This window comes from Bubalus kerabau, chromosome 1, assembly GCF_029407905.1.
Source record: "Bubalus kerabau isolate K-KA32 ecotype Philippines breed swamp buffalo chromosome 1, PCC_UOA_SB_1v2, whole genome shotgun sequence".
NCBI lineage: Eukaryota > Metazoa > Chordata > Mammalia > Artiodactyla > Bovidae > Bubalus > Bubalus kerabau.
The window spans coordinates 230,375,172-230,655,773 of NC_073624.1; the positions used below are offsets into that span (position 1 = coordinate 230,375,172).

The window sequence follows — 280,602 nt, forward strand, 5'->3', positions numbered from 1 at the left end:
GTATGTAGGGATAAAATGACACGATGTTTGAAATTTGTTTTAAAATACTTCAGCAAGAAAAGGGAGGCGAGTCAGTTAAATAAGTGTGGCAGAATCTTGATAATGGTTGAAGCTCATGATGGGTCTATAGTGAGTCACTCTACAATTCTACTTCTGTGTATATTGGAAACTTCTCATTGAAATGAAGGCAGGGATGGGGAGGAGGGAGGGGGTTGTCAAGAGAATTGTGAAAGGTTCCCTAGAATATCTCTAAAAGAATGCTCCTACCCGACTTCTCTAAGAACTTCCTCTGGAGAGCCAACTCAGGTGAACTCCCCAATTGTTTGCAGACTCATGTATGTGCATATGTGCATTTTCCCCCAGGGGAAAAACTTCCACAGCTTTCAGGAGAGACTAAGAGGGGTCGTGACCCCTCCTCCCCACCCCAAAAGATTAAGGACCCGCTACCTTAAAGACGAGAACCCTGTTTGAAGTCAGCGGTTCCTCCCTTTCACCTCAAACTGGTCCCTACCGACTGCGCCACAGGCCGGGTGCGGTTGTGTGGCGCTAACCCGCATTCGCCCCACTACCACCACTCAGATCCCTTTTCTTCACCTGTAAAATGGGGTTGCGGAGAGGTCGGTGTGGCGGCAGCGAGGACAAGGCCGCGGGGAGGACTAGCCCCCAAGGCCGCTAGGCCGGGGCCTTGCAGGAGGCTCCCATACCTAGTGATGCCTCGATGCTCGCCGGGATGCGCCCTCCGCGCCCCCACCCTCTCTGGCCCCAGAGTCCACCTCCCGCTTGGGGCGGCAATTTGTCTCCTTTTGAACCCCCCGCCCCCGACGGGTTTCCCCCTTTGATTCGCGGCCTGGAGGCTCCCCCCGCTTTGAAATGCAAACCCGCCTCGGCTGGGGCGGCAGGCGGCCCGGAGCTATAAAAGGCCTGGGTGGGGCGGGCGGCAGCAGGGCTGGGAGTTCAGGTGTGCAGTCGCTCGTCGGGGCAGCCGGCTGCGGCGGCTCCAGGGCCCAGCATGCGCGGGCGGCCTCGCGGCCACCATGTACGTGGGCTATGTGCTGGACAAGGATTCCCCCGTGTACCCCGGCCCTGCCAGGCCCGCTAGTCTCAGCCTGGGCCCACAAGCCTACGGCCCTCCGCCCCCGCCCCCTGGACCCCCGCAGTACCCAGATTTCACCGGCTACTCTCACGTGGAGCCGGGCCCCGTGCCCCCTGCAGCCTGGAGTGCGCCCTTCTCTGCGCCCAAGGACGAATGGGCTGCCGCCTACGGCCCGGGCCCCACGGCTCCCACAGCCAGCCCGGCCCCGCTGGCATTCGGGCCCCCTCCGGACTTTGGCGCGGTGCCCACGCCCCCGGGGCCTGGCCCGGGTCTCCTGGCGCAGCCCCTCGGCGGCCCAGGCACACCTTCCTCACCCGGAGCTCAAAGGCGGACACCCTACGAGTGGATGCGGCGCAGCGTGGCGGCTGGAGGCGGCGGTGGCAGCGGTAAGGATCCCTCTCTCGCTCTGGGCCTCCGAATGGTTCCCTTGGGCGCCAGCAGGTGCTGTCTGACCTCTGCCGTGGCCCTGCTTGGGTTCCAGAACGTGGCCCCCGTCCACTCTCCCTGGAGGCTGTTCTCTCAATTTCCCCCTTCTGAATCCCGGCTTGCCAGAGCACTGGAAAGCACAACCTGTCTTTCCCTGTAGGTAGGGAAACTGAGACCCAAGCAATGAAGAAAGACGCCCTGTAGGAACTAAACACAGGTCCCCAGACCTTTATCCCTGGGTAAACTTTTGGCAGCACTGGTCCAGGTGGTCATCTGTTCCTTGCACCCCTATCCCAGCCTCGGGACATGCAGTATATGTGTACACACACAAGTCACTTTCCTTTCCACGTCTCAGTCCCCTATCCATATAATGAAGAGATTGGTGGGTCATAACCTTTGGGCTAAAAAAGAGCCTTCTTTGGTTAGATTGGTGGTGGTTGAGGGTCCCTACCTTACCATCCCAGGGCTCTCCCTGAACTCTTGACCCTGGGGGAGGGGACAGCAGCAGCAGTTGGGAAGGTGGCTGCTGTTTGGCTCCTGAGCCTGTGAACCTCCTGCCCCCAGGCAGGCCTCTCCGATCCACCCTCTTCAAAGGCAGGGGAGAGGCCAGGACAAAGGCTCGGCTTTAATAAGGGGCGGCCTGACTTCTTTATAGGTCCCCGCTTTGTCATGTAACAGGCTGGGCCTTGGCTCGGTAGTGACTCCTGTCGGCCGGAAAGTGAACATGATACCCCATTGTCCTGACTATGTTTGGCCTGTCCTGACGAAGGCCACCTGGCCTTAGGGGCGGGAAGTTGGCCTGCCCACCCTTTGATGTCCAGCCCCTCCTCCCCTTCCCCCAGCTGGGAGTGAGCCTGGGCCTTCTCCACCCCCCCACCTCTTCACCCCCATGTCCCCCCCACACAGACAGCTCATCCTGGGGCAGATGCTGCGGAGGGGGTGATCAGCAGCTACAGGTCTGGCTGCAACTGTACCACCTCCTTGAGAGTCCCCAGAACACAGAACCTCCTATCTGCCTCCAGAGGCCTCAGAAGACTGAGGTTTCTGCTGCAGCTGTACACTTGTCTCTGTGGCTAAATAATAACAGCTAATTCTTACAGAGCACCTACTAACGCAGCAGGTGCTGACCTAAGATCTTTTCATCCTTATAACTTTATCATGGGGACTATTATCACCCCTATTTTCAAGATGAAGAAACTATGGCATAGAGAGATGACAAAGTAGGGCAAATATAGTTATACTGTGTAACCAGTACATGGTGAGGCTGGGATGTGACCAAGCCTGTGCTCTAATGCTCTCAACAGAGTCCCTTAAATCAGCCATCTTTTCTAGGTCTCAGGTTTACCACCTGTGACATGAGCGAGAAGGGTCTTGTACATTTGTTTGAGTTGCAAAAGAACTCCTTTGAAAAATGTGGTGGAAAGCATAAATGTTCTCCCTAGGAAAAAAGAAAAAGTGTTTCCTAACTGGGCAGACAATTTCAGGGGTTCCAAAGGCCCCTAGAAGCTTTATCCATAAACCTCAGTTGCAAATTTTACCTTAGATTATATGAGACAAAATGTCTGGGGCCACTGACACTTGGGGTCCTGCAGTTCTGTGTCTGTTCTCTGAAGAAGAAAGTCTACTTGTCCTGCTTCTTTATTCCAGTTGCTCCTTCCTGCTCATCAGCCGACTATGGAGATGGACGGGGAGGTTCTTCAGGGGCCTGTGGCGGTCAGAGGACTGGCAGGAGCCCTGAGGAGCTTCCAGGCTGTGTGATGTCAGGCAAATCCCGGCTCTCTGGGCACTGGAGCTGCCAAACCCAGTTCGGCTCGGGTCTCGAAAGTCATCTGGAAACTGTTGCCCTGGGCACATTGGAGGCCTAGGAGTAACTATGCCCAAAGGCAAACGTTCTTTCATCCTCACTCCCAGAAAGTAGAAGGGCAGGCCAAGGGAGGTTTGGGGGTTCCCAAGGAAAGTGACCACCCCTGGAGCCAGGCAAGAACCACTCTGCCTTTTGGAAGCTAGAAGCTGCTGCCTGTCCACTCAGGTGGAGTCTGAATCTGACCAGTGTTCTTGAGGCGGGGACAGAACTGAATTGAGGTTACAGATCCTCCGTGAGAGAGAGGCCAAGCCCCTCTCCTCTTTGGCCTCAGTTTGTCCCTCTGGGGAATGAAGATGTGGGGTCTCCAGGGGTGTTTCCTGGGTAACGCTGTTGTCTGGGACAGCAGAGGGAAGGTCAGTGCATGCCACCCCCCACCACCACCCCAGCGCTGCTGGTCCCCGATCTGATGGTATCCTTCCTGCCCCTTCCTTGCCTTCTGTGCTTCTAGCATTCTAGAATATCTGACTGGACAGTTAGAGACCAGACATACAGATGGGAAACTGAAGGCTGGAGATTGTAAGGGAATGTTCTAGTTTCACACAGGTGGAGGCAGGGCTGGGGTATGTGTTGGATGAGTCAGTTAAAAATTTTCTGATGGCTTCCCATTATATTTAGGGCAAAATGTACACTTCTTCCTGAGGTCTAGCTATATGTGCTGCTACAGGCAGGTCTTATACATTTGCTGTATTCCCTCTTCCAGGAAAACTCTTTGCAAGCTGTCTTACCTTTCAGGTCTTACTTAGCTTCATGGCCACTTCCTCAGAGAGGTCTTCCATGATGTTCTGAAGTCATTGCCTCCCCCACATATCCGTTGATAGTCTTTGCCTTGTTTCCTTCAGAACGTTAACTTACTTTGTGTTTGTGTGTTTGTGTGGTGTCTATTCCCAGACCAACCCACCAAGGTAAACTCCCATGAAGTCCAGAACCATATTTATTTGACCCATGACTGTGTTTCCCTGATAGCTCAGGTGGTAAAGAATCCACCTGCAATGCAGGAGACCCCGGTTCAATTCCTGGGTCAGGAAGATCTGCTGGAGAAGGGATGGGCTTCCCTTGTGGCTCAGCTGGCAAAGAATATGCCTACAATGTGGGTGACCTGGGTTCAATCCCTGGGTTGGGAAGATTCCCTGGAGAAGGGAAAGACTACCCACTCCAGAGTTCTGGCCTGGTGAATTCCATGGACTGTATAGTCCATGGGCTTGCAAAGAGTCAGACACGACTGAGTGACTTTCACTTCACTGCATTCCAGGCACCCAGCTCCATGTGTGGCATTCAGTAGGTGCTCAATATTTTCTGATGAATGAATGAACAGGGCAAGTGTGTGAGGGACAGTAAGAGAGCTCTGGGAGAAGAGGGGAGAGATAAGATCTCAACCTGGAGATGGGACCCATGACTGTCCAGCTGAGCCGCTCATGCCAGTGGTGGAAGCCTGGTTGCCCCTTTCTCCCTGTTCCATGGATGGTCAGTACTCTATTCTTACCTGGGGAATTGGCAGAGCTGAGGCTGGGACTAAGATGCCAGTTTTACCTAAGGAGAGGGCAACAAAGCTTGGGAAGGTGCAAGAGAGGCTATTATGTTGTCCATAAACAAAATATTAGCCAGTTCTGAGTGATGACTGTTACTTGACTGAGGCCAGGATGGGAAATGACTGCAAGTGGCTCTATTCTTTTTTGTCTTCCCCTTTTGCAACTATAAATATATTCTTTAGGAATGTTATAAATCATCCTCTGTCAAAGGTTCAGTCTCTGATGCAGTATCAATAAATAGTTTTTCACAGGTTAATGGCCCATTGGCGTGGCTGAAGTCCCATACAAGTAGGGTAATGCCCACTCAGATGATAAGACTTTTGTAGCAGGGTTTGGATCTTGGTCCAACCTCTTCAGCTATCAGATGGAGAAACTGAGGCCCAGGGAGGAGATGAACCCTCCTCCCCCAACTACGTTCCAGGCCTTCTCCCTTGGCCCGTTGCCACAGCCACTGACCTGGCCTCTTACCTTCAGCCTCTCCCCAATACCCTGCTGCTGCTGCTCCTGCTGTTTAGTCGCTAAGTTGTATCCAACTCTTTGCAATTCCATGGGCTGTAGCCCACCAGGCTCCCCTGTCCATGGGATTTTCCAGGAAAACATACTGGAGTGGGTTGCCATTTCCTCCTTCAGGGGATCTTCCTGACCCATGGATCGAACCTGCATCGCCAGTGTCTCCTGCATTGGCAGGCAGATGCTTTATCACTGAGCCACCTGGGAAGCCCCCCTACTGCCCTCAGTTCAGTTCAGTCACTCAGTCGTGTCCAACTCTTTGCGACCCCATGAACCGCAGGATGCCAGGCCTCCCTGTCCGTCACCAACTCCCGGAGTCCACCCAAACCCATGTCCATTGAGTCGGTGATGCCATCCAACCATCTCATCCTCTGTCGTCTCCTTCTCCTCCCGCCCTCAATCTTTCCCAGCATCAGGGTCTTTTCAAATGAGTCAGCTCTGACCTTGATGTCCTCTAAACCAGGGTTCTCCAACCCCCTGGTACTGGTGTGTGGCCTGTTAGGAATGGGTGGCACAGCAGGAAGTGAGTGGTGGGTGAGCAAGCAAAGCTTCATCTGCCATTCCCCATTGTTCACATTACCACCTGAACTATCCCCCACCCCCATACTTGGAAAAATTGTCTTCCATAAAACCAGTCCCTGGTGCCAAAAAGGTTGGGGGGGGGCCACTGTTCTAAACCACTACTGGATTTACCTTCTCAAAGCTCATCCCCTGCTCAAGAGCATCCCATGGCTCCCCACTGCCATGGAATTGCCCTTTCGTTTTATACCATTCGATTGCTGTAATGAAAATCCAGCCCCATTTCAGAGTCCTTTTGAGAACCAGCCCCAACCCACTCTTGAAGCCACTTTCCCATTAGTTTGTTGAGATACAGAAATGCTTACCTGGGATGGTTAAGAGTCCAGCTTCAGCACCTCAAGCCTGAAATTGTGTTTCTGTTAGAAGCTGCATCAGCTGCAGTCAAATTGATGTGGATCATTTCTCTAAGCCTCAGCTTCTTCCACTGTGATATCAAGATAATAGCAGGATTACACCTTGAGGCAATGGTTCCTGTAAAACACAACCCTGAGCCTGGCATACAGTAGGTACTCAGTGTACTGGTGCCTGTGACCATCTCCACCTGTCATTAGCAGGTACATGAGAGCACACACCTCATACTCCTTGCCTCTCTAATGTGGGTTCCTTGACCTGAACTGCCCTCCTCTATCTTTACCAGGTCAAATGCTGCTTCCCCAAGGCCGCCTCCTCTAGGAAGCCCTCCTTGGTTCCCTCCCCTCCAAGCATTGTATCAGATCCTTTTTGAACATTTATCACTGACTGTCTTGTTGATCTCTGCCATCTGCCATCTGTTATCCCCTCAAGGAACCATCCTAGTCAGCCTCATCCTTCTCATCATGCCTTGCACATAATAGGAGCTCATGATAAAGCTAATAACTGACATCGGCTGAGTCTCTACCACGTGCCAGGCACTGTGTCAAAAACTCCGCATGGGTGATCTCATGTAAGTCTCATAATAGCTGTAAGAGGTGTGAGGATCTATTATTAGCTTCGTTTTTACAGATAGAGTTAATGAGGCTCAGAGAGGGTAAAGTGACTTGCCAAAGCTCACATGGCCACGTTTGCTGCTGCCCAGGGTTCAAACCTAGCCTCTACAGCCTGATGACCATCTATCAGATGAAGCAACACACTCAGAATGGGAGCCCAAGCCCCCCTCCCCATGTGCATTCCAGTCCAGGTGGGGAAAAGGAGGCCAGTCAGTGATGAGTTGTAAGAGACTGAAGTGGGAGGATGGGCACAGCAGGCTGTTTAAAACCGGTTCTCCAGGCAGAAGCTCCATTCGACACCTCTTCTCTCAGATGTAGCTGGGAAGGGGGGAATGACCCAGTTAGAAGGTGGCAGAAGGCTTTTTTTGGTTGGGTGTTTTCCCCCCACTTTGCAGATATTGCTGCTGAGAGCTTGGGGAGTTGTTCTGAAGGCCAAAACAGCTTTATTAGCAGCAAGCCTCTCTTATTGGTGGGAATTATCTTAATGAGATGCCTCTCAAGTTTCTGTCCCAGAGTTTTTGGGACCTGGAAACAACATATTTGTCTGGAGTCAGGTCCATCACCATGTTAAGAGGCTAAGCCCTCCCCCTGCCATACTTGCCCCTCAGCCTTAGAGGGGCACCCCCACAAAGACCCCTCAGCATCAACAGAGAGAGGGAACAGGCATCATTGGACGCCAAGACTGACCCTCTAGGCTCCCATGTCTTCCCATTGCTCTCAAAGTCAAATCCAAGCCCCTCACCCTAGGGCTCAAAACCCTGCTAGCCTTTTCAGCCTCCTCTTGTGCCTCTCTCATTCATTCATGAGGCAGGCAGGTGGTGCTAGTCTCTGAGTCTTTCTTCTCTTCTGCTAGGTGCTGGGGATTCCTGCCAGGGCAAGGCACACGGGGTCCATCAGGGGTCTGGCCCTCTGTTGCTACTCTCTCTGCTTTAGGGCCTTTGCACATGCTCTTCTGTCTTCCTGGGATAGTCTTCCCCGTTGGTGACATAGAGACCTCCTTCTCAACCATCAGATCTTGGCTTAGGTGTCATCTCCTCCAGGACACTTTCCTCAAGCTAAATAAAGTAGGCTCTCTGCCCCCTGCCACCTGCCCCCACATCTTAATCATAATAACTGTAAGAGGTGTGAGGTTATGCTCTGAGCTCCACGCTTCCTTTCCTTCACACTAATCACAGTTTGTAACTATTTCTTATGCTGGTTTGTTTTTAATCTACCCCCCACCCTTGAAAGTGGGAATGAACCATTTAACAAATTAAGTACCAAGCACTTCCCATAGTAATAATAATATGCACTACCATCCATTGAGTACTCACTATTTTTCAAATGCAAGTATTTTTGACCCCAGAACAACACATTTCTCTATTAGAGTAGTGGCTGTGACTAAGGCTGTGCAAACAGTGGAGTTAGACAGAAGGATGTCCTTTGGAGGTTAAGCCATCCAGCTGATGGATGGGATGTGGGGAGCGGGGAAATTGCCACCTAGGCTTTTGGCCTGAGTGGCTGGAGGAGAGGGGCCATTTACTGTGAGGAGAAGGCCAGGAAGCAGTGAGTCTGTGTTAAGTTTAACAAGGATTCATCAAGTACTCACTGTGTGTGTGTCTGGAACAGTTGTAGAGCCAAATGAGCAAGATGCATGGTCTCTGCCATCATGGAGCATGTAGGCAGCCAGGAACCAAGGGGAAGGGATTTGCTAAGGTCCCTCTGTGAGCATGAAAAGGGCTGGGGTCCACAGCCCCTCCCTCCCTGCATCTCTGCCCCAGATGTGATTCTTTAGGACCCACACCTGCGGACAATTAGGCAGGGACCTCACCACCAGACCAGAAAAGGATGGCCAGGGTAGGGCAGAGGCCTGGAAACTCCACCAGGAGACAGTTGAGAGGCTGCAGGTTGTTCAGCCCAGAAGACAGAGGGATGCAGTTGCTGCTGGTAACTCTCAGAAGGGCTGTTCTAGGCCAAAGGTGCCCCCTATTTCTGGTGCCCCTTGTGGAAAATCCTAGGAAGAATATAACTGGGTGATGAGCCCAAGGACAGGCTGCTTTGCAGATAGTCCAAGCAGTCGGGTTAGGTATATGCTATGAGGGTGTGGGCATCTGGACTTTGCTGGGAGTTTGGTCTAGCTGTGTTGTCCAATAGAACTTCCTGTAATGACGGCTCTGTATCTATACTGTCCAGTGTGGTAGCCATTAGCTACATGTGTCCACTGAGCACTTGCTATATGGCTAGCATGACTAAAACACTGAATTTTTAATTCTATTTAATTAATTTTAATTTAGGTAGCCAGATGTGGCTAGTAGCTGTCATATGGGACAGCACAGGAAAATTCCTCTCCAGAGTTCCTAGCACGGTAATCCATTCCTGATGTGCCCCTTATTCTCCACTGAGGATTCTCTGGCCTCTTTTGTCCCTGCAGTCATCATCTTTTTGTCTCTGCATCATTATCTTCTTCCCCCTGCTCCTCCTCGTCCTTTCCCTCTTATCCCCCCTCCTCCCTTCCCCTCTTTCTTTTTCTCCACTGTCACAGATAGCTTTTTTAATATCTTGTTAAATACATGAGCACATCTACTCTCCACAGCTTCCATGTCTGAAGGAGGCATTCCTGTCCTCATTTCACAGATGAGTAATGGGATTCAGAAATGTTCCGTGACTTGCCTGGGTTCCCACTGCTAGCCCATGGCCGGGCCGGGTTAGAACCATCAGGTCTATTTGACTATGAACTTTCTGTCCTCTTTACTGCCTCCCATAGCCGAGTCAGACTGGGGACCTCCTTGAAGAAGATAGGTGAGGGGAAGATGCAGAGGCAGCCGGGGAGGAGGAGGGGCGGTGCTGACTGAGCTTAGTGCCTAGGAGGGGGGGTGACAGTGGGGTGGAGAAGCCACCTAAACCTGCAGGGCCCCTGAGTGTGGCTGGTCTGGCCATCCTCTCATCTTGCTCCCACAGCCATGCTAGCCTCACTCCTGCTCCAGGAATGAGCAGGAGTGAATGAGGACTCGTGCTAGAGCAGCTAGGACTGGCAAACCAGCCAAAACAAGAACTAATCATGGGCCCAATAGAGAGCCTCATGGTCCAGGGAGGATATCCATCCATCATGGAACTGGGCAACAGAAGTCCACCCACTGGTCATACACACGGGGGAATGGTTCCAAGCAGAACCTCACATGTCCAGCTGGTGGTCCAGCCAGACCTCCCCACCCCCAGGCAATGTTGTTTGCCCTGAGGGCCCCCATCAGGCGGCATTCCTCCTTCTCCCAAGGGATCCCTCCAACATCCGCTTCTACAAATAGCTCAGTTCAGCTTTTTGTCTCCATAGCTCTTTGCCCTTTGCAAACTGCTTTCATATCCATTCTGCTCCCCAGGGGGAAGGGAAGCCCAAAGAAGTTTAACCACTTGTTAAATCCATTAGCTAAGGATGCAGACCTGGGCCCATGGGCTCAGAGCTACAGAGAAGTTCAGAATCTACAGGGCCCTGGGAGCTGACACCCAACCTTCTTCTGCTGCATAGGAGAAACAGGCCCAGAGGGGAGAAGGGACTTATTTATGGCCACACAGGTGGCACAGCACTGGGACATACTTACTTCAGCTGGTGATTCAGAATCCCCTCTGGTAAGCTTGTTAAAGATGGCAGAGAGACCAGGACACAACAGGCCTGAGAGCTTGTGAATATGTATTTTTAACAAGCATCCATGCCTGCCTGTGTGCATTTCTCTGTGTCTGTGTATGTCTGTTGGGTGTGGGGGATTTTGATGTACGGCCAGTGGGATTGGACCACACAGAGAGGGTCATGGATTTGTGTTCCAAGCTCTGAGCGCCAGAGCTGGCAGTGTCATCCCTCAGGGCCACAGTCCCAGCAGGAAGAGGTCAAAGGAAGTGCTGACCCAGAGGCCACTTGATTTTCCGGGAGCCACCAACCCCGCCCTGGGGGCAGAGGCTGAACTCTGTCCTTGCCTGGCCCAGGCTGGATGAGGAAGCCCCACTGCAGACCGCCAGGCTCCTGCCCGCACCCTCCAGCTGGGCAGACTTTGTTTCTAGACTCTCGGGGAAATCGGTCTTAGAATTCTTTCAGCAATAATAACAAATATAATCAGAGCATCAACAAACATTGGGAACTTCATGTTTCCAAGTTGGAAGGGACCTTATAAATAAATGGTCTCATCCAACATACAATCCATTGCTTAGATCCATTTCCCAGCATCCCTGTCATATGGTTATCCCACCATGGAAATCATTAGGATCTACCTTTCCCTGCGTGTGTTCGGTATATGCTAGGCATCATTCATCCATCCATCTCAAGTGATCCCCTATATACTCAGGGTGGGAGTTAATTATGGGAGACCTTACACTGGGTGATAGGTTCTAGTGCTGTTTCTAAAACCAGACAGACCTGCGCCAGGTCCCACCCGCAGATGTGCAGACCTTGCTGGGCCTCAGTGTTCTCATCTGTGAACTGGGGCTGACACCTGCACAGCTTCATAGGTTGTTGAGAGATGTATACAAAGTTCTTGACACATGGACATATTGGCTGTTACTAGAATAATTATTGCCATTTTGTAGATACAGAACATGAGGCTCAGAACCCAGCCAGTGAGAAGCTGGACAGCAAGCCCTAGAGGTCTGCCTGCCCAAACAACCACATGTCACGGTCACCTGGAGAGCTATTCAAGTATCAAATTCCCAAGCCCAATTTTAGTCCCCCTGAGTCTGAACTTCTGGGCCAGAATCTGTGCTTTTAAAAGATTCCTCAGGCATCTGAGGCTGCTGGTCAGGAGTCAGGACATTTAGCCTGGAACTTCCCAGGGCCTCTGCTGTGCATGCTTTAGGGGTGGGGAGCTTGCTAGCCTCTATGGCAGCCTGATGCATATGGATGGACTGTTCCTAGCATCCTACAACCAGAGAAGAGAGAAAGACTCTCATTTGGAGAGTTATCCAAGCCTCTTCTCCTCTCATGCTTCACCCCTAAGAGCTGGTGGGGGGACTCCCACCCTCTCTCCCACCTACGTGCCCTGGCATCTGGCCCAGAGGGTTATTCATTAGGTGACTGGGAGTGGCCTGGACCCCATCAGACACCTGTTACAGGAGTCCGGACTTCCCTCTTAGGCCCAGTGTCCCAAAGGCCTGTAAATCATTCATCCTGGGCGCTCTCCCTGCTCCACCGCTGTCACGCACCTCCCTGCTCCCTCCCTCCTGGGCCCCCAGGGCGGCACTGGTGATAAAGGGAGGGGAGAGGAGGGTTGCTCACAGCAGTGGGGAGTTCTGGCCCAGAGTTGGGACTGGAGCCCAGGGCGCCTGATTGTCATTAAAAATACAAATTCACATCTTCAGGGGGTAAAAATGCAAATACCCCAAAGACTCCCTCCTCCCTGTGGCTCCCCAGGCTTCAGTCCCTTCTCCAGGCAGCCCCGATACTGGCTTCCTGTATATTCTTACAGAAAGAACTCTATGGGTGCACAAACATGTTCGAGTGCATGTGTGTGTGTGTGTATTCCATTTTTATACGAAAATAGTAACATACTTTTCACACCATTTTGCCTTTTAAAAACCGTAATGTTTTTAGAAATTGCTCCACGTTGGCACATATAGAGCTTTATAATTTCTTCTTAATGACTGCCTAATGATCCTCTCCATGGATGTATCATCTCTTATTAACTAGTCCTGACTCATAGACACATACATGGTTCTTAACTTTTGTACTATCTGAAACAGTACCTCTCTGGGCAGTTTTCTGTGGGATCACTCCCTGGAAGAGGGATTCAGGAGTCAAAGGGCATGTGCATGTTAAATGAGGCTGAGATCACCAAGTTGGGCTCCAAGGAGGACATTCCCATTGTCACCCTCTGGCCAGCAGATGGGACTTTCTGGTTCCTGGACCACACAGTATGATTTCAAACATTTGGTTCTTTGGCAGAGCCATTTTCTCAGCAATAAATTGTGTGCTTTGAGCAACTTCCCCAGATAGAAGTTGGTCTGTGTGTTCCTGAGCCCACCAGCCCCTCTCTTGGGTCCAGGAGGCTGTAACAGGTCCTGGGTCTTCACTGGCAGCCTTGCTAGAGGTGCAGCTACGCAGAGAGGAGTAACTATGCAGCCAGAACCCCATCTCTTGTCTAGTTCCTGATGCCCCCAGAGTTGGGGGAAAGAGCCCAGGCTGGAGGTCAGGAAACCTGAGCCCAGATTGATACCACTACCAGGCAGGATGACCCTCAGCAAGTGCCCTTCTCTGAGCTTTGATTTTCCCCATATATGAAATGGGTGTAATGGATACCCACTTGCTCATCAGGGAGATAGGAGTAAGGGTTGGATGCCTGAAGAAAATGGTGACTTTATAGTCTCTCAGGCTGAGGTCTGGGTGGGCAGGAAGCCTCCTCCCCCCACTCCCAAAAGTGAATCTTTTTGGCATTTTCAACCTGAGGGCCATCCAGGCCCAGCCAGGACTTTGGGGATCTGCCCTCACCATGGTCTGGACCCTCTCTTCCAGAAATACAAGTGGACGATGGGCCTGCCGTTTGAGCTTCTATTGCCAATGCCTAGAGGGCCATATAGCAGGCTCTGTGGACCCCAAATCTGGTGGAGTGAGGAGCTACGCACCACAACAGGAGCTGCAGGCCTGGTAACTGCCTGGGGCTTCAGTAACCCTGAATGTACAGGGAGTTTGGACTAAAAGAACTCACAAGGCCTCTCTTATTTGGACCTCTGGCTGCTGTATAACCATTCTGAACGTCAGTATCTTCATCTATAATGTGGGAGGAGACTGAACTTCCATGACCCTTTCTGGCTTTGGCCCAGTGAATCCAGCGGGGCTGTGGGTTCAGAGATCTGCTGGGTTCCAGCGGTGGTGGCATTAGGCAGAATTGTTTTTGAGCTGGCATTGAATTTTCTAGGTCAAGAAGGGGCCCCATCTGGAGCCAAGGCCTCGGCAGCCACTCCCTGGTCCCTTTCCTGGGTTAGGCCTGGCTGAGGGCCGAGGCTGTCTCGTGCTGTGTCGGGCAATGGGCTGAGGTCAGTGATTGTGGAAGAGTCCAGTGTGGTTCTGCTGCTCTGGCAGGAAACTCAAGGGAAAGAGCCCAGGAACATCTGCTGTCTCCTGTTCTGCACAAACCACTTGGCTCTTGGGGAACCCAGCACTGTCCTGCCAAGCTGTGTGGGCTGGGTGGGGAAGGCGGCGGCTGGAACAGTGTTGGGGGGTGGTTAGCACAGGGGTGCTGAGGGACAGTTAGGCCCAGAGCTGGGACCACGGAGATGAAGGTCAGGTTGTTGGGGGGGCATCTGGGTGAAGTAGGAGAGGTCGATGGTTATGCAGACTGGCCATGCCCTGGTGGGATGCAGGGGCGAGTCTGGAAATGCTTACGTGTGCCTCCTGGTCATAGCCACGTGCTCAGTTTCTTACAAAAGGACACTGGTATTGAGTCAGGCCCTCACAGCAGCCCAGGCCAAGCATGACTCTTTAATAGTCTCTCCAGACAGACCTCTGATCCCAGCCTGAAAGAGATCCCTGACATTAACCCATGCAGTTCCTGGTCCAGGGCTGAGTCTCATGTGGAAGCCAAACTACCACCTTCTTTCTCCTGAGTTATGGCAGGTCTCCCCACACTTCCCCTTTCTCACCAGTCTGTTCTCTATGCAGCAGCCAGAGGCATCTTAAGAGGCATCTTAAAACCTACATCAAATCTCATGTCTCCTCTGCTCAAAACCCTGTAATGGCTCCTGTCCCAGACAGAGCAAAACCCAGAGTCCTTTCCATGGCCTGTGGGCCTCGCATGACCTGCCCACCCCCTCTGCTCACTGCATCCTGCGCGCACCAGCCTTCTCAGTGTTCCTCCCTCTTCAGACAGCAGGCACGTCCCCACCTCAGGGCCTCTGCACCTACTGTTCCCTCTGCTTGGGCACCTCTTCCCCAGACAGCTGCATTGCTCTTTCCCTCACTTCCTTTAGATCTTTGCTCAAGCTCCCCTTCAAGGTAAGGCCTTCATGGACCACTCTGTTCAAAATCATAGCCTCTCTCCTCCCTAAATTCCCAGTCCTTCTTTTTTCTCTGAAATACTTTTCATCAATTAACATATCAAATAATTTTCATATTTTTTTTATTTTTACTCATCTCCCTCCACTAGAACCTAAGCTTCAGGAGGGCAGGGACTTTTAATTCTGCTCCCTGCTGTACCCGGGACTTGACCCACAGCAGGAACTCGGTAAATATCTGTGGGCTGGCCTGAGCACTCCTGCTGTGTGCCTGGGCTCAGGCTGGAGTGCGATTGGCTGAATGGCTCCGAGCAGACCAGCCCCCGGTGTGCAGCCCCAGCTCAGGGCTTCGTGTCTAGAACCAGGGTCTTTTGAGGAACCTGACAGGTCCTGGGGAACAACCAGCAGCCCCAATACTTTCTGTCTGATTGTTTGGCCAGCAACCAACAGGCATTCAACAGGAAGTGAGGAGCATATACCCCAGGGCAGTTCCTGAAAGCTTCCTGCTTCCGGCCTCTGGCTGTGGCGGCCCTTCCTGCTCTCTCCACCACAGGAGAGAAGAGCAGCCGATGTCTCTATCTCAACCTACCCCTGCTGCCAGGTGTTCCTCCAAGGATCCCCGAATTAGAACCACCTGGGGAGCTTGTGAAAAATGCAGATTCCACCCCAAGGCTTTCGAGTTGACATGCTCAGTGATGCTCTGGAAGCTGTGTTTTTCACAAGTTCCCCATGTGTCTGTTGTGCAGCCACACCTGGGAACTGGTGCATAAAAGCTGGTGGGCCTGGCAGTCAGAGTAGGGCTCTGGGTCAGCAGACCTGGCTGAAACCCCAACTCCACCTGAAGCTTGCTGGGTAACCCTGGGCAAGTTGCATCCTGTCTCTGAGCCTTGTGCTCAGTCGCTCAGTCGTGTCCAACTCTGCGATCCCATGGACTGTAGCCTGTCAGGCTCCTCTGTCCGTGGGATTCTCCAGGCAAGACTACTGGAGTGGGTTACCATGCTCTCCTCCAGGGGATCTTTCTGACCCAGGGATTGAACCCACATTCCCTGCATCTCCTGCATTACAGGCAGATACTTTGCCTGTTGAAGGCATCGAGGAAGCCTCTCTCTCAGTGTTAGGGACCCCAGATGGGCATGAGAACAGTGCTTGACTCCCAGGTTGGAAGTCTCCAAGCCTGATTGTTACTCTCTCAGCGTTCTTCTTCAGGGGTCCTGGATTGCTCCTCCTTCTGGGAGCCCCGCCTTGGCCTTTTGCAGGCTCCTCTCCCCACTCATCTCTCCTCTTGGCACTTCTGCTTCTCAGGTAAGACTCGGACCAAGGACAAATACCGGGTGGTCTATACCGACCACCAGCGCCTGGAGCTGGAGAAGGAGTTCCATTACAGCCGTTACATCACCATCCGGCGGAAATCAGAGCTGGCCGCCAACCTGGGGCTCACTGAACGGCAGGTGTGTAGGGCCCCTACTTCAGCCACAGGAGCAGTCTGGCCTCCAGGCTACCAGGCAGATTATGGAGCTCAGTCAAGGGAGAACAGAGAGGTTGTCTCCTGGCCATGTGGCCAGCACAACAGAAACAGCTGCTGCCATGAATCCCCTGGCCAATAAAACCCAATATCCCTCGGCACCAATACGGGGATAGGGGGTCTGATTAATTCTAGGCTACAGCAGGCTTTGATCAGTGCTGTTTAAATCCAGAGGAGGGAGCAGTCACAGGGAGGACTGGGAGGGCTTCCTGGAGGAGGGGTGTTAGAGTATGGCTTTGGAAGATGGAGAGGAAGAGGGTTACAGAAAAAGTTGTCTTAAGAGTAAAGGAGCAGGGGTGGAGGGGTGGGTGTGGGGGTGGGAGGGAGGCTCAAAAGGGAGGGGATATATGTATACTTATGACTGACTCATGTTGTTGCACAGCAGAAACCAACACAACATTGTAAACCAATTATCTTCTAATTAAAAATAAATAAAACTTAAAAATTAAAAAATAAAGTAAAAGGATGGAGGAACAGCTGCAACTCCTATATTTTGCTGGGCAGAATAAAAAAATATTACAGGTACTTCAAAAAAAAAAATAAAAGGCAGAGTAACAGGTTCCAGAAGGGGAGAACATGTTCACGGTACATGAACAGTTGGGGTAGCTGGAGCTGGAGGGAAGCCCCAAATGCCACATCAAGAAACAAGAGCTCCACTGCCCTCTCTCTTCCTCTTGCTCTGTCATTCAGTCTCCACACCTCCTGCCCCATCTCTGTTCTCTGACCCCACAGGTGAAGATCTGGTTCCAAAACCGGCGGGCCAAGGAGCGCAAAGTGAATAAGAAGAAGCAGCAGCAGCAGCCTCCACAGCCACCCCCACCAGCCCATGACATCACCCCCACCCCAGCAGGGCCACCCCTGGGGGGCCTGTGCCCCAGCTCTGCCAGCCTCCTGGGTGCCTCCTCCCCAGTGCCTGTCAAGGAGGAATATCTGCCATAGCCCCCTAACCAGCCTTGTGGGCTGGGGGCCTTGAGGACTCAGGTGCTGGGAATGTGGCTTCTGTGGGGGCCCAGGAGTCTGAGTCCCAAGCCATACCACTGACCTTCTGAGTAACCCTGGACAAATCACCCACCTACTCCCTGCATCCCCTGGGCCCAACCGTGCAGTGAACCTGTTGAATAGGACCTTTTCCCACTTTGGTGTTCTAGGCCTCAGGGGGATAAGGGTGCCTGGGGTGGGAAGCCTTAATTCCCAGGAGGCAAGGTGAGGAGGATCTAGCTCCTTCTCCATAGGCTCAAAGGTGGGAGGCTGTTGTAGGGACCAGACTCCTGGAGAAAGGAGATGGAATCCAGGGAAGATGGCTTGCAGACCATGACCTGAGGGGGTCCAAGGGAAGGGTGTCAGCTGCCACCTGCCTTTTCCTGCAGGCTCACGTCTACCTGCCCCCATCATCACATGCCTCGAACCCTCTCCTTGTGGGATGCAAAGTACAAAGCCTGCAGGATTGAGCCTGGGCAAGAGATGAGCATCCTCTCTGAGCTACACAGCATATCCCCATATCAGTGGGGTTTCCAGATTGTGGGGAGGCCCCTGCAGGGGACACAGGGGCAGAGTCTACCCTACCAAGTTTCTACCACCCCACCAGGCTGTCCCTTGGGGACCACGCCTCAGAGAGCCCCCAGAGGACTTTCTCTGAACCAAACAGACCTCACAACTGGGCAAGTGTGTTGCACAGAGAATGGAATCTCTTGGATGCAGCTTCAAGAATAAACTTTTTTTTCTCTTTTTAAAAATGTATAAAAATCATTATAAATAGCATGAAAGGAAACAGCAACTGCATAGTCCCTCCTAGTCTCTGCAGGCATACAACAAGGTCACCTTTAAAACACATTTGAAAGATCAAAACACTACATCATTAGAGTAAGTCTATGAGACTGTGTCAAATTTTAAGTCCATTTTGTAAGCAGAATCATCAGATTCAATGTTTCAGTCTTTTGAATTTTTCAAATACTCAGGGATTTCTTTCAACAGATGACATTCGTTGGGTACTCCCACGTGCCAGGCATGGCTGGACCTGGGGAATGCACAGTCCTTGCCCCCAGAATTCCTAGTCTGAGCTATGCTTTAGGTATCAGGGGAGCAGAGCATCCAGGGAGTCCAGAAAGAGCTCCCAGCTTATCTTAGAGGATCTGGAAGGCTTCCTGGAGAAGGGGATGTTCGAAGTGAGGCCTATAGGACTAGTGGATGTTGTCAAGCCAAGACGGAGGGATGGTTAAAAAAAAAAAAAAGATTATGAGCAACATGAGCTTGAAGTCTACTTTTTAGAAACTCCTGCTATTGTCAGCTCCCTTTCAGAGGTGGAGAGGAGTCTGTTGCCTGGGGCCTTCACTCCCTAGAGGGATCCAGTGCCAGCCGCCTGCCCCTCTGTTTACTGTTCTGGGAGGTGGCCCAGCCATAAAAACTGTGTGCAGTCTGCCTGCCTGCCCTTTGCTCCTGGGGCACATGACAACAACGCACGAGGTGGATCTCGTCCCCACACGCGTCCCTGAGGAGCAGAGGCTCTTCTCTCTCCTCCTCCTCCTGGTGGCCTGGGAGGCAGCATGGCTTAACTGAGGATGGTGGACGTCTAAGGCATGGGGACCTGGTGGAACCAGGGGAAAGGACCAGGCTTCCAGGAGCAGAGGAAGAAGATTGGTGGCAGCGTGGCTAGCAGTGATTGAATATAGTTTTCTGATCTTCAGAAATGTTTGCCGTGTGACCCTTGGGTAATTGCTTCCCCACTCAGCCTCATTTCCCCATCTGTAAGACAAAGGAGCTTGTTTATCAAGGAAAAAAAATGGCTCTGGTCAAGTAAGTTTGGGAAGTCCTGCAGACTCAACCCTTCTGGGATAGTCACAGTGGTGTATTAACACATCAAAGACTGACAAGTCCCACAGCAAAGAAACCCCCTGAATTTTCTTTAATCCAGCGTTTCTCATGCTTCACTATCGAGGAGACCCCTACCAGCACCTACCAGCACCCCACAGAACACTGTGTGCTCTGGAGTGTGGGGCTGGAGGGCCATACTTCAGCTGTGACTCAGTGTTTAGTTAGCAAGTTTGTTGTCACAAGGCCTGGACTCCAGCTTGGCTACTTCCAAGCTGTGAGACTTCAGACAAGTTACTTAGCATCTCTGAACCTCAGCGTCCCCATGTGTCAAATGGAAATAAAATACTCTAAGCTGCCTCAGAATTGTGTTTAGCACAGGGCTTGGCATGCAATAAGTCCTGTGTTTTAGCCACCTGCTCCCAGGGCTGCTATACCCTAGGGTGAGATACTGGCAGGCCTAACATGCTCTAACTACCCCTGCCCCCAGGGCTGAGGACAGATGGTGGCTGGGAGGATTTGAGGCAGGACAAGCCTGTCCCCAGCCACAGGAAAACCTCTGTGGGGCTGGAGGTCAGTCACCAGGCCTGGCAGGCTGGGGGAGTTGCAGCTGCTGTCTACTGGGAAGTCAAGGGGTTGGGTGGGACCCACAGGTTGGGCTGGCCATCACCTGTCAACTGCTGTTTGAGCTTCATGAAAAGGAAACTTTGATCTAAGACAACTTTCAAGCAGTGTCTTGAGCTGCCATGTGAGATAATACATTGCCTGCCACACAGAGAGTTCAACCAGATCTGGGTGTTGTAATGGCTCAGGAAAAGGACCCCTCAAGTACTGTCAGGCCCTGAAGTCACCCCAGTGCTAAGAGGTGTTTGGGTTTTCCTTCAGAAATGACCTGGTACTGCTTCTGCTTTGCATATAGTGACTTTATGCTTCCCCCCTGGCTGAATGGCAGGCCCTGAGTTGGTATTAGAGATGGGAAAAGTGTGGAGGCAAAAGTGAAATCTGGCCTGGCCTGACTGTGCAAGGCCCAGGGCCTAGTCATGGCCTCTAGCACATTCGAAACATGCGTGTTAGCACTACATTTCTGTAGGCCCCTAACACCATGTTGAGAATCTGAGTCTTGTGGACGAGACTGCGTCAGACTGCCAGGAGCCTGGTGTGGGCTGAGCAGAGAGGGCCACAGATCAAGACTAGGGAGGGACTCGGGGCTGGGAGTGGAGTATTCACACAGAGGAGGTCTCTAGCCAGGAAGCCAGCCTAGCTCTGGGTGGATGAGATGCCCAACCAGTGGGACACAGAAGCTGGGAGCAGAGCAGGTGTAGGATGGGGCAGCTTCAGAGGGTATGGCCGCTCCAGAACTACTTTCTCTGAATCTCACCAGATGGACTAGCAGTCTGGATCCTCATCTTTCACAGTCACCACTGGCTGGTGTAACAAAACACATGCTCTTCAGCGATAAAGTCTGAACATTTAAGCAAACTAAAAATGTTTATTTATATGCACTTAAAAATATCTTCCTATATAATAAAAGGAAGTACATTTTCATCTCACATTTTCTTTAAGTCCAGTACATATCCCCATTTTTCTGGTTTGATGTGAGACTAAGAAAAATAAAGGAGAGGGAGAGGGAAGAGTAAAAGGGAAATAGATAATTTATTAGGCTTGGATTCCTAACTAGTTATTTTGCCAAGTGGTACCCAAATTTCCCCTTGGAGGGGGAAGGGGGTTGTGTTGAGAATACTGTCAAATGTACTCAGTGGCAAAACTCATGGCCAGTTGCATGATCATAAAACCAGGGTTTCAGAAGGTGACTGACTCATGTGGACAATGTCTTGTAAAAAATGTTGGGGAGGGGGGGTTGTTTGTTGTATGAAGTACAGACTTTGCCAACAAGGGCTGTGGTGATGAGGGTGAGGATGGAGGAAGTTGTGATATGGAGGGCAGAGTCTGGGTGGGGTCAGACTCCTTGATTCCAGACCTTACCTGCCTCTGCTTCACTGAATGATTTTCCAGGTCCTGCTTCCTCTGGGCCTCCCTTTCCCCATGTGAAAGGTGAGCCCCAGTGACTGCTGCTGCTGCTTGGTGGCCACCTCATGATGGGTTTGAGAATGGCCAAAGTCCCAGCCCTGTTCCCTTCCCCTCCTCTAGCACTGGCCCCCTCCAGGCCTGGATCAGCGGGGAGCAGGTGCTACTGGGAAGTGGCAACAAGGAGGCGAGCCTTTTAGGGCTCCTGAGCCAATGCTTTGTCTCTACTCCCTGTTCCCATGCTTCTCTGTGCCTTGCTTAGAGCCTAATGAAACCTACAAGCCAATGAGAGGGAGTGGTTCAGTCAAGCTGCCACCCACCCTGTAAGAGGTGTGATGGCAGCCACAGGCCCTTGGATCCAGGAGCCACTGGCTTTTGCCTCTCCCCAGGCATGGCCTGGAAGCAAAGATCAAATGACCAACATCTGTTGGATCATCAAAAAAGCAAGAGAGTTCCAGAAAAACATCTACTTTATTGACTACGCCAAAGCCTTTGACTATGTGGATCACAACAAAATGTGGAAAATTCTTCAAGAGATGGGAATACCAGACCACCTTACCTGCCTCCTGAGAAATCTGTATACAAGTCAAGAAGCAACAGTTAGAACCAGACATGGAACAACAGACTGGTTCCAAATTGGGAAAGGAGTACATTAAGGGTGTATAATGTCACCCTTCTTATTTAACTTAAATGCAGAGTACATCATGTGAAATGCCAGGCTGGATGAAGCACAATCTGGAATCAAGATTGGTGGGAGAAATAGCAATAACCTCAGATACACAGATGACACCACCCTTATGGCCGAAAGCGAAGAACTAAAGAGCCTCTTGATGAAAGTGAAAGAGGAGAGTGAAAAAGTTGGCTTAAAACTCAACATTCAAAAAACTAAGATCATGGCATCCAGTCCCATCACTTCATGGCAAATAGAAGAGTAAACAATGGAAACCTTGAGAGACTTTATTTCTTTGGGCTCCAAAATCACTGCAAATGGTGACTGCAGCCATGAAATTAAAAGATGCTTGCTCCTTGGAAGAAAAGCTATGACCAACCTAAACAGCATATTAAAAAGCAGAGACATCACTTCGCTGACAAAGGTCCATCTAGTCAAAGCTATGGTTTTTTCAGTAGTCATGCATGGATGAGAGAGCTGGACTGTGAAGAAAGCTGAGCCTTGAAGAATTGATGCTTTTGAACTGTGGTGTTGAAGAAGACTCTTGAGAGTCCCTTGGACTGCAAGGAGATCAAACCAGTCAATCCTAAAAGAAATCAGTCCTGAATATTCATTGGAAGGATTGATGGTGAAACAAGCTTCAATACTTTGGCTACCTGATATGAAGAACTGACTCATTGCAAAAGACCCTGATCCTGGGAAAGATCGAAGGCAGGAGGAGAAGGGGATGACAGAAGATAAGATGGTTGGATGGCATCACCAACTCGACAGACATGAGTTTGAGCAGGCTCCAGGAGTCAGTGATGAACAGGGAAGCCTGGCATGTTGCAGTCCATGGGGTCACAAAGAGTCAGACACGACTGAGTGACTAAACTGAACTGACTGAGGCATGGCCTAAGGCCCTCCTGGCTTTATCTTCAAAGCTCAAAGATTCAGTGATTTGTGACCCTGGGCATACAACTTCACTCCTTGAAGACAGTTTCCTCAGGTGCAAAATAGGGAAGCACAAAGTTGATTCTCCAGGCTGTTGGAAAGAACTAAAACTTAGATATTGGATATGAGCTCATCAATGCACACAGTAGGGCTCAATGAATTCCCCTTCACTTCACATTCATGGCTAAGGGGCTCCTTCCTTCCTAGGTCTGGAGAGGCCCTGCCTGCCCTGTGAGGCCAGGCTTAAAGAAAGGAGCAGCTGGATGGGACCTAAAGATCACTCCACTCCAAAATCACTGCAGACGGTAATTGCAGCCATGAAACTAAAAGATGCTTGCTCCTTGGAAGAAAAGTTATGACAAACCTAGAGAGCATATTAAAAAGCAGGGACATTACTTTGCTGACAAGGGTCTGTATAGTCAAAGCTATGGTTTTTCAAGTAGTTATGTATGGGCGTGAGCGTTGGACCATAAAGAAGGCTGAGCACCAGAGAATTGATACTTTCGAATTGTGGTGCTGGAGAAGACTCTTGAGAGTCCCTTGGACGACAAGAAGATCAAACCAGTCAATCCTAAAGGAAGTCAACCCTGAATATTCATTAGAAGGACTGATGCAGAAGATGAAACTCAATACTTTGTCCACGAGCTGACTCACTAGAAAAGACCCTGATGCTGGGAAAGATTGAGGGCAGGAGGAGAAGGGGACGACAGAGGATGAGATGGTTAGATGGCATCACTGACTCAATGGACATGAAAACTCCAGGAGACAGTGAAGGACAGCGAAGACTGGTGTGCTGCAGTCCGTGGGGTCACAAAGAGTCAGACACGATTCAGCAACTGAAGAACAACAAGTGGGACCTGAGGAGGAGAGGTAGACCTGGGAGCCCGCCAGGCCCTTTACCCAATCCTGTGCTGTGCTTTAAACTCTTCCTGTCTCCCACTCCAGGGAGAGGAGAGGCAGCAGACACTTAATCTCATTCTCCCCAAAGACCTCCCCATGTTGGCTACCAGTAGGGCAATGCCTGAACTGGGACACTTTGGAGAGTGAAAGGAACATGATTTGTAATGTATATGCTGGGCCTGCTACCAAATACAGGTTCAGTTCCACAAACCAACGCATATAATCGTGCTTGCTCAGTCATTTCCGACGCTTTGCAACCTCATGGCCTATAGCCCACCAGGCTCCTCTGTCCATGGAATTTTCCAGACAATAATACTGCAGTTGGCTGCCATTTCCTACTCCAGGGGATCTTCCTAACCCATGGATAGAACCTGAGTCTCTTACATCTCCTGCATTAGCAGGCAGATTCTTTATCGCTGCACCACCTGGGAAGCCCTAGCTAATAATTTCCCATCCTACCTGTGGGCTCACTGGACCCTCACAACACTCTAAGAAGTCAGCCAAGCCCAAATTGGCTGATGGCCACCTTACAGATAGGAAACTAGAACATTTTCAAGGTCATACTTCTGGGGAACAGGAACCCATGTGTTCATGATCTAAGTCGCCATACAGTGGCACTTGCCCTATTCTTTCCCCTCACCCCAAAGTTCTTATTTCACTTTCATCCCAAGGAAAGAGGCATGTTCAGGACCACTACTAGTCTAGAAGGTCCATGAGGCCTGACTCTGTCACCAAGGTCCCTCACTAGCTCTGTGAACTTGAGTAACTTAACCTCTCTGTGCTTTAGTTTCCCTTTCTGTTAAATAAGGATAATAACCTCTTCTCCAGGTCACTGTGTTGAGAAAATATTAGCACCTAACCCAGGATCTGGCACACTTCAGGTGCTCAATAAATATTGGTTGGTTAGGTGATTGAATAAATACCCGACTATTGGCTGTTCATTTGTTGGCAAGAGTGGACAACCCATATGGACAAGTCCATAAATGTTTACTGAGCCCCTACAATGTGCCAGGCCCTATGCTGAATGTTTTCTATGCACAGACTGCTTGGATTCCTCACATTCTTGTCAGGAAGGTAAGTTTGTTGTTACCACTTTCCAGGTAAAGAAGCGACAGCACAGAGAGTTTAAGTAACGTGGACAGGGTCACACAGAAAAGAGGAGGCACAGGGATGCTGGAACCTAAGACCGGGCTGTTAGCGTTCATGTGCGTGGCCGGTCTCCCTCATTGCCCAGCTAGGGAGAGGGAGGCCCAGAGAGGGCAGAGTACTTGCCCAAGGTCACGCAGGGGGCGACAGCTGAGGCCCCAACACCGAGGGCTTCCTTCCTAGACTCCCCTCCTCACGCGCTCGGGCCCCTCCAATCCGCAGCTCTGCTTGCGGGGGTGCGCATCCCTTCCCCCCGCCTCCCTCCTCCTCCTCGGTCCATCAGTCAGCCCATCAGTCTGGGAGTCTACACCGGCTCAGCGGTGCACCCCTCCCCAGCCTCGGGCGCTGCTCAGGGAGAGGCAGGGCGTTTGCAGCGCCCAGCCCGCGCCCCACGCCGGCAGCAGACGGCAGCGCCTGCGCCCGCGGCCCCCCAGCCGGTGTGCGGGAGTCGCGGAGGCCAAGGCGCGGCAGCCGGCCAGCGGCACGATCTCTTGCTCCCTCGCCCGCTCTCTGCGCTCAGGAAAAGCCAAGTCGGGAAGCCCTAGCGACCTGCCTTCCAAGATGAAGAAGCTCCAGGGACCTCACCTTCGCAAGGTAGGGCACGAGGTCAGGGGCGCACCTGAGGGAGGGGTGCAGAAGCCCGCCCCCTCTCGAGCCCCCTGGGAGGGTTGGCGAGGACACCTACACACGGCTCAGGGCTCTGGGGGAGGCCGGCTGAGCTGGATTGCAGGGAGGGGCGGGGTCACGGTCTGCGCGGGGTGGGGAGGGGTGGCCTTCCCCATCTGGGGGTCCGGATGCAGTGTGACGGCGGAAGAGGGGGAGGGGAGGCGGGGAGAGGCTAGGGTTCATTGGGCTAAGTTCTGCGAACAGGTGTCTGCAGCCACAGGAGGCGGGAGGTAGGGGTGCTGGGGCTAGGCACTCGCCCCTCCCCAGTTACCTGCACCCCTTTCCCCCAGGAGCTAATTAGGGGAGTGGGGGATGCCGGAATAGCTGAGACAGCCTTGAGCTGGGTTAATGGGGGTGGGGGCTTGGACCAGGTCCTCATCTGTGCACTCGACACCGAAGCAGCCTCAGGGAGCCAGCAGTGGCAGTCTGGTTTCCTGCAGGTGCTCCTGCCCTGCAGTACCCACCACCTCCTCCTCCCCATCGGCTTCCTTCTCCTGGCAGCTCTAGCTTCCCTGCTAAGACCCCAGGCTGCCCCTCAGCAGGACACAAGGGAGGCAAAGGCAAGGAGGGAAGAAATGCAAGACCCCACAGCTCGGGAGGTGGGGTGGAAGCTGGCATGAGAGAGGAGGCCAAGTCTCTGTATTCCTGGGCCCAGACCTTAGCCCCTCCCCACCTTGTCCTTGGGGTTGGACCTCCCAGCCAAGTTGCAAGTGCACGTGAAGGGAGAGTCTTGGGGGAAGTTTCTGGCTTTGGGCTTAAATGTACCAGTATTAACCAAGGAGTCCAAACTCCTGGGTAGTGTTTCTGCAAATGCCACTTACCCGGTGACTTTGGGCAAGTATGTTCTCTAACCTGGACCATCGCTGCTCTGTCCCAAGTGAGGGGCACCAAAGCAGCCCCCTCCCCCAGTCCTGGGGTGGGGGGATACCATGAACTCACAGCAGCTGGTGTTGTTGACTGTCCCCTCTCCCACAAGCCACACCCTCACCCCCAACATGCACTCATTCAAGCTCTCTGCCCTTGGACAGCTGAGTGTGGAACTACTGTGATAAATGGGTTCTTTTTATTTACTGACATGAGTGACTTGTTAGGGTCATTTGTGGGTCTTTTGGGTCTTAAGTCCAGCCGCTGTTCTTTTCCATCCTACTCTCTCCTCCTTCCTCTCCCTCCTCACAAGAGCCCCTGCCCCTCACTGGCACAAGGCCACTCATTATGTAAATACCCATGTTGTGTGAAACCTTATCTCAAGTAATTCTCCAACAATTCTGGGAGCTGGGTCTTATTAACCCCCATTTATAGACAAGGAAACTGAGGCACAGAGGGGTGCAACTTATTGCTTTCCTGAAGGTTAAACTGAACAACTTAAAACCAACAGGGCAGGGGTGGGGCCCTTGGCCTCAGGGTCCCTTCTCTTGGTCTTTAAGAGAAGGGGGCAGGGAGTGAGGAAGTACCAAGTGTGGCAAAGGAATGGTGTTATTCAGAGAGGAGCATACCACTGAGAGTCGGGGGTCTGGGTCCTGGCTTTCCTCTGCTCTTAACTTACCATTTGACCTTGAGCTCACGCCTTCTCCTCTGAAATTTATTTCCTCATCTGCACAATGATGAAGTCAGACTCCAGATTCCTATTGTCTCTCTCATCCTGAAGAAGGTATGAGAGCCTTGGCTTGGGAAATCCTACCTCTCCCAGACCTGCTGCTGCTGGTGACTACATTTGCTGGTCCCTAAAAGAGGGGTGCGGATCTGGCAAGCTCAGATTTGTGTTCCTCCGTGACTCTGGGTGGGGAGCGGGGGGATCAGGGGTGGAAGCCTCACATTCAGGCAGAAGTGTGAAGCTACTCATTAAGCTTCCAGCCTGCCCCATTGATTTGGTTGCTTTCCTGTTTCTCAATTAGTTCCATCCTTGCTGTGCCAGCCCCCTGGGATCTACCCCAAGGTTGAGATGGAGGTACCACATGGGTTTTGGATTGGCTCAGCTTTGGAGGACCCCATCCTCTGTCCCTGGAGCAGAAGCAGGTTTCCCTCTGATTGGGGGAGGAGCTGACAGCATCCTGCTCTTGAAACTCTTGTCACCATGGAAACAGAGAGCCAGGACCGCTCTGTGAACGCAGAAAGGGCAGCAGCTTCTCAGGAGGGATCAGAGGAACCTCATTATCGGGCCCTCCTGCCAGCTGGCCTGAATGGGACTGGGGATTCACAGGGTGTCAGGCCTTCCTCCCCATCCAATACCAGGGGCCAGTGTCAATGGCTGCTACCCTATCCCTCTTAGAGTTCACTTGGGAGGGAGTGGCTCCAGAGGGCTGAAACCCATTCAGCTGGAGAAAGAATGGGGAATCAGAGGGAAAAGGTGGGTTTCATATAGGTCTGGGAGCTGCTGCTACCCTCACCCCAGCATGTTTGAGATCACAGCTAAGAAATTACCAGCAACATACTGGTTTCAACCCTTTGAGCCGCGTTACTTGAAAAGCAGCTTTTTCATGCTCTTCCTCATTATCACCATCACCCATAATCATGCTAGGCTGCCCCCATCACCACTGCCCCTCTGGCCGATAGCCAGCCTCAGGCAGGATCACCACACGGCTGTCATTATCACCGAGGGCCCAATGCTGTTACCACATTTCTGCCACGGCAGCCAGAAACCTCCAGTCCTGTGACACCTGGACCCTCCTTTCACCATCTTCATCCTAGCACTGCTCAGATGACAAGTCACCAGCAAAGTTTCCTCTGTCACCTGATGTGTATGTAGACACCTCCTTGGGCTGGTGCCAGGAAGGGCAATTTTAGGAGACAAAACAAATCGGGTAGTAGCTGTTTGCTGAATCCCTGTGCTTGGACCTGATCTGATTCGTGACCACTGCAGTGAAGTCTCCTTGCTGAATCTTGCCTCACAGATCATCAGAGCCAGAAGACTACTAACTAAAGATTATCTAAACCTGCATTTCTGCCAAGTATATCCCGGCATGCTAGCTCCTTGAAACCCTTTTCTTAAGTAGAATTGGAGGATACTTGTCTGTTCTAGTCCCTACTTGGAGAGTCACAGTGCATGGTGGCCCATTAAAGGATATGACAAGTCCTGCAACAAAGAAACCTGTTTTACCTAGTGATAACCCAGCTTTCCCCAAACTTTTTTGATTAAAAAATCCCTTGTTCCCTCAAACATCTACAAACATTTCAAGTGATTTGTTTTTGGAAATATCCTCAGTGTCCATATGGGGAAATTAAGGCTCAGAAGAGTCCTTCCTAAGGCTGCATAGTGAATTGGCACAGACCTGGGGTGAGAATCATCATCTCCTGATGTCCAGTCTAGTGAAATCACTGTTTCCCGTGGTTGTTCCTCGGCAGGAAGCAGAAGGTCCTTTTTCCTCTCTGAAAACCATGACGCTATTTGATAACCTGCCTTCTTTGCAGCTCTGTTCTCTTCTACATGGGACATGGCTTTTCGAGTCAAGCAGAAAAGATCTAACTGCCCCTTTTCTCCTGCCCCGTTCCCAGATGCACTTCTGGGAGCTGCTGTGTGAATTTTGGATAGTCATCCTGGGGACTTTGGGTTTCCTTCCGGGTCCAAAGCCCAGACAACTCACGGACACGCTACCTCACATCCCTTGGGCCAGGATTCCAAGCACCCTGAGGAAGGCCCCCATCTCCCAGCCCCAGCCTAAAGGGAGGATGCCCAGTGAACTTCTCCACCCTCCTCAAATTATGGGAGGGGATCTTAGGGACAGCTGGTTCCCATTCCCCTCTGTGCAAGCCTCTCTCCTCCAGAGACAGGAAGGTCACAACTTCCTTAGACAGACTGGAGCTTCAGTAGCTTCTTCCTGCTTTGGAACTAAAATTCACAGTCCTCAGCAGGCCTCTTTGAGCCACACAGCATACATCTAAACCCAAGGGAGCCCACATTCCCTCCATGACCCATCCTTTCTATGCTAAGGGCCCACTTCTTCCTCTTGTCCTCCTGTAACTGCTTTTCCTGAACATGCTCCAGTCCAGCCACCTGCTTTGTGCACATGCTCCAAACTGCTGGTATTGTTCTTAAAATACGGCGCTCAGAATGGAGTAGCGGAACTCCAGCACTGGGTGATTAAAGATCTGGGCTTCAGCATTAGGAAGTCTGGACTGGAGACCTAGTACTCCCACTAGTCAGCCTTGTAAAAACTCTGGATGTGTCATTGATACCTCTTTGAGCCTCAGTTTCCCTTTGATGAATACTTAGCTCTCAGAGATTCCCAGGTGGCTCAGTGGTAAAGAATCAGCCCGCCAATGCAGGAGACACAGGTTCAATCCCTGTGTGGGGAAGATCCCCTGGAGGAAGAAATGGCAACCCACTCCACTATTGTTGCCTGGAGAATCTCCATGGACAGAGGAGCCTGGCAGGCTACAGTCCATGGTGTCGCAAAGAGTTGGACACAATTGAGTATGCATGTACCTCTGTTTGTACCTAGCTCTCAGAATTGTTTTGGGAATGAAACCAGGTAATGTGAGTAAAATGTTTCGCACAGTGAGTGCATGATAAGTGCTCACGCATGGTAACTGTTATTCAGATCATCATCAAAATAGGACCATCACTGGATATGACCTCGATGATAGCCAAACTAAGATTAAGGTAGCTTTCTTAGTGCCAGAGCCACCCTGCTACTCTCAAAAGTTTGTAGTCACCTGAAATCTTGAGGAGCTCCTGCCTGCTAGCGTGTCAGCCCAGGTTAACAGTGAGAGCAGTTGATTATCTGAACCAATAGAGTTCTTTGCAATTAGCCCTGTTTGAGTTCATATTCTTATTCAAGATGGGGGTGGGGGGTGGGGGTCCCAGTTCAACCTGGCCTCAACTTTCTGTCTCACCTCTCTGGTGTCTCTTACTGGCAGCCTGTCACCCCGGACCTGCTAATGACCCCAAGCGACCAGGGCGATGTAGACCTGGACGTGGACTTTGCCGCAGACCGGGGGAACTGGACAGGCAAGCTGGACTTCCTGCTGTCCTGCATCGGCTACTGTGTCGGCCTGGGGAACGTCTGGCGTTTTCCCTATCGAGCCTATACCAATGGAGGAGGTATGAGCCTGATGCCTGCATGAGGGGTGTCGAGGCCAGTGGACCAAGGCTCAGTGTGTTTTAAGTGACCTTGGCCACGGTCCCCTTTGTGACCCTGAGCTGAATTAGTTGAAAGCGGTGACCTGGGCTGGAAGTAGGAGCTTACCCTGCCTCATCGCTTTTCCTCTCCCAGTCCCTTCCTTCCTCTCTCATCCCCAGGGTGGATACTCACTCAATTCTCTCCCTAAGCCTTGTCACTTCCTGGGCCCTGAGTGATGGGCAGAGGGGGCTGCCTCCACTTTGTGATAAAGGGTTGTATCTGCCTGTCCGTGGTTACTGTGCTTTCAGTATTCTCCGCATCCCTTCCTCTCCCACCTCACCTCCCTTGGAACCTCACTCCATCAATCAGTTACTCCTGGGTTCTTAAATCTTCAATCTAGCTTTGCCTCTTGGTTCCTTCCTTTCAAGCTGCAAACACAACATCTTTTCCATCTTAAATTCTCTGTCCCTGCTTCTTCATCAAGTGGCTATTCTAAGTCTCACCACCAATAGCTGGGGTTGAGCACTCACCATCTGCCAGGCCCCAGGCCTGCCTCACTTAACCCTGATGACAACGACCTGGGTGGGCACTGTTGTCTTGATGAGGCCACTGTGCTTGGAGGGGCCAGGTTCCTTGCCCAAGGTCACACGCTGGCGACCCAACGTTCCACCCCAGGGTTATCATCTCCGGAGCAATCTGTCCCTGCCAGCACTGCGTGTCTCCTCCCATCTCTACCAAACTCCTTAAAGAAGCACATATTGGCAGAGCAACAGAAATGCAAGGAAAACTAGATGAAGTGAGGACAAGATGAACTGGGACGACGGGGAAGTATGGGATGAGTGCTAGCCTCTGAAGCTCCGGGAACTCAGGGATGGCCACAGTGGTCTGCCCTCCCTCTCCCTGGTTCCTGAGGCTTTTTCTCTCTGTGGGCTGACCTCATTTTTCCCTGGATCAGACTTCCTCCCTACAGGTGTGTCGGGGGTGGCCAAAGACAACTATGGAATGACTTCCTCCTCAGAACTGTTCCCTCTGAATGAATCTATGTTGAATTGCAGGGAAGGTCTCTAATTGGCCTGCCTTGGGATATGTGCCCAGGAAGGGTGGGCAGGGGTTGGCTGGTGTGACTGGCAGCCCTTCCAGAGCCATATGGTGGTGGGCAGTCCTGTAAAGGAGCTAGCTGCCAGTATGAGAAGAAAAGGAAGAGGGATGCTGGGCACAGGCGACCACAGGTGGCAGCCACAAGCATCTGAGGTGGCATTGGGAGGAGGGGAGGAGCAGGTAGACAGGAGCCAGATTCTAAAGGTCATCGATTTCTGTACTGAGGAGTTTGTACTTTATCTGGCAGGCAATGCACTCATTCATTCACTCAGTGTCTGATCTGAGCCTAGCCCTGGCCTGGGCACTAGGGCTACAGAAGTAAGTAAATCCCCATATGTCCACTTGGCCCTCAGTGATCTCCTGGCAGAAAAGAAGACAGTCCCGCAGTGCCCAGCCCCACATGAGAAGTGAAGGTGCCTGCCAGTCATGGGAGGGGGTGGGGCTAGAGCTAGGCTTTCAGGGGAGCTGACCGCCCATCCCTAGACCTTCCCTACCCTTCCTCCTCCTTGCAGGCGCCTTCCTCGTGCCCTACTTCCTCATGCTGGCCATCTGCGGCATCCCCCTCTTCTTCCTCGAGCTCTCTCTGGGCCAGTTCTCCAGTCTGGGACCCCTGGCCGTCTGGAAAATCAGCCCGCTCTTCAAAGGTGAGGCCTTGGCGGGGGGTGGTGTTGAAAGCCTGAGGGAGGCAGGGAGGTTGCCCCCTACTCTCTGCCCTCTAGGCAGAGAGGGAGGTGAAATCTAGAAAGGGGACGGCTTCCTTGGCCTGAAGGCCGCCCCTCCCGCACCCAGGTGCCGGCGCGGCCATGCTGCTCATCGTGGGCCTAGTGGCCATCTACTACAACATGATTATCGCCTACGTCCTCTTCTACCTCTTCGCCTCCCTCACCAGCAACCTGCCCTGGGAACACTGTGGCAACTGGTGGAACACGGACCTCTGCCTCGAGCACAGAGGCTCCAAAGATGGCAACGGGGCCCTGCCCCTCAACCTCACCAGCACCATCAGCCCCAGCGAGGAGTACTGGAGGTCAGGCCCCTGCTGGCCCAGCAGCAGTCGGGGAGGGGCAGGGGGCAGGATTGTGCCCGTGCTCCTCTGGGGCTCTACATGCACCTCAAAGGTTGAGTTCAGGTGCTGTGTTGGATGGACTCTGAGTTCTAACCCCAGTTCTTCACCTGACCAGCTGTGTGGCCTTGAACAATTTATTTGGTTTGTGATGCTTTATCTTTGAATCAGGTGTGATAGTATCTGAAGGCTACTGTGAGGGTTAAAGGAAAGAAGGCATATAAATTGTGCCGCTCAGCCTGGTGGATAGTGAGTACTCAATAAATGCTAGCTGATAGTAATGATGCTGATGATAACAGTCATTGTCAACATCTGGAGCCTCAGTTTCCTCCTCTGTACAAGGGGTAGTAAGAGTCCCTGCTTCATAGGATGGAATCAGTCAGTCACTCGTTTATTTATTCAATCTGTGATTATTGAGCGCCGGATATATTAGTAGGCAAAACACTTAGCAGAGACCATGGTCAACAGGACCAGCTCGGGTTAGTCTAAAAGGAGAGAGGAAACTCTAGGAGAGTAAAGGGTTGCTTGAGAAGGACACAGTTAACTCAGAACCAGCCACATCATGAGCCCCTGTGAGTGGTGGGGGTCAGAAGGGCATCACTGCCCATTGGCCTGTCCCTAAGTCCCACTTTATAGCTGAGAAAACAAGGCCCGGACGCTTGCTCAGTACTTACTGGCAGTGGCAGTACTAGAATCAAGGCCTCCTGATGCTTGATCCTGCTCTGGAACATTCCAGAGTTGCCTTGTTCCTAGGTAGGGACCATTGGCTGACCAGAGGACACAGACCAGATAACCATAACCCTTTGCCTGCAAAAGGCTACTCTTAGGAGTTTTCTCCCAAATGAGGCCATGTTTTAAAATGTTTTAGCCTCCAACCTGAATTTATTACATAGTTCATTCATTTGTCCATTTGAAATGAATCTAAAGTGTCTGCACCTGCTGAGGAATATGTCTGACCAGTGGGGAAGGACAGGCTTGGGTCTGCAACTAAAAGCCAAAGAACATGACATGGTCACTGGCAGCAGCCTAGGGTCTCCATGGCAACGCCGTGGCCTGCTGCATCACTTGGGGAGCAGGCAGGAAGCAGATGGCACTGTCACAGGGCTTCACTGAAGGGAGTTGAGTGAGTAGAGGGACTTCACAGGGGTGAGGGGATCCACATGGAAATGTGAGGCACCAGGGACTAGCAAGAGGGACAGTCATAGCACCCCGAGGCAAGGAGGCAGTGTTATCAGAATCAGGGGAGACTGAAAGCCTCAGAGGAAGGGCCCCCTAGCCAGAGCTGTGCTGTAGAAAAGGGAGTCACAGCCACACCCTCTGATGGTGTGCGGTGTGCATGCTTACACATGTATACACACATGTGCGCAAATACCCCAACCCATCATCCAGTCTCCTGCTGTTGCCTCCCATTAGCCAGACCCCTGTGGAAACTGAAGAGGAAGGAGCCTGGGTGATAGTGTCTCTAGAGGCCCAGCTCCTGGGTGCAGAGCTGATCAGAGAAGGACGGAGAGGAATCAAACAGAGAATAGTCAGATAGGCTTGTGGACTGGTCACAGCTTCACTCCATGTCTGTGGAGCATGGCAAGGTGATCAGAGAACATTCAGGCCTTGTCTCCCACAGCCGCTACGTCCTCCACATCCAAGGAAGCCAGGGCATCGGAAGTCCCGGGCACATCCGCTGGAACCTCTGCCTTTGCCTGCTGCTCGCCTGGGTCATCGTGTTCCTCTGTATCCTCAAGGGTGTGAAGTCTTCGGGCAAGGTGAAGCTGGGAGGCCCTGGAGGCCTGAGAGGCTGGGAACGGCGAGGGCTTCCTGGAGGAGGCAGGGTGTAGGCTGAGCCTGAGAGGATGAATGGACTTCAACTGGGAAGAGGGGAAGGGAGAGGACATTGAGACTGGGGAAGGGGGAGGCGCTGCCTGAAGAAAGATGTGGAGATGGGGCCGGATGGCGGCCAAGCTGGTTCACTAGACTAGAAACATGCCAAGGGCAGGACCTCTGTTATTCAAGCTTGTATCTTAATCTAGTCCTTGGCATTTTGGAGAAGCTCAGCAAGTGTTTGTTGAATGCCTGGAGGGTGCGCAAGAGTCACAGCTCTTTGAAATGCAAGGACTAGAACCCAGTTATCACACTCAGCTGAAAAGTCCAGAGGGCCTGCTTCAGGCACAGCTGGATCTAGTGGTTCAGATGAGGAATGTTGTTCTCTTGGTCTCTCAGCAATGCTTTCCTCCAGGTTGACTTCTCAGGCTTCATTCTTCATGAGCTTGCCCCTAGCAACTCCAGGCATACATCTTTCCTACTTAGTGTTCTCCCTTGCCCTAGGTTTCAAAAATCCTAGAATTGAGTCCCACTGGACAGATGGGTCTTAGACTCATCTCTGGACCAGTCACCCTGGGCAGAAGGGTGGAGTGCTCTACTTGGCTGGGCCTGGAGCTGGAAGTTGAAACAGCCCCAGGTGGAAAAGTCAGGCAACTGTTATGCGAAAAAGACCAGCTAGAAGCTGGGAAGACAAAGCCCACTGTAGCTTATGGAGGGTAGCAAGGGCCATAGAGCTGTTTCAGGAGTTGGAAACCTTCTGAGTGGTTTACTCAATCATGTATAAATTAGAACTTATCTCTCTGCAAAGTGCTGAGATGTTGTCCATGAGGAAAGGAACCATTAGAAGAAAGGTTAGAAAGCATGGAGACCATTAGAAAGCCAGGAGAGGTCATCGTGGTGCAAGCCAAGGCAGTGAGGGGCTTGGGACTTGATGGTGTTTGCTGAGGGTGAAGCTGGAGGTTTGGGAACAGGTGGAGACAGGACAGAGGAGTTTGGGCATGTCCAATATCTGATGACCATGCAGGCTGGGTTTGTGTGGGGAGAGGGAGAGAGAGTGGATGGGTGGAAACAGCCCTGGGAAGCAGCGATGTGTGGTGGGAGTGAGGGAAGGAAAGAGAGCATCACAGATGGTGGCTGCTTCTAACTTGGGCTACCTGAAGGTTGGGGAGGTGAGTCAGTAAGATGGGGGTTTCTGAGAGGAGGAGAGAAGAGACAAGGTCACCCCCTTCTGTCCCCATTTACTGTCTCTCAGGTGGTGTATTTCACAGCCACGTTCCCCTACCTCATCCTGCTCATGCTGCTGGTCCGTGGAGTCACCCTCCCTGGGGCCTGGAAGGGCATCCAGTTCTATCTCACCCCTCAGTTCCACCACCTGTTGTCTTCCAAGGTGAGACCCTCAAGGCCAGCATGTAAAGGGAGAGGTCAGGCTAGGGAGTGGAAAGAAGACTCCCTAGGGAAAAGGAGTGGGGGGAGGATCTTCCACATGGTGAATCCCCTGTACCGGACACTGTGCTTGGCACTGTGTATCTTTTTCCTTTATTACTATATACGATCCTATGCAGTAGACGTTATTCTCCCATTTTACAGATGAAGAAACTGAGGCCCAAAAGAATTAGCAGATCACACAGCTAGGGAGCAGCCGAGTTGGGATTTCCTCCCAGACCTGACTGTAAAATCCAAGGACAGTATTAGTAATAGTAATAGAAAAATGGTCCTGACGGGTAGCATTCTTATTTGTTGGTGGGTGACTACGCCTGCCCCTGCTCTAGCATTGTGTATAATGTAGTCATGTGATCCTTACCACCAGCCTATGAGGCAGGTACCATTCCTATCCGCTCAGTACAGACGGGGGACATGAGGGCCGGAGAGGTAACTGGCCTGAAGAGTCTACACAGCTCCAAAGTGGGGGAACTGGGATTCAAATCCAGGTTCCTCCAACTCTAGAGAGGCAATAAAAGGGTTACAGGGGCTGATTGTCAGTACACATCTACTGAAAATTTATACAAGGCACTACTTTCTTCAGAACTGGACCAAGCTTAGAGAGTATCTTCTAGATCCTAAATGGGGAAACTGAGGCCCAGAGAGAGGAAGGAACTTGACCAAGTCCTGCAGTGTTAGAGCAGGCCTTGCTCCCAGGTGCTGTCACTCACTAGCCAGGTCCTTCATCACAGCATGCCTGGGCCTGTCAACTGGCTCTCGCCCTACCTCCTTCCCTCTCTGGGTACCACGGTGTGCCAGCCTCTCCTCTCTGCCCTCCCTCTGCATCCTTCCCTGCCACAGGTGTGGATTGAAGCTGCTCTTCAGATCTTCTACTCCTTGGGTGTGGGCTTCGGGGGGCTCCTCACCTTTGCCTCCTACAACACATTTCACCAGAACATCTATAGGTCAGTGCTGCCTCGCGGACCCCGGCGGCTGGAGTGGGTAGGAGAGTGGCTTGCCGGGGAGGGCCTTGTGGGTGACGACGGGGGCCACTCACCCCGGCCTGTACCTGGACTTATCCTGGCAGAGACACCTTCATTGTCACCCTGGGCAACGCCATCACCAGCATCTTGGCTGGCTTTGCCATCTTCTCCGTGCTGGGCTACATGTCTCAGGAGCTGGGTGTGCCTGTGGACCAAGTAGCCAAAGCAGGTGAGCAGGCTGCCTGGCCCTGGTGGGTGGAGGGTGCATCGGGCACAGCTGGGCTGAGCAAGTGAGCATATATGCGGACCAGCAAGGTTGTGGATGGGTATGGTGTGTGTGTGTGTGTGTGTGTGTGTGTGTGTATGTGTATGTGCATGCATAGCATGCATGCAAATGAATGTGTCTGAGCTGTTTTCTGAGTGTTCAAGTGCAAAAGGATGGGTGTGCAAAAGAGTATGTATCAACCTGTGTCTGGAGAGAAGTGACTTTCTGGAGGAGATGGTGGTGTTTTGTCACATCTCAGGAACTTGCCGTGCTTGTCCAGATGAGTCACATCCTGTATGGAGATGCCTGTGTGAGTGAATTGAGGGTTTGGATGATGTTGTGAATCAGTATCTTGCACCAATGGGAGTATCTGAGTGTGTGTGTACGTGGAACTGTTCAGGCAAATGATTGTGCACTTAAGCATATTCAAATGAGGGTTTATATTTGGTCTTGTGTTTACTCATGTACTCATTATTAATTCATTTTTTTATCCACCTGTGTTTATGGAGCACGGACAGTGTGCTGGCCTGTGTCTTAGGAGTTAAGAAAGTGTTGGAAGTGTGCAGTGAGTGTACATCTCTGGGTTTGGCCCAAGTGGGTGTAAGTAGTAATCATGTGTGTTTAAGTACATATGTGGGGTCCCCACGTTCCCCAGGCTGCTGACCCCGTGTGCCCTTGGCCCAGGCCCTGGCCTGGCCTTTGTCGTCTACCCACAGGCCATGACCATGCTGCCTCTGTCACCCTTCTGGTCCTTCCTGTTCTTCTTCATGCTGCTGACTCTCGGCTTGGACAGCCAGGTGAGCTGCCCACACCAGTGGGTGTGCCTTGTGGTACATGTCTGCGTTGTGTGTGCATCTCGCTGCATGAGTTATCCATGTGTGATGTGGGTGTCTCTGTCTGTATGTGTATCTATGTTTGTATCTGTCCAGTGTGAAATGTATGCCTGTGTATCTGTGTATGTCTTCGCATGATGTTTCTGTATGTATGATATGTGTGATGTGTGTATGATATGTGTGTGTTGTGTGTGTATCTGCATCTGTGGGATGTACATCTCTGTGTGTGTGTGTTTGTGTGTGGTGGGGGCAGAACTCTGAGCCCCCTTCTCCCCCTAGTTTGCCTTCTTGGAGACCATCGTGACAGCTGTTACGGACGAGTTCCCATACTACCTTCGGCCCAAGAAGGCTGTGTTCTCGGGGCTCATCTGCGTGGCCATGTACTTGATGGGGCTGGTCCTCACCACGGATGTGAGTGGTGCTGTGGGGTGGGCGGACAGCTGGTGGGCAAGGCTGGGGCAGACACCTGCAGCGCTGTCTATGGCCAGGCCAACATGCCCCAGGCTACCTGCTTCTTCCTCTGTGGGAGGAAGCTAGTCCACCCCAGACCCTCTTTCTCAAGAGGCAGCTTGGCCTATGACCCAGAGTTCTGATTTTGGAGTCTGAAAAGTCTTCCAGGCTTATTCTTGCACTTGATGAATGACCTCAGGACAAGTGGCTTCACCTCCCTGAGCCTGTTTTCCCACTGATAAAGTGGGGTCTACATATAGGCTATAGGCTTGTGAGACTCAAATCGGATGGTGTGTATAGAGGGTTTGGCAGGCAGACAGCACTCACACTCTATCATCTTGCTCTCCCTACTGGCCTGCCTGCTCCTAGCTCCCTTCTTCCTGCCTGGAGCAGGGGCAGCATTGGGGATCGGGGCCGGGATGAGGGTAGTCCAGAGCTGTGACTTGTGTTCCAGGGGGGCATGTACTGGCTGGTCCTTCTGGACGACTACAGCGCCAGCTTCGGGCTGATGGTGGTGGTGATCACCACGTGCCTCGCCGTCACCCGGGTGTATGGTGAGAGGGGCTGTGGGAGGTGGAGTCAGGCTCCCCGCTGTGGGAGAATGGGAGTCTACCCTGGAGCCCCCCTGCACTGGGTCCCTGGTCCCAAGGGCCAGGGTTTCCAGTGGGGGCAACTGGGGTGGAGGAGGGGCTGACGGTGCTTGTGGGGCTGTGGGTGGGGCCATTCCCCTCCTTTCCCCGTGCAGGCATCCAGAGGTTCTGCCGGGACATCCACATGATGCTGGGCTTCAAGCCGGGCTTCTACTTCAGGGCCTGCTGGCTGTTCCTGTCCCCAGCCACGCTCCTGGTAACCAGGGTGGAAGGGAGGGCTGCTGGCTGGGGGCTCGGGGTGAGAGCAGGGCCCTTCTGGGCATTCAGTCTGGGAGGACTGCCCTGGCCCTCAGTGGACCTCTGTTAGGGCTGGGGGATAGAATGAGTACCAGGATCCCGGTCTACTCCCCTCTCCTGTGGTGTCCCCAGCTTTTGTAGCTGTGCTGGGCCTGGCCCTGCATTTGATTGGCAGAATGAGTGGGGCTTTCTTAGGCTTCAGAGCTTTAGGGCTGGGGTGGTGAGGCTGTGCTTCTTAGCCTTGGATTTGGAGCAGCTCAGGGATAGGCCATCTCTGGCTTTGGCATTGGGTCAGCTTTGGACAGGGCTGTCTCAGGACTTGCAAAGGCTCCAAAGATGGGCCAGCTCAGGTTCTGGTATAGCTTCGGACTGGGCTTTCTCAGAGACTGGGTGGCTCTGGGCTGGGCTCTCTCAGGCCTTGGGATGGCCCTGGGCTGAGCTATCTCAGGCTTTCCAGTAGCTCAGACCTGGGCTATCCCAAGCCCTGGGGCCTGCCCGAGGCCCTCTGTGATGCTGGGAGCCCCCACCTGCAGGCCCTGCTGGTGTATAGCATCGTCAAGTACCAGCCCTCAGAGTATGGCAGCTACCGCTTCCCAGCCTGGGCAGAGCTGCTGGGCATCCTGATGGGCCTGCTGTCCTGCCTCATGATCCCAGCCGGCATGCTGGTAGCCGTGCTTCGAGAGGAGGGCTCGCTCTGGGAGGTGAGTCTGCCCCACCCCTGCTTGCCCCCAGCCCCCAACCCCATGGCCCTGCTCTGCGCCCAACCTCTAGAGCAGACAATCTGCTCCAACACCTTTTTCAGGGCCTGTAGGGTGCTTTTAACTGGGAAGAGCATTTTTTTCCTAACCAGTAGCCTGAGTTGTGAATCAGCTCAGATCGGCTTGGGCTGTGGCAGGCTCTGAGGGCCAGAGTCCTGTTCTGTGGCCCCTCATACCATGCGGGGCCTCTGGCAGGGGAGGGGCGCAATCCAGAGACCACTAATGTTGGCCAATGCCCCCCTGTCCTGAGGAAACCTGAAAGGACAAGGGGTTTACCCACCATCCCATGGTGAGCTGTGCACGGGTCAGAACTTGAACTTGGGTTGCTAGCTTTCCTATGGAACTCTGGGTCTGAAGCAACATGGAGGGACCCCAGGGATGAGCCGTCACCCTCCTCCTGTGACCAGGAGCCCTGCCCATGGCCAGGGCTTGGTGGGGAGACCCAGGAAGCATACAGAATGCAGGCTGTTTGGCATGGGACTCTGCAGGCTCGGAAGATGGGAGGAGGGGCCCTCTGTGGGTCAGTGGACATGCCGGGATGCTGTATGGCTGCTGGAGACCCACCCCCTCTGAACCTCAAGTGCCCTCGGCACGCTGGGTCCTCCGCTTCTGAGGCAGTGGGCGGGGGGTCCTCTGGTGGCCAGAGGGTGTTAGAGTGAGCAGGGCTGCGTGAGCGTGCTAGGGCCCAGAGACGGCCCTGGGACACACACACACGCCCACCCTCAGAAGTGTGCTGGAGTCACCAGCGCTGCTTCATGAGAGCTAACTGGTGAATATTCAGGAGAACTGTGAGCCAGTTGTTAAATCATTGATAACTTGAAATTGACAAGGGTGGGAATAATTATAACAGTGAAATTGGCTAGGAATCAGGACTCCTATGCTCCTCCACTCCTCCCCAGCCTGCTAACCAGCACGCTGCTGCCCCCCTGCTCATTCACCTTCACTGTTCCTTGGCTGTCCCTCATCCCACCTTCCAGTTTCTGAAGAGAAGCTCAGAGCCCCTCTCTGGCAGAAGTGGACTGTGGTCATACAGCACAGACCACAGGGGAGTCCTGGAGTCCAGCCACTGCTCTGTCTCCAACTGCTGTGTGACTTGAGGCAAACCCCTTCCCTCTCTGAACCGCAGGAGCCCCACCTGCGCTACTAAAGGAAACTTGTCTCCATGTGGAGAGCCAGGGTGTCTGCAAAGGGAAGGAGGACGTTTATAGTACCCAAGCTTGGCTTTGTCTCCTTCCTGTCCCGCTGCCACTGCCACCCACAGTCAGGCAGAGGGGCCAGGGCACTGGGGGCTCTGTGAGTCCCACAGAGGAGTCACCGTCCAGCTCAGGAGTGCCACCTTCAGAGACCAGGGCTCCCAGCACTGACACACTAGGATAGGAGTCCTGGGGCTGCCACTTGCCAGCTTTGGGATCCTAAGCAAGTGAGTGCACCTCTCTGAACCTTGCTTTCTCTGTCTTTAAAATGAGGGCAGGTGTCCTTACCTGTCAGGGGACGTGCCATGATCACGAAGCTGGTTTTCCAGGGTGTGGTTCATCCATTGCACTCCAGATGTGCTAACCCCTGTGATTTCCCCAAATGTAGAAAACTCAACTGCATGATTTGTGGTAGTGGGGGACTGAGTTCATGCTCTCCCTAGGAAAAAAAAAGGGGAAAAAATAAGTATAATGATACCTGCCCATAGGGTTGCTGTGAGAAGAAAAAAAGGTCATCAACATAGTCAGTACTGTGAGACACAGAAAAGCAGGGTATTTTTCAAGTTCAGGATGCCGTCAAGACTGCCTGGGTTCGAACACTAGCACCACCACTTCCCCTCTGTGCGACCTTGACCAATTTAACTAATGTCTCAGAACCATTCTTTCAGATAGTATCTGTAGGGCTGGAGGTAATAATACTACCCTCTCACAGGAATACTCTAAGGATTACATAAGCCCATCCTCAGCACAGAGCTGCGACGCACAAGGCTCAGTTCTAAGCCAGTTCAAAATCGCCTCAAAATCAGGGGTGATTTTGCCCTTAGGGGACACTGGGTAATGTCTAGAGACTTTTTGATTGTTCTGAGAGGGTAAGGTTAGAGGAAGAATGCTACTGGCATCTAGAAGTCAGGGATCCTGCTACACACTGTTCAGTGTGCAGAACTCCTCTCTAACCACAGCATCAGCAGGGCTCTCGGGTTGAGAAACCTGGTCTAGACACTAGAGTGCGGTTGGAAACAGATTTCAGTCCTTAAACTCAGGGAGCTTGTATTTTAATGCAGGAGACAGACAATAAACAAACATATGAAGGCAGTGGTAAGTGTAATACTTAAAAACAAAACCAAGCCAGAATACAGGAATAGAGAGTGAAGGAAGTTCAGGCCAGGGTGACCACGGGAGACCTCTTTGAGGAAGTGATAGAGACCTGACTAAATCGCCAAGGTGATTGGTTTAGATGTCTAAGGGGACAGCATCCTAGGCAGAAGGACAGTCAGTGCAAAGGCCCTGAGGCAGGAGGAGCTAGCATGTTTGAGGCCTGCAAGGAGGTCGCGAGACTGAATCAGAGCTGGTAGAGAGAGTGTGGCAGGAGCCAACGTCACAAAGATAGACAGGGGCCAAGACACGGAGGCCAGGGGAGCACTTTGGATTTCATTCCAAGTGAGATGACAAGTTTTTGGCAGGTTTCTGATATGTGGGGTAACATGCTTCCAATAAACACATTTTAATGGACATCACTATGCTTTGGGTATGGGGCTGTGCGAGGCCCTTAGCCCAGGGCTCACATACATTATCTCCCTTGGAACCTACACCCTGTGGCTCCACTTACTGTTGGTGTCTTTCTTCACTGAAGAGTCTGGGGCTCTTCTCCCTGGCAGGGCAGGCAGAGAGCTTGGGAATGTGGTTTGAGGAAGATGGAACCCTAGAATGTCCAGGCTTAGTCATCATCTTAGTCAACTCCCTCCTTCCATGGAAACCGGGCTGGGAGAGGGAAAGGTCAGATATCAGAGTGAAACAGAGGCAGAATGTCAGAGATGGCCACTCTGGGATTTCCCTGGTGGTTCAGTAGTTAAGACTCCACGCTTCCAATGCAGGGGATGTGGGTTCAATCCCTGATCAAGGAACTAAGATCCCACATGCCATCCACTGTGACTGAAAAATTAAAAAGAGAGAGAGAGACATGGTCATTCGGTCTCCATCCTCCTAGGGCATGGGTGTCCCACCAAAGCTCCCAGCTCTTCAAGACTCAGCATTTAGGGAAAGGGACCCAGAGTGGACTCCCAGACTGCCTACCACGTAACCACAACAACAACCACCATTTATTGGGCCTTACTCTGTTGCCAGCACCCTGCTGAGAGCTTTATCTCAGTGCCTTGCTAACCATCCTTTGAAGGCATCCTGTTCCCAAGGTACAGATGCTGGAAGCAGAGCTTAAATTTCATGCCCAAAGACCACCCACCCAACTTGAGAGCTGCAGGGCAGGATTCTCTCCACTCATGTGACACTCCTCTGGGGAAGTGACAGCACCCCCTCCCTTTCCCCAGGTTTTTGTAAAGACTAATCCAGGTGACTTGGTGAGGGTTTTGCCAGTGCTCAGCCACAAGAAGCACTCCACCAGCCCTGGTTCTCACCCCTGTGGTTGCTTTGCTGCAGCGGCTTCAGCAGGCGAGCCGGCCAGCCATGGATTGGGGCCCATCACTGGAGGAGAACCGGACAGGCATGTACGTGGCTACGCTGGCTGGGAGCCAGTCACCCAAGCCATTGATGGTGCACATGCGCAAGTACGGGGGCATCACCAGCTTCGAGAACACGGCTATCGAAGTAGACCGTGAGATTGCAGAGGAGGAGGAATCCATGATGTGAGACGGAAAGAAGGCAGACATCAGGCCCTGCCGACCCCCAAGGGAAGCTGCACACCCTCTGGGGTTCTGAGAGGCCTGAGGCTGTTGGAGGCTGCCATGGTAATGCTGGTCCCCAAAGCAAGCCCTTCTTTGTGACCTCTGCCTCTCCCAAAACCTCTGTCTGCTCCCTACACACACACAGACATTCAAAGCTGAGATGAGCCAGCTCAGCCCATCCTTCACAGACAGACAGACTGCGGCCAAGGAGGAGGGACTTACCCAAGGTCACATGGCAGAGGGGACCGGACCCCAGGCCTCCTAACCAGCGAGCTCCCTTTCTCACGTGGCAGCTGGCACCACCCTCTCATCTCTGTTCAGGACTCAGTCCCCTCTCTTTCCCTAAGGGAGCCTGCCCCATACACTTCAATGCAGCTGGAATCTTCAGCTGGCAGGGACACTCGGGTGTCCCAAGGTTCATGAGGCCCCATCAAGGGTTAACAAGTCAAGTGGGAGAAAGATCCCCCTGGGGTCACGGGTGCAGGCCAAGTTTCCTAAAGGAGGTAGGGCCTGAGGCCCTGGAGGATGGGCAGATTTGGAGAGAGAGAGAAAAAGAGGAGGGCAGGGTGGGGAGGGCCTCTGGCCAAGGTGCTCACCCAGCCAAGGTGTGGAGGTTAGATTATGGCCCCCTTTCCCTCCCCTGGGGCCAGGAGGCAGTCCAGGAAGTGACCAAGGGCACGTGAGCAGGGAGAATGGTGGGAAAAGCAAGTATTTTCAGGTTACAACCGGATTCAGGTGCGAATGAAGACTGAGGGAGTTGGGGAGTCAGAGACATGGGCAGGCAGGGCGTTTGCATGATCCTGTGCTTTAGATAGAATATACTTCTGGCTCAGTGCACAGGGTGGAGGTGGGAAGCCTGCTGAGGACAGAGCATAGGGGCCAATGCCTAAGCTAGGGTGTTAAGCAGGTGGACGGAAGGGGAAGGAGGAGGACCCCACAACTTCCCTCACTGGACCCCATTTCCTCCTGTGCAGGGAGCCATGGACACGCATAGGACTGGGGGAGGGGGCACCTGACCTGCCCTGTAGAGGTGGAGACAAGGGGTCACAGTCAGGACCTAGGGCCCCTCTCCTCCCCTCTTCCTTGTCCTGGCAGCCCTCACTGTCTCCACCAGCTCCAGGCATTGCTGGGGAATTGACCTTGGCTATGGACCACCAGGCAACTAAGAGACTTAGAGATGGTTCACAGGCATGACTGTCTGGTCCCAATGCTGCCCACTCTGCTTCAGCACGTGGGTCCCTGGGCATGGACACGAGGGTAGAGGCAGAGAGCAACTAACACCCCAGGCCTGTGACCTGTGACACCCCAGGCCTGTGACCTGTGACAGGTTACCCAGAGACTCCGGTGTCTTCAATCCCCAGGCATGGGAGGGGCTGCCCTAGGGTCCCTCCTTCCCTGAAGGATGAGGGTGGGGTGGGAAAATGCCTGAGCAGCTTCCCTACTCAGGGCATCCTCTGTGGGGCAGTGCGGCCTGGAGCAGCTGTTCAGCCTCTGTGCTCTCTCTCTCTCCCAGTGTCTCCCCAACTCATCTGTGTTCTGTTGGCTTATTGTTAATAAACACCAATGAAGTCATCTTCCTTACCTTGTCTCCTTGCCAGTGAGAGCCCCAAGGTGGGCAGCACAGAACTTTCTGGTTCTCAGTGAGCAGATAAGGAAACTGAAGCTCAGCTGCCTCCTTTCCTGGCCCTCCTGGCCTGACACTAGCTTTGCGATTTGTTCAAGGCAGTGGTGGGTGGGTAGGTCTTAGGAAGGTTGATAAGGAAGGTCCTTAATGACCACTTAGTCTCCCATTATACATATGGACAAACCAAGGCCCACCAAGGGGTAGAGACTTGCTCAAGGCTACCCAGTGGAGACAGGCAGAGCCGGGGACAAACCAGGGCCCACCAGTCCTCTTCTTTTCCCTGGCTGGCTGTCCTCCTTTCCTCTCCAGGTCTTCCTCAGCCTTATCTGCAGTAGCAGCTAGAGCTCCAAGAGAGGGACTGGGAAGAGCCAAGAGTTTCCCAGGCTGGAAGAATTTCCTGGTTCTACCCACCCCCATCTGTCAGGACCTTGCCAATATAAAAGGGCCCAGGGCCTTTCAAATGCGAGGCCCAGGTGTCTGCAAAGGCTTTGATTGGGGTGGAGAGGAGGGGCTGCTGCATATTTCGGATATTAATAAATTTCCCCTAACAAAGGGTCAGAGCCCCCTCCACCCCACCCCTCTTTGGGGCTCTAGGTGGGGGATGAGATGGGTTTGCTAATTTGCAAAGGATGCAGGAATGGCCATCACAATTGAAGGCTTCTTCCCACACCTTGGGGGTGGGGGTGGGCTCAAGCCTTGCTCACAGAGCCTCTGGTGCCCAGCCTGCTCAGAGCTGCCCTGGCCCTGGAGGAAGCACGCTCTGGACTTGATCTCGGGCTGAGCCTGGGCTGTAGGACTGAGCTGTAGGCCTGGGTCCTGGGAGTCAGGAATGGAGGATCCTAAGAGTTTAGGCTTTTCTTTTCCTAGATTCCAAGTCTGCATTTGGAGGATTCTAGGTTTCTACAGACCCCACCAGCTTCAGCCTCTCCAGCCTCACTCACCTGCCCTGCTTCCCCTGCTCACTGCCTTGCCTCTGCAGTTCCTGGACTTTCCTCCCTGGCCCAGTCTTCCAATCTTTCCTGCTTTTCCCATTTCCGCTGCTCCCACAGCCTTCCCTGCCGTGCCACACTTCTGCTCCCTCTGCTGCCCACACCACGTCCCCACTACTCCCATCCTGGTCCCCATATTGACTTCATATCTCCCTGCCTTATACCAGATGCCAGTTAGGCCCCGATTGCAGTGGGAGCTGACTGGGGGTCAGGGACCCACAGCTGGAGAAAACCCTGACAGCACAGTGCTCACCTGAGAGGAGACATCGGCCCTGTCTGGAGTAGAACCCTAGCCTGGAATTCTAGAGTGTCCCAGCAGGTGCCAAACCCAAGTACCTACAGGGACTTGGGCAGGGAACCTGGCCAAGCAAAGCTGTAGGTGTGAGTGGGAGAGTAAGGGGCAGCTGACCCCTAGTGAGTGTTAGAGAGACAAGAGGGACTGGTGCAGGTTGTGGTGAGCTGGGAAAGAAGGTCTGTCTGTCTAAAGGAGCAGGTACCCCTCAGAAGTGTGGGCCTGGGTTGCCAGATATTCTGGATTTTTAAGAGAAGAGGGAAATCTAGAGTTTTACAAAGTATGTCCCATTTCTAAAAATGATTCAGAAGGTATAAAGCAGCAAGGCTCAATTAAGGCCTTCTGTTGGGCCCCTCAATGCAGGCCAACAGCTTGGCAGACTTAGGGGCTGAGCAGTCAGAGAGGCAGGGCTTGCCTGAGAATCCCCAGTGAGAATGACCTAGAGTGCAGCCCCACCCAGGGTGCCCCACACCTACTCAGCGCTCTGCTTCCTGTCTCAGTTGATCTTTGTGTCTATATGGACCCCTGACCTTGGGAGGCTGGTGGAGGGTTCTGGGAGGCAATGAATGTGCCCGGCTGGGATGTGGTGGAAGGTGGCCTGGGGCCCTCCATTCCTATTCTGGGACTCCTCAGAAAAGGTGTTTCCTTGGGCAATGCCAGGAGGCACTGAGATGGGGCCCTGGACCAAATGCAGTGACTTCCAGCCTATGATCTGTGAGAGCAAATGGGGGTGGGGGTGGGGCAGAGGAGAGAGAGGCTTCTGGCCACACATTAGAGCAGCCATATTCCCAAGGTCAAGTGAGGGTCAACAGGTAACACTGGGGCTCACACTGGTTATCTTGGTGCTTGATCCTCAGTAGGCCCTCCCTGTGCGTTCCCCTTCACCACCCCAGCCAAGTTCATCTCTGCATGGCTCCCTCTGTAGGTCCAGGCTCCCTGACCTAGTGCCTCCTCCATCTACCCATTGGAATCCTGCCCATCCTTTTAGGACCCACCTCTATACACTTTTCAGCACCCGGGTATGGACTCCTGGAGTCTTCATGGGGGCTGACTCAGCCCTATATCCAACGAGCTCTGACAGCCCAGGCCAGCCTGCACAGGGCAACTCATGGTCTTTTGAGACAAACCATTTCATGGAATTATGAAGACTCTTTTTTTGTTTTTCACATTCCTTGGAGCCGAGTGCTTGGGGCAGCAGCAGGGCAGGAATGGGATGGGTGCACTGCTCAGCCATGTAGGCGTGGGGTCATTTCCAGCTCTGCCTGTCTTGGCTGTGTGGCCTGGGGGACCCACACTGCCACTTCACAGCTTTCCACGATGGGTGTAGCATCAATCTGAAAGCAGTTTCTTGGTGGCTCTGGGGACAGCCAGGGAAGAGTTAAGACAGTCCCAGCCCCTCTGAATTCCACGTGACCCAGGGTTGCTGAGTCTCTGGGTCTGCGGTGGACACTGTTCTCCAGGCTCATTTTTTGCTAATGGCTCATGGAAAGTTTGGCTCCTTGAGCTCCAGACCGCTCCCTCTGAGGCCTGAGGCCTCGCTGACGCTGGTCTTGCCCTGGAAGGGCGTCCAGAGCAGCCTCCCGCCTGCAGAGCTACGGTCAGCACCCTGCTCCATGTCCGCCTGACTTCCTGCTGCCTGACCTTCTCCCCCAGGACACAGCAGCCGCCCGCCCCTTCTGGCCACATGGAGGCCTCCTCCCAGCAGCCCCATCCAGGATTACTTTTCATTTGTGAGGTGTGGGCAGGGGGCGAGGGAAGCCTTTTCCCACTAAAGTCCACCACATCTGTGAGTTGTATCCCTTTGAGAATTGAAGTGGGTAGCAGCCCAGGAGGACCCAACATCTGCTGGCCAGAGTCCAATCTCGACTCCATTGCTCACTGACTGTGTGACCAGCTGAATCGACTTTCCCTCTCTGAACCCAGATGTCCTCAGACTCAGATGGGGAGAATAACAGGAAATTAAATGAGATAATATAGCTGCTTGATGCAGAGCTTAAAAAAATGATTAGAGTGCTTCACATAAAACATGGCATGTAGAAATTCTCCAGGTGGGATGGTTCTCAGGAGCTTGCTGTCCAGATAAAGAAAGAGAGTTGGGGTGTTGTGCTTGGAGCCAGAGAAGGGCCAAGATGCAGGCGCAGGGCTTGTGCCTTCCAGCTCCATGGCAAGTTCCTTGGAGGGTAGGCCAGTGACCCCATCAGTAAGATGAATGGGTTGGACAAAAAGCTCATTGTGCCCCACAAAGGTGACTGGAGGGAGGGCCGTGGGCAGAAGGGAGTTCTGTGCCCTTGCCTGCTCAATTCAGCCTTTTGTCAGTGACCATGCCAGGGAGAGCTATGTGGGGAGCACCACCTCTTTGGAGCCAGATTCAGGGGTTGTCCTCGCCTGCAGGATGGACTTCATGAGTGGGAGCCCTGATGATTGCCTGCTCAATTCAGCCTTTTGTCAGTGGCCATGCCAGGGAGAGCTATGTGGGGAGCACCACCTCTTTGGAGCCAGATCTGCAGGATGGACTTCATGAGTGGGAGCCCTGATGGTTTCTTCAGTGAGCTGGTATGTCCTGCGAAGCCAGGTGGAGGTGGGGGATGTTGGATTGGGATCAGGGAGTGGGACAGGTCCTCTGGGCCAAAAGCCTTGCTTTGACCTTGACTCTGCTGCCCCAGGGTCAGGGTCTCAGAGAGTTTCAGGGGTTGGGGTGACAGAAGTCAGAGGCAGGGGAGGGGCCGATGGTCAATATTGATCTAGCTGAGTCAGGGGAGCAGGATGGGGAAGCAGGAAGGCTGGGTGGGGCCTGCCGATAACTGAATCCCAGTATGACTGTGGGAACCAAGGAAGGGGGGTGCTCGATACAGAATTCCCAAACTAGATCCTTACGAAAACAACAGTGGTCTGGAGCCCTGCCCAGTCCTAATGTGTCCTAATCCCTGAGGGTGGAGCCTAGAATATCTGTATTTTTAGCAAACTTCCTGGGTGACTCTGAGCAGCCAGCCCAGTTTCCATATTTGGGGGCCACAGGTTTACCCCCATAGTTGCAATAATGAGGAAACTGAGGTCCAGAGAGGGAAAGTAACTCACCCAAGGCCATACAGTGATGATAATCCATCCCTTTTTCCTGAGGGAAGCTATAGTCCACTCCTAGATAACTCCATTCCCTGCCTGCTGTGGCCCAGGGCCCTGGAAGGGACGGCTGCCCAGAGGGAAGTGGCCATGGAGACCTTGGCAGGCCCAGGTGGAGAAGGTAGGGTGGGGCTCATCCCAGGAGGAAGGACGTAGTGGGGGGACATTCCCACAGGACTGGACCTGCCCCGCCTTGCCCTCTGCAAACACTCCCAGCACTGGCTGGGGGATATTCCCTAAAAGATTTACTATGGACCTGGTTTGGGGAAGGCCTTTTCCATTGCTGGAGACCCACCCATGCCCTGGAAAGGCATGCCCCCAGCACAATAGGGGGCTTCCCAGGTGGTGCTAGTAGTAAAGAACTCATTTGCCAATGCAGGAGATATAAGTGATGCAAGTTCGATCCCTGGGTGGGGAAGATACCCCTGGAGGAGGGCATGGCAACCCACTCCAGTATTCTTGCCTGGAGAATCCCATAGACAGAGGAGCCTGGCAGACTATAGTGAATAGGGTCGAAAAGAGTCGGACACGACTGAAGCAACTTAGCACGCAAGCAGCACAGTAGATTCAGGGGCACTCTCAGCCTTCTTACACTGCTGGCCCCCTTCTCCCCTAACCCCTAAACGACCCACCGGTCAGAGCTCTCAGCCCAGCTCTTGCCTGCACGCTTCCCCCACATCTCAACTTGCTGAGCATCCATACAAATCCTCCCAGAACTCCCAGGTGCTACCACCCTCTCTTGCCTCTTATCCTGGCTCCTGAAACCTTGCTACCAGGTCCAGCTGTCACCCTAGTCTGCCCTGAGTGCTGGTTCTCACTCTCTGGGATGGAGACAGGAGACAAGCTAGCTCATCTCTGCGTCCTTCCTGGAGCCCAGTCTGGCTGCTGCATGCCCTAGCAGGTGTTCAGAGTGGTTCCGATTCTGAATCTCACCTCCTTCTCTCCCCGGGCCATTTTGGGCCAGTGTCTTCACTTTCGGCACCACAGTTTCCTTATTTGTGGAATGCAGAGAATCGTAGTGCCCCACAGAGAGGTGAACCGAGGCTCGTGAGAGAGCACGTATAAAGGAGGTCAGGTGTGAACAATTTTAGCAGCACACGTTTGTCAGGGGTCTACCCTTGGCAAGGATGACGATACCTGTTGCGTGCAGCCGGAACATGGACAAGGTGTTGACTGCCTTCAAGGAGCTCATGGTTTTGTGGACACTTGCTCAGGTGACTTCAAATCATTGAGCTCTGGTGAGGTAGGTAGAGGAGGCTGTGGAGCCTGTGGAGGGACCTAATGCAGTGCATGCTGGGAGTGAGTAGAGGAGCCTGTGGAGCCTACATGTGGACCTAATGCAGTGCATGCTGGGAGTGAGTAGAGGAGCCTGTGGAGCCTGTGGAGGGACCTAATGCAGTGCATGCTGGGAGTGAGTAGAGGAGCCTGTGGAGCCTACATGTGGACCTAATGCAGTGCATGCTGGGAGTGAGTAGAGGAGCCTGTGGAGCCTGTGGAGGGACCTAATGCAGTGCATGCTGGGAGTGGGTAGAGGAGACTGTGGAGCCTGTGGAGGGACCTATTGCAGTGCATGCTGGGAGTGGGTAGAGGAGCCTGTGGAGCCTGTGGAGGGACCCAATGCAGTGCACGCTGGGAGTGGATAGAAACTGAGGTGCCTGTGGCGGGACCTAACGCAGTGCATGCTGGGAAGGAGGTGGGGCTTCCCGGAGAAAGTACAGCAGGGGTGTCCTCAAGGGAGGAGAAATGTTGCTATGCGCTGAGCAAGGAATAAAAAGAAATCCAGTCCTCTGCAGTGAGTTCTGGAGTAAACGGGCAGTGAGGAGGTGGAGACTACAGATGTAAACAACTAAGAGATGAGGCACCAGCTGGAGTGGATAACGGTTAAAGAGAAGGGGCGGGGCGGGGAGGGTGGGGGTGGTAGGTTCTTGAGAATCCCACGGGAAACACAGACCAGGGCCCTGGAGCTCTGCTTGTGTTAGTCCTGACTTTCTGTCTTGCAAGAAGCCTCTTTGCCTCTGAGTCTTGTTTTCTTCATCTTCAAAATAGGACTGTTCCAACTAGGGCAAGAGGTGTGAAAGCACCCTGTGAACTGTAAAAGATCATGTTCTTGTAGATAATAATAGCGCTTCAAGTGGAGCTGGCACTGTGAGGTAAAGGATACCTCGAGGTTTACCTGGAGCTCCCAGAGCTTCATAGACTCACGCAACTCTGGACCTCCTGTAATCTGCTCCTGTGCTGCCACCTGCCGGCGAGTGTCTGCAATGGCAGCTCAAGTTCTCAAGTCCTTTCTGCAGGCCAGGAAGGAGATCCAGGGCACCTGAAGGCTCAGGTGCAAGCCGTCCTGGCGCTGACGTGCCAGGCTCCAAGACAAGAGTGCAAGTGAAGGGCCTGGATCCCTCTGCTTCACACCTCCTTGCCATTTTCAGCTTTACTGCCAAGCTCCTCGCATATGCCCTGTAGAAATGCCCTCTGGCCATCTCACATGCCAGCAGCTGGGATAGACCCAGAAAGCAGCTGGTGCGGGAATTCTGAAGCCCAGGCACCCAGAGCATGGTCTGAAGAGGACGGTTGGCTCTAGAAGTCACCCCCCCCAACCCCGCCCCCGGCCCTGTGGAATCAGGCCTTCATCAAATACAAATGGGCACTTGCCGTCAGCACTTGCGATCTAGCTCTACAAGGATTAAATCATGTGCTGCTGCAGCTGCTGATTTTTAATACTCCTTGAAAGGAGTTTAGGGTGGAGAGCAGAAATTAGGAACTTTGCACTCTGGGAAAAACTGGCAGAACAGGTCTTCAGATTGTTAGATATTTTTAGGTGCTGATTTTATGAGCCGGATTCTTGTATCTCCTCTTGTCTAGAAAAGCACCAAAATCCTTCATGGTGACAAGTGTTCCTCGTGACTAGCAGAAGCCTGCAAAACATATGTGCTTGATTGCATGCACTCCCCCTTCACCAGAATCACGTATTTACTGATTTCCCCCCTACTACTTTGGAGCAGTTTCTCAGAGCTATCTGAAATGTTGTCTCCTTGGATATTGTCTTCATTTTGCTGCCAAATAAAACTTACCTTGCAACTCTCAAACATTGTGTTTGTTTTTTTTTTTCCCAAGTTACATCTCTTAGGTGGGGGCATGACTTACAGCGAGCAACTCATCTGTTTTGCATGAGACTGTTGGGTTTTGTACTGAAAATTCATTTCAGCAATGAATGGTTGGTCACCCTGTCATGGCCTGAGGGGGCCAAAACCTCTACATCACCACCCTGGGTCAGCCTAACCAACTTGGGGTCAGGGAACCAACTAGCCTCTAATGTGGTAGTGGCCTCCCTTCCCCCAGTGGAGCCTTTCCTCCACTCCTTTCTCCAGCCCCAAGGCCTCTGCCCTAGACCCTAGGTTCATATATAGTCTGTGGGTAAAGAGACCCTTCCTCTCCCTCCCCCTCTCAAGGCCTCTGGGGCTTGGGGCCTTGTCTGTGAGGTTGGGCAGAGGAAAAATATTGGGTAGGAAGGGACTTCTGGAACAACTTCTTCACTGTATAAGGAAACCAAGGCCCCAGGTCCCTAAGGGAGACTTTCTGTTGGCCATTGGTGGCAACGCACTGCTCTTGTTAAGAGCAGCCCCGCCCCATCCCTGGCTCTAAGGCTAGGACACACAGGTCCAGGCATAATCCCACAGTGATTGGCTCAACCTTGAGCTTGTGACCAAGTTAGTCCAATCAGAATAAAGACCTGGGTCTTTATTTTGCAACAGAGAGGAACTAGAACAGGAAACAGACATACTCCCCCAGTGCTCTGCTTGACCCAGACGGAGAGACAGCAAGTGCACAGAAGTTGGTAGCTATTTATTGCACTGAAAACACCAAGAATAAAACAGACACCCCTTCTTCCCCCCAACCCCACAATAGCAGAAAGTTTGAGCAGTGGTCATTCAAGTTCACAGCCACATATTTTAAAAAAGAACTGAAACAAACCCCCAAACAAATAGTAACAAAGATACCAGCACGGGGAGTCTGGCAAATACATCCCCTAAAGGGTCTCCTCTTGAAGGGAGACTGGAGGCCAGGGGTCAGGATCAGCGCTTGCTGGGTGCACACACGGGAGAATGCTTTCCCGTGAATGTGTTTGCATGCTGGAGCCTAGGACTTGTCTTAGGTCTGGATTTTTTTGCATCTACAGGATGTTTGACTGTCTGGTGGTATTGGGTTCTGGGCCACTTGGTCTGCCAGTCTGCCTGCCTGCTGTCTCAGGATCACGCCGTGCCCTGTGGGCCACACCAGCTGGCTGCACACTCGCAGGCGTGGCCTTTGCAGTGCAGCCATCTCAGCGTGGGGCAGGGACCAACCTCCACTTCTCTGGCATCCAGAGAGGGGCACAGTGGACAGGAGGTGTGTCAGCAGACAAAAGGCAGGACGCTGGTGTCCTCCAGCTCAGCTCCCTCTGGTGGGGAACCAAGGGGTGAGCAGGGAAAGGACTTTCCCAAGGTCACACAGCAAGTCTGGTCAGAGCTGGGAATGAAATCCTAATAACCCCCAAAACGTGGCTCTTTCCCCCGCAGTCCTCCACTGATAAGCGAGGACAGGCACAAAGAGGGGGTTGAGGGGCAGTTGGGGGAGAGAAGGGGGACTGGCCGGCCCAGAAAAGAACAGGAATCCAGCCAGTGACTCACCCTGTCGATTCTCATGGGTGTATTCAGTGCTGTCTTCACCCCAGTGTTCTGTCTGTCCCCCCATCAGCCCTGTAACATAGGCTGGGCAGCAGTATTTAATCCTTTTAACAGAGGGGGAAACTGAGGCTGAAGAAAGGACCAGACTTTGCCTTGGTAATGGCAGCAATCCCTCACCTTTGGCTTGGGGACAGCTGTGGGAGCTGGCAGCTCGCAAGGGAGGCAGGCAGTTATGCTGCTGGGACACTGGGATCACTGGGCCTTACTGGGAAGCCCTCTGGACCTGGGACAGACCAAGTGCCTGCCCTGGGCCTCGGCAGCAGGGTCTCTGCCAAGAAGAGAGGCCAGTGATCAACCAGTTTGGAGACCAGGAGGGCTGGGTAGCCTCTCTCCTGGCCTGCGGCCCCTGCCCAGCCTGCCTTACCTGTCCCGGGGGCAAGAGTGCAAGACAATGGGCCCAGCAGACAGCTCATGATCAGGGAATACTCAGGAAATACTGGGTCACATCCCATCAGTCCTGCTCCACTCAACACCCAGGATACCCCAGAGGTTTGGAGGGATCAGAGATTCCTCCAAATCTTTGGAGATGTGGCTCTTCCTCCCCTTAAATCCTCCAGAGGGGACAGTATCTCATGCTGGCAAAACACGGCCACACAGAGGCCAAAAGCACAGAGAGGCAGCAACATAATTCCGAGTCGGACACTGAGAATACAACCTCTATTTCTTTTTTTGTCCAAAACATGTAGATTGGTTTTGCTGAGTGTTACTTCTTCTTTTCTTTTTTTTTTTTTTGTTTCAACATACTTACTGCATATAAAGTCATGCAAAGAAAACAGTGCAGACAGTAGATCCAGGTGGATGTGCCAAGGCATTCCACATCAGAGTCAATCCCAAGGGAAGAGGGAAAGAGAAAGGAAAGGAGAGATGCAAACCACAGCCGCAGGAGGAGGTGTGAAGAGGAGAACTCCCAGTGTTCTTTTTGGACCCGCATGAAGACACATGCTCGTGAACCCCCCAGAGATGGATGGGGGGCGCTGAGGGTGGTGCACAGATGTAATGAAATCCTGGGCAGCATGGTAGGAAGGATCTCAGTTTAGGAGGCAAGCAAGATAAAGTCCAGATACTGCCAGCCTGACAACCTCCCCCACTCTCTCTGCCCAGATTTGCTATTTCTTCATCAGCACTAACATCCGATGTTTCTCCAGTCCCCAAGGGAACCTGGGGACTGAAATGTCAGAGATCCTTCCCTGTCAGGCTGAGTCCACCTCAGCCCCAGATAACCCACAAGTGACAAAGTCCATCTCAGAGATGACAAAAAAAAAAAAAGACCTAGAACAGGAAAAAAAAAAAAACCTACCCCTCACCCCTCTTCCCACCTCCCTTCCCAACCCAAACCTTCTCACAATAATTTGAGAGGTCTAGTTATTACATAAATATCCATTAACGCGAAATCCACTTACGAAACACACAGAAGTTTGGCTATAAAAAGGCATGCGGTCCAAGTAGAAGCGATACCTAACGGTTGTTTTCTTTTGCCCTCAAAAAGCAATCCGATTCTCCCCTTCGGATATGATGAAGCTGGAATTCTCCAGGCCGGATGGATGGGTGGAATGGGCAGCTCATATTGGAAGTAAACATTGGCAGAAGGAAGAAAGGAAGAAGTGGGGGCACCCTGAGAGGATCGAGCCCCCCACACCAAGGGAGGAGGGTCGAGAACAAGAGGGCAGGACAGGGTGGGAGAGGAGTTAGGACAGCGGTCTGAGGCAGCAGGCTCCTGACATCTCGCTCCTCCTTTGCCCTCTCCCACGGGGGAGGTTGGTGCAGGGGGCTGGCTGTTCTGCCCTTCCCCAAGGACCCCAGACGAGCGGAGATCAGGGAGGGGGTTCTGGCGGATGCCATGTTCCTCCCGGCTCTGCCCCTCGTCCCCAGCCCCTCGGTGAACACACAGCTGGGACCGTGGCCTCCGGCCAAAGCAAGACCCCCACCGGGAGGGGGGTCCTCGGAGCCAGCACCCAGGGCACCTGGGCCTGAGGAAGCCCCACCCTGGCAGGGGACAGAGAGCAAGAGTGACAGGTGCAGGTGGGGAGATGTGGCCATCTGCTCTGAAGTCGTGATGGCTTTTACGAACGGACAGGTTTTCTTGACACAGGTATGAAGGTGTCGGTGAGAGTGGTGGTGGTGGGATGATGTGGTTGGGAGAATTCCAGCAAAATCCAAGTGGGAGAACCAGCAGCCACATTCCACGGACAAAGAGTGGATCTTTGCAGTACAGCGCCTCCCGCCTGGTCCTTCAGCTGCAAGACACGGTTGATGCGGTGGGTAACGTGGGTGCTTCTCAGGCACCATGCCCACCTCCTTGGATGGAGTTCAAGTTGCCTCCGGTGGGTCCCACCCGCGGCTCCTCCTCTCACCCCCTGGGACCCACAGGCCTGTTCTCCCAGTGGTCTTCCCACCCCTGGCTCAGGGCCCGTCCAGCGTATACCACCTCCAGACCGACACCACCCTGTTCTTTTAGATCATCGGAAGGAGGGGCTCTTACTGCGGCAGGACGGAAGGCGCCCCAGATCTGTGGAAGTGGACGATCTGCCATTTGCCATCCCGGCGGTGCCAGACGCGGGTCTCTTCCGACTGGGCCGTGCGGGGGATGCCGCCGGCGTCCAGGTACTGCGTGATGCGGATGTAGGCGATGCAGGCCGACTCGTCACCCATCAGGTGGATGTGGGGGTTCAGGATGGTGGTGTGCACAGGCTTGCTGTTCCGAGACCACACTGCAGGCGGGGACGGGAGGGACGGAGGAGTTGCACCTGGGGGCCTCCTCTCACCTCCTTCCCTTCCCCGCTTCTCAGCAACCGCCTCAGCAGAGCACCTCTGCCTGCCTCATTTCCAGAGCAGCGGGTCTCTGCGACAGGGCTCAGCTACCTGGGAGTCAGGGCACAGCTCATAGATGACTAGATCAGACCCCAGCGGAGGTACAGTGGACTTCACGACAAGGTGAATTCTTCAAACGCAGGGGAATGGAATTTGAGAATCACGGTATCTCAGACATACAGGTGAATGTAGTGTCAGGTGAGCTTAGACCAGAGTCTCAACCCAGATCCCCAGAGAGGACAGGAGAGTACACAAACAAGGGGGCTGAACTGGGTACGAGATGCTGATGACTACGGTGAGGGGTGAGGGGACAACAGGGAGTGGTGAGTGGTGACAAGTGCGCCATGTCCCTTCTGAGGAGGCGCCCTGTGCGCAGCTTCCTTGGCGTTTGCTATGTAAGTGGGACTCATGTTGCCACACCTCACTTTTCAAGAGAATCTAGAAATCTGGATTTCTATGTCAATGCCTCAGTTTTAATTATTGCTTTCAAATTTAAAACATCATGCAGACTATATGAAACGTGTAGTCAGATACGCCTTATGGGCACCTCATTAGCCACCTCTATTCTCAACGTATAGAATTATGGAAACTTGAAGAACATTAAAATTGTAGAATCTTGGCATTGTAGGGATGGTACTGGTGGCCATGGGATGTGGTCGTGGAGCTTTCCAGAGTTAGGGGGAAAGGCACAGCTCTTATAATCATGATAGAACTGACAAAACCAGCCCTCTCCGTGTAATATGTGAGTCACAATTATTACCATCATCATCATCACCGTCTTGGTTCTCGAAACTCTCAATTTTTCTCGGCAAGATAGAAAACGAAACATACGAAGACAGTCACCTCGGGAGGGGCTGGACAGGGGTCACTAGGACCTTGGGCTTCAGCGGAACCCTCACACCTTCCCTCAGTGCAGCCCAAGCGTGCCCAAATCCCACAGGAGAGCTCATTCAAAATATAGATTGCCCAGCCCCGCCCTTGGAGATGCCAGTTCAGGAATCTGTCATATTAAAAAAGCTCCCTCCCCTCCCCCATCCTTTGATTCTGATGCCCAGCCAGGTTTGTGAGCCACTGATTTCCTGAAAAATGTAAAAAAAAAAATTGTTTTTCACAACTTCAGAAAGCACCCAATAGTATCTGCACCTAAATATTATTCTCACATTATACCCAGGTTTTGGATAAATGACCCCAAATCACCGAGTCTTAGATATGTAGACTAAGAGGCTTTTACAATTCTCGGCTCTTGTATAGCAAGAGTGACGAGCTTTTCCACCATCAGCTTTGGAGCAACCTCAGAGATCAGAGGTCACCTTTTGGCCCTCCCACAAAATGCAAGGCCTCTGTGAGCATCCTCAACAGCATTCGGGGCTGGAGGCTCTCAACACTGTTTAGTTCAATGCATCCATTTAGCAGATCTGGAAACTGAGGTCCGGAGAAGCAATAGGACTTGTCCAAAGCTGGGCCAGTCTCTGAAAGAAATGCAGTAGAACCTAAAGAAGTCAGTCTCCAGGTGGGACTGAATTAGGACAATCTAGAACAATCCCCAAAGGGATAGAATTTAGCACTGTTGAGGGCACTGGGCCTTACTGCTGTCTGCCAGGGCTGGGGTCCTGAGAGTCATTTGTAAAGCAATGGTCACCCTAACGTGGCATCTCTTGAATGGATCCTAGGCTCCCAACATCTACCCTCATGGATAGCATGGGAGAAAGGGCCAGGTCCTCCAGCAGGAAAAAGCAGGCAGGAGGGTGAGACTTGCACCAGGGCAGGCAGTTACCTTGTGTCTTGCTCTTTTCAATCCTTTAATGTGATCAGGTGTTCAAGCCCAGAGTCCAGGGAGCCAGTGTTATGATGGGACTCACTGCCAGAGTTTAGGCCAAGGGCTTACACAGCCTTCCGTGTCTCCTCCTCCTTTTGCATCCCTGAGTCTTAAAAGCCAGCTCAGCCTGATCTCTGCTCTGTGGGGATTGTGGTGTTCATTGTGGGGAACCAGCACCCCCCAGAGGACAGACCAGTAGAGAGGTGCCCCTGGTGATCAGCTAGGGAGCTCCAGGGTGAGCGGGACTGACTGTGGGGTCCAGCCACCTCTCTTCACACTCTACCTCTGTTGCTAGCCTTGGAAAAGCAGAGTTTGATTTGTCAAAGAAAATGTAACTTCCTTCTTTCCTTCTTCACAGCTTTTTGGGGATGCTCTTAAGCCCTTGTACTCTGCAAGATTCCATCAGTCTGTGTGCAGACAGGAGAGGAGCACCCAGCTCTGGTGCCCAGGTGAGGAGATAGCACGGGGAAGGGAGGAGGCACTGGAGGCAGTCGGGACCAGGTTCTGTCACCAACATTCTGGGTCCTTTGGACAAGTTGCTTCCTCTCTCTGGACCTCAGTTTCCCCTCTGTACAATGAAGAGTTGGACTAGAGCCAACTTCAGTTGCTTAAGTACTACCTTTATTTTTACCATCTACCTATACTTACTTTATGGCACCCCACTCTAGTATTCTTGCCTGGAGAATCCCGTAAACAGAGGGGCCTGGTGGGCTTCAGTCCATGGGGTCGCAAAGAGTCGGACACGACTGAAGCGACTTAGCATGTGCACATACTTACTTTATGAAATATTTCCTTAAATCGATTCACTTTATTAATGTAGATACATTTATTTTAAGATGACTTTCTAAAACAATCATTAATGAATAACCAGTCTTACAGAATACACTTTTAATAAGCCCAATGGAAATGAAATCAAATTATATAATCCTAGCTCCACGCTCTTTCCTGCAAGGCACCTGGGCCTGAGACCGCTCTCTTTTTGATAAAGAGGTGAGTTAGAAAGTCAGTAGAGAGACTGACATTACACTGAGCCTTTCCTCTTGGCAGAGCCAGATGTGTTGAAAGAGAATTTAGAAAGGGACCAACTTGCCCACGGTGTGAACCAGCGCTGTTTCAATGGGTGCCCACAAGCACAGGGAATCCCAGAGTGTTGCCACAGTGCCTCCCCTCTGGGGGACCTTGGCCGTGCCTCTTCTCAGGGCCTCCCTCCGGGTCCTAAGCTGCATGAGCCTAACCTGCGAGTGCATTGGTTTATCCCTGTCTGACTCCTGGCCAAGGCGAGACAGATGCAGGCAGAAAGCGCCCTAGGTCAGGCCCAGCCTCAGCCCCCTGACAGCCCCGGGGTACAAAGCTGCCAGGGTCTCTCCTGCAAAGAGAGGCCCGGGAAGGACAGACATGCGGACAGAGACCTAGACAGACAGGCAGGCACAGCAGTGTGAGCTTGGTCCCCTTTTCTCCCCCAAGAGTGCATTTCCATGCCCACTCATTGGGGCACCTGCAGGACAGCAACCTACATGCCAGTTTGCAACCAGCTGGTCAGGTGACTAACTTGGGGGTGTGCCCCTGGGGGGCTCCCTTATCTGTAGAAAGGGAATAAAGGTCTTCCCCAGGCTCTCCCAGGGTCATTGGGCAGGCAAGGGCTGGGAGGGCTTGTCACACTGATCCAAGGTCCCCATCCTCAGCCACAGCGGTTGGACGGACCAGGCTTAGGACAGAGAACCAAGGCAGTACCAAGCCCTGTCCACACGGGCCCTTCCTCTTCACTGGCTCCGGAGCTGCCCCGGGAGCCCTGCCCGTCACCCTGCTGTGCCATCTGGCAGGACACTGAACAGAGCAGACAACAGGCAGCCCAGAGGGAAGGGATTGCTCACGGTTTTCAAAATAGAATCGATGGAAGTCCAGGCCCTCGACCAGGTTCCCCAGGGCCTCGGGTTCGAAGGCCGTCATCCCAGGGTCACACATTTTCCTGGGGGGAGGAAGTCAGAGGAAAGATGGGCTGGGGTGGCCTCTCAGATGCCCCCTCTAATTCCAGGGGCCTGGACCCTGGGAAGGTGAGACTGTGAAATCAAAAGTGACTGCACCCACCTCATAGGATCAATGAGGCTGTGGAGGGGACAGGGCTGGGACAGGGACAGTGTGGACGCTGCTGACTGGCAGGTGCTACTGGGAAGCCTGGGTCCAAACCATGGCTCTGCCACTTACACGTCATGAGACCACCATGCCCCCCTGCCCCCCAGCAGTGGCTTTACGTCTCTGAGCAAGAGGGCCATACCAAGATGCCAGCGGGGATAACTCAGCCTGTACACAACTCTCCAAATTACATCACACCCCCCACCTCAGGCAGCAGATCTGTCCAGAGGGGGCTTTCCTAATCTGTCTTCCTTGGGCAGGAGGACCTTTTCCTTCACTTTGAACTGGCTTCTGTTAACCAGCAGGTGTGGCCCTGGAGGGGTGCGTTTTGCTGCATTAAACGGAGGTGTCCTATTGTGGGCAGCAGCGTCCTCTGGGAGCCGTAGCTCCCTCTTCTGTGAGATGAGGAAGGTAGCAGCCCAAGAACTGGGGCCTGGGAGGAAGGAGCCGGGGCGTGGCTGAGCAGCCCCTCTGCTGTGTATTTTTAGCTCAGTGCTCCCACTCAGGTCTGCATTCTGGGAGACCCTAATAGCCAGATGGAGGAAGGAAAAAACTGTCTCCCCCATCCCTAGGTCTCTGAGATCTTCTATGACACAACGGGGACCCCTGTGGCAATGACAGTGAAGCCAGGGACAGGAAGTACCCCAGGACAAACAAAGATCCCAACCTGGGGAGGGACTGAAGACAATGGCGGAGGGCCCAGCCTCGTATGAGCTGGAGCTGTGGTGAGTGCAGGGCACCCTGCCCTTGTTCTGCCCTAACGGCTCTGTCTGTGTGACTCCAGACAACTCACTTCTCCACTCAGAACCTCAGATTCTCCTGACGGATCGGCCAGCGGGGTTGTTCTCAAATCATGTGGGATTCCCAGGATCCTTCCAGATCCAGAGGCCTGACCATCTGGAAGACTAAGCACCACCTCGCTCTCTTCGAGGAACCCCTCTGCAGGAGGTCTCTGGGCCTCTGAAGGGACTCAGAAACCATCTGCTCCAGTTCCATTGTACATGTAGGGAAACAGGCTCAGTGAGACGAAGGGGCTTATCCAGGGTGACATAGGGTCAGATGCAGCACCACAGGCCCCAGAGGTCATAGCAAGGGGTCAAAACCTAGGCTACAGAGGAAGTGATATCGCAGAGGTGGAAGACTTGGGGGGGGTTGGGGTCAACAGGAGACACCTCTCCTTCCCTCCCTCCCTAGCTGTGTCCCCAGAGCCGCTCTCAGGCTCTCTCATCACTGACTTAATTCTTTCCAGGGCCAGATGCAAAATCTGTTCAAGAGAGCATTTCCATGTTTTTATGCAACCCTCAGGGGCACACATGCACACACACCCATGCACACCCCTTATGCACGCAGTCACAAACGTGCACGTTACGTGTGCATGGGTACATCACACTCACGCGTACATGCGGCCTCCGTCTCACACCTGCACCTTCCAAGGTCCTTGTTTCTCCAGAAATAATCAGCAGATTGCTGGGGCTTTGTCACCCGCTGCTGCTGAAACCCTCCCACGATCAGGATGCACCTGGCCTGCCCAGCCTTTGAGAAACAAACTTCAACTCCTGGGCATATAGCAGTAACCAGGATCAGGCTGCCCAAGAAGCAAAGCCCACCCAGGTCATTCCTACTTCACCCAACAGGCAAGGGTCGTTCTGCCCTTAGTTGGCAGCTTTTGTCCACCAAAAAGCATAGGTTGGGTCTTCAGACCCGGGCCTTGTCAGCCCTGGCCAAGACGTTGAGGCCTCAGCCCAGAATCCTGGCTCTTCTGGGGGCCCACTGAAGTCCGCTCCTGGCCTAGACCAGCAAGGCTGAAGATGGCCACCAGGGGGCGCTCCAGCCCAGTCTTTGTACACTGGTCGCTTCTCCAAGGCTGGCCCAGGTGTGTAGGGAATGTCTCATACCACTTGTTTCCTATCATGCCATTTTTGTGCACTCTGCCTTATCCCTGGATGGCTCAGAATTGCTTTTTGCGGTTCTTTTTCTCCCACTTGCTCACTGAAGTTTGGTTTCCTGCCTGCTCCTGCCCATCTGAGGTCAGAGGAAGTCCAGTGTAGCCCAGGCCCACATGGTCGGACTGAGGAAGGGCCTGCCTCCCTCCCCTCCTTCCCAGCTTATCTCCTGAGGAGGCCCGTGTTGCAGTGGAAACCACCCCCTCTTTCCTTGGGGAAGGAAAAGAGTTTTGTTGGAATTCTTCCTAGACAACAAGATAGGAGCAGGAAGAGGAGCAGGACTGAGATATAGACAAGTACTGTGAGCAAAAAGCTTAATGAGAGCATAAAGTCTGAAGGCACACCAGACTGAATGAGTTCAGCCTGATTCATGGCACATGCAGTGTGAGTGAATGAGGGTCAGAGATAAAGAACCCCCAACGTTAGCCATCAGCGCCCCCTGATTCAGGCAGGACATGCAGGATGCACCCAGCCAACTCACGTGTAGGACTCAAAATCTCCATTGCTTATGGCTTCAATCAGCTGCTCTGTCACTTTTATGATTTCTTGTTTCCGCACTGTAAGGCAGGAGGGGACACAGAGAGATAATAGTGATCGTGATGGAGATGTGGCGCCAGCCACCGTGTCCTGAGCCCTCACCACGCACCAGCCCCTGTCCCGAGGGCCTCACATTCTCAGTTGTCCTCACGCTGTCCCTGGGTGTCATCACGCCCGTTTCGTGGCAGAAGAAACTGAGACCCAGAAAGGTGGAAGTGTGCGAAAGTCCCCTCGACTACAAAGGGCAGAGCCTGTGTCTTAGTTGGCAGCCTCTGCTTCCAGAGAGCAAGCATGGTTCTGGCTTTAGGTCTGATTTGAACACAAGTCTTGACTCCAAAATACACCTTCTCCATCACCTTGTTTTGCCACCTGAATCCAAGCAAGGTTACCTGTGATGATCACCACCAGCAGCCAAACACCAGAGGTTCCCCTGTAGTCCAAACTGAGGCCACTAAGGAAGGGCTTAGGGCATATTTATCCCTTGGGTCTGGGTGAGTTTTTATGCTATTTGCATACCTACAAGAATCAGGCACTGAGCTTTCCAGAACTTTCCAGGCATAATGAATCCCAGTTACTGACACCTGGCCTCCCCTGTCTGCCTCGGAAACACCACAAACAGCTGCTGTCTTTCTGGTAGAGGAGTAGATATCAGTTTTCTTAGTAGGTGTGTGACGTTCTGTGCCCCAGCTTTCCCATCTGTAAAATGGGGATGCTGTCACCTCTTATACATCCAGTGCTGAACAAGCGGTGCAAAGAACCCAGGCTTCAGTATCAGATAGCCTTCATCTGAATCCCAGCCTGGGTCGTTATCCGCTGCGCAGCCGTGGGCCACAGGTTGTTTTCCCATCCATCATATGGAGACCATATGCCCTCATCCCAGAGTTGTTATGACTACGGGATGAGATGATGTGCCTGAGGCACTTGGACCAGAGCCTGGCACATAGTAGGTACACACCATAGGTCCCACTTCCTATATCCTCCCACATGCACTATTGTATCTGCTCCTCACAGCCTGGGGGTTGGGGGAGGCAAGGCCAGTTTCCTCCTATGTGATACATGAGGAGACCAAGCCTCAGCAATGAAGGAACTGGAGTCACATGTCCTGGTTCCCAGCAGGGCTCCTACTAGAAGCCTCACTCAGTTCCCTGGGTCCTCCTTTCCTTCTTCCCCAGGCTCAAGCTTGGCCTCAAACCTGGTCAGCAAGCTGGCTGGCCAGAGCAGCCTCAGGTGAGATGGGCACATACTGCCCGTCTCTCAGGCCGGGAGCATGGGAAGGAGGCTGCTCCTGTTAGAGCCCTCAACCCGGCCTGCCCCTCTCCTTACCAACTGCAGGGGCCACCCTGGCCCACCTCACACAGGGAGCTTGCCTCAGGCCCAGAGGACACAGAATCACAGAGCACCCAAGCTGCAAGAACCTTGGCGACCGCAGACTCAACCTCCTTATCCAGCTATTGGGCAAAGAGAAACCTGGTAAGAGGTGCGGCCTGCCCAAGGACACAGAACATCCCGGGTGTGCAGTCTGGCTTCCAGTGCAGGGCCTTTCCCAGAACCTGGGAGCTCCAACACATTCCCTGTCACGTTGGGTCCATGGGCTGTCTCTTCCCCAACTCAAATATTTAATATGAGCACTGCAAAGTCTCACTGGCCCCTGGAGCAGGCCTGGCTCTGCAGACATTCCTTGCAGAGTGAGGGAGTGTGCCAGTGCTCAAGCCTCAGAGCTTGAAGCCTCCCAGCACAGCTTCCTCTGCTGCTCACTCCCCATTCAGAAATGAGCTCCAGCCACACTGGAGGCAACAGGTGAAATCATCTGCTCTGGTGTCTGTGCAGCAACAAAGCCATCATCACCATCTCCGCCCTACTACGTGCCCCTCAGGGCAGGGCCCGATGCCCAGCACAGCTCTTGGCACATGGTGAGTGCTCAGTAGACGTAACCATCTTGGAAGTTACCATCTCCAGTGTCAGCCACCACAGTGAGCGACACAGTCTTTATCTCCTGGCTCCTCTAAGAATCACCAGGACTGGGAATGAGTGTCTTAGACCAGGAGCTCTGCCGGGTGACCCTGTCTTGCCTGGCACTGAGACAGGCAGCATAAATGAATGAGTGGATAAACCAAATCAGGGTCTGGGGCTGCTGTCTTTGCCTTGTTCCCTGGAATTGCACAAGTTGCCTAGTGGCCTCTGTCCCTTGGAGCCCAACAACCAAGTCTCCTGGTCAAGCTAGAGACCGAGGATGGAGAGAAACGCACCTCTCTCAGGAGACACCTCATTCCAGCCGCTCCCATGTGGAATCATGGTGACCACGCAGGGCAAATTCACAGGCTTCTGGCAGGCCCTGGGGCCCGAGCCACCCCCCTTGCCTTGTCTGCACAGCTTTACGTGCCCTTCCCGCTTGACATTCCATGAGCTTCTGCTTAACACCCTGTCTCCTGTGGGCTGCTTCTCCCCAGCGCGTCAGAAAGACTAGCCAAGTGGTCAAGGGCACGGATTCTGGAGCCAGACCCCAGCTCTACTACTCAGTAACTATGTGCCCTTGGGCAAGCTATTTCCCCCTGCCTCAGTTTCCCGTATGTATAATGGAGCTACTAATAGTACTTACCTCATAGGGTGGTTCTGAGGGTTGAGTTAAGAATATATCAACGAAAATAACTAACACACATATGGTCCTCACTCAGAACCAGCTACTGTTCCAAGCCCTTTATATCAAGTCATTTATGTAAATAATGATGCGTTATGTAAAAGCGTTGAGAGCAGTGCCCGGCGCTCCATAACTGAAAGCTGTGATTATCCTCAGTGGAAAGCTCTGAATTGGAAGTTCCCCCTGAGGACAGCCTGTAGCCAGGCCGGGACGCTTCCCAGCAGCCTGATATGTGATGCTTCAGTTTTGGTTGAAGCTTTGGGGCTTGTAGCCTGCCTAGGAGGCCACCACACTGCTGGAGAGCGTCTTCCATTTGCACCCACATCCTTCTTTTACGTTAAAATCTTCCCCTAAAAGCCCCTTAGTTTCTGGGGCCCTGCACTGTGTACCTGATATCCCAGACTTTATGCCTTCACCTGCCAGCCTTTTCTTCTCAGGGCTGAAAGCCTCCAGCATGTGGTTTGCAGGATCTCACTCAAGCTGGCTATCTACTCTTCTGGGGTACTTAAGCTATTAGATGCTTCTGTGAGTGTGAGCACACAGTCCTTGATGTAGCTTGAATATTGCAGAATCTCAGGCCTAGGGTAGCACTCTTTATCCCCTCCCCAATTCTGGACACTATACCTCTATTAATGCAGCCCAAGACAGTGCCTAACTTGGCCTTCACCCACGTAGGACACCAAGTTTGCCAATGGTTAAAGCCTGGCAGCCGGGAATCTCCCTCGCTTCACTCTCTGGGACCAAAGATCTGGGACTCTGATGCTCCTTAGATCTGGAGAAATTCACTCTTGTTCTGAGCCCCTCCCATGCCCTCAGCAGATCCACTGCTCTATGAAAGATTCAACCAGCAGGTGCTCAGTAGCAACTCTGGCATTTTTAATCTTCTAGGCATTCACCCAGACAACCAAGAGTGTTCCCTCATAGCTGGGAAAGCTGAAGCCCCGGAGAGGTTAAGACACTCTCTCAAGGTCACACAGCGCATGGCGGCTGATATGAGATCAGCATTCCTGGCTAAAATTTCCCAGAATGTCTCTGCCCAGATTCGGAGGCAGCTCTTTGGAAAAGAAACGGAGTTTTCAAGAGGCTGACCAGGAGGAGGGTGGTGGGGAGGAAGCCTAGCAGAGTCCTGTGCAGCTCAGAGGGTGAGAGGCCTGTGTATCAGCCTGAGGGGCTCTGAAATATTCATGTCCCCTTCTTTGCTCAGGGGGAAATGTTCCCTGGAGGATGACATTTCTAATTAACTTTAATGTTAGGTCAGAATCCACCCTACCAGCTGCTATTCTCACTTAGTAAGAAGACTTAACAAATTAACACCAGAAAATGGTTCTCTGGAAATTTTCTCTGAGGCCTAAAGAACCTGGGGGAGGCACAGGGCTCCTCTCTCCTGCCAAACAGCGGGAGAAGCTCCTGGTTGGGCCAGCATCTCTTCCAGCAGACATGGCCCTTTACATGTATGGAAACTGAGGCAGGAAATGGGCTCCAAGTCTTACCATTAATAACACTGACATGCCCTTTCTCTTCTCTGGGCTTCAGCCTCCCTCTTTTTATTTTATTTATTTATTTTTGGCCATGCTATAGGCATGTGAGATCTTAGTTCCCCGACCAGAGATCAAACCTATGCCCCCTGCAGTGGAAGTGCGGAGTCTTAACCACTGGATCACCAGGGCAACTTATTCCTCCTCTCTTTAAAAGGGACATAAATGAACTAAAATTCAAGACTTCACAAATGTTCCCATCCTGATATCGCTAAAGCAGAAGATAATGATTGTAAATGTCAGACCTTGGGGATACAACCCAGAGCCGTTACTCCAGGTGGAAAATGTCTTTAATGGGTCTGCACATGGCACATTGCATTAATAGCGCATACAAACTTTACATTCTATTTCAAACATTTCTCTGTCTGTTTAACATATAAATATTTATCTTAAAATAATCTTTGAGTAAAACTGACGCTCCAGGAAAATGCCGTATGGCTTCCAGTCATTCAACCATGAGCTCCAGTTTGAAAGAAAAGAAATTAAGATTTATTACACAGTGACCATACGCCAAGCACTGGGTAAGCACTTTAGACACAGCCTCTTGTTTCATCTGCACAGCAGTCCTCTGAGCTTGGTGCTGTTATCATCATCTCTTTATAGTTAAGGAAACGGAGGCTCAGAAAGGTTCAGTAAGTTGCCTAAAGTCACCCAGCAAATAGACGCCAGTGAACAATTACAGAGCTTGTTTGCCTCCACAGACCCTGTCTGCTCTGAGACCAGGATTATGAGGCCACAACCAGTCTCCTCAAAACACCCAGCACCTAACTCTTACCACTGGGACAGGGAGCCTCAAATACAGCGAATGTCTCAGAAACACCCTCTCTTGCCCCCCCACAAACCTATGGAATCGGAATCCACAAGAGCAGGGCCAGGAATATGGTTATAAATCATACTTGAGGGGCTGAGAATGCTGGCCTGATCCCAAAGAATTTTTCAAGATAACGCATTTTGAAGGCTGTCCTGAATGCCATGGTAGAAACTTGATTTGCTCTGGCACCAGGCAATGGTGATGGAGTGACCACCCCCCAACCCACCCCACTCCCAGCTGGGAATGACCAGAGAGGGATACACACAGGGTGGGCCTACTCTTCCAAACATCCTGGTAGAGGCAGGAGGCAGCTTCACAGGGTTTGGTGTGTCAAAACTGCCTTAACTCAGCCTGAATGGCAGTGGCGCAGAATATGTATTACATAAGAAAATGCTCTTTTCCTCACGACTGTATTCTTTTAGAAGCAAGTCGTCTAAACTCCTGAAAATATCTCGACTGGCACCACTGTGGTCTCTCCAGGTCGGTGCTGGTTTTCTAGGTCCCAGAGACTGCCCAGGCATCTCGGATACACGCCCGAGTGTGAGAACCCCCAGCCTTGCCGGGTCTCCCTGTCCTGGGGCAATAAGGAGGGCTGGGTACAGGCAGAACAGCAGGACATCACCGACTCATCCAAGGACTTGGTGCAGATGTCAGCACCCCACCCTCCCTCCTCTAAGCTCCAAGCATGCTTGCCACCCGGCAAGGCCTCCCCAGCCAAGGTTACAGGCCAGGCCCTGAGGTACACTGCTTGGGTTCATATCCTAACTGTACCCTTTATGAGCTCTGGGACTTTGGGCAAATTTACTCAACCCCTCAGGTTCTGGGCTGTTGAATGGGGTTAATCACAGTACCTTCTTCCTAGGCTTGTTGTAAAGCTCAGGTGAATATCAAGAAGTTGAAACATGTCTCGCCCACAGCAAGTGCCCCATAAAAGACAGCCATTATTATTCCTGTTGCCGTTCTATTATTTCCTCTCTTACTTTCCAATCACATCTATCTGGGGTCTTGCTCCCCCTTGCATCTGAGTGCTGGTGAACACTATTAGTCACTGGCTACAGTAGCCCCTGCATTTTAGGTTGGTCTTTTTTTTTTTTTTTTTTTTTTCTGGCCATGCTGAGTGGTATGCAGAACTTCCCCAACCAGAGATCGAACCTGTGCCCCCTGCATTGGAAGTGCAGAGTCCTAACCACTGAACCACCATTGAATCCTTGGGTTGGTCTTAGACAGTGTTTCCCATATTCCAGTTTGTTGAACTTTCTACATTTCTGCTTTCCCTTCCTTTACTTCGAGTTTTTAAAATCAACTCATCTTTTTTAAAAATTTCAAAAACACTCCCAAAGGAAAATGTATACTACTACATTTATGACTTGACTATGTTAATTTTTTCACATTGAATTAATTTAATACATGTTAAAGTCAACACATAACTGCTGCCGTAAGAAAAGTCCATCCAGGTACCACTAGTAGGCCAGGCACACCATACGGGGAAATGCTGCCCCACAATGTCCCCAGCCTATAGGGAGCAAAGTTAGGCTTTCTGTAGAGAAACAGGACACAGAGTTGGCCTAGGGGCCCCTCCAGGCAGGAGACTGTCAGTGAAGGGGGCCCACCAGGAGGCCTGGGAGACCTGATGCTGAAGGCAAGGCCCCTCCTACCTTTGGTGTCTTCATCCTCAATGGTGGTATTGGTGCTCTCTGAAGATTCCTGCCAAAAAGAATACGGGAGGTGGTGAGGCCCACTTGCTGAGCAGAAAGAGGAGGGGTCAGCGGGGGGCTGCCCCAGCTGCCCGATGCTGCGGCCCCGTTTCCGTAAGCCTCATCGGCTCTGCCGTCCAGGTGCTGCACTGAAAAATCCCGTCAGCCTTCCGAGCCTAAGGAGGGCACGGGCCCAACTCAGCAGGCGGCTGGTGGAGGGGAGCGGGGTGAGAAGGAAGGGGTGTATGCACGGAGAGCCCTGGCCTTTCTGGGAGGGCTGGGTGGGGCGGTGTGGGGGGCTGTCCTGAGCCCTGTCTGCTGGAGGGAGCAGAGAGGGGGTGTGGGGGGCAGAGAGGCACATGGTGGCCACAGGATGGGGAAGGAGTACACACACTGGCAGGGGAGGAAGAGAGAGATGGGGAGGCCCAGTGGGAGAGAGCCTGGGCTTTTCAAGGGGAGAAAAACCACACAACTGAGGGAGACAGCAATGGAGTCAGAAGAAGAGGGGCGTGGGCCACGCCACCACAGGAACCCCTAGACGGAGGCAGGGGCTGGCGGCTCCTCTGCCACCGGCAGGCCCTGGGCTGCCTCACAGAAGCTCAACAAGGGCCTCCACGGCTTTGGCCAGACCAAGCCCCCCAGCGGCCACAACTGGCACAAACCAAGCCCTGAGCTGAGTTCCAGAGCCAGGGTGGGGAGAAGCGAGAAGCCACGGGCTGGATGTGGGATGGGGTTCAAATCAACCTTTGCTTCCAAGGGAGTTCCCAGGTCTACTGTCAGGCTGCTGGCCTGGGCCATGGAGTTGGAGGTGTCAACAGAAACACGCCAACAACACGCACACACAACACACATATTGTCACACGAGGCACACGTACCAAGCACGCCCTGAGCCCCCTCTCCCCGCCCCGGGTTCCCATTGCAGCCTGCAGGAGAGAGGCAGGAGCGAGGGTTCGAGGCCCAGGATTTACCGGCGTTTGGGAGACGGCAGACACTCACCATTAACTGAACGCTGGAACTGGACTTTCTTTTCTGGAAAAACAAGGAGAAGAGATGGGACAGGAAAAGACACAGCGTGAAAACGGCAGGGAGCAGAGGAACGAACAACAGGGGAGGGTTGGAAGGAGGATGGGCCTCGGGGTCATTCTCTGTGGTCCCTTGCCAGCCAGTGTCGGGACAAGGTCAGGGCCACCAGCAGCAGCTGACCCGGCAGGGACAGTCCTCTCCAGCCTGGAGTTCTGGGGCCTTACGCACAGCTGCCTGGGTCTCAACAACCCAACCACCAAGCTCCAGGCCAAGCCTCTTCTGGACCTGGACTCCCCTTACGCCAAATTGGGATGTGGAAACAAATCCTGGGTCTCAGATACTAGTTGCCTAAGGCCTCCAGAATCCAAAGCTCTTGAGGGACAAAAGGTCTGGAGACCTTTTGTGTCAGCTCAGGTCTGGAGATGAGGCTCAGTGTCTCCTCCTAGGCTCCCCCCGTGTCTCTGCTGAGAGGACCCCACTCCTGATTTGCTTGTGTGTCACTGTCACTCAGGAAGCTTGTCCAAAATACACATAACCGGGCCCCCTCTCAGGAGTTTGATAACTAGGTCTGCATCAGAGCCTGGGCATATTTATTTTAAATGATGTTCCCAGGTGATTCCAAAGCAGAGACAGGGGTGGGAACCAGTCCCCTAAGTGACCTCAAAAATCCTGAGGGTCCTCCCTTCAGCCTATTCTAACTTTGCAGGGATTTGTCATGTGACCTGTGGGAATCAAGGGAAGGAAAGAGGAACATGTAAGTTATCTTCTCCCTCTTTCAGTTCTAAGCTTGGAGTCTTAAAGACTCACACTCATAGAGGTTGCAGGTCAAGACTGACACTTGCATCGCACAGGTGGGAAACTGGGGCTCAAGGTGGCTCAGATAGCTACTAGCAATGAAGAGGCTGGAACCCCCGATGCAGGCCCTCTGCCCTGTCTAGGTCTTCAGGTGCCCACAGCCTGATGGCTCCTCATGGCTCATCCTGGAAGCACTTACATCTGAGAGGCCAGGAGGCTGTTCCCTGAGCTGCTCTGTGTGGGGATCAGCGGGGAGACTTGAGATGCCCTCCGGGTAGGCCTTTGCCGGGGGAGGCACTGGGTATTCTCTGAGGGTCCTCGGGTCTAATTCTGGGCTTTCTGACTCCAAGATCCAGGAGCCTGAGACCCTTTCCTCTCCACCCAGGGCCTCTGCAGAGGTGACCCGGGTGGCTCACTGGGCTTTCCCAGTGTTGGTGCTCACAGCCCTGCCTCTGCCCCAGCTGGCCCGGGCGGTGTGACTTCCGCAGCCAGCAGCCAGTCCTTCCTGCCCTCCCTTCTCATCTCCTCCCCTCTCCTTTCCTCCTAGTGTCGGCTTCACTCCTGGCTGGAGCCGGGCCAGGCACAGTGCGTGTTGGACGGGACAGGCCCACACAGCTCGGCTGTCAGCAGAAACCGGAGAGTGGCGTAGGGGCCAGGAGGTTCCAGGCGGGACACGAGGGGGGAACACAGAGCAGAGACTGCGCCAGATTCGGACATACAGTTACAGGATGGGACATGGAGGGGTGGGGTCATGACGCACAATGGGACACCAACAGGGGCAGTGAGTGGGGTTGAGGGGTGGAGCGGCGGCCCCTCTTCGTGGAAGTAGTGGCCTAGTAGTGGCTGGGACGGGGGGGCATTGCTTCTTGGTAATGGAAAGACTCGATTTTCCTGAATCGCAAAGATGATGATGATACTAGCAATAATCCCTCACCAACCAGCATGTTAGTTTCATTTCAAAGGTGGGCTGTCCTCAGAAGTAGAGTCACATCTCTTAGAACCACACGGAGAAGATGGTTCCAAGGTTGGCAAGGATGGTAGAAACGGACGATGGTCAAAATTAGCCTTGAAAAGCCCTTAAAAGCCTATCAAGTACTGTATTGTGTTACATCTTGAACCGAGTTTTTCCTCCAGCGTTGGAACCAATCAGTGCTTCTTCAACTAAGCTCTGGGTGAAATCAGTGGTTTGTCTCTAGGGACTAAGTTGGAAGAGGAATGTGTGTTTCCCACTTTGGCTGAGCACGTGTTGGTTGCCAGAGAGCATCGTGGTGTGACTCCACCAGGCCCGCCCCGGTGGGAGACCCTCACCAGCTCCCCGAAAACAGCTCTTCTCCTTTTGCACAGATGACGGAACTGATGACCCAGAGCCCCAAGGGAGGGAACAGTGGGGCCCAGGCTCAAAACCCTGGCTTCTTGACTCGAGGTCCGGTTTCAGTCAGAGTAAAAACATGAATGGACCTCCCAGAACAACATCTTGTAAGCCAGATCCTGGGCCAAGCCCCTTGGGTCATTCTCATCTTCCTGCTAGACATTCCCCCTCCTTCATCCCAAGCAGGGGGAGGAGGCTGAGCTGCAGAGAAAGGTTCAGGCCAGGAACAACCCTTGTGTGTCTCTTCTTCCACGCCCAGGCCACCCTGAAGAGTCACCCGGAGTCTGTCCTGCACTACAGGGAGCAGAGGCATGCTCTTCAGCGGTGCCCACTGGAAGGTCCTGCAGTGGCCAGCCAGAGCCCTGCCATGCTATAGGACGTCCTTGCCCTCAGACAGCCTCCGCCTCCTGGCCACGACCGGAGAGAGCCAGACTAGAGCTGCGTTCCACGACCTGGCCTGAGGGAGGCCCTGACCAAGACTTTGCCACAGTCATACCCGAGTACCAAGCAGACCTCGGCAGCCCTGTCTGGGCCCCTCCTCCCCCTCCTCCTATGTGGGCCTCAGCCCACCATCACCTGTGGCCTCTGCCTCACATCCCCCAAATAGGATTTTTCCCATGGCACCCAGCACCCCCAGTGTCTACACACGAGGGCCAGATTGAGCCCCAGCTGCACCATGCCTGCCCCCCACCTACACTGCACAGCCCTCCATCACCCTTTCAAATTGGGAGGGGAGGAGGTGACTCGTGGGTAACCGCAGCAAGTAAGCCAAAACTCAATCCTGGATTCCATTACAGCATCTGGGACGGATACGTGTCAACTTTGTAAATTAGGCTGGCTTTAGATCTGTGGTTTCCAAATATTTTTTTGAGCAAACTTCAGAAAAAAATCTTACCCAAAAGTCCAACACATAGAGCAGAAAAGATAATACCATTGACTAGCCTCTCATGAGTGGGTCTCACACGCCAAGGCTATGCGAAGTCCTCAAAACACAGTATCTTAGTACATCCTCACAAACAGCTCTGGGAGGTGGGAGACCCTTTCTACCCGTTGCTTGAACAAAGAAAGACAGACTCAAGAAATTCAAATAATGGGCCATAAGCTCACCCAGGCTCTCTCAACCACTGTGATGGCTGGTCCATGGAGCTGTTCTGGCTGAAGTAGGTGAGAAAGGCCCAGCCCTCTCTGCTCAGTCTCCCACTTTTCAGTTCCTCCCCAGCTGCTGCCAGAGGTGCCTCCCAAGAAGCTTTGGGCTCCAAGGAGTTCCATTTGAAAATCATGGGCTTTGACTGATAACCAAATAATTACATATTCCTCAAGCACCCAAGATGAGAAGAGAAAATGATGTTTTGTTTGTTTTTAAAGCTGAAATCTTGGAAATCATGGAGTTCACATCGCCCAGCTTCCCCACTGTACTTATGGGGAGACTAAAGCCTTCAGAGGGCTAAGAGCAGAGAGAAGGCCCATATCCTGGCTTCAGGCAAACAGCCTAGTCCCCTCCATGCAACCCCTGGCAGATCAAAGCCAGGGGCCTGAGACTCTACATGCCACTATGAACCAAGCCATGAAGCCACCAGACCACCTGGGTGGCTGTGTTTGGACAGCATCCCACACCTTCCAGTGTTCTGGGCATAGACCAGCCCTGGGGCCCTTGGCCAGGCAGGGCTCTGAGCCCAGAAAAAGGCAGGGTCTCAAGAGAGGAGAACCCACAAGGCGAGCCAGTGGCAGGGGAGGAGGGAGCTGCAGAGAGCAGGGAAACAGGCCCCAGAGAGCAGAGGGAGAAGAGAAAGGAGGGAGGGATGGGTCAGCAGGGTGTGGAGGGAAGCAGCTCGGGCATCAGGGGTGGGGACGGGCATCAGGGGTGGGGATGGGGCAGGCCTGGGTTGGGGGTGGGGTGGGGTGGGGGGATGGGAGGAGGGGATTCTTAGCTCTGAACCGGCAGGCCTTAATGGGGGTGGGTACCTCTGGATGTCAAAGCCGAGAGGACTGGCTGTCCATCCCCTGCAGGCTTTGTAGGTTGGACTGGGGCATGCATTGGGTCAGGGGCCCATTCCAGCCAGCCCACACTTGGGAAGGAGGAGGTCACCCCTCATGACATCTCTGTCCCTTCTTTGTGCCCTCTCACTCACCAGTCTTCCAGAATCACAGAAATCTCCTTTAATTTACCCTTATGCCCACCCCAACCCCAAGCCACCTGCCTCTCCCACACTCTTTCAACCCTCCCTTCCCCCACCTGCCCCCATCCATGCTGGTGGAAGGGTGGGCACCGAAGCCCAGGTCTCTGGGTCTGGGGACCCCAGGCTGCATGGGTGAGCGCATCTGCCCAGAACCCCACTGGCAAGCCTGGCTCTCACCCCAGCCCTGCAAGCTGGGCCCTGCAAGCCAGAGGCAGGCCCTGCTGAGCTGGCTGGGGCTTACCTTCACACCATCGTTCTTCTTGTTTCCTCCACTCTTCCCGCCTGCAGAGGAGAAAAAGTAGAGGGTTATCAACACCAGGCAGGGCACCAGGGCCCACAGCGCGAGGAAGAGCAACATCCACGGGCCACGGAGGACACGGAGCCGCAGCAGCTATGTGAGGAGACCTCCTCCTCTTGCTCTTCTTCCTTGTGGGGTGGCCCGGGGACTGCCGGTAGCCCACCGCGTAGGGGTGGGCCTGGGCTCCCCCCGGTTCTCAGCAGTGTCAGGCGTGACCCTCTGGCTCCATGGGTTGAGGAGGTGCCCACTGTGCCCCAGACCGTGGGAGCGCTTTCAGTCTGGGGATTCCCTCCAGATCGCGGTCAGCACTCGTGCTGGTGGTGGCCAACCCAGAGGCCCGGCTCCCCAGCCCAGGGCTGGACGCTCCCTCCCCGCCCCGGCCGGCTCTAATTTTAGCCCCATGCTGCTGCGGAGGTCATGTGTCAGCCCTGCCTACTCACTCTGGACAGCTGCGAGCTGCATTTTGCTGGTGATAAGAAGCAGATGCCCCCCCCGCCCGACTCCCTGCCCCTTTGGTGCCCACCCCAGCCAGAGCACCCATTCCCTGAAGAGGCCTTCCCATCCTCAAACTCTAGAGCTCTGGGCTGGGGCTGGCCATCTCCCTGGTGGTCAGGAAAAGCAGAGCAACAACTCCCAAGAAGGCGCATTTCCTTCCTTCTCACCTGCTGGCCAGAGCCCTTGGAGAGGGCACCAGTCAGGACAAGGCATGAACGCCCAGCCCTGCGCAGCCTGACTTCTGGCAGCTTCAGATCTCAAACAAATGGCTTTAAGTTAAATGAGACACAGTACTTGGCACGTATGCAATAGATGCTCAGTAAACAGTAGCCATGCTAAATCCTTCACCGGATGAGAGCAAGCTGGGGAGGAGAGGCAGTACTGAACATGATGCCCCAGAGGTTTGGAAGGATGGAACTCACAGCTGGTGCAGCCCGCCAGTCATCCTCACATTCCCACCGATGACCCCTCTCAGGCTCTTGTGCATTTTTCCCCTCTTGCCAAGTTTCCACCTTGCAAAGCAAGTGGGGGGCGGGGTACCTCTGGATCCCAAAGCCGAGAGGAATAGCTGTTCCATCCTCCATGTACTCTGTGGGCTGGACCAGGATACACAGCAAGCAAGGGGAGGACTTGCCCCTCATGCCTCCAAGGGGCCCCCCTCTCACTCCAGTCCACTATGACAGGACCGGGGGTCTCCAGAGGCCACATATTCTAATTTTCAGGAGATTTTCTATGAAATGAAAATGCTGGAAACTCTTGCCCACTGCCCCCCACCAAAAAAAATTTTTAAAACACCACTGGCCCCCCAAGCACATGGAGAGAGAGGGAATAACTTATGCACTCCATTTTGTGAGCTCTGGACTAGAGTGCCTGAGGGGCCCTTCAGTTGTTAAAAAAAGACTCTGACTGCCTGGGTGGCTCATCTTTCAGTTTAAGGAACTGCAGGATCCCTGTCTGGGGAGCGCGTGGGAAGGCAGCTCTGTGTGGTGGGGAAAGCCCAAATCTGAAGTTCCAGGGCCTTCCCGGGCCTGGGTCTTATTCTGCCAGCTGGTTAAATGGGCAGGTGGGCCCTCTCAGAGAAGCCAGGCCTGCAGCTCCCCAGATCCGAGCCCTCATGGTAGGGCTAGCCACCTGTCCACAGCAGCCCTCCCTGGCCGGTCCCGGCACCAGCCCCAGCCAGAGGGCCCCTCGGGTGAGCTTTGCTATATCGGCTCAGCTGCCCCGTCAGCCATCCTGGGCTCCCCAGGGAGACGCCTCTGGCGGGCGCTGGCCACGGCACTCTCCAGCATGCCAAGGGGAGCTTCTTGCTAAGCCCTGATGCTAATCCCTTCCCCTTCTCTCTTCAGGGCCACATGCCGCAGGTCACTGGGCCTTCCCTGCCTTAACCAGCCTGGCTTTGACCAAGGCCAAAGGCTCCTACCCTGGACTCCTTGGTGACTCAGCCTAGTAAGGGCACGTGCTCTGAACTGGTCACACCTGCCCTGAAAGTTCCCTTTAGCAGCATGACCTGGGGTGTGTCAGAGTTGACCTCCCTGAGCCTCTGCTTCCTCATTCAGAAAACAGGGGTGGCAATGCCTTGTCACAAAGGCCACATGAGTGAAAGCATGGGAACTGCTTGGTAACTGTGGGGAACAGGAATGCCGCTCTCCCTGGGCCTGGCTCAGTCCCTCCCACATCTGGACCCTGACATATGGGGAGCCTCCCCACAGCTGGCCCAGCCTGAGAACCCAGCACTGCTGTGAGGTAGGGGAGGTAAGGGTTAACTTCTAACCCTTCCTTGTGGGCCCTTGGCTTGATAACCTTTGACCTTTATCACTTCTGCAGGTGGTATCAGGTGAGCTAAGCCCTAATCACTGAATCCTCTCCAGCCCCCATCTCCCCAGGCCTTCTGGCCTGAGCACACTCAGATACCCCATCCAACAATGCCCCCACCTCCTGCAGGATGTATGTGAAGATGAATCCGAGGTCCTACCACCTACCAGAGAAGTTCCTGGTGGCCAGCATAGTGGTGAGGATGGCTCCCTGCAACAGAGAAGAGAAGGCGGTTTGGGGGAGAGGAGGCCATAGGTGAGGGGAGAGGAGACAGAGATGGGAGGGGTGGGGAAGGAGAGGAAGGAGCTCCATTCAGACACGAAAACCTTCTGAAGCTCCTTGCCCTCCATTTCTCCCACCCCCCCAGCCCCGAGACCATCCCCGCCTCCCGGGAGAAGGGTGAGGCAGAGGTGAGCTAGGCCTTAGCTGGCACTGCTCAGGGGATAGGGCCATCCAAGGAGCAGATATTAATAGATCCCACCGGCCTGGCCAGAGCTGGTGGATGTGCTCGGGGACACCTGTCAGTGGGGGTTCCTAAAGGCCAAGGAAGTTTCCTGCTGGGGCAAGGACACCAGACTCTGCACCCCTCAGCTCTCTCTGTCTCCATCTTCTGCCTGGACACAAAGCTCCTCCCTCTAGTGCTGGCTCATCCCCCTCTCTGTAGTTCTTGGGCTCAGAACCTTGGAGGATTAATGGGGAAAAACCCTCCTCTATCAATAAGGGGGCTGGAGACCAATGGCCAGTTCAGATTCTCTGAGTCCAACGGTCCATGATTTTAAGACTCCCTGATTCTGACATTTTGAGACTACATCTATGACAGCTCCCAATGAGGGTTGGGAGTGAGACTCAGTTCCCCTGGCATCATGCTCACCACCACCCCCTTGGCCCATGTCCCTGTCCTGAGCCACCACACCAGGCCTGGGGGAAGCTGGTGAGGAAGTTCTGAAGGAGCCAGGGCCTCAGCATCTGTCACTCAGCATGCTGATGGCTTCTCTGTTCCAACCAGCTGGGGGCCCCTTGGTCATCCTTCCTACCTGCTCACAGGGCCCCCAGCAAGGTCTAGGACAGGACCTGTCACAGCCTTGAGAACACACAGACCTGCTGAGAGGCCAACAGCTCAGGGCTCACCTAGGCCACACTATGACTTCCTCAGGGCACAGCCCCTGCCAAGTCCCTTGGCCGTTCCTTTCCAGCAGTTGGCAGCTGGGGTCTCTCACCCCTACCATGGTCGCATATCATTCCTGGAAAACTCTCCCTGCCCTACTGAAACACTTGCTGTCCCCCTAAGGGGTCAAGCTTATGCTTCCAGACTTCTGCACAGGCTATTCTCCGTGTCTAGAACACCTGCCCCATCTGACTTTACACTGTTAATACCTGCTTATCCTTCGGGATCTCAGATCAAATGCCACTTGCCCAGAAAGGCTTCTGGGATCCTTCCCTAGTCCATGCAGATCTGTTCCCCTCTCTGGCCCCTCTGTGGACCCCCACAGCCTCAGGGCAGCACTCACCACTGCCCCGTCCTGTCCTGGTCACTTGTCTGTCCTCACCACCACTCACTGCCCAGCTCAGACAGCCAGTGGTTAATAACCCGCGTTGACTCAGTGAAGGAGAGAACTAGTGAGCGGGTCTCTTGGCCTCTGTGCAGACACAGGCCAACCTATTCGCTTGTTTGTGGGGCATGGAGGATGAGGACCTGCTGTTACCTTCAGTTTTCTCCTGGCGTTGAACTTCTTCAGGCAGTCCACGGTCTCCTGTCTATGCATGCAGGAGGCCACGGTGGACCGGTGCTGGAGGAAGTAGGGGAGAGGTCTGTGAGTGGAAGGCAGGCCCACCCGAGGTCCCCCCACTCCCAGAATATCCTGTGGATGGGGTGGGTATCTTGTGAAGAACAGTTCTCTGTTCTAGGGGATGGTATAAACATCTTGGCACGAGATATTTGAAGCCTATTTAATAGCTCCCCCCACCAGTCATGGTGCCAACTCAGAATGCCTCCCACTGCCACTCTCCACCTGAGAACCACAGCAAGGTCGATCTCTTGAACTAAGCCCCCTCAGGCCCAGCATGGGCCTAAGGGGCAGCAGGCAGGTCCAGGACACTGTAAGGGTCTTGATCCTGAGGTCTGGAGGGATCCTCAGGAGGGGCTTTGCTGAGGAAGGCTCACCGAGATCCAGGGGTGTTTGAGGGCCTCAGCGGCCGTGATGCGTTTGGATGGGTTGATGGTCAGCATCTTATTGATCAGATCCTTGGCTTCCGGGGTAACGGTGTCCCATTCTGGTGACGGGAACTGGAAGGGGCAGAGGGGCCAAGTTTGCCCAGCCTACCCCAGGCCACCCCTGCGATCCCCCAGCCCCTGACTGGCAGGGGAGCAGGCAGGGGTCCTACTGCCCGTCCATTCGGGCATCCACAACCAGGAGTTGGGGCAAGGTCCCCTGACCCCGGGACAAATCAGGGCAATGGCGGGGGGAAAGGAGGCCTCCCTCTGCTCTTCTGAGGCCCTGCCTTATCTGGAGAGCAGCAGGCCAGTGGTGACAGCCCAGACTTCAGAATCGGAAGGTTGGGTTCAAGTCCCAGCTCTGCCTCCTGGGCTGTGTGACCTTGGACAAGTCACCTTGGACATGTGACCCCTCAAGCTATCCCTAGAGATGTTGTAAGGATTAAATATGATATAAAATGCACGGCACATGGCTCAATAGGTATCAGCTGTGCAGAAAAGCAGTATACTTGGTAGGCAGAAGCATGGACACTAAAGCCAGACTGCCTGGGTTCACTAAAGCCAGCTCTACCATTTCTTAGCTATGTGGTCTGGCCAGTTATTTAATTTCTCTGTGCCTCAGCTTCCCTATCTGTAAAAAAGCAGTATTAACAGTACCTATGTCATGATTGGTATGAAGATTATAATAAGAGAAAGCATTTAGAAGACTGCTACGTGTGTCAGCTATTATTACTGTCTATCTATATACATACAATATATAATTGTGTGTGTATAACTATGCAGAGATAATCTGGCTTCTGGGGCCTGCCCCCTCTATATCTCACCCTACTTTTGTGCTGATTCTGCCTCCTGGGGCCCCATGAACTAAATCCCCATCACTTAGATGCTCCAATCACTAGCATGGCCAGTTCATTGTCTGGCCCCAGTCAGCCCTCAGGCTCCACCTGCTGGTCACCCCCACCCCATAGCTAGAGAGTGGCAGGAGGGCAGGAGGGAGGCGTCCTTGGGTCTCCGGCCTCACTGGGCCATGACTTCCACTGGACGGGACCCAGGGGCTGGCAAGGAGGCTGGAGACAGGAGCACCACTCACATCATAGGCGCCAGCTTTGATCTGCTGGTACAGGCGATGCTGGTCCTCATCCCAGAATGGGGGGTACCCCACCAGCAGGATGTACAGGATGACCCCTGGGGAGAGGACCAGGAGAAGCTTGAGCCCCAGGAATAGGAGGGACAGAGGGCACGTGGAGGAGAGTGATGGGAAATGAGAGAGAGTGCACCAGAGGGCAGGCAGCCAGGGGAACGGAGGGGCCTTCAGATGGACTCACCGCAGGCCCACAGGTCCACGGGCTTCCCATACGGGTCCTTCCGCAGCACTTCTGGGGAGAGGTATCCAGGTGTCCCTGCGAACCCTGCTCCCCAGACACACAGACAGGCAGACACATACACAGAGGTTGGCACGTAAGTAACTGGGAACAAGATCCTGCTGGAAGAGGGATAAGGCTGCCCTGGAGACGGGGAAAACACCCCCTGCCCCCAGAGCCAGCCAAGAGCTGGAAGCCCTGACCTGGTAAGACAGCAACACCTCTAGACCAGGGTGGACAAGGGCAGAGTACGCGGTCACCACCTGCCTTGAGAGCCTCATGGCACTGATCCATCCCAGGGTCCTTCCCACAGGGCCCTGCCTCAGAGTCACAGATTTCTGGCAGAACCCTTCCAGAAGCCTCCACCAGTCAAGTGCTGGTGGTCCTCGAGATGAAAGGTCCTGGCCTGTCAGCACCAGATTGAGCTGAACCCTCACCCACTCCCCTCTCCCTCCAGGATCTGGTCCTGGGGTGGCAGGAGGCCTATCCCGAACACTGGCTTTGTCCTAAGTCCCTTAGGTAGGTCCCTTTTCCTTTGGGGCCTCAGTTTCCTCATCTGTGAAACAAGGGATTAGGGATTTGTATCCTAAACACCTCCCAGCACTGTTGGGAGAACTACTTAAAAAAATGGACACCCAAAATGTTTTGGTAAGTTACTGTGAGAATAGTTCCTATTAAGGAGTATGTATGCTAAGCAAGGGAGAAAGCAATGGCACCCCACTCCAGTACTCTTGCCTGGAAAATCCCATAGATGGAGGAGCCTGGTAGGCTGCAGTCCATGAGGTCGCTAAGAGTCGGACACGACTGAGCGACTTCACTTTCACTCTTCACTTTCATGCATTGGAGAAGGAAATGGCAACCCACTCCAGTGTTCTTGCCTGGAGAATCCCAGGGATGGGGGACCCTGGCGGGCTGCCGTCTATGGGGTCGCACAGAGTCGGACACGACTGAAGTGACTTAGCAGCAGCGGCAGCATGCTAAGCAAGACTGAGAACTTTCCATGCCAGATCTCATTTAATCTTCACACAGTCCCAAGGAACATACTTTTATTATCCCCATTTTACAGACGAGGAAATGAAGTCTCAGAGAAATGACTCACTCAAAGTCATACGCCTTGTAAATAGCACAGTCAGGATATGAACCCAGAGAGCTCAAGCTCCTAACCACTGATCAACATTGCTCACTAAAAAGTATTCCCAGATAGCTGAAAGGACTCAATTACGCCAAAATCTCAAGAGCATGCTGGGTCAGTTGACTCCACCCCTTTTAATTTCCTTTGACCTATTCTTAGTTTCTTAGCCCCCGTTCCTCATCAGTAAAATCAAGATGATAATCTAGCACCCAGGCTGCTGGGGAACTCACCGAAGCCCCCAGCCGACGGTGTTGGATGCCCGTGTAAAGAAGTCAGGTACTGTTTTAATGACAACCAAGTCCCAGGCCTGGACCCCAGGGAGCTAGGATGGGCAATAACCACTGATGCAAAGAGTCTGGGTAAGGAGCCCTCTGCTCCCTGAGCCCTGGCTGGAGCAATAGCCACCTCCAACCAGCCCCCGCTCGGGCAGAGAGTTCCTAGAGGCCGATGTGTCAACTCAAGGCTGGCTGCCAAACCCCTGCCACCCTCTTCCCCCACTCACCAAACCATGCCTGCTGCTCGCCCTCTACCTCTATGGCCAGGCCAAAGTCTGCCAGCTTCACCGCAGCGCCCTTGAGCTTGGAGGCCAGCAACAGGTTCTCCGGCTTCCCAGGACCAGAGAGAAGAGGAAACGTGGGAGAGGAAGAAGTCAGGGGACAGTGAGCAGATTCAGAATCTCACCTCCAGAGATCTGGGTTTTCAGGAGGAGCAGCTGAGCGATCCAGAGGCTCCCTGTCCCTGCCTCCCTCCAGCCCCAACCACAGGACCCCTGCACTTTCCAGAGACGGGACTACCCCACTGCAGCCCTCCATCTGCTGCAAACGGAAGACCATTTTTCAGCCTGCTAACCCCTCCTTCAGCTTCCAGCAGGGTTTGGTTCTGGGGCTGAGGTGGAGTTGGGCAGTGCTTCTACTATACGCCAGTCACTGGGCTAAGGGTTTTGCATACATCATTCGATTTGTCATCCCAACAATCCTTTAGGGTAAGCATTCTCCTCCAGTGGCCTCCTTACATCCTCAGAGACAGTCACTCTCGTTCCACCTCAGGGCCTTTGTACTTCCTGCTCCCCTTGCGTGATTTGCTCTCCCTCTGAGCTTCACAGGTGTGGCTCCTTCTCATCATCCAGCTTTCACCATGTCACCTCCTTCAAGAAGCCCTCCATGACTACTCTATCTAAAGGAGGAGTTACCAGGTATCTTCTGTCTTAGCAGCTTGTTGTTACCTTCATAGATCTCATCACAATTTCTAAGTGTTTTCCCATCTGTTTATGTGCTTATTCATTATCTGTTACCTCTGTGCAATATGAGTTTCTGTCCACCAATGTATCTCGGAGAAGGCAATGGCACCCCACTCCAGTACTCCTGTCTGGAAAATCCCACGGATGGAGGAGCCTGGTAGGCTGCATCTGTCACCTCTGTGCAATATGAGTTCTGTCCACCAATGTATCACTAGCACCCAAAACAGTGGGCAGCACATAGCAGGCACTGAAGTATGTATGAAAATAAGGAAACTGGGGTTCAGAGAGGGTAAGTCACTTGATCGAGGTCACACAGCTGGTGATGATAGAACCAGATCGAGGCACAGTCTGGCTAGAGATGTGCTCTGAGCCCCTCCAGACTGATTGCTGCAGGGCCTCCTACGTGCCACCTGTCCTATGGAGGCATGAAGGCTACCATCTTCTGCTGAGTCTGAGGACAGAAAATCCTTCTCAGGACAGAGAGGTAGTTAGCATGGGGACTTTCTAGTTAGAAAGCCCTAGCTTCTGATCCCAGTGCTGCCATTCTATGCTATGGAACTTGGGTAAATTCATTTCACTTCTCTGGCCTCAGTTTCTTCTCCAAAAGTGGGAATAATGACTACTTCATGGGGTGGCATATGGATTAATTGCACTAAATCCCTGTAAAGCATTTCCCAGTGTCCTACAAGTGTTTGATAGGCATCAGTACTCATACTTTTTGTTTGTAGATGGGGGGTGTGGGCTCCCAGTCTCTGCAGACAGCTGATTTCCTCTGACCCGCTTTCCCACTAGAACTTAGGAGGGGTTCCACATCCGACCTTTCACTGCCCAAAGCTAGGCAGGACGCAAACAAGTATAGCTCCATCTGCCCCTGGTTAAGGCCTCTTTGGTCCTCTGGGGACTGTGTTCCCAGCATGTCCTGGGTCTTGGTAGCTGTTCTGCCCTGATTTGATGAATGCGCCACTAATTAATCTACCCAGAGTGGCCTAAATTTGTGCTGCCTCTCTCCCTGTTCCTCCTCTCGGGCAGGGGCTGTGGTTATAATGGGAACAGGCCCCTGGGGAGAGCTGCCCTGCAATCTGGCCAGAGACCCTCTCTGCATGCACACTTGCCTTCAGGTCTAGACTGAGACACGGGGAGCTCACCTGGGCTCAGGTGCGGAGCCACAGATGGCTCGTGAACGTCAAGGGTGAGCAGGGGTTCTGGTCAGAGCACTGCCTGACAGAGAGGGGTCTGGGCTGACAGGAGGAGGGCCAGGGAGGGGCCAGGACGAGGAAGGCTTGGGAATTCCATCAGGGGGAATGGAGAACAGCCTGCAGAAGCCTCAGGAGCTACTGCAAAGCCACCCACGAGCCACGAGCCTCCAAGGCTTCTCTGTGCTGGGGGCTTGACCTCTGTGTGACCCCAAAGGGTAGAACTGGGGTTCACAGGTGAAGCCCCCAGCATGGGGAAAGACTGGAGGAACATTTCCTAACAGTTCAAGGGGCTACCTCATAAAAAGTGAGCTCATAGTCCCCAAAAGTCAAAAAGCAGACGGTTGATGGACACCCAGCAGGGTCACCTAGAAGGGGCTGCTACAGAAGCAGGAGGTGCGGTCAGTGGCTTTTTAGCCCCAGCCCAGTGAGGGCAGGGGACCTGGGGTCAGGAGGCCAGGGCTCCAGCCCTAGCTCAGGCACAAGTGAACTGCATGTTCTCGGGAAAACCCCTTGGACTCTTTGGGCCTTTGTTTCCTGCTCTGCAAAATGGAGATGATGTTAGGCAGCTACCAGTCACTGATGCTGTGAGGCCCAGCAGAGGAGCACCATGAAGCTGTGCTGACTGGGCCAGGCTGTGCAGCCAGGGCCAAGCCTACACCTGCATCTGCTTAGTCCTGCTCATCTCAAGTGGGAAGAGGCAGGACTCGGAAGGCCTCAAAGCCTGCTTTCCTACCCATCACTCCCTTCCAGAGACCGGAAGCAAGACTAACAACACCTCTACGTTCCGGGCACTGTGCTGTCCTCCTTTGACATCCTCACTGACCCTGTACCGAGGTTGCTATGGCAACCCCCACTATAATGAAGCGGAGGCCTTGCAGCTAGAAAGTGGCCTCGCTGGAATCTGGACCCCCCCCAGAGCCAGCCTTGCCAGTCTAGCCGCCTCTCACCTGGCCTGGGACTGGGAGTCGGGAGACCTGGGTCCCGAGTGCAGATGCCCTGCTTCCCTGAGCTCAGTTTCCTCATCTGAAGAGTGGGGAAAAATTTTCCCACGCAGCCCAACTCAGGAAAGCTAACGGGGCTATGATAACGACACTGGCTCTGCAGGTTGAGGGAGGGGCTGGGCGCAAATGAGCAGGCTCCTGGTGAGCCGGCCGCTAGGGGCGGGGGTGGGGAGGGTCACTGACCTTCAGGTCCCGATGCACCACCCCCATCTGGTGGCAGTGCAGCACGGCCTCCAGGATCTGCTGGATGCAGTGACTGGGGAGAGAGAGGGAGGGGCGGGGGGTGAGGGCGGGCCTCCCCTGGGAGGCCCCAGGAGGGAGTGCCCTGCCCCCGGGCGCCGCAGCCAGGCTGCACCTCTCACTCACCTGGCATCCGCCTCACTGTAATACTCCCGGGCCACGATGTCTTCAAACAGCTCCCCGCCGGTGACGCTGGGGAGACAGGCACAGAGTCACCCTCCCACAAAGGTCCCAGGTGCCGCGTCTTTTGGAAGAGTCTCCAGAAAGTTAAGGATGGGGCCCAGGGACCTCAGAAGCTCAGCCCCAAAGGGAGGGGCCCCAGAGGCCACGGGGATGCCCTCTGGTATAACTCCCTTCCTGACTTCCAGTCCACCTCCCCTCCATCCTCAGCTTTCTCCTCCACCAAAGCCAGGCTGAGGTCAGGACAGGGGGTAGAACACTCAGAACATGTCGCTATGATTCATCAGGCTCTTGGAAATCCAAGGGCTGGAGCTTTTTGTTGTTGTTGTTTTTTAATAGACTTTTTTAAAGAGTAGCTTTAGGTTCCCATCAAAATTGAGCCAAAGGTACAGAGATTTCCAATAGCCCACTGCCCCCCGCCCACTCCCCGGCCCCAGCCATGCACAGCCTCCCCCACTGTCTCAAGTGCTGTTCTTTACAGATGAGGCCAAGAACCACTGAGGCCTCTCAGTTCGTGATTGCTTTTCATTCAATTGCCTGGCTTTAAAAACTTTAAATTTATTCTGAAAGGAAACTTCATAGCACCACTAGAAATGGAAAACCAGCATCACTGGCCACAAATAGAAGCAAAACTAAATATATGATGATGAAAGTTAAAAGTGTTTGTTGGTGTGTCAGGAAAACCAGCCTGCACTGCTTGGGTGGCAGGCCTACCACGTTTTGGGAAACTCTATCAGAAGAGAGAATTCAGCCCAATCTGGGGGCTATGGGGACACTTCAAACCAAGGGACCCAGTGGAGTCACCCCTGCCAGGGCTGTCCCCATCCCCACTGGACACCCCAGGGTGAGGCCAAACTTACAGGTCAAAGATCAGGTAATGGTGTCCCTCCTCAGAGATGCTGTCATGGAGCCGGACTGCAGGAGGGGCCAAGGTAGCTGGTTATGCAGGACTCAAGGCTCCCCACTCACGCCCCTCTCACCCCTCAAATAGCCAACATTCCAATTTCTCTGAAAGTCACTGAGCTCAAGCCAGTTACGAGGTGCTTTGACAAAGCATGAACAAAGGCTCACCTCTGTTGTGTAGTCGCTCAGTCATATCTGACTCTTTGCAACCCCATGGACCCCAGAAGAGCCTTCCAGGTTCTTCTGTCCAAGGGATTCTCCAGGCAAGAATACTGGAGTGGGTTGCCATTTCCTACTGCAGGGGATCTTCCCAACCCAGGGATTGAACCCACATCTCCTGCATTAGCAGGTGGATCCTTTACTGTCTTAGCTATCAGGGAAGCCTTCACTGACCTCAGGCATCACCCAAAGAAGCCTGAGCATAAAGACAAAAGAACCCAGCTTTGGTCAGAGTTTAGTCCCCTTCCCTCTCCAACCTTCAGTTTCCCTGCTGGGCAGGCCAGGGTCATGGGAAGAGCCTGTGACTCAAATCTCTGCCACTTGCTAACTGTGCATCTTTGACCAAGTTGCTATACCTTTCTGAGCCTCTTTCCTTGCTTGGAGGGCTTCCCTGGTGGCTCAAATGGTAATGCGTCTGCCTGCAATGCAGGAGACCCAGGTTCCATCCCTGGGTTGGAAAGATCCCCTGGAGAAGGAAATGGCAACCCACTCCAGTACTCTGGCCTGGAAAATTCTATGGACAGAGGAGCCTGGTAGGCTACAGTCCATGGGGTCACAAAGAGTCAGACATGACTTCACTTTCCTTGTTTGGACAATGAGAATGAAACTCCTGGAACTGCAGGCTTGTTGTGAGAATTCCATGAGGCACATAATCCATGTTGACTCAGTGCTGGCCCTGCGCTAATGGCGCTCCTCTGCTTCCAGGTCTGAAGAGATAACAGAGCTTGTGGACGAGGGAATGACAGCAATCCCAGAGTTCTGGCCTGCTGAGAAACTGTCATCTTTTCATACCTCATTTACCAAGAACAGAGGCAAAGCTCCCAGGAGCCCAGAGCTTCCAAAATTACCCCCTAAGCTTCTTTCAAAAAAAAAAAAGGAGGGAGAGCCCAAGGCCTGGGGCTGACTCTAGGGGGCCTGCACCCTGCCAGCCAAGGGCAAGTTCTCCCAGGTCAAGTTCATGTCCTCCCTGTACCACAACCTAAACAGGTCCATGGGCAGGGGGGAGGGTGGGCTCAGAGTTATGGTACATCACACAATGGAAAATGTTAAAATAATGCAGCAGTTCTTTATTCACTAGTTCGGAATCATATCTAAATCTTGTTGTTTGGTGAAAGAGCAAAGCAGTATGCACAGTCCTTTCTAAAAAGGAGGCTACATTTCAGCTTGGGTATGGCGTTCGTCTCTCTGGAATGATCCAGCGATGTGGGCACTGAGGTGGCCTTGGGGAAGGGAATTAGGACAGCTGGAGTTGTGGGCGGGTGAGACTTTTCACTGTAAGCCCCAGTGCCATCTGAATTTCTGCCACATACAATATTGAGTCCCTTAAAGCATATGGCCCTCATGTCGCTGTTCAGTTGCTCAGTCGTGTCCAACTCTTTGTGACCCCATGAAATGCAACATGCCAGGCTTCTCTGTCCCTTCACTATCTCCCGGAGTTTGCTCAAACTTGTGTCCATCGAGTTGGTGATACCATCCAACCATCTCATCCTCTGTCGTCCCCTTCTCCTCCTGCCTTCAATCTTTCCCAGCATCAAGGTCTTTTCCAATGCTTCAGCTCTTTACATCAGGTGGCCAAAGTATTCTCCGCATAAAGTTTGGAGAGTGGGTGCCTCCACAGATGGGGACCCGAGATGGAGGATGAAGGGATACAAATGTAAATAAAATGTTTTTTAAAATCTTAAATGTATATATTTATAAATAATGACTGAAAGATGCTTTTAAACTATTTTAAAGCAAAACTAAAAACTAAGTAGCCTGAGTATGTATAATTTAATCCTGCTTTAATTTTTTAATCAACATTTTATAATAAAAAATTTCAAAATACAGTCAAGTGAATACCTACGTACATACTACTTGCTGCTGCTGCTGCTGCTAAGTCACTTCAGTCGTGTCTGACTCTGTGCGATCCCATAGATGGCAGCCCACCAGGCTCCCCTGTCCCTGGGATTCTCTAGGCAAGAACACTGGAGTGGGTTGCCATTTCCTTCTCCAATGCATGAAAGTGAAAGTGAAGTCGCTCAGTCGTGTCCGACTCTTAACGACTCCATGGACTGCAGCCTACCAGGCTCCTCCGTCCATGGGATTTTCCAGGCAAGAGTCCTGGAGTGGGGTGCCATTGACCACCTAGATTCTGTTATTAGTGTTTTCTCATATGTGTGTGCATGCTCAGTCTCTCAGTCATGTCTGATTCACTGTGACTCCATGGACTGTAGCCTGCCAGGGTCCTGTGTCTGTGGGGTTTCCCAAGCAAGGTTACTGAAGTGGGTTGTCATTTCCTACTCCATTTCTTATATATGCCTTACTACATTTCTATCCATCCCTTCATCCTTCAATCTATTTCAACTTTTAAGTGCACTTCAAAGCAAAAATAGACTTTTGAAACGTATGTGTGTTTTGAACTGAGCACCTTATATTTTGTGTGTGCAGAATCTGAAAGCCCTATTTTGGTGCCCTGCTCAGACCTCCTGTAGGAAGATGGTACAGCCATCCTGCAGCTGCTGGGGGGTTGGCTAACCATGTGCAGGTTTCCTCCTTCTCTGGAGAACTGCCCACTGCTGATGGAACTGCCCACCTTGCCCACAAGGTTACCTACAGCCTTCAGGCAATGATGAACTAATGTGGGGAGGCAGAGGCCATGCAAAGGGCCAGTCTGCCTTAAAGGAGGGACAGCTCTAAGACATGGTTTATGTTCCAGAGGCCTCCCCACTGCCTCTCCACCTGGGATCAGGTCAGAGTTCGACTTGACCTGAAGCCACATCTCCGCTTGGTTCCTTTCCCCTTCCTCCATCCCACTTCTCGCTAGCCTTACAGGTCTCCCCTGGGAGCACGCCCTCATGTTCCCACACACATCTGAATCCTTGCCTCAGGCTCTGCTTGTAGGAAACCTGACCTGATATGTTTTAGGGAGCTACAGACATCAGATACCACATGGATGTATACATCATCAATGTTAGCTCCAGATGCTGAGATTCTAGGAGATACTTTAAAATTATTTGTTTTATCATTTAGCTACCATAAACTTGCTTTAATAGTGTACCAAGATAAAGTTTTGAGAAAGACCCTTTACTCCAAAAGGTTTCTTCAGGAGCAAATTCCTTCTCCTCTACGCTGCTCAGGTGTTTGAGGTTTTAACTCCTTTTGTGTGTGTGTGTGTGTGTGTGTGTGATTGTGAGAATCTCTGAGAAGCCAAGCTGCATCCAGAACCATCTCAAGAAAGGGCTTTTAGAACCAGGTCAACAGCCATTTGGGAGGAGCTCCAAGAAGACTAGGGTTCCCTCTGGCCAGAAGCCTCAGCCTCTTTTAGAGAAGGTCCTCAGGGCTCAGGGAAATGGACAAAATGGGAGAGAGTGTCTCCAGAGCTTCCTCTAGCTCCGATGGTGCTTTTGTGCTGATTTTGAAGGCTGGCCCTGTGAGCAGGGGGATATGGGCTGGATTCCAGTCCCCACCTGTGGGATGATCCTGAAGTTGGCTTCAGTCCCCAAGAGGTGGCTAAATCTTGGCTCAGGGCACAGGAGACAGGATTCCTCATTTCAGTGCTGTTTTCATGCACAAAACCTCTCTTCCTGTGGTTGGAGGCCACCCTGAGGAAAAACTCAGCCTAGAGCCCAAGAGAGGCAAGGATTCAAAGGCTATGGCCTATGTGACAGTATCACTGCCTGGTGGGGAGACTGGCATGTCTGTGCTCATGGACTTATGCTGTCTCTGTCACAGAACAAACAAATCTGTAACCTAGTTTTCATTTGAGTAGCTGGATTCATGAACTTCTGACATTCTGTCCTATTTCCAACAGTTACAATTTCTTTCTCAGAAATTGAAGGGTCATACTTGTTCCTCTGGCCACTGCCCCCAACAAGACACCCCTGATGGTCACAGAAGGACTGAGAACATGGGCTCTGCAGTCAGACTCTCTGACTCTGCTTACCAGCTCCACCTCTTAGAAGCTGTGTGACTCTGGGCAAGTTATGTAACCTCTCTGAGCCTCCTTTCCTAGCAGCAGGGCCAATACTACCACCCTGGACTGGTGTCAGGACTTAACTCAAGATGCCAGTAAGGCGCTCAACGGTGCTTGGCACTAGGAAGAACTTAATAAATGAAGACATCGCCATCTTCATCACTAACCTCACTTCCCTCTGCCACCCCATATCACCTGCTAAACTCTCAGGTTATCTCCTCCTGCTCCTTGGGTGGCTTTTAAGGTGTGGGTGGGGGTCCACTTCATCAGCAGGTGCTAATGGTACAGAGAGCAGAGTGCTGTCCTCCCTGAAGCAAGATCTAGGAGGGAAATGCTTTGTGTATGGTGCAGCTTGTTCCCCCTGTCCTGAGCCAGCGACCTCCCTGACTTTGTCTCTTAGGGCTAGGCTGTGGCCACACACGGGCAGAGAGCAGTGAGCTTGGCTGGGATCACTAAGCAGGCTGAATAGTGTAGTTTCTTTGGGCACAGACCCACTTCTCAGGTTCTATAGCCACATCTGGACCGATCTGCACTCTTTTGGACAGATTACAACTACTTTGAACTGAGGTGCTTGGAGGCTCAGAAAGTGGTACCCTCCAAGGACCCTTCCAGCCTTGACAATAGCTTTAGGTTCTTCCAACCATCTTCTTGTTCTGGATCTCAGCTCTGCTCTCTACTTCCCTGTCCATCAGCTACCCCACTCCTCTCCCACCCTCATTTCTTCCACATGTCCTCAGAGACTAGCAGAGGCCTTGGCACATGGTGGGGTCTCGGATGTCCTTGACATCAGGTCAACGAATGAAGGAGTCATAACTCAAGTGATGATGATAATGAAGACTATGGCTGCCATTTCTGAGATTCTACCACCTGCCAGGCTTGTGCTAAGTACTTTACTTTCAACATCTCACTTAACCCTCACAACAGCTCTAGAAAGTGGGTACCATGATTATCCTTATTTCACAGAAGAAGGTACTAAGTCTGAGAAGTTTGTAGCCTGCCCAAGCTCAGATACCAAATGAAAGGTAGAATTTGGATTTGAACCCATGTGTGTCTGACTGAAAATTCCATTTTCTTAACCCGAATATTATATATAGTGCCCCAAACCAATGACTCAAAATCTTGATGGCTCGGAGGAATGAGAATCACACAAAGATTCAGGCAAAAGGTAAGTCTTTCGGCAAGGTTGTTCTATTGGAGGGTGTAGATTGAGAAAGGATGGAGCAGCTAAATGATCCATAGCCCTTCCCTGGGGCCTGTCATTGTGCTATGCTTTGTTTGATCATCATAAGCCTACAAGGTATCTATCATTCCCATTTTCCAGATGAGAAAACGGAACTTCAGAGCAGTTAAGCAACATGTCCTGGGTTACACAGCAATTAAGCAGCAAACCCAGGATCTGACTGTAGAATGTCAGCCCCAGAGCCCATAACTTACTGCTCCCTGCTAGAGCTGGGAATGAGCGACTGAAGGATGAGGAAGTGTTGACGGGAGAGGACTGCAACAGCGCAGTGACACGCGCATGCGCACGCGCACACACACCCCATCTCCCTCTTCCAGGATTAATGGGCTTTCTAAGACCCGTGGAATTCTACAATCAAAGACCACTCACGACTCCCTCCATTGTACAGTTGGGGAGCTGGAGGCCGGCCCAGATTGGGCAGGAACTGCCCATGGTCATAAGCAGGTCAGGGGCCAACCAGGGCGGCTCCCCGCCAGCCGCCTTGCTGCCCCTTCTCTGACTCTAGCCCCAAGCCTCCAGCTGCTGTCTGTGCGGCTCTGTTCCTTTCCCCAGGCATGGGGAAGGGGAGGTGCCTTATGGGTATAAATAGCAGATGGAGATGCTACTCTTCTGCAGAGGAGTTAACTGTTGGGGCCCTGGACACAGAGAGATGCTTCCCTCCTAAGGGAGAAGGCGTGGTAGCTGTCAGAGTTGGAATGTTCCTTACAGAGCACCTAGATCTTGCCGCCTAAGTGTGACTGGTGAGCCAGCAGCTTTGGCATCACTTCACAGTGTGTTAGGAATGCAGACCCTCAGGCCCCACCCGGACCCACTCAACTAGAATCTACCTTTTAACCAGATGCCCAGTTGGTCCAGACAGCTCTCTCCTTGCGAAGATGGGAGAAAGCAGCTCAGAGAGGGTAGTGCTCCTACCCAAGGTCACACAGCCATTCCCTGACAGAACTATATCTAGAATCTGCATTCCCTCCCCATCATGACTCAGAGCCCTGCCACACAGTGATACAGCCCCTCAGCTGTGCAGGGACAGGGGAAGGGAGGTCAGGCAGCCAGGTCCTATTTCAGAGCCATCCTGCCTGCCCTGGGCGCAGCCACTCCATGCAGCCTGCGTTCAGTCCACTCTGGGGCAGGGGCCACCATGGGGCTGGCCTGGAGAGACTGGCACCGCAGGTCCACGCAGGTGAGAAGGGCCATGGTGCCAGGCTGACTCAGCATGGGAGTGGGCTTGGGGAGTGGGCTACACTGGTCAAGGCTAAGCCTGTCCTATTTTCGTCTCTCAGAGCTTCGGAAGTTTTCCTGAAACAGCTTTTCTGAAGGAGGCTGCTGGCAGCGTGGGCTGGGAGGAAGGGCCCCTTCTTCACCTTCCCCCCAACCAAGCTGCTTGCTGAGGAGTATGGAAACCATGAAAGACACCCCCTTTCCCACCTCTATTTGCTGCCATCCCCAAGAAGAGAGCAGCTGTCCCCTTCCCTCAACAAACACCCACCAGGGCAGGCAGGGGAGCTGGGCCAGGGCCCACCCATACCCCTCGCCCATCCCCCATGCTCACCGATGTTGGGGTGCTTCAGCAGGCGGCAGATGCGGGCTTCACGCTCCAGCTTCTGGTGGTCTGAAACACACAGATGCCCAGATGAGTCCAGGGGAGGGAGGCATCTTCACCCACCCCATCTCTCCCTCCTCATAGCCTCTAATGACCTCTCCCTCCCAGGGCCTGGGCAAGCTCAGCTGGCAGAGCCTCTGGGTTCTCCAAGAAGGCAGTGGGATGCAGCAGAAGAGAGACCCAGGCTGCAATGAGGCAGAAGTCCCTTCCCTGCTCTGGGTCTCGGTTTTCAGGGTTCTCAACCCAGGGGCATCTCCTGCCTGTATCAGAGCCAAACTCCAGGCAGCCTGGAACACCCCCACCCCCACATCAGGCTCCGACTGCCCTCCACCAGCCCTGCCCCTCCCACTGCACCTCCTCCTGTGGAACTGCTGAACCTCAGCTCTCCAGGCACGCCCTGCCCAGCCCTCTCACTCTGGGACCTTCACACACACGGTTCTCTCAGCTTGGAAAGCTCCCTCTCAGCCTCCCACCTGCTCTTCACTGGCCATCACTCACTCTTAGGCATCCTTGGATGTCACTCTCTCTGGCAGCACCCTGATTGCCAGCTGCTGGGGGCTCCTCCTTTGCGTTCCCAGGGCCCCTAGACAGCGCATGCCACTCTGTCTCAGGGATGTCGCTGTCCCTGAGGGCGAGGACTTGGTCTCTGTTGTACCCCTGGCATCTACCTAAATCCCTGGCCCATGGAAGGTGCTCAAGAAATAAATGAATGGGCTTCCCTGGTGGCTCAGTGGTAAAGAATCCGCCTGCCAATGCATGAGACATGGGTTCGATTCCTGAAGCAGGAAGATCCCACATGCCTCAGAGCAACTAAGCCCCCGTGCCACAACTATTGAGCCTGTGCTCTGGAACCTGGGAGCCACAACCAGTGAAGCCCAAGTGCCCTAAGCCCATGCTCCGTGACAAGAAAAGCCACTGCAATGAAAAGCCCTCACACCACAATTAGAGAATAGCCCCCGCTTTCCGAAGCTAGAAAAAGCCCGTGCAGCGATGAAGACCCAGCACAGCCAAAAGTAAATAAATAAATACAATTTTTTAAATACATAAATAAAAAGATGACTAAAGCTAAACCTTTAAAAAAAAAAAGAAGAAATAACTAAATGAAAGAACAAATGATTGAATAAACGAATCTTTCTAAGGGAGTAGGTATTCTCTGCAGGAGAAGGGTTGTATTAATTTACAGAAGATGCCTCCCGTGTGAGGAGTCAGCACCAAGGACACAGAGAGCCCCAAAGAATCTGCAGGGTAGTGGGGGCTTACCCAGAGATCTCTCACCTGCTTCCTGGGACTTCTGTCCAAATCCCCTAGATTTCCCTGCCCACCTGAGAGAGAGGCCTTGTTCAGGATCTGTACCCATGATCTCTGACTCTGAGACTGCTGAGCACAATCATACCGGTGACCCCATTCAGTCCTCCTGACAAGCCCAGGCTGTGGGCATCACTGTCCTTGTTTTAAACATTTTTCAATTTCCTTTGTGGTGCTTTTCTCACAATCTGGTATTTAATGCCTTAATTAAAAAAAAAAAAAAACCACCAGTATAATAGGAGCCAGTCACAAATACAGAATATCTACTATATGTCAGGTATTATGCAGAGCACTTTATACACATCTCAAGGCCTCCCAATAATCCTCTGAGGATAACATTACCGTTGTGCTGGCCTTACAGAGGAGGAAACAGAGGTCCAGAAAGGGTAAGTATCTGACTAAAAGTCACACTGCAGTGAGCAGTGGAACCACGCTTTGTATCCAGGTAGTCAGACTCCACGGGTGAGCTGTAAAACCCTGTCGGGGAGTTCCCCAGTGGCCAAGTGGTTAGGATTCTAGGCTTTCATTGCCACAGCTCAGCTTCATCCCCTGGTAGGGGAATTGAGATCCTGCAGGGCACGTGGCACAGCAAAGGAAAAAAAAAAAAAAAAAAAAACTCAAAAAATAAATAAATAAAAATAAAACTCAAAACCCAGTGTTGTCCTGGTCTCTACACCCTGACTCATCACTATCATCTTCATCTGTCTCCTATTCCCCAGTGGGAAAATTCAGGCCCACAGGAGGGAACTCACACAGACACCCAGTGGTGGAGCCAGGACTAGAACCCCACTCTCTGAATGGCCCCTCCAAGGAAGGTGGGCACCAGGGACGGTGATGAGGAGGAAGAAAATCCCAGCCCTGTCCCTAGGCTGCCAGCTTCCCTGTCCCCTCCCCTCTCTGTTAGCGGAATCACCAGCTGTCCTCCAAGGGCTGCAGAAACCAAGATCAATACTGAAATGTGGCTTTTCCATCTGCAAAGCAATTAAGTCCAATCCTCCTTCAGTAGAGTGTAAGCTCCACTCCCCAGCTGAAGGCAGCTGGAGGCTAGAGGGGGACGGCTGGCCCAGCTGGGCGTATCCTCGTTTCTCCTCCCTGTCTGTCTCCTTCCAAATCCTTCAGGGTAGGGAGGTGGAGGGGAAGGAAGGCTGATTCCCAGGAAAACGAGGGGGATCCCCATCCAGAGCTGGCCAAGAGCCCTCAGTAAGCAGAGGATGGCTGAACCCGCCCCAACTCCAGACCCTGCCCCCCACCCACCCATCCCCAGCAGAACCAAAAGCCAGGCAGCTCAAAGTTGGACCTATCAGAGGGGGCGAGGGGACTCCTGGCTCAGGCTACACATTCAGGGGACAAAGGACCTAAATCTAGAATTCTGAGGTTTTTCTCCATGTAAAGTCACCTGGGAGCAGAGTTACACTAACAGGATTGACAGAAGAAAACGCTGGTCACACAGCTTTAAACATGTGACTGGTTACCAGACATTACTACTGGAAATGCTAGGAACTGTTTTTATAAATCTTGTAATCATCTTGTGCATAGTACCATTACACTGCATTGCAACCTTCAGTGCTAAAAGCATTAATTTGTTGAATGTAAACATATACTTTATATGATAATTTTTGTAACTCGGTTTGAAATGTTTTCATTGTCTAATATGCAGGGAACCTCAAGAAATATAGGGACTGAGTTCCTCTTGACCTTTGAGGCCTTGTTCCGTTAAACAGTCTCTTGACAAAATCAAAGTAATCATCAATGTGGTCAAGCCTTGTTACAACTCAGAACTTTGAGGAACTACTCTTAAAGGCTTCCCCCAGGCCCCCAGTCAAGAGTTAAGAGGGTAGCCAAGGACTTCTTATTAAAATATAAATGAGATCCTGCCTTCAAACTTTCCAACAGCTTCCTAACATACTTATAATACAATCCAAACTCCTCAAAAACATCCAGAAAGACCCTGCAGGGTGCTGAGTTCTGCCTCATCTTGGCCTTGAAGCTCCCCCCACACTAGCCTCCTTTGTGGCCTCAGGCACTGCAAACTGCTTCCCACCTCAAGGCCTTTGCACCTGCTGTGCCCTCTGCCTGAAATACTCTTCTCCTGGGTCTTCTCGTGGCTGCCTCTTTCTCCTCAAGCAGGTCCCAGCACCATGTCACCTCCTTAGCTTTCCCAGCTGGCTTTTCCTCCAGCCCCATCACACCCCCATTACCCTGTCTTATTTTCTTTGTTAACACTCATCACTACTTGAAAATACCCAGCTTACTTGTGTGTTTAATGTTCTTTTCAGTCTCCCTCCCTAGAAAACAGGTGTGATGACAGCAAGACCTTGACTGTCGGTCTCTGCCATGTTCCGAGGACTCAGAGTCATACGCAGCTTGTCCAAATTCCCACACCCAAGAAGTAGCAGAGCTGGGATTTCAACCTGTGTTCATAATTACTGTACTGTATTGCCTCCTATTTTCATAATTGAGAAATCAATCCATCCAGTTCAGTGAAGTCCCATGATGGTGAGAGATCTGAGAGAAGCTAGTCTGCAGCCTCCTGCTTGGGCACCAGAAAGTCTTGCTCCCAATACCCATTGTGATAGATGCTTTGTGAATTTTCTCCCTCCCTCCCTGGGGGCAGACTTCCAGGGTGTTGGGGTTAAGGGGGCCAGGTCTGCCCAGAGCTCGGCAGGCAGTGGGTGGGTGGAAACTCTGGGGAGAGGTTCCTGGGACCAGACAGGACCCGCAGGGCATGACAGGGCAGAGCAGAACCTGGGGAAGCCTGAGGGCTCTGCCAGCAGAATGAGTGGGCTCCAGCAGGTATGTGGGCAGCGGGGTTCTGGCTAGAGGCATAGGAGCCAGGGCAGAAAATAGACCTCTAGTCTCAGATACTGGGCAGTTGGAGAAATAATCTGGAGGACCAAGAAGCGGGAAGGGGTGGGGAAGTAGATGAGAAAGACAAGAAAGATGTGTCTCACTGCCTCCTTGCAAGCTCCCTTGCATAAACCTGAAGCTCAGGGACAGCTGAATGAGTTCATACCATGCTTCCCACCTGTGTCCTGGGACTGGTCATTAGCGAGCCAAGAAAGTGACCCCTCAGCATCCAGGTGGACAGTGAGGCTTGTGGAGGTTGCTGGACGGGGACCAGTCACCTCTGGCAGCACTAGCTAGGTCCATGTGCCCACCATCCCCTAAAATGTTGATGAATTTTTTCTGTTTGTCTGCCTGGTGAGGCTGTGGCTAGGAAGCTTCCAGAGCCCCTGGCAGGGAGTTAGCGCTGAGCATCTACTGGCTGTTGTCACTGCTGACAGGACTTTCTAAAGGCAGGAACTGGGGCCTCACTTATTGAATCCCCCACCCTCAGGGGTGGAACTGGGGCAGCTGTAGCTTTCAAAAGGCTCCCAGGGGGATTTGGCAGGGATTGGGACAGGGAAACATTTTTACCTTTCATTTCATGTCTTTATGGCTTCTTGGAATTGTTTATAGTACGAGCATTTTATATAAAAAGAGTAGTTTAAAAATACACACAAAAATCATCTCCCGGGTTTGGGAGCCGCTCAATAAAAGAGGCTGGCCCCATGGGAAAGGGGAAGCCATAGCTCCGGGGGAGGGGGATGGAGGACACCCCGGGGGGCATGGCCTCTGCTGGGAACTGCCAGAGTCAACCAGGAGTGCCAGCAGGAGAAGCTTGGCGTGTGTTGCCAAACATCCAGCATTAAAACGCTCCCCACCACAGGCCCCAGGAGGAACGAACAAAGAAACCTGCTAAAGGAAGCTGGGAGAAAAGCATCGCAGTTGGCAGACTTCTTTGGGAAGGTTCTGAGACCCTCCCCCCAGCCCCTCACACTCACCTAGGCCTGGGCACCTTCCTCCCAGGAGGTCAGAGCTTTCTTAAATCACCAGAGAGGGGGCTTGGCAGTTACTGCACAGACCAGAGTCTACACTCCCCCAAAGCCTTAGTTACCTTCCCGAAAAGAGGCGATGCTTCTTCCATTCCCCTATACGTGTTTCTTTCTGTCTGCGTGTGTGGATGTGGCTCTGAGACTGTGGTGAACAGGCCCAAGATTCCCCAGCATCCAGGGAGGACCCTGGTTCCTGATTCTCCCTCACTGCGGGGGGTGGCAACCCAACCTGTCACCCCAAGCCATGGCTCGAGCCCTGCCCCTGCTGTATCTCAGGGATTGGGACATCTTCCTTGACCAACTGTGATATAAAGCACAGAGAGGGCACCGGACAGCCACTAGTCACACAGCAATGGCCGGGCGAGCCCCGGCATCTGCTTGTGAGGCAGTGGCCCTGCTGGCCTTGTTGCCTGCCCTGACTTCCTGCCCCAGGCTCTGGCCCTGGACCTTCGGCAGGGCTCGCCCTTCTGCATGAACATTCACACGGGCTGTGTGCCATGGTGGGCCCCGGTCTTCAGAGGACCGCCGCCACTCCAGCCTCTTTTCCCTGCAGGATGTTGATCTGTCTATGGGAGAGTTCAGTAACTAGAAAGTGCTGGGCTCCCAGCAACGCTGAGCCAGAGACATGAAAGGCAGCAGCGCACGGTGCAACACGGAGCCTGCTGGGAGGTCCGTGGGGGCCAATGTGAACATCCTGTATTGGCCTCTGTGAAACCCACACCTGCTGGGCCCTGGCCCAGACAGCTGCCGCTATGCCAGACAAACACCTGGACACTCTGCCAACCCCCCTCCACGCTGCGCAAGCCATGGCTGCACAGCCCCCTCCTGTGCCTGCCTCACCCACCAGAATGCACCCCCATATCCTGGGGGTCCTAAGGCAGCTCAGACCCACTGCTCAGAGTGGAGATCTTTGAAGACAGTCTTCCCCAACTGTAGTCAGCACCATCACCACCCTAACCACATGCTAAGGGCAAGAACATAGCTTCAGAGCAGGCACTCCAAAGTTTAAAGTCCATACAAATTACCCGTGTCTTGTCAAAATGCAGATTCTGATCCCTTACATCTGGAATTATGAATTTGCATTCCTAACAATCTCCTAATGATGCTGATGCTGCGGGTTTAGAACCACATCCAAATTAGAATTACCTGGGGATCATTTCCAAAAACCCAAGTCACAGCCCAGACTAATTAAATTACACCCTTGGGATGTGGGATCCAGGCATGAGGAATGTCTGAAGCTCTCCAGGGGATTCCAGGCTAGGAAGCCACTGTCTAAGGGAGTATTTAGGAACCAGAAGGTGGACTGGCGCGGTCAAGGCACAGAGCACCTGGTGTTCATGGGACGCTGATTGAGCACCCGGATATGTCTGGTGCTGTCCCGGGTGCTGGGCACATACAAGGAATGAGACCCAGCCCCACCTTCTTGGTGCTCATGGTCATAAAAGAGGATGAATATTAAACAAGGCACCAAACCAGTAAATGGGATAACTCCACATCGGGAGAAAGCCACAAAGATAGTAAACAGTAACAAGAAACATAAAATGGGGAGGTCACCCTCAGATCTGGGGGTCAGGGAAGTCTCTCAAAGGATGTGACATTGAACTGAGACCTGAAGGCTGACAAAGGGCCAGCCTTGTAAGGAGCCAGGTGAGAGCATCTAGGCAGAGAGAGAGGCAGGTGCAGAGGCCTGGCTGTGAGAATGGAGGTGAATGGCAGAACAGCAGGGAAAGGAGGGCCTGCCTGGCAGCTTAGTCTTTACCTGGGTGGGTGGATGAGGGGCAGAGAGCCTGGCCTGTGAGAGGCTACAGCATCCAGTCTAGACCCCCTAAGGAAGAAATATGGAGGAGTCTATTCTCATAGTACCCACAGGAAGAAGAGCCCCCACCTCTGACCGCAGCATCACTCAGAAGGAGAGACCCAGGTCCCGGTTCTAACCCAAGGGATAGAGGGAAGGATGAAGGGAGGAGGGCGGGCCAGGCATGGATCTGGCACCTACCTCTGGCCGAGAGCTTCTTTGTGTTGATAATCTTGGCAGCATATTCCTGGCCGGCCAGCACCTTCACACACCTGCGCACCACTGAGAAGGCTCCCCTAGGACAGAGGAGGCAAAGAGGGTGAGCGGGGGCCCAAGGGCTCTGTTCCCAGGAGACACCACAGTTCACGCAGCTGCTCTGTGCTGGAAGGGAGCTTCCCTCAGGGCTGCTCGAGCTCGTAGGGGCTGCTAGTGGCACGCCCCGGAGACAGAGCAGGCCTGGAGACCCACGGGAACCACTGGTAGTAAATTGTTAGGAAATTGGCCTCGTGAGAGATGAGCTTTGTCCAGTCATATTAAGTTAGGCTTGACAAATTCTAAAGCACTAAAATCATGCAATGTTAGAATCACAGAATCTGCGTCCCTGGAAGGTGAACCCACTCCAGTGTTCTTGCCTGGAGAATCCCAGAGACGGAGGAGCCTGGTAGGCTGCTGTCTATGGGGTCACACAGAGTCGGACACGACTGAAGCGACTTAGCAGCAGCAGCAGCAGTAGGTCCCTGGAAGTTTTCAGTTTTTTCTTCTTTGGGTAGTTAACACAGTGACATGGTTCAAAGTTCAAAAGATACAAAAGTGTGGATAGTTAAGTGACTCCTTCCCATCCCTATATCCCAGACTCCAAGGTCCCCTGCCCAGAGGTGGCCAGAGTTACCAGAGCATCTTTCCATAGATAGCTCCCCCCTCCCCCATGCAAATACTGGACACTGCATGCTGCTCTGTACCCTCGTCTTCAGACATTTTTTTAGAGATCCTCCTATATTATCACATAAAGAATTTTCATTTAGTCATGTGGGCTGTCCTATAATTTACCTAGCCAGTCCCCTATCGACAGGCAATTAGGTTAGTCCCAGTCTATAGCTCCAGTCTATAGCTATGACAAACAGTGCTGCAATGCCTAACCTCATATATGTGCCTTAGAATTACATTTCCCATGACTTCCCTGGCGGCTCAGATGGGGGTAACCCATCTGCTTACAATGCAGGAGACCCAGGTTCCAGCCCTGGGTTGGGAAGATCCTCTGGAGAAGGAAATGGCAACCCACTCCAATACTCTTGCCTGGAAAATCCCATGGACGGAGGAGAGTGGTAGGCTACAGTCCATGGAGTTGCAAAGAGTTGGACACGACTGAGCGACTTCGCTTTCACTTTTCATGTATACAAGTGTCTGAAAATAAACTTCTAGAACAGGTATTATTTGGTCAAGGGTAGCTGTTGTTTTTCTCTGGAGAAGGAAATGCCAAGCCACTCCAGTATTCTTGCCTGGGAAATCCCATGGACAGGAGCCTGGCAGGCTACAGTCCATAGGGTCGAAAAAGAGTCAGACATGACTTAGTGACAAAACAATACAAAGGTGTTGTAGGGTACTTCTGAAAGATAACGAGAAATGATCCATCTTAGAAATGTACCAACTTTCATGCTAATATGTGAGGGGACCATTTCCCTCTGCCTTTGTCAATACAACGTGTGATCAAACTTTTATATCTTTACTAGTGAGACGTGGAGCACGGTGACTCAATGTAGATTTAATGTGGAATTCTTATATCAAGAGTGAAGCTAAGCATTTTTTTTTCATGTGTTTTTAGAGGCTCCTGGGTTTTTATCTTCAAAATATTTGTGGCTGGAAGAACTTGAAGCAAGGGCTGTGGGTTTCATAGCTCATAGGAGACATTGTTTCCATGTGGAACTTGGCCCATTTTCCACATTATTTGATTTTTCAAGAAAAACTAGAATTCTGGATATTTTAGTGACATTTCCCAAATTTTAAATACTGGTTTCTGCTGCTGCTAAGTCACTTCAGTCGTGTCTAACTCTGTGTGACCCCATAGACGGCAGCCCACCAGGCTCCCCCGTCCCTGGGATTCTCCAGGCAAGAACACTGGAGTGGGTTGCCATTTCCTTCTCCAGTGCATGAAAGTGAAAAGTGAAAGTGAAGTCTCTCAGTCGTGTCTGGCTCCTAGTGACCCCATGGACTGCAGCCTACCAGGCTCCTCCGTCCATGGAATTGTCCAGGCAAGAGTCCTGGAGTGGGGTGCCATTGCCTTCTCTGTTAAATACTGGTATCTTATTCCAAAAAATTTAGCTCCCTGTGTCACACAGGAAATTTCCAAATCTAATGCTCTGTGACAACCTAGAGGGGTCAAATGGAGTGGGAAGTTCAAGATGGAGGGGACATATGTATACCTGTGGCCTGATTCATGTTGATAGATGGCAGAAGCCAACACAATGCTGTAAAGCAATTATCCTCCAATTAAACATAAATAAATCAAAACAAACTTAAATGTAATATTTTGCCAAACAAAACTAGTTTGGGGGCTAGATCTGGCATCTAGGTGCCATGTTATACCTTCTACTACAAACATCATCTGGCGCAACCCCTTCACATCACAAAGGAGGCCCCTAAGGGGCCAGACACTGCCCATGGTCTATTATCGCCCTGCTGCTGCTGCTGCATCACTTCAGTCGTGTCCGACTCTGTGCCACAGGTGAATGGCAAGAAACAAGTCTCCTGTGCAGCCTTCTCCAGTTTTAATGTGCATATGAATTACCCAGGCATCTTGTTAAAAGCCAGATTCTGATTCCTTAAGTCTGAGGCAGAGCCCAAGACTCTGAGCTTCCCCGTAGCTCAGGGGAGAGTGCTCAAGGTCACACAGGCAGTGCTGTATTTTGAACTCAGATATTTGCAGCCCCAGATTTTTGGCTTCTCCACCTAGTGAGCCTGCCGCTTGCGGGCCTGCACACCCAGGTTCCTGACATGGCCATGCCCCACCATATCTTCCAAACTTTGATCCCCTCTCCTAAGCACACAGGCAGGTCCCAGCTACACAGATGCAGCTGATGGGAGCAGGGGCGGATGCTGGCAGGCACCGAGGAAGCCTGCAGGCTGGCAGAGATGCCCGTTCTCACAGGCCGCAGGGTGTTCTGTCACTGGCTTCGTGTCTGAGCAGCATGAAAGGAATGGGTGGGAAACTGGAGAAGGATGAGGAAGGAAGATCTGGGAGGTGGGCTAGAGGCCAGGAAATGTGACCTTGTAGGAAAGCTGGCGAAGGCCAGAACTCACGGGCACAGCTATGGACCGCTGTCCGGCTGGGGGGGGGTTCTGCCTGTCCTCCACGTGGAGGGAGCAGCCCAGTGGGGCTCCCTCCCTGAGAAGCACCCTCCCTGTGACACAGCTAGCCACAACTCCCCCGCTAGCCCAGGACCACAGCTGCTCGTCCATCCACTAGACAGAGTTCCTAAGGACCAACAGGGCCTCCATACATGTTACTATAGGAACAGAAGGTAGATTTAAGTGAACTTAGGGAGAGGGTGTCAGTCTGGGGCGTTAGAAACAGGAACAGGTACTTGAAGAAGGTGCCCACCCTACTCGGACTGGGACTTTCAGGTGCCTGCCTAGTGGGAGGCCATGATTCTCAGAAGCCCCAGAGGAGAGAGCATGTTTCAGATGGCCCCTTCTGGGAAAGATTCTGAGGATTCCAGGGAGAGGAGGGGCAGGAAAGGAAGGTTTGTCTTATTCACTGGCAGTTAGCACATGTGTGGGGCTCTGTGCAGAGGCTTAACAGACTCCACAAACCTAGGCTCTACCCCAGGAACTGAGGACCTGAGAGCCATGTGTATAAAATAAGAGAAGTCATGCTTGCTGAACTTCCTCACAACACAGCATCAAGCTTTTGTGTAAATCCCAGGTTCTAACCCAGGTGGCTCTGTGGCAAAGAATCCACCTGCCAAAGCAGGAGATGCCAAAGACGCAGGTTCAATCCCTGGGTTGAGAAGATCCCCCAGAAGAGGGAATGGCAACCCAATCCAGTGTTCTTGCCTGATCAATCCCATTGACAGAGAAGCCTGACGGGCTGCACTCCATTGGGTTTCAAAGAGCCGGACACAACTAAGCACACACGCAGGTAGAGGGAGGAGCTTACCAAAACGATTCAGAGAACACCAGCCTCGCGCACACCCAGAATGTACACTCCCGATGCACCTTCACCACTAAGCTCCTTGGCCCTCACAACAACCCTGCAAAGTTGAGATTACGATCCCCCATTTTTTCAGGGCATGAAACTGAAGCCTCAAGGGAGCAGGCATATTCCTCCCGAGGCTGTGACAAGAATCCAGGTCACTTGTCCTTGTTCTCCTGACTCCACCAAAGGCAAGACAGTGTGACCCCCAAAAGCAGGGGCTCTGGGCTCACAAAGCCCTGTGATCTGATTGTGACTGACCCCCAGCTGTGTGATACTTAACTTGGCACTTCAACTCTGTTTCCTCCTACAAAATGGGGGCAATAATAATACCTCTGTCCTGGGTTTTGGGGAAGATTAAGTCAGGCAACACACGCAAAACCCTGGGCACAGTGCCAGGGCATGCTGACCACTGATGGGGCGAGGAAATGGTCTGGGCCAGGGAGCCCATTTTCCACCTATGAGGCCTCAGGTCTTCATCCACAAGTGGAAAGGCTCCTCCCTGCCAGTTCTGGTGCTGGGGATCAGAGATGGGGGGGCAGAGGAGACTCTGTAGCAAAAATGAGAGTGTGGGCAGCAAGATTGCAGCCCTAACTTCCTCTCTTTTTAATCTTTTGTTTTAAAAAAGGCATGTTTTTGCATGCTCGTCCTGTGGGAGCAAGTGGCCACAGCCCAGCAGCTTTGGCAAAAGGAAGAGCCAGCCCACTCCTCCCACGGCCCTGAGTTGAGCAGGTGGCCAGTGGGTGGGTGGGCAGGAGCCTGGAAACAGGACAGGGCCGAAAAGGGGAGGAGGCCAGGATGGGGAGGGCAGAGTGGGAGAGAGTGACCAGGGGTCCAGGCAGGAAGGGATGAAGCCTGCATGGGAGCGCCCTGGCAGGTGGGGGATGTCCTCAGGTGGATCCTGGGTACAAAGGTTTCAGGGGCACGTGTCTGCCCACACATGTGTGTCAGCAGCTTGTCAATGCCCTCAAGTATGTGGTGACACGTGCTGTCACCCTGGGTGTGTACACGTGTTAGGAGACGGTCACAGAATGTGGGCAGGGAGGAGTGTGTGTGAGATAGACACTGGGGGGACAAAATCTCAGATCTCAGCCCTGCTGGGAGGTCTTGGGGAGGGGTCTGCCCCAGTGTGGGCCTCACAGGTTTCATGGGGATTGGTGTGGGCATGAGGCTAAAAAATATAGAGACCTTTCCACCTTCAATATTCTTTATTTCTTTGGTTGTGCAGCACGGCTCGCAGGACCTCAGTTCCCCAACCAGGGATTGAACCCAGGCCACAGCAATGAAAGCACCCAGTGCTAACCACTAGACCACCAGGGGATTCCCTCCACCTTCAATATTCTATACTAGAGCTGTCCAACAGAACTTTCTACGATGATGGAAATATTGTCCATCGTGACAGGCGCTAGCCTCCTATGGCTATAGAGCACTTGAAATCTGATTAGTAGGACTGAAGAAATGAATTTTTAATTTTATTTCATTTCAGTCATTATAAGTGGCTAGTGACCACCAGGTTGGATCATGAAGTTCTATGTGGATAAGAACTGGCAGTCCTGAAGCAGACCAACCAGAGTGCAAATTGTGGTCCAGCCGCTTACTAGCTATTTATTTAACCTCGGTAAGACTATTTTCCTCCCTTGCAAAATGTAGGTAAAGACTAGTACCCACCCTGAGCACTTGTTTCAAGGATTCAATATGAGACTAGGGTATGCAGTGGGTTTAGCCCAATCCTTGGAGTGTAGTAAATGCTCAGGAAACAACGCCTTTTATAGGCATCATTATCTCCGAAGTGATGAGAACAGCTGGCATCATCAGAAGCAAAATGGACCTTGTTTGCCAAGCTCAGGAAAGAAGCAAGCCAGGGAAGGAGGTGTGTGGGGACCATCGTGAGGGGATGGGGTGCTTCCCCAGGCCCCAGCAACCTGCCCTTGGGTGTAAGCAGGCAGGAAGGCAGCACCTGGTTCAACAGACAGACGGGAAGGGCGAGGGCACGCTGATAGTGGGTCCATCGTGGCTGAAAATGTGGGAACGTGCTAATGGGCCGTGAAAAGCAAGATTTACACTGGGAAATTGCTTTTCCGGCTGCCTGGCAGGCACGGTGTCCTGGGAGTTGCTGGCTGCCTGCCCACAGGAGGCTCATCACCCTCTCTGGCCCAAAATACCCCAAAATGCTGACTCGCAGTAATTCCAAACACCTGGGGTCCTCACTCAGCTTGGCTATCAGCTTGCTTATCCTTCCACTTGAAAGATGGACACGAGGAGCCGCAGCCCCACTTCCCCCTGGGCCATCTGTGAGAAGTATCTGCTACACAGGGATGGGAAAAGGTACCTGAGATCCAAGATCAGTTACCGCCAACTTGCCCTCAAGGCAACTTCCCCACCTTCACTCCAGAGCCCGGGGCGTGCCTATGGGTATCAGCAGACAGGGACGGACACGGCTTACGATGGCACAGTCCTGGAGCCACTCTGCACTCCTCCGGGGTCTGACTGTCAGGAGTCTCGTCAGTCTCTAGGGTCTTCCTTTCATTGGCTGCTTCCTCAAACACACCCAGGACTCCCTCATTCTGGAAAAATAAACAACCATCCTTCCCCCAAACTTGAAAAGCTGAAAAACCAGGAGCCTTTCTCTCGACCCACAAGCCTTGGCCACTTCCTTCCTCCTCCTTTCTCTGCTGCCAAACTTCCAGAGCAAGTGTCCGACATTCGCCGCCTCCTCTTCCCACCTCCCACGCTTCATGAACCCACCACAATCTGGTTCCCTCCCCCGGCTCCCTGGAGGAAAAGTTGTGCCAGGCCCACCCACCCAGTGCCCCCCACCCCCGCCCCTGCAGTCCCCAATGGGCCTGATCTGTCTAGCCTGCCGCACGACAGGTGACATTTGGCCCCAGTGGCTACCCAGTTTGAGGCCTGTCTTCCCTCTCATTTCTGGGTCACCACACTCTCCTTGGCAGCCCCCCCCCCCAACTTATTTTCACTTCTTCATCCCCCTCCCATCCCCCTCTGAACATCTCTACTCCTTCTTCTCTCTCCACCATCCTTAACTCTTCCCCTGCCATCCTTCTACCCAGGACCATGAAACTGGGATCTCTGGGGAGGCTCTGGATGTTCGTGAACATCTCTAAAATTTTAACTAAATTATTCTGTGTCTGTGCATTGTTCTGTGCAGAGGACGCATAGTTTTCATTAGCTTCACAAGGGATTCTCTGACCACCACCACCGCCCCTGCCCACCTCCCCACAACCCCGCAGAATGATGAAAGCCACTGAGTGTCACCCAAGAGTGAAATCTGCTTCTGCACAGCCATTCCTCACTTCAGAATTCTAGTCCCAAATTTCTAGCTACTCACTAGAAATACTATGTGATCGGCACCTCTTAATCAAAGTCGTTTTCTCTCTCCAAATCTCACTACTCCAGGTTAATATGCCTAAGCATTCTACCTCTCTGAGATGAGCTGGGATGAGTTCAGAAAGTTTCTGCTCAAAGGTAGACAGACCTGTTACCTGTGAGAGGATTAACTTGTAATACTTCTTGGTGGTCAATAACTCACAGTCCAGGTTAGCTGGTCTGATTACTTGGCACAGATCAAGGCCTGGGGGGATGGAACCCAGAGCAGATGGGGTTTGAATGCCTGGGGGAAGGCACAGAGCTGGGGCTGGTCGCTGGAGCAGCCCCGGCTGAGGGGCCAGAGTGTGGGCCACAGGAGGCTGCAGCAGACACTGCAGTAATATCTTGCCATTGAGGTCTACTCTCTCCCCATTCTACAGTTAAAGAAACTGAGGCCAAGACCTTGAACCCAGGAGTCTTGAATCATCATCCTTTGCTCTTTCCAATACCCTAACCTCTCAGACTCCCCTAACTTGTGGTCCACAGATGGGCATTAGGGTGGGGGATTTGTGGGAAATGATATACAACATCCTGTGAGTTGGAATGAGTGTGTGTTTTGGGGGGTGACTGTGGCTCATGTGAGATTCTCTGAGGGCTTCTAGATTCCTCAAACAGTTAAAAAGCTGGGATCAGATTTGTTCGGAAATGAAAGGAACATCCTGTTTGCATAACGTGTGTGTGCATGTGCTAAGTCACTTCAGTCATGTCCAACTCTTTGCGACCCTATGGACTGCAAAGTCTCCTCTGTCCATGGGATTCTCCAGGCAAGAATACTGGAGTGGGTTGCTATGCCCTCCTCCAGAGGATCTTCCCAACCCAGGGGTCGAACCCATGTCTCTTATGTCTCCTGCATTGGCAGGTGGGTTCTTTACCACTAGAGCCACCTGGGAAGCCCCTGTTTCCACAACACCCACCTCTATATACTTTAAGCAAATCCCTTCACTTTGTGGGGGCTTCAGTTTATCCATCTGTGAAATCAACTGTTGATTATTTGTAAGCCTTCTCTTTTTTTTTTCTTTTTAAGCAATAGTATCCTTTCTTAATAACAAACAAACACAGCTATGCAGGTCCCCAGATGGCAAACAGAGCAGAGGCAGCAGGGGCTGGGGGCTCAGAATCCCCTTTGCTTGGTTTTCTCTCTCTCTTCTCCCCAGCTCAGCATAGCAGCTCTTCTCCAAACTCCACAAACTAGCATTTGAGAGCCAGAAAATCCTAGGACCTTTTCCTGAAACCACACATCCCTCCTCCTCTCCACCCCAGCTGCTGCCGCCCACTTCCAGACTCCAAAAGATGCTGCAAGCACGCCGTGTCTTCGAGCCGTCCCGCACTCCCAGGCCTGCCCCACGCCAACCCAGCAGAAGTCTTGCTGGGGACACAGAAGGCCTGGGAACCGGAAGAGTCTGTTTGCTGCAGGGAACATTGAACCAACAGAAGTTCCAACATGTTCCTTGTTTGGGCTGTGCCTAGGTTTTCTTGAATGGGTTACAAAAAATAAAACTAAAAAATATATATCCACAGGGCTTGGTGACAGGATCATAGCAGGCAAAACAGGGGAAAATGGTGAGGGGCTGCTTTCTCCCAGCTTCAGGGAGCCTCCTGGCCTGACTCCAATCACATGTACCCCCCAAAGACTTTCAGAGAGAAAGGCTCCAAGGGGTGAAAAGCCAAGAATTGACATGGAAAGAGGCTGAAGGGCCCACATCTCATGTGTCACTGACTTGTGTGACCTCAGGCAAGCCCCTGACCCTCTCTGGACCTTATTTCCCCATCCCTAAAATAAGGGAGCACTCTTCCTTCCGATATTCATATGCAATTGAGGCTATTCTGACCCCTAAACCATCTCCCACTTCGTGCTTGTAGCAAAGCCTCTTACCAGACAAGGACAGGGATGCAGGCAAGGAGGGAAACAAGACCCAGCAGTGAGAAGAGGGCTTCTACATGTGTATCTGCTGGAACAGGGCTCAATATTTCCCAAGGCCATGTTCATCTGGGGGTAGAGGGTCAGTTCTGACAATGAGAAAGTTCTTTAGGTTGAGCTGAAATCTACCTCTCTGTTACTCTAGACATGTGGCCCTGCTCTGCCCTCCAGAGCCATACAGAGCAGTCTTGTATCATCTATGGGGCTCAAGATGTCCCTGCAGGGATAAGGGGAGGGAACCCTGAGGGGTCTCTTTTCCCTGCTGAAGTCCCCAGCTTCTTGGCCCTCTCTCACCTGATTTGGCTTCCAGACCTTGGTCACCCGACCCACCTCCCGCCTCTTCTAGACATGCTACAGGTTTTTAATATTCCTTCTAGCCCCTAGGTATCCAAAAGTTGAAGGCAAGGACTTCCTTGGTGGTCCAGTGGCTAAGACTTCATGCTTCCACTTCAGGGAGCACAGGTTCAATACCTAGTCAGGAAACTAAGATCCTGCATGCCCCATGGTGCCGCCAAAAAAAAAAAAAAAAGTTGAAAGCAACAGAGCATGCCTAAGAAGAGTAAGACCACCAACCCCCTGGAGCTGACACACTCCATCAAAAGACACACCTCAGAGACTTGGCCTGTGCTGTTCCCACTCTGAGAAACACTCTTCCACCCTCTTCCCTCTGACCGGCTCTTACTCAGCTTTCACTCCCCAATGTCACTTCCTCAGGGGAGCCTTCCCTGATTCCTCTGTCACCCCAACCAGTTGAGGTCTCTTTGTAGCTTATAACCCCATGTTTGTGCTCATAGCCTTTATCCAGTTGCATTTAAATAACAATATCTGAAGTGATTTAGTTAATGTCAGATTTCCACTAGACCGTGAGCCCCAAATGGGCAGAGATGACATAAGTCTGGCACGTGGTACCTGCTGGGCTCAGCCCGAGGCCAGGAACAGAGTCTGTGCTCAGGAAATACTTGTTGAGTGGATGCAAGGGTCACAGACTTGTTCCTCCTTTTATATGACGCTGAGACATCAAGGCCGTCAGTGTTTTCTAGCACAGAAGGTCCCACCAGCCTCACAGCCCCACCTGACATCTTGGTGGGCAGCCAAGTCCCATAGGGACCTAGATCTAGTGCCTGGGCTGGGTCTCAGCAGCCTGTGACATGGCCGGTGGTGGGGCAGAGGTTGCGCCAGGTTGGCCTGGGTTGGGAAGCTTCCTACCACACCACAGAGAGGCTCGGAAAAGACCATGACACATCAACGTGTGTGTAGGAGGGGTGGACTGTGGCCAAGGGACCAGCACACAAGAGGGAAGGATAGAGAAAAACAGGGACCAGAGAGATGCAGGGAAGTAAGACAGGGAAGGACAGAGAGAGAAAGACAGTAAGAGCAAGAGAGCGAGAGCAAGGGAGAATGAGAGAGAGATGGTGGCGGCAGGGGGGCAACCCAGAAGCCTACCAGCATCATCTTGCTCTCCCTGCACTGGGAGGTAAGGCTCTTGCTTCATGCCCTGTTGGAGCCAGTATGTCGGCACACACACATCCATATGCACCCGTGTGTGTGTGTGTGTGTGTGCACGTGTGCACTAGCAACAGGATTCAGGCACTGCGTTCCAAGGCTGTGCCCTCACCCTCTGGGAGGGCCGGGGCCCCAGACTGCAGGGATGCTGGCAGCAGTCGCCGCGCCGTGCAGGGAGGCGGGCAGGCGGGAGCGGGGCTCAGCCGTGTCAGTGTCTCAGCCTGTGTGGGGGCGGCCGCGTGGGGGCGGAGGGCTGCGGCAAGCACCAGCACATGTGCGTGCCTTCCGCTCTGGTGGCTTGGAGGAAGAGTGGGGGAAGGCTATCCCCTTCCCTTGTCCCACTTGCCCCCCAACTTCCCATCCTTAGCCGCTGGCCCCTGAACATCACCTGGCCCCCTACCCTGGCTACCGTTGCCACAGGCTCTTCCTGCGGCCTTGGGCAAACTGCGTCTCTCTGGGCATTGGCTCCACCATTGATGCTGTGAGGAGACAATGTCTATGGTCCTCCCAGCTCTGGTGTTCGGGAAGCCTGAAATTTCCCACAGGTGCCTTTCACAGACAGAGGCTAAAGAGGGTAGCAACTCTAACGGTGCTTTCCAGCATCTGCAGAAGTGCTCTGATCCCCAATTCACAGATGGTAAAGCTGAGGTACAGCAGGTACAAGGAATCTGGCGCAGTCAATTAGAGGCAGAATCATGATGGGAGGATAAGTGACAGTTCAGAGTTCCCTTACCCACAAGGGTACACCCTTCTTCCCTGGAAGTGTTCCCCAGGCAAGGCACCACGAGGGGCACCCCTTATTAGTCTTCTCTCCATATGCGCAGTGCTGGGGACCTACATGCAAGCCTGAGTGCTGCCACCAGTCCCCTGAGCCAGGTCATTTCACCTTCTCAGACCTCAGTCTGCTCATCTGTAAGATGGGTGAGTAAGTCCTCTCCCTCCCTCAGAGATGAGCTAGTGGATGGAGAAGTGCCACACTGGCCCCAAAGCGCTATAAAGGTGACAGGTTGTCAGAAGCAAAATAAAAGCACAGTCCTGTCTTTGCGGGGGATAGTGCCTCATGGCACAGGTATTTTCTCTTCTCCAGTATTACACCTAGGATCCTCCTAACAGCCCTGCCAGGAAGAGAGTGGGATTGAGAAACGCAACCTGCAGATGTCAGAGCTTGTGTCCAAGAGCGAAGGAACCTAAGCACCCAGGACCCTGGGCTTCCCCGCCTCCACCCCACCCCGAAACAGGGAGCTGCCTCTGGTCTCCAGTGTCCCCCACTGATCAGCCCAGCCTGAGCCTTGTTCATGATACAAAGCCATGGGGGCTCCAGAGCCAGCTCTTCCCTCTCCTTCGGGCAATCTTGCTGGCCCCTGCAGCCCTTCCCCCAGCTCCAACACCACCCTTGAGTCAATTTCGGATCCTTTTCTAGAGAGAAAAGACTGGGTTGTGTGTTCTCTCCAGCCTCCCTCCCTTCTCCCTCCCCTCTCAAGTAAAATCTCCTTCCCAGGCTCTCTCTGTACAGCCCAGTGATTACACAGGCTGCAGGGTAATTCTGCCTCCCTAACTAACCTCTCCTGGGACTGGGATTCAAAGCCCGGAGAATGTCAAGGGCTAGAGGAGGCATCCTCCTTCACTATCTCCTGGAATTCACCCCTTCCTCTCCCAGCTGCCCCACCCACCCCGGGTCCTGATCTTCCAGAAGGTTGGGTCTGCAGGGAGCTCTGACCCTAGCGCCCAGGCCCACTCTGAACGTGGAGCTGGGGTGCTGCAACCTGCCTCCTGCCTCCAAACAAGCCTCTGTGCTCCTAAGGTCTGCGCTTCTGTTTCCCTCTCCCATGGGAGGAAGGAGGAATGGATGGGTCAAGGAAGGAAGAAGTGAGCTAGTCTCTGGATTCCCAGAGACAGCCCCACCCCAACCCTCTAGGGAAACTGGAATCAAGTTCCTGGCTTATGTGAATGATATACTGCAGCGGGACCTCCATCCAGGAGCATCAAGAGGCCCTAGAGCATTAATTCTGACCCCAACCCCTCAACCCCTTCAGCTGGCTGCCCCCTAGGCGGGGCAGGAGCCCCTCCTCTGACATCCTCAGCCAGCCCTACCCTAGGGTCCTCGAAGGCCTGCAGTCAGGAGCCAGGCCTCACTGGGCAGGGCGCCAGGAATCCCTCAAGAGGCTCGTGTCCTCCTCCTGTCCTTCTCTGCAGCTGGGAGGCCAGGGCCCTGCAAAAGGAGGTCAAAGGCCCCCATGGCCCCTTGGAGGGCCAGCCTAGCTGCCTCTGGCAGTCATCATGCTGGTGATCTGAAGTGGGTTCCTGGAAATGGGAGCTCAGCTTCCAGGTGGTAACAGCAGTGTCCTGGCTGGCTGGGGCCTTGGGTCACCCCTTGAAGGATGGTCCCTGTAGGCATCTGCACTGCTCATCCTGACAGAAGAGGAGCCTGTCCCATCCCAGCCAGCCTGGTGGGTTAGGGGCAGGGCTCGGTCAACCCCTTCTGCCAAGCTGGGCAAACTCCTGTCAAAAAGCAAAGCCCTGGCAGGTGCCAGCCCCCATTTGAGGGCAGTGGTGATCTCAGGGTGCCACAAGCGTCACTGTGTCTTCATGAGAACCATCTCACTCCATCCTCCCAGTCCCTCTTTATCTCCAGGTTACAGGTTGTGGGAAACAGGTGCCATAGCCGGCCCAGTGTCACAGCGCTATGGGTGGTAAGGTCTGGGCCTTGTGCCCTGTGCTGGGTGCTGCCACTACCTGGTCATTTGGATTGGAGCTTCGAGTGAATCAGGAAAGCCCTGCCTCCCCAGTGATGCACCCTGGCCTTTTAAACCCAGGCATCAGAGGGGTAACGCCTCATCTCCTTTTTTTCCAATACAAGCATCTTCAGGCCCCATCCTTAGGCTTCCTGACGTCTGGCGAGTCCTGACCTTGCCCGCACTGTTTTGTAGGTTCAAGCATTTTTCTAGGGAAGATAGACTTTCATCAGATTCCTGATGTGTGACCTTACAAAGGTTATGTGAATATGTGACCTTACAAAGGTTAAGAGCACTGGTAATTGTGGAAGGAAATTGATCAGATTAGGCCTGGCCATGCCTGCCACCCTCAGTCTTTCTGCCATGGTCACAAAAGGGCTCCAGAAATTCTGCCCATTCCCTGATCCCTGCAAGAGCCCTGGCAGACTGTGGGGCCAAGAAGACTCAAGAAGGCACTCCCTGCCAAGTCACCACCAGACCACCCAGTCTTCATGATATCCATCTCCTCTTAGGGCAAAACAGCAGTTTTATAAGCGCCTGAGTCACATCTCAACTCCATTTCACTGCACTCTGTGACGCAGTCCTCCCAGAACTGAGCCTTGGTCGCACCCTGAAAGGCAGCGCCCAGCTGATCAGGGAATCCTTGGCTCCAGTGGATGCCGGAACCCAGCTGAGAAGGGGTCCCCGCTCAAGTGCGGCAGACAGCCTGGGTCCTCCAGAACAGCTCCAAACATTTCATTCCTGCAGTCCACACCCCACCCCAAGGACAAAAACACACTCAGAAAGACAGGAAGTCTGCAGACAGGACTGAGCACACGTCTGCACATGGGTATGTGTCTGTACAAGGGTCTGGTGTATGCCTACAGGTATCAGGATAGCCTGGTGTGCAAGTGTGTGTGCGCATGTATGTGTGCGGGCAGCCTACTTGTACACAGTCACGGGCCCACCTCCCACACATATGCAGACACCAGCCTGAGCTCGCACATGCCTTCAGCAGCCACACTCCCACCCGAGCCCATGGGCCCAGGCCTCAAACACACACACATAAACCTTTCCATGGGTATGGACCCCGGTCCACACAGATGTCCATATCCAGACCTCACAGGGACACCAGCCAGCCCAAGTCCCACCTGAGCATCCTTACACAGACATATATTTACATACAGCTGATGTGCACACAGCTCCAACCATGTGTACATAAGTGACGCATGTATGCACCTTCGTTCTCATGCAAATCAGCCAACGGACCTCCCCGTGCCACTTGCATCCATCCAGCCCCGCAGGGCACACTTGCATTTTCAGGACTTCCACATAAAGCACACACCAGTACCTTCCCCCAGGGCACATACACATGAACACTTGCACACCTTTTCAGTGCACGCAAGTGTACCACAGAGTCAGTGCTTACACAGCAACACACATCAAAATGCACCCTTGCGTGTGCATATTCAGACCTTACAGCTGCACACACCTGCTTACAGGGTGCCTCTCCCCTGCACTCCTGCTACTATATCAGGGGCCACCCAGGGCACTGGAGCTGCATTGCCCATAGGGCAAACTCTGCCTCCAAACTGTACCCCTACTGTGGGTCTATCTCCAGATGCTTCACAAACCTAGCTGGCGGCACCTGGGAGTGCTCCCTGGACACTCCACAATCCATGGGGCTATCCCAAAGGGCTCTCCTCTCCCTCCCCACCTCCTCCCATCTTTCTCTCCACACCAGTCATCAAAGGCAGGAAATGAGCTCTGAGGCTGGACAACTTTGCCGAGGCACAAGAGCTGGTGCACCCTCACATCACTAGCCCCTGCCTTAGCAGAATCCCCCCTCCCACAGCTCACTGACTGTCTCTCCCCTCCTCCCAACACCCAAGAAGTCTCAACAGTGGCTCAGTTATTAACCCCTGCTGTACCATTGCTCTCACCCTTGGCAGAGCTGGCAGGGGGAAGGTGGGGAGGGGCTGTGCTTATAAAGAGAAGTCGGCCACTCCACACAGCTGCTGTAGGTGCCTTAAGGCAGGAGGAACTACCCAGGAGATGATGAGCTCTCTGTCACCAGAAGTAACCAAGTTGAGGCCAGATGGCCACCTCAAGAAAAAAACTCAACAGAGGATTCCAGCCTTGGACTCAGCTGACTGGGAAAAACCCTTTTAAATCCTGAATTTCTAAGAATCTGTGTGTGCCCAGGTCATGTGCAGTTGTGTGTGTGTGTGTGTGTGTGTTTGCATGCACAGACACTGCCACGCATTGTCAACCCTTCACCTCTACACACACACTCACGCAGCTAGCCTTGGCACATCTTGGCAAACATGTCTGTGCCCAACTCTAGGCACTCTGCACATGCAAGCACCTCCAAGCACATTGTCTCCCTTCCTGTGTGCACGGGAAGCAGTGCAGGTGCCCCCCGCCCATGATGCTGAGCCCCCTGAGCCCTCCAGGACTCTTTGAGCTGCAACTCACTTTCCTAGTTCCTCGAAGAGCTGGTACTCTTCCGTGAAGCGGGTGCAGGTGATGGTGGCCATCCTGGCGCTGGGCGGGCAGGCGAGGCTTGGGGCTGTAGGACCAGGACCGGAGCACTGCTGCTCCCAGAACTAGGGGCCACTCGCCTGCCCGTGCTGCCAAGTGTGAACTGAGAACCGGCTTGACTGACGAGCCCCGGGCTTCTGAGCAGAGCACTGTGGCTGCTCACAGCCTCGCGAGCCTTCGTCAGCATCCAGGTCCCCATGGCAACCACCTCCGAAACGCCCTGTTCCCGTTGCCCCGGTAACTGCCTCCCCAACACCTGCCTGCCTTCCACTGCAAAACCTGCTCCCGGACGCCCTGGCCCTACCAAACACAATACTGCAGGCCTGTGTGGGCCCGGGGGTGGGTGGACCCAGCACCCCCAAGGTGATGGACTTAGGGAGGGGCTGGCAGAAAGGGAAGAGAAACTTAGTCCACAAGTGATCTTCAGTCTTCCCACCACCCCCACTTCTAACTGTGGGGCCCTTGTAACAGACAGGATGGGATTAAGTGGGGCAAAAAGGCAGTTACCATGGTAACGGCCAGTGGGTGCCATGTTCCGGATGGTCCCCAGAAAAGACAGGAAGCAGTTACCCTGGCAACTTCATCTCCTCTGGAGAGACAGGTATTGCCCCGTTGCCCTGGCAACTGCCAGGTTCTAAGGTTTACAGGGAAACGATGGCTAATTCATTGGGATCTCTCTCTCTCTCAGTAGATCCCTGTAGCCTCTGTAACTATCTCTCTGCTCCCTTCTAATTTTTTTTTTCCTCTGCCTCTGTCTTTCTTATTTCGCTCTCTCTCTTTCTGTTCTTTGCCACCTTGTCCATCACACTGGCACTCTAGCTAGGGGCAGAAGTGCCGAGGAGCTATTGGGGTTCTGGAGGGAACACCCCTGGCAGCCCACTCATCCCAGCCCCTCTCAGCTATGACAGTCAGCTGTCCCTCAGGTCCCCTCCGGAGGTCTCTTCCTTAGCCACGCTCTTAGCCCAGGCCCCCCAGAGGGGCCATAGAGATCTGGTCTCCTGGGTCTCATGTCCCAGTTTCTGCTTGTGCTCCACGTCAAGGTGAAAGAGGCGGAAGCAGCAGTGGGGAGGGGAGCATGGCCTGGCTTGGAGGGGAGTGGCCATGGACCTGCCCTAAAATTCTCATTCCCAAATTTTGTGGGCACATTCCCTGCTAATTTCAACTCTTCAGGGTGGTAACCATATCTATGGCCCCAAGATCTCACCCCAAGACCTGGGGGGTTAAGAAGAAAAAGAACTGGCATTTAAAGATCTGAATTCAATTCCAGTCTTAACATATATTGACTGTGTGATGCTGGATAAGTCACAGCCCCTCTCTGAGCCTCTCGCTCCTTTTAGCTGCCACGGGAAAGGAAGGCTGTGAAGACCGAGTAGGCTGAGAGCTGTGGAGGCCTCAGTGAAGTATGTAAACATGAGGCCTCTTTTTAGTTTCTAGAAGCAGCAGAAAGAAGATCTAAAGTGAAACAATGACTACTGCCATCACTGCAGCTTGGACTCAGAATCTCGGACCCTCACACCCACCTCCTCCATTCAAGCTCCCTTTGCAGCCCTCCATGCCAGCACTTGCCCACAATGACCACACAATAAAAGGATCCAGGATCCCAACTCTCTTGGGTTTCTAGCCCAGCCCTCCTTCAGAATCTCCAAATCGCCTTACTGGTCACCTCACTTAGTAGACACATTATCTGCTTGTTGGTAATCCCCAACCCCAGCAGATCCCTAACTATACAACCCTAGGTCCTCTAGGACCCCTGAGGAAATCTGGGTACTCTCCAGTTCTGTCCCTCTTCCTGGGCAAGTCAGGAGTGGGAGAGAATGATGGAGTTGACTCTGATGCAGCCACTTCTTCCCAGGAGAGAAACAGGAGGGAGGAAGAGGGGAAGGAGGGGAGGAGAGTCAGGGAGGAGGGGATAAATGGCTTAGCCACTAATTGCACCATTACCACCTTCAGAAAAAGGAAAAACCACTCAGTTTTGTTTCTGTGCACAATATGCTTCCCGCTTTGCCGCCAACGTTGCAATTCAGAGGCAGAGAAGAGAGGCCTTTGCTCAGGGCCTGCACAGCTGGTGGGTAGTGGGCAGGGCACAGAATATACATCTAAAGGCTAGAAGTGATTGCAGGTGAGCTGAAGAAAGGCTGCACCGCCACCCCCGTATCCCAGACCTGCTAGCCTGTCCCCAGGAGGAGACTGCTTCCACACGCAAAAGCACTGGAACCATCCTTAGCGACCACTGAGGGCACCTGAGTCATTGCCCAGAGGAGAGGAGAGGCAGCGTTGGGCAGTGGTTAGAGTGACTTCATGACCTACAGGCTGTGACTGGGGATGAGTAGCCTAGCTTCTCTGTGCCTTGATTTCTTAATCTGCAAAATAGAGCTAACATGCCCCAGCTCCAAGGCTGTTCTAAGGATTAAATGAGATGAGCACAGTGTCTGACATGCTGTAAATGCTCAAAAGATGGGAAATGATTCTTAGGAAGAAATTCAAAAGTCACTCCCTCTTCATACTGCTCCCTCTGAATCATGGAAGAACACATCACACATCACTCCAGGTGCCATTCTCTGAGTTCCCACTGGAGCTGAGCTCAGGTTTGGACATCACCTTGCCTGTCCTGGTTTGCAGCATTCCTGCAGAACAAAGGACTGGGGCAGGAGAACAGGCCCAGCATGTCAGGTACTAACTAATAACGCTGCTTTAGAAATTAACAAACAGGACAAAAGGGAATTGTGCCCTGAGGTTGTATTAATGGGGGTCTAATGTTCTGAATAAAGGAGGTGATAGTCCAGCTTGGCTTCTAGCTGACCTGAGCCTCTCCCTTCTCCTCACTCCTTCCTTGCTCCCCTTGAGCCCTTCCTTCTCAGGTATCCCTGTCTTTTCTCTTCCTTTTTATCCCTTTTCCAAGTTCCTGTCTCCCGTCCTCTCTTTCTGTCAGTTTCATTTGGTTTCTTCCTCCCCGTGCTGGCCTGGACCCTGTGCACACGGTCCTAGGGGATGGGCAGGACCCAGGCTGTAGGGTCCTGATGCTGCGGAGATGACTGGAGAGGATGGAGAGGGAGGAAGAAAATGGAGAAGAGGAAAAGGTCTCCTTGGCAACTCCTTGTTATACACACACACACACACACACACACACACCTCCGAACTTTTAAAGGCCTCGAACATGGGTGTGGGCACTGCCTCAGACAGGCAACCCCCATCCTGACGGTAACTGCCACCCTGCCGAGGAGACACGACTGCTAATTCACTGCTTCCCCTGTGCCCAAGAGGCTGGTAGCTGTGCCCAGTGGTGGTGGACAGCGAGGAGCCAGCCCTGCCTGCGTGGTGCTGAGCGCACAAGACTGATTGCATCAGGGGGACTGTTTCTGCCAGACTCCCCATTCCCCAGGGAAGCGGCAGGCAGGAGAGCCCGCATGTGCGCCCCCCCAGCTGCAACTTGCATGCAGCACACAAGAGCAGGCCTGCTTGCCACAGCCTGGTGGCCAGGGGTGGATGCTCTGGAGGGTGCTGAGCTTGGCTCCTACATGCTAGGGTAGGGAACAGGAACACAGGCTGTACATGGGGAGCAGGGCCAAATTCCTGGGTCACAGCAGTGGGTGACAGCTGACTCATGTGCACCTTCCAGAGCCCCTACATGAGCTCACATGCACATGCCCGAGTGCCTCAGGGTCCTGCAGGGCCTGGGCAGGCACCATAGAAAACGTGCCATCCACATGGTCCCCGTGAGGCCTGTCCCATTAAGGGCAGTGAGCATGGGGTCAGAATCAGTGGAAAGTGGGCCAAGAGAGCAATGAGCCTACAGAGGGTCTGGGTGGAGAGTGATCTGGTTTGTTAACTGCAGTGAGTAATGCCAGCCTCGCACGCAGAAGGGAGAGGAGGCAGGGGTCAGGCCCTGTGCCTTGAGGTGTCCCACAGAGGTGGCACTCCTTGCAGGGGAGAGGGAAGCAGGGAACCAAGAGACAGAGGACAACAGCTACTGGGCCCAGGTTTGCACAGCACAACCTGCGGCTTGAGGACCCAAGTTCTAGTCCTGCCGTTGGCAGTGAGTGCTTATGGCAGTTCTTTCCCACTGAGACCTCCGTTTCTTCCTGAGAAATGTAAAGACAAGATGTTCCTTCACTGACTCCAAGGACATGAAAAATAGTTCTTTCCACTTTAGAGCCAAGCCCTGTGCTAAGCACTTTACATATTGCACTATTTTTATACCTCACAACAAATGTCCATGAGATTGGTACAATCATCGCCTGCTTTGCAGAGATGTGGCAAGACCTACTAGTCGAGGATCTATTTGACTTCAGCACCCCTGCCCTGTTTGTAGGACTTCACTAGGGCTGGACAGGCCCAGAGTCAGCCCCATCCCCTTATAGACAGGGGACTAAGGCCCAGAGAGAGGAAGCCGCCTTCATGCAGTCGCCAAAGTCAGGAGCTGTCAGGATGACAATCCAGAACACCTGACTCCCACCACAGTGCTCCTTCCCTTATCCTCCTCTGCCCTCCTCTTTCCTGCAGTCAGGGCTACTTGCCTAGGTCCCAAGGTGCCCAACAGGCACCAACAGAAAGGAGGACATGGTGCCAAGGCCCAGCAGGGGATGTGCCCAGAGCCCTGCTCCTCCAGCCAGGTTGGGGTTCTCTCCTGGCTCCCAGGGGCCTGGTCATCCCTGCCCAGGATGCCACGGACAGGGCGCAGCTTGGACAGGGCCGGCCCTGGCTCTGACCCACCTGGCTGGCAGATCTGTGGCTGTTTGGTCCAGTCAAGGGGAAAAGAGGGGAACTGTCTGGCATCTCTGGGCCCCACTCCCCCCAGATCTATGACCAGGGACCAGAGCTGCCTCTGGTCTGCCCACCCTTCTACCCCTCCCTGCCACAGGTGCTGCAAGAATCTGCCTGGGAATGCCATTCAGAGGCCTGACACAGAATCCAGACCCAGGTGCCCTGGCTGCAGGGGAAGATAGGAGCCATAGGGAGTAGGAGGAAGGGGACTGGGCAACATGCTCCTCGCTGGGCAGAGCAGAAGCCATGACAAGCAGGTTGAGCCTCTCATCACATTGCCCTGAGCCCTGAGTTCCTCCTTATCCTGAGACCCTCCACCAGTCCCAGGCCCCAGTCAGCTACCAGCACCCTGGTTAGGTAGGCTTGGGGTCTGCTGGGCCATGGACAGAGTCACAGGCTGAACTTGAGTGGGGCTCCTGGCCTGTTTGCTGGTTTCTGGGTTGGGCAGGAGACTGAGGCTGATGAGCTCTAGGCTGGGTTGAAGATAAGATTGGTTCTCCTTCTCAGGGCAGTAGGAGTGGGCACCAGCCCCAAGCCCCCGTCCCAGGTGGGGCCTGCATGTTTAGGGCCCAGTGGGCCACAGAGGGGATGCCTTGATGCCTAGGAACAAGTAGAAATAGGCCTTTTATGGTCCTGCACTTGTGGCCTCCAAAGGCAGAGAAGTAGGGCTGGTTGAAGCTGGAGGCGGGGCTGCTCAGACAGAGCCAACTCAGCACACACGAGAGGCCTCTGCTCAGCTGGTGTGAGCCTGGGGCAGCAGGGGAGTCCTGGCTCCATGCCACTCTGGAAGGGCCCAGCCCACACAACTGGGACAAGGGTCCTGCAGAGCCGCAATATCTCAGGTAAGTGGCAGACCACAGATGAGCCAGCCCTGGGGAATGCTGGACCTGGGACTGCAGAGTTCCCCTCCAGAACAGGCGGAAACGCTGAGAGTGGCTGGAACCCAGAGGCTTCAGCTGGTCGTGGCCCCTGATTCATCACGACCCAGGCATTGACAATCTGGAGACAGAGAAGGGTTCTGGTTGAGGGAAGCCAGAATAGGGAAACGAGAGCAGGGTTGGGGGGAAGGGGCCCAGAACATGGAGGTCACCTCCACTGTGCAGCCGCAGCCAGACCGTCACTCCTGGGCTCAGCCACACTGCAGTAGGCCTGCCACCCTGCCACCAAGTCTTGAGGCCCGCTCACTGCACCGCACCCACCCCACCCCACCCCACCCCACCCGTCCCGCTCATCCACATGCTGACGAGTCCTAACAGGCCTCCTTTGCCAGAGACAAAAATAACTATTTTCAAAATTCACAGCAGGGCTTTCGCCTACACACACTGCACGGACTGGAAGCTGAAGGGAGATATGCAGAACGCAGTGTGCAGATAGAGGCCGCTACCCAGCCAGCGAGCCCTGAAACCCCCACGCCCTCCTCCCCACCGCCCAGCCCGTGTCCCCCAACATATACACACGCCCAGTGGTGCCCAGAACACCTAGGGGGAGGGTTCTCAGTTCATTCGCTGTACACAAGGACGGTGAGGTCCAGAGGGGGCCCGAGGCCACACAGAGGATCTGGAGCAGGCCTGGGCCAGAACCCATATGTTTTGTCCCCTGGACAATACCCAGGACAATGGTGAGCTCACACCTGGCCCAGGACACACATGCACACACCCACGCCAGCTCACAACAGCACTGCAGCCCTTGCTTCTGTGTTTCTGCCTTTTAATCAAGTTCACGGGTTCCTCTACAACCATTACTGCAGCCGGTTCTCTACAGGCCTGTGAGGTAGGCAGAGCCAGGGCTAATATTCCCTTGTGCAGGTGTGGAATTCGAGGCCCAGGAAAGAGGACTGGGCCCAAGGTCAGAGCAGAACCCAGATGCTCTGATGGTTGGTGTGGGGCTCTTTGCACAGTTGCTTCCACTACTTTAGATCCTGCAGCAGCTAACAGCCAGGCCCAGTCCTCCCCTTCCCTCCCAGGAAGGGGAGCTCACCACCACCAGTCTGTCCCCAGGACTGGCCCAGGTCTCGTGAGGAACCAGGAAGGTCCCAGGTCCCTGCACCTCCAACCTCAGTACTCAGAGCATGGCTTCAGACAGAGGTCAAGATCATGATGCCGCAGCTCGGGTCCATGCCTGGAGCTGCCTCTGGGTGGCCCCTCACCCAGGAAGTACCACAAAGGTTCAGGGTTCAAGAGTAAGGCCTTAAGTGAGCTAGGCAGTGACAAAGTTGGTGGGAACTTCACCGTGGTCCCAGGCACCGATCCACACCACAGAGTGACAAAGTCATTAGAGCTCATTCTCCAGATGAGGGAAATGAGGCTCAGAGAGCTCATGCAGGTCACCCAAGGTCACAGAGCAAGTCAACAGAGAGGCAGGACTGGGACCCTGGGCATCCCAGTCTTGTTTATTCTCCCCCAAGCCCCAAACCAAGCTACCCACCCTTCAACTGAGAGACTGTATGACCTCCATTTCCCTGAAGAGGAGGACTTGACTGGAAGCCCCTCCCTGGTGAGGAACAGGGCCAGCTTGCATGGGAAAGTATCTCAGCCCCACCCATCAGATCCGATGGGACATCAGTCTGGTGTTGAGTTTACGGAAAAAGGATCTCAGCTTGCAAATCTTGCATTTTTTCTTGCGTCGCCCCCTGGACTGGCTTCGAGCCCTGCCTTCCTCCTCTTCTTCATCTTCTTCCTCATCACTGGCCCAAGGCCCCCATGCACCCCCATTAAAGTCAGGATGGGCCCTGGGATTCTCAGCTGGGTATCGCACGGGGATAGCTGTGCGGTTATAGTCCACCAAGCGGGCCAGCAGGGCTCGGACCACATCCGGCCGCTGGCCAGCGAGGTCCTCCCGTTCGTAGGGGTCAGCACTGATGTTGAACAGCCACACGGCCTGGCGGGCACTGGCCATCCTCTCCAGGTTCCACCAACTGCCAGGGAAGGCGGCCAGCGTCTGGGGTGGGATCCAGTCGCCATAGCCAGGGTCTCCGGTCAGCAGCTTCCACTCGCCCACGCGGATGGCGGCCTGCACGGCGGTATTCCAAATGCCGAAGCCGCCCTCGAGGGAGCCGTGCCGGGCATGGTTGTAGAGCGGGTCAATGTTGTGCAGAATCTCTGTGCGCGGTGAGGCCCGGCCCTCGCTGATGGCTGGCCACACGTCATAACCATCCAGCCCATCAGCTGCCGAGGCAGTGCCCCCCGCCAGAGCCACCAGGGTTGGGTACCAGTCAGTGATGTGCACCAGTGCCCGGCTTGTCCGTCGCTTTCTCTTGAGCAGGGGGCTGTGAACAAAGCCCAGGCCCCGCACACCCCCTTCCCAGTAAGTGCCCTTGCGTCCTCGCAGCGGCCAGTTACTGCCCCCCGAGAAGGTCTGGCCGCCGTTGTCACTGGAGAAGATGATGACGCTGTTGTTGTAGAAACCGTGGCGCTTGAGGGCCCAGGTGATGTTGCGCACGGCCTCATCCATGCAGGTCACCATGGCCGCGTACTTCCTCCGCGCCACATTGCCCATGGTGCGGTAGCGGTACAGGTACTCACGCGGGGACTGCAGAGGCGTGTGCACCGCCTGGAAGGCTACGTAGAGGAAGAGGGGCCGCCGGGGGCTGTGGCTGGCTAGGATGCGGCTGACGCGCTGGGCGTAGAGCAGAGTGGAGTACTGGCCGCTGAGCCCCCAGGCCACACTCTCACCCTCATGCAGGTCGAAGCCGCACACCCCGGGGCCGTCGCAGTTGTCATAGGTGTAGTAGTCCACGTTCCCTGTGAGCGAGCCCAGGAAGGTGTCAAAGCCCCGGCGCGTGGGCAAGCACTCCTTCCGGTAGAAGCCCAGGTGCCACTTGCCCACCATATGGGTAGAGTAGCCCAGCTCCTGAAGCTTCTGGGGCAGTGTCACCTGGTCCAGGGGCAGGCAGTTGGGCTGCCGAGGGCGGATGATGGAGTGCTGAAGTCCTGTGTGGATCTGGTATCTGGCGGGAAGAGGGGAGGACACAGAAATCCCTGGTGAGGCAGAAACCACTGTTCTGGCTCCCCAACCTCCAACACTCACTCCGAGGTGGGCTCAGGTGCCAGCACTACCGGCAAGAAAAGTAAAGTAACCAGTGCTGTGCTGTGCTTAGTTGCTCAGTCATGTCTGGCTCTTTGCAACCCCATGGACTGTAGCCTGCCAGGCTCCTCTGTCCATGGGGATTCTCCAGGCAAGAATACTGGAATGGGTTGTCATGCCCTCCTCCAGGGGATCTTCCCAACCCAGGAATCGAACCCAGGTCTCTCGCATTACAGGCAGATTCTTTACCAACTGAGCCATCAGGGAAGCCCAACAATACTGGGACGAGTAGCCTATCCCTTCTCCAGGGGATCTTCCCAACCCAGGAACTGAACCAGGGTCTCCTGCATTGCAGGAGGATTCTTTATCAGATGAGCTACCAGGGAAGCCCAGTAGCTGTTATCAAATGTGCCCAGCACTTCAAATGCATTAACTCACTGAACCCTCAAAATCAACTGAAGCAGGTATTTGTCATCTTACAGATGAGGAGGTTGGAGCCCAGAGAGGTTAAGCCACTCAAGCAGTATCACACAGCTAGGAAGTTGGGGAGTTAAGAGTTGAACCCAAGCTAATCATGACAACAACAATAACAAAGGCTGGTGCCAAGCACTTGTTGTATGCTCAGTATTGCGGTGCTACGCCCTTTATAGGAATTATCTCACTAAATCCTCACTTTAACCTAGGGGGTGCCTATCATTATTATTTCCATCTCCCAAATAAGAAAATGGAGGCTCAGTAAATTAAATCATTTAACCAGCAAGTCACACAATTAGTAATTAGAATTGGGATTTGTATCCCCAACAGTTTGACTCCAGATTTCAGAGTCCCTACATTCTAAGCCCCCTAACTTGTCATGGGGTCTAGAGCAAATCCTACTCTCCTAAGAAAACTCCTATTCACTCTTAAAAGTCCAGCCCAAATGTTACCATCACTATAAACATTCTCACTCAAAGAATGAGCCACTTTTGCTGCTGGGTTCTTACAGCATTAAGTACAAACCTTCACTGGTTCAACTTAGCCATAGGATTCTACTTGGCTGTACATACATGTTCTTGGGCCCAATGATATTTAATGAGACTGCCCCTTACTCCTCTTTGTATTCCTAGTGCTCCGGAGATGTTTCAAGGACACTTAATTACTTATGAAATAAATGAATGAAGAATGACACTCAAAGGATTTTAGAACCAGAGGGACTCAAATCATTTTCTAGTTTATTCATCTCAACTTAAAAAGAAATTAAGGTTCAGAGGAAGGGAAAGACTTCGTTTAAGTTCACTCAGTGGTCAGGAGCAGAGCCAGGACTTGAACATAAAGCCAATCAGAGTCCCCAAACACAGACCCTTTTCTGGTAAATTAGGCCACCACTTCTTTCCCCCATGGAGGCCCCAGTTAGCTCATGTGAGGAGTGAGCTGGTTGGAATGGAACACATGTAAAAACCTTCCAGCTCCCAAATGTTATGAGACCAGTTCTCAGGTGCCTGCCTGCAAGTTTATGTGGCCCTGAGATCCAGGTCACTCACAGGCTAACGCCCTGAGGCAGGAGCAAACGGTGAGCAGAACTCTTCATTCCCCATTTATTCATTTCTATCCCATTTCTTCTTCTGTGGTCAAGGCGCCCATGTTATCTGCTTAGAGTGTTGCCTTCACTCAAGCTTACAAGCCCCAGACTAAGTAAGAAGCCTGGAACTTCACAAGTGTATTAGAACCCCACACCTTTTTCTCACTCCCAGGCATCCAAGTTAAGCCAGTCATGACCTAAATTCCTGATACCTTTAAGCTGGTCACTGGGGTGCATTTTTCTGTTTTGGTTTCCTTATCGTAAAGCTGTTTTGGTTGTCAGCTATTATTAGCTACTACTGCCATTTTTAACACTATAGGCTGCATACACTATTTCACTTACTTTGCCTAAGTAACCTACAGTGAAGACTGTTATTACCTCCATTCCACTGACGATAAAACTGAGGCTCCCAAGAGTGCAGCAACAGGCCCAAGTTCAAGACGGCTGGCAAGCAGGAGCGCTGAGCTTTGAGCCCAGGTCTCACACTCAAAATCTATCAGTGATGTGGCCTCTGCAGACCCTGGGTTAAGCTAATGAATGATTAGATTTGATACAAGAAGTACCCAAGGGCCCCGAGTGGCAGCAGGCCTCTTTTTCGCAGAGGCTGGACACTATAGAACCCTGCTTGGTAAAGTGGGTGGGCCAGCTAAGAGTCACTAGTCTGTCTTCAAGTGAGTAACATGGGAAACTGGCTCTCTCCAGCTTTACCAAACACGGCTGAATGCACTAACAAACACTAATGAGAGTAGTCAGCATCAGTCAGATGGAGCCAGCTAGCTGCAGGGGGCGGAGGGCAGACACTGCCCGGCCATGCTCAGCTAATTTTGCAGATGGGGGTGGGGGGGTGGGGAGGTGGCAGGGCTGGAACGCTGCCCTGCATGCTGCTCATTCCCCTGCTTAAACCAAAAGTCATCTCTTGGAGAGAAATGCTAACTTGTCCACCACTCTTGGGAATGCAGATTCCTCCTCCCTCTTCTGGAAGCCGGCTAACATTGGGTCTTTACTGTCAGCCCTCACCCCCAACTCATACACTCGTGCCCCTTCCTCTTTCCGATTCTCTCTCTCAGTTCCTAGAGCTAAATGCTAAGTGCCAGGTTGAAGAAAGAAAAGGCACCTATTTGATTCCCAGTTCCAGGGCCCCTCTAAGCACCTGGCTTCTCAGCCTTCTCTCCTACCCATCCCGAAGCTGGGCACAGGCACGGAGTTTGGCCCTCCCTGATTCTGTGACTCAGTTTCTCCCATCCAGGAAACAGGAAGACTATGGCTCTGGTTTCTGAGATCACGCTAGTGGCTTCTGGATGGAATTTGGGAGAAAGCACGCCTTGGACCCCATCCAAGGAGGATTAGCTTCAGCCTTGCCAAAGGATTTTCTCCTAAGTGGCCAGAGTTTGCCTTCCACACACCCACCTCCTGTTTCCCTGCTCTATTAATCCTGTAATCCTACCACCTTGCCTGTGGACAACTCCTTATGGAGAAAGCAGCACGTCTCCTTGGGGCTCCCAGCCAACTTGGGAGGATTTTACAGATGCAAAAACAGAGGCTTTGAGAAATGAAGTAACTAGCCTAAGGCTACACAGGTCAGGCATCCTGTGTGTGCCTTTCTCCTCCACCTATCCATTCCTTGGCTTCCTCCCAATGTCATTATTAAACAATTTGGAGGCCCTAATCCTTCCAGTAACATAGAGGCTGCCATTTATTGATAAGCAAGCAACCTATATGCAACTGGTTCCATCCTCACCACTCTTTTTCAAGATTAAAAACTGTTCTTCACCCCATTTTATGGACAAGAAAACTGAGGCTTAGAGAAGTTACATATCCTGCTCAGGGCCTCAGGGTATGTAAATATTAACAGAAGCAACATTCAAACCTAGATGTCAGAGGCTTCCATGTTCCTCTAACAAAGAGATGATTAGATGTCTCCTTCACATGGTGTGGAGTCTGAATGTCCTAGAACATCAGAGGGAGAAGATCCCCAAAGATGATCCAATCCATTCAGTGTACAGGTAGGGAAACCGAAGCCTGGAAAGGGCAAAGCTTTACTAATGATCACACAGTCAACTGGAGACAGAATTGGCTGTGAGCCGGGGCTTCCCAGCTCCCAGTGGTGTAAATGTCAGTACAAAGTGAAACCTACAGCTGGGTTTATTTGGGGCTTGGACCGGCATCAGTGGCTTGGGTCATGCTTACCTGCCGGTGAGAAGTTGGCTCCGTGAAGGCGTGCAGATGGGCTGGATATAATAATTCTCCAACTTGACACCCTCGGCTGCCAGGCGGTCCAGCGTGGGGGTTTCGATATCTGAGCCATGATAGCCCACGTCGTGGTAGCCCTGGTCGTCGGTGAGGATGAATATGATGTGGGGAGGCTGCGGTGGAGCAGCCGAGGGGTGCTCCACGCCAGCCTCCGCGGGCGCGTCGGCCACCAAGCTCGGCTTGGCCCAGTCCCAGGACAGGTAGCCGAAGCCGAGCAGGCTGACTAGTGAGAAGCCGGTGAGGGCTTGCATCGCCATGCCGGCCCGTGCGTCCCGGCGCGCAGCGCTCCCAGGGCCGCACCGCCTCGCGCGCCCAGGGCGCACGGCCCGCACGCCCGCCGGCCGACTGGCCCGGACGCTGCTAGAGCGCTCAGCGTCCCCGGGGGGCGACCCAGCGGCCGGTCCGGGACTGGCTGGACGATGACGCCGAACCTGCGCGGCCGCAGCGGGGCGCTCTGAGGAGGTCAGGCCCACGACCAGCAGTCTCCCGCCGCCCCAGCGCCCGCCCTGCGCCGCTCGTGTCCCTCTCCCCTAGTTCAGCCAGGCCAGCCTGAGACACGGTGTGGCGGCTTCCAAAAAGTGCTCTCGACCATTCTCTGACTCCCCTCTTCGTTCTAGCCCTTGATTTCTCCCGCCTCCTAATTTCTCTCGCCTCTGCTTTCCCTTTCTCCTCCTCCCGACCCTCCAGCCCCCTGCCCGGCCTCTCGCCCCGCCCGGAGTCGGGAGAACTGTCGGCTCCCCTTAGGGAGGTGGGCAGGACCCCAGAGGAGAAGGGGAGGGAGGCACGGGTTGGGCGGGTCTGTGGGGGACACCGCGGGAGAGAATGAGAAAAAGTTGTAACATCTGCCGGGGCCGAGCCCCAGGTGGAGGGGCGGGGCGTCCAGCGGCGGCTCCGCCCCCGGGCGAGAAGCCCAGGCCGACTGGGCCCTCTGGCTCCAGCCTCCGCCCTGGCCCAGACTGGGGAAAGGAGGGAGGGGGGCTGCTTGGAATTCGATGGAATAGCTCTGGAATGGCCTGGTCAGACATTCCTCGATCATGGAGTCTTAGCTTATCCGAGCGCCAGTCCTGGAAGGGATGTGCATCATTTTCTATTCCAACCCGGTCAGCCCACCACTGGAGACACTGAGGCCTGGACATGGCCAGAAACTCGTCTAAATCACAAACAAATTGGTGGCTTCTTCTCTGGGGCTCACAGTGGCTGTCTGAAGTAGCAGTAGAGACAGCAGTGGAGAATAGGGAAGGCTTTGCCACTTACTAGGGTCTGGAAATCGGGAAACTAGGTGCTGGCCTTGCAGGCTTACCTCTCTCTTCAACCTCTACCCCTCCTCATTCTTCAGTTGACAGCTAGACTGGCAGCACTAGTATCCAGAGGACAGGCGCTGTTGTACACATCTCATAATCCCCAGGCTCCAGAAGCTCCATCAGTACGGGTATCGCTGGGATGAACAAGTGAATGGGCCTCGAGGGTCACCCAGGCCAGTTCCCATTCAGAAAATCTCTGTACCAGGAGAGGCAAGCTTGGGGGACTCCTGGGCCAGGCAAGTATCACACATGAGTCAAGCAGAGAGGCTGCTGTGTTGCCAGAGAAAGGCAGGGGCCGCACGGGGCAAAGGACCTCAGCCTTGAGTCCAGCTGACATTCGTTATGCAAGAATTGTGGACCAGTGTTTCCAGATCTTCTGATTTTCTAAGAACACCCAAATCTAGATTGTTATGAGAAATATTCCGATTGTTAAGAGCTAGTAACTCATTTAAAGCCAAATCAAAGCACTGTACAGGCCAAATCAAACCTATCAGGAGGGACTGCCCTGGTGGTCCCGTGGTTGGGAGCCTGCCTGCCAATGCAGGGGACATGGGTTCAATCCCTTGCCCAGGAACTAAGGTCCCACATGCTGTAGGAAAACTAAGCCTTTGTGCCACAACTAATGAGCCCGTGCTCTAGAGCCCACAAGCTGCAAGAAGAGAAGCCCCCACAATGAGAAGCCCAGGCACCACGAAGAAGAGTAGCGCCCGCTTGCTGCAACTAGAGAAAACCTGGGAACAGCAACAAATACCCAGTAGAGTCAGAAATAATTAATTAATTATTTAAAAACGAGAAAGAAAAGATTTGCATACTGCTGTCTAAAGCTACTTCCAGCTCTTCAAGGACTGGTTCCCATCAGTTTTAAAAAAAAGTATCAGGAATATTTTAGGCCATGGGGTGTCTGTTTGCAACTTCCACTCTGCATCATTGTTTTCCAGATTTTAACAAGGCTGTATTTTTTAATGGGATAACTGAATTAAACAAAACTAGTTAGTGTTTCTTTTTTTTTTTCTTGTTTTTACTACCAGAACTTCGGTCTTTAATATGCTGATCTCCAAAAGTTGTTTTTCCCAATTTTATGTAACCAAGGACCCTCTTTTTCACAGAGCTCCTCTAAGAGCCAGTGTTTTAGGAACTTTGACATACAAAGACTGCCCAGGTGGGTCTTCTCTCTCAGCATCTTTCCCCTGCCAATATTCTGCTGTGATCCCTTCTCTTTTCTTTAAAACCACTGTGTGTGGGGAAAGAAACCAGACCTCCAAAATAGCAGCCCAAAGTGAATCTGCATTTCGAAATGAGGGCTGCGTGGGGCTGGCCACTCCTGTTTGCTCAAAGCCCCATATTTAGGATGACCAGATTTATCAGAAGGGAAAACTGAGCCTGTTGTTCTGGCAGAAGAAATGTTGAGGACAGACAGGAAAAATACAGCCTCCTGAGGGGAATGCTGCTAAAATGGTGCTTCCGGAGGCTTCAGCCTGAGGCTGTCCAGGATGTCAAAGTGGGACAGGTCACAGGAGGTCAGATGGACTTGGGTTTTGCATTTTTTGCATTGTCTGTCCCAGACCTGGGTTCTTGGTTCCTGAACTGACCAAGTTCCTCCTGAGAAATGGCACAAGGAGAAACAGCAAGGGGGATGGGGTGGGGATGCAACCTTGAAGAGACAGATCCAAGGAGGCCAGCTCACAGGCTGCGGATCTCTGTGGGGTTGCCATAGGGACAAGACGAGCAGAATTTCTGAGAGTTCAAGACCATGGACTCTGATATCACGCTGCTGCTGCTGCTGCTGCTGCTGCTGCTGCTGCGTCGCATCAGTCGTGTCCGACTCTGTGCGACCCCAGAGACAGCAGCCCACCAAGCTCCCACATCCCTGGGATTCTTTGAGTTCAAATCCTAACACTTATTTGGGGTTAGGCCTTGGGCGAATTACTTGGCCTCCCTCAGCCTCAATTTCTTCATCTGTAAAATGGGAAGATAATATAAACACAATACAACACAGTGCTTAGTAAATGCCTAGCACACAGTAAGCACTCGATGAATGTCAGTGGTTCTGATGATCTCTGTGCTTCTGAGAGAAAAGATTGAGTCCTGTGGGTGCAAGTTACTGGAAAACAGATTTCAGGCCAATTTGAGGGATTACTTTTGTAGGAAATCTGGCAGCTTGCTTAATAAAAGGATGGCAGTGATGGGTGAATCACCATGTGAAGAGAAGTGGGTGGACTCTTGTTCCCCAATATTCACATTTCTTTTAAGAGTCCCTTAGTAATCACTGAAACCCACAGTGGCTTCAGAGGCTTCCATCCTTGCTTCTGATATTCTAGAGAAATAAACCCTGACCCTCAAACTCTTCCTTTAATGCCATTATACAACTGGGTCAGGGTGCAACATTGAAACTAGACATTTCTAAAGGCTCAGGGATGACAAGGGGGGAGCTTAACACACAGAGTAATGTGAATCCAGGTCATGTCGCTTTCAGAAGGTGGCTCACTCTTCTCTTTGTGTTCTCTACCATGCGCCTACCTGCCCTCTTCCCTAGGACAATGTCCATCAGCGCTACCCCCATCCAGGTAGACTCTCAAGAACTCCAAGATGTCTCAAGCTCAGACCCAAGAAGTAAGGCTCAGAGAAACAGAAGTTCCCTCTCCAGCTAAACCAGCCTTTGCAGTTTCTAGTTGAGAAGATAAGATGATTGACAGCAGAAATATTCACAGGGGAAATCTGCTCCCCCATTCCCATAGGAGCACACCTACCCCATCAACCCCAAAGGACAGCTATATGAAAACCCTACCAGAAGCCTAACACCCGCACATGAAATGCAGATCAGATGTGGCAGGCGTGTAGTGGCGTTACTTGTGTCGGAGATTTCCATTGATAAAATCAGACTTCAAAAAGCTCCGGGCTCCTCATTATTGGAACCACACAACAGCGGGGGAAAGTGCCCGTCTGTCCAGGAGGTAATAGGAAAGATTCCTGAACTAAAATGGGGAGCAAAACTGAAGGGCTTTGGAAGTTCTTTCCAATTTGAGATTGTTATACTTCTAACTCTTTGTCTCCATAAAATTTAGGATGTCAAGATATAAAGGTGAAAAACAGGTGAGTCTTTTTTCGTGGCTGTGTCTTTCATTGCTGTGCGTGGTATATGTGTGTGTGCATTTGTGTAGGGGTGTGTGTATGTGCGTAGGTGTGTGTGTATTACTGTAGGGGGGATGTGTGCATGTGTGTAGGTGTGTATGTTATGTTTAGCCATTTTTGAACTAAAATTACCTTAGTACAGATATCATTTCCTTCTGATTTAATTGACCTTGGCAAAGATCTTATGCACAGATTATGCATGCTGTCATCCTCTGCAGCTCAGTTTGTCTATGCTGGACCAAATCAAGGATCTAAAAGAAAACATAGGAGGCCTCTGGATAGACAAAAATGTCACAGAGCTCAATCCTTTAACTTGGAGCAAAGCTCCTCAGGCCTTCCTCACTCCAAGCCTGCTGACTCTGACTTCACACACAGTTCTTACAAGGCTAATGATTTCATTTGTCAGCCCAAGTATATTGGGAGCAGCTCGGAAGGAATACATAAGAAGGTGGCAAGAGGCACCTGCCTGTTTCATAGTTATACAGTTTCATAGTGAAAACATTAAGGAGAAATAAAGGAATACACATAAAATCAGCCTGATAAATTCCACAAGCCTGAGAGTTTGGAGCCATTTGATGCAGAAACAAAGAGCCATATCCACCCAAACAGAATCAAGGGCATCACCAAATCACAGCTGAGCACAGAAGTAATGATGGGTTGTCCTCCAGAGTGTCAATCCTGTTCAGGATCCTATTTTTAAGAAAGCTAGGGAAGGCATCAACTATTTTTTCCCATCCACAGAATGGTTACTATGACAAGTTCATGGTGTAAGCTCAGCCTCAGTTTGTAGATGATCCTCCCGGAAGTTGCAGGCTCAGGAGGCACCGCCTTCTGTAGTAGTTCCATGGTGATGAGGGTGCTGCACAGCTGTGATGCTGGAGGTCAGGCTCAGCAACCAGGGGCCAGTATAGCTCATCCGCTTCCTGCCTCCTCCTCACAACTCTCAGATGCCAGCATTATGATCCCTGCACTTCGAGCCCCATAAGCCTCTGTAGCTTGAGAGGGTGTGTGGCACTCATCCAGGAAGCTGGTGGGAGCACGGAATTCCACTCTAGGGGCTGTTTCTGATAGTTGGCATTGTTCAGTGACCACTGGTTCTTGCTTTAACCCCTATGTGGTCAACTAGTGCATCATTAACTATAATTCGTTAGTGTTAATGGTAAGGTCAAAGGTGTCTAAGAAAGCCAAGCTGGCTACCATAGGAAAATGTATTGCCAGGGCCCCAGTGAAGTGTGTGTGTAAGGAGTTCAGGTAAAGACTAGCCTGCCCACGTGAGCCAGTCTCCCCGGTGGGCAGGCTGAGGGGCAGCTGAGGCCTGGTTCTTGCTGGATATTACTCTATTGGGGCAAAATGGTTCTGGGAGGAAAAGTGCTTTCCTCCTTCATGCTAGGGCACCCCCTTTAGCATTTCCGGGGGAGATACATTCCCCCAACCCCTGCTTCCAGGACTTCCTGGTGGTCTAGCTGAGCGCCCCTTGCCTGTCAAGATCCTGTGTTAGACATCTGAGCCTGGAGTGGCAAGAGCCCATGCGCCCAAAGCCCCTTGCTTTTAACCCTTCACAGGGCCCCAGCCCGGGGCATTTCAATGGCTCCTTTCTCTGGCGCTCAATGAAACATTCTTCCGAGCAGATTATTGAAAGCAGAGCTCTGGGTACACAATGGGCGCTCTGTGCTCACAGTCGCTGCCCAATCTGTTTGCCCAGCCCGACTGTGGCCTTGCCTCTCCGCACACTCCCCACCCTCCACCACCCGACCCCGGCCCCACCTCGAGGCCAGCTCAAAGGGAGGCCATATGAAAGGACTTGTTCTCCACCTTCTCAGAAGTTCCCGCCGTGGCATCTGCCAGCCTGGGGAGAAATTAGTCTAACGGGTCCCAGGTCTGCCTCCAGCCCATCCGTCCATCTTTCTATCTGGGGTTCCTCTCACTTTGATGTCCAGAGGCTTCTGTCCTCACTGATCAGCTGAAGTTTCTCTTTCTCCCACATACACACACAGATATGCACATGTGCACACACATATGCACACACCAGATGGGACTTTCCAAGAAAGAGGTGAAGTCTCAGAGAATCAGATAGAGAGTGGGGGCCAAAGACTCAGTCAAATTGGGGGGTTCCTGAAACAGAGGATGCCAGGCTGCCCACCAGTGCTGCCGCCCCCTCCTCCCACCCCAGGGCCCCATGTTCCTTGCAAGTTCAGGAAAGGCAAGAGCATTCAGGTTAAAGGTAAGATGCCAAAGCCAGATTGCCTGTGTTCCAGCCCAGCGCTGCCATTTGCTAGCTGTGTGACTTAGTGATCTGAGTTAACCTCTCAGTACCCCGGTTTTCTTATGTGTAGGATGCAAATAATAATAGTACCCACCTCACAAGGCTATTGTCAGGATTATAACAGACAAGCCAAGTAAAACTCTTAGCACAGTGCCTGGTGCATAATAAGCTCTCGAGAATGGATGGCTATTGTTATTATTGTTACTATACTTAGATTCTATTGTCATTATATTTAGAGTCTATTCCTACAAGTATACAGCCTCAGGGACAAAAATCCACGTTCTCTCTAAGTCAAGTCATTCCTCTCCTCCAAAACGTTCAATGGCTACCCACTGACTGCAGTAAAAAAAAAAAAAAATCCAGCCCCTTGGTCCAGCACTTAGGGGGAGAACTTTGATTTCCTCCTACATCATAGTCACTGGATACATGGAAGGTAAATGAGTACTAGCACCATATTTCAGTTGTCATCATCTATTGTACTACTTGGAGAAACTGGCTTTTAGCCCAAATTTATAAGGAGACTCTGCCTGGGGTGGGGGGAACCCTAAATGATTACCAGTTTGAAGTTCAGAAGTTAGAATAATAATAGCTTGCATTTATTAAACATCTGCTATGTGCCTGGTACCATGCATGACACTTTACATCCATTATCTCACAATTCTCATGCAGTCCTAAGTGAAGTGAAGTGAAGTCGCTCAGTCGTGTCCGACTCTTTGCGATCCCATGGACTATAGCCTACCAGATTCCTCCATCCATGGGATTTTCCAGGCAAGAATACTGGAGTGAGTTGCCATTTCCTCCTCCAGGAGATCTTCCCATGCAGTCCTATGATGTAGGTAAAATTATTACCATCATCTTACAGATGGAGAAACTTGAGAAGTAAAGAAAAGAGTGGCTCAGACAGTAAAGAATTCTCCTGCAACGCGGGAGACCTGGGTTCTATCCCTGGGTTGGGAAGATCCCCTGGAGAAGGGCATTGCAGCCCACTCCAGTGTTCTTGCCTGGAGAATCCCATGGATGGAAGAGCCTGTCAGGCTACCATCCATGGGGTCACAAAGAGCTGGACATGACTGAGTGACTAAGCACAGCGCAGCACAAGTCTTTTGCTCAGGGTCATACAGCTGGGAAGTGTCAGGATTTGAAGCTAGGTCTAAAATCTAATGACTGCTGTCCATTCTCCCTCCCGTTAAAGACATTAGGTCCATCTATAATGTCTTCACTACCATTTTCCCCTTTGCACTTGAGTGGTCAAACGTCAACTCTCCCAGTGTATTGGAATGCTCTGGTGGTCCCAAGGGCTCTGGGAGGTCTGAATGGGCCTGGAAATGTCACAGATACATACTCTAGTAGGCTCTCTCACACTAGCATCCTAGGTGGGTCTGGCTCCTGAAGGACTTCACCCCTCAGGCCTCAAGCGGGAAGGGAACCACCTGGCAAGCCTGCTCTCAAGCCTGTTCCCTGCCCTCAAACCCCTGTCTTTGAGGCCCCACAACCAGCTCCAGTAGCTTCAGGATGTCCCAAAGCCCTTCAAGGCACAGGCTTCCCCTGGCTGTCTATCTTCTCAGACCCAGATGTCACCTGTCAGCTCTGCTTCCCTGTGAAACAAGAGTCAGCCTCTCAGGGCAGCAATCTTGCTGGGTTTTTTCTTTTCGGGGACAGCACAGCACAGCCCCCGCTGCCTCCTGGCCTTGGCTAGACAGCTCGAAGGCAGGAATGCTCACTAATGACAGGGACAAGGCTTGCCTCCGTTCCCATAGCAACTTCTGCGCTCTACTTAGTCAATCACTTTTTGAAGCTCCTGCTGGTGTGAAGTTATTTTGCAAAGAAATGCTTAACTCTTATCCAGGAACTGTGCTTTGGGTCTTCAGATCCTTCCAGGTCCCTTATAAAGTTGATTTTCTCTTTCCTCCCTTTGTTGAAGTCCTTTCATCTTTAAAGCTCAGCTTCAAATCCCACCTCTTCTAAGAGACCTTTCCAGATCCCCACACCCCTCCCTTCCCCATGTGGAGTCAATCTCTTGCTCCCCACACTCCCCTGGGGCGTGTTTATGGCTTTATTAGATCACAGCCTGCCTGTTTCACAGTTATTTATGTGTCTCCTTCTGAGCCCCTGGTGAGTGATCAGCCCATAGTAGGTGCTAAACAAACATTTGTTTGAATTTATTTGAATTTCCCTTTCAGGGTTTTTAAAAAATTACTATTATTAACAGTACAGGCCATTACTAATAATCCCTTATGCTTGTAAAATTATTTACAGTTTATATATAGCTTCATGCTTGAGGGCACTGCTTTAAACCCCAGCCCCACCCTTGCTAGCTAGCTGTGTGACAGCATACAAGCCTTGGAACAGCTCTCAACCATCAGTAAAATGGATTGTTGTAAATATTAAAGTAAACGCGTAAAAGGTTTACTTAGCACAGGGCCTAGTGATGCCTCAATAAATGTTAGCTATTATTATTTTTGTGGGCTCATTTGGACCCCACAAAAGCACTAGGAAGGACACACAAAAAGACTGAGGCTCAGAGAGGGAAAGAGTTGCCCAAATGTTCAGACATCAGTTGAGTTCTGTGGTGGGCACCTGCTGCCTGCCTTGAAGCCATTTTCCCCTCTCCTGGAGCCAGAACCCAGATTTTCCTTTGCACAACTGCTCCTCAAAAAAAAAAAAAATTATTTTTGTTTTTTTAAAACATGACTTCCTTGGTGGTCCAGTGGTTAAGAATCTTTCTTCCAGTGCAGGGGACTCAGGTTCAAACTCTGATTGAGGAACTAAGATCCCACATGCCATGGGACAACTAAGCCTGTGAGCCATAACTACAGAGCCCATGGGCTGTAAAGCCCCGGGGCCACAACTGGGAAGAAGCCCATGCATCACAATGCAGATCCCTTGTGAAGCAGCTAAGACCCAACACAGCATCTCTTCCCCGCCAAAAAAAAATTTTAAGTTAAAAAAAAAAAGAACTACTCTTCCCCACTGGTGGGTAAACTCCAGGGGCAGGCTTGCATAATCAGAGCATCAGATGTTCCCCCTGCCACAGGGATAGACAAGGGATCCAAGTCTGTCCAGCGAGACTTGATCCTTAGATTTTCATTTGAGTTTTTGAGAATATAGTCTTTTTTCTGCTGGACTGTAAGCCTGGACCTGCCTGGGGCTGACCCTAACAGAGAGGAAAGCTAAGTGCAGGGGCAGAGGCAGATGGATCCATGGTAACAGCATCTGAGCATATGAATCCTGAAGCCAGAACCACCCTTGGACGTGAGTGATGTGATCCATACGGTCCTCCTGGTGCCAGTTTGCGTTGATGTCTGTCACTTGCGTCTGAACAAGTACCGGCTACCGCTCCTCCACACAGAGGTCAAGGATCTCTTCATCCCATTCATTCACTTGAACACTTATTGAGCACCAACTGTGTAACCTTCACTCAATTGGCCTGAGGCTACAGGGGTGGACAGGACAAAACGATCTGGCCCTCTGGGAGTAAGTAGTCTATTGTCTTCCCACTTCATGTATGACTGAGACTCAGAGAGGGGGACGCCCCAAAGTATGTGCTGTTCAAGATGATTTAGAGGGTCAGGGTCCTGTGTGAAGTTAGGCAGGGGCTGAGGCAGGCAGCTGGGACCAGTCAGTTACCAGCAGGACTGGTTTAGGGAGTCATGACTTTCTGCTCATCCTGGGTCAAAGCAGGAAGGTTCTGGGCTGGACCTCAAGTTGAATTTAGAGGCTGAAGTTCTAGTCCCCTGTGTTCAGAGATCCAGGCAGGGGACAGTTTCCTGGGAGTAGTGTGGCTCTGAAGTCTGAGTTGGGGGGATTTGACTCCCACTCTCTTGGTTTAATGGACAACCTCTTCTTTTGAGCTGGAACTCTGATTGTTAAAGGTGCTCCAGCATCAAGATTATCTTGGTAGGATAAATCTGGGAGGAGGCTTCTTCTCCCAGGAGTTTTCACCACACTTTTCAAAGGGAAGGGCCCTGCTTTCCAGACAAAGCTGAGGCTAGTTTTTCTACTTGATTTGATGACTCACGCCTGGGAAAACCCAGTCTCTCCAGGGCTGGGCCCCTCGGGGAGACTTCGATGTCTAGATGCTTAATTTGCACTCAGTTTGTTTTATCTGTCTCTGGCTCATCTGTGTGTGACATGGGGTCTGGCACATAGTAGATGAATAAGTTTTTCTCAAATGAATGTTTGTGGGATTTTTTTAAGACTGAGCTAGTGCCTGTTCTGAGGCAGATGGACCATAAAACTAGTACAGCATAAGCTTCAGGATCCCTTGCTGGCATGAGCCCTTCCCTAATCTCCAGGAGGGGCCCTGGCCATGTGTTCACATGGTCATGTGCTTCTGTGAAATTTGCACAAGTCATTTTAACTGCAATGGGTTGAGATCACTGACTCCACTCTGACCTCCTTCCTCGCTGTCATATTTTCCTTGTTTCAGGATGGCCATGGCGTTTTGGGGTCTGGCTAAAGGGAAGATGAATTGGGGAAATATTTAGTCTGCATGAGTGGCTGTATAGGTTCCATGTACAGTTAAGTCAGCTGTGTTGGTATTGAAATGTCTTTGGGACCCTCTTTCTGTCCATGGAGGCCATTCACCTGTCCAGATGTACAGGCTCAGACCTCACACAGTGATGTGAACGTGTCCCCCGGTATCTGGCCACAAAACTATGTCTTAGAGAAGAGAAACAGTTTGAAATCTAAAGGGCCAGAAACTAGGCTGTGGAAAATTCTTCCAATTACGCCTGGCCAATTGTTAAGCAGAAGGATTTAATGCTCAGAGATACTTAGACAAAATGGAAAGTATTTCTTGTCAGGAATATTCTTTGTAATACAGTTCATACAATTAGAAATGTACCATAAACTTTTATTTCCTTTTTAAAAAATTTTATTGGAGCATAGTTGTTTTACAAGGTTGCGTCAGTTTCTGCTGTACAGCAAAGTGAATTAGCAATAGGTATACATATTTCCTCTCTTTTTGGGTTTCATTCCCATTTAGGTCACCACAGAACACTGAGTAGAGTTCCCTGTGCTACACAATAGGTTCTCATATGAAGAATAGTATGGATGTTCCTTAAAAAACTAAAAATAGAACTACCATATGACCCAGCAATCCCACTCCTGGGCATACACCCAGAGAAAACCATAATTCCAAAAGACATGCACCCCAGAGTTTATTGCAGCCTTATTTACAATAGCAAGGACATGAAAGCAACCTAAAAGTCCATGAACAGAGGAACGGATGAGGAAGATGTGGCACATATATACAATGGGATTTTACTCAGCCATGAATAAAAAGGGACGAAATTGTGCCATTTGCAGAGATGTCGATGGACCTTTTATTTCCTTTTGATGATTATCCTGTTGTCAATGAGTCAAATGGTGTCCCTCCAAAAGGATATGTTGAAGCCCTGAAGGCAATGGCACTCCACTCTAGTACCCTTGCCTGGAAAATCCCATGGACGGAGGAGCCTGGTGGGCTGCAGTCCATGGGGTCGCTAAGGGTTGGACACGACTGAGCGACTTCACTTTCACTTTTCACTTTCATCCGTTGGAGAAGGAAATGGCAATCCACTCCAGTGTTCTTGCCTGGAGAATCCCAGGGACGGGGGAGCCTGGTGGGCTGCCGTCTATGGGGTCGCACAGAGTCGGACACGACTGAAGTGACTTAGCCGTAGCAGTAACCCCCAGTACCTCAGAATGTCACCTAATTTGGAAAAGGGGTCTTTATAGGGGTTCTCAAGTTAAAATTAGGTCAGTAGGATGGGACCTACCCCAGTATGACCAGTGTTCTTATACAAAGGGGAAGTTGGATACAGAGACACAAAGGGAAGACCCCACGTAAAGATGAAGGCAGACATTGGAGTGAAGCATCTGCAAGACAATGAACACAGAAGATTGTCAGCAGAGCACCAGGAGCCAAAAGAGAGACCTGGGCAGATTCTCCTTTGTGGCCCTCAGCAGGATCAACCCTGATGACACCTTGATTCAGACTTCTGGCCTCCAGAAATGGGAGGCAATAATACATTTCTGGCATGTAAGCCACCCAATATGTGGCGCTTTGTTATGGCAGCCCTTGTGTCATATGAATTAAGACACACGTGGAATAGAATTGGACAGAAGACCTGTGTCTCTAGGCCACCAACCTGGAGCAGTACCACAGTCAGTGAGTACATCCTGTGTGAAGTCCTGTGTTTTATGCATTCCAACTATCAGAAATTAAAAAGAAAAATGCGGGGGACTTCCCTGGTGATCCAGTGGTTAAGAATCTACCTTCCACTGCAGGAGACGCAGGTTTGATCACAGTCCATGGGGTCACAAAGAGTCGGACACAACTGAGCGACTTCAATGTCAATGTCAATGTGGAGAATTAAGATCCCACAGGCCAAGGGGCAACTAAGCCCACGTGCCACAATTACTGAGCCAGAATTACAGAGCCACTCTTTCTTGGTTCAAGTTAAAAAGTCCTGGAGACTTTGTGGCTATATTATGAATGGGAATGTAAAACAGCGCAGCAACTGTGGAAAACAAAGAGCAGTGAGAGGTCCCACATGATGAAACCAAGACCCAACACAGCCAAATACGTAAATATTACAAAAGAAGAAGAAAGAAAAATGCAACTAACCATGAAAGAGGAAAGAGTGATTACCTTTCCATTTTCTCTATGGAAAAAGGTGACAGTCATTTTCCTAAGATTACCTAAGTTATTTCCTAAGTTTACCTACAATTGCCCCTGTGGCCTGCCCTCATCCGCTAAATACTACACCACTCAAGCCATCCAGAACATTCTCCCATTGTCCACAACTAGGACATACCCCAGAGGCCCTCTTCCTGGGGCCAGTGTGTGTTCCCCAGATCCTATTTAGAAAAGCAAGCAGGTGGGCTCTGTTCCCAGATCACAGATTTGAGACTCTGGAGAATGAAGGGGTCTGAATGGCATGGATCCTACTTCCAAACCACCTTTCCCCATCACTCTTCATCCCTTTTCCCCACCCAGAAAACAAAACCAGAGTTATTCCTCTTAGAACCCGAAGGAACATTACCTTCATGTTTGACCATGGACGCACTGTCTCAATTACCCTTTAGATGAAAGGCCATCTAAACATTGGCAATTCTGCTGGGTTTTTCTTTCCACCTTTTCCTCCTCCTGCCACCCCCACCCCGCACTCCCCCCACCCCCGGTCTGGCCTCCAGCCTGCCTTCAGTTTTCCCAGCTTCGCGGTGTCCTCAGGAGAACCCCTGCCCTCTTCTCCCCTCTAATCCGCCTCCCACCAGCCTTCTTCGCTGACTCTCGTTATAGGACCAGCCAGGTCACGTTTCCTTAGGGTCTGTCTGGGCTCTTGGCTGAAGACCTGGGGAGCAGCAGAAGGAGACTTTGGTTGAGCCGTTTGGCTTCGGGGTTCAGGTGGTATGCAGTGGCTCCCCGTGTAGAGGGCTGGGTCTGGGGCACCCTCAGCCCCAGGGTCTGGGGCTTGATGTCTCATCAAGATTCTGAATGCAGCACTGAGAAGGGGGGATCCGTCAGGACATTTGGGGGCACAGAAACCCAACCTGCCAGTGCAGGCAAGGCTTGTGTAACTGTGAGAATGGAGGTGGGACAGAAGGAAGCTTTGGGGATGATTTGCAGTCTTTCCATCTTCTCCCTTCTCCCTTCTGTGGGTGTCATTTTCACATCCCCAGACTCACCAGGAAGAGACTCAGAGCTGCTTTTTCTTGGTTCAAGTTAAAAAAATCCTGGAGACTTTGTGGCTATATCATGGATGGGAGTGTAAAATGGTTCAGCCACTGCGGAAATCAAAAAGTTAAACAGAATTACCATATGACCTAGCAATTTCATTCCTAGTTAAAAAAACTAAAAACAGGAACTCAAACATATATTTGTACACGAATGTACATAGCAGCACTATTCACAGTAGCCAAAAGGTGGAAACAGCCCAAACAGCCTTCAAGGGATGAATGGATAAATAAATTGTAGTAAATATGTACAGTGGAATAGTACTCAGCCGTTAAAAGGAAGGGAGTTCTGATACATGGTACAATGTGGATGAACCTCAAAACTAATAAGCCAAGTGAAAGAATCCAGATGCGAAATTTCACATATTATATGACTCCATCTATGTGAAATATCTAGAAGAGGTAAATCCATAGACACAATGTAGATTAGTGGTTGTTAGGGGAATTGGAAGGGGGAAATCAGAAGTAATTGCTTAACCGGTACAGGGTTTCCTTTCGAGGAGATAAAAGGGTTTGGGGACTAGATAGAGGTGGTGGTTGTACAACATTGAATTGAATTGTTAACTCTTATAATTGTAGATTATATGAATTTTACCACAGTGAAATTTAAAAGTCCCAGAGAAGAGCTCTGATTGGCTTAGCTTGGAATCAGGTGCCCACCCTGGCCAATCACCAGAGCCTAGGGGTGGATCTGCAGAAAGAGGGCAACTCCCATTGCTTGTCACGTGGTTCCAGTCTGGAGAAGTTACATTTCCTGAAGAGGTGGGAGGCAGGGTGCTCTTCTGAGAAAATGATACTTTAGTTTAATAAATAAAAGAACCTTTAAAGATCAGAGCTAAAAGAGAATTGGAAAGAAGCTTAAAGTCTGTTTATAAAAGTAACATGCTCGTCGCATATACTTTAGAAAACCTTGAAAAATATTAAGAGAAAATAAATATCACCATAATTGTCATGACTCAGAGATTATCATGGTTAACATTTTATCCATATATACATATAGATATAGATATCCTCCAGACCTTTTTTTAATGCATTTCTAGCTATAAACACACATATATAGATAAAAATGCCTTTAATGCTTTTTATTCTGTCTCCTGTTTTTTTTCTTTTTTTCACTTTATCTATTTTGGACTTTTTAAAATGTCATCAAATGTAGATTCATGCCATCATTTCCCATCATTTTAATATCTGTGAGCCATGACTTTTGAGTGGAAATTTCTGAAAGGCTCCTTTGATGAAGTGGCATTTGAACAGGCCATTGAATGATCAGGAGGCAGACACAGCAGCCAGGGCTTTCTCAGCAGAGGGAACCGTATGGACAAATTCAAGTCAGTGACCATCCACTCTGCCCACTAGAAGCGGGCCTTTGATGAGGGAATCAGAGAGGAGAGGTAATTTTACCAAGGTCATGCAATGAGTTGGTGTGAAGGGGACAACGAACCCAGGACTCCCAGCTCCCAGCTCAGGGCTTTGGCCTCTGCCAAGTCCTGTCCAGCCTCCTCACACCGACACTCAAGGCCCCACATCACCTGGCTCTCATGCACTTTCATTATCTTCACGGCAGATGACCATGGATCATGGATCATGCTTTGCTTTTTGCACAGACAGGGAAGTTCAAGGCCCACCGAGGCTAGGGCAGTCTGAGGTCACGGAACTGGAGGGTATCAGGGTAATAGCCCTCGTGGCATGTCAGTCCTGGGACTAGGGCTTGGCCTGCACTCCACCTGGAGACCCCTGCCTCCTCCTCTTGGAGCCATGCCTGTACCGCCCCTGAGTCACAGCGGCCAGCCCGCCTGCCGTGAGTCAGCAGCATTCTTCAGGGCTGAGCGCACAGCAGCACAGCCACAGGCTCTCCCCTGCAACTCTGGGCGAGTCTTGCGCATCCTCTGGCTAGCCCGGGTGTGAGAGCCAGCTGGGTGAGTGGCCTTGGGTCACAGCCTGACGTCCTGGGAGCTGACCTGTGGGGGGTGGGCCTCAGGGATTCTGGTGACTCAGAGAAACTTCAGCTGCCTCGGTGCTGCCCGGAAGCTAGACGCTGACCCTGTGTGCTCTCAGTGAAGGGGCCTGGCTGGAAGGTCCAGCAACGGTCTAGGCTGGGAGACGAGGTGGGAGGCAGTGAGAAGATTCTCTGACACCCCCTCCACTCCTCTTTGGTCAGGTCACTCCCCACCTCTGGGTGCAGGGGGAGTGGGGGATGTTAAGAGCACAGAATTTGCCATTAGACAAACCCGGTTTGCAGCTAGAGCTGCAATTCTGCCTCTTGTTCACATGTGACCCAGGCAAGTTCCTTAACCTCTCTGGGCCTCTGAAAATGGGAAGACCAGTACCCACCTCATAGAGCTGCAACAGGACTAAATGAAATACTGTATATAATGTACTCAATGCAGTGCAGGGCAGAGAGAAAGCACTTAAGAACTGAATGCTATTATTAAAAGGATGGTAAATATTATCCAGGCTGTTTTCTGGCATTCTTCTTTTATTCATTCACCCATTCACTTAGCCAATATTTATTGAATACTTACAGAGCTGAGAACAGGGCTTTCCAGAGACTAGAAGTCATCTTGTTGCTGATGTTCATGGTTGAGACCTTGGCTGAACAAAGAAAACGCAGATGTTGACAGTAGGCGTGGTCTCCACCATCATGGAACTTACATTCTAATGGGGAAAAGTGACATCATAAGTAGGCAAACAGATAATAAATAAGAAAGTGATAGACATGGTTGAGGGTGATTTAGGGAGGCCACTTAGATGGAGTGAGCAGGGGCGACCTCTCTAAGCGGATGACGTTTACCTAGATGAGAGGGTTGAACTGTGAGGGGCCAGCTTTCTCAAGAGGCAGGAGGGGGAGCACTTCCACCAGGGCGAAGGCAAAGGTGAGCCCCAGCAGCCGGGGAAGGTCTGCTGGGGCGGGAAGGGCGAGGAGGTGGATGAGGCTGCCAGCGTGGCAGTACCTTTCACATTGTGTTAAAACATGTTCTTTTCTTTCTAAACGCAATTCGATGACTGTGGGCTAGGGTTCCAGGGCAAGACTCCCGAATGCCTGAATCAGAACTCAGCTGGGAGGTCTTGACCATTTTCCCCAGGGGACAGCCTGTCCTGTCCTGTCCAGGATGCTGTGACCCTCAGCCCTCCCAGCACCAGCCTGGGCCTCCCTGGAGCAGGGAGACCACAGCAAAGCTGCCCAGCACTGGCTATTTCTGGCAGGGGAGGGGGCCGCCTGGGCCCTGCAGCTGCATTCCTGGAGCAGATCTGCCCGAATGGTTGGGCCTGAGGAATGCAGAACCACCCCTACCCCAGACACAAGGAGCCTTTTCTCGCACAGGCCCCTGGAATGAGGCTTTCCGGGGGCTGGAGGTCACTGGATTTCTGCTGTTTATGGTTAAGACCTTTGCTGAGCAGAGAAAACACAGCTGTCAGCCAGAGGCCCAGCACAACACCTGCAGGGAGGGAGCCAGGCTAGAGAGGGGAGGGGGCTGCCAGACTCGCCTACTGAGTTGAGCCCCATTGGCATCTATGTGACTGTCCTCAGCAGGGATGACAGCCTGCCATAGACACTCCCCTGAACCCACTTTAGAGACAGGGAAGCTGAGGCCACTCAGCTGGATCATAATTGCTCATGTCGAGAACTTATTATGGGCCCGCATTGTGATAAGAGCTTGATGAACATTTCCCAACAGCCCTGTGACGTGTCTCCTATTGCTGACATTTTACAGTTGGGGAAATCGAGCCTTAGAGGGATCCCATTACATGCCTGATGTCAAGGAACTGTTAAGTGGAGGAATCTGGATCTGAATCTAGGCCTTCTGACTCTAAAGCTCCCTCTGGGATTTTTTTTTTTTTCTTTTTTTCCTGGTCTTGTTTTATTTACTTAATCTTTTTTTTCTCCAAGGAAACTTCTTATTACTACTATTAATGAAAAACCCATCTCAGGCAAAGTTAAAAAATGCAGTGAGGGCCTTCCCTGGCCCCAGTGGCTAAAACTCCATGCTTCCATTGCAGGGGGCATGGCTTCGATCCCTGGTCAGGGAACTAGGATCCTGCATGCTCTGTGGCATGGCCAGAAATTAAAATAAAGAAAGAAAAATAAATGCAATGAAAATTGAATAATATGTGGGGACTTCCCTGGTGGTCCAGTGGCTAAGACTCTGCACACCCAATGCAGGGAGCCTGGGTTAGATATCTGGTCAGGTAACTAGATCCCACATACCACAACTAAGAGTCCACATGCCACAACCAAAGATCCCATGTGCTGCACTCAACACAGCTTAAATAAATAAATAAATAAAATATTTAAAAAAGCAAATAACGTGAGTAAAGTCTAAATACTGTTGCAGTCCAAAGATTTGAACCTGAGAGTTGCTCTCAAATGATGAAAAGGAGAGATTAACACATGTCAGGTAGGTGTCTGTGACACAGTGGCGCTGAAAGGAGGCTTTCTCCTTGGAATCTGAAAGCTAAAATGAGAGGGAAAAGGAAGCCGGTTTTTCCCCGTATGCGTCCCAGTCCTTTAATGCAGCTTGGCTATGTGCTCCTCATTAGTGCCGTTCACCAAACATTTCTGAATTTTTGCCCTCCAGGCTCAAGGAAGGATGACATCTCCTGGTTGCATTGTGGTTACATGACCAGTTCTGGTCCTGAACTGTGCATTATTTGAGGCTGGAACATTTAATTGCTGATTAAATGATCCTCCAATACTCTCTTTTCCAGAAAGCGGTTGCCTCACAGCCTAGGTTCCTGAGTGAGGAACCAAACCAAGGAAAGTGAACACCTGGCGGAACCATGGTGAATAGGGAACACAGGCAAGAAACAAGCCTTTAAGGCTTTCAGGTTGTTTATTTAACAGAGCACCACCTAACTGTCCTGGCTAATACAGCATATCACCCAGGAGCACGCTGAAGATACAGTCGGAACCACAGTGAATGTGTAACATAGGCAAGAAACATGCCTTGAAGGCTTTCAGGTTGTTTATTTAACACAGCACCGCCTAACTATCCTGACCAATACAGCATGTCTCCCAGAAGCACGCTGAAGATGCACTGTGGGCTTCTTTTCAGAGCCCACGGCCTTAACCCCCATGTGGTACCGACACTGACCAGACCCATGCCTTGGTCTTCCTTATGGATGGCTCTTACCCTCACCAGGTCCCCTTCCTGGGCTCACTACTTTTGAAAACCAGTGAGAACATACTTTTGTCCAAAGTGCCCTTGACTCTCCTCCTCCCAGGACTTTGCTTGTCTATTTGTCTCTGGCAGGAGTGATACACACCTCCACCTCTGCCCCTGTCAGTGTTATGGTAAAGAGACAGACTGCCTGTATCTGGATCCAGGCTTTGCTGATTGTCAGCTGTGCGTTCTAGACTCATCACTTCACCTCCCTGGGGATGTTTCCTCATCTATAACACAGAGATGGCAACAGAACTCTTCTATTTGCATAACTGTTGTGAGGATTCAAAATGGTAATATATGTAAAACACGAAGAACAATGCCTGGTACATAAGAAGATATTTATAAGCATCAGGCTATCAGTATGTTCCCTCTTCATTGGAATCCTGCCTTGGCCTTGCTTGTGGCTTGTGCATGAAAGGTCTGCGGACCCTCCCCCTTATTCCTGAGGGTTCTTTTCAATACTAGGTGGAAAGACTGGACACCAAGCACAAGAGTTTGCCAAGGCTCTCGTAACAAAGTACCACAAACCGAGGTGGCTTAAAGCAACAGAAATTTATTCTCACACAGTTCTGGAGACTAGATATTCAAATTCAAGGTGTCCACAGGGCCATGCTCCTTCTGAGACTCTGGGTAGAATCCTTACCTCTTCCTAGCTTCTGATATGGCCATTGGCCCTTGACCTTTCTTTGAGAGCAGGAGCGTCACGCTAATCTGTCTCTGTTTTGGCACAGGGCATTCTCCTTGTGAGCTGTATCTTCACAGGGTGTTCTCCATGTGCTTGTCTCTCCTTTTTTATAGAGGATACCAGTCCTATTGGATTAGCCTACCCTCCCAAACCAATATGACCTCATTTTAACTTGATTTCATCTGCAAGACTATTTCCAAACCAGGCCACTTTCACAGGTACTGAGGTCAGAACGTCAACATATCTTTTGGGGAACATGATTCAACCAGAAATTCCAGGAGTCGGGAGACATGGCCTCTTGACCTCTGACTCTCCCCATGGGACCACAGAAACTGGGACGCAGGTGAGCGGGGAGCTTTGGCTGGGGCATGAGGACACCTGCTTCTGCTCCCAGTGTGACCCTGGGCACTCCCCTTCCTGACCTCATCCTTCTTCATGGTAAGACAAGGAAAAGCACCCAAGCAGGTTCTTGTGAGACCCAAATAAGGTAGGAGGTGGTATGAAGGGGCCTTCCCACTTGAAACCCCATGCACAGATCAGAAGATTTCCTCTCAGCCCTGGACTGCTCTCCCATCCTCTCCCATGAGCTGGGCAGGCTTACTGGAATGACAGCTTTTCTACTGACTCTGCTAATTAGACGTGCCCTAGCTCAGCCCCCTAACCCTCTCCATCTCCAAGGTTCTCTCATGAACTCACCCTTTCTCCTGGCTCCCTTAGTTCAGTTACTTGGCTCCCTAAGTCTCAGTTTCCTTCCCTGTAAAGTAGGAGGATTGGTTGCCACCTCGTATGCTAATTGCAAGGATTAAATTTAGAGGCAATGCAGTTAAGTCAGCACAGTGCCTGACACATGGTAAATTGAATAAACATTCATTAATATTGATTTGATCATCACCACAGGGAACTAGCGCATACAACATAGAGACAGTGCATCCGAGTCATTGCATCTCCCCTTAGCTCTGGGTCTTCATTCATGCCTTCATCTAGCCTTCGATGCAGCCCCCTACCCGGTGTCTCGCTAGGCTTCTAAGAGGATGTGTCTGGTGTTTGGAAATTGTGCTGGCTGGGCTTTCTGAGAGGCTTGGGGAATGACTCCCCTCTCTCTGGTTCTCAGTCTTCTTACCTGCACAATGAGGGTTTGAGGCTGTGCAGGCTCTGGGAGGCCCCACCTGCTTTCCTGTTGGGTGATTCCAGCCTGAAATGGTCCTTGAGGGTACTTCTGGCCCCACACCAGGAGCGGTTGAGGACAGGCACAGCAGCAGGGGCTCAAAGGCCAGGACTCCTGGTCCTGCTTTCTGCCCTGCCGCTGGCATGCTGGGGCAATACCTTCCCCTCTTTGAGGATCTTTCCTCCTTCATCGCAGAAGAGGCTGTCTGGGATGCAAGCCCTTCAAATCTGTCTTTCTACAGCTTAACCAACCACTTTGGAATATGCCAAGGTTGCCCTTGCCACCCAGCCTTAATACCTGCCGTGCCTGCCACCAGTAGCTCCGTTCTGCCGTGTAAGTGTGCCACACCACTTCACTTCATTCTCATCTCCAGGAGTCAGCAAAGTGTCCCTTCCCAGCCTAAGACCACACGCGTACACACAGCCCTGACACTGTTGTTCCCTAAAACATTTATCCTTACCAGACATTGTACCCTTTCTTGTAGCTTGCTGTTTCCCCGGTTCCCCCACTAGAATACAAGCCTTATAATAACAGGGACCTTCTCCATTGCATTCGACGCAGCACTCCAGGGCCTAACATAGCACTAGGCACATTGTAGGTGCTTGATATATGGTGGAAGAAAGCGAGGGAAGGGTAGTCAGGACCACCAAAGAAACCTTTTCTTCCTCACCATTGCTGTTGCTAAGCAATATTTTTCAGCTTGTATTTATCTGTTCAACCAATATTTACTGCCGGCTGGCTCTGCCCGAGGCATGGAGCTGAGCCCAGGGGATATGGAGGTGAACTTGATGCTCCAGGGCATCCACTCCCAGATCTTACATGTTGAGAGGAAGAGCCAAACAATAAACTGGGCTTGCAGTCAGTGCGATAGCAGAGAACGAGCACCATGCCACAGTGGACTGAGGTCAGGCTCGGGGCAGAGAGGAGTCAGAGAGAACCTTCTCAGACAAAGTAACCTGGGACCTGTGTGGTCACTCAGGGAATGGGTGGAAGGCTGTGGGCCGGGTCCCCGATGTGGACCATGGCATCCAGGAATAGTGCTCAGCCATCCCAGCTGGGGCCCCCTCTACCTGTGTCCCTGAGAATCCTGTCTCCCTGGCTGCCCGCTTGGACCTTCCTACCCCTCCACCAAGACAAGGCCCTCTCTCTACTCTGCACACATGGTGGCTGGGTCCTTTCTGAGCTGTTCCTGTCTCGTGGTGGACTGGCAGCTGCCTGACCCGCCCCCACTCCATGGAGGACTTCCTCCCCTCCCTCATTTGACACACAGCGGGTCAGGCTCTGGACCCTCGCCCTGACCTCGGCACTGCTACAGCTTTCAGACTGGGCTCCTCCCTCTCCAACTTCACCTCTGGGGTGTCATCCCTCTGATTCCTTTCTGCTGTTTTCTCTCCTTACTCTTCTCTTCCCTTCCCCTGAGTCTCAGGTGCAGGCCCATGTTTCTTCCCAGAGTCCAGACCTGACAGGCCCCAGGTTATGTTGAAGGATATATGAGGAGGCCATTGCATGCAGACTCCACTGAGGAAGAAGAAGGCAAAGATGGAAAAGAAAAAGAAGGAGACAGATGGGAAGAGGAAGAGAGGGGCTGCTCTGGTGGCTCGGTGGTAAAGAATCCGCCTGCCAATGCAGGAGACACAGGTTCGATCCCTGATCCGGGAAGATGCCAGGGAGCAACTAAGTCTGTGGGCCACAACTACTGTGCTTGTGCTCTAGAGCCCGGGAGCTGCAACTACTGAAACCCAAGCACCCTGGAGCCCATGCTCTGAACAAGAGAAGCCACTGCATTGAGAAGCCCATGCACCACAACTAGGGAGTAAGTAGTGCCTGCTCGCCGCAACTAGAGAAAAGCCCAAGCAGCAGTGAAAATCCAGCACAGCCAAAACAAACAAACAGACAAAAAATTGAATAAATAAGTCAAAAATGTTTAAAAAGAAGAGGAAGAGGAGAAGTGCTCCCCTGCACCCTGTCCAAGCACCATCTCACTGCATCTCACAGGGGCTCTCTTGGCAGTCCCATTGTATAGACGAAGGCCTGCAACATTGGCCTTCCCTTAGTAGGTGGTTGAGCAGGGGCTCTAAGCCAGGGTGCTGGCACCCAAGTCCTCTGTGCCACCTTTCCCTCATGCCTTTCAGAAGGGCAGAGTCCACCCAATCTGCACCCCCATGGTGGGGCTTGCCCAGGCTGCCAAGTGAGCCAAGGGCCTGAAGCTTCTTCAGGGAATCGAGCTGTTTCCCCTGATGAGGGAGTGGGATAAGGTTGGAAGGTGATCAGAACCATAGAACTTGTCAAGTTTGGGTAAAACCTCGGGGAAGGGAATTAGACGGCCAGCCTGCTCTCTGGACATTTTCATGAATAACAATTACAACAGCTACCATGTATCTAGTGCTTAACATGTGCTAGGCACTGCTCTAAGCAATTACACATGCATCATCTGCCTTGATTGTCACAAAAACTATTATCCCCAGGACTTCCCTGGTGGTTCAATGGCTAAGACTCCACCCTCCCAACACAGGGGGCCCAGGTTCAATCCCTGGTCAGGGAACTAGATCCCACATGCTGCAACTAAAGACCTGGGGCAACCAAGTAAATAAATATTAAAAAAATATATATATATTACTCCCACTTTACAGATGAAGAAACCGAGGAGAGAAAAAGTTTTATTCACACAGCTGTTAAGTGATTGTGTTGTAAGTAAAACTAAGAGGCTCCAGAGTCGAGCTCTTAGCTCAACTGATAAAGCGTTTCTCAGGCACCAACATGGCCCTTGCACACAGAATCTCCGAGGCTCATCCCCACTCCATGTTGAAACACACGAGGGTAGAGGGAGCAGTCGTCACAGCACATACACCCCCAGGCCTTGTCCTCAGCCTTCTGAACGTTTGTCCTCCAGACCAGAGGCTGTTTTCTCTGTGATGGGTCTGGATGCCTTTTAGAAGGAAAACACAATTTTCTTTTCCACTCAACAAGCCCGTGTTTCTCTCCCTTACCTCCAGCCCCAGTGTTTATTTCAGCAAGGAAATGGCCTTTGAAGTCCTTACTTCTTGAAAGCTGACAGGGAGAGGGAGGCACTCCAAACATTTAAAAGCATGTCCACATTTGGGTTGGAACATGGTATTTTTTAAGGGATTAATAACAGTTTTTGGAATCCACAAACCCTGCTGCTCCTTCAAGGTGAAAAAAAAATAAATAAATAACCTATTGAATATCTCGGCTGTCAGGGTCTGGGGGAAAACCCCGCTGGGACAGAGAGCAGTGCCAAGGGTGTTTTTAGGCAGAATGAGGCAGAATCTGATGAAGAACGGCTCCAAATCTGGTCCAAGGGGAAGATGTCATAGGTCTACAGCAAAATGAGAGTAAGAACAATGTAGTTTTCCCTAAAGCTTCAGTCACTCAGTTTAAAGAATTGTCTTTTATTCAGGAGTTATGCTCTTCCTGCTTTGTCTAGTATCAAAAAGTTCTTTCTTTGTGGAAGCCATGGCTATCTTAAACGGTAGTCTTTTAATACTGTATTTTGCAAAAGAAAATAGCTGGCAATCCTATCTCAGTCTCTTTTTTTTTTTTTTTTTTAAAAAAGCTTTTTTTGTGTGTTTTTAAAATTAATTTATTTTTTATTAAGGGATAACTGCTTTACAGAATTTTGTTGTTTTCTGTCAAATCTCAACTTGAATCAGCCATAGGTATACATATGTCCCCTCCCTTTTCAACCTCCTTCCCATCTCCCTCCCCATCCCACCCCTCTAGGTTGATACAGAACCCCAGTTTGAGTTTTAAAAGCTTTTTATTTTGTATCAGGGTGTAGCCAATTAGCAATGTTGTGATAGTTTCAAGCGAACTGTGAAGGGACTCAGCCTCCCAGTTTTTAATTTAAAAAGTTTTTTGAAATGTGTCTGGTCTATGAAATCCCCGGTCTGAGGAGAAAGGAAGATCTGGAAGCAAGTAGTCACAATATGAAGTGTGAACCTCTTAGGGACCTCCGTGATGGTTCAGTGGTTCAGACTCTGAGCTTCCAATGCAGGGGGTGTGGGTTGGATTTCGGTTGAGGAATTAGGATCCCACATGTCATGAGGCCAAAAAGAGAGAAAAAAGAGCAACAGAAAAAACGTTTGTGAGACCCTGGAAACAGAGACTTCATAAGACACTGGCCAAAGTGTTGAGGAGGTTCAGGGGAGGTCTCTGTAGATGCAGATCCTAGGGAAGGCTTCTCGGAGGAGTGGACACTGGCCTAGGCCAGGAAGGGTAGGGACCACCACACATTCAGGGCCGAGAGAGGGCACAGAAGGACCAGAACCACAGAGGAAGAGGCAGAAAGGCCCCGAGAGGACACCTGCCCAGCCACGGGCCCCCCTGAGTAGCTGATCTTGTGTACTCCTCACGACAAGCCTGCCAGCAGTGTACTCCAGTTATCCTCATCTGACCCCTCAGGAAAGGAAGGCACAGCAAGGTTAAGGTCACATGCAAGGTGGCCCAAGAGTCTAGCTCTTTCCTTTCTATGCTTTTGCTTTCTATTCCATGGTGGAGTTAAGAGAAAGCAAAACCCAGATCTACAGTATACCAAATTGTTCATCAGTGGTTTGCATGGGAGATGACACCATAGGTTCTGTATAACTCTTTTATTTTATTTTATTTATTTATTTTTTATCTGTATAACTCTTTTTTAAAATGATATTAATAATAATGATATGTTAACGCTTTAATTATAGTAAATTTTAATTTTTTTTTAGTTTTTTTTTTTTTTTTAGGTTTTTATTCTGTGCAGCATGTGGGATCTTATTTCCCCAACCAGGGATCAAACCCATGCCCCCTGCAATGGAAGCACAGAGTCTTAACCATTGGACCACCAGGGAAGTCCCATAGCTCATTTTTAATATAACTGTGAATTTCTTTAAATTAGAAAAGAGGTGGGTGCTTTGCTTTACTGTTTTGGTGATTTTACCAGTAGGACAAGAAGTTTACGGAGTTTCCTGGCCATTCTCTGAGCTTCCCTTCCAGGATTGCTTGGTTCCTCTTTGTCTGTCCTTCCCTCTGGCTCCAGACCCTTTCCAACCCCCTTACAGGGCCCCAGCCTGGCCCTGGCGTATGATTAACTATCAGGACCACAGTGTGTCGTGATAAAGCAGAACCTGTAGACCAGTGGGGAGACCGCAGTTCTAGGACAGGAACTAGGTCTACTTCCTGCTTTGCCGGGAATGTGCTGTGTGGCCTAGGACAAGCCCCTTTCCCTCTCTGGTTCTGATGTTACAGTGAGGCCCTTTCATACAGAGTGGCCTACAGCAGAATTAGTGCAATGGTCAAGGAGGCAACCCCACCCACCAGATCCTGTCTTGAGTTTCCTTCTTTTCCACCAAGAGCAGAGAGGGAATGATGCAGGGCAGTCTGGGGAAAGGCAGTGTGGTACAGCAGGAGGAATGCTGGGCTTGCCTTCTGGAATTCTAAGTTGGAGATTCTCCATGTGGGCAGAATCTAGAGTATTCTACTCCAAGTTCTCTGTGGCTTCCAACTGCCCTGAGAATAAACCCCCAGTTCCTCGCCATGTTCCTGCATGACCCATCTCACTGGCCTCCTCTGCTCCCACTTCTGCGTGTTGCTCACTGGCCCCCTGCCTTTCCACCAAGCTCATATACCCTTAGGGCCTTTGAGCTGGCTATTTCCTCTTCCCAGAACACTTTCCCTATACTTTCACATGGCTGCCTCCTTGAATCTAGAGCCCCAAATGTCATGCCACTTCTCAGAGAGGGGTCCCCAAACTCCAGCCCCATCCCATGAGCCCATGTCTGCATCCCTCCCCTTCTCCCTCCCCATGACAATCAGCACTGAGTGAACCAACAGGGACCTTCTGTCTAATTCCAACTGTGGCTTCAGTGCTTAGACAGTCAATAAATATTTGATGAATGGGTGGATGATTAACCAAAATGGGCCTCGATTTTCCTATCAACACAATGGGAGGGTAGGTATATCTCAGGAGTTCTGGCCACAGACGTCTTTTCAAACATAACACAGCTTAGGGATCCTCTCCCCAAGAAAACACATTCACAATAATTTGCATCAGCTTTGGGGAGAGGGGTCCTCAGTATCTCTGATACCTACCCCAGACTCCCTGATCTTGCTGAGGTTTTCAGTTTGGGAAGAGAAAATAATGAAGATCAAACAGCTCTTCCTCTGGTTGCAAAAGGCATTCAGGATTTGGTGCTCACCTTCTGTGGGGTTTTTATTTCCTCATTTGGAGGCGAAAGTGCCCCTCAGTGTCCCCTCTCACTCTTGCCTCCACCTCCTGGCAGTGCGGGCTCATTATGCTTGCTCTTTGGTTGGCCTCCCTGGTTCCTTCTGGCCCTTTCGTCTCCTCTTCCTGCCGCGAGGATCTTAAGACAGCAGACTCAGTGCCAGCACCCACCCACCTACCCCCCTCCAACGCCCCTCCCGGAGAAATAGTCTCCCTTAACGCCAGTATGGTCCCCCATCTATAAAAACCTTTCAACTTCATAAACTCGTAACTGCAGAAATCTGTCCAAACATTCTGGGGCGGTTGTAACTATTGGTGTTGGCTTGAAGACCTGAGCTGAGCTGCCAGGGCTTTAATGAGGAAATACTTAACAGTCCCAACCCAGGGTAACGGCCAGAGAGGGCGGGGACCCCGCCGCTGGGTGCCAAGGAGCCTGAACTGGCCTCCGTGGGACAGTGGACAAGACAGGCTATGGAAGGATTTCTCGGCAGAGTGAAGTTGACTTAATCCTGTTACCTTTTGCGGGTGTGGTTGAAAGAGCCTGAGAGGGGTCAGAGGCGACGGGACAGCTGTCAAGAGCGAGAGCTTAGCCAGAGCTGAACTTTCATGTTGAGACCCATGTAGCCAGACAGATGAAAAAGGCACTTTTTCCCTCCCGGGCTGGGGCATGCTGTCTTTTCCATGATTAATGTAGGGAGAATGGCTTAGACACTCCTGAGGGCCGGCGGTGAGGAGAAGTGGTCCTTTTTTCCTCCTCCTCAGGCGCCTGTCTGGAAGACGGTGGAGGCCAGAAAGGGTCAGGCGTGTTGCTGGGGGCTGCTACTGGGTCACCTGGAACTTGCGCAGGAATCCACATCAGGGAACACCCAGGGCACCTGGCCCCCAGGAGGTGGGCTGCGGGCCACCTCAGGAAGAAGAGATGCTGCAGCCCTAGTCGGGCAGCTACAGAGAAGCAACTGCCCGTGGCATTTCCCCTCCCACGAGCCACATGAAACAGTTCCCGGGGAGAGGGAGAGAGAACATACTTCAGAAGTGGGTGTGAAAATGTAGGGCTGGCAGATGAGGTGCCCCCCACGAGAAGGGGGCAGCACTGTGGCCTTGGATCTCCTGGAAATTAGCCTGAAGGAGTTCCCTGCGGTCTGGTCATCAGGAGAAAAGAGCTCATTGGCTGTATGGTTAGAGGAAACGGCTGCCTCCATGATCCCTACCAGAGACGCCCCTCTCCCTACTGTGTGAGGAAGGGCTGGGACCTGGATGAGGCCACACTTAGTGCCCATGGTTTGGTAGGCAGTTCTAAAAGTGGGGCACCCAGAGGCACTAGGTTGAGTCGGCATGTCTGACCTCCGCATGTGGTCCAGCCTGTTGCCGTAGCTTGAAGCCCCAATTTTCAGGGCAGTTGGCCCCAAGCCAAGGAGAGCCCATAAATTTCCAGTCCCTAGAGAAAGGAAGGTCACTCTGGCAGAAGCTGGCGGGTAGGGGTCTTTCTCAACAAAGTGATGAATCTCTTTTCCCGTCATCCTATCCACAGCTCTCAAGATCTTGCTTTGTTAACATCCTGGTTCCCACTGAGATCCTCCAAGACACCCTTGGGATGGAGCCCTTCCTTTTCCAGATAAGACCCTGGGAACTATGCCTGCAGCTCTGGGCATCAGGAAGAGTGTTGGTTAGTTTCCTAACTATTGGGCAGAAGAAATTGAGGCCCCAGAAAAAAGCTGAGCTAGAATCATAAGATGGATTTTCCCTTGGCAGGCATTTGGCAACATTCTTGTCTGGCAGGTGAGGCCTCTACAGCTCAGAGAGTGGAGAGGACTAAGTATGCCCCGATTCCCCCACCTACACCCCACTGCACTGCATGGGACCCCTGAACATGGCCTCCCTTTCCTCTGCTCCCACCTCTGAAGGGGTCCCAGCAGCCCAGCCCCATGCAGATGTCCCCCCAGCTCCCAGCAGAGGCCGGACCTGGGCCAGTGGAGCCTCAAGAAATTCATCATAAGACTTCCCCGGTGGCACAGTGGATAAGAATCCACCTGCCAATGCAGGGGAAATGGGTTCGATCCCTGGGCCAGGAAGATTTCACATTTCGCAGAGCAGCTAAGCCCAAATGCCATGGCTAATGAGCTCCTGTGCCACAGCTACTGAAGCCCACTTACCCTAGAGCCTGTGCTCCGAAACAAGAGAAGTCACCGCAATGAGAAGCTTGAGTACCGCAAGTAGAGAAAGCCTGCATGCAGCAATGAAGACCCAGCAAAGTCAAAAACAAGCAAACAAATAAATATAGAAGTGTGTACATGTAAAAAATAAAATTTAAATTAAAAAAAAGAGAGAGAAATTCGTCATAGCTGACAAGGAAAAGAAAGTCCCAGATACAGGGGCAAGAGTTAAGAGAGCTGATTTCAATCCCAGTTCCCTGCTAGAAAGTCCTGTGACTTTAGGGGACCCTTTTCCAAATATTCTTAATGTTTGAAGAACATGTTGTGTTTTACAAGGCTCTTTCACATATGTTATTTCATTCTATCCTTAATCTCTAGGGGCCTCAGTTTCCCCACATCAAAATGAGGGAATTGAACCAACAGATGGCTTCAAGGCTCTCTCCTCCACATGCAAAGATTTTGTGAGAGACTATGTTTTATAGTATCTCATATATTATATTATTCATTTTAGGGTTTATGATTCTAAGATTCTGTGTCCTGGGATTCTATAATCCTGGGCTTCTAAAGTTCGATGGTCTTTGATTCTGAGAATATGTGACTTTTTTTCCACGATTGCATGTGTCAGTATTTCCCAAATTTCACGGGTACCCATACCACCTTGACCACGTAGGTTATGTCTGCAAGCCACCTGTATTATTATTCATTTAGTATTTTTCTTTAAATAGACTCTTTTTAACTTAAATGTCTTTAAAATGGAAACTTTATATCACTACTGCAAATGGAAAACCAGCCTCACCTGCCATAAATAGGAGCTAAAAGTAAAAATAAATACCATAAAAACAATGTTATTAAATTCTAACTAGATACTGTTGCCTGCCAAAGGCTCCAAGCCCAAGGCCTGCTTTAAAAAAAAAAAGATTTTAGTGTGTGTGTGTACACACACACACACACACACAGAGGCTAGCAAAGCTTAGAGAGGTATTAAAGACATGTTAGCATCAAATTAAAATGTTATAATGAGAAGGCCTGAAAATATAACGGAATTTTTCATTTCATTCTCATTAAGGTATTCAGTGCGCAGCACCGTCTCTGGACATCACTTCTGTTCCCCGCGGAAATGTGTCCCTTTACTGTTCAGATCTCCTGGCCCTGCTCTGCGGACAAAGACATTGGGAACCCTCACCTCCCTGGCCACACACGTATATCATCCAGAGATAATTGCCCTCACTTTTCCTGTTGGTTTCTTTATGAGCTTTATGCGAGGTCCCCTCTACATTACTGCAAAACCAGGCCCTTAGCTTTAGGCCTGGGGCTTTCTCTGCTTGGCTCCCTCTGGCTAAGAAGGGGGAGACTGGAAACCCTCAAAGTGAGCTACCTGGAGACTGCTTGAGACGTCCCTGGCCCCGGAGCTGATGGCAGGACTCAGCCAAGCAGAAGTGTGCCAGCTTCAGTACAGGGCTGAAGACAGCTGGCTGGGCTTGTGGGTGATGAGTTTGCCAAGGGGGTTCAGGGAGGGCAGGCACTGACCCAGTGGGGCTGCACCCCCAGAGTCAGGGAGGGTGAGGGGCTATGGGAACTGCCTGGCCTGTTCAAGGCTATGCTCCCCTTCCCTGAGGCTGGCTGCAGAGCTAGGGGCATCAGGCCAGACCCTGACCTCTAGGAGTGCACGCATGCTCAGTGACTCAGTAGTGTCAGACTCTTTGAGCCCACCAGGCTCCTCTGTCCATGAGATTCTCTAGGCAAGAATGCTGGAGTGGGTAGCCATTCCCTGGGAATGATCAGCCATTCCCTTGGCTGAACCCCTGGGAAGATCCAGGGGATCTTCCCAATCCAGAGATCAAACCGGTGTCTCTTATGTCTCCTGCATCAGCAGGCAAATTCTTCATCATTGTGCCACCTGGCAAGTCCTGAGCTCTAGAGAAGAGGACCCAAGTCCTAATCCGACCCACTGCTGGTCCGCAGTGGGACCTTGAGCAAATTTCTCCTCCTCAGCGGAGTCACTTCCTCCCTGTAAAATCAGGATGGATATACTGCCTCTGACCATTGTGTCTGACTGCTTGCTGGCTCCCAACTGTTTGCATCTCAAGTAAATGGCTCCTGACATTACTGCTATAACAATAATAATTATTTGATCCTCTTGATTCTTTGGGGAAGAATTCTTTGGGTTGAGCAGCAACTTTCTCATTGAAAAGGTCAATGCACTGAAACATACAAATGTTCTGGTACAGGGAAGTGCTTCATAAATTTGGTAACAATTCTGTTTTCCTGCTGGGCCCCCTGGTTCCTGAGGACAGCATCTGTCTCTGAACTGGGCTCGGCTTCTGCAGCTGGCAGCATGACAAGTTCTCTGTGATGGTGACCTTGACCTCACATCCAAAGCAACCTCTCTTCGACTTCAGAGCAATAAATGAAAAGCCAGGGTGGCCTTCCTCCCTGTTCCCTTCACCATGTGTATGTTCCTGCCTCTTGTCCTCTGCCTTTGCTCCTGCCTTCCCCTTGTCTCTGCCGCTGGCTTAATCCAGCCCTCAGGACCAATCACCAAGACTAACATAAGGGTCCTGGGTGGACACCTGACTCTCTGATTACCTTAGGGAAGTCCCATGGCTGCTCTGGGCCTCAGTGTCCCCATATGAAGCAAAGCATTGAACTCAATGTCCTCCAGGTCCCTTTGGTCCTGCATAGGGAGTTGGAATATGCAGCAGTGCCCACCACAAGAAGAAAGTGATCCTGGCTACTTTGACCCCCTTGGATCAACAAAGATCTATCAGACTTGCAGTCAGGAGAATGGGGACAATCAACTCTGGACTCCAAAGGTTCGCAGCCATCACCTTTGCAGGCATCCAGAGGACAGGGCCATGCCTGTATTTACCCTCACATCCTCAGCCCAGTACAGTGTTGTGCTGAGCCCAATACATAAAAATTGTTTTGTGAATAATAATCAAATGAATGCCTGTATGCTTGAAAAGTAGTATAAGGTTATTATTAGAAACTGTAGTTGGAGTCAAATGAAATCAAGTTAGGGCTCCTTAGCTTTAAGTTCCAAGAGAGAAGCCCCCTCGTTCCTTCCGGCTTTTCCTCTAGGCTCAAACTGCTGCATCAGCCCAGTCCAGGCATCTGTTGGGTCAGGGGCCGGGGTGGGGGTGGGGGATGTGGTGGAGGGCGCGGCGAGGAGGGGAGAAGGGAGGGAGAGAAAAACTATTAACTTATTTTACCTAAGTAGAGAAGACTTTCAGACTTCCCTGGTACCTTAGGCAGTAAAGAATCTGCCTGCAATGCAGGATACCTGGGTTCGATCCCTTCAGGAAGATCCCCTAGAGTACGGAATGGCAACTCACTCCAGTATTCTTGCCTGGAAGAGTTCCATGGACAGAGCAGCCTGGCAGGCTACAAGCCATGGGCCTGCAAAGAGTCGGACATGACTGAGTGACTAACATACAGAGAAAAGCAGATCTACAGGCCTCCTTATCCTGCTCACTATTCATTCATCTATTTCACAAATATTTCTTGAGAATGTCTGTGTAGTTGGAGCTATGCAAGCCTCAGTGGAGGACAGATGTGGACTTCGGTAAGTCAGAACACTTGATCCTTAGCCCCAGCTCTGACAGGCACTCTGACCATAAGCCAGTAGTTTCTCCTCTTAGTACCTTTAGTGTCCTTATCTGTGAAATGGGGGGAATTAGACTTGATAGTAACTAAGACTCTTTCCTTTCTTATTATCTATAACCAAAGTCTCAACCCGGAGAAGGCAATGGCTCCCCACTCCAGTACTCTTGCCTGGGAAATCCCATGGACGGAGGAGCCTGGTAGGCTGCAGTCCATGGGGTCGCTAAGAGTCAGATACGACTGAGCAACTTCACTTTCACTTTTCACTTTCATGCATTGGAGAAGGAAATGGCAACCCACTCCAGTGTTCTTGCCTGGAGAATCCCAGGGACCGAGGAGCCTGGTGGGCTGCTGTCTCTGGGGTCACACAGAGTTGGACACGACTGAAGTGACTTAGCAGCAGCAGCAGCAAAGTCTCAACCTGTGAGCTACAGATTCCTTGGTGGGGAGGATGGGGAGGAGAGCAGAGTGGTTTTGTTTTGTTTTGTTTTTTAAGAGGTCTAGGAAGTCTTCAGTGCATCAGGAATTGTCTGCAAACTAAATACATGAAGTTACAACTCCTTTCACGTGTGTTGGAGTAAGGAGAAAAAGACACTTTGCGAAAGGGTTTCATACGTTAAAAGGTAGAACCTCTGATGTGAATGCCATAGGCTCTAGTCCTGACTCACGTGAGACTTACAGTTTTACAATAAAATAAACTCCAACTCACTTGAGGACAAGGAGAGAAACAGACGCAGGTCCTGAAAGTCCAGAGACAGAGAGACCAGTGATCTCCTGGAAGCCACAGACCCCACTAAGAATCTGAGAAAAGTACTGACTATTCCCCTGTGAAAATGCATACCAACACCAAATTTCATATACAATTTCTTGTTTTAAAAACTGAGTTTGGCTGCACCGGGTCTCAGCTGCTGTATGTGGACTCTTCACTGGGGCGTGTGGGATTTTTAGCTGTGGCGTGTGGGATCTAGTTCCCTGACTAGGGATTGAACCTGTGCCCCATGTATTGCGGGGTGGGGGGCAGGGGCGGAGTGGAGTCTTAATCACTGGGCCGCCAGAGAAGTCCTCACATACAGTTTCTTGGTGATCAAGGGCCTCCTAGTTCATTTGACAGACCAGAGGATAAGAACTCTTGATTTAGGTAAGCCTATAAGCAGAAGGCAGATGACTCTAGAGAAAATCCCTACATTGAATTCTGGAACAAGAGCAGCACAGGACTTATTGGAGAGGCTAGAGACGCATCAGGGACAATGGCTTGGGACCTGAGGGGCCAGAGAGAGAAGGGAGTGGGGAGCCTGGGTGAAGTAAGCCATGAGCCCTCTTCTCTTGTTCCTTTTGTTAGAAAAAGCAATTCTGTAAGCTGTTTTGAAAGACCAAACTCACAAGCTTCAAAACATAAATGAGCAGAGCCTCTTAAATCACTGGGGAATTGTTTATGAACATAATTATTGGATTAAATTGTCTTCATAATAAACAGAGACTGGATTGAAAATCTACAACCTCTGTGATTGGATATAGAACAGCAGAGTATCAAGAAGGGCCCCTGTCCAGACGAGACCCCCTGTTCAGAGGCAAGACCACCAGTTGAAAAACTCTTTTTCCATTTTCATGAACATGGACCAGGTGCTAGAATCTTGATGGGCATACAAGATTTAAAAGGTGAAAATATGCTTTTGATCCTTCAGTGGTAATCATTTTGAAAGTCATGGCCAAAGCTGCCAGTGCTACAATTGCACCCAGCAGTCTCGTGGCAAAGGACAAAGGACCCAGTGGCCAAGTGCAGTTTGATTGAGGCTGTTTGGCAATCAAGGGCGTAGACTCCCTGAGTGGCTGTGGGGGTGGATTGGCTGGGGAAGAGGGAAGAAGTATGTACCGCTGAGAACAGGCTTCTCACACTTCAGTGTGTGTCTGAGCCGCCTGGGTACCTTGTTGCAATGAAGATTCTGATTCAATAGACCTAGGGTGCAGCTGAGATTCTGCAATTCCATTAAGCTACCAGGTGATGCCACTGATGCTGGTTCTCAGGCCACACTTTGCTGGCGAGGTCTCAGATAACAGCCGTGACTGCCAAGCATGGCTAAGCCTATGAACTTTGCAGTCAGACAAACCTAAATGCAAATCCTAACTTCCCCACCTCACTTAGCTGAGTAACCTTAGTTACTCAGCTTGTTTGAGATTCAGCTCCTTGTCTGTAAAATACAGGTTATAAGGAGTATTTCCTTCATTTGACAAATATATATTTGGCATCAGCTTTGTGTCAGGCTTGTGCTGGGCCCTGGGGACGCAGTGGTGAGATAATACAGGCTCAGTTCCTGCTCTCATGGACCTGACAGCATTGGAGATGATGGATGTGAAGGACTCAGCATCGTGCCTGGTACATGGTAAGAGCTCAACAAATTACATCTATTTTTACCAGAGGAGCGGTATCATCAATTTCACGTGCCCAGGAAAGAGAACTCTTCTGTTAATACTGAATGCTTGAAAGGATTTGGGATTCATTCTGCAATCCTGGGGACAGAGATGTGAAGAGTACATGGTCTGTCTCCTTGAGGACCTCCTGGTTTAGTGGGAAGATAAGCATTTAGCCTGAGTGGCCCCTGTAAGCCACTCAACTCTCCCCAGCAGCACAAGTTAGATAGAAGTGGGTTCACTCTGCTCATGTCCTTGTCCTGAACCATCAGATACCACTCAGTCCTGCAAGCTGGCCCTGGCTCTCTCTTGATTGTCCCACTCCCAACTTTAGTTTTCTTACTCTGCTTCCCATTTATCTGTGCTTTGCTCACCTCTTTAACTTGAGAAATGCTATTTCCCCTCAGCAAGGATCCTGACTTCACTCTTGCTGTGCCAGCCAGACAGCCTGAGAGCTTCCACTTGGAGCCAGGCACCTGCCACATGGACCTTCCTGTCTAGACAACAGTGTTGTGGGGTTCCGAGGGGGGAAAGTACAAAGATTCAGAATGCTCTGGAAATCTGCATGCTATCCTTAGGGGAAGGCCCATAAGAGCCGATAGGCCTAACCAAGAGGTTGGAGTTCGGGTAGGTGATGAAAGAATGACAGCCGCATCCAGGAGGCCTGGCTGCCAGGACCCCACCCTGTGCCTTTTACCTGACACAGGCTTCACTACAGTGGGGTTGAGTCAAGGCCAGTGAGAAGACACGGGGCAACTTCAAGAAGCAGCCAATGACAGGAGACCCAGAGGCAGCCTTAGCCTTTAAATGAACTGCAAATACAGGACAGAAGCTATTTAAGAAACTATCATGTGCAGCTCTGGGCCCTGAAGATGCCATGAGGAGCATGGCTGAGTCCCTGCCTTTATGGAGCTTACAGCCTAGGGAAGAAGCCACCCAGATGGCTGGGCGTTTCAGTACAAGGCAGTGGGCCCCATCATGGGGGACACACAGAATTGGTGAGTGACCAAAGCAGACCTTTAGTGGGGACTTCAAGGAGCAGGAAGGTGAGGCAGGGAAGGATGAAGGCAAAGAAACTTTCACGATGGGGAACAGCACAGGTGAGGGCTGGTCCATGTGGCTCCCACGAGGAGAGTGAGGAAGGGGTGTGCTAAGGAATGGGGCCACGCACAGGCCGTGAAAGTTTGACCACTCTAAGGAGCCTGTCACTCTCCTGGGGGCAACAGGGAGTCAGCGGATGGTTCTGCAGTATGATACAGCACTACAGCTACCAGCCCCCTTTACGAATGGGGAAACCTAGCCCCTGAAAGTAGGTAGGTCACTGGCCTGAGGTCACACTACCAGAAAGTGAGGGGCCAGGGTGCAACCCCAGAAGTCCAAGGCCAGAGCCTACACTTTCAAGCTCATTGCTAAGTACGTCCACAGATAGAAATGCACATATGTTAAAATTAACGAAAAAAATTTTTTTAAAACAACAACTGCACCCAGAGTGCAGGGCTCAGCCAGAGGCCGTACAGGCAAACCCTATTTAAACCCATTTAACAAGGAGCCTCTTAATGATCTCATTAGCCCAGACAAGACCCTTAGGAAACTTGAGGCGAGGCCCTGCTTTTAAATGGGGCTTCTTTGAAGTGGCCACCACCTGAAGCAGCCACCTGAGAGAGTGGGAACAAAGCCAGCCTGTGAGGGCTGTGCCCGCTCAAGCCGGCGCCATGGGGCTGCTCACATGGCAGGACTTGGCCTCTGTGTGGCCCAGGATGCCCTTTGGGTTTCCATTAGCTCGCTCCCAGCCACCCTCTTCATAGGCTCATTTGGAGAGGTGACCTGGCTGGCTGCACATGAGGTCATGTGTTACGATGGTGACAGCCAGAAGGGACCTGTGGCCTTCTCTGGGCCTCACCTTCTGAGGTCTGGACTTCCAGACTCCTCTGAACCCTGGCCCAGATCATGACAAGAGATGCCCTAAGCGTGGGCTCACTCTGACCCCTGGCTCAACCTCCACCTCCTGTATCCTCCAGTTCCTTTCATCGATTCTCTCTTTCTCTCTCTCTTTTAATTCTTTTTCTTAAACTTTTAAAAAATGTATTTATTTGGCTGCACCAATCTTAGCTGCGGCATGCCAAATCTTCTATCTTTGTTGCAGCCTGAGGAATCTTTGGTCGTGGCATGTGAATTCGTACTTTGGGCATATGGGATCTAGTTCCCTGACCAGGATTCAAATCTGGGCTCCCTACATTGGGAGCATGGAGTCTTAGCCACTGGACCACCAGGGAAATCCCCTCATCACTTCTCTTGTTTCTAGGCTGACACCCCGCTTCCCTTCCAGCTGCCCCCAGTCTGATTTCTCCACAACCCCCTCCAGGACGGGTGCCTGATCTGCCACAAGAGCATCTGTGGAGACCCCAACCAGACATTCCCCCTTCCACATGGATGTCTGTTTCTTGGGCCAGCTCCAGGTTCTCGGGGCTCCCTCTCCCTCTGGCTGCATCCAACATGAAGCAGGGGGAGGGTCAGCATCCCAGCAGGGCCTGGCCACATGTGTTGGAGCTGCCCCAGCCAAATCTGAGGGTGACTGACCTTCCGAGAAACGAGCACCCAGCCTATTGTTCCACCATGGGGTGCAAACTCCAGACAGGCAGACGGAAGAGATTCACCTTTCCAGAACTGCATGCCGAACCCTCCCAGCAGGCTGCGGCTGAGGCCCTGCCTATTAATAGTCAAGCAGCTGTTTGCCTCCCTGAATGAGACTCTTTATTGCAAGCTGCGTTGACAAAACAGATCCCGCTCCTTCCTGCCCAGAATATTTGGGGGTGGAGGGGCCGCAGGGAGATGTTCCTTCCTTCCAGGGAAGTTGAGAAGGTCAGCAGTGGAAAAGACCTTAACGGTGACCCCTCTCTCGGCACTCGGGAGACCAAAACCAAGCTCATTACCACCACTTCCTTTGCCCTCACCCATGTTCCTAGCTCCAGCCAGCAGACCACTGTTCCCCCAGTATTTCCTCAAATTCTCTCCCCTCCCTTGTCCCAGTCCCAATCTAGAAGCCTCAGAGTCAAGACCTCGAGTGACTGCCCTCTGCTGACATTCAGGCTCTCATCTCCCAGGCCTATGCCCCTTCAGTCCACCGTGTCTGTGAATCTCCATGCTCTACCTCAGCTCCTGACCTTTGCACACGCCATTTCTCCTGCCCTCTTCCCATGTTTAATGGTCTCTTAAGTCTTGGCTTAAAAAGAGACTACTTCAGGAAGACTTGTTTCCCCATACCCAACTCAGCATGCTTCATGCTTCGCTAAATCTTCCTCCTTGTCTGAAGTTCTAAGGGGTAGAGTGGGTAGTTTGTTGTTTTTTTTTTTCATTGTATTTCTCCACCACCCACCAGGACACTATATGACACTGAGTTGAATAAAAAAAAAAAGGAGGGGGGCATGTGAATTCTTCCTTCCCCTTTCTCCCCCAACAATGTCACCCATCACCATACCCTGTTAATTCAACCTGATTGAGAACAAGAGATCTGGACATGGGCCACCTGCGTTTGAATCATGACTCTGTCGCTTATCAGTTGAGAGAACTTGGGTAAATCTAGCCTTGCCAAGCCTTCATTTCCTCATCTGTAAAATGCAGCCAGCCATAGGGCCTCAGAGTAATTGTAAGAGGTCAATGAGAAAATGCTTGTAAAGTGCTGAACCCAGTGCCTGCTACGTTCACCAAATGTTGTTAGCTGCAAAAATAACTGAACTCAATGCTCCATTCACCACAGAATCTTTCCTCCCCTCATTAACCACTGTCCATGATGGCGGGCTACAGCCCATGGGGTTGCAAAGAGTCAGGCATGACTGGGCGAGTAATTGCATATGATGGCTGGTGTTCCATAGCACACACTTTGAGACATGCCTGCCTAGGCTGACCCTCCTGCTGTTGAACAGGTGAAGGATGTGAGGCCAGAAGGAGCAGAAGAAAGAGCCATGACCCTCAGGGTGAGACGTAGGGGTGTGTCTGCGTCTCTGTGTCTCAGCCTGCTCAGCCAAGTCCATGGCCACCTGATGGCCCAGCAGCTGGTTCAGCAACCCTCCCAGGTTAGCACCAGGCCCCAGAGGGCCCACAGTCTTCACATTTGAGCAGCCAGAGCGTAAGTTTGGGTTCCCAAAGCCCCTTGGGGTACCTAAGGCATGTTAGTGCTGGGAGTTGAAGGGATTTGTTTCTTCTCTGCTTGATGGGGGTAGAGAGGTGCCTGGTGTGGGGTGGAGGCAAGAAGAAGGAAGGACGTATTCATTCAAGCCTTGGAGCTGGTGCTCTCTGCTTCCAGGAGGCTGGCTGGTTGCTCCTGCCCTGCTGGGCTTCACAGCCTTCTTAAACCATCTTCAAAGAGGGAATGCATATGTATCCCTGCCTGGTGCAGGATTTTTCAGTCCCCAAAGCATATTTACTTCGATTATCTCACTTGATCTCTTAGTTGCCCAAACTGTGAGCAGAATAAGGGTCTCTCCAACATGGCTGCAGAGAAGGCAATGACATCCCACTCTGGTACTCTTGCCTGAAAAATCCCATGGATGGAGGAGCCTGTTAGGCTGCAGTCCATGGGGTCGCTAAGAGTCAGACATGACTGAGCGACTTCACTTTCACTTTTCACTTTCATGCATTGGAGAAGGAAATGGCAACCCACTCCAGTGTTCTTGCCTGGAGAATCCCAGGGACGGGGAAGCCTGATGGGCTGCCGTTTATGGAGTCGCTCAGAGTCAGACACGACTGAAGCGACTTAACAGCAGCAGCAACATGGCTGATGGTAAAATTGAGGCTCAGAAAAGGCAACTACTTTGCCTAAGGTCACAGAGTGGATGTATGACCATACTGAGGCTGGAACCCAGGTCTCCTGGCTTGCCGCCCAGTACTCTTACTATTCCACCTGGCTGTTGATCAAGACAGGGAGCAGAATGTTCTCTGTGGTGTCAGAGACCCAGGTCCTTTAAGCAAATAACTCTGGCCCATAAACATCAAAAGATATTTATCCTTATTAGGATTCAGAAAAATACAAATTAAGACCTATGAGATATAATTTTACATCCACTAGTTTGGCAAAAAAAAAAAAAAGGAACCCGACAATGCCAAATGTTGGCAAGGATGGGGATCAACCTGATGCTTTCTGCTAGAGGAAATGTCTGTGGGGATAAGTGATTTGGAAAATGATCTGTTATTACATTTTATAAAGTTGAACATTCACTTTCTCTACAACCTAGCAAGTCTACTCTTAGAGATATATACTCCCAGGTATTTATTCACCAATGCTTACCATTCTGACCCCACTGATTATTAAAATTTTGAAATAATTCCATGTTGCTATTGGTAACCAACCAATACCGACTGATAAATAGCTGCTACTCTGAGTCTCTCCCCAATCCCTTGACCACGTGACACCCTGTGCACCGGCTGCCCCAGCTCCTACCCTGGGGACTGCCCCCCCAAACCTCTAGGACCCAGCAACTACCAGGGTAACACCTGGCCTCTCAGAACACCTCCAGGACCAGGTTCCAGCTCCATGGCATTCATCCTGAGCACTCAATGCCCCTATTTTTCCAGTTTTTTATTATTATAATTATTATTATATAAACCCTAGAGAATCTCTTTTCCACATTCATCAAGAGAAATGCACAGTTTATTCATAGCTCAATGTTCTTAGTAGAAATAACAACCACGACAACCACAATAACATATCAACTAGAAATAACTTGATGTGCACGGACAGGAGATGTCCATCAGAGCTTCTTCTCCAGCTGGGTCAGAGAAGCTGCTGGGGCTCAGGCAGAGGGAGGAGCAGGGCCCACACTTAGCCAGGTCCAGGCCCCATCAGATGGCCATGCTGGATAGCAGGTACAAAGCAATCTCTCTGGGCCAGGTGCTCTGTGCCTTTGGATTGTATCTTATTTACCAGCAGAGGAGGCAGTTACTAGTCTCCATCCCATTTTACAAGGAGGGAAACCAACATGTAGAGAAGAGGTAAAGGGGCTTGTCCAAGGTCACACGTTGTGGAGCTGTGGTTTGTGCTCTTGTCTGTTTGGTTCCAAACCCCAAACTCTTCTTAAAAAAAAAAAAAAAAAAACAAAAACACCTTTTATTTATATTGGAGTATAGGCAATTAACAATGTTTTGATAGGGACTCAAAGGAGCTCAGCCATACACATACGGGTATCCATTCTCCCCCCAACTCCCCTCCCATCCAGGCTGCCATGAAAGACTGAGAAGAGTCCCCTGTGCTGGACAGTAGGACCTTGAGCCCAAACTCGTCTTCACTACTGTGTGCCCATCATCGTAGACTGGAGGTTCCTGGGATGTAAGATATTCTCCACTGGGGATCCCTCGCATCCAACCCAGAGCCTGACATATGGAATATACTCAGCACAGAGACTCGATACAATCAATCAATCAATCAATCAATCATCCTGTTGTGTCTGACCTCAGCCTCTGGACTGGACCTCACTCTTTGCTTACCACTTGCTGGGTCCCTGAAATTCAGGCCATTTCCGCCCTGACTCCTTTGCTTCCTGACCTCCTGGTTGTGAACAGGGAATTTTGAGACATGTCTTCACTGAGCGGGCCCTCTAAATCTTTTTTTTTTTTTTAATATATTTATTTATTTGACTGTGTCAAGTTTTAGTTGGGATGCTAGGGCTTAGCTGCTCCACAGCATGTGGGATCTTAGTTCCCTGTGAAGGAAAAAGTGGAAGTGTTAGTTGCTCAAGAATACTGACTGCAGTGGGTAGCCATTCCCTTCTCCAGGGAATCTTCCTGATTCAGGGATCGAACCCAGGTCTCCTGCATTGCAGACAGATTCTTCACCATCTGAGCCACCAGGAAAGCCCCTCAAACAGGTGTCCCCTGCATTGGAAGGTGAATTCTTAAACACTGGACCACCAGGAAAGTCCCATACTTTCAAATCTTTAACAACAAGAACATGATGCTAGCCACACATGCCTTCATTCTCAAAACATTGATTGAGCACCCACTGTATGCAAAGCCCTGAGCTGAGCTTGAAGGAAACAACATTGACCAGACATGGTCCCTGACTTCTGAAGCTCAAAACCTGCCCTGGATGACCCTGACCCTGAAACCACATCTCCCAGAGTAGCAGGTGCTGAAAATGAAACGCATACCCAGCTCCGTGGCCCTTCACCACAGCCAACTGGTAAATCAAAGTGTCAGGCACTACAGGGCTTGTTTGGGTGTTCTGTCTCCTGTCTGACCTTTTGCCTAAGCAAGAATTTGCTTTTGCTCCAGGAAGAGAAGTGTGGTTGTGGGGAGTTCAGTGTGCTCATTTATTTGTTTTGGTTTCCTTAATTCAATCTCTTTAACAAATAAAAATAAAGATAGTGTGTTTGCCCAAACAGTGGCACACCCCTCTGAGATGTTATTATTACACTTTCCAGAATTAGAATCACACCATCACTGCTAATGGCCTAGGTGCCCGGGACCAGGTGAGGTTAGGAGCCTGGTTCCCGGCCTAGCTCCGCCAATAATTGATGTTGAAAAAGTCATTTCACCTCCTCCTGCCTCATCTCCCTCCTTCATGAAATGAGAGGGCTGAACACGTTCATAAATACTGAAATTTCACACTTACTCTCTCATTTTGCCTTTGTAATATCCTGTGAGGAAGGCGTTTTGATCCCTGTTTTATTGATGGAGAAATTAAAACAGAAGAGACAGGAGAGTCCAGGTGACCCAGTCAATCAGAGGCAGAGACAAGACTCACATCCAGGCTCCCAACCCTTGCCTGGCGTCCTCTTTTCTTCACCAAGTTTCTGGTACTAGAGTAACGTCCAGATGCCTTTAAAGATCCTAAGAATATGTCAAGGGATCTTGACTGCGGGGCTCTGCAGACACAGAATATAAGAACCTGCTCAGTTTGATCTACATGAAATCCTTGTTTTATTCAGTGGGCTGTGAAATCCTTGATTCTCCCAGTGCTCATATGATCATAAACACAAACACCAACACGGGTATAGTCACATGGCCATGCAACATGACTGGACAGACAATCAGATGGTTCAAAAACATAATTTTTAATTCTTTTGGATTATCACTGGAATGAACATTTAAAAAGTCGTACAGAACTGGTGGAATGACCCACCCCAATTCTGAGATTTTTGTCAGGCTGCCTCCATGTCTCTGAAAAACCCCTCCCAGTTCTAGCATTCTTTGAGTCTCCCTGGTAACCATCCGCTGGTGGAAATGACAATTAAGCTGTTCAGCAGCCTTGTTCATTTAGTTCCCCCACTATGGCTCTGTGCCAGGGTCAAGGAGGCCTGAATTTATCCACCTGCAGCAACATGCCAAGGGAAGAGGCAACCTCCCAAGGTTAGGGATATGTCTCAAGATACCGAGTACAAGAGGCCTAAACCTGGATGGATGTCATTCACTCATCCACCACCCCCCATTCACTAATCCACCATTCTTAGAACATTCACTCCTGCCTGTTATATTCCAGGTCCTGAATTTTGGAGAGACAAGATAAGGTAGGAAAACAAAAAGAAGGTTTACCACTGTGTGTATAATGTGCCACTATCAATGTCATGTAAATACATATATGGATATACTCAGCAGTAATGTTGCTTCCTCCTAGGAATCTAAGGGAGGGGTGGGAAGCTGGGAGACTTACTTTTCTCTGCATCCTTTTTGTATCTTTACAATTTTGCATGAGTATGTACTGCCTACTCCAGAAATCAGTTTCAATGTAAAAAGTGTTTCTGACTGCCACCCAGCGCTCTGGTCATCTGAGCAGGCTGAAACCTCCGTCCATGGTGGTCATGGTGTCAGTGGCAGTGCTTCGGGGTCAGTAAGTAGGATGAATAAATAGGCATCTTCTGGCCTTGTTGACTACAGCTCTGTGGCCTCATCCAAGAGGCTGCTGACCTGAGAGGGCTCTGCCCACCCACTCCCAGCTTGATCCCACCCCCACGGGGTACTGTACCCAGGATGGAGGTAACAGGGGTAACCTGTCTGCTGTGGCCTCAAGAGACCCGTTTGTGTGGGCGTCATGTGGTCACATGTGAGTGAAAGTCACCCGGCCTGTGTGCCCCTTTCTTTCCCCAACAAATATTTCCCTTGGAACCATCAGATGCTCTCCCACGTCTGCTGTCACGCTGAATGGGCCGCTTTCGGCCGCTGTGGTGTGCGTGCTCCCTCCTCTCCTGCCAGAACCAGGAATGCCACTCACTCATGTCCCTGCCTCCAGAGCTGCTGAGCATGGCCCAGGACCCAGGGGTGGCAGACCTGGATTCCCATGTTCCAGTTCCTCCAAAGGTGCAGCCCCACCCTGAGATGTACCAGTACTTAGATTGGAGGAGACTGTGTTGATCCCTTTGGGCCAGACAAGGCAGGGGAAGACACACTGGATGGGTCTCAGGGGTTAACTTCTCCAGAGACTTTTCTCAGTGAGTCCTCCTTGGGGGCCTCAGTACTTCATGCCACTGCCCTCCTCCCCACCACCTCCCAGAGAACTGGAGACTGTCCTCAGCCCTAGTTTGTTTGTTTGTTTGTTTGTTTTTGGCTGCCCTGTGAGTCTTGCAGGATCTCAGTTCCCCAACCAGGGATTGAACCCCGCGCACGGCAGTGAAAGTACCAAGTCCTAACCACTAGTTGTTGTTGTTCAGTCACTAAATTATTCAACTCTTTGCAAGCCCGTGGACTGCAGCACGCCAGGCTTCCCTGTCCTTCGCTATCTCCCAGAGTTTGCTCAAACTCATGCCCATTGAGTCGGCGATGTCATCCAACCATCTCATCCTCTGTCACTCCCTTCTCTTGCCTTCAATCTTTCCCAGCATCAGGATCCTTTCCAATGAGTAGGCTCTTCACTTCAGGTGGCCAGAGTATTGGAGCTTCAGCTTCAGCATCAGTCCTATGAATATTCAGGGTTGATTTTCTTTAGGATTGAATTCCCCTTCATCCCAATTTTAAAAGTGAAGAAGCTGGAACCCAGAGGTAAAGTAACTTCCTCCCAAGTTCACCTAGCCCATAAACCTCTCAGGCTGAATTCAGCCCAGGTCGGCCCAGCTGGAAAAGCCACCTACCTCTCACTCCACCACAAGGCCTCCCGAGGGGATGCTACACTGGAGAAACAGGCTCAGCTTCTACAGCCCACAGAAGCCCAGACCACAGAGGAAGAGGCTGATGCTGCTGGTTATATTAAAATGTAAAACCCTCGTGCATCAGGACTCCATAAATAAAGCGAAAAGACAAGCCACTGACTGGCATAAGATAGTAACAGCCGACCCAGGTTTAGAGCCGTCACAGATCAATAAGAACAACACCAACAACCCAAGGAAATTCAGTCCGGGATACAAAGGCAATTCACAGGAGAGGAAATCCAGAAGACCCATAAAACGATGAAAATCTTTCAGCTCCAATGATCAGAGACATACAAATTAAAAAATATAAAGGAGAGGCATTTGGGCCCTCTCAGACTGACATAAATTCCAAAGTCTGATGATTGCAGCTTAAGCCTAGATGGGGTATGGAAGAAACTAGCCAGACTTTCAGATTCTAGGATGTCCATAGCCGTGTGGTTTGTACGGTGCAAAACTGGAAACAAATGCCCATCAACCGAAGAAAAGATTAATAAAGTGTAGTACCTAGAGTGAAAAGGATTAGAACACTGATAATGTACTCTGCAGAGCTCTGCACATTAACGTGGATAAATTTCAAACAAAATGTTGAACGAAAACACGTTGCAGAAGGCAACGTACAATATTATATCATTTATGAAAACTTGAAAAATCTGCAAAGCAAAACTTTATGTGTTTTATGAATACATACATACACAGCATAAATATGAAAACATGTACAGGAGTGATTCACAGCAACCTCAGGGAATGCAGTGGTGACCCTCCAGGGTGGGGCGGTGGGTGGAGGTGGGGAAATGGGCTGGGAAGCCCCGGTTTATTTGTGATGTCATGCTTTACAATCTAGGTCCCTGGGAACATGGTATGTATTTGGCCCTGTATTTCTTCATGTTAAATGTTTTATAATAAGGAAAAGCAGGGAGCTGGAAGTTGCTCCAGGGTCAACCATCTCCCAGGTCACTAATTACTGTTAGAAAATCCCATCTGAAATGTATCCTAGTCACTGATCCTAATTCTGCTCCTTCAGGATCCCATGTGAAAACCCAACTATTGATGGCGTCATCCGAATTGGCTCCTGCCCTCAGCAGGCTAATTGTGTAGGCTGGCAACTGCAGAGAGAAACCCGCATCTCCCAGCCACTCCTTCCATTGCCACCCTATTCCACCCCTCAACAACCCTTCCAGCCCTCTCAGCAGATGGCTGCTCACACAGCATGTTCTTTTCTGTGGAAAATCCTTAAGAAGCCCAGAGGCAAAGGATGCTCAAAAAAATTATGTTTGCCAGTGGCGTTCTCTTTGCAGACTGTGGACCAGACTCAGTAAGGGATACTCAGTGGGAGAAATGAGCTGGGAGTCATCAGGACATCTGTTGCTGAGTTGCTGTGTGACTCTGGGTAAGTGACACAACTTTCCTGAGCTTTGGTGTCTCCCCGGGTACACTGAGGGAGAAGCAAACCTAGGAGCTTCAGCAGGGACTGGGGAGCTTTGTAACACACAGATGCTGGGGCCCCAGAATCAGAATTGCCTAAGGTGGGGCCCTAGAATCGTCTTTCTAAAGAATTTTCCAGTGATGATGATGCCTGGGCAAGTCTGGGAATCCTTAGATGGTCATTCCAGGTTGGACATCCACGTCTGTGAGCAAACGCTAACCACACCACCTCGCTTTTTCTCCCCATCCCCAGTGCCTTCCTGCATCCTTGTTAATCATCACCCTGAATAGTTTATGCCAAACAGGGTGCTGGGTGAGAATGAGGGAGCAGATGAGCTCTCAGAACACAGCCCCTCGCAGCCTCCCACTCCTTAGTAACTGCAGGGAAGCTGAGAAAGAAGGCGGGGAGGAGGGCAAGAACCCTACCCTCAACGGGGAAAGGAAGGGCTGGTGGTGGGGACACAGCCCATCTGCCGAATTCCTGCCCCTCCACTCCAAGACACAGCACCCCAGCTCCTAGAGCAGCTCCTTCCTTTCTTCCCTGCCTCCACCCCAGCGAGGACAGGAGTCCCTGCAAGTCACAGAATTCTAGAACATCAGAGGCAGACCAGTGTTTTCCCAATTGTAGCCATTCACCGTCATCTTACTACCTGTACTATTACTTAATTGATACTTTCTTTTGCATTGACTCACTGTTTTTTGTTTTGTTTTTTTTTTTTTTTTTTTTTTACTTGAATGCCTACTTTAGCCCCACTCTAAGCAATAATATCTGAGAAATAACAGGTTTGATGTGCTAGTAATTTTTTTGGTCTAATACACTTTAAAATAAATGCATAATGATTTCCATTTTTAAATGTCCATTTATTTCTCTCCACTTTTCAGAAACATCAAACCAGTCCATCCCTGTTGTTTTACAGAGATGCAGGGAGACGCAGGGGGAGGTGGCATTTGCCACTGTTCACACCACTGGGTGGAACCTCATATTCCTACAGGCATACACACTGGAGAGACTAAGTGGTACACACCACAGTGGGGGGGTGGCGCAGGCTCCAGGCACCCTGGTGACCTTGACCTCTGGAGAGACCTTCCTTTGGTTGTGCACTGCCCCCTCCTGGCCGGTCCTTCTGTAATGTGGCTCCACCTGGATGGAGCCACCTGGAGAGCAGGCCTAGCTGCATTTAATGATGCTGAGATGAGAAGCTGGGATAGTCTGGGAGGGCATCACTGAGGAGGTGGCACTTGCCTTTGGCTTTGAAGGATGAACGGACTGGGATGAGCTTGAATGTCTATTAGAAAACTGTGATAGGATCCCATGGTCAGTGGTTCATCTGGGGGAGGTTTGGTAAGCAGAGGAGTAGTGTCATGCCAAATGTGGTGTGAAGAGCAAACAAAGAAGAGGGACTTCCCTGGTGGTCTGGTGGCCAAGAGTCTGTGCTCCCGATGCAAGGGGCCTGGGTTCAATTCCAGGTCAGGGAACTAGGTCCCCCATGCCATACCTAAGATCCCTGGCGCAGCCAAATAAATAAATATTGCTTTAAAGGATAAATAAAAGGACAGGCAAGAAGAGAGTGACAGGGGAGAAGAGCATGAGGGCAGAGACTGCCTGGAGGGAAGAACAGTGTAGCAGTGGTCCAAGCCAAGAGGGATGGGGCCTACCTCTGCCCCTTTCCCCCTGGGGACCCCTCCACGTCAGTCCCTACCACTGGGCTTGTACCCTTATGGGCAAGAAGAGACAATTGGGTTCCTTGCTCTCCAAGGACACTTGCAGCTCTGAGAAAGAAAATCACATAAAGAAGAAATTATGCCGATGAGACTGTGGTTTGTTACAAGCCTTTGGGCAGTTAATCTGGCTTTAGCTATTAAAATAAACCCATGCATCTCCTCTGGCCCACTTTTGATTCCATCCTACAAAAACTGAAGCTCCAGTCTGTACAGATGTATTTACTAGGCTGTTTTGAGTGGCACCGTTGTCTTAGCCAAACAACTAGAAGGCACTAAACTATATCATGCTGTCTCCTGCCTCTGTCAATTGCCCCACCGGGGGCTGGCTAGGGCACTCTGGCAGCCAGAGCCTGTCCAAGGCGTGCCACTCCCTGGCTGTGTGGCTGAGGCCTTGACCTCACTGAACCTCAGTTTTCTTACCTGAGAGCTGTTAGGGACTTCATTGGTGGTCTAGTGGTTAGGACTCCACACTTCCACTGCAGGGGTATCAGTTCGTTCCTTGGTCAGGGAACTAAGATCCTTCATGCTCTGCAGTGAATAAAACAACAACAAAAACAGGGCTGATAACTAGCTCTATGCTTCCTATGGTGCATCCCATAGTCTTATGGTACCCACTCTACAAATGTGAGCTGCTACGATTACTCAAAAGTCTGTGGCAGAGCCAAACGTCTGGAGAAACAGCTCTGATATGTTATTAACTGAAAAAGCAAGTTGTGGACTTTTGTGTTTAGCATGACCCCCTTGTGTAAAACAAAAAAGAGAGAGTGGACTAGAGAACTGAAACCTTGCCAAGGATGCCTGTGTCTGTCTGCAAGGAAGTATATGAGGCCAGGCCCCTGAGCTGTTGAAGTGGGCTGAGTATAGGGAATATTACTCAAAGCTCAGCCTCTCTGTACACTGGTGCTGAATCAAATCTCAGAGACAGCTCTGGGTGAAGCAGAAAAGGACAGCTTTATTGCTTTGCCAAGCAAAAGGAGACACACGGATTTCTGCCTTGAAAGACTATGTGTCCCAACCCAGGAGGATTTTTTTTTTTTTTTTTTTTTTTGGCCATGCAATCCAGCATGTGTAGTTCCCGGACCAGGGCTCAAATTCACACCCCCTGCATTTGAAGCACAGAGTTTTAACCACTGGATGGCCAGGGAAGTCCCCAACCTGGGAGGGTGTGATGAAGGTGATATACCAATGGTTCAAAGGTGAAGTCTCTGACGTGTGAGTAGGGCTTAATCGGATCTCAGGTGGCCTCCAATCTTGATGAGATTCTCTGGTCCCTTTCACTTTGCCGCGCCTCTCTTAATTGGCAGCCATTCAAATCTGCCCTTTGGAACTCAGGGAAAGTCATGGAAGCTGGAGTCTTGTCTATAAGAAACAGGAGACAAAAGGGACTTTGTACCTGGGAGCCCCACAGGGCCTCACTTGGGTGTCAGGAAATGGGATGGGTCTATGGCCATACCACCCAAAAGGTGCCTGATCGTGTCTGATCTCAGAAGTTAAGCAGGGTCAGGCCTGGTCAGTACTTAGATGGGAGGAAGTGGGCTGGGAATGAATGAAAGAGAGAAGATTAACTCAGTCTTTATATATCTATAAACTGTTTGACTTGTTACTTCAGTAATAACTTTTCAATCTTTTATAACCTTTAAAAACTCCCATGAGACTGAAGGAAAAAAGAAACAGAGAAACTGTCATCCTAGAAGAGAGAAGAAAGCTGTGGGAAACCAGCTGGCCCAAGTGACTTGGCCCAGGAAGAACCCATGGTCACAGTGGATAAGGGGGCCAACTTTGGGTGCTGGGGGCAAAGGGAGCCTCTCTGGAGAGTGTTTGTGTTGGTTTTAGTCCAGTTTCTCCAAAGAAGAAAAGAAAATTTGAAGATCAGAGAGGGCAAGAGACTAGCCCAAGGTCACACAGCAGTGCCAGATCAAAAAAAAGGAGTTTCCTGACTCCTGGCCCAGGATCCCCTTCCTTATATTGAGCTACCTCCACTCAGGAGCCACTTTTGCTGGGAAAATAAGGGAGTAGAGTCCTACCTGTTCAGCTTCCTTCCCTTCTATTAACATTCATTCCTGCACTCATTTCCTGAGTGCCCTGCTCAAGAAGTCAAGATAACCAAGGCGCACGGCTTACCCTACCCAAGAGTCACTCACAGTTGAGTGGCCTGGAAGCTTCTGGCTCCTAACACTAAGAAAGACATCTTTTTCTAAGTGGAAGAAAATGCTCTGAGGCCAGTTTTGTGTGTGTGTTGATTTGTTCTCTTTTTTTCTTTTTGATGCACTGTTTTGTTTGTTGCGGCCTTAATTGTTGCCATGTTATATTTTATCGGTTTAATGTTTTGATTTTATGCTTGGGCCCCCAAGGCAATTCAGTGAAGGGTATGATTTGGAAAATCAAGGAAATAAAGAAATTGTCCACAGAAGAGGCAGCCTCCCAGGAGCCAAGGACAAAGTATAAGTGCCTAAAATGAATTTTATTAGGAACAAAACAAAAACAAACAACCTGTTGCCAGACAAAAGGTATTAGACTGTCTTGGTTTGGTTTTTGTTTAATTTAATACCAATTCTCCATTTCTCCCAAGGTCATCCAAGGACAGAAGACTCAGTTTCTTCTCCACTGACTTCTAGAAGCCTCCCACATTTCTGTTTCCAGGTCTGTACTCACATGTGCCCTGTCTGCTCTGCCCTCCTCTCTTCCTCAGGAGGCAGGCTGTAACCACCCTTGCACTGGCCAGTATTTATGGATTAAGGGTGGGAATAATGCAGCCAACAAGAGAACCACCAATTTGCCTTCAAGGAGTTTACATTCTACTAAGGCAGGCATTCTTAACTGGGGCCATAATGCCCCAGGGGGCTGAAACTGGTTCTTGGAAGGGTTAAAAAAAACTTTGATCTTCCTAATGATTTACATGTTCATCACCCTGTTTGCCATCTCAGTGAGTAGCTCCACCAGCCACCCAGTCAGGGGCCAGGGCATAGTCATCAATTTGAGTTGCCAATCCCCTCTGAGCTCAGGCTCCTGGTAATTGACCTTGTGGCTGCCCAGTCCATGAAGGCTTCCACTCTCTCCCTGAAAATGGATGCATCTGTCTTCACTTTCCACATTGCCCAGCCTAGATGCCAGGGCCCAAAGGTTAGACATCTCTTTTGCCAACATTCTAGACCCCTATGCCCTTTTCTCCACCCGTCCGGCACAGCCCTGGGCCTGGATAAACCTCACCCAGGACTTTCCCCTGCTTGTACGTGGGTAGGTGAGCCTCAGTGGGGAAATCCCCCTGCCAACAGGACAGGACACACTGGGGTTGTCAACACTGTGAGGCATTTGGAATTCTGTGGGCAAGTTTGCTCCTCTGAAGGCACACTCTCCTCCTTCCTCCAAACGCCTCACCACCTCTCCCTAGCTCTCAGCAGACCTTGCCTCCCACTTTGCAGAAAAAAATAGAAGCCGAAGATGAAATCTCCCTTAACATCCCACTACAAACCTACATCTACATCTGCACCCATCCTCTCTTTGTTCCCTCTTTTGGTTCTAGAGAAGTCATCCCTCCTTCTTTCCAAGACCAGCCCTTCCACCTACGTGCCTGATCCCATCCCCTCGCACACGCTTGTGAACATCACTCACTGGTTGCCTCCCCTCTTTCGCACACCCTTAATTAATCTCTCCCCTTGATCTGCCATCAGCCTGAAAACAAACTCAGGTCTCTTCCACCTTCTAACATACCTCCCCTCCCCTAACACACACACACACACACACACACACACATACACACATGGAGCCCATCACAACGTCTCTCTCCTCCCCTTCACACAAATACTTCTCAAAAGACCCACTGCCTCCCTCACCCCTCCTTCACTCATCAGATCGCTGCCATCTGACCCTCTCCATCACTTTACACAAACAGTATTCCCTAAAATCACCACCAACAGTCCCCATGTCTGTCAATAACTGAAGTCGCTGGTCCCATCCTCATCCTTCTGACATCTCAGAGCATTGCCCCTTGACTCTTCCCACTTGCCAGAAACTCTCAGCTTCCTTCCCTTGGCTTCCTTCCCTATGCCCACTCTCCTGGGTTTTCTCCCACCTCTTGGGCCCTCCTTCGCAGCCTCTGCAGGTACACCCTCATTTTCACAGCCACAATCTGTGGGTGTGCCTCACAGCTCCATCCTGGGGCACTTTTCTCTTCTCTCAACCACAGCCATGTGATCATCTGTCTCTTGACAACTTCCCATCCTCGTGTGCTTCCAAACCCAGGCCTATTCAACATCTACCTCCAGGGTCCCAAAGGTCTTTTAAGCTCAACACGTCTAAAGTGGAACTTGCATTTTTCATGACCCCCTCCACAGCCTCTTATCCTCACTCACCCAGCAACCCCTCCCAGTTCACCTTCGGTTTTCCCCATGTCAGTGAAAAACCACTGCCTGTTTTCATGAAAACCTCAGAGGTCATCCTGACACTCACTCTCCATCCCCTCCATTCCCACACATCTCTATGATAATTTTACTTCCTGATACCTGGAAACTTCCACAGCCCTCCACCTGTACTGCCACCAGCACCACCCCTGTGATACTCTCCCTGGATGCCTGCCTGCCCTCCTAACCCTAACCTGTCATCTTGCAGCTACTCACACACACACACACACCCCATTCCACTCTCTGCCTACAGGGGTCACATTAAAATGCAAATGTTGTCCTGTCCTTCTTGGACCTACACTGTCAGTGGCTTCCTAAATCTCTGAGGATGAAGAGAAAGATCCTCGATATAGAATCTGCCTCTGCCCTCTTTCCAAACTCCCCAGTCCCCCTGCTCTCCCTCTGGGCCCTGTCATGAAGGCGTTTTCTCACCTCTTCTCTCAGTGGTACCTTCCACCTCGTGCCCTTTGCACAGGTCCTTTCTTCTGCCTAGGAGTCTTCCCCCTACCCCACTCTCCCCTGCACATAGTTCAGAGGTCCTCATAGAGATCACTTCCTCAGGGAATCTTTCCCTGACCCCCAAGCAGAGACAGATCCTGTCATCCTGTCGGACGGTTTCATGGTAATGGCTGATGGACACACAAGCGCAGTACTATTCTTGGAATTTTTATGTGCGTTTCTGCTTAGAACTAATTTACTCCTCATGGCAACCCTATCAGGTAGAAATTGTAATTACCTCTATCTTATGAGTGAAGAAACTGAGGCACCAAGAAGTTATATAACTTAGCGAAGGTCACCTAGTTAATAAGAGACAAAGCAGGAGTTTGAACCTGGGCAGAATGACTCCAGCATAGCTTTTAAATACTCCTCTTCCATAAGAAAAAAACTCTATCCCTTTCTTCTCTACACTTATTCACCACTTGTAACAATGTATTTGTATGTGTTTGTTTTTGTTAAATAACAATATACATGTAACAAATTATATGTATTTGTTAGATTATGTCTCCCGGTTAGACTATAAGCTCTATTGGGGTAGAGACAGTTTTATTTCCAACAGTAGTTGTTCAATAAATATTTGCTAAATAGCTGAATGTAGATTAGTCTCCTCCCTCTTCCTCACTTACCATATTCCATCAGTTACCTGGTCCTGTTCCCTATTTCTTCCTGGAGGAATCGTTCCTAAGCCTAGGATGGTCAGGTATGTGCTTACCCTGTATCCTAAAATTGGGCGGAAAACGTTATGTGTCTGTACACCTTCAGAATTTTCTACAGCAAACGTTAGGTGCTTCTTGCTCTCTTCATTTTCTCGATAAACACATGAAGTTAAGAATAGCTGATTCAGGACTTCCATATTGGTCCAGTGGTTAAGAATCCGCCTGCCAAGGCAGGAGGCATGAATTCAATCCCTGTTTTGGGAAGATCCCACATGCCATGGAGCAACTAAGCCCGTGTGCCAACAGCTACTGAGCCCATGTTCTAGATCCCATATACCACAACTACTGAAGTCCTAGAGTGCCCTAGAGCCCATGATCCACAAGAAGAGAAGCCATCGCCACAATGAGAAGCCCAAGCACTACAACTAAAGAAAGGCTGCGAGTAGCAATGATGACCTAGTGCAGAAGACCAAATAAATAAGGAGACCCAAATAAATAAATAAATGAACATCCAAATAAAAATTTTAAATATATGTTAAAAGAAAAAAAAGAATAGCTGATTCAAATATTCCCCAGCCTAACTCACCCTCTCCCTGCCAATCTCCTCTCCACAACTACAACACCCTCACATCCAGTTTTGTTCTCCACAAATCCATCCTCTATGAGTTGGTCATAGCAATCTTTTTTTCTTTTTTGGCTGTGCTGGGTCTTAGTTGTAGCACGAAGGATCTTCAATCTTCATTGAGGCATGTGGACTATTTAGTTATAGCATGAGAAGTCTTAGTTGTGGCATGTGGGTTACCATGATTACCAGCCTCTCTCTTTCCTGCGAGCTTTGAGGGCAGCTGCCACATCTTATATATCCCGCAGTCCTAGCCTAAGGGCTTGTCGAAGGTATGGAGCTCAATAACTATTCAATGAATGAATGAACGATGACAAATAGCATCGGTTCATGTGTTCTAAAAGATTTGTGAAATGATTAAATGAGTGGGTAAGTGGAAGTTCGAGTCTAGAGAGAGCTGAATAGGATGTTCAGAGATGAGTAAAACCCGATCGCAGCGGTCTCACACAGCTAAGAGGAAGACAAATGCCTTCAAGGAGCGAGTCTGAAGGATTTAAGAGGGAGGTGTTCTAATCGTAGGCGGCCCAGGGGGCGTGTCCGGATCCGACTCCCGCCCTCCCCGCCAATAGGCGTTCTCAATGCCTCCCAGGCCTCCTCCCTTTTCACCCGCCGAGGCGGGGCCGGCCACCTTTGGAGATAAGACTACGCTTCCCGGCGTGCCGCGCGGCGGGCGGAGGAGGAGCCGGAAGTGGGGGGCGCGAGGTCTAAGGGCACAAGGGAAGTGGCGGGCGGGGACTGAGGGGGGCGTGCAGGTGAACGGACAGGCCGGGGGTCGCGGGCATGGCTGAGGCCAGGAAGCGGCGGGAGCTCCTTCCCCTGATCTACCAGCATCTGCTGCAGGCGGGCTATGTGCGTGCGGCGCGGGAAGTGAAGGAGCAGAGCGGCCAGGTAAGCGTGCGCGGGCCGTGTCTGAGGGCCGCGTGCAAGATCTATGGAGAGGCGGCCCGCGCCTCTTCCTCTGGCGGCCTGCGGGCGCCCAGATACCGGATCCCACTGTGCTCTGGGACGCGGCCCGGGGTGCCTAAGGGGCCTCAACCTCTGCCCCGCACCTCTGTGGCTCCCAGTTCCTCTGGGCCTCAGTTTCCTTATCTGTGGAGTGGGCGGGCCGGGACGTGAGACCGGACGCTCTGGGCTTTATAATTCCCGCGCCCCTTACCTCCACCCCCTTCCGGGAGCGACAATTTAAAATTTCGAAGTGTCGGGCCACGTGGCTCGGCGCGGCCCCCTAGGGCGAAAAGGTAGCTGCGAGTCGGAGGAGAGGACCGCTACCAGCCCTGAAAGGAGCGAAAGAGCGCCCCGAGAAGGGCCTGAAGCTACTAAACTGAGCTGGAGCGCAAGCCCGAGGCAGCTTTTCTGTACTGATTGGGAGTTGAACTCGTGGTGTAGTCATTCTTACCTCATCCATTCCTCTAGCAGCTGTTAATCTGGCAGTGGGGGTGCTGGTGATAGAATAGTGAGGAGGGTCCCTGGGCTCACTAATTAGAGTTTACAGGCTAAATCTGTTAGGGGAGATGGACATAAATCAAAGGACCGCAAAAGTAACTGTGCAGTCAACACTGCATCAACTGCCAAGAATGAGAAGCATAGGGTGCTAAGACAGGAATGGCAGATTGCCTTAGTCAGGCATATCCAGACCTGCTTTCCTGAGGAAGTGAATGCTGCTTTGAGATCTGAGAGAAGGAAGTGGATGTTCCAAGTAAGAATGCAAAGTGTTGCATATGTACTGGCCGCCAGAAAGTTTCTTATGACTGAAGTGTGGAGTTCAAGGATGGCAGAGATCTCTGGGGAGACAGAGGCAGGAAGCGGGCTTCCTTTGGTTTTGGTAAAGTAGTGGTAAGCCACTGGAAGGTGTTAAGTTGGTGTGGTGGCTGTTGACTTGATTAGTTGGTGTCTCTCTGGCAGGCTCTGGCCATGATACTTGCTCTCAGGACCTCTGGGAGAGACTAAAGGATGACAAATAAGACATCATCTCTGCTTTTCCCAATCTTTGGACCTCTGTAGCTTTTCTTCAGTTATATCACTTAACAGCTACAGGCAACAAAAGGGAGTACCTATCTTCTTTGGGGTATTTGCCTAGATGAAAGAATCCTGCCCTTATGAAGCATATATTCCAGCAGGAACAGACAAATGACTGAATTTTTTTTTTTTTTTTTTTTTTTAGTTAATGATACAGTGTGTGGGGTGATGGTAGGTGCTAGTTGTAAAAATAAGGCAGGTAGAAGGGATAAGGAATGTCAGAGTTAAATTATCTATAGGGTGGTCATGAAACCTGAATGAGAAGGTGAGTTTGGGCGAGGACCTGAAGAAAGTGAAGGAGTGAGCCATATAGTTGGCAGGAGAGAGCATTCGAGACAGAAAGAACAGCCAGCCCCGATGGGGGCGGAGTCCCCTGACAGATTTGAGGGCCAGTGTGCCTGGGGCCAAGGAAAATGAAACTGACACTTTCAGTCACTCAGTTACAGTCTGAATGTTACTGGCTGCTGTGCTGTGCAGTTACTATTGTAGATTGTCTCCTTCAGGCCTGAGAGCAGCATCTTAGATGGGTACTACTGTTATCCCCATATAAAAAAAGAACCTGCAAGTTTAAAGAGCTGAAGACAGTAGACTCTCCAGTTAACAAATTCTCTTTGCCTGACCCCAGATGCACCCTCCTGGCCACTCTGCCTAAATCCCTGGGCCCTGCATTACTCACTCAGCCTCCCTGGGGCACTTGACATCCCAGGTTCTTGACATTTGCAGAGAGAGTAGATTTCTGATCTTGGCTCCAAAGGGCTTTGCTTCTACCAAAGGAATGGCACCGTTTGGTTCCAGTCTCTGCCCAGTGGGTGAGCAGACAGCATGGGTGTCTAGTCTGTGGTTCGTACTGCCTGGGGAGATTGACCAGCCTGACTTTTGAAAGGTCAGGGGTGGAAAAAGCCCTGTCTTGTGGCACCTAAGCCTGGAGAGTGACAGGGAGGCTGGGGGCTGGATAAATGCTAGCCTGGAATATTCCCACTTTGTCAAAGGTACTTCTCACAAGAATATTGTCCTAAAAGGTTTTAGTTGGAAGTACTTGCCCTGCGTGTCTCTGAAAGGTTTGGGTGGTCCTGGCAGGGCCGAACAGACATATTGCCCAGAGCAGAAAGACCCCCTTCTCAGCCATCTTTCTGTGGATCATGATGTCATGAGAGTGGGGCCCAAGGAGGAACCTTGCTGTACTCAGGAGGGTTAATTGCTGCTTTCTCTTTGCTTCTCTGCAGAAAATTTTCCTGAGTCAGCCTGTAACCCTTCTGGACATCTATACACACTGGCAACAGTAAGTCTAATGGGGCTGAGGGAGTGTAGGAGGGACACCCCAAGCTCTCAGCATGAAATCAGCTACTAATCTGGTTTAAGATCTGTCCCCATAACCCACTGTAGATACTATTATCACCTCTAGGAAGCTACGCCACAGATACGGGTGTCTCTCTGGTAGTAGAGAGGACACTGAGAGCTCTGAGCAGTGTCTCTGCAGGACAAGAGCTTCTCGGCAGCTTGTTATTCATTCAGTCAATGCGCATTTATTGAGTAACTACTGAATGCCAGGCTCTCAGTACAGAGATATTGTCGTGAGTGAGACATGCATGGTGGCTCCTTTCCTGGAGCTAACATTGGAGTCGGGGAGGTAAGCATGCCACAGAGAATGAGACAAATGAGTATAAAATTACAGTGGTGGTGAGGATTATGAAAAAGAGGTGCCTGGGGCCAAAACTGCCTGAATAGGTTAGCCTCACCTCATTAGGTGTTCAGGGGTGGCTTCCTTGAGGTAACCTTTGAGTTGAGAACTGCAGGGAATGGGGAAGTGAACTCAGCAATAGGTGTGGAAAGGCTGATGGAGTGTAGCTGGCAGAGGGAGCTGCTGGTCTGAGGCCTGTGAATGCAGTGCAGTGCAGACGGGACTGGGCCGTCATCAGGGACCGCCCCATCACAGGCCTGACCACCCACGCGGAGAAGCTGTGTCTTTGCCCCAGGAGCCCTGGGAGCCATGGAAGCGTGAAGTGGAGAGTAGTGAGATCACTGGCTCGACTGGGTAGGCTGTGGATATCGGCCTCCAGACAAGAGCTGATGGGGCTTGAGGCAGGAATAACATGGGAGGGAGACCGTTTGCAGGAAAACTAGAGGATGAGATGAGGGTCTGCAGAGAGTTTGGAGAAGCAGTGTAGTCAACTCCCAGGTGTCTGACTTGTACGCTTGAATGGAAGGAACCCAACATGGAGAGAAAGATTTCAAAGACATGTTGAATGTGAAATGCCTGTGAAACATGCAAAATAAGGAGGGGGATAATCCAAGGACTATCAACAGAGGAATGGTTTGAAAATGAAGGAGGGCATAATTGTTCCCTCAGTGAACTGGCCTGACCACAGCCAGCTACGGGAGTGAAGGACCTGCAGTGTGACCCATGAGGAATGATAGTGAATACGCAACTGTCTGGGTGGAAAAGAGATGGCAGAGGGGCAGTGGAGGGACCACTATCTGCACATGTTAGGAGACAAAGGGAGTGGAGTGTTCCCTGGGGCCTGAGAGACTGAAGTGGGACCCATGCGAACCTGCTTTAGGAAGACCAGTGTCAGCTTCTGAATAAAAGCAGTGGGTCATCAAAGCTGTCCAAAACTCAGGTGGGCTACAGCAGAGTGGTGAGATCCCTGTCATCAGAGGTGTGTAAGCAAAAGCGGGCATGGTAGAGAAGGGATCCCAGCTTCCAGTAGAGAGCTAAGGTCTTTGCAAGCCCTGTCAGCCCTCAGTTCTTGGCTCTCCTCTGCTGCTAAGGCGAGCACAGGGTACACCCTCTACTTCCTCTTCCATGTGCCCAGGTGTCTGACTATTAGTGCAGCACTTCCTGCCCCGGAGAACTGCTTCACTGAGCCACCCACATGCCCTCCCCTACCACCAGCCCCTTCTCTGGATGAGGGCTACTGACTTGGACAAGGACCTCACACCCACGAGAGCCAGCCTAACCTGGTGATTCAAACCCAGCTGTGTGACCTTGGACAAACTTGATCTCCCCAAGTCTGTCTCCTTCAGTAAAATTAAGATAATAATAGGAAATAAAGTGCTAAACCTGGCCAGTGGAGGCATTAGCCCTCTACTCGCCTCTGTTTAGTGAGCGCCTACTCTGCGACAGAACTGTTCTCGATGTAGTTGGAAACAAACTGGAAGAGAAAAATCTCTGCACCTGTGAAAGTTACATTCTACGGGGAGAAGAGAGGCAGAGTGAACCTATACATGTGATAAATGAAACATGTTTATGCAGAAGATTTCCCAACAAGTGGCCTCCCTGGGAACAAGGGAGCCAGGCAGCGCATCCCAAACTGGCAGAGCGACGTCGATCCCACAGGGAGAGTGTGGCACACAGATAGCGACCCCTCAGGCAGGAGGCTGGGCTAGAGGAAGTGACGCTTTAAAATTCTGGGTGCTTATCCTCCCCAGAGCCCCGGACTGTGACTCTGGGCAGGTCACTTAGCCGTGAGACTTAGGCTAGGTACTCTAGGTACTGTAGTGAGCTGGAAAAGGTTCTGCCAGCCCTCCCCTCCCCAGGCATGCAGTGGGGGCATCAAGTAGGAAGTGAGTAAAATAACGAGAGAGAGAAAAGTGCTCTTAAGAAAGTGAAACAGGGCAGAGAATATCTTAGAGGACAGTGGTGACCGGGGAGGGCCTCTCCAAGAAGCCTGTGCTGCAGTTGAGGCCTGAGGGACAACAGGGACCTGGGCAGTCTTCCAAGAGGAGGTGACTGTGGGTGCCACAAGTCCTGAAGGAAGGAGGACCCTGGATGGTTCTGTGAAGTGTATATAGTGCCGGCACTTAGAGCTCTGTGACTCTTAGCTGCTGTTAGAAAATACTGTCCACCCTTCCTGAGTGTTTGGAGATGAATAAACTGTAAAAATACAATGAAATGAGTGAAGATGCACAACACGAAACTTTCTGCACTCTGTTTCATCACTGTTTAAAGTCTCTTTATACACTTTCCCTTTGGGGTCAGGGAGGATGTGGGAGGTCTTCCTTTTCAACTCTCCTAGGGTTGTCCTTGCCCCCTGGTTGAGCTTGCCAGTCACCCTTGTCCTGCAGAACTTCGGAGATTGGCCGGAAACGGAAGGCAGAGGAAGATGCGGCCTTACAGGCCAAGAGGAGCCGTGTGTCAGACCCTATCAGCAGCTCAGAGAGCTCGGAAGAGGAGGAGGAAGAGGAGGAGGCAGAAGCCAAAACCACCAAACCCAGTAAGAGCCCTGGGTGCTGAGAGGGCCCCCTTGTCCAAGCTGGGGGCTCAGTACAGTACCCTGCACCTCTCGGGGACAGGCTGTTGTATATTGGATTGTTCCAAGGGAGAGTCCACCTCCAGCTTCACCTTCCATGAGCCCTCGGAGGACCAGGTCCTTTTAAAGGGAAGGTTGTAAGAGCCCCACATACCTATTTCAGTCTTGATTTGAGCCCTTCCTTTGGGCCAGACATTGTGTCCCAGGTGCTAGGAATTCAGTGGTGAACAAAAACATTAATGGGCTCTTAGAGTCTAGAGGCATGTAGAGTCAGTCTCTCCAGTTCAGGAACTGCATTTTTTTTAAGCCTTCCAGATAATTCTGGTAAAACCAGAAAAGCAGCCCACATTTTCAGAAGAGCTGCTAGAGAGATTTCAGAGCCGACAGCCGGCGGGCCCCTCTTCTGTGTGCTCGGGCTGTTTCAGCAGTTGCCCGTCTGAAGTGAGCAGGTCTAGCACCTGCACGCTGTCCCAGGCACTCTGGTTCCGGTGCATTGGCAGGGGTCCCCCGTGAGGCCTTCACAGCCCCTCCTCCCCCCATTCTCCGGGTAGTTTGTGCTTTAACCAACAGTGGTCACAGCTCCATAGAAGAATTACCGTTCTTCTTTGCAGTATTGGTTTTTACTTACATAGAAGGTAACTTCTTAATTTTTAAATACATTTTCTAATTGTAAAAGAAATACAGGCTTCATTATATTCATTATAGAATATGTGAAAATGACTTTTGAGAGAGGTAGGGGAAAATTACCCATATTCTTGGCCACGTATAATTTGGCAAATTATTCTTCCATTTATTTTTCCTGAGCATGTTTTTTTCAAATATTGGCAATCATACTGAATATGTATTTTATACTTTGCTTAATCTTTGAAAATTATAATGCAAAACAAGTTCGCTGTGAACTCTACAAAAACATACAGAAGAGAAGTGGGAGGTTTCCTGTTCCCCTTGCCTGCTCCCTTTCCTCTCCCTAAATGCATCTCCTGGAAGGTAGCCTGACGATGCTGCCGACACTCCCTTTTGCATCTGCACTCAAACAGATAGACATCCATACAGGCCTACATCCATACCTACAAACTACTTGAAACAAAAGCTGTAAAACTGCCTACTGACTGGTTACTCAATATTAATGAATTTTTTAAGCTGTAATAATGGAATTACAATTATACTTTTTAAGAGTCCTCATTGAGAGAAACCTGCTGAAATATTGTTGGGCAACATGATACAATGTCTGGTGTATTCTTCAGAATAATACTCACTGGGGATGGATGAATGAGGGGCGCAGTTGAAATAAGATTGGCTACAAGTTGATAATGGTTGGGGCTGGGTGGCTTAGTCCTCTTCCTCGGTACTTATGAATGGGCCTAAAATGTTCCATAATTAAAAATCAAGAAAGGGCTTTCCTGGTGGCTCAGTGGTAGAGACTGCCTGCCAGTGCAAAAAGCATGGGTTCAGTCCCTGGTCCGGGAAGATGCCACATGCCACGGAGCAGCTAAGCTCATGCACCATGACTGTTGAACCTGTGCTCTAGAGCGTGTGCTTTGCAACAAGAGAAGCCCCCACAATGGGAAGCCCACATACCACAACCGGAGAGTAGCCCTGCTCTCTGCAGCTAGAGAAAAGCAACAAAGACCCAGCTCAGCCAATAAATTGGAAAAAAAAATGAAGAGAGATGGAATTAAATGTCAGGAAAAGAATTAGATCATGTCATTCCTCTCAACAGCATCGTATTTTTAACCTAATCAACGCTTGTTTTCTCTTGGCTTTATTTATTCATTTGTCTTTTGTCTTCCTTGCTGTGCTCGAGGCTTTCTCTAGTTGCGGTGAGGGGGTGGCTACTCTTGTTTGGTTGCACAGGTTTCTCACTGCAGAGCACAGGCTGTAGGGCACTGGCTCAGTAGTTGTGGTGCATAAGCCTAGGTGCTCTGTGGCATGTGGAATCGTCTCGGACCAGGGACTGAACCTGTGTCCCCAGCATTGGCAAGCGAATTCTTAATCACTGGACCGCCAGGGAAGCCCCCAACAGCATCTTCTTTATTTCACAGCATACATTAGAAATCTTTCCCTAACCTGAGCTCAAAGGAGACAGTATCCTGGTATCAAGGCAACAAGGATCTGGAAACCGACATCTAACAAGATTCCAGTTGTGTAGTTCAGCTCCCCACCCACTGGGAAATGGTTTAAATTCGAGCAGCTTTCTCTGTGGACCTGGGGCTGCATGACCTGCCCCTGTCTTGCTAAGTGGCGTTCGGGGCTGCACTGTGGCAGGTAGCCTGTGGGAATGGCACCCCTGGAGTTGTTTGGGCCTCCAGGGAAGTATGCAGTAGGTCTGGGAGCCAATCCCTTTTCCTCTGGGGCCCTCGGTATCTCGAGCCTCCAGGGAGTTGGGACCCCACTGGGGATGCAGTCAGCCGACTTTCATGTCGCCACTCTCCTCTCTTGCTCCTGGGGGATGTGGTTGAGCACCACTGAGCCCTTCCTCAGTCCAGGCTCAGCCTCAAATCTCACGCCAACACCAGGTACCCATACAAATTGAATTGTTATGTGAGCTGAAACCTTTCTTCTTCCCTGAGAAAAGGCTGGTCTGGCTTACCCAACGAGTATTTGTGTCTTGCAGCCCCGAGATTAGCAGCTACCAACTCCTCAGTCACAGGGACAGTTTCATCTTCAAATGTGAAAGAAAAAGCCAAGGTGAGTGGGACCATCTTCCAGGCTGTCACCCATGGGAGGTGAGGTGCCCTGTAGGACACGTTCCCTGGCATCAGAGAAGAATTGGGTTGTGGGTAATTGCCCAGCTTGGATTCAGATCTCAGTCACCAGCTGTGTGATCAGGGTGTGTTCCATGCACCTCTCCAGCCCTCAGGTTTTTGTCTGTAAGATGGTGATGGTGCCTACTGCTGTGAGCTGTTGGGCACCTTACATACCTGGGGTAGACGGCCCCTTTCCTCCGGTCCTGCATTCAGCTCTTCATTCAGCGAGTCATTACCAATACAGTTATGTTCCAAGTACTACGTGAGGCAGTGGAGACACCATAGCAAAAAAGACACTTGTGGCTTTGAAAGCTCGAGAAACATTTTCTAGACTGGAAACTACTTGGAAGGCAGAATATCATTTTCTGGTCATCCTCAAAGCAGTGTCTCAGACATGTAAAGGACTGTGTCCCTGATACTGACTGGAGCATTAGCAAAAAAAAAAACGTAGAAATAATCACAAGGCCATGATAACATCCACAATAAATTGCTACTTACCGCTTAGCAAAACTGCTGTGTCCTAAGAACTGTAATTCACCTCACACCTCTGCGAGGGGAGGTACCGTTTTCAGCCCCCCGTTGACTGGCCACAGGTTGGTGATGAAGCCATAACTTCAAAGATGAAGAAACAGAGGCTCAGGGAGGTCATGTGCCCAAGCTCACGGGTCTGGGAAGTGGCAGAGGTGGGAGCTGATGTGGTCTGTGCTCTTATCCACCTGACCATACCCAGTGGCTGTCACTCCTGTTCTCTGTAGGCAAAGACCACGAAAGCCAGTAAGACGGTAAACTCCACGACACACCCTGCCCCGGGAAAGGCAGTGGCCCACCTCCTCACTGGGAAGTCACCCCAGAAGACAACGGGGCCCTCAGCAAATGCTGTCTTGGTGTCAGAAACCGAGGAGGAGGGCAGCGTGTCAGCCCTCAGAACCGCCGCCACGCCTGGTGAGGAGCCCCAACCTCTAGGGCCAGGCCCTAGGGCGGGCTGGGGAGGCAGACCTGGGCACTGCTTTGTCAGGCCCCTGGGACATTCTGGAATTCAGGCGGTTGTCTCCATGACAGCGAGGACCCCCGCCTCAGGCCACTTTCCCCTCCCCTGGGTGAGAGAATGTGCTGCAGGGACACCTCAGGCTTTGCTGAGGGAGTGTGAGCAGCCAGGGTGGGGTTGGAGTGTTTTCTGGTTTATTGCTCTCAGGTGGGGGCCAGCGCCTTCCACAGAGGCTTAGACGCTAAGCCGAGAGGCCTGGGTTTGCCTCTGTATTGCATGTAAAATAGGCATTTGCTCTGCCTGCTGCCCTGTGATGGGTAAGGAGGTTTTCTAAGCCCCCAGGTGCTGGCGCTTGTGTGTTAGGACCTATTGTTACACCTCTTACCAGCCCCTCAGCTGTGCAGGAGCAGAGTTGGGGGGAGTGTGGTATGCCCCTCAGCTGTTCGTCTTCCATGGGGGGAGGGGGCAGTACTCATACCTGGCCCTGAGTAATTGGCATGGAGGGTGCCAACAGGAGGCAGGCGGGTCTATAAAGGGTTGGCCCTCAGTCCCCGCCTTGTTTATCCCTCAGGAATGGCATCCGCCGACCAGGCTGACGGCTCCAGTGAGGATACCACCAGCTCGAGTGATGAGACAGACTTGGAGGTAATTGCCACCCACCCTCAGAGTGGCCTTCTGCAAACCTCTAACCCTCCCGGGGCCTGGCCAGAGGCCTCACCTCCCAGTGGTACCGGTGTCACCTCTCCCCGTTCAGTGGGTGTTTTGGGGTGACCAGGAGCTGGAAGGCTGAGCCTGGGCAGGTTGGGAGCCAGATTTTCACTGTGCTCTGGGCAGGAAGAGGGCCTGGAGTTGGTGGGGAGAGACACCATCCTACCTGTGAGGTGGGGGCAGACTTTCTGGGAGAGGCGGCACGGGACCAGGGCCTGATGCACAGGGGGCTCCACTGGGTGGGCATGTCGGGGCATGAGTGTTTGAGCAGGAAAAGCTGCACAAGCAAAGGCCATGGGGTCAGGAGTGTGGCTGTCTGGGGTCAGGCTGCTGAGGAGGTTCTGGGTCTCAGCACTGCCTGAGGAAGTCCGTGGCCTTGTCTCTTTTGTGAACTGTGGCCTGGAGTCCCTGCAGGTTATTCCTTAGCGTACACCTTCCAAGTGGCAGGCAGGTTCCTGCTACCGTGGGGGAGTGAAAGAGACCCTCAGAAATTTAACTGCAGTGGTGATGGTTGGTATGAACGGAAAACGCAGAAAGCCATGAGGGGCAGTAACCAGGGGTGCGATGCGGGCAGAGGGACAGCATGGCAGGGATGGACACACAGCAGATTTGGTGCTTTTCAGGAACAGTAATCCACAGTTTCATGAATGAAGGGGAAAGTGATGTAAGATGAAGTCCAAGGGAGGCAGGGGCCAGATCAGTGCCTGACCATGAGGACCACTGAGAGAAGTTTGGGTTTTGTCCTGGGGGCTGTGGGAAGCCATTACAGGGTTGCAGGCACACAGGTGAGATGGCCTGACTTATGGTTCCAAAACATCGCTGGTTGTGGCCTGGGTTGGAGGACAGTGCTTCATAAATGCAGTGAGATGGTTGAGGGGGCTGTTGGAGTGATGCTGGCAGGAGATGCTGAAGGCTGGCACCAGGGCACCCAGCAGAGAGATGGGGAGAGAGAACGATAGGATTCGGGGATCAAATTGACCTGGTACCCATGGCGCTTCCTACCTTCCCTTCCCACCTTAGCCAGTAACCCCTGAAGATGCAGCCCTAACTGCGGGCTGCTTCTCACATTCCATCCCACCTTTGGGCCCCAGCTACAGCCAGCTATAAAGGTACCCTGGGCTTCCATCTCCAGGCTCTGTCAAGGGAAGGGGCACACACCTGGCCCTGGAAGCCAGCAGCCAAACACACAGCTTCAGTGGACCAGAGCCCAGAGAGGGAGGGAGTGTGCCTCAGGAATCTCAGCAGGCTGGTGCCAAGACTAGAGCTCAGGGCCTGGCCTCTTGGCCCTTGTGGTAGCCACCATGATCAGACACTGTTAATATTTGGAGGGGTAGACAAGTATGAGCTGTCCTGCTTGCGAGAGGCTGCCCCTCCACTGAGCCCTGTGTGCCAGGTGGTAGAGGAGGTTTGTGGTTGAGCGCTCTGTCCCTTACTATCAGCATTAGTGGTTTAACCTCTCTGAACCTTTTGTCTTTTTCTGGAAAATGGGTCTAAAGGTGGTATCTTAGGGAGTTGTTTGGGAACGAGATGACATTAAGACAGAGCGTTACAGACTATGAAGCATCTTACACTCCTCAGTGGTAGACAGGGTTATTCTCTGATCCCATGCTCTTGTTCCAGGCGAAAGCGGCAGTAAAACCACTGCAGGTCAGAGCCTCAGCCACTGCAGTCAAGGAGTCTCCGAGAAAAAGTGCAGCCCCAACTCCAGGGAAGGCAGGGGTTGTGACACCCCAAGTCAAAGGCGGTGCTGTGACCCCAGCCAGCAGGGCCAAGAAGCCAGAAGAGGTCTCAGAGAGCAGCGAGGAGTCCGACGAGAGTGAGGAGGAGGCCCCTGCAGGGACACCCAGACAGGTGAGGCACAAGGGAGGCCTGCTTCTCCGGTTCCGGGCAGCTGTGTAAAGAGCACCTCCGCTGCCAAAGGACACTGGCCCTGGAGTTTGAGGAGAGGGAGGCGGGGCTCTGGGAGGTGAAGGGCAAGGTCACCTGACTCTGCTTCAGCTGCTTCTGGAAATTGCCCTTCCTGCCCAAAGGGAAGAACCCCGCCCACCACCCCCTTCCCCTCAGTTCCCCTGTCTAGTAAACAGGCTGCTCTCTTTGTCCCAGCTGGTCCTGCTGTGAAGGAACTTGAGAAGTTTTAGTTACCTGGCCCTCCGGCTTCTCAGGCCAAATCATGGCTTGTTAGCAAACAGAAATCCAGCTCTATTCCATCTGCTAGGACCTCCTTCTTGCATGGGTGGCCAGAGCTGCAGCTAGGCATGTCCTAAGGGAAAACCAGAGGCACTGGGAAACTGTTGGAATCAGAGAGCAGCAAGGATGAGGGGTCAGACTGGTGGTAAAAGGCCCTTAGAGCCCTGAGCCTGCCCAGGTGAGGAGCCTATCCACCCTGGCCATCACGGAAAACTAGTATAAGGAACTGGTATCTTACCTGGTACCCAGGGGATGAGGCATTGGTGGTCAGGTGAGATGGACAGCGGGTATGAGGGCCCCAGGAATGAGGAGATATGGCCATCTGGCTGGTCAGTCACACTGGCTGGAGTGTCAGTCAAAGCAGGGAGTGGGGAGAGAAGCAAGGGGTCTCATGAGCCTCACTAAGGGCTCAGGCTTTATTCTTAAGACATCACAAGAGAGTTTTCAGAAAGAAATGAACAAACCATGCTTTCTCTTTTACCAGGTGAAGGCTTTGGAGAAAACCGTCCCAATCAGAGTTGCTCCTAGTCCTGCCAAGGGGACCCCTGGGAAAGGGGCCACCCCAGCACCCCCTGGGAAGGCAGGGCCCTTAGGGAAGCCAGAGGAGGACTCGGAGAGCAGCAGCGAGGAGTCAGACAGCGAGGAGGAGACACAAGCTGTCAAGACCCCAGTGCAGGTGGGACCTGGAGAGAGGGCCCCGGAGCTGGCACCCACCCCAGGAGGTCTTCTGAGGGCTGATTCGCCCACTCCACGTGCCCCAGCCACATACAGGGCCACATGGAGTCTGTGGTGTCTTTGACCCCATCTGCTCTCCTGTTTCCTCGAGTCCACCGTCTGTGCTCTCTCCCCTAATTCTGTTTCTCTCTCTCCAGGCAAAGCCCTCTGGGAAGATCCCCCAGGTTAAAGCTGCCTCCGCACCATACATCCAGGTGTTTTTCCCTAAGAAAGGGTCCCCTCCAACACCCCCTGGCAAGGCAGGGCCTGCAGCCACCCAAGCCCAGCCCAGGAAGCAGGAGGAGGAGGAGAGCAGCAGCAGCAGCAGCGAGGAATCAGACAGCGAGGGCGAGGTGCCCACGGCCATGCGGCAGACTACAAGCCTGGCTCAGGTGAGGCTGGAGGATGCCCAGCCCAGCCCTGGGAGTCGCCTGCAGAGACCCTGTGGGCCTCTTGTCCTCTGTTCCAGAACTTCTGTTTGCCCTCCTCCCCTCCTGTCTTACCTCACACGTTCCCTGCTAAGCCTCCTGTCCTGTCCTTTGTCACTCCCAGGCAAAGCCCTTGGAGAAAAACTCTCAGGTCAGAGTTGCCTCAGCCACGGGTGCAGGACCCTCGGCAAAGGGCACGGTCCCAGCGCTCCCTCAGAAGGCAAGGTCTGTGGCCGCCCAGGACGGGAAGCAGGAGGACTCAGAGAGCAGCAGTGAGGAGGAGTCGGACAGCGAGGAGGAGATGCAGAAGGCAGGGACCTCAGCCCAGGTGAGTCCTCTGCCTGTGAGGTTTGTCTCTCCTGCTGAGTGCCGGAAGCCCCCTCCCCTTCCCCCACCTCCACTCCCTGGACTGGGTGACCCTCTCCATCTCTGTGTCTCACTGTAGGCACAGTCCTCTGGGAAAGCCCTCCAGGTCAGACCTGCCTCCGGTCCCACCAAGGGGCCCCCTCAGAAGGCCGGGCCTGCAACCACCCCGGTCAAAGTTGAAAGGGCCGAGGAAGACTCGGAGAGCAGTGAGGAGGAATCAGACAGTGAGGACGAAGCTCCTATAGCCAAGACTCCAGCCCAGGTAGGGTCTCGGGAGGGGCGGCTGCACGGCCTGACTCTTAACTGCCCCCGCCGACCAGTCAGCTCTACGGGGCTCTGTGGGGAAGGATGGCTGTCGGGGCTCTGTGGGGAAGGATGGCTGTGAGCTCCAGCCCTGAGCACATGGGGGCTCTGAGTCCAAGATCCTTCTCGAGCTTCTGAATTATGTGTCCCCTCAGGCAAAATCAGCTGTGAAAACTTCTCAGATCAAGGCCTCCCCAAGGAAGGGCACCCCCATTACACCCACATCTGCCAGGGTCCCCCCAGTGCAAGTCGGCACACCAGCCCCCCGGACAGCAGCAGCAGTGAGTATGCCCACCTGCGCATCATCCCCAGCCATAGTCAGGCACACCCAGAAGCCAGAGAAGGACTCTTCAAGCAGCGAGGAGTCCGAGAGCGAGGAGGAGACAGCTCCTGCTGCAGCAGGGGGACAGGTGAGACCAAGTTCATTTGGCTGGGTCAGGGCCGGCCCTCATTGGTCCTTTGGCCCCTGTGATAGTCCTCTCTTCTGTGTCATTCCAGTTGAAGTCTGTAGGGAAGACCCTCCCAGTGAAAGCTGCCTCACCACCCACCAAGCCCTCAGGAAAAGGGACCACCCCAGGGCCCCCTGGGAAGGCAGGACCTGCAGTGGCACAGGTCAAGGCTGAGGTGCAGGAAGACTCAGAGAGCAGTGAGGAGTCGGACAGTGAGGAAGCGGCTGCAACTCCCGCACAGGTGAGGCCTGGGACGGGGCTGAGGGTGGGCTGGGGCTGCCTTTGCCCCTGGTATGCAGAAGCCTGAGCGGCACCCTCAGCTCAGCCTCATTCCGCACTTTCCACTCATCTCCTCTGCCTATAAGAACTGCAGGGTCAAGCTCCAGGGTCTCCTTCATCGCCTTTTGAGCTCCCACTGAGATTTCTTTTTACACCAGCTCTGTTGAGTACTCCGTCTGCCAGGTCCATCCTGTCTGGGGTTCCTTAGGCCCTGGCTGTCATAGTTCCCAGCCTAGATGGGGGACATGGATGTGTACACAGATTGTATCAGCATGTATGACAGGGTTGAGATGGAGGGTGTGTACCTAGGCCCCAGAGCATGGCAGACGATGGTATCTAGGGCCTTTTCAGGAGAGAAGATCTCTTGGATGAAGTGGCACCTAAACTGTGGGCGAAAGAGTTGGCCAGGTGACGTGGAGTTTTCCAGACAGAGAAACCAGCCTGTGTGGAAGCCAGGAGAGTGCCTGGCTTTTTGAGTTCCCCAAGCAGAGCATTCTGGTGGGCTCACTAGGGAAGACCATGTGAATGGCAAGTGGTGGGAAGTTTGGAGCTGGGCTGCCTGGGTTCAAGTCCTAGCTCCGCATCCTAGCAAGTGCTATAATCCATCAGGGCCTCTGTTTATTCCTCTGTAAATTGGAAATCCACCTGCACAGAGTTGAATTTGATGAGCTCTTACCTGTCACATCCAGCCAAGGGGCTTGCACACAGCAAGTTCTCATCCATTTCCCTTGAGGGAGCAGACTCAAGAGTTGTCTTCCAGACTGGGAAAGTGGGGAGAAGTGAAGATAGCTCACTCCCTGCTCACTCACCCACCCACCGTTTATTATTTTTAATTGTCTCTCTTTTTTTCACTAACAAATTAGTCATTTCTTGTTTCCCTGTGCCAGAGTACACATTTCTGTGAATGTTTTTTGTCTTGCTGTCACTGTTATCTTGTGGGACCCAAGGTCCTGTAATTCCTTTACTGAACTTTTAAGCTATTCTTGGCCTTCGCAGAGTCTCAGCTCAATAGGCTCCTATTCTGTTTTTCCAAGCTACAGACACATTTGACTAGTGCCTTAAAAGTTTCAATGTGCTGATCACTTAAGCACATCACTTAAGTCTTTGCATTTGAGCCTTCCACCTGTCCCATGAGACAGTGTTCATTTGCTTTGGTTTCTGGATAAGGAAATGAGAGCGTAGTGGAGTTGTTTGGTAATTTGATCCAGCCCCACCAGCCCCTGACTCCAAAGCCTTTCCCACTTCCTTCTACTAAGGTTTTGGTTTTTTTTGGCTAAGATGCATTGTGGGGTTTTAGTTCCCCAACCAGGGATCAAACTCATGCAGTTGGAGTGGAAGTGCAGTGTCTTAAGCACTGGATTGCTAGGGAAGTCCCCTTCTGCTACATCTTTACCGCAACTTTTCCAGCCACAGCCATAGTCATATTTTGGGGCATTGTATTCTCTTGGGTTGACAAAAAGAGCAGCCAGTCCCTCTCCAGGGGCCTAGCCTTATAGCCTGGTGCTCTTTCAGACGAAACTGTCTTTCCTAACTTCAGGAGGTCTGACGAGCCTCTGCGAAAACAAGCAGGACTGATAAAAGGAGTCTTACTGGCCAACTTCTTTTCCTCACCTTCATCCAAGGGATGAGGGTAATAACTGCCTCTGTTGCGAGGTTGTTATGAGGATTAAATGAGATAGTACTTGTTTGGCCTCACCCTCAGTGCTGTACATATTAACTGGTTTCTAATCGTGTTTTCAGCATTGCTGAGGTCAGAAATTGATCTGCTCAGAGATACGCAGCCAGCTGAAAGTAAACCGTCCACTGAGGAAACTGAAGTTCAAAACAAACAAATTACCAGTCAGAGGATGGGTTCTGGAAAACCAAATGTGCCAAAGACTCAGAAAGGAGATGATTCATAATTTAAATGCCATGAATAGAAAGATAGCCCTGGTGTGAGAAAGGCAGGGGAGAGATGTTCAGTGTTTGATGAATGGCCAGATAAGTGGTGTGGTGCCTTCTGGGCCTGAATCTGTGAGGTATATGATCTTATGTCCTGTGACATTGTTATACTTGCTTATCAGTTCTAGTGACTTTTGTAGATTCCTTAGGATTTTCTATATACAGATCATGCCTTCAAATTAAGGACAGTTTTACTTTTTCCTTTCTAATTTAGGTAGCTTTTATTTCTTTTTGTTGCCTTATTGGACTGGCTAGAACCTCCAGGAAAAGGTTGAATAGTAGTGGTGAGAGCAGACATCCTTGTCTTAATTTTAATCTTAAAAGTAAAGCATTCTGTTGTGTGATGTTAACTGTAAGTTTTTCATAGATGCTTCTTATCAGATTGAGGAAGTTTCCTTCTATTTCTAAGCTGTTGAGAGTTCTTATCATGAATTGGAGTTAGATTTTTGTCAAGTGCTTTTTCTTTATGAAAGTGTTTTTTTTTCTTTTGTTAATATGTATGACATTAGTTGTTTTGGGGGTATTAAATCAATCTTTCATTCTTGGAATAAATCCATCTTGGTCAGAGTGCATTCTCCTTTTTATTTGTTGCTGAGTTTGGTTTGCGAATTATTTGTGAGGATTTTTGTGTTTTGTGTTCACAAAGAATATTGGTCTGTAGTTTCCTTTGCCTGGCTTTGGTATTGTGTGATCCTGCCTCATAAAACCTATTTTCTCAGAGTTTGTGTTGCACTGGTATTATTTCTTTTCTTAACACAATTCAAATTTATAAGTAAAGCCATCTGGCCCTAGCCTTTTTGTGTATGTGGGTGAAGATTTTTAATGACTCAGTCAGTTTCTCTAATTGATGTTGGTGTATTCGAATTAGTTTATATTTTGTACCTTTTAATACCCTGTGCACAGTTAATAATTTGTGCCATTCTAGAAACTTGTCCATTTTCATCTCAGTTGTATAGCTGATTAGCTTAAATTTGTTCATAATATTCCTCTATATCCTTTTAATATCCATAGGAATAATTTTTGGTAATTTGTGTCTTCCGTCCTATTACTTGGTCACTTTAACTAAAGAATTACAAATTTCATTCTTTTCAAAGGAATAACTATTGGCTTCATTGATTTTTTTTTCTCTTATTTTCCTGTTTTCTATTTCATTAATTTCCAGTGATCTTTATTATTTCTTCCCTTACTTTGAGTTGATATGCTCTTCCTTTTCTAGCCTTTTAAGATGGAATCTTAGATTTTTTTTTTAATTTTAGATTTTTCTTTCTAATTTAAGCATTTAACACAATAAATTTCCCTCTGAGGACTGTATTAGCTTTGTCCCATGAATTTTAAAGTACTGTCTTTTTAATTTTATTCTTTGAGCCATGGATTATTAAGAAGTGGGTTGGGACTTCCCTGTTGGTCAAATGGCTGAGACTCTACACTCCCATTGCAGGGGGCTTGGGTTCAATCCCTGGTCAAGGAACTAAATCCTCCTTGCTGCAGCTGAGGTACAGTGCAGACAAGTAAATATCTTAAAAGAGAAGTGTGTTGAGGGACTTCCCTGGCAGTCCAGTGGTTAAAACTGTGTGCTTCCACTGCAGGGAGGCTGGTTCAATCCCAGGTTAAGGAACTAAGATCTCACATGTTATGCAGCGTGGCCACGCACCAGAAAAAAAAAGGGTGGGCTGATTTCTAAATGTATGGAATTAATACAGATTTGTTTTTTGTTGATTTTTAGTTTAATTCTGTTGTGGCTATAGAATATATTTTGTGTGATTTCAGTCCTTTTAAACTTACTGACTAGGGCAACTTAGACATGGTGTCTTTTGTTTTTGTAAGTCTATGTCAAAGATGTTACTCCCCTCTGATAATTTGAGTTCTGTGCTGATTAGCCCCTTTCTTCATCACACATAGGCTATGCTTTAGTCTGGTTTCTTTGTTCGATTCATGAATGTTAATTTCACTTGGTCTTATATAAATGAGGGAAGCCAAGTTATGGGGCATATCTCTGCTCAGATGACATCTCTGAATGAGATGGGCCTTGAGATGCTGCCAGATCCCTCATCCTATTTCACATTAGCAAGGTTTCCTTTCACACTCTTATTAAGGATTTTGTTCTTTGTTGCTCTTGAGTTTCTGGTCTGTATTTGCTGGAGACACTGATAAACTTTTAGGGGATTCCTTGGACATCAGTTAAGGTTAGGTTAAGCTGAAGAAACCTCAGACAACAGTGGTTTTCCTTTTTGTTCTGCCATCCTGAGTACCTGGCTTCTACCTGATAGACTAAGATGGCTGCTTGAGCTCCAGCTATTGCCTCAGTATTCCAGGCAGCAGGAAGGAAGAAGACACATCTCCTACATGTGTAAGAAAGTCAAATGTATGCTTGACTTAGATTCATTAGCTAATCACGTGGCCACCTAGCTGAAAGGGAGCCTGGGAAACCTTTGTTCAGGGTAGTCTTATGCTTAGCTAACTCGAAGAAAAAGTGCTCACAACAGTAATGCGTTGGAGTGCTTATTGTGTGCCAGCACTGTGTTAAGCACTGTGATCTCTCCCATTTCATCCTCACCCTTCCTCATTCCCATTTTACAGAGGAAGAAAGTGAGGTCCAGTGACGTCAAATGATTTGCCCAGGTTCAAACAGGTGTTGTTGGAGGAATCAGAATCCAGACTCTGGCATCTGACTCCAGAATCGGCATTCTTGGCTAACTGCTTATGTCCTTTATGTAATTAATTCCCTTTTCTTCTTCCAGCTGAAGACTTCAGTGAAAACCCCTCAGACCAAAGCCAACTCTTCTGCCACCAGAGAGGCTTCAGCCAAAGCAGCAGCACCAGCTCCTGGAAAGGGGGGCCTTGCTGTTGCTCAAGCCAAAGTGGGGTCCCCAGCCAAGGCAAGTAGGACCAGAGCCAAAAGAGGTGCTGGGGTGGAATGGAGGGGAGGACCAAGCAATGGCCCTAGCCTAGACAAGGGTCCTGCACAGGTGGGAGTGACCTCCCCAGAACTGTGCCCTGGGTGAGGTTTCACCTAAAGGGAACCGTGCTTTCCTCTTCCTTCCTCAGTACCATTCCCTCCTCCCAATTCAGGTAAAACCACCAGCGAGAACCCCCCAGAGTAGCGCCGTCTCTGGGAGGGGCCAGGTGTCTGTGCCGGCTGTGGGGAAGGCAGTGGCTGCAGCAGCCCAGGCCCAGCCGGGGCTTGTCAAGGGCTCGCAGGAGGACTCCGAGAGCAGTGAGGAGGAGTCGGACAGTGAGGGAGAGGCACCTCCTCAGGTGAGGCCCCGGGGGTCGGAGAGCAGCCCCATGCTTGTCCTCTGGACCAGGAGCCACCCACAGCACAGTTGCACGTGCCCCAGCCGTCTCCTAACCCTCCTTTCCTGATCCTGTTTCTTTCTCTTCAGGCGAAGCCCTCAGGAAAGACCCCCCAGGTCAGAACTGCCTCAGCCCCCACCAAGGCGTCCCCCAAGAAAGGGGCTGCCCCGGTACCCCGTGGGAAGGCAGGACCCCCAGCCACCCAGGCCAGGAGGCAGGAGGAGGACTCGGAGAGCAGTAGCGAGGAGGAGTCGGACAGTGACGGGGACGTGCCAGCCGCTGCACCTCCAGCCCAGGTGAGGCCTCACGAGGAAGCAGCTGTGGTGCCGGGCCTCCAAGCCTCCGCCACCTACTCCCACATCAAAACTTGGGCTCGGGGCCAGGTGAAGAAGCAAGACCAGATTTAGGCTCTGCCTCCAGGGACCTTTCCCCCAGCTGCTGTCCCCCATGTTTCCTTGGGTAAAGCCTCCTGCAAATAACCCCCGCCCTGCACCAAACCAGGGCCTCCCCAGTAAAAGGTGGCTTTGGTACTCCCATATCTGCCAAGGCCTCCACAACGCACATGGTCCCACCAGCCCAGTGGGAGGCCAGGCCAGGCCCTCAAGGATGTCCCAGTCAGAGAACCAGGAGGGGGCTTTGATGTGGTGTAGGTACCATGAGGCCCTGGGGGGTGGGAGGAAGCCAAATCTCTCACCCCATCATCCTGTAGGCAATGGGGCCTGGGGCCTCCTGTTGGTATGTGTATCTCTAAGGGAGAGTTCTTCTAGCTCAGTGTGAAGCCTAGAGAGTGGGGAGAGAGAAGGAATGAGGACCCAACTTTTATCTGGATGATTTTTCCTCTGTCTGTTTGTAGGAGTGGCTACAACCTGTAGTTCAGGGTGACAGACTCCAGGACTCACAGGGCCCAGACATGTGATGGAAATGACTTGAGTGGTGCAGACCTAGTGGAGGTGATAGATGGCAGCTGACATGAAGCCTTGGTGTCAGGAGGGACCGAGGGAGTGGTCGCAACAAGGGCAAACTAGAAAGATGGTCACTCTTGGCTCCAGCCAGTTGTGACCTAATGGACATGTGTGGCTAGATCTTCCATTCCTTAAGGGAAGCTGGCAATCCCTGCTCCAGGCTGAGCTCTATCCCTCCTAGATATATGTTTTCTTCACAAGTAAACAAGCACCAAGAGGTGTAAGTGCTCATAGCACTAACCTCTCTGCCTTTGGTGTAGCAGATCAACTACTGAGCATGCTGTCTTGTTGATAGAGATGAAGGCATGAAAGACGTTGGCCCTGCCCTCAAGGAACTTGTAGTCTGTAGGGTGAGACAAGGTGACGGGGTTACTGGAGCATGTTCCTGATGGAGCTGGGAAAATGAGTGTCTGAGAGGGTGGATGAGATGATTGAGCTGAGCTTGGAGGAAGACCTGGGGTTCGCTAGACACTAAAGTGGAGAGAGGCTCCCCAGGGAGGAGATGGGAGCGTGTAGAAGGGAGAGGGGTTTTGAAGTCAGGTGGGCTCAGCAAAGGCCAGCTGTCCTGCAGGCAGCAGTCACTTCTAGTGACTACCAATAAAATCTATGGGAGCCTAAATGCCAGAATGAGACACAAGGGTCCTAGCCATGTTTTGGACCGTGATGCTTTTTGTAAAGTTTTAATCAGGTTATTCTATCAGTCAGGACATCTTAATCTGCAGGAGAAAACAAGAGCTACTTCACAAGAGCTCAGATGGTTCTTAAGGGGGTTGGTCATCTCAGGGCATGAAGTTTCATGGTAGGGCTCCTGTGAAGGTGGTCCCTTCAGCTCAGCATCATTGGTGACTCAGATTTCTTCTCTCTCCATGCCTCGTCTGCCTCTTTGTCACAGCAGGGCTGCAGCATCTCCTAAAGAGAAAATCCCCCAGTTGACTTCCCCTCCACTTAGCTCCTTGACCAGATCTAAGGCATGTGTTCTACCTGTCCTCTGCCATCCCCTCCCCCTGCAAGAAAAAAAAAAAAAAGCCACTCACTGATGAGGGGCCTGCAGTTCCCGAGATTGGCTGAGACAAAGGGCCACCCTCTCCAAAGCCTGTGGTGGGGGCCGCTAGAACAGAGACAGGGTTGTGTTAGCAAGGAAGACACGGGGACTTGGCTGTTGCGGTGTGCACTGTAGTTGACCGAGTGAAAAATTGGGAAGTGCACCCCCAAATCAGGATCTTCTAGCTTTTCTTGAGAGATTGGAGGCTCCAGGGACTTCCCTGGTGGTCCAGTGGCTAAGACTCTGCGCTCCCAGTGCTGGGGCCTGGATTCAACCTGTGGTCAGGGAACTAGATCCCACATGCAGCAACTAAGACCCAATATAGCCAAATAAATAATGGATCAATTCTGTGCGTGTTAAGTCGCTCAGTTATGTCCGACTCTTTGCAACGCTATGGACTGTAGCCCACCAGGCTCCTCTGTCCATGGGATTCTCCAGGCAAGGATACTGGAGTGGTCTCCATGCCCTCCTCCAACGGACCTTCCCGACCCAAGGATCAAACCCACGTCTCTTAACTCTCCTGCATTGGCAGGTGGGTTCAAGAAGCTGGAGGCCCCAGCAGTGTGGGTCCTGCTTTTCTGAGTAGTAAAAATTGGACCTTCACACCAATAGGGAGGCACAGAGCTGCCCTCTGCCCTGGCCTGGGCTCCGCTCCGCCACCAGCACCTTTCAGTTTAGTCCCTGCTCTAGATCCTCCTCTGCTCCTGACTGCCATCACCAGCCAGCCCCCCTCGTTTATTCTTGGGCTGGCAGTAGAGGATAACAGCTGGTTGAACTGCTCTCGGCCGGCTCCTGCTTTTAGCTGGGGATGTGACAGCCAGATGTGAGCTGTGCTGGGGCCTCTGGCTCACCCCTGCTACCTTGTCCTGGGCGGCTGTCACCTCTCATTCAGATGCCTTGCCAGCAGCACGCCTGCCCTCGGGTTTTAGTAGTGCCTGACTCACACATCCCTTTCACGGTTGGAGTCAGCTCTGGAGGAAGGATCGGCAGCGTGCAGGCCTGTGTTCCCAGCCTGTGGGGCATGCTGGCCACCCCGCCGCACACACTGTGTAAAGGGGATTGTGCTATCTTCCCGGGAGAGTGAGGATCATTGCTCACCGGTCTTAGTTGTGCTTCCTCTCAGCTAACGAACGCCCCCTTGCCCACCATGTTCTTGTCCCCTCAGAAAGAGGGTAGCTCTAAAACTACCACAAGCAAGACCCTGGCTCCAGCATGCCTGGAGAAGAAAGCAGAGGAGTCCTCAACCAGCAGTGATGAGGACTTGCCGTCCAGCCAGGTAGGCCGGGCCTGTCCCTAAGGGCACTTAGGCTAAGAGCTGAGCAGATGCACCTGGGAGATGGCGGGGCAGGGGCGGGGGGCACGGGGAGGGCAGGTCTGTCCCACTTACAGCACTTCCGCATTTCCCGAGCTCTCTTTTTTTTAAACACTTTCATCTCCACAATAACCCTGGGAGGCAGGTAGCAGAGCCTGCCAATGGAGGGTCAGAGTTGGCTCCCACAGCCCCGAGGCGCAGGTACACAGCATGCTGCCTGACAGGGAGGGCCTGTTACTGCGGGAGGCACGTGCTGTGTCAGGAATCAAGGCTCAACAAGCTGGAGTGATCTCCCAAATGCCTATGACCCGTAAGAAGCCCAGGAAGAGGCAGGCACTGGCCCCTGTTTCCATGTGTACCCCACTTCCTGTTAGGACCTGGGAGCCTTCTCTGCGGGGTCTGTCAGAGCCCCGGGGGCCTGGTCCCAGACCTCGCTCAGGAAGCTACAGCCCATCTTCACACGCTGCCAGCCATCCTCCCCTGGTTCCACCCCTGAGGGCGGAACCAAGCCCCCCATCTCCCCAGCTCCAGAGGCTTGCTGGCGTTCACCTGGCAGGAATCTGGGTTTCTTTGTGAGCCCCAGGCCTTTCCCACAGCCGGCACTGCCCTCTGTCCTCCCCTAGCCCCAAGGTACTAGAAGCTTCCGCCAGGCCCTTCAGAGATGCTGGAGTTCCCAACCGCCAGATGAGTGGGGTCTCCCTATCCAGCTCCCCTTAAATGTAATATCACACACTGATTAGTCCATCAGCAGGGTCAGGTGTCATGCACACCCATGGTGCTGGGGTGTTCACTGTCTTTCTCTCCTTAATAGCCTAGATTAGAAGAGTAACTGTGAGCAACTCCATCTGCTGTTGGCCCCTTCCTGAGGGCCAAGGACAATGCTAGTCCCCATATTTTCATTTTTCTGTTTAATCCCCAGACCAGCCCTATGAGGAAAGGTGCTTCTTTTATTACCATTTTGAGGAGGAAGGAATAAGTCCAGAGAAGTTGGACAAGCTGCCCTGGCATCACATTGCTGTCATAAGGGGACAGACCTGGTGTCAGAACCCAGGCTGTCCGCTCGCTCCCTGGCCCTGCCCTGACACTTCCCTCCCTGTGGCAGCGGGGCTCGGGCCCTGCCCTCAGGCTCTCCTTGGAGCCTTTCAGAGCCTGCCTTCTCTATGCAGGATCTAAACAGCTGGGAGGGAGGGGGCCGCTTCTCCCTTCTCTGCGGGGGCGGACTAACACAATTAAAATGAACATCATGCTTAAACTGAACCATTTAATTGGTACGTTAGTCCTCAAGGTTTTGGAGTCCCTGTTAGAAAAGAAAAAGGAAAAAAAGTCAGCACTTTGAGCATTCCCCAGAAGGATTCAGGGAAGCCGGCACAGCCCAGGGGAGCTGCAGCCTCCTCCCAACTTTGGGGTTTTTTAGCTCCTTAATCCCCAGCTCTCTAATTATGATTATTATCATTATTATGCATTTATCAAGTACTTCTCTACTGGTGAGTTTCACTGTTTTTATTATTAGCCCATCACTGAGAGTAAGGAATTGATACCAGGGTGGTGGGCAGAGCCCCAGGCTGGGAGGCAGAGAGGGGCTGTGGGTCCATTCCCAGGTCCCCTCACTGCCTTAGTCTCCCCCGCTGCAGGGGTTGGGCTTACCTCTTTGCTCTCAAAGACAGATCAGGGGATGGTCCCTGCATGGCTTAGCCCTGTTGTGTAGGCATTAATCCCAGGCCAGAGTCTGTGCCAGGGCCTAGGGTAGGTACCAAATTTTAACAGACAAGGCCTTGCCTTTAGAGTTCCACGTTGAGTTGGAAAGAAAGAAGAGACTTCTAAGAAGCTGAAATTAAGGTGTTAAATCAAAGATCTAAAGTCTAGCATGGTTGGTCCTAGGAGTTCCTGTCTGGTGCTTGGAGGACCAGCTTCCAGCCCTGGCTCTGACACCAGTTTGCTGGTTACCCTGGGTGAGGCCACTGGCCCTCTCAACCCCTGGGGTGAGACTCCCTGAGGGCTGGTGAACCATGGAGGCTCTGGGCCACATGCCCAGGAGTGGGATTTTTCAGCTCCTTCAGGTGTGGGCCTAGGATGTGCTACCAGCTCCAGAAAGTTCTGGGAGAGGCCTCAGAGAAGTGCTGCCATCCAGAGCTCAGGTCCCCTCATGTTTGTGTCCCTTGTCCCCGGGGTCAGCAGTCTAGGCCAATCCACTGCCCCCCCACCCGCCATGACCTGAATGAGGGCACTCTTGTGATGCACAGCTGTGACTTCTGGAAGGCCACTGGGTTTGGTCCTACAGGCACTGACCCCTGCAGTAGAAAGGGATCCTGTGTGTTCCCTCTGGGCCCTCACTGCCCAGCACCTACAGGGGGCAGAGTGGAGGTCCAGCCAGGTGTTCAGGCTGCTTCCGCTTCCAGTGTCTTTGCTGACCCACCCCAGAAAGAAGGTCCTTGTCACCCCATGTGTATCGTGCTTTGTGGTTTCCAAAGCAGACCAGAAGCTCTTTGGTGAGAGAGCCCAGACTGGGTTACTAAGAGCCTTCCAGCAGGTGGGAGAGTGAGACTCACGAATCTCGGGCTGGGCCACACGGCGAGGTCGTGGCAGAGATGGGGTCAGAAGTATGTCCCATGTACCCCACCTTTGAACCCTCCTCTTCCATCCAGGGCTCTGTGCCCCACCCCCCGCCCTGCCCCACCCCAGCTCAGAGGCAGGGCGGGCAGCGTGGGCAGGTAGAGCAGGGCGGAGGCTTCTGCTGCGGAGCTGCTTTTAATATCCCAGACGCTATTGTTTGCCTCAGTGGGTTCACTGCCTCTCTTCATCCCCAACAATCTGTTCCTCTGTCTTCTCACATATATATAGATCCCCCCTCCCTCAACTGAAAGCCTTCTCCCACTTCCATCCTTCTCTCTTTCATCACGTGGGAAGGAAGTCTCTGGAAGTGGCAGATCAGAGCGGCTGTGGGGGAGGCTGTTTGGCAGGGGTAGGCAGGGCCCGGGCCCGGCAGAGCTTCCCCCTCGGGCGGGCCCCTTTCTGCTTTCCATTTTGTGTTGCCTTTCCCGCAGCACCCTGGAGGACACGAAGTCAGGCCCAGTGGGGTGGGCAGAGACCTGGGTTCCAGACCATGGTCATGGGCGGCTCCCTTCTGCTCTCCTGCTGCCTTCTGTCTCCCTGTGGGGTCAGAGGGTGGGGGCAGAACTCAGACCAGGTCAGCTTTCTGGGGAGTGGAACATAGGCTCCCTGGGTGTCCTTCTATGCTGTGTGCATGTTCACTGGAGCTGTGGTTCCCAGACATCCGCCAAGAGTCCACAGGGAGTGTTACTTTTTTCTCTTTTTTTTCAGTGTCTTACTGGAAAATGCAGAGCATGCTCCAAGCTAGAACAGTGTAGAGTTGCCAGTCACCATCCCAGCTTTGGTAGTTCTGGACTTGTGACCAGTCTTGGTTCATCCATATCTTCACTCTTTTCCCCAACACCACTAGATTCCTCCTTTTTTTCTTTTCTTTAAAACACAGTCATTAAAAAGTTGGCCCACCTAGTCAGCGTCCCCATTTCCCCAGTTGCCTCATGACGTTTTCTGTATCTGGTCAAATAGGAATCTAGACAAGGGCCACCGGCTACATTGGGTCCCTTAGTTGGTTTTCCCTGAGCAATTTACTTGTTGAAGATCCTGGGCCCGTGTAGTTCGGGCCACATTCCTGTGTCCTGGCAGGAGGGGGCATCAGAGTCTTGGGCATGGGGGCAACTAGACTGTGAACAGCCCCCTAGGCGAACCGTCAGGCAGCTGACGGGGCATTGCTCAGAGCGCCCCACACATCAGGTGTGTGTCTCTGAAGTCAGCGACAGGAAGGAGGCTGACCTCCACAATCTGGGCCTGACTTGGCTTCAGTTAGGCTGTGTGACCTTGGGCAAATCTCCCTCCCCTCAGGACTTGTGGTTTTCCCGTCTGTATGATGGAGCTGATACTGCTGATCTCAGGGGTTCCTCTGAGGGTTGAGTGGGCTCCTGTGAGCTCTGAGGTGCTGTGCAGGGTCTTGGTGGGTGCCTGGGCTGGGAGTGAGCTGGCAGAGCCTTGGGAGCTCTCTGGAACCCTTGCCTTGTGACACCCTCCCCTACCCACCTTCCCTTTCCCCTGGCCAAGCTGTTAATCACTGGGGGGGTGTGTTTTGTTTTTGTTTTTCAAGGTGATTAAAACCCCTCTGATTTTTGTCGACCCTAATCGTAGTCCAGCTGGCCCAGCTGCTACCCCCGCCCAAGCGCAGGCTACAGGCACCCTGAGGAAGGCTCAGGCCTCGGAGAGCACAGCCAGGAGCTCCTCTGAGAGCGAGGACGAGGACGTGATCCCCGCTACACAGTGCCCAACTCCTGGTGAGCACGGGCCACACTGCAGGGCTGACTCCCTGGCTGCAGCTGCCAGGCGTGTGCACACACACATACATGCACACATGCGCACACACATCCAAAGGGAGAAGGCACTGGCTGAGTCTCAGCAAGTAGTTGGTCTGGAGGGGCTTAGGGCAAGGTCTCGACCCTATGTTGGCTTATTCCCATGAGGATCTGGCTTGAGCAATAACTGTGCCAGGGCTTCTCTGTGTGGGCTCCAAAAGGTAGAACCCAGACTAGAGACTCGAAGCTGCATTGACCAGGTTTGTAGTTCAGGAGGAGCCTTGTAACAGCTGGCTGACTGAACTTGGAGAGGGCTGCAGGGTAGTGAGCCTCTCGTTCCTGGTGGCATGTGAAGGAGATCAAGTAATCCCTAAACAGAGAGGTGTAGGGAGGAGTTCCTGGAGACAAGACCAGATGTGGGTTTTCTTTGACTTTCGAAAATCTGATTCCGACAGTGATAGCAATAAAATGGATAATCATTATCGGTGTTGTTACCAGGACACTTTTTGATGAGGATATTAATACCTGATCTTGGTGGGTTTATTAAGAAATGCAGATTAGCACAAAAGAAAAAGCATCACTTGTAATCCCACTGTCCAAAATAATCACTGTTAACATTTTATAGCTATTAACTTTACAAACAGCAAAGGTACACTGTGTATTTTTAGTGAGACCATACTGTACATATGCTCAGTAATCTTGATATGTTGTGACGTTCTGTAGTTACAGCGTGATCCCCACTGGCTACAGAGTGGTCACCTGGGAATCCTGCAGTTTTTTCAGCCAGTGTTGAGTTGGAGGAAGCTAAGGATTTTATTTGGGGTGTTGGGCTGTTACAAACAGTGCTGCAGTGAACAGATGTGATTGAGCCTCTGCACATGACCAAGGCTTTTCTAAGAGAGAGGGTTTTAAATGTGCAGAGTCGTGTTTGGCTCCAGTGCTCTGCCTGTCCTCTTAGCCAGCGAGGGGGACTGCAGGTGGGGAGGGGCTGACGAAAAGGCCTGGGGTGTTGCCCACAGCTGCCGTCTCATCTCTTTATAAAACATGGAGACAGCAGCCGCTCCTGCCTGGAAGGCTTGGGAGGGGGTTTAAGGGGCTTCTAGCACATGGGCCCTGGGCACTGCACGAGGTTCCCAGGATGGGCTTGATAGAGCGGGTTTTGCTGCTTGGAGGAGGCCACAGGGCTTCTCAGCCCTGACATACCCCCTCCCCCTCCATCTCAGCCACTAGGACCAGCGTGGTGACTGTGCCCACGGCACCCCCAAAGGCGTCCCTCAGAGCCAGTGTGGTGGGGGCTCCCAGCAGTGAGGACACAAGTCAGGGGTCTGAAGGCAAGAAGCAGGAGGCCTCAGCCACTCAGGTACCTGGTGGGCAAGGGGGCGCTGCTGGGCCAGCGGGCTGAGGGGCCCCTCCTCAACACCACTTCCACTCAGGGTTGCTGGGTGGCACTGTAGTTGCTCTCACCCACCCCGTGGAAGCCAGGGCCTTTCCGGGCCTGGACATAGCCCTGATCTGTGCCCCCGAAGGTCAGGAAGTGTCCTCTGGCATGTGGCCCTCTGGGCAGAACCAGCACGACTCCAGCAGCTTCTCCAACAATATCAGGCTTTTGGTTTGATTTTTCTCTCACGGTTTGCTGTGAACAAAAGTTGCCCTTTGTTAATGTTCATCATAGTGACCAGTAGTGTTCTTCCTAGCCTTCACTATTTTCAGTGCATTTTTATTTCTTTGGTTCTTGCTGCTGCTGCTGCTGCTGCTGCTGCTTCTAAGTCGCTTCAGTCGTGTCCAACTCTGTGGGACCCTATAGACGGCAGCTCACCAGGCTCCCCTGTCCCTGGGATTCTCCAGGCAAGAACACTGGAGTGGGTTGCCATTTCCTTCTCCAGTGCATGAAAGTGAAAAGAAAGTGAAGTCGCTCAGTCGGGTCCTTCCTGGAACCTAAAAACCAAGCAGGGGAGAGTTAATGGCTCATTGTTCAAACGATGGAGCTGAGCACCATGCCCTCAGCAAGAGGGTCGAGACGTGTCCAGGATCAGGCAGGGTCGGAACCCAGGGCTCCTGGATCCTAGTTCATAGTTTCTGGGCCCATTGCTCGTGGGGCCATAGCCATTTGTTTTCCCAAGCCCTTGCACCCGCCCCCTTTTTTCCTGAGATGGCGGGAGTGAGAGCTGGATAGGCCAAAGCAGGACTTGGGCACTGCCACTCATTGGGGCTCATCACGACCTCTGACCCAAAAAGAGCTTCCTGGGACCATGGTTGCTGAGTGGGTGGCTGGATGGTGGTCACTGCATCCACCAACCTGCATCCATTTGGCCTTTCAGCCAGCAGATGGTGCTGAGCATCTGTCCATGCTGGGAACTGGGGGTACAGAAGGAAGAAGACAGGGAGGGGCCCTGCCCTCATGGAATTCCCAAGGCGGGGGACAGCCATTAAGCAAGGAGACCAAGAGTTAAAGTACTCACCCCAACTGGTGGGTGCTTTGAAGGGAGTAGTATCGATGTAAGCAAGAAACAGTGGGATGACTTGACTTAGAAAGGATAGGCTGAGGTGGCCTCCCAGAGGACACGACACTGGGGCCGGAGAAGCAGCCAGGCCTGGACAAGCTGGGGAGCCCTCCAGGCAGGGAGACCCAGGCGCAGAAGCCTCTGGGGGAGCGCATGGGGTGTGAGAGCTGGGAGAAGGTAGGGTAGCAGGGGCAGAGGGGCCAGGCCTCACGGCCCATGGTGAGGGCTGAAGGGGGCCTGGAGGTTTTAACAAGGGATCACACCCAGTTCTCGTTCCATTCTCTCCTTGGCTGCTGGCAGGTGTGGGAAACAGGAGCGGCCCCAGGGAGCCTCTTGAGTCTGTTGCAGCCACTAGTCTAGAGGCTCAGACTCAGTGGTGGAGCCTCCAGGGGGGGCCTGAGCCCCTTCCCTCCCCTGGGCTGGGAGCTGTCTGTGGATCCTCTGAGAATGATACTATTAGCTTATTTTCTGCCCAGTCAGTGGCAGTACCCCTTCAATTGCCCCTCAGCCCTCCACTCCACCTCCAGGTTCCTCTGGCAGCTACGGGTCCCCTCCTACCCGAGCCAGGCAGGATGTGACCAGGGTGTGGCCTAGATGGCATGCCAAGAACCTGGGAGCCCCAGGCCAGGCTCTCACCCGCCTGCGCAGTCTTAGGCTGAGGCCAGCCTCTGGGTCATGGGTCTGGGCCCGTCCTCTTTCTGGGGGCCCTGGGCAGGGTCCTGTCTGCATGGAGCCAGGCTGGCTCCTCACCTTTGCCTTTCACAGGTGACCAAGAGGAACCTCCCGCTGACGCAGGCTGCCCTGAAGGTTCTTGCCCAGAAAGCCAGTGAGGCCCAACCTCCTGCTGCCAAGACCCCGTCTTCAAGTGGGGTGAGCTGGGGAGTCGGGGGCCAGGCCTCACCCCGGAGGGGATAGTGTTCAGAGACACAGGAGGTAGAAGGCAGGGTACAGGCAAGGGCCCAAGCCCCAGCGCCAGCGTTTAGCTACCCCATGACCTCAGCATGCGCATTTACCGTCCCAGGCTTCTACTGTGCATGCCCCCACACCAAAACTTTCTTTTTGAGGGGTCTTGGTTCCCTAACCAGGGATTGAACCCAGGCCCTCAGCAGTGAAATCCTGGAGTCCTAATCACTGCCAGGGAGTCTCCCACTGCCCATCCTAGAGAGTGGTGGGAGAATTAACTGGGGCCTGTGTGTGAAGCCTCTGGTGGTGCCTGGCCCTTCCCTGAGGTATTCAGTAAGCACCAGATCTTATTTCCCCTAATTTTCCCTTTCCATTCTCTCTCCTTTCCTCAAATCAGACTGACAGTGCTGTGGGAACACTCTCCACGGCGAGTCCCCAGAGCACCCCTACCCAGGTCAGAGTGGCCAACAAGCTCAGAAAGCCTGAGGTTCCTGCAGCTCAGCAGGCCACAGCCACTCCCTCGGGGCACCCCACAGCCAAGGCCCCTGCAGCCTCAGACGACAGCAACAGCAGCTCTTCAGGGAGCGAGGACGATGCCAAGGGGTCCCAGGCGGCCCCGTCAGCCCACAGGCCAGGTGAGGCTCCTGGGAGAGAAATGCTGGAGGGCCTGGTGGAGCCCTGGGCTCAGGTCTCTGCTCTGTATCTGCCCATGTTCTATGACTTTGACCTAGGCATCTTATGCAGGACCTCAGTTACCCAGCTACACAACCCCATGACCAAATTGGTCCACACGACATGAACAGCCTTTTTACATGACTGTTTGGCCACGCCCAACCTTTTGGGATCAGGCTTCCCTAACTGATCCCCAGATTCCCAAGACCATACCTCTCTTGGGGATTAGAAGGTTTGTGCATGCAGGTGTCTCACTGGAAATGCTGTGAATAGCAATAGACCATGGAAGGGAGCAATGAGGGGCAGATGATGCCTTAGATCAGAGGGTGAGGCACATAAACAGGGACCAGGCCACCTCGGGGCCCACCTGCTCCTGGAGCGCTCTGGCCTGTCCAGCAGGCAGAGGGAAGCCGGGGTTCCCAACAGTTACCTGTGCTTCTCCCGTAGGCCCAGCCCCCTCCAGGAGGGAGACCTTGGTGGAAGAGACCACAACAGAGTCCAGTGACGACGAGGTGGTGGCACCTTCCCAGGTAACTGCAAAGGAAGGGGCTGGCAGTCTCGGGAGCCTTGAGGTGGGAGCCCCAGGCCAGGCTCTAACCTACCATGCAGTTGTAGGCTGAGGCCATGCCCTGGGTCATGGGTCTGGGACCAGGCCCGTCCTCTTTCCAGGGGCCCTGGGCAGGGTCCTGACTGCATGGCTCCTCTCCTGAGGTCCCACTTCAGCATAAAGCTGTGAGAAGCAGACTCTTAGAGTCTATAGAAAGGGTTTACCTTGATTTTAGGTGATTTCCAGATAAAAACATTCTCTAACAGGTAACAGATGGGATTTCTTTTAAGGTTATCATCTGTATGTGGCAAGTGCTAGGGCTTTTCCGTTTGCATTAGTAATAAGTTTCCTTTTTAAATGAGCCCATTTAAAATATGTATTAATTATAGTAGTGCAGGAGGCACGCACACAGGGCTGTGTGCCTGCCGCCCAGCCGGCCCGAGGGGCCCGGGGCTGAGCTCCTCTAGTGGGCCATGCCCTGCTGGGCTTCTTCACACGGGGCTTCTTCAGTCTCTCCTCTCAGGTTTTGTGACTCCTGGGCTGACTCCAGCTGGTTCCAAGACTTCAAAGGCCGCTCCCAAACCAGATGCCAGCCCCTCTGTTTCCTCTACTCCGGCCACCAGAGATGCCCCAGAGGGCAAGCAGGAAGTGGAGCCCCAACAAGCAGCAGGCACCATGTCCCCTAAAACAGGTGAGTCGAGGGCCACAGGAAGGACACAGCAGGATGTGGAAGAACAAGGCAAGGAGCCCCTTTGCCTCCCTCGGGAGCAGTCCCACCAACATGGTCCTGTCTGCCAGCAGGGCCTCCCCAAGTGAGGTCTGGTACTGCTACATCAGGCCTGGAGGTGCACGTCAAAAGTGCAGAGGCCTGTGCCCTAGAGTCTGGCTCCTGTAGCCTAGGGCCGCCCGGAGGTCGGTTATCCAGCCCTGAGGGGTGCTGGTGCACCATGTAGGCTGGTCCCTACCTTAGACGACGTGCACCTGGACTCACAGGGTAGGCCTCAGCTCTCTCTAGCTGTTCCTATTGACTTTTCTTCCTAACAAGTGGGCTTCTGGTACAGGGTGTAGGTACTTGGGATAGCTCAGACAGAAGATGGGGTCACGTTTGAAGAAGTCTTCTGCACATGGTGAAGACACCGGGCCAAGGACTGACATGCTCTGAAGCCTCAGACAAGCCCATGGCAACTCTGGACCTTGGTGCCCTAACCATACAGGGCAGGGGTTGGTGGATCCATTGGTGGCACATACAGAAAATGGCACATGTGGAGAAAGTCACGTGGTGTTTGGAGGGCAGACTCGAGTGCTCAGGTCACCTGGCCTAGGTGTCAGCCACTGCTGACTGTGCCAGCACTCTGGGACGGGTTCTCTGAGGGTCTGCCTGGGCCAGCTCTCAAGGTTCCCTGGCCTTGGCATTCTAGGGTGTGTGGTAGGCAGGAGGCAGAGAAGTGGGTTGCTAAGGCACCCTGTGCTCTCCTTGGCTCCCTTCTCTAGCTGACTCCTGTTCTTGCCATGAAGCACCAAAGGACTGAAGTGGGCCTCCCTCTGCCCTGGGACCCCCTCTGCCCACCTCCCCAGCCCCCATGGGGCTCTGGAGCCAGAGCTGCTGCAGGTCCCACTGCACCCTGAAGGGAACAGCTTTATCCTCCCCACATGGAGCCAGGGCCAAGCTACCAGCACCTCCCAGAGCCCAGGGTGTCGCCACTCTTGTGCTGTGAGACCCCAAAGGGACCTGCGAAGTTGGGGCAGTGCTGGGACATATGCTCAGCCCCCAGTCCTGGGGCCTCTTGCTGCAGCTTGCCCGGTGCTGGGTCAGCAAGAGGAGTCATTGCTCATTTTCTTCCCCAGTGTTCTTCTCTTTGTGAGAGGCGGGTGTGACAAGGAGACATTTTAGAGGGGGCTGTGGAAGGTTTTTTTCACACGTGTAGTCAGCACACAATTATCAAAGGAGAGCAGAGGCGTGGAAAATTCTAAACAAAGGCTGCAGCAGAAGTCGCTCTGGCAGCAGTAAACCTGCTTAGTCAGCCACCATGTGCATATTTTCTGCACCCCCCACCCCCAGGCCAAGCCACCTGGACCCCTGACCGCAGAGGGCTGCAGGCCCCCAGGGTACAAGTGGGCATAAGTTGGATGGCTACATGACCTTGGCTTTTTTTTAATGCATCTGTGGTTTAGAACAGTGAGGGGATTCAGTGTTCATCTAATGCCTCATTTTATAAACAGGGAACTGAGTTTGGTTTTCAGACCCAGGGCCCAGGCATCCTGTCTCCCTGCCCTGGGCTCCTGACTGAAAGGTGCCGTCTATCCTGTCCCATAGATTCTTTGATTTGTTGGCGGGTTACAAGCCTTTTTGGAGAAGGAAATGGCAACCCACTCCAGTATTCTTGCCTGGAGAACTCCATGGACAGAGGAGCCTGGTGGGCTACAGTCCGTGGGGTCTCAAAGAGTTGGACACAGCTGAGCAACTAATACTACAAGCCCTTTGATTAACATGCTAGAGTTAATTTCCAGCCTGAACTTGAGTTTTCAGTGTGAGGAGACATGAAAAGAGCTCTAAGTTAGAAGCAGGTGGAGAGGTGTGGGCAGGAGACCCAGCGGGTTCCCATGGTCCCATCTGTACCACATCAGAGAATGTCAGGTCATGCTGGACCCCCTTGGCTTTCATGCCACCAGAGGTCTAGTCCCCGATTCTCTCAGGTCCATGACCCCGGGTCCTCTCTCCACAGGCAGAAAAGAGGCTGGTGCCACACCTCAGAAGCCCGGAAAGGGGCCCGGGAGTCCCCCGGCCTCCATGCTGGCGCTGCAGAACAACATCACCCAGCGCCTCCTGAGCGAGCCCTGGCCCCTGAGCGAGGCGCAGGTGCAGGCCTCGGTGGCGAAGGTGCTCACGGAGCTGCTGGAGCAGGAGAGGAAGAAGGCCGTGGACACCGCCAAGGAAGGCAGCCGGAAGGGCCGCCTGGGCCATAAGCGGAAGCTGTCCGAAGACCAGACAGCCCCCAAGGCCCCCAAGAACAAGAAAAAGAAGCAGTTGGCAGCTGCGGATGGTGGGGAGCATGTGGTCTCATCAGAAAAGGCCCCCAGGACTGTCAAAGGGAAATCCAAGAAGGACAGAGCAAGTGGTGACGTCAAGGAGAAGAAGGAGAAGGAGTCTCCCGGCTCTCAAGGGGCCAAGGAGAAGCCAGTAGGGGAGCTGGGGACTCCGAAGGGTGACGGGGGAGACCACGGCAACCTTAAGATCAAGAAAGAGAAGAAGAAATCTGACAAGAGTAAGTGCCTGCTGCAGCCCAAAGCACACTTCCCTGGTCCTGCTGAGGGCTGTCAGTCACCACTCAGGTGGGTGGCCCTCAGCCAGCACAGAGAGGGCTGAGAATGTCTTGTCCGTCTTGGGAGCAGGATGGGCAAAGCCGGAACCGGGTCCTGGAGCAGTGGGGCCCCCACCACCAGGATGGCGCTCGCAGCTGCAGGGCGTGTTCTGCTCGCAGAGCCCTGCGCTCCCTCACGGCGGCCACAGCCACGCGCACTGGCAGCCCAGGCTCCTGGGGTCCAGGCTCCTGGGTAGCAGCTGCCCCTTGCTGCATTCTGTGCTGGAGTCCTCGTGCAGCCAGGCCACGTTTAACCCCCACCACAGTCCTGTCTGATGGGTGATCACTCATTCCCATTTTACAGATTGAAAGTGTCTTTTTAAAATCAGTGTAGAAATTTTACAAAGTGAGTTAAAATGGTAACAGTCCAGGGCTTCCATGGGGGCAGAAATCATAAGACTTGTGCTTCGATGGCTCCCCAGGGTGTGGGGCATGGAGAGGAGAGAGCTCTAGGGCCCCTGGAGACCTGCCCTGTCTGCCCACTTTGACCCCAACCCTTAAGATTAACATCTGTTGTTTAGCAATTTTACTTTCTTCCCTTAGAAAAAAAAGACAAGGAGAAAAAGGAAAAGAAGAAGAAAGCAAAAAAGGCCTCAACCAAAGACCCTGGCTCACCATCACAGAAGAAAAAGAAGAGAAAGGTAGAGTGAGTCCCAAGGAGTCTTGGGCTAGAAAAGGGGACCCAGACCCAGTCCCCGGGTGAATGTGATCCGCCCCAGCCTCTGGATGTCAGGGTAGGGGATGGGATAAGCCAGACCCAGTCCCTGTGCCCCTACCATTCTCAGGGTCCCGAACAGGAGCGTGTGTATTGTGAGACACTAGAGAAGAGCTAGGAGGTGGGGCCCACCCTGAGGGGTCCAAGGTCTGTGCATGTGGGAGCCATGGAGCGGCCCTATCTTGCCTGTGAGGTAGGAGGCTATTATGACAAGTGAAGAAAAGAGAAGGCCCCCTGGGGCCGGAAGACTAGCTAGGCTGTTGCAGGTTTCTGGGTGAGAGAAAAGGTTCCCTTGGATGTGTGTGCCCCAGCTGGCAGGGTATCCCCACGGCAGAAACACTCACCGTCTGCGTCATGCATGTCAAGGGCCAACCACCTGACCAGGAGCCCTCAGCTCCTCATACCCAGATGCGGTTCTCAACATGGCTAGCAGGGCCACAGTCGTGGTCAGAAAATTGGAGCGTCTGCTGCTGCAGAGTCTTGGGCTCCGTCCTCCAGGGCTCAGGGGCACCCTCCGCACCCTCAGGATCTGTGTGTCCCCAGTATCTGTCCTGGGGGAGCCACAGAGCCTCGGGAGGGAACTGTCATAGCCCCTCCTGGTGGGGGTGGCGTGGGTGGGGAGACACTTCAGGTCCAAGAGCCTCTCCTGCTTCTCTCTTCACAGAAGAAGATGGCAGAGCAAACCGTCTGAGGGACGCCAGGCGGCAGGTACACTCCTGGCCTGGGAACCCCTGCTGGAGAGGGCGGGAGGTCAGCTCCAGCACCCACCGTGGTCCTCAGGAGTGAGACTGGGCCTCGGGGGTGGGCCTCAGGGGAAGGGGTTTTGGAGAAAGAGGGTTCAGTTCCTCAAGGGCAGTGGGTGATGCCGGGAATCAGAGCTGCAGAGTCAGAAGGATCCAGGAGAGTCTGGACAGTGACCACCGCTGAGTTGCTCAGGTGGGGGAGGGGGGTTTGCTGGGGTGTGGTGGGGGAGGGGCACACTGGCATGCTTCCTCCTTGTACATGAGGCTAAGGCTTGAGGTCGGGGACAGCTCAGTCTCCTTCGCCACTGTCACTCCTTTCTTTCTAATTTTGTAATTCGAAGGAACGTGCTTTACTCAAAGCAAGCCATTCTGATGGCTCTGTGCTTCCCAAGTGGTGGTGAAAGGGTGGAATGCTCCGCCTAGCTGAGTGAGCCCCAGCCTGCTGTAAACAGGGTGATACAGACCTGGGCAGGTGGTGAGGCTTCAGTGAAGCAAAGCTCTGAAGCCCTCGTCCCAGTTCCTGGGACACAGTCAGCACCACCAGGTATCCACCGTGGTTAGTTAATGCTCCTCTCCTGTATGGGGAGAGCTTTTGATTTGATTTTGTTCTCCTTGGTAGAGAAAAAGTTGGGGAAGTCTTATATCTCCTTCTCCCAGGGATTTCTTAGCCAAGTGGTGGCCAGCCCCATGCTTCTTCCCTCTGCCCACCGAGGGTGGGAATTGAATGTTTAACTTCCCCTTGCTCCCCAGAAGACGATGGCCAGCTGCGATGTCCATGCTGGCCAAACCAGCGAGCCCTGCAGAGAGGCTGGTCTGAGGAGGAAGAAGCCTGCCTGGCTCCATGACCTCTGCTCACAGAATTCTCTCCAATGCAGGATGCCTCGGATGGATGGACGTGTACAGTATATATATATTTTTTTAAGTGACCTGCCCCTCCCTTCTCAGCTCCAACATGCCCAGAGGCCTCAAGGCTTTCTGCCTCTGCTCTGTAGACCCAGTGAGGCTCAGTCTGCGGCTCCTTCGTGCCCCGGTCTCCGGCTGATGCTGAGGCTTTGTCCTCCTTTTGTCAGTTTTTTCCTTTTTTGTTTGTATGGTTTTTTTTGTAAGAACTCCGAAAATAAAAGACTTGAAGGAAAGGTGCAAGTTCCTAGTGCCTCTGGGCAAATGCTCTGCAATTGATTGATTCTTGGAAGGGAGAGTCTGACTGACACTGGGAGATGAACAGACCTCATATGCTCAGGATTTATTCTTGACGGTGTATCAAGACTCTGGGATACTGTGGTGAGTGACACCCTGTCTGCCAAAGGAGGAGACTCAGCAAAGGGCCCTGATGGGGTGGGGAAGGCTTCCTGGAGGAGGTGGCATCTAAGCTAAGGGGGAGCTCGGGCATGGTCAGGCTAGGTTACAAAGGTTCTGCTATGATGAAGGCAAGAAGTGGAGGCACTCGAAAGATGTGTCAGGGTGACATCCACAGGAGTTTGTGATGGCGGTGATGGGGGGGCCCACTTCCCTGGGCCCAGAGCAGTGTGAAGCACCTCTGGTCGTGAAGGTCCAAGGCTTTTAGCCTTCTGCTGGAGACAGCGAGAGTCCATGCAGAAACAGCACTGAGCCTGGGGGGTCTGGGAGAGTCAGGGTGACAGCCAACTGTACCCTTAACTGGGGGCCCCTGGGCAAGGACCCCCTCCCAGGTCGCCTCTCTTCCCCTAAGTGTGTTGGCTAGAACAGAGGCTGCAGAGCATTGTCCTGTTGGGTTCCTTTGACCCCTAGCAAGTCTTCAGACTTAGAAATGGAGAGATTTCAATAAACTTTTTCATTTAGGGCTCCTCTTGGAAAGTCCAGAAATGTGACCACAGGGGCCTGTGCTCCTCCTGGCAACAAGCGGCTGGGGCCACACAGCGGCCACCCCTTAAGTAGGACATTGGCCCCCAGTTCCACAGCCCCCACTCCCTGGTGGTCCCGATACAAGGGCCTGCGTTGTTGCCATCTGTCATTACACTTGTACTGTTCTTAGTATAGAAATGAAAACGGGGACAGGAGAAGCTGGACCCAGAAGAGCTGGTGCTTAAAGAATTATGGGCAAGAGCCTGTTTCTTCTTCTTGGAAGTAAAGTATTCCTGTGTGTGAAACATGGAGAAGTGGTCTGTGTCCAAACACTGCAGCCCCGCAGCCCGGCATCTGTGAGTGGGCTCCCCAGGCTGTGACCTCCCTCCTCGACTACAGGATTCCAGGTCTTCAGTTCACCCCCTTGGGGTAGACAGACCAGCCCAAAGAACAGCTGAGAGCCGGGCGTGTTCTACTCACTACCTTTTATTCTCACAGGAGCCGTGGCTGGAGGGCTGATGACAAGCTTGGCTGTGCAGAGGGAACTAGGGGGTGGCAGAAAGTGAGGGGAGGGGCTGCAGTTTGCGGGGGCTGGTTCTTCCTGGGTGTATGATGCCAGGAAGAGGGAAGGGGTGGCTCATGCCCCCAGTTAAAGGGCTGGAAAACTGAGGCCTGGAGGGGAGGGGACAGCAGAGGTGTCCGTCCTGGTACTTGGGACAGTGCCGTCCCTTCTCCCTGCACCTGCCCACCACTTCCATGATCTTGGAGTTCTGTGTCAGCCTGTTGTGGTGGCAGCAGTGGGGGTCAGCCTCTCTCATGGTCCATGTCCCTGGGCCTTGCGTTCCTGCTAGTGGATGGGAGTTTGGGCAGCAAGTGTACCACTAATCTATGCCGTTCTGATATGATCGTTGTGTCCAAGGCTGATGGAGAGGCGGAGTCTCATAGAATGGGTGCAGGGTGGGAGACAGCAAGGGGAGGAGTGTGTAAGGGAAGGAGAGGGGCTGGGGCAGGGAGGGAAGCTGTGGCCTTGCAGGGCTGTCTGGGTGCTGGCGTCTGCGTCTGCTGAGCTCACGGGGCGACTGCAGGGAGGGAAGCAGCAGGTTAGGGCTGGAGTCACTTGTCCCTGCCCCCTCCCAGCATCCTGCCGCCTCGGAGCAGTCAAGGGCCCTTCACCCTCCACTGCCTCCTGCTTGGATACAAGAATTGACTGCCATGGCCCCAGAACCCCCAGCCCTGGTCCTCATCTGTGAGAAGGAAGTTGGAGAATGGCCTGGGGTCATCATCCACGAGCGAGTTGGCCCCTCTGGGGATAAGCTACTGGGGACTAGATTCCCTGCAAGGGTGCTTACCTGACTGAAATCCTGCTTACACCCCCAGCCCAGATGACGGATACTCCATCTCCATTGGGTCTGCAAAGGAGCAGAGAGTCCACTCGTTAGTTGCAGTCCAGCCTACTGTGCCCACTGGCAAGGAGCCTGGGTGGGCTAGTTCTTCCCAACCTTGCCACAAGCCTGGTGCTTGGTAGAACAGATGTGAATGGAAGGACGCTTGTTGGATGGCTGCAAGCAGCAGTGAGATGTGGCTGGGGAACTGAATGAGCGAGGCCAAGGAGGGGGTGATGAAATCAGATGGGTGGATCTGGAGGACCCTGGATGCTCGCATGGATGGGTAGAGTGGAAGGGTTGGAGGACAAATGAGTTAAGTAGATGAGTGTGGACATAAGGAGAGAAATAATAGTACACAAATAAATAAGGAATGCACAGTGGGTGGATGCATGGCTGAGTGGCTGCTGCCCGGAGAGGGCACCTTGCGTGTCCTAGCCCATGGTGTGCCGGGGGCAACCTGCCCCTCAGCCGTCCTGCTCCTTCCTGCTCCTGGCACAGCGGCCACCGCTTACCACTGCAGTTACGGTGCCCACGGCTCCTGGTGTGGGGGACCTCGGTGCCGTTGGGGAAGACGCACCAGCAGTAGCCGATGCTCCCATAGCACTGAAGCGGCATATAGTTGCCGTTCTCGTCGCAGTTGGGCTTGAACACGCCCGGGTGGATGGCAGGGATGCGGCTGACCTCTTCCTGGCACTGGGTCAGTACTGAAGCGACAGGCACGGTGAACACAGTGAGTGAGCGGGCTCTGGGCTGGGGTCTCAGCAGAACCAGAGGTCCACATACCACTGTTGTGTGCCTAATGCCTTCTGTCCAAGTGGCTGCACTTGCTCTACCAATTGCATAGATGGAGAAACTGAGGCCTGGACCAACCAGGTCCAGGATCAGAGAGGAAGTGCATGGCTGTGTTGCTAATTCATCCCAGAACATGATGATTTCTTCTGACACTCAGTACCTATTAGAGTTTAGAATTGCACCTATGATTCTGATTTCTAGAGAAAAGCAGTAGACTCCTTGCTGAGTCTGAGCTCCCATTACTGGCGGTATCCAAGTAGAAATGGGGGTTACCATGTGATGAGGCTGTTATAGAGGGGATTTGAACATTAGCTGGAAGTTGGTCAAGATAACATGCAAGGTGCCCTCTCTGAATCCATGATGGAGAATCCTGGGGTTCAGGAAGGGTGGGCCCCTGATCTTCTACTTCTGAAACTGAAGCCCAGAGGGAAGAGACTTGCCCAAAGTCACATAGCCAATTAGCACCAGGATGAGAACAGAGCACCCATAAAGGCTTTCGGGCTGAAAACCCTGGTACACATTGCCCATGAGATGGAAGAACCCCAAGGCCCTCTTATCTAGCAGCCGTGGCTGTGTGACCTGGGAGAGGTCCCTTGGAAGGGTGGGAATCATGAGCCCAACCCTTGTGAGCCTGCAGGATGCAGTGCTGGGTGAGGAAGATCATTGCTATGACTCCTGGGATGTTTTGGGTGGTTTTTGCTCCAGGCCTCCTTGTGCAGTTCCGTCCTCCACAAGGGAGGTCACCTCCTGAAGGGACAGGATGGGGGCTGGGGACAGACGGGCCCAGAAGAACAGGCAGGAGAAACAGGAGTGAGAGCTGAGAGGCTGGGAGAGCCCTGTGCTTGGATCAGGGAGCTCCTGGAAACCCCACCTCCCCAAGATTCACATTCCCTTTACCTTTGGGTGGAACCTCAAAGGGCTTCTCCTCCAGCGAGTTCTTGCTCATTTCAAACAAGAGCCACTGATGCAGCCAGCTCTCAAAGAGCTAATGGAGATAAAGGCAAAGAGTCAGGCTTAGTAGCCCACTCCCACCATATTGACTGTGCCCCTGGGACATGGAGGGCCAGTGGGGACCTGGTTGCCCCTTAGATACCCCACAGTGTTTGGTCAAGGTGGTTCCTTGAGTCCAAGCATTCTCCCATGGTGGGAGCTGCTTAAGTGCTGGGAAACCGCCTCCAGCTTCCTGAAAATGGCTTCCCTGCTCACGCCGCTCGTCCCAGGGCTGCTTTAGACAGGGAGGCAGGGTACCAGTGCAGGGAAAGCTGCTGACCTTCCAGTCCAAGCCGTCCATGGAGTCCTTAAGGTGTTTCAGGTTTTCTGGCAGGCTCCCCTTCAGCTGCGGGTACACCTTCAGGGGGTCTGCCTTCTGCAGGGTAGCAAGGCAGGAAGGAAAGTTAAAAAGCTTCCAGGCAGGCAAGGTTTAATGTACAGCTCATGTTGCCCTGATCTTTGGTTCTGAGGTGTGGAGCCCAGACGTCAGCACACTGGAGCTAATGGGGAAGGGGATGTGTTAAAGTAATCCAGGGGCCCAGCTACAACACCCTGGGGCTGGGAGTCGGGAGACCCAGTTCCAGGCCCAGTTCTACCAACAGTCGTCAGTCTTCTGATCCTTGCAGACTCTTACTCATCTTCCAGGTCTCACCTCCTTCAGAGGAAACCCTCGACTTCATCCCAACACTCCCACCCCAGCTAAGTCAGATCCTTGGCCTCTTTTTCTCTCAAAGGCCCCTGCACATCCCTCATCACCTGGTCACTTGTCTGTCTCCCATGCTAGCCTGAGATCTCCATGGACTAGGACTGATCTGATTGCTCCCCACTGTGGCTCTGGAGCCTTGCACAGTGCCTGGTGCTGAGTAGACATGCAGTAAAAATTTGGGAAGGAATAAAACAGGCATCTTGAGCAAGTCACTTCCAGACTCTGGGCCTTAGTTTCTCCACCTCAAACACAAAAAAGTGGGGAGCAGTGGGGCTGAACTTCATAGAACATTAAGGGTCACATTTGTGTTGCTTCACTAATATGTGGAGCCCATGTTGAACGTCTACTGTGAGCCGGGCCCGGTGCAGGTTTTGAAGCACAGCCCCAGCCAGGGGCCTGTGGGGATGGGGTGGGAGGTGAGGGCTGCCTGGCACGTTCCACTCACCAGGAGCAGGTGCATCACGTGGTCCTGTGTCATGTTGCCGTACTTGGTGGCGTTCTTCATGGGCTGTGGAAGGAACGAAGGAGGGAGGAGTTACCAACACTGGCCCCTGGGGGTGGGGCCCAGAGCAGAGCCAGCAGCTGGGGTCTGGGTGAGAGTCTGGATTCCCAGATGTTCAACAAGTCCATCTCTACCACCTCCCACCGTGAGAGCTTGAGCAGGTTGTTACCTTCCTGCCTCAATATCCTGTTCCTCTACTCTGCATACGCTTTCCTGCCCAAGGCTTTGTGGACAGGAGATAGTTTTGTGAACAGAAACATCATCTATATATCAAGGGCTCTGAAAATAGGAGGGACTGTGAGATGCTCTGGGAAATGAGAAGCACTTTATAATTTGTGGAGGGCTGGGCCTTCCTCCCAGAGAGGGCCCCAAGAGGCTCTTTCCTCCTTCACCCCTGGAATTCCTGTTCCTCCCCCCAACAGCCAGGACCCCCTCTCCAGCTGTGCTGTTCCTGAGCCAGGTGTCCTCCCCTGTCCCTTGGCACTTGCCCTCTCTCCAGGCAGAGTAAGCTTCCCTCTTCTACTGCCCTGGGGTTGGCCTTACCTCCGGGCCTGCCATGGGCAGCGCCCGCATCAGCATGGGAGTGGCCATCCGCATCTGGCTTAAAGGCTTGGCAGCTGTCAGGGCAGAAGGCACAGCATGAGTGTGGCCCCAGTGCCCAGGGAAGAGGGTACTCAGACCCGGGGACTGAGAGCTCAGACCCAGATGAGGGGCTGGAATTCCAGACCAGAGGGCGAGGACAGTGGGCCCAGTTGGGGCGGGAATGAGGGTTCTCTGAGGTGAGGGGCAGGGGGGTTGTCGGGACAGAGGCAGGGCACGCACGCTTAGGAAGCTTCATGCGTAGGTTCTCCAGCTGCAGGTTCTGGGAGGTGACCGTCAGCTTGTCCAGCCGGCCCTGTTGCTGATACAGGAAGTAGGCAGTGGTGGCCTGGCCAGCCAGGAGCAGAGCCACCAAGACGGAAAAGCCCGTGTACAGGGCTCCACGACTGCACTTGCTGTGGAGGGGAGGAGGGGGACATAGGTCAGAGGAGAGTCCACAGAAGCGGCTGCCCCGGGGACTGGCTGGGAATGGGGGACTGTGCCCCCACAGTTTCAGCCCTTGCCCTCAGCTGCCCCTAACAAACACACGCTTTAAGCACAAATAAGTGCTTATGAACTTACAGCTTGACAATATTCTCCTGACCCCCTACCTCCAGCCACTGCTGCCCCTATAGCCCTCCCAGGTAGAAATCCTGGAGCTAACCCCTGTGTGGGGAAGAGCCAAGAACGAGGGCCTTGTCTTCTCGAGGGAACTAGCAAGGACAGCTGAGGAAACCCCAGGAAGACCCTGCTGCCTAGTAATTCATGACATCACAAACGTGGCTCATTCTTATTGCCTCTCTGCTCGCCAATCCTCTGTGATTTCTGGACCAAGGCCCAGTCCAGGGGATTATTACTCTGAAAGGAGAATGTAAAATTCCTGTGTGGAGAAAAGGAGAAAACCAGAAAGGAGGGGAAAACAAATCCTACTTTTTGGCCTTCCCAAGGAAGAGAGGTGGCCTGGCCTCTGAAGTGGTGAAAAGTCCACCCAAGCTTGGGTCTTCCTGAGTTCAAGCTCTATGACCCCACCTCTTCAGCGACCCCACACCCAAGTTGAGTCCCAGCTGTGCCTCCCACCATTTCTTCTCTGAACCTCAGTTTCTCATAAGGTCTAAGAATCTAGAGAGTCATAATAAAGACGAGACCCTGTAACCTGGATTGTAATCCTGGTTCTGTCATTCCCTTAGCTCAGGGAACAGGGGCAAGTCACTCAACCTCTCTTAGTAACTTGAGGTAAGAATATCTACTCAAAGGGTTGTTATATAAAATGAGATCAGGATAAAGCTCTTGACTCCGTACCTAGCACCTAGTTAGCAGTCTGTAACACTGAGCACCAATCTCAAGGGAGTTAATAATTAACTTTAGCATCTGGTTTCCTTCCTCTTCATGCATCTTGATGGCCTGTCTCCTGGTTCTGGATGAGTGCCAACTCTTGTCACTTCCTCCTTTCTACTGCCTCTTTCTTGAATAAGTAATTGGCCAAAGTCAGGAGCCAACCAGAACTGGAAGGAATCATGGTACAAATGTTGCCAGGCAGAAGTGTTCACAAAAGGGTCCAAAACAGGCCAGGACAGTTTTTAGAAGCAGTGATTGAACTGAGGGAAAACCAGACAAGGATTTGACAAGGGGACACCCTTTCTGCTCACTGAGCCCACACTGGCTCTGCAACTCACTGGGTGGCCTGTGCTCAGAGGGGACCCATTTCCCCTCCCTGCAAACTGTGCCTCTAGAAGGGGGTCAGATGGTAGACAAACTCAAGTTTTAACATCAGACTAGTCCTGGGTTCAAATTCTGGCTCCAGGATTCACTAGCTGCAATAACTTTGGTGACTCACTTGTTAATACGAGTCTCAATTTTCTCTTATATAAAAAGGGAAATAATAAAAGTACCCAACTTAAAGAGTTAGTAAAAGAATTATGATTGAGTTCAGCATTTAGTTATATGCCCACCACAAAGCTAATCATACTAATATCGAACAGGGACTGAGGATTGGTAACAAGTGTACAGTGAATAGGAACTATTATCATAACCACTTTCATCATTATTGCTGCTGCTACTACTGAGACCCAGAGAGAAACTGTGATTTATACAAGTCATACACGACAGTTGCAGAACCTCGACCAGAATCCAGCCCTCACAAGAGTTGGCCCTCCTAGCCATGGGATTCCCCAGGGTTTTCACAGGCCAGGCACTAATGGTCTATCTCTAGTTACATGTCCCACAGTATGAAGTTCCTCATGACATCTCTGAGAGTCTCTCCCAAACCCCTTTCTGCCTGGCAACTGCTGACATCACAACAAGTCCCTGTAATATGCAAATTATCTGGGGGTGGGGGCAGGGACATTGGGGTAGCTGTATTCTAACCATTCCCCATTTTTTTTTTTTTTTTTCAGGGAAACAGATGGATAAGGATCTGGGAAAGGGTCCTCTGGATGCCTGTGCTGGCCCCTTACTGCAAGGGAGAGGGGCATGGGCAGGGCATCACCCAGATCAACCCACAGCCCCTTCTAGAAATTTAGCCAGAGCCCCCCACCTCACCCTTTTTTGACCCTCCTCCAACATCTCTCATTCCCTCCTGTGATAGCAAACATCTTCATCTACTGTCAGACACCTGCAACTATAATTCCCTTGATATAAACACATATACCAACTTATGATAACTAGGAGGAAACTCCTCTATGATGAGCTGCTTCTGCCATTCTCTTTTAGAAAATCTGCTTCTCCATCTAGGATCCATAATATTTTCAAAATTCTAATCTAGGGCTCATGGCCCAGCTTCAAGGGACTCTGGGAAGCTCCTGATACTGTGGGAAACTGTAGGGAATGAGTACAGAGCTCTCTGATTTTCAGAAGAGAAGTATGTGACACAAAGAAAGTTAAAACCCCTGCCCTAGAGGAACTCGCTCATTTTACAGGTGGGAGAACTGAAGCCTGACGGCCAGAGACTTGCCCCAGACCACCCAGTTAGTGTTGGAGTCAGAGCCTAAGTTCATGACTGGTCCGACTCCCGGTCTAGTGCTCCTTCTGTAGCGCCTGTGCACATACGTCTGTGCAGTCCAAGATTTGGCTGCTCTCTCCTACTGCTCACACATACCTCTCCTGGGCTCCGGGGCGCTGGCCCAGCATGGGCAGCTGCTCATGGTTGGAGATGAGGTCACGCTGGTCTTCCATGCTTCTGACCTCTGGTCTTTCCCACTCCTGCTGCTGCTGCCGCTGCCTGTGTATCTGGGATGCTGAGCCCCGTGCTCACCTCTTGAAGTTGGGGCTGAGGAGGAATCTGATTCGTCTACAAGAGGCCACTCCGCCCACCTGGTACAAGTGGAAGTGAAAGCCACAAATCTGGAAATACCCTCACTTCAGCAAGTTGCCTTTAATGGGACAGGATGAGTAGGGGGAGCCCCCCCTTAGGCAGGTGAAAAGGCCAGCATGTTTCCATTGGCTGCACAGGGCCCGCGTCACTTGTTTCTGGGCAGACCTGTGGATTCATAAGGCTCTTCGGAGGTTTCAAGAAACGGGCAATTGTTCACTCCCTAGATAGGAAATCACTTTGAAGCAAGAAAAAAAAAAAAAAAGCCGAAAATTCTTTTTGTCTCCCCTCTCACCTGAAGATGAGTGGGTACATAAAGGGGCTGCCCCCCTTTTGTGAACTTAGACAAATTCCTTTCCTTCTCTCAGGGCGTCAGTTATGTCATCTCAGAGCCAAGGGAGGAAAGCTGGATTCAGTGTTCTCTCTGCTCTCTGCTAATACAAGCATTTTATGAACCTGAGTCCCTGGTTCTAAGGCTCTGGTACTAATATTTGCCAGCACTTATCCAGCCCTCCTTTGAGCTGGCACTGTGCTAATCATTTTGCATGCTTTGTTTCATTTAATCTTTACAGTGACATTTTGAGGGCTGTTTTATTTTATTATCTCCATTTATAGATAGAGACACTGAGGTTTTGAGAGGCTGCATGTTTGCCCAGAATCATGCATCCATCTCTTGATTTTAACCATTCCACCCTTCTGCTTCCTAATGCTCAAATTATGTCATTCAAATTCATGACAGTGGAGGCCTCTACAGGGAGGGACGGAAGAGGGTCTGGGAAAGGGTACCCAGGGGAGGTTTAACTGTTGGCATGGTTTTATTTCTCACTATCTGTGTCTTATAGACCATATTTGTTTTATTAATCTTTATGTCTTTTGTGTGTATGTTTAAATTTTCAGCAAATTTAAGGTCAATAAGCACATGAAAAGATGCTCCACATCATTAGTCATTAGGGAAATGCAGATTGAGGCCACAATGAGGTACCACTTCACATCCACTATGATGGCTGTAATCAAAAAGACAAATAATTACAAGTGTTGACAAGGATGTGAAGGAATTGGAACTCAGATATTGCTGGCAGGAATGTACTATGGTGCAGCTACTTTGGAAAACAATTTGGCAATTTCTCAAGAAGTTAAGTATGGAGTTACATATGATCCAGTAATTCCACTCCTGGATATCTACACAAGAGAGATTAAAGCATGTATCCATAGAAAAACTTATACACAAATGGTCATAGCACCATTATTCATAATAGCCCCAAAGCAAAAACAACCCAAATATTCATCAACTGATGAGTAAACAAAATGTGGTATATCCATACAATGGAACATTATTTAGCCATAAAGAAGAATTAATGTCTCAATACAAGTCTTATTTAAAAAAAAAAGAAATGAAGTACTGATTCATGCCACAAAATTAATTTTGAAAGCATCATGCTAAGTGAATTTGACCAAACATCTGAAGAGAGACAAAGTTTGACAAAAGTTGTTTTAGAAAATTCTGTTCTAAATCATCAAAGAGTGAGAAGTATTGATACGTAAATAAAATTCGCTTATCTATTTCAAGTGAAACTGAGATTAGATGCTAAGTGTTTAAATTTGGATTGTATACACTTTAATAATGCCATTAAATTATCATGATATATATTTTAAAAAATCATGATAAGTGAAATAAGCCAGACACAAAAGGCCACATCTTGTACTATTCCATTTATATGAAGTGTCTAGACTAGGCAAGCCATAGAAACAGAAGGTAGATCAACAGTTGCCAGGGGAAAGGGGATGGGGAATGATTGCTGATGGGTATGGGATATCCTTTCAGGGTGATGAAAATATTCTGGAATTAGACAGTGATGCCGGTTGCACAACTTTGTGGACACATAGGAAGCCCACTGATCTGTACCATTTTAAAAGCCTGAATATTATGGAATGTGAAATTGATAGTTTAATTTAAAAAAAGATTTCTTGGTAATGATGGTTAAAACACATTATATGTTTGCTTCCTCTTTCACTTGGCTTCTGTCACTAAAATGAAAAAAAGTTTCTTTTTTTCTTTTTTTTTTTAAGTGTAGATCTGTAAGGACAGAGAGAAAAGGAGAAAAGAGCAGAATTTTAGAAGCTGGAAAGCAAATGGATTAGGAGTCGTCATTAACAGACCCAAGAAAGGTTAATTCTAAACCTGCAGCTAGAAAAGCTGAGAAGCCACCAGTTTATGTGGTAGAACAGGTTCAGGAATTGAGTACTAGACACACTGGGCAGGAGTACAGTTGGATATCCATGGCCTGTCCCTCCCCAACCACTCCTCCCTCCCTGAAAAAGGGCTGGAAGTTTATCCCCAGGCACAGTGCAGGGCATGGGCCCAGCTCTGAAGATGAGTCCCAGCCTTCTCTCTGACCCAGTTTCCAGAATTCCAGAAGCCAGACCTTCTTTTTCTGGGCAATAAATGAGAGAATCCTTCTCTGGAGAGCATGACCATCCCACAAGGAATGACCTAAAGATTCTGATACTGGGGTTCAACGATGAAATAACCCAGCCAAATAACCCTACAGGGAAGACCTCAGCCAATAAGCCCTTCACATCAGTCACAGCTTCCACTTGATTTTTTTAGACAATCAAGGCTCTTGGGACATCTGAAGAAAACCTCTAACACAAAAGAGAGTGAACAAAACAAATAACCAAATCTCAAAAAGGAACCATGGAGGAAACAAATAGATATTAACAGCTTTAGGGAGATAAGGGAGATACTGCACCCATAAAACAAGAATAGGATGCTATAAAGATAAATGTACTGTTAGAACCATGATGACCACAAAAATACCTTAAAGATTAAAAGTACAAGGGTAGATATTAAACAATCAGTAGGTAAAGATAGTTTTTTAATCTCCCTGAAAGTAGACCACCAAGATAAAAAGAAGTTGGGAGAAAAAAGAATTAAAGACCAATCCAGAATGCCCAATAGCCAAATATCAATGTTCCAGAAATAGGGAACGGAGAAAACAAAGGTGAAAAAAAAATCAGTGAAAAAATTCAGTACAATTGTCCAGAACTCAAAGACATAAATTCCCAAACTGAAAGGACCTAGTGAATACCAGAGACAAAGTATGAAGATAATTTCACACCAAGGTACATCAAGTGAAGTTATAGAAAAATAAAGACAAAGAGAAAATTTCACAGAAAGAAACAAGACAGATACAAAGGACCAGGAATCAGAATGACTTTGGACTTCTTAAGAGCAACCCTGGAAACCAGAAGATAATGAAGCAACACCTTCAAAATTCTATGAGAAAATTATTTCCATCCTAGAATATTTACTGAGCCAAATTATTAAGTAGGTATGAAGGTATCATAAAGATATTTTCAGACATTCATTATCTCAAAATTTTTTCTTCCTCAGAAAGCTTCATTAATGTATGCTCTACCAAAATGAAGGTCTTCACTAAAAATAAAGGAAGACTTGAAATACAGGAAGCTGAAATTCAATTCACAAAAGGGAATGGGGATTCCCCAGAACGATGGCATAGAGAAATCCCAAGAGAAAAGCAATAGGTTCGTACTGGATCAGGTCCACAGGCTCTGAAAGACATTTCTTCAATAAGATAAAATTGATAGACAGCTGATAGATCTGAATATACTGAGAGATGATTTAGATCATTTTTTGAAGAGTATGAGGTTGAATTATGATAAATTTCACAGAAAATTAAGCAAATGAAAAAAAAACCAAGACAACTATTTTTTGTTGCTGTTGTTTAGTTGCTAAGTTGTATCAAGACAATTATTAATTTTGGGGAAAACAAAAGTTATATAGGAAATGAATAGTCATCACACCATACTACACAGCACAGCTATAAATGGCATTTACTGTCACAATATGGTGATTTTGAATACTGATCTAACTAAACATACAGTAGAGGCATTGGAGAAGGAAATGGCAACCCACTCCAGTGTTCTTGCCTGGAGAATCCCAGGGACAGAGGAGCCTAGTGGGCTGCCGTCTATGGGGTCGCACAGAGTCGGACACGACGGAAGCGACTTAGCAGCAGCAGCAGCAGCAGAGAGGATAGGAAAAGTGACTTAGAAGAGAAGGAAAGAGGACTAAATCTTGGTCTTGTGTCCACAGTGAGAAGCCAACCAGATCATGTTTAAAACTGAAACAATCTAAAGTAACAATACCAGAAGTTATTGAGAGACATAGAGGCTAAAAACATTCTAAAGTGTTGGGGAAAGGAAGGTAAGGAACTTCTGCTTTTTGCAGCCAGCCTTTTAGAAGGATTTGATTATTTAAATATGTGAATTTATAACTTTGATACAGAGTAAAACTCCATTTAACATCAAAGTCAGTTGATTCTGAGCTGACTGTGATAACAAAATGGCAATCTTAAAAAACGCCTTTTCCTTGCGAAGCAGCTTTCGGTCAAAGTTCAGGGTGACCCCAAAGGTCATCCTGTCCTCACCCACAAGAGGCTGGAGATGATTCCAGCTAGAAGAGTGGACAGGATGATGGTCCCCTTCTCTTCTTCTAGTAGGGTAAGAGGTCTCAGGTGTCACACAGGCCCCACTGCCCAGTGGAGGAGTCCTGTCCTACCCATTCTCTTGATGGAGATGGAGACAGAACGACAGGAAGCAGGAAGGCTTGGTGTCTGCCACACCCTGAGAGGGACCCAGGGTTAAGGCAGGATTCAGCTCCCCCACTGTTCACATGAAGAAAGTCTGACTCAGAATGGGGAAAGGAACAGGCCCAAGGTCACACAGACCTGGATCTGGTCTAAACAAAAGAGCTCTGAGGCTAACTTCTTGGAATAACATCCCAGTGCCAAAATGGTGGATCCCAGGGCTGAGGAAAGGAAACACAGGTGAGTTGCAGGCATCTTTTTTTTTTTCCTAAGAAAGCAAAGAAGTGCTCAAGGACCACTGGTGTTTGTCAGAAGGACCCTGGAGCCAACTTGAAGGAGCACCTGCCAGCCGAATATGAGACAATTCCAGCATCAATAAGAATAATTTACCCTGCTTCTTCAAAAGGAACTATATAGTTCAATCCCAGTTGATAAGGAGTTTTTCTTTCTTTTCTTTTCTTTCTTTTTTTTTTCTTTACAGAGGAATGCAAGCTAACTAATGTAGAAGAGAAGACAGAATTAGAAAATCACCTGTTTGTAATCTCCAGTGTAATAGTTAACCACCAATGGATGCCAAAATCATGAGACAAAGGGCTGGGGGACACAGGATATCCGCCTGCCACGGTACCTCTCCAGAGTCCTCGCTGGTTGTTTACGGGAAAAGCCGCCCTACAATGGGGCAGTCCTGCGGTTGCCACCGGTTACCACATGATTGGACTTTTAGCATCACCGATCGCAGAGCCATGTGACATTTTGTGTTTCCTAAAGAGGTAAGATACTCAGCATCAGTTGGGAAGTATCTTTGCTAAAAAAAATCATTAAACTGAACCTGCCATTAGACCTAAATTCTAATTTACCAGACACAGAAGAACAAATGAAATAAAACTATGAATAAACAGAAGAATTCAGTCAGTCAGCAAAGAACAACAGTACCCAAGGAAGAGTCAATGTCATGAAAAAAGATGCCTGTATGGGTGTGGAGAGGGTTCTGTATTTTAAAAGATTAAAGAAACATAATAACCAAATGCAATTTGTATATTCTGACAAGATTTTGGTTGGGAAAAAAGCTGTATGAGATATTCTTGTGAAGCTGGGGAAATCTGAATATAGACTGAATTTTAGCTGATACTTGGGGATTATTATTGCTTTTCTTAGGTGCAATAATGCAATTTTAGTCTGCTAGAAAAATATATTTTTAGAGGCTGAAGACTCTAAATGAAGTACTTGGAGGTGACATGAAATGTGGTTTGCAAGTTATTTTCAAAATAGCTCAGGAAAAAAGATAATAGATAAAATTAACAATAGGTGCATCTAAGTGCAATGTATAAACATCTCTGTATGTTTGCAATTTTGAATAATAAATGGTTGGGAAAAAATTAAAAGCAATTGTGTACAAATCCAATCTCCTCCTATATAAAAACTGTGCTAGCTACATTTCCACCACTGTTCCCTTGACACATTATTACATTGACAGTGGGCTCTTCCACAGCATAAGCAAAAAATGTATGTTGTAGTCCTCCTTGAAATTTCTCAGAAATTATCCAAAGTTTTGTACTGATTAGAAAAAAATTCCAAGGACTTCCTTGGTGGTTCAGTCGTTGGGACTCTGTGCTTCCAATGCATGGGACCTGGATTCGATCCCTGTCAGGAAATTAAATCCCACATGCCACAGCTAAAGATCCCTTGGGCTGCAAGTAAGACTTGTCTTGGCCAAATAAATATATATATTTTTTTAATTCCAGCTCCACTACTATAGGATGTCAGGATGTGTCATTTTGAGCAAATGACTTAACTCCTCCATGCCTCAGTTTCCTCATCTGTAAAATGGGCATACTAATAGATACTAACTTAAACCATTGGCTTTTGGGGATAATTGAATGAATTAATATACATATGCCTGATGTAGAGATTAAGTGTGCCATAAGCATTAAGTAGTTCAGTGATGAATTTTTTTCTGCAAACTTTTAAAAAATAATTTTATTTATTTTTGGTTGCAGTGGGTCTTCATTGCTGCATGGACTTTTCTCTAATTGCAGCAAGCAGAAGTAACATTGTGGTACATTGCGGTAATTTCTCTTGTTGCAGAGTGCTGGCATTAGGGCTTCAGCAGTTGCAGCACGTGGGCTCGCAGTTGTAGCTCCTGGGCTCTTGAGCACAGAATCAGTAGTTGCGGTACATGAGCTTAGCTGCTGCACAGCATGTGGGATATCCCCATGTCTCCTGCATTGGCAGGTGGATTATTTACCCCTGAACCACCAGGGAAGCCCCTCTGCAAACTTGCTGAATCTGGGACTGTTCCCAGAGATCTGGAGCTGCACAACAAAGCCAGAGGGGCCCTTATCCCCACACCCAGATCATCCTGTGGGTCTCCTCCTATGGTGCCCCTGTTGAGCTGGTCTAGGTTGAGATGCCTGTTCTCCCTCGGTCTGGGCACTCCAGGCCCCAGAAGTGTGAGTTCCTGCCAGTTCACTTGGGTGAGCCAGGAGGTGGAATCCCCCAGGACCTCTAACCATCTTGTGTTCCTTCTTGGTCCCCAAGTCCTAGGAGAGGAAAGAGCCACCCTAGGTGGTAGGTAGACAGTGTAGGCCCAGCCCTGTCCACCACCCCACGTGGCCAGGCCATCCTTTCTGTGTTGGGGCCCCTTGGATCCTAGCACATCTTGGCCACGAACAAGAGGCCAGAAAAGGTCCTCTCTATGGGGAAGGAGCAGGCCACGCTACAGCCCTGTACCTGTCACGCCTGGCCTGGGCAAGCCCCTTACTTCACTCCTCTCACTTGCTCATTTACACATTCGACAATTATTTATTGCCCATCTACTCCATGCCAGGTCCTTGGGCTATGTCAATGAATGAAGCAGACAGTATCCTTGCCCTTACGGAGTTTGCATTCTAGTTGGAAACAAACAAGTAAACTTGTTTGTAAAGAGTAATGGCAGAGATGGGGAAACAAAAGGTATTACTACACTGCAGGATAGGGGCAAGTGGTAGTACTTTATAGGGTGTTGGGCTGGGCCTCACTGACAGGGCGAGGTTTGGGCACAGGCTTGAAGACGAGGTGGTTAACCTAGGCCATGTCTGAGGGAGGGATTCCCTGGACAGAAGGAATGGCCAGGACAAAGATCCCAGCTTGGGGATGCACCTGGCTGAGGAACAGCAAGGAGGCCAGAGTGGTTGGAGTGGAGACACTGAGGTGGGGCATGACAGGACACGAGGTAAACAAGGTCTTGGGCCAGATCCTGTGGCCATGGTCACAACCTTGGCTTTTACTCTGAGTAAAATCAAGAGCTTTGGGAAGGCTTTGGGACTTACCTGGTGGTCTAGTGGTTAAGACTATGCTTCCACTGAAGGGAGCGTGGGTTTGATCCCTGGATGGGGAAATAAGATCCTGAATGCCAAAAAAAAAAAGAAAAGAAAGAAAAAAGCACCATGGGAAGGCTTTGAGCAAAAGGTGTCATTATCCAAATTGCGGTTTAAAAGGGTGGTTCAGGCTGTGTTGAAAGTCAGTACAATAGGGGCAGATAATCCCCACTGCCTCTTGGGACTGCTGTGAAGGTCCAAGGAGACCAGAGTGAGGAAACATTTTGTAACAAATGGCCTTGAATCCGCCTGCAATGTGGGAGACCTGGGTTTGATCCCTGGGTTGGGAAGATGCCTGGAGAACAGAATTGCTACCCACTCCAGTATGCTGGCCTGGAGAATTCCATGGACTGTATAGTCCATGGGGTCGCCAAGAGTCGGACATGACTGAGCGACTTTCACTTCACTTCTGCTCACTTCACAGTGTTTCTGGGAGAAAGAGGCTAGTTGCTCTCCTCCTTCCCATTGTACTGAAGGGACAATTGAGTGAGGAGAGGATTTGATTTGCCCTAGGTCAGATGTCCTACAACCAATTTAGGATCTGGGACTCCCTGACTCTTCTCCCAGCTGTTGTCTGGCAGGTAAGTTAATAGTATGGCCCTTGGACATGTGATCTCAGCTAGTACAACTGAGCAAGACTGATCAAGCCCTCTCCTAGGATTCATTCATCCAGCAAATATGTATCAAGCACCAGTTCTGCGCCACTCACCAGGACACAGGGGCATATGGAGACACCTGGCGACAAATGATCCCCAGTCTCGGTCAGAGACTGGGCTACAGTAGCTGAGGCTGGGATTAGGGGTCAGGTCACAGCTGAGGCTGGAGGCAGGGAGATCAGTCAGGAGGCTGTGGTGAAAAGTCAAGCTGGAGAGGCAGGCCTGTTGGGGGCCACGGCTGGGAGCATTGCAGGAAAGGTGAGGAAGAATAAAAATGTCAGGAGGAAAATCCACAGGACTCAGACCAAACTGAATATGGATAGAGGGGTGAGACCAAGATGTTGCTGAGCTTTCTGGCTTGGGCGACGGAGATGATGTCTTTTCCAGAAACAAGAAGTCCTTGGCACATTTGAGGAACAGAAAGAAGTGCAATGCGTCTGAGCCTAGTGAGTGAGGGGGAGGGTGGTTTCGGATGCTGTTGAAGGGACAGGCTGGGCTGCAGCTTAGGTATTATTCCAAGAAAATGGGAAGCTGGTGGGGAGTGTCAAGCAGGGATGGGCTGGGGCTGGTTTATGTTTTTTAATGATGTATGGCATACAGATTTCCCAGGGGCAGGAGTGGGAGTCTGGAGATCAGTTAGGGGTAAAATCGTTTAAGTGAGAGACGGTGTGGAGACAAGTAGAAGCAGATGGGTTCGATAGCTGTTTTGAAAAGTAGAAATGTCAGGACTTGCTGTGGGAGTGAAGTCAAAGATGGTGTCCGGGTTTAGAGCTATACAGTGGATGGTGGCATTCATTGGGATGGAGGAGACGGGAGAACTCATTCTGGGATAGGAAGACCCTAGAGTTTTGTTGTGGCTATAGTCTGTGTGACACCCATGTGGAGACATCATCGATGACTGACCGTCCCAGACTGAAACTTGGAGTGAGTATACATGTTTGTAAATGATCGGCTTGCAGACAGTTTTATACCAGGGGACGGGGCTGAGCTCTGGAGACCCTTGATGTGTAGAGATGGGATGAGGAGCAGCTCTGAGCAGTGCAGAGGGGTGGTCAGGGAGCAGAAGGGAAATAGGGAGAGGGTGTGATCACAGATCCCAACAGGGGAGTGAAGGAGTGTCAGCTGCGTCAAACACTGCTGAGGGAAAGGCCCACTGGACTGGGCCACCCGGAAGGCATGGGAGATCTTGACAAAAGCAGGTCTGAGAATTGGGTTGGGAGGTGTCTGGGAGGGAAGAAGTGAAACCAGCACTGAGGCGGAGCAGAGAGGTGAGGGTAGCCTCTGGAAGAGGATGCAGGTCATGGTGTCTGAACCTGTTGTCCAGAAGAGAATGCCTCAGGAGGGTGGGGGGAGGGACTGGTGATGCTGCAGAGCAGGGGTTCTGCTGGCCTCCCGCACAGCGAGTCCCTGGCACTTCCACAGGGCCACCCTGCAGCAGTGTCACTCGGCTGACCAGCCTCCCCCCCAGGCAGGATGGTCCTGGAGTGTTCCTCCTCCTAGGCACCAACTCCCTGCCGCCTCTCTTTTCCTGCTCTCCTCTCAGACCTGCCTCCTCAGCCTGCAAGCTCATTTTGCAAATGCTGCCAGCATCAGTCCAGTCCACTGGGTTTGAGGGGAAAGTGAAGCTTTCTGAATTACACCAAGGCCTTGGCTCCTGACTTTCCTGCCTTGGCAGAGCTCGTCTCATCTCTGAGTATAAACTATTCTGTGTGTTTCCTCATTTTACGGTCACAATAGCCCTGTGAGGCTCAGGAAGATTAGGTGAGATGTACAAATACTAGCTAAGTGCCACCAAGTGGGAAACCCAAGATCTGAACCCAGGTTTAAGCTATCAACAGAGACCATTCTCTTAACTACTCTGCCATGCTGCTTCCCACAGACCCCTTACTCGCTGTGACCAATCTTAGTGACGGTCGTGCCTCCTATAGCCCCTGTTCCCAAGGTGATGGATTAGAAAGACAGGATTCCTTCCCAATCTTTGTGGGCAATTGTACTACCTCCGTTACTCTCCAGACAAGCTTCACCATCAGTTCACTAGTTCTGTCCTGCTCAGGCATGATCCTTGTCTTGATCATTTCCTCACATCTCTGGTGGTCTGCTGAAATGCCTCCAGAGACAGTGGGCTCAGCACCTCCATGAGCAGCCCATTCTAGGCAGCGGGATGGTGTGGCAGTGCAGTGTCGACACTAGTTGGCTGATCTCAACTCTGCTCCTTCAAGCGCCCTGTGCCTCAGTTTCTTCATGTGTAAAACGGTAAAACAGTAGTACCTACCTCCTAGTATGATGAGGGTTAAATAAGATGCTACATTTAAGTTGCTTGCTGCTGCTGCTGCAGCTAAGTCGCTTCAGTCGTGTCCGACTCTGTGCGACCCCATGGACGGAAGCCCACCAGGCTCCCCCGTCCCTGGGATTCTCCAGGCAAGAACACTGGAGTGGGTTGCCATTTCCTTCTCCAATGCATGAAAGTGAAAAGTGAAAGGGAAGTTGCTCAGTTGTGTCCGACTCTTAGCGACCCCATGGACTACAGCCTACCAGGCTCCTCCGTCCATGGGATTTTCCAGGCAAGAGTACTGGAGTCGGGTGCCATTGCCTTCTCCGTTAAGTTGCTTAGTAAGTGCTTAATACATTTAGCTACTGACACTGTCATTATTGTTATTTTTCCTGAGGCAGAGTTACAACTTGCTCCCTACAACTTCCACACTTTGGGCCTAGCCCTGTCCCTTGAAATTCTACCCTCTCCCACACTCCCTGCAGCTTATTCCTGCATTTCTCAGTCTTCACTTTCTCCTGATACCAGATATATATATATATATTTTTTTTTTTTTTGGCAAGCTCAGTTATTCATTACACTGACATGATCTTCCTAAGATCATGATTTCCTCTTGACAGAGTCACTGGCTGTTAGCTGGGCAAGCTCAATGTTGCCAAACACATAACTCAGGGTGGGAGAACGGTAGCTTCAAGGCCTCTCATCTACTGCCCTCACAGGCCAACTTGTTGGCTCCTGGGCTTTTGCATTCCCTTGATTTGGTATCCCAGTCAGTGGGTCCCATCGACTGCATATCCTAAACATCTCCTACCAGGAGGATTATGTCAAGATGAAGAGCCACACTCTGGCACCAGACAGAGCCAAGTTCAAATCCAGACTCTTCTGCTGACCTACTCTGTGATCTTGGCCAAAAAGCCTCCCTGAACCTCAGTTTCATTATCTACAAAATTACACTGGTAGTAATCTTGCCTATTTCATAGGGTGTTATGAGGACTGAGAAATGTATATAAGACAGTATAGTGCATACCTCAATAAATATTTGTCATTAATATCCTAGGACTATGCTGTCTACCAGGGCAGCCACTAGCCACATGTGGCAGGTGAAGCCTTGAAACATGGCTAGTCTGAATTGAGACAAATACACACTGGATTTCAAGGTGTAGCTCAGAAAGAAAACATAAACTATCTTAGTAATAACTTTCCATATTGATTACACATTGATATAATCACTGGATATATTGGGTTAAGTAAAATATATTATAATTAATGTCACTTTTTATATTTACTAATAAGCTACTAGGAAATTTGAAATTATGTGGCTAAGTTTTGTGGCTTGCATATTTCTTCTGGACAGTGATAGTATAGTGGGGGTTTGCAGCGGTCGGGGGGGGTTTGTTGGCGATGGAATTCCGGTTTGAGGGTATTTCTCAGTGTGGGAGAAGAGAAACAGTATATTTGGTTTGGGGGCATTTGACTTCCAGTGGCTGCACCTGTCTCTTATAGATGGTATTTGAGCTTCAAGGGTTCTTTAGATATTACAGAGATCTAATCTTCTATCTGTGAAGATGGGGAAACCGAAGACCATGAGAAAGGGGAAACATCTAGGGCCACAGAAGTTAAGGGCGGCAGAACCCAGGCCCCGCCATGCCGTCTGTACGCTGCTGCCACCTGGTGGCCACCAGCACACGGTGGCTGAGAACGCAACAGCCTCCGGGCTCCTTCAGGAGCGGCCCCCTGCTGCCTTCTACTTCCCAATCTCATGCAAGGACAGGGAGGGTCCTCCTCTTCCTACTCCTCAACCAGACCGTACTGAGCTGGAGCCCACCAAGGGTGTGCCAGCACAGTGATTGAGGAGGGCACACTCTGTGGTTTTAGACAAGCATAGGTTCGAATCTCTGCTCTGACCCTTTCTAGCTATGTGCCCCTGGACAATTCAATTTCTCTGACACTCAGGTTCTCTGTAGGTCAAATGTGGATAAGAGTACTTGCCTTAAATCTATTTGAACGCGATATCTGCAAAATGAGTCCACAAACATGTAGAAAGCACCACAACTTGACGTAGAGCTCCTGGTGCTGGGATACAGCAGTGACCTAAACAGACATGTCCACTGGTTCTCCAAGTGTGGTCTCCAGACCACTGACGTCAGCACTGCTTGGGGACTTGTTAGAAATACACGTCCTCAGGCCTCCATCCCAGACCTACTGAATGTGATGCACACTCAAGGTTGAGAACCACAGGACTCAAGAGGCACAGACTCCACACTAGGGTTCGGTTCAGTTCAGTTCAGTTGCTCAGTCGTGTCCAACTCTGCGACCCCATGAATCGCAGCACGCCAGGCCTCCCTGTCCATCACCAACTCCCGGAGTTCACTCAGACTCACGTCCATCGAGTCAGTGATGCCATCCAGCCATCTCATCCTCTGTCGTCCCCTTCTCCTCCTGCCCCCAATCCCTCCCAGCATCAGAGTCTTTTCCAATGAGTCAACTCTTCGCATGAGGTGGCCAAAGGACTGGAGTTTCAGCTTCAACATCAGTCCTTCCAAAGAAATCCCAGGGCTGATCTCCTTCAGAATGGACTGGTTGGATCTCCTTGCAGTCCAAGGGACTCTCAAGAGTCTTCTCCAACACCACAGTTCAAAAGCATCAATTCTTTGGCGCTCAGCCTTCTTCACAGTCCAACTCTCACATCCATACATGACCACAGGAAAAACCATAGCCTTGACTAGATGGACCTTTGTTGGCAAAGTAATGTCTCTGCTTTGGAATATGCTATCTAGGTTGGTTATAACTTTCCTTCCAAGGAGTAAGCGCCTTTTAATTTCATGGCTGCAGTCACCATCTGCAGTGATTTTGGAGCCCCCCAAAATAAAGTCTGACACTGTTTCCACTGTTTCCCCATCTATTTCTCATGAAGTGATGGGACTGGATGCCATGATCTTCGTTTTCTGAATGTTGAGCTTTAAGCCAACTTTTTCACTCGGGTTAAGTGCTATGAATGTGGCAGGTAAACAGCTTGAGAATGATGGCTAGAGGTGGGGCGGGGGAAGAAACATTAATTGATCTGTGATGATCAAGGAAGGTCTGTTTGATAAGGTGACAAGTTCCGGCAAAGATCTGAAAGCAAGTATCTAGACATTATTTAAGACATTTTCTTATAAGTCCTGGGGCTGTAATATACAGCCTGGTGACTATAGTTAGGAAAAGTGATCTCTATTCTGATCAACCATGCATCCAGCTAAACACTGAGGCTACTACTATTCATAACAGAAGATGAAGGAGCACTAGGAAACAACTGTCTCTGCCACACTGATTCTGATTTGCTAGCCTTTGGGGGCCTGGCTTACGCTTGTATGCCTCCAATGATTAGGAAGCAGTTTTATTTCCTCTTAGCGGCTCTCTTTTAGAAAACTCTCCTTTATCTGATGCTTAAATCTCTCTACAACTCCTACCTACCCACTGGCCAAGTTCCACCACCTTAGGACTACATGCACCAAGACAGAACTTAACTTATTTGAAGTTCCTTATACATCTTCTCTTTGGACCACTTAAGGTCAGCAATGCTCCCCCTGAGGCCATGTTTTGTGAAAGGTTTCCCAGATCTTTCATTAAGAGACTGTGAATTGCCTTGATAGTATTCTCCTGGGCAAAAGGAAGCCATGACACCATCACCCAGGTCAATGGAGTTAACTGGAAGAAAAAACAACTGTCAAGACCTCAATTGTAGGTGGCTTCCCTGGTGGCTCAGACAGTAAAGAATATGCCTGCCATGTGGGAGACCTGGGTTCGATCCCTGGGTCGGGAAGATCCCCTGGAGAAGGGAATGGCAACCCACTCCAGTATCTTGCCTGGAGAATCCCAAGGACAGAGGAGGCTGGCGGGTGGTGCCACAAGAGTCGGACACGACAGTGACTAACACTTTCTCCAAAGAGGACTTGCTCTTCTACAAAGAGCCCAGAGACACTCCCACCTGTGACCACATTAGCTCTGAAATGAGGGTTTCTGGGTTAATATGAAAGTCAAGTTCAGTTCCCTCACCTCGGGGCTGTGGTTGGGGCTGAGAGCAGAGCCCTTAGGGGATTAAGCTTACTTAACCTCCTGGCACTAACTCCAGTATTTGCCCCAAGGGTTACCCCAGCTTTCTTTCCTATAGCTCTCAGCTCCCTAAAGCATTTTATCTGGATGTCCTTTTCTTTCCCATTTCTTCAACGCTCCTGGGAATTTCCTTCACTTTCTTAGAACCCAAGAATGCATGTTTGTTGCAACGTATCTAGAGTCTATTAGAAAAGTCCTTCAACTGACTAAACTACAGAAGGTGAAGGCAGTTCTTTCAATGATTCATCGAACAAGTCTTTATAGAGCCCCTATTTTTGCAGACTGGGAGCTGGGCTGGCAGACACTGTACAAGACACTCTCTGCCCTCTCAGAGCTAGCAGATTAGCAGGGCAATATGCTATTAGGATACAGGGAGACTAGTGGTACCATGAGGGGAGTAAGAGTGATGGGGGAAGTGAGTGGAGAAGCACCTTGAGGGACATCCCAGAAGATAACTTTGAGAGAGTGATGAAAAACTGATTCCAACAGGTGAGTGGTAGGTAGTGAGGCCAAGGGGAGAGAAGATACTGAAGGAGTCAGACTGAAGGCATGGAGAATTGGCAAAGTGAAAGGAACTGGGTTTGGTTTGGACAGAGAGGGTGAAGGGTATGGCAGAGTTAGACAAAATACTGGAGATTCATGGAGACTGGATTCTAGACTGAAGATAAGAGTGAGGCATGGATGAAATAGCAGGGGTATGTGTGACAGGATCCAATTAATTTTAGATCACACAGCTGTGGTGTGGCCTAGGCATAGGCATGGGCCAGAGGGAAGACAGGGCTTCCTTGGTGGCTCAGTGGTAAGGAATCCATCTGCCAACGCAGGAGATGTGGGTTTGATCCCTGGGTCGACAAGAGGCCCTAGAGAAAGAAATGGCAGCCCACTCCAGTATTCCTGCCTGGGAAATTCCATAGACAGAGGAGCCTGGCAGGCCCTGGTCTATGGGGTCACAAAGAGTTGGACATGACTTCAGTTCAGTTCAGTCGCTCAGTCATGTCCAACTCTTTGTGACCCCATGAACCACAGCACGCCAGGCCCCCCTGTCCATCACCAACTCCCGGAGTTTACCTAAACTCATGTCCATTGAGTCAGTAATGCCATCCAACCATCTCATCCTGTCATCCCCTTCTCCTCCTGCCCTCAATCTTTCCCAGCATCAGGGTCTTTTCCAATGAGTCAGCTCTTTGCATCAGGTGGCCAAAGTATTGGAGTTTCAGCTTCAACATCAGTCCTTCCAATGAACACTCAGGACTGATTTCCTTTAGGATGGACTGGTTGGATCTCTTTGCAGTCCAAGGGACTCTCAAGAGTCTTCTCCAGCACAATTCAAAAGCATCAATTCTTCAGCGCTCAGCTTTCTTTATAGTCCAACTCTCACATCCATACATGACTACTGGAAAAACCATAGCCTTGACTAGACGGACCTTTGTTGACAAAGTAATGTCTCTGCTTGACTTACGACCAAACAAAGAACAGAGGGAAGACAGGAAGACCTGTTAGGAGAAAGACTGTTGCAGGAGCTCAGGTACGAGAAAGGAGTGAGAAGTAGGGACCATCTCTATGGCCCTGACTGAGGCTGCACTTCCAGTCAGTGGCTGGGCTTCCATGGTCTGCAGTCTCAGGTGGGCAACAGGCCAAGTCCTGCCCTGTCCACCTCAGTGGCCAATAGGCCACTTACATTCCAACCTGGACTGCACCAACTAGCTCTTTGCAACTTGCAAACAAAACCTAGAAATGAACTGCTTTCAAAAATTCCTGATTACATCCCTGGTTACCAGGAAACAGCAGGACAAGTTGCAAAGTCCCATCACAGGAAATAAAAAGAACGCTTCAGTGAGCGCCAGCATCTTCCCACCAGGATTCCAGCCAGCTGTCATTCATGATGCCTGGCAGAACTGAACAGGCATTAAGAATAGGAGCAGTTTCTTCAGTGCCAGATTAAACGCTTTAATCTTTCTTGTGATGCACTATGAGGCTGCCATTATCACAGGAATTTTCACTAAAGGGCTGAGAGGTTAAGTAACTTGCCCAAGGTTGAGTCCAAATCTGGGGAACTGGGATTTCCACCCTGGAATACCTACCTCTTGCAGGTCTGTGTACCATGCCCTGCCTTCAAAACCAGAACAACAGTAGAAAAGCACCCTCATTTCCCCCCATCCCTGCAATGTTTATTTAGGGATACTTTTAGATTTACCAAAAAGTTGCAAGACATGACCTTTCTGTATATCACTCATTTGGTTTCCGACTCTGATGCTGGGAGGGATTGGGGGCAGGAGGAGAAGGGGATGACAGAGGATGAGATAGTTGGATAGCATCAATCGATGAACGTTGAGTCTGAGTGAACTCTGGGAGTTGGTGATGGACAGGGAGGCCTGGCGTGCTGCGATTCATGGGGTCGCAAAGAGTCGGACACGACTGAGCAACTGAACTGACTGAACTGAATGCTAGTATCTTACATTTTTAACAATTCACTTGTCAAAACTAAGAAGCATAGGTACATTACTACTAATTGGACTCCAGATTCAGATTTTTTTTTGGCCACACTGGCCTTCACTGTGGTGTGCGGGCTCTTCATTGCAGGGTGTTTGGCCTTCCTGTTGCAGAGCATGGGCCCTAGAGCACACGGGGTTTGTTGCCCTGCAGCATGCAGGATCTTAGTTCCCTGAACCAGGATCAAACCTGCCTCCCCTGCATCAGAAGGCAGATTCTTAAACACTGGACAAGGGAAGTCCCCAGGTTAATATTTTATTAGTTTTTACACTAATGCCCTTTCAGGTCCAGCATGCAATGCCTTGTTATTCCATCTCCTTCAGCTCCTCTATCTTGAGTCCTGGTTTCTTTTGACAATTTAAATGTTGATACGTTGTAGAATGCCCTCTAACTAGATTATGTGTTTTCAGAAATTTAAACTTCAGTTGAAGTATTCATCATCTTGTCAAGTCAGAGTACTAGAAACATGATTTATCCAAGTGTTTAGCAACCCTTAATAGTTCATCTCTCCAAAGCTAACATCTTCCATGTTCTACTCTTTGGAAAGTGAGTCACTAAGCCTAGGCCACAGGTAAGTTCACTTCCTGGAAGGGGGAGCAACTATTTTTAGTTTTTGTAAGATTTATGCCTTCATCTTAAAATCACCTGTGTCAGCATGGACTCATTTTGTGTTGTAATTACTCATTTTAAAGATGATGAACAGACTCATTTATGGCTAATCCATCACACACAGTAAGTTGGTAGGAGCCATGGCACGACTCACCTTTTCAGGGCTCTTCCAAGTGGGATGGGAGTTGTGAATAGATGTATACCCGGGAAATGGATGCTAAACAGCAATAAAAAGGAATGAAGTACTGAAACATGTCTGCTGGGATGAGCCCTCAAAGTGTTATGTCATTGTCTTGCCTCCGAGTAGAAGTCACCATCCCAGGGCCCTGGGCTAATCCTCTGCAGAACACTCAGGACCATCTGGTGCCACTGGGTCCTTGGAGTTGGATGCAGGCTTCCGGAAAGCACAAACTTTTTTATCACTGATGAAAATAGGGCTTAGTGTGTATTTGTGGGTGACTGAATCTTTATGTACTTTATGTACTGATGTGGAACAGCCTCCTAGATCTGCCAAGTGAGAAAAAGAAAGATACAAGACAGTGCACTCCCTTTTTTGCACAGAAGGTGTGGGGGGTGAGCGCCCACCCACACGTGTTTATATATGGCTGTCTGGAAGGTTCTTCTGCTCAGGCTACACTGGGCTCAACAGTTTCCACTCCACTCCTGCTCTTTTAAGAATTGGTCCATTTTTGGAATCAACATCTCCACTTTCAAAACAAGGTCTCCAGGGCCTCGGTCTCTTTAGACGACTGAGGCGACTAATGCCACAACCAATAGTGTCGAGAAGACCAACCGCAGCACCAGAACTTCACCTCTCCTTCTGCTCCTCCTCTCAGGAAACCAGTTCACAGAACACAGGCTCACCCTGTCCCAGGGCAGGGGCTGGATCAACACCTCATGTTCCTCTTTGACAGGTTATATACATTCTCTGAAGCCATGTATCTATTAAATGGCTGCTGGTTTATCAATGCACCCGTGACCTCAAGACAGCCCCATACCCTGGTTAAACACAGACAGGAAGAAGGAATCAAGTACCCCCTGAGCAATGGCCCCTACATAAAGGAGAGACGACTGGAGTCAAAAACAGCTTACATCAAAGCAATTTATTAACAGAAAGCAATAATTTGAGGAGTCCTGTTCACAGACGGCGACCACGGCGACCCCCCTTTCTGCGGGTGCTGTCGGAGGGGATGGGGGTGACATCCTCTGTGGGGAGGAAGAGAAAACATCATTGTCTGGAGCTGGATGGGAAGGGGCGCAGGCCGCCTGAGACCAGTGGTCAAACAGATCAGCAGTGGATCCTATTGCTTCCTAAGAAAGTCCTCAGTATGTAGCAGATGGGTGTGGAGCTGACCCACGAGCTGCCTCCTCAAAACTTCTCACGTAGTTTGAACTCAAATTCCATGAAGGGGAAACTGAGGCTCAGAGAGAGTAGGCAACTTGAATAGGATGTCAGAGGCAGGTGACAAATCCAGGTTTCTGATACCTAGTCCACTGACTAGTGGAAAAATCCTCTCAAACTGAAGAACAGCTCCTTTTTAATAGGTAAAAGAAGATTGAAAATGTTTTGAAAAAAATCTCGAGAGATGGACCATCAGGTCGAGGGATCAGTACACGCTGTCACAGAAACAGCAGGGAAGGGCTAACTTCTTCTTCGTAAGAGCTATAAATGGTCAGATCAGACACGAGGGTATAAACGCTATGCAAGTATAGAGAAGTGCTGTGATTCTTAACCATAGGAGCCGCTGCCCGCTCCATATATTTTTGTCACAATGACTAGCCCGCTCTACTAATACCCAGTAGTCAGCCTCCCAAAATATTGAACACAACTCCCTTGAAAACAATAGAAAGGACAATTCATCTCCCATTAGTTCCACCAGCCACCATCAGGCACAGAAATACAGAAATGAGACAATGCTTTTCCAATGCAGGACATTCAGGTCAAGGTGGCATTCAGGTAGAGAGTTTATGTCACTCGGTACCTCTTGCACACCCCATTAACAAATCTAACTGCCAAAAGTTAGCAGACCAGGGCCTATGTCCACTGCACAGACCGCATGCTTTCTGGGGTCACACCTGAAACAAAACCAAGCATCAGCCAAAGAGGGGTACTCACCAATCCGCCCAATCTTCATCCCTGAGCGGGCGAGGGCTCTGAGCGCTGACTGGGCCCCTGGTCCAGGAGTCTTGGTCCTAGAAAACGAATATCGAAATTAAGAAAAGCCTTTGGCCAAGTCATTATTTGTTGCATACCTCCCCCGCACCATGGGCCATAGTTTGTATTCTGCTCTGCCTCCAGCCTGTTTAAGGAAGTGCCCTCTTTTAAAAATATTTATTTGTAATGGAAGGATAACTGCTTTACAGTATTCTGCCAAACATCAAGTGCTCCCTTTCGTCACATGCTGTGATTCTAAGTCTTTTTGGTGATCTGTCCTTTCCCACCCTCCCAAGATCAGTGGATCACTTAACAACTTCCTATCTGGTCTCACACAGCAGCAATCTTTAACAAACCAACCAACCCCAAACTCAAATCATTACTATTAAAAAGTTTTCATGCCCAGAGATATGCCAAGCTCATTTCCACTCCAAGACCTTTTCCTTCCAGTTGTCCCTGGCTGTAATATTCTCCTCTGTCCTCCCTTCACTGGACCAATTCCTAATATCACAACATTAGGTCTTCATTTAAATTTTATTATCAACCCAGCCCTGACACATTTCTGCTTCCCAACATTTGCTGCAAAAAGGAACCATACGCTCCCCTGCTCTATATTGTTTAAAGCCTGACTCTGCCAGCCTGAGAGCCACAGAGGATGGAAACAGTAACTGCTTTCCCTATCACTCTCTTCTAGTACTTAAAACATAGCACTTCACATGCTGTGTATGCTCAGTTAACACAGTAAGTTGGGGCAGGGGTGAGTGCAGAAACCAATTACAGGCACAACCTCATTTAATTGTGCTTCACAAATCATGCCCTTTTTAAAAAGTCCCAGTTACATTTTTTTTAAAGCAATAAAGTATTTTAAAATTAAGGTATGCTGCATTTTTTTAAAAAGACAGGATGCTACTGCACACACAATAGGCTACAATACAGTGTAAACCTAACTCTTATACACACTGAGAAAACAGTGTTGCTCATTCTTACTGAGATACTGTTTTTATTGCAGTGGTGTCTGGAACCAAACCCACAGTATCTCTGAGGTATGCCCATATTAATTACATAGGTACCTATGATGCCTTGCCCAAGCTCAGTGGCCTCACTATCCTCCCAGCCTTACCTATTTCCTCCTGTGGCCCGGAGTTTGATGTGGAGGGCAGTGATGCCCAGCTCCTTGCATCTCTGGGCTACATCCTGGGCAGCCAACATGGCAGCATATGGAGAGGACTCATCTCGGTCAGCTTTCACCTTCATCCCACCAGTTACACGGCAGATGGTTTCCCTGGGAACAAAAGCACAGGATCCTTTCTCTCTTACCCATCAAGGATTCAGAGTGCATATCACACCCTAAAGATAAAGAGCACTACTGCCCAGGAAGGGCAGAGGATGAAGGTCAATCTGAACAAGCATCCTGATCCCACAAGACTGCCCTAGGCTCTGCAGTGATGGTGTTCAGATCCCAGATTAACACTGCATCAACACTTTACTCTTAGCTTTAATCTTATTACTCGAGTAATAGGAGTAATTCCTCCTCATTTTACATAAGAAGTCCACAGACTGTAAAGGCAAAAAATGTAGTTCCTTTTCTCTTAGAACCCCAGCACCTAGATTACAGTATCTGTGCACTAATCAACCAAGCACATATCCTTATCTGAACATCTTTAATAAAAATTGTTTCCAGAGATCCCCTTAAAGTGCTACTCAGTTCCCCGGTCATTTCTAACCCCAGCCCTTGCTAACTGGGTCCTGTGCCTCCCCACAGGGGTTAACTCACTTGCCAGAAAGATCGGTGACATGCACAAAAGTGTCGTTGAAGGATGCAAAGATGTGGCAGACACCAAATACATTTTCTCCTTCAGCCACCTGAGGGCCGAGGCTGATGACCTGTTCTTCCTTCTTTTCCTTCCCCTTGCGAGGTGCCATTTCTTAAGGAGAAGAAAAAAAATCCAACCTTAACAACAAAACCCCAAATGTTTACAACTCTGGAATACTTCCTCCTCGATAAAGGTGAGCAGGACACTGAAGAGCTCTGGCTCTCCCACTCCAGGCCGCCAGGAGGAGGAATCAGGGCTCCCAGGTGACTCCCAACCCACCCCGCCAAGAGCACAGTGCTCCTCATCTCTGGCTTCAGGGGCAACAGGCGCGTGATAGGTGTTCAGCAAACAACATAGTGCAATCCCTAGCCTCAATTTCTGGCTCTGAGAGACCTGCACAGAAATTGTAATGTGCCCGACTTAGCAGTCACTCCGACTTAGGAAGCACCTAACGAAAGGCCGTTTCCTCTGCATTCCCTTCTTGAATCCTCGCTACATCCCCACGGGATTCATGAGACGATTATTTCTACTTTCCAGATTTGACAACTTCAGAGATCAGAGGCCCGGGATGAGACTGCCCAGGAAAAAACCGGTTAAGGTGGGAACTCACATCAGACCAACTTATTACCTGACCCTTCCAAACTACGGTGTGCTGCCGGTTAAGGTAGTTGTGGTCGTGGCGCCGGGCCTACGCCTTCAAGGCTAGATCCGAACTCACCCACACTTAACAGGTTTTTTCCTAAACCAAGACCGCCGCCTCCCGAGACAGGGCGCGAAACAGAGTCTGGGTCAGCCCGCCGTGCTCCTCTCGCCCGGCACTAGGTTTGTCTCCCGCAGAAAGACCTCAGCCCCAAGCCCTCGGCCCCGATGAGCCCCCGTGCCGCAGGATGCCAGCCGATTTTCCTTGTCTAGTGATCCTACCTGCGCGTCTTCTCCCGACTCCGCCACCGGAAAGAGAGGGTGGAAGAGGGCGGGGCGACGGGTCACGCTCTTGTCCCGGAAGTGCACGTCTGGGGTTACGGGGCGAGGACAGCTCCCGGAAGACGCCGATTTTGGCGTTTCCAAGGAGATTAAAGCGCCTGGAGAACACGGCTTACTGAAGGGAGCGCCTAAGGAGGTAAGGGCCTGGGTATCTTGACGAGCGGTCTGCTTCTAAGACTGAAGGAAGCAGCCACACGCCATGGGTGTGGAAGGCCTGTGTTCTAAGATGGCGGTGACCGCGGCTAGACCAACTTCCACCACGCTGACGCCGGAGCCTGCTTAGCCTGAGGGCGGCAGCTCCCCTTGCGGTGCGGAGGTAAATGACAATTTGTCATTCGTCTGTCGTCTCTGACTCTGCAATCCCTTCGACTGTAGCCCTCCAGGTTTCTCTGTCCATGGACTCCTCCAGGCACGGATACTGGAGTGGGTTGCCTGCCATTCTCTTCTCCAGGGGATCTTCCTGATCCAGTGATCGAACGTCTGTCTCCTGCCTTGCAGGCAGATTCTTTACACTCTGAGCCACCAGGGAAGCCCTTCTAACTACTGAGTACTTGGCAAAATAAGAATAAATTATTCAATATTTGTCATTTTATGCAAGCCTATATTCATATTCATTGCTTCATTTGATCCTCACCACATTAACAGATCAGATCAGATCAGATCAGTCGCTCAGTCATGTCCAACTCTTTGCGACCCCATGAATCGCAGCACGCCAGGCCTCCCTGTCCATCACCAACTCCCGGAGTTCACTCAGACTCACGTCCATGGAGTCCGTGATGCCATCCAGCCATCTCATCCTCTGTCGTCCCCTTCTCCTCTTGCCCCCAATCCCTCCCAGCATCAGAGTCTTTTCCAATGAGTCAACTCTTCGCATGAGGTGGCCAAAGGACTGGAGTTTCAGCTTCAACATCAGTCCTTCCAAAGAAATCCCAGGGCTGATCTCCTTCAGAATGGACTGGTTGGATCTCCTTGCAGTCCAAGGGACTCTCAAGAGTCTTCTCCAACACCACAGTTCAAAAGCATCAATTCTTCGGCGCTCAGCCTTCTTCACAGTCCAACTCTCACATCCATACATGACCACAGGAAAAACCATAGCCTTGACTAGACGGACCTTTGTTGGCAAAGTAATGTCTCTGCTTTTGAATATGCTATCTAGGTTGGTCATAACTTTCCTTCCAAGGAGTAAGCGTCTTTTAATTTCATGGCTGCAGTCACCATCTGTAGTGATTTTGGAGCCCAGAAAAATAAAGTCTGACACTGTTTCCACTGTTTCCCCATCTATTTCTCATGAAGTGATGGGACCGGATGCCATGATCTTCGTTTTCTGAATGTTGAGCTTTAAGCCAACTTTTTCACTCTCCACTTTCACTTTCATCAAGAGGCTTTTGAGTTCCTCTTCACTTTCTGCCATAAGGGTGGTGTCGTCTGCATATCTGAGGTTATTGATATTTCTCCCGGCAATCTTGATTCCAGCTTGTGTTTCTTCCAGTCCAGCATTTCTCATGATGTACTCTGCATATAAGTTAAATAAATGGGGTGACAATATACAGCCTTGACGTACTCCTTTTCCTATTTGGAACCAGTCTGTTGTTCCATGTCCAGTTTTAACTGTTGCTTCCTGACCTGCATACAAATTTCTCAAGAGGCAGATCAGGTGGTCTGGTATTCCCATCTCTTTCAGAATTTCCCACAGTTTATTGTGATCCACACAGTCAAAGGCTTTGGCATAGTCAATAAAGCAGAAATAGATGCTTTTCTGGAACTCTCTTGCTTTTTCCATGATCCAGCAGATGTTGGCAATTTGATCTCTGGTTCCTCTGCCTTTTCTAAAACCAGCTTGAACATCTGGAGGTTCACGGTTCACATATTGCTGAAGCCTGGCTTGGAGAATTTTGAGCATTACTTTACTAGCGTGTGAGATGAGTGCAATTATGTGGTAGTTTGAGCATTCTTTGGCATTGCCTTTCTTTGGGATTGGAATGAAAACTGACCTTTTCTAGTCCTGTGGCCACTGCTGAGTTTTCCAAATTTGCTGGCATATTGAGTGCAGCACTTTCACAGCATCATCTTTCAGGATTTGGAATAGCTCAACTGGAATTCCATCACTTCCACTAGCTTTGTTCGTAGTGATGCTTTCTAAGGCCCCCTTGACTTCACATTCCAGGATGTCTGGCTCTAGGTGAGTGATCACACCATCGTGATTATCTGGGTCGTGAAGGTCTTTTTTGTACAGATAGATACTATTAAATGGATACTATTTGACTTTTCTTTTAAAGAAAGAGATTTTTACAAACATTTTATTGGAGTATAGATTTTGGGGTTTTGGGGGGTATTACAGTGTTGTGTTAGTTTCAGGTGTCCAGCAAAGTCATTCAGTTATACATATATTCATTCTTTTCCCAATTCTTTTCCTCATATAGGTTATCAGAATACTTAGTAGAGTTCCCTTTTCTATTCAGTAGGTGGTTGTTGTTTGTTTTTTACTTATCTTATATACAGTAGTGCCTGTGAGCTCTGCAGCCCCACTGCCCGTAGCTCACCAGGCTTCTCTGTCCATGTGATTTTCCCCTCAAGAGTACTTGAGTGGGTTGCCATGCCCTCCTCCCATGTATTATTGTGTGTACCTTAATTGCAAACCTCACTTATCCACCGCACCCCCCACCCCAACCATGTTTTCCCTTTGGTCACCATAAGTTTGGTTTTTTGAAAATAATTTTATGTATTTATTACTTAATTTTTGGCAGCGCTGGGTCTTCATTGTTTTATGAGGGCTTTCTCTAGTTTCCGAAAGTGGGGGCCACAGTTCCTTGCAGAGTGTGGGCTTCTCATTGCAGTGGTTGCTCTTCTTGAGGAGCACAGGCCCTAGAACTGGGGCTCAGTAGTTGTGCTGCACTGGCTTAGTTGCCTCTAGGAATGTGGAATCTTCCCGGATCAGGGATGGAAGCTGCATCCCCTGCTTTAGCAGGTGGATTCCTATGCACTGCGCCTCCAGAAAGTCCCTATAAGTGTGTTTTTGATATCTGTAAGTCTGTTTCTGTTTTGTAAAAAAGTTCATTTGTATCATTTCTTTAAAAAAATTAGCAACTTTCCCCCATGGTTCAGTGGTTAAGAATCTGCCTTTCAATGCAGGGGATTCAAGTTCCATCCCTTGTGGGGAAACTAAGATCCCACATGCTTCAGGGAAACAAAGTCTGAATGCCACAACTCCAGAGCTTGCCACAACTAGAGAGCCATGTGGCCCATGACCCAATGAAGAGCCTGCATACTGCTACTAAGACCTGCTGCTAAGTCACTTCAGTCGTGTCCGACTCTGCAACCCCATGGACTGCAGCCCACCAGGCTCCTCCATCCATGGGATTTTCTAGGCAAGAGTACTGGAGTGGGGTGCCATTGCCTTCTCTGACTAAGACCTGACACAGCCAAATAAATAAATGTTTTTAAATAAAAGGAGTCATAGCACCTTAAAAAAATTAGATTCCACATATGAATAATATCATATGATATTTGTCTTTGATTTACTTCAGTTCAGTTCAGTTGAGTCACTCAGCCATGTCCAACTCTTTGCAACCCCATGAACTGCAGCACGCCAGGCCTCCCTGTCCATCACCAACTCCCAGAGTCCACCCAAACCCATGTCTGTTGAGTCGGTGATGCCATCCAGCCATCTCATCCTCTGTCATCCCCTTCTCCTCCTGCCCTCAATCTTTCCCAGCATCAGGGTCTTTTCCAATAAGTCAGCTCTTCCCATCAGGTGGCCAAAGTACTGGAGTTTCAGCTTCAACATCAGTCCTTCCAATGAACACCCAGGACTGATCTCCTTTAGGATGGACTGGTTGGATCTCCTTGCAGTCCAAGGGACTCTCAAGAGTCTTCTCCAACACCACAGTTGAAAAGCATCAATTCTTCAGCACTCAGCCTTCTTCACAGTCCAACTCTCACATCCATACATGACTACTGGAAAAACCATAGCCTTGACTACATGGACCTTTGTTGGCAAAGTAATATCTCTGCTTTTGAATATGCTATCTAGGTTGATCATAACTTTCCTTCCAAGGAGTAAGCGCCTTTTAATTTCATGGCTGCAGTCACCATCTGCAGTGATTTTGGAGCCCAGAAAAATAAGGTCAGCCACTGTTTCCACTGTTTCCCCATCTGTTTCCCATGAAGTGATGGGACTGGATGCCATGATCTTAGTTTTCTGAATGTTGAGCTTTAAGCCAACTTTTTCACTCTCCTCTTTCACTTTCATCAAGAGGCCCTTTAGTTCTTCACTTTCTGCCATAGGGTAGTGTCATCTGCATATCTGAGGTTATTGATATTTCTCCCGGCAATCTTGATTCCAGCTTGTGCTTCTTCCAGCCCAGGGTTTCTCATGATGTACTCTGCATATAAGTTAAATAAATGGGGTGACAATATACAGCCTTGACGTACTCCTTTTCCTATTTGGAACCAGTCTGTTGTTCCATGTCCAGTTCTAACTGTTGCTTCCTGACCTGCATACAGGTTTCTCAAGAGGCATGTCAGGTGGTCTGGTATTCCCATCTCTTTCAGAATTTCCCACAGTTTATTGTGATCCACACAGTCAAAGGCTTTGGCATAGTCAATATAGCAGAAATAGATGTTTTTCTGGAACTCTCTTGCTTTTTCCATGATCCAGCGGATGTTGGCAATTTGATCTCTGGTTCCTCTGCCTTTTCTAAAATGTGCTTGAACATCTGGAAGTTCATGGTTCACTTAGTATGATGATTTTCAGGTCATCCACGCAATCCATGCAGATGGCATTATTTCATTCTTTTTCGTGGTCAAGTAATACTCCAGTGTGTGTATTTACCACTTTTTATTAAGATTATCATTTTAAAATAATTTTTATTTATATATTTTTGGCTGTGCTGGGTCTTTGTGGCTGTGCAGGCTTTTCTCTAGTTGTGTTGAGCAGGGGCTGCTCTCTAGCTTCGGTGCTCGGGTTTCTCATTGTGGTGGCTTCTCTTGCTGGGGCGCACAGGCTCTAGGGGGCGTGAGCTTCAGTAGATGAGGCTCCTGGGCTCTGGAGCACAGGCGAAATAGTCGTGGCACGTGGGCTTAGTTGCTTCATGGCACATGGGCTCTTCTCGAATCAGGGATCGAACCAGTGTCCCCTGCATTGGCAGACGGGTTCTTTACCACTGAGCGTCCAGGGAAGCCCTACCACTTCTTTATTCGTTCCCCTGTCAATGGATACTTGAGAGGCTTCCGCGTCTTGGCTGTTGTGAACAGTGCTGCCGTGAACACTGAGCTGCATGCATCCTTTTGAACTCTAGCTTTCTCCAGATGCATGCACAGGAGAGGCGCTGCTGGGTCATATGACAGCTCTGGTTTTAGTTTTTAAGGAACCACCGTACCGTTCTCCACAGTGGCTGCACCAATTTACGTTCCCACCAACAGTGTAGGACGGTTCCCCTTTCTCCACACCCTCTCCAGCATTTATTGTTTGTAGACTTTTTGATGATGGCCATTCTGACCAGTGTGAAGTGATACATCATTATAGTTTTGATTTGCATTTCTCTGATAATTAGTGATGTTGAGCCTCTTTCTATGTGCTTTTTGGCCTTCTATGTGGCTTCTTTGGGGAAATGTCTATTCAGATCTTCTGCCCATTTTTTGATTGGGTTGTGTGTTTTTTGACGTAATTCCTTGTTGGTTACTTCATTTGCAAGTGTTTTCTCCCATTGTGTCAGCTGTCTTTTCATTTTGTGAATGGTTTCCTTTGCTGTGCAGAAGACTGAATTTAAGGAGGTGCCATTTTAAAATTTTTGCTTTTATTTTCATTATTCTAGAAGACAGATCCAAAAAGTATTGCTGTGATTTATGCCCGTGTTCTGCCTATGTTTTCCTCTAAGAGCTTATAGTGTCCAGCCTTACATTTAAAGAAGGCGATTTTAACTGAAAATACACATTTGTGGGGAATTTGGAATTCTGACTTCAAAGTCTGTGTTTAATAACAACTTCCATATATCCCTCTAATAACACCATTGAAGGACCCTGAAGGATTGGAATGTATAGGTGGACACATGAAGAAGGGACAAAAAGTAGGCCATGGGTTGTGCTCTGTGTGTGTGTGTATATGCAGAGGTGTGTGTATGTTAATATATCAATACATACATGTACATATAAAGCCTACATAGTGAGAGAAATATATATATAATTTTTTAACAAAATAGCAATTATGTAACATAGCATGTAGCTCTTTGTGTGCTGTTATTGATGCCATTGAACAACTTGGGCTTGATTTCAGGAAGAGCTTTTTTAAAATTTATCTATTTGATTTTGGCTGCACTGGGTTTTCGTTGCTGCACATGGGCTTTCTCTAGTTGCAGTGAGTCGGGGCTGCTCTGTAGTTTTGGTGTGCGGGCTTTTCATTGCGGTGGCTTCTCTTCCTGAGGAGCGCAGGCTCTAGGGTGCTTGGCCTTCGGTAGTTGCAGTACACCAGCTGAGTGGCTCTGCTGCCTGTGGCATCTTCCTGCACCAGGGATCAAACCCATATTGGCAGTTCCTCTCAGCCACTGGAGGAAAGCCCAGGGAAGAACTTCTTTTTAAAAATGTCATGCCCTCTTTCCCCTTTATGAAAAGTAATTAATTAAAGAAAACCCATAGAATAGAAATATTCAGAGTGGAGAACAAGAGGAAAAAAGAAACGACAGTCTTACCCACCACTGTTAATACCTTGGTGTGTGTTCTTTCCAAACACCATCTCTGCACGCGGGTTGGCCAAAACATTAGTTCAGGTTTTTCTGTAAGATATTGTGGAAAAACCTGAACAAATGTTTTGGCCAATCCAAGCATACAGAACAGGCACATTTTTTTAAAAAAAATTGAAGTATAATTGATTTACAATGTTGTGTTAGTTTCAGGTGTACAGCAAACCGAATCTGTTATACAAATACATGTATCCACTCTTTTTCAGAGTCTTTTCCCATATAGCCCATTGCAGAGTATTGAGTAGACTCCGCTGTGCCAAATAGTAGGTCCTTATTAGTTATCTATTTTATATACAGTAGTGTGTATGGAGGCACTTCTTTCTTAAAAGAAAATAACTTTACAACATTTTTCCCCAATAGTATTAAAAAAGCATGCTCATTATAAACAATCCCCACACTGCAGAAAAGAAATAGCAAAAAGTAAAAATCATCTCTAAATTCTTTCTTCTCGAGATATCACTATTATCAAATTGGAGCATCATTCCAGAAATAATTTTGTTTACTTGTATCTGTACCTATAATATACAGTCTTATGTAAATGAAATTGTGTTCTGTATGCTGTGTGGTGACTTTTTTTTTCTCTCTCAACATTGTGGACATCGTCCCATAACAACTAATAGAGATCTACAACATTTTTTCAGATATTTAATATTTCATTTATTATTTTGAATATTAAGTGCATTCACACAAATTAAAAAATTAAACATACCAAAACTCTTCCCCTGGCATCGCCCTCTCCACTCTGTCCTAGGGCCCAGGGGGCTGAGCTGTCCTGAAAACCTCAGTCTATGTCCCTGCCCTCTGGTTCTGGTTACAACTCAGAAGAGACCGGAAGGGAGAAGCAGAGGGCAGACTTATTTCCCTGGTCTATGTCTGCAAGCCGGCTGGGTCCCGTGACTTGGGCTTCTGTGGGATGCCCCTTCTCTGTCTTCAGGTCTAGAAATACTCCCTCCATTTTAGGGAGGTGACATTACCTGCTGTTAACATCCCAGGGGCCTGTGGTTTCCCTGCATTCACACTGCTACAACTTTATACCTAATTTGAATATTAAACTCTTCTCCCTTTGCTTAAAAAAAACCCTACTCCTCTCCTGTCCTCAGAAACCCAGTTCTCTTCTTTGCAAGCAACCAGGAATCTCTGTAGGTCTTCTCTGTAGCTCAGTTGGTAAAGAATTGGCCTGCAATGCAGGAGACCCTGGTTTGATTCCTGGGTCAGGAAGATCCCCTGGAGAATGGATAGGCTTCCCACTCCAGTATTCTTGGGCTTCCCTGGTGGCTCATCTGGTAAAGAATCCACCTGCAATGAGGGAAACCTTGGGAAGATCTCCTGGAGAAGGGAAAGGCTATCCACTCCAGTATTCTGGCCTGGAGAATTCCATGGACTGTATAGTTAATGGGGTCGCAAAGAATCAGATACGACTGAGCAACTTTCACTTTCAGGAATCCCTGTATCAACATTATTTTTTTTTTTACTACCATATTATATTCCTCTCTATAGCTGTCCCACTGTTTATCTAACCAGTTCTGTATTGTAGGACATTTATTTCCAGAATTTTGAAATATAAACAGAAGTGTCATAAACACACTTGTGATATTCTTTCGTTGGGCTAAATTGCCAGCAATCAAAGGCAATATGTACTGTAAGTTTTTATATTTGTAGCTAAACTGCCCTCCAGAAAGTTGTTATCAATTTTCACTTCTGTTAAACTGAAACTCTAAATCTACCTCCTTACTGTATTGTATTTCTTCTGTAATTAATAAAGTCAGACACGTCTTTATGGGTTTTGCACATCTGCATCTCTTTTGTGATTTGTCTGTTTATATCCTTGGAAAGAAAGAACCATTTTGTTCTGTGGTATTGAGTTCCCCAGTGGAGGAGGTATGTTAGCAGAGACTGGAGCATTATGGAGTAAGTTTCTGCTTTGGATAGAGTTGTCTTAAGCATGTCCCTGGTGGTCCAGTGGCTAAGAATTTGCCTTACAATGCAGGGGACATGGGTTCGAGCACTGGTCAGGCAACTAAGATCCCATCTGCCGGGGATCAACTAAACCTGTGCAGCACAGCTACTGAGCTTTTGTGCCACAACTAGAAAGTTTGTGCCCTGCAACGCAAGATCCTGCATGCCTCAACTAAGACACGATGCAGCCAAATAGACAAATAAAAGAGTTGTACTGAACAAACAGATCTCTAAACCTCAGTGAGGGAAGGCTTGATGAAGGGAGCACGGCTTCATCTTGTGGCTGGAGGCAGCCCACAGTCACCTCAGGACAAATCTTTCCACAGGAAAGTGCCAGAAGCCTTCAAAGTCACTGTTTTCAGATTCCACTGTCATTTTCTAATCAACATGTTTATTACTTCAACAGAGAGTTATTGGTTGTGGGTCCTTGGGCAAAAACTGTAACCTCTCTGGGCTTCAGCTTTGTCATCTGTGGAGTGGGATAATAACAGTATTTTTTTAAAAAAAGAAATGTATACTGAGACTTATATTTTTATAGGGGACTTAGTGCCAAGCTCTGAGACACAGCAATAATGGCTCTAAGGTAAGACTTGAGAACAGTGTAGGAATTACCTAAATGAAGGCAGGAAGAATGGCCTGAGCATGGACCCCAGTATATGAAAAGGTCCTGGGGTGGGAAGGCATTTGGAGAGTTGAAGGAATTAAAAACAGCTGGGCTGTTGTGTGTGAGGGCGGAGGGACGGGAGGTCAGGCGGGAGGAATGGCCGGAGCCACTGTCTGTGGGCTCTCACCTCCCTTCTGCCGTGTCTGTTTTCCCCATCCCAGCCCACCCCACGTGCCATCAATACTGTGAGCACAGGGACTATGTCTGCCAGCACCTCCCTTGGTGATTCATGCATTTGATGAATGCTTATTGATCACTTAGTACGTATCTGGTCCTGTTCTAGATAATGATCCAAGAATGGATCATTATCCATTATCCATCATTATCCATCTTGGAGTTCACCTTCTGGCAGGAAAGGCAGACATACTATCTAAGGTAATTTTCTGTTGTGTTAGATAACCAGCACTATGAAAAAAGAAGCCCAGCAAGGGAAAGCGTGTCAGGGTGTCTGAGGAAAGGGGGTGGGACAGGTAGGAAAGCAGATGGGGCATTTGCAGAATTAAATAGAGAGGCACTGACTTCCCAGGTGGTCCAGTGGCTAAATACTCCATGCTCCCAACGCAGGGGGCCTGGGTTCAATCCCTGGTCAGGGAACTAGATCCCACAGGCTGTGACTAAGACCTGGCACAGCCGAATAAGTAAATTAATTAAAAAAATATTTAAAAAAAGAGGGCAGAGTAGCCTTGTTGAGAGATTTGAGCAGAGGCATGAAGGAGGACGGGGGCAAGCCTTCCCTTTATCATCAGTAAACTAAGGGAAGATGATTACTGGCAGAGGGAGCAGTGTGTACAAATGCCCAGAGGTAGAAGCACCAGTGACATACTGAAGGACGAGCAAGGCCAGTGCGGCTGGATTTGGAGTGAGTGAGTGAGGGGATGTGGAGGTGTAACAATGTAACGATGAGGGAAGAAATGGTGGAGGGACATCCCAGGCGGTCCAGGGGTTAAGAATCCGCCTGCCGATGCAGGGTACATTGGCCCCCTGGTCCGGGAAGAGTCACACGGCATGGGGGGACAAAGCGCATGCGCCACGCCTAGTAAATCCGCACGCTGCGGCTACTGCAGCCCCCGCGCCTGGAACCCGTGCTCCTGCAACAAGAGCAGCCCCCACGCCTCAACAAAGCCTAACCCCCCACTCACCACAGCTAGAGAAAGCCCTTGCACAGCTACGAAGACCCAGCACAGCCAAAAAAAAATTTTTTTTAATTTAGAAAAAGAAAAGAGAATGAGCGGCAGGGGCAGATTATATAGGCCTTTAGGTCATTGTAAGGATTTTGGCTTTTGCTCTGAGTAAAAACATTGGGGGGTTTTGGGCAGAGAAGTGACGGAATGTGACTCATGTTTTAATAGGATCAGCACGGATGCTCTGTGGAGGCTAGTCTCTCAGTGCCGGTGGCGTGAGGGACTACAGTGGAAGCAGGGGTCGCGGTTAAGAGGTGAAAGATGATTGGTCGGTGAGACCAAGGTGGCATTAGTTGAGATAGAAGGAAGTGCTCAAAATTTGGTTATATTTTGAAAGGGGATCCAACAGGATTCCCTGGTAGATGAAACCCGGGCCCTGAGAGGAAGGGCTGGCAAAGCTGCCTCCAGCGTTTAAGGCTGGAGGAACTGGAAGGACAGAGTCGCCATCAGCTGGGATAGGGAGGCTGCATGCACACATGCTCTGTGGCTCAGTCGTGTCCGACTCTCTGTGACCCCGTAGAGTGTAGCCCACTAGACTCCTTCATCCATGGCATTTTCCAGGCAAGAATACTGGAGCAGGTTGCTATTTCCTTCTCCAGCAGATCTTCCTGACCCAGGGATCCACATCTCTTGCATCTCCTGCATTGGCAGGTGGATTCTTTACCACTGCACCACCTGGGAAGTCCTGGGGAGGCTGAGGGTGGAGTAAGTTTTGGGAGGAATATTAGGTGTTCAGTCTTAGGCCTGAGTTTGAGATGTTTGTTATATATCTTAAGTGGAGATGTCAAGAAAGTTTTGGGGGTAGATGAGCCTGGAATTTAGGCAAGGCTTTCGGATGGAGGTGTGCATTGGGAGTCTTCTGCATCCTGATGATATTTAAAATTATGAGACTGTTTGTGACCACTCAGGAGCTGAGTGTAGATAGAGAAGAGATCCAGGGACTGAGCTTCAAAGCGTGGGGATGAGGGAAAGAGATAGCCAAGGAAGAAGCAGCAGGGAGCAGTGAGATGGGAGGACAACCCAGCCAGGGGATGCCCAGGAAGCCGGGAGACGAAAGGGAGGCCAGGAGGAGGGAGCGGGGGCTGTGTCCACAAGAAGAGAGGTCGAGGGATACGTGGACCGAGAGTGACCACTGGCGTAGCAGCTCGGAGGCCACTGGGGACCTTGGCGAGAGGTCAGGGTGTGTGGCAGGGGCAGGGGAGGGGAGTGCAAAAGCTTGAATAGAGTCGATTGAAGAAAGAAAGAGGCGGAGGTACAGACGGTGCTTAAGTTTTACTGCTAAGGTGTGCCGAAGGGCAGAATGAACAAGCAGGATCAAGAGGTTCTTTTTCTTCTTCCTACTTTAATAAAACAGAAAAATATCAGTAACAGATATTTGTATGCCAGTGGGAATGGTCTAGTAGAGAGTGGAAAAAGCTGATGGAGCTGTGTCCCTGAGTAGGAAGAGGTGACCGACTCTAGTGCACAGATGGAGGTAGCAGCTTTAGAGAGGAGCGTGGATAGCCGATCTGTGCAAATGGGGAGAAGGGTGGGGCTGGAGGGTGAGCGCGTGGGAGTGGAGCTTGACAATGTTCTAGTCAGGCAAGTGGGGCGAGAACAGCTGTGAGGCTGGGGGTGGGCGAATATTGAAGTTTGGTGGTGAGAGAAGGTTTGAAACTTCACTAAGAGCTAGAGGGAAGAGAGGGTGATTCCAGGCCTTGCTAAGGGTCCACTCGATGTTTTCTCAGCCATGTTCAGCTGCATGGATGTAGGCATAGGGTCAGCAGAGGGTTGGATTTCACTGGGGTTGCAGTTTTGTCAAGAGAAGACAACTTGAGGGAGGAACAGGGGATTGGAAGGTGAATGTATCAAAACCGTGATTGCCACTGAGCAGGTGCTAAAACTGGGGTAACTGGGGTAGAGAGAGCATCAGGGGTGAGGGACAGCAGGAAGATGGTGGGAACAATGGATTTGAGGGCCCACTGGGGCAAGGGAGGGCTGAAGTCCAGGTACCAGCTGATACTTTGAGATGGAGGTCAAGGATGGGGGTGCGGGGGGCATGAGATTGAGATAACGGTTTGGGGCGGAGTTTCAGACCTTGGCAGTGAGTGGTTGACATTGGGGCGGAGGGGACAAGATCCTTAGGGACAGGTCAAGGGACCAGAGGCCAGGGTGATGGCAGCAGCATCTCTGTGAATGTTGGAATAACCAGGAATTAAAACAGAACAAACTGGTTGAGGGTGATACCGCGGCCAGGGGCAAGCCCTCAGAGACGGAGGCTGTGGCCCAGAGGGTGGAAGACGTCTGCCCCGAGGTGGAGGCCTGGGTGCTGCAGTGCAGAGACAGGATTCAAAACGGCATCCTTTAGGGAGGAGGGACAGAGAATGGCCTGAAAGGGACAATGAAGAGCAGGGAGAACAGCCTGTGGTTTCTCCCTCCCCTCTTCCCTTTTCTCTCCTGTCCCCGGGCTGTGGAAGAGAAAGCCACTGGGAGGCCTGCAGGGGAACGCGTTGTCCTCAGAGGAGAGCAGACATCCCAGGGCAAGACGAGCGCTTTCAGAGAAAGGTTCCGCTGTAGGTGTTCTGTCGATGGGGGCGCTGGGGAGGGGCTGCCTAGGGCCCATAGGGACCAGAGTGCTGGGCCAAGGGAGGCCCTGGGTGCCAGGTGGAGGAGAGAGGCAGCGTGAGACCAGCGACCCAGCACTGCAGCTGTTCCATGAATGACGGCGGCACCAAGCCCTTCCATCAAAGACGCACTAAAGTTAGACCCCGTGCCCATGACTTGCATGTATATTCTCATTGAATCCTCTCAATAACTCTGCGAAGCAGCAATGTTTGTCCCCTCATTTTACAGCTAAGGAAACGAGTTAGCAGCCAACAGCCATCAACAGTGGTGCTGGGACTGGAGCCCAGACAGCCTGACTCCAGAGCCCCAATACTTTTAATCTCAGATCCAGGCTTTTTTTTTTTTTTAACGTATTTGTTGAGTGGATGAAAGAGGAGCTGGGAATTAACCTTGAGAAATCCAAACCCATTCTTGCACCCTGAAGCACAACCTGGAAGGCCCCCAGGCTTCCCTTTCTTAGCAACAGAGCATATTTTAATTTGCCTGTGGGCTTCATTCTTTGGAGGGAAGTTCTGCTGGAGGGAGCAAGGGGGATAGTGGAGAGAGGAAGCTGTGGCCCAGAGAGGGAGAGTTAGCTCACCAGAGAAACATTGCCAGACATCAGAGAGTAACTGCAGCTCAGTGGGAGCTGGGGCTCAAAGATGAGGCCCAGCCTGAAGCAGCACCCTGAATCCTTCCTGGAAACCCTCAGTTTCCATCTTCCACTGGTTGTGACCCACCTGCTTTGGATTTTTACAGAACTCACCTGAGCTTATGGGACTGAACTCTGTCAATACTTAGCATACAGAGGGGAGAGTTACAGGGTCTGCTATCATTGTCTTTGTCTAGGACTTCCCAGGTGGTTCATTGGTTAGGACTCCATGATTCCACTGCAGGGGGCATGGGTTCGACCCCTAGTCAGAGAATTAAGATTCCTGCAGCACAGAAAAAAATATTGTACAAAACAAATGCTAAAAAAAACTCTTTGTCTAAGGAGGAATATAGATGTGCGAGTTGGACCATAAAGAAGGCTGACGGCCGAAGAACTGATGCTTTTGAACTATGGTGTTGGATAAGACTCTTGAGAGTCCTTTGGACAGGAAGGGGACCAAACCAGCCAATCTTAAAGGAAATCAATCCTGAATATTCATTGACAGGACTGATGCTGAAGCTGAAGCTCCAATACTTTGGCCACCTGATGCGAAGAACTAACTTACTTGAAAAGACCATGATGCTGGGAAGGATTGAGGGCAGGAGGAGAAGGGGGCAACAGAGGATGAGATGGTTGGATGGCATCACTAGCTCAATGGACATGAGTGTGAGCAAGCTCCAGGAATTGGTGATGGACACGGAGGCCTGGCGTGCTGCAGTCCATGGGGTCAAAAAGAGTTGGACACGACTGAGCGACTGAACAGTAGCAACAAAGGATGAATACAGGCAAGAAACAACAGTGTGTGCATCAGGTTTAGCAACAGGCAGTGAGGGGGCCTATGGGGTCCGCGGGGGCAGCTCTGGCTTGGTCAGGGGCCTCCAAGCAGGTGCCTAGAGTAGGGGTGCAGAGGAGGAGCAAGGGTCAGCCAAGACAGAGAGAAGAAGGTGGGGAGAGCTCCCAGGCTGAGATAACAGCCTGTGGGAAGCTTGAAGTGTGGGGAGGTGGGCCCTCAGGGCTTCGGGGTTAGGCCTCTGTGCTGTTGTGGAAAGGCTGAGGGCCTTGACAGGCAATGAGCAGCTCCTCCACTCCTAGGCCTAGCCATTTCTGCTGGGTGAGGATGGTCCCAAAGAAAGGCAATGCCAAAGAATGCTCAAACTACCACACAATTGCACTCCTCTCACACGCTAGTAAAGTAATGCTCAAAATTCTCCAAGCCAGGCTTCAGCAATACATGAACCGTGACATTCCAGATGTTCAAGCTGATTTTAGAAAAGGCAGAGGAACCAGAGATCAAATTGCCAACATCCGCTGGATCATGGAAAAAGCAAGAGAGTTCCAGAAAAACATCTATTTCTGCTTTAATGACTATGCCAAAGCCTCTGACTGTGTGGATCACAATAAACTGTGGAAAATTCTGAAAGAAATGGGAATACCAGACCACCTGACCTGCCTCTTGAGAAACCTATATGCAGGTCAGGAAGCAACAGTTAGAACTGGACATGGAACAACAGACTGGTTCCAAATAGGAAAAGGAGTACGTCAAGGCTGTATATTGTCACCCTGCTTATTTAACTTCTGTGCAGAGTACATCATGAGAAACGCTGGACTGGAAGAAGCACATGCTGGAATCAAGATTGCCAGGAGAAATATCAATAACCTCAGATATGCAGATGACACCACTCTTATGGCAGAAAGTGAAGAGGAACTAAAAAGCCTCTTGATGAAGGTGAAAGAGGAGAGTGAAAAAGTTGGCTTAAAGCTCAACATTCAGAAAACTGAGATCATGGCATCCGGTCCCATCACTTCATGGGAAATAGATGGGGAAACAGTGGAAACAGTGTCAGATTTTGGGGGGCTCCAAAATCACTGCAGATGGTGATTGCAGCCATGAAATTAAAAGATGCTTACTCCTTGGAGGAAAGTTATGACCAACCTAGATAGCATATTAAAAAGCAGAGACATTACTTTGCCAACAAAGGTCCATGTAGTCAAGGCTGTGGTTTTTCCAGTAGTCATGTATGGATGTGAGAGTTGGACTGTGAAGAAGGCTGAGTGCTGAAGAATTGATGCTTTTGAGATGTGTTGGAGAAGACTCTTCAGAGTCCCTTGGACTGCAAGGAGATCCAACCAGTCCATCCTAAAGGAGATCAGTCCTGGGTGTTCTTTGGAAGGAATGATGCTAAAGCTGAAACTCCAGTACTTTGGCCACCTCATGCGAAGAGTTGACTCATTAGAAAAGACGCTGATGCTGGGAGGGATTGAGGGCAGGAGGAAAAGGGGACGACAGAGGATGAGATGGCTGGATGGCATCACGGACTCCATGGACGTGAGTCTGAGTGAACTCCGGGAGTTGGTGATGGACAGGGAGGCCTGGCGTGCTGCGATTCATGGGGTCGCAAAGAGTCGGACACGACTGAGCGACTGAACTGAACTGAGGATGGTCAGGGTGGGGTCCCAGGGAGCTGCCCCGCCCACCGTGAGGACTGCAGAGGGCTGGAATGATGTCTTTCCCCTGGATGTCCACTAGATGGCGCCAGATCACCAGGCCTCTGGGGGGACAGACAGGCTTTGGCTGGGGCTGGTACACTGGAGTGAGGAGCGGGGCAGGGGTAAGCTTTGTAATTTCCGAGCCTCGAGGTTGCTTGGGGAGTGTAAACGTAAGTCAGAGTGTGTGTGAATCTTCACTTTTGTCAGGACATCTACTTGGGACACGGCTGTGATTCGTCTTTGGTGTACATTCTCCCTTAGGGCCTGGTCACACCCCAGGAGCTCAGACTATTAGTTTTCCAAAGTGGAACTGAGACAGAAGAAGGTTGGCGCTGTGCCCAAGGTCACTTGGCTGGTTCAAAGTGGAGTAAATAGTAAATAGTGACCAGGCGTCCTAGGACAGATCCCAGCCACATGGCAGGACCCACTCGTGAAGGAATTGCTCTGAGTCACTCTGAATGGAAGAACAGAGTCCAATGGGTTGGTGGTACCGGGATACGAATCCTGCGCGTTTATCCATTCAGCATGTTTGTTGAGCACCTACTACTATGTGCCAGGCACCGTGCTGGGCATTGGTGAACAATAAAGCAACTGGTAACAGACGAAGGCTGTCAGGGAGACAGCCGGAGTTAGCCAGCTGACAAGCAGACCCAAGAAGGTTGGGGGGTTGGTGAGGGAGCCTCAGTCTTAGAAGGGCAGTGAAGGACTCAGGGTCAGAAGGTACAACCGTGAGGCGGGCAGAGAAACAGTTGAAGCAGAGGCTACAGCTCATACAAAAGCTGCCAAGGCGGGAAAGTGTTGAGTGACTGCACGGAGATGGGGGGCTGGTGGGGAGAGGGGAGGGAGGGCAGGTCATCTCTGGGGCGGAGTCGGGGGGTGGGGGGAGAGGGTGTCTGACGACCCTGGTGAGGGGTGTGTATTATCATCTACATATCGTAAGAAGGGAGAGGAGCTTTAAGCAGGGCTCGCACAGTGTGATTTGCGTTTCAAAGTCCACTCTGGCTTTGTTTAGGATTCGGGTGAAGATGACCACACAGGTGAGAGACGATGGTGGCTCAGAGCATGCTGGCAGCTGCGGAGGTGGAGGACAGTGTCTAGGTTTGAGAGGTACTTTGGAAGTAGAATCAGCAGATTTTCAGATGGATTGCATGCAGGGGTGAGGATGATTCCAGGTTCCAAGCATGAGCAACGGGTGTACAGTGGGGCCATTTCCCAAGGTGGGAGAGCCTGGGGAGGGCCTGAGCTGGGTGGAAGATGGGAAACAAGGTCAGGCTCTGTTATTTTTGAAGCCATCCCTGTGAAATCCTAGTAGAAAGATGGGGCAGGCAGCTGGGGCTCGTTGGAAAGGTTGAGGCCGCTGAAATAATCTCCAGAGCCTCTATTGTTCATTGTTCAGTCGCTGAATAGCGTCGGACTCTTTGTTATCGCATGGACTGCAGCACACCAGGCTTCCCCGTCCTTCAGTATCTCCAGGAGTTTGCTCAAAGTCATGTCCTTTGAATCAGTGATGCCATTCAACCATCTCATCCTGTCACCCCCTTCTCCTCCTCCTGCCTTCAATCTTTCCCGGCATCAGGGTATTTTCCAGTGAGTCAGTCAGGAGTCTGTAGATTGTACTTACTACTTATTAGTTTTAAAATATTTATTTATTTGGCTGCACCAAGACTTAGTTGCAGTGCTTGGGATCTGTCTTTGTTGCAGCACACACACTCTTAGTTGCAGCATGTGGGATCTAGTTCCCTGACCAGGAATTGAACCTGGATCCCCTGCTTTGGGAGCATGGAGTCTTAAACACTGGACCACCAGGGAAGTCCCTAGACTGAACTTAATGTCAAGGGACTGGATGAGCTCACTCAGCCCAAAGTCCAGGCAGCTCAATAATGGGAGACTGTGAGGAGAACCCCATGGCTCCAGGTGTGATGGGCAGCCTTCTGGATGTATTGATGACTGGTGGAGAGGGCAGCCTCTGTGAGGGTGGTGCAAGGAAGCGGCCCCTGAGGATGTGAAAGACCAGGCCTCAGGTGGCCCTGGGGCCGCGTGGAGGAGCCGGACTTGCTGACTCTGCCTCTTTGTCTGCTGAGACCTTCCTTCCCAGGAGCGCTTCCCCCACCACCATCTGGCAGATGGCCCCAGGGACACAGACCCTGGTCCGGGGCTAGGGGGGAGGGCGGCCTCTGGGAAGGGGCTGTAATTTCAGCTGGGGGCCGGGCTCCTGGGTTTCAGTGCCACCTGGTGTGAGGTTCCTCTTTCTGGCACCTCCCCCACGACTGTCTCTGCTGACCGCCCCACCCCCTGCTGCAGTTAGTGAGCCTCCCGCAGAGGAGGGGAGGCGGGCCAGGCCCAGGGAGTGCTCCCACCTGGAAGGGGCTGCCAAGTTTAATTAGTGCTTGTGAAGCCTTGGGACCTGCCTCTGAGAGCACCCCCCCCTCGCCCTGGACTTTCATCTTTGAAATTTCCCCACCAGCCTGGTTGAAAGGGCCAGGGAGGGGCCAGGTATTAATAGTAATTATTAGTTTCACAAATAAAGAGGAGAAACGGGATTATCTCCGAGCCCAGCCAACTCGTTAGCCCCTCTTTGTGTGCCTGTCTCTCCTTCCTCTGGCTTCATTTCCTTTCTCTTTGCACTTTTCCTCCTCTTCCCCTCTCCTCCCTGCCTCCGGGCCTTGCCTCTTCTGTCTGTCCCCATCTCAAGGCCTCAGGATCCGCCTGCCCCCCTCGGTCTCTCAGCTCTCTGTGTTGGGATATCCGGAGCACCAGGACATTCAGGGAGCACTCCTGTGCTTCTCTGGGGTGCAGAGGCAGAGGGAGAGGCAACATAGCGGGGAGATGGGGTAGAAGGGCGTCTGTGTCCATTCATTTATTCACTCACTGTTTTCCAAATAGCTACTGAACATCTGCCATGGCCCAAGCACTGGACTGGGCCCTTAGGACTCAGAGGTGGACAGGACAACAACGGCCCTGCCCTGGGGATCTCCCGGGGAGGCTAGGTAGTAAACAGTAAGCTGACAGGTTACACTTGAGGGCACAGATAGATGCCTGCTAGGAAGGGATAAACAGCATCTATGATGCAGAGCTAAGGGTGGGGGCCCCGTGAGGCTGGGGGATGAGGGACACATCCCTCGAGGATGTGGCATTCCAGCTGAGAGCTGAACAATGAGAAGGACCTCACAAGATAATTGTTGAGAAAAGTGTTCAGGGCAGGGAGAACAGCCTTTGCAAAAGCCTGAGGTGAAGACTGTGGACCTTGCCAGAATGTGAAAGGAGTATGAGGTGGCAAGAGGTGGGTCCAGAGAGCGAGGCCAGGTGCGCTGGGGCGGGTGGGCCCACAGCCGGGCCCCTGTGCACTCACCGGGGCCCTGTACCTCTCTGAATGTCCTGCTGTCCTGTGTTGGAACTCTTAATTTTATTTATTTATTTATTTGGCTTTATCAGGTCTTAATTGTGGCATGCGGAATCTTTCACAGTGGCTCATGGGCTCCGGAGTGCTCAGAGGCTCAGTAGTTGTGGCACAGGGACTTAGTTGCCCTGCCCCATGTGGGACCTTAGATCCCCGACACGGGATCGAACCTGTGTCCCTTGCATCGGAAGGCAGATTCTTAACCACTGGACCACCAGGGAAGTCCCATTGGAGTTCTTAATTTTTAAGCAAGGGGTTCTTCTGTGTTTGCATTTTGTACTGGGCCTCATCAATTATGTAGCTGTCCCTGCTTGGGGAGGTCAGCAAAAGAAGTGGCTTTAAAAAAAAAATTAAATGTGTATAGAAATATGAAGGCTGGTGGGCTGGTGTTTGGTGAATGAATGAACGAATGGAGGAATTTGGGTGCACACGTGTGTGAGCTTACCTATGAGGCTGTCACCGGGCCACGTAGGCCTGGCCAGGAATGCTGCTAACACACAGCCGTGGCCCTGACGTGCTCCCGAGTCCTGCAGTGCCTGCTACATTTCTCACGGCCGTTGCCAGAGAGGCTCCAGGGGCTACGTGCACCAAGCCCAAGGCGGCACCATGAAAAGGGGTGGTGTGGCCCGGCTTCTTCCAGGCCCCGTAAGGGGAAATAAGGTGACTCCTCTACCCCAGCTGGAGGCAGCCCTGTCTTCCCTGTGAGACCTGAGACTTTGGAGCCAGAAAGATTTGAGTTCGAACTGCCTTCACATCCTCACAAGTGGATGTGTGGATGCAGATAACTGGACTTTGGGCAGGTGATTTGCTTCTTCAGTCCTCAGTTTCCTCATCTGTAACATGGGGATCACTACTTAGAATTTCTGAGATGATTCAATGTGGTAATGAAAGGGAAGATTTTGGCAGAGTCAGAGCTTGGTAAATATTTGTAATAATAATAATAGTTTTTATACCCATACAGTCTCTGGAGACTTGGGTAAAGATTTGCTTCTGCCCCCAAATGTCTGCATAATCATGAACAAGTCTCTGAATCCTCCTGGTCCTCAGCTTCCTCTTGTGTTAAAATTGGGGTGATAACAAGCTAAGTCGTCTCTAAGCAGGGTGGTCAGGACGAACCCACACATTCACTGCGGAGCTTGTTTGAGAACTGATGTGCCCATATGACTTGTTGGCACATTCCTGACCCCCGCCTCCCCCATCTCGGGGCAGATTTTCTCCAAATACGCCCCTTCTTCAGAGAGAAAAGTGTCCTCCCTCCCCACACCTCACCCAGTTCTTGGCAGTTCATGGAACCCAGTCCCTGGATTCCCAGCCCCGAGGGTGATTGTCCTCAGGCTAGAAAGTCTGCCCGTGAGTGACCCTCAAGGTCAGGGTCTGAAGTTGGGCAAGGAAGAGGAAGGTCCACAGCTGGGGCAGCGTTGACTCGGGGGAGGGGGGCGGGGGGGTGAATTAAAGGCAGACAAAGGAGCTGGAGCCCCAGTCCCCACGGTCTGGCTTCCTGCCTGCCTCTGGGCAGGAAGCAGCCAGAAAGCTGTGAGAATCAGTCTCTGACTAAGGGCCCAGGCGACAGTCTTGGAGTGGGTAGAGCCCCGACTTCATCTCCCACGTTCACCACCAAAGGCTGATTTTGGGGAGCCTCCAGAACCCATGGGAAGCCCTGAGCAGCACCCAACACCAGCCTGGGAAGGGGAGCCTCTCCTGTAGGAGTCCTGGCCAGAGGAGACAGGAAGGGAGAGCTACAGGGTCCTCGGCCACCCGCAAGTGCAGACCCGGTGGGCAGGAAGGCTGGGTCCATGTCCAGCTGCTGCGCTGAATCAGCAGTGTGACCACAGGGTCACTGAGCCTCTCTGTGCCTCAGGCTCCTCATTGGGAACGTGGGGGTAATAGTCACACCTTCTCAGAGTTTTACTGGGAGAACTAAGTGCCCTGAGGTTCTTAACAAAGCCTGACACATAGTGAGTGCTTTGGAGAGGCTAGTTATTATTATCGGCTTTTAAAAAATGAGGCCATGCCATGAGCCACGACAGAATTTGTCAGATCTCTGGATGGACTAGTTTGATGCCTTCCCCATTTTGATTTTGATTTTGATTTTTTGGACGTGCTAGGTCTTCCTTGTTGTGCACCGGCTTTCTCTAGTTCTCTAGTTGTGAGTGGGGGCTACTCTTTGTTGCAGTAGGTGGGCGGGCTCCTTGTTGCAGTGGCGTCTCTTGGAGCGCAGGCTGTAGGTGCACAGACTCTAGAGCGTGTGGTCTTCACGGCCACTAGAGTTGTGGCACATGGACTTAGTTTCCTCGAGGCATGTGGAATCTCCCCCGACCAGGGATCAAACCCGTGTGCCCTGCCTTGGCAGGTGGATTCTTAACCACTGAAGCAACAGGGAAGTCCACCCTTCCCCTATATTTTGCTCTGTTCTTGGCTGGCAACAGTCATTCATTCGTTTATTCAAGAAGTATTTATGGAGCATTTTTGTGGCAACAAAGGGATGGGGGACCCCAAAATGGAACGGTTCTTGGACAGGGCATTTGAGCGAGAACTAACTGTGGGCTTAGTTTCTGTATACTCAGATGCCCACTGCCCTGGAGCTGTGTGTCAGCCAGGTCACAGAGCAGGGAGCCCAGGGGAAGGCACGGACACACGATCACACAGTTACTGCTAGCAGTAATGGAAGCGAACCCTGGCCCACATCAGTCCAAAGCCAGTGCCTTTCCAAATCAAGGTTCCAGGGCTGCCTCCCTGCAACACCCTTTGACTGCCTCATCTGCACCCCCACTTTGGCAGAGCCAGAGGCCACCCCCACTCCCTGGAGGCCAAAGGTTGGGCTGTATTCTGCAGCCCTCTCCAGCAGGATTTTTGTCATTTCCTCCCTGGTTCTCCTGACCATACAGAACAACCTTGGGGCTTTCCTCAGAGGGGAAACCCAGCCTGGAAGCAGCCTAGCCTGGAAAATGTGGTTGTGGGTAACTTCTGATCTCCTTAGTTGCAGAGCATCTGAGTGCCTGGGAGTGGAGCAGGACCAGGACCAGGGGCGGGGGCGCGGTGGGGGGTGCTCCTTGAATGGGTGCTGAGCCAGTGATTCCCCTCTGGCTCTGTAGCCTGAGACAGGTCATAGCCCCTCTCTGGGCCTCAGTTTCCCCACCTGTGAAAAGTAGAACAGTAACAAAGCTACAGCACCAGGCCCTTGCATGGCCTTTGTGCTGGGAGTTGACAGGCTGATGGCAAGTTCTCCTGCCCATCTTTCCTCTTGGGCTTTTGTGAGGATAAAGGAGGCTGTGGCTACAAAAGGACTTTGAGGCAGAGGACAGAACTGGATACCAGGTGATGCAGAAGCTGATGGCTGTTGATGGAGACCCTCCCCCACCAGGTCCAGCTTCTGCCTCACCCAGACTCTGCCTATGCCCAAGCTCCCATTCCCCAGATCCCCTGTAGAACCTGGGGCAGGAGGAGCCTGGGAAGAGCCTGGTTGGAACCAGGAAAGCCTGGGCCTGGCACAAGCATCCACAAGCTATGGGGTCACCCATTTGGCTGCAACCCCCCCGTGGACCTTCTAGCAGCCTCACTGACACCTTGCCATGCCGGGTTTGTACCTTGACTTTCCCACAGGTAGAGGTGGGGCAGGGAGAGCAGGAAGAGGAGGCCTGTGGCTAAGCAGGAGGCCACCTTCTGGCAGATCACCACACTCACCTTATGCCTGGGTGGGCCTCAGTTTCTCCATCTGCATTGTTCAAACATACATCACAGGACCTCACAGCCTTCTGAGGTGCAGTGGGTGGGTCTCCGACTTCTGCCGTCCTCAGACCTCCAGGCCCTAGCCTCGAACAGATGGAGACCAGTTCCACCCTCAGGG

At 51.2% G+C, this 280,602-nt stretch overlaps 7 protein-coding genes, 3 long non-coding RNA genes and 1 other non-coding gene across 17 annotated transcripts; 4 read left to right on the plus strand and 7 right to left on the minus strand.

Moving 5' to 3' along the window:
• Nucleotides 1-966: 966 nt before the first annotated feature.
• CDX1 (caudal type homeobox 1) lies at nucleotides 967-18,854 on the plus strand. Its single transcript, XM_055558526.1, has 3 exons — nucleotides 967-1,479; nucleotides 16,210-16,355; nucleotides 17,162-18,854. The coding sequence occupies exons 1-3, from the start codon at nucleotides 1,035-1,037 to the stop codon at nucleotides 17,366-17,368; spliced, it is 798 nt and encodes a 265-aa protein (XP_055414501.1). The 5' UTR covers nucleotides 967-1,034; the 3' UTR covers nucleotides 17,369-18,854.
• Nucleotides 6,434-8,683, minus strand: LOC129635480 (uncharacterized). Its single transcript, XR_008706320.1, has 2 exons — nucleotides 8,552-8,683; nucleotides 6,434-7,281 (listed from the first exon to the last, which is right to left on the minus strand). It is a non-coding gene; the product is annotated as an uncharacterized LOC129635480 (long non-coding RNA).
• Nucleotides 18,855-25,469: 6,615 nt separating the features above from the next.
• On the plus strand, nucleotides 25,470-44,032 carry SLC6A7 (solute carrier family 6 member 7). The gene is made up of 14 exons (XM_055558551.1): nucleotides 25,470-25,502; nucleotides 30,429-30,612; nucleotides 32,242-32,373; nucleotides 32,519-32,753; nucleotides 34,411-34,549; nucleotides 35,857-35,991; nucleotides 36,885-36,988; nucleotides 37,111-37,235; nucleotides 37,956-38,068; nucleotides 38,384-38,515; nucleotides 39,009-39,108; nucleotides 39,300-39,400; nucleotides 39,975-40,142; nucleotides 43,823-44,032. The coding sequence occupies exons 1-14, from the start codon at nucleotides 25,470-25,472 to the stop codon at nucleotides 44,030-44,032; spliced, it is 1,911 nt and encodes a 636-aa protein (XP_055414526.1).
• On the minus strand, nucleotides 34,486-53,427 carry LOC129635487 (uncharacterized). 3 transcript variants are annotated; one of them, XR_008706326.1, is made up of 5 exons: nucleotides 52,263-53,427; nucleotides 51,227-52,178; nucleotides 42,999-43,150; nucleotides 41,681-41,831; nucleotides 34,486-34,651 (listed from the first exon to the last, which is right to left on the minus strand). It is a non-coding gene; the product is annotated as an uncharacterized LOC129635487 (long non-coding RNA). The 3 variants fall into 3 exon arrangements; XR_008706322.1 differs by lacking the exon at nucleotides 42,999-43,150; XR_008706323.1 differs by lacking the exon at nucleotides 42,999-43,150 and having other exon boundaries at nucleotides 51,023-52,178.
• Nucleotides 41,673-41,835, plus strand: LOC129642413 (U1 spliceosomal RNA). Its single transcript, XR_008709703.1, has one exon. It is a non-coding gene; the product is annotated as a U1 spliceosomal RNA (small nuclear RNA).
• Nucleotides 53,428-53,913: 486 nt separating the features above from the next.
• CAMK2A (calcium/calmodulin dependent protein kinase II alpha) lies at nucleotides 53,914-118,378 on the minus strand. The gene is made up of 19 exons (XM_055558572.1): nucleotides 118,317-118,378; nucleotides 102,335-102,429; nucleotides 95,108-95,167; nucleotides 88,108-88,162; nucleotides 87,194-87,259; nucleotides 87,011-87,083; nucleotides 83,896-83,998; nucleotides 82,226-82,309; nucleotides 81,991-82,085; nucleotides 80,850-80,972; nucleotides 80,392-80,475; nucleotides 78,856-78,898; nucleotides 76,325-76,365; nucleotides 71,716-71,748; nucleotides 70,681-70,729; nucleotides 63,989-64,064; nucleotides 61,306-61,400; nucleotides 57,290-57,518; nucleotides 53,914-57,044 (listed from the first exon to the last, which is right to left on the minus strand). The coding sequence occupies exons 1-19, from the start codon at nucleotides 118,376-118,378 to the stop codon at nucleotides 57,041-57,043; spliced, it is 1,470 nt and encodes a 489-aa protein (XP_055414547.1). The 3' UTR covers nucleotides 53,914-57,040.
• A 6,458-nt stretch (nucleotides 118,379-124,836) lies between these two features.
• Nucleotides 124,837-131,771, minus strand: ARSI (arylsulfatase family member I). The gene is made up of 2 exons (XM_055566806.1): nucleotides 130,912-131,771; nucleotides 124,837-127,089 (listed from the first exon to the last, which is right to left on the minus strand). Exons 1-2 carry the CDS (start codon nucleotides 131,229-131,231, stop codon nucleotides 125,685-125,687), a joined length of 1,725 nt encoding a protein of 574 aa, XP_055422781.1. The 5' UTR covers nucleotides 131,232-131,771; the 3' UTR covers nucleotides 124,837-125,684.
• A 44,213-nt stretch (nucleotides 131,772-175,984) lies between these two features.
• On the minus strand, nucleotides 175,985-184,401 carry LOC129635539 (uncharacterized). Its single transcript, XR_008706329.1, has 4 exons — nucleotides 184,103-184,401; nucleotides 181,189-181,569; nucleotides 180,454-180,561; nucleotides 175,985-176,660 (listed from the first exon to the last, which is right to left on the minus strand). It is a non-coding gene; the product is annotated as an uncharacterized LOC129635539 (long non-coding RNA).
• A 2,520-nt stretch (nucleotides 184,402-186,921) lies between these two features.
• On the plus strand, nucleotides 186,922-225,129 carry TCOF1 (treacle ribosome biogenesis factor 1). 2 transcript variants are annotated; one of them, XM_055558577.1, is made up of 27 exons: nucleotides 186,922-187,094; nucleotides 189,446-189,501; nucleotides 192,288-192,436; nucleotides 195,087-195,160; nucleotides 195,975-196,161; nucleotides 196,776-196,849; nucleotides 198,533-198,763; nucleotides 199,584-199,775; nucleotides 199,972-200,205; nucleotides 200,366-200,569; nucleotides 200,687-200,869; nucleotides 201,066-201,320; nucleotides 201,409-201,600; nucleotides 206,318-206,455; nucleotides 206,649-206,834; nucleotides 206,963-207,169; nucleotides 210,043-210,153; nucleotides 214,349-214,532; nucleotides 215,774-215,910; nucleotides 217,817-217,921; nucleotides 218,352-218,589; nucleotides 219,074-219,156; nucleotides 219,684-219,864; nucleotides 221,897-222,436; nucleotides 223,076-223,173; nucleotides 223,912-223,955; nucleotides 224,741-225,129. In XM_055558577.1, exons 1-26 carry the CDS (start codon nucleotides 186,987-186,989, stop codon nucleotides 223,936-223,938), a joined length of 4,374 nt encoding a protein of 1,457 aa, XP_055414552.1. In that variant the 5' UTR covers nucleotides 186,922-186,986; the 3' UTR covers nucleotides 223,939-223,955; nucleotides 224,741-225,129. The 2 variants fall into 2 exon arrangements, with proteins under 2 accessions (XP_055414552.1, XP_055414559.1); XM_055558584.1 differs by lacking the exons at nucleotides 214,349-214,532; nucleotides 215,774-215,910 and having other exon boundaries at nucleotides 186,966-187,094.
• A 237-nt stretch (nucleotides 225,130-225,366) lies between these two features.
• On the minus strand, nucleotides 225,367-234,119 carry CD74 (CD74 molecule). Of its 2 annotated transcripts, XM_055558595.1 has the most exons (9): nucleotides 233,860-234,119; nucleotides 231,009-231,181; nucleotides 230,730-230,803; nucleotides 230,130-230,192; nucleotides 229,259-229,354; nucleotides 228,886-228,973; nucleotides 227,709-227,900; nucleotides 227,161-227,220; nucleotides 225,367-226,890 (listed from the first exon to the last, which is right to left on the minus strand). In XM_055558595.1, the coding sequence occupies exons 1-8, from the start codon at nucleotides 233,934-233,936 to the stop codon at nucleotides 227,177-227,179; spliced, it is 807 nt and encodes a 268-aa protein (XP_055414570.1). In that variant the 5' UTR covers nucleotides 233,937-234,119; the 3' UTR covers nucleotides 225,367-226,890; nucleotides 227,161-227,176. The 2 variants fall into 2 exon arrangements, with proteins under 2 accessions (XP_055414570.1, XP_055414576.1); XM_055558601.1 differs by lacking the exon at nucleotides 227,709-227,900 and having other exon boundaries at nucleotides 225,371-226,890; nucleotides 233,860-234,113.
• Nucleotides 234,120-253,238: 19,119 nt separating this feature from the next.
• On the minus strand, nucleotides 253,239-257,274 carry RPS14 (ribosomal protein S14). 3 transcript variants are annotated; one of them, XM_055558611.1, is made up of 5 exons: nucleotides 257,045-257,274; nucleotides 256,084-256,234; nucleotides 255,430-255,591; nucleotides 254,271-254,347; nucleotides 253,239-253,360 (listed from the first exon to the last, which is right to left on the minus strand). In XM_055558611.1, exons 2-5 carry the CDS (start codon nucleotides 256,230-256,232, stop codon nucleotides 253,293-253,295), a joined length of 456 nt encoding a protein of 151 aa, XP_055414586.1. In that variant the 5' UTR covers nucleotides 256,233-256,234; nucleotides 257,045-257,274; the 3' UTR covers nucleotides 253,239-253,292. The 3 variants fall into 3 exon arrangements, with proteins under 3 accessions (XP_055414586.1, XP_055414587.1, XP_055414594.1); XM_055558612.1 differs by lacking the exon at nucleotides 257,045-257,274 and adding an exon at nucleotides 256,842-257,025; XM_055558619.1 differs by lacking the exon at nucleotides 257,045-257,274 and adding an exon at nucleotides 256,752-257,025.
• Nucleotides 257,275-280,602: the final 23,328 nt, after the last annotated feature.

Bases quoted from the DNA above. Each gene is read 5' to 3' on its own strand.
- CDX1 (XM_055558526.1), top strand. From the start codon at position 1,035: ATGTACGTGGGCTATGTGCTGGACAAGGATTCCCCCGTGTACCCCGGC. The intron at 1,480-16,209 runs GTAAGGATCCCT...TCTGCTTCTCAG, and splicing joins TGGAGGCGGCGGTGGCAGCG to GTAAGACTCGGACCAAGGAC. The intron at 16,356-17,161 runs GTGTGTAGGGCC...CTGACCCCACAG, and splicing joins TGGGGCTCACTGAACGGCAG to GTGAAGATCTGGTTCCAAAA.
- SLC6A7 (XM_055558551.1), top strand. From the start codon at position 25,470: ATGAAGAAGCTCCAGGGACCTCACCTTCGCAAG. The intron at 37,236-37,955 runs GTGAGCAGGCTG...CCCTTGGCCCAG, and splicing joins GGACCAAGTAGCCAAAGCAG to GCCCTGGCCTGGCCTTTGTC. The intron at 40,143-43,822 runs GTGAGTCTGCCC...GCTTTGCTGCAG, and splicing joins AGGAGGGCTCGCTCTGGGAG to CGGCTTCAGCAGGCGAGCCG.
- CAMK2A (XM_055558572.1), bottom strand. From the start codon at position 118,378: ATGGCCACCATCACCTGCACCCGCTTCACGGAAGAGTACCAGCTCTTC. The intron at 88,163-95,107 runs GTGAGCATGGGG...CCCCTCCTGCAG, and splicing joins GCTGAAGCACCCCAACATCG to TCCGGCTCCATGACAGCATC. The intron at 82,310-83,895 runs GTGAGTGGGGGA...TCTGGGGAGCAG, and splicing joins CGAGCAGCAGGCATGGTTTG to GGTTCGCAGGGACACCTGGA.
- ARSI (XM_055566806.1), bottom strand. From the start codon at position 131,231: ATGGCGATGCAAGCCCTCACCGGCTTCTCACTAGTCAGCCTGCTCGGC. The intron at 127,090-130,911 runs GTAAGCATGACC...TCTTCCCGCCAG, and splicing joins AGCCAACTTCTCACCGGCAG to ATACCAGATCCACACAGGAC.
- TCOF1 (XM_055558577.1), top strand. From the start codon at position 186,987: ATGGCTGAGGCCAGGAAGCGGCGGGAGCTCCTTCCCCTGATCTACCAG. The intron at 187,095-189,445 runs GTAAGCGTGCGC...GCTTCTCTGCAG, and splicing joins TGAAGGAGCAGAGCGGCCAG to AAAATTTTCCTGAGTCAGCC. The intron at 222,437-223,075 runs GTAAGTGCCTGC...TTCTTCCCTTAG, and splicing joins GAAGAAGAAATCTGACAAGA to AAAAAAAAGACAAGGAGAAA.
- CD74 (XM_055558595.1), bottom strand. From the start codon at position 233,936: ATGGAAGACCAGCGTGACCTCATCTCCAACCATGAGCAGCTGCCCATG. The intron at 231,182-233,859 runs GTATGTGTGAGC...TCCCCTCCACAG, and splicing joins CGCCCCGGAGCCCAGGAGAG to CAAGTGCAGTCGTGGAGCCC. The intron at 230,804-231,008 runs GTGCGTGCCCTG...CTGCCCTGACAG, and splicing joins ACGCATGAAGCTTCCTAAGC to CTGCCAAGCCTTTAAGCCAG.
- RPS14 (XM_055558611.1), bottom strand. From the start codon at position 256,232: ATGGCACCTCGCAAGGGGAAGGAAAAGAAGGAAGAACAGGTCATCAGC. The intron at 254,348-255,429 runs GTAAGGCTGGGA...TTCGTTTTCTAG, and splicing joins CGGGCCACAGGAGGAAATAG to GACCAAGACTCCTGGACCAG. The intron at 253,361-254,270 runs GTGAGTACCCCT...TCCTCCCCACAG, and splicing joins GATGAAGATTGGGCGGATTG to AGGATGTCACCCCCATCCCC.